The sequence below is a fragment of the Vidua macroura genome, chromosome Z (assembly GCF_024509145.1).
Source record: "Vidua macroura isolate BioBank_ID:100142 chromosome Z, ASM2450914v1, whole genome shotgun sequence".
Classification (NCBI taxonomy): Eukaryota; Metazoa; Chordata; class Aves; order Passeriformes; family Viduidae; genus Vidua; species Vidua macroura.
Genome location: NC_071611.1, coordinates 35,205,852 through 35,494,209, shown reverse-complemented (window position 1 = coordinate 35,494,209; position 288,358 = coordinate 35,205,852). Strand labels below are relative to the sequence as shown.

Sequence of the window (288,358 nt, the reverse complement as noted above, 5' to 3'; positions counted from 1 at the left end):
AAATCTTACTGGACAAACTGTTCCAGTGTTCAGTCACTGCACAATAAAGTTCTTCCCCACATCCAGGTGGAACTTCCTGTCCATCACTTTCTGTCTGTGGCCTCTTTTCCTATTGCTCAGCACTACCTATTTATAGACATTGATGAGGTCCCCTCTCAGTTGTCTCTTCTCAAGGCTGAACAGGCTGAACTCTCTCAGCCTTTCCTTTTTAAAGAGATGCTCACTCCCCTAATCATCTTGTTTTATCCTCCACTTTTACCAGTGATGATTTGGTAGACCTATCATGTTATCTCTCCTTCTTCTTGTTAGTATAGGTCATGGAGACCTATTTTGTTTAGTCAGTCCTTTTATGGAAGATTTTTCTTGTCTTTGATCATTCTTTTTGCCTCTCTGTCTTAGTTTTTCTGTTCTATTGTAATATTCTTCAGACAGAAAAACCAATTCTCTGGCACTGTTTGTGGGTGCTATGCAGATTTATATCATACCATAACAATGTTTTCTTTCCTTGATTAGTCATAACATTTTGTTTGCTTTTACACTTCTGCTGCACATTGAGCTTATTTCTTTATGAACTTTTCATAAAATGACTTTCTTTAGTATGCCTTTAATTTTTCAAAAATTTATTTTCTGAGTGGTTTTAGCTATCTAATAAATCTATCACTGGGTCATACCCTAGCTTGCCATTGCCATGGCACACATATAACTTTTTTAAAACGATGTTCCTGGTGATATACTTATTTACTAGATGGACTACCTAGCCATGCTGCTAACAGGGAGACTGTTAGAGTTTCACCCCTTAAAAGAGTAATGGCAAGGAAAATGGTACAATCATGGTAAATTGGATATTGATCAGTGAATCTCAGAACCTTTCCCTTAATCACCACTGCCCTCTGATGATACCTTAGCAAGTAACTGCCTGTCAGTCATGATTAGAGAAAAGAGATTTCCTCCCACACCAGCCCAAAGCCCCACCTTTATGTAATGCTTAGTCTCAATGATTTGCAGCTGCAAATTGCAATGGAGAACAGGTAATTCCAGATATAAACACAAAACACAGTTATTGCAGGAAAGAAATTTACAAAGGAGCCAAAAATAATGAATCCTTCTTTACAGATAAGAGATTTCATGAATCCTCTCTTACTGACTGCTGGATGTGCTATTTATGAAACCAAACTGTTCCTTGTTTATGATGAAATTAAATCATTTGATAGACAGATGACAGGCATGCTGTGTATCAGAGGAGCAGCTGTTTGCAATATCATTAAAAATTCTGGCAAACCCAAGGATACTGAAAGCAGCTGCTAGACACTTTCCAAAGTAATTTTACTATGTTTCTATACTGATTCTTGGGAGTGTATTCAATTTCTTAATAGTAAATCTTTGAATTGCATTTCAAGGCAGCTGAATTAGACTCCTATTTCTTAACTGACTTGTAAGAAATTCTTCATTTTTCTGTGAATTTAGAAAATTATACCAAGTCACAAATATTTATTAGTGGCTCAAGTATAATATCCCAACATTAAAAAAAAAAAAAAAAAAGAAACGCAAATCAAACCAAAAAGACCTAGTGTGAACTTCAGAGGTAATTTAGTACTTTTTTTGTTTGTTTGCTTGCTGAAGGTGTTTCTCATTAATAATAAAATGGACAGATTATTTTGTGTACTTAATTCCTTGAGATGCCTGTGTGATTGGTAGAAAGATATCTTTTCTGCTTTGTTAGAAAAGTAATTGTGTACTTAAAACCTCACTATAAAAGACATGAAACAAAAGTTAATGAACAGATTCTAAAGATTCCACAAGGAAAAGTCACTTAAATACTGCATGAAACTATGTATTGCTAAAAGGATAAATACTAATGGGAAGTCTAGTTTGATGCATCTAGAGTTATCTTTACATCTTTCTAGAGAAATAAAAGCAGATGCTGTAATACTCCTCCTCCAGGTCCCTAGTCAAGATAGCTTGAACCAACCCTTCGACTCTGATTGGTTGGGTTTTTTTTCACGTGTTCTGTTGGCTATTTTTCCCCCAGAGCTTTATGCTTTGTTGTAGTTGGGATGTAGGTCAGTAAGGCTGTGGATAGAATGCCCTTAATTCAACTTCTATTCAGCTCATTTTACCTTTCAACTTACGCCTTTTGCCAAGCTAGCTTGGCATCACGTTAACTTCCCTTCCATGACTGCCTTGAAGTTCGTGCATTTCTGCTTGCAGTAGGCTGTACAAGGCTGTCTTAAGAGGTCTGACTTTGAAAAATTAATTCTTTCCATGGATCACATATTGCACTTGCAAATTATTGCATTTTTAATTATTCATGGGGTTATACTTGCCAGCTGTCTATACAGTTCAACAAATCAATGGGCCTGTGAAATCTTGGCTACAGCTTGCCTTCTTAAGAGAGCACCTGCAAAGCACAACTCTGATCTTTATCATTATCTCAAAACCTCCTCATTTTGTTTTTAATTTTCACTTAGTGGAATTTTTCTTCACTTATTTTACCCTTGAAGTGGATCTCTGGTTTGTCTAGGGTCTCTTAGAGATGTTCTGGTTCACATTCCAAAGCAGGTAGAATTACTCTCTGTATATACCTTTTCCAGTGACTAAAGAGGAAGAGAGCCTAGGTAACCAGCTTACACTACATCTCTACTGTGTAGATACCAAAGGAAAGGAGAGACAAAGTCCCCACTTCAAATATACAGCTAAATGTCCTTTCCAATGGATAAATACTTTGATTTTGAACATCTCTCTCTGCTGGTTCACAGTGTTACTTTTCTAGATTTTTATATCAAGGAGGTATAGTAGTCTGTTTTACATGGTGATTACTTAGAATGTGCATGAAAGCTTCCTTCCAAATCCACCTATTTCTGAAGACTTTTTCTAAGACTTGCAGACCTTGTTGCAGTGTGAGTGAGATAAGTGAGACAGTTGGAAGTACCCCAATACAGTTTAGCACCTTTGCTCTGCTGTGAGACTGTAATAGTTCACCTCTACTAAGAAGACAAATTATAATGTGTTGCATCCCGGGTTTGAGTTCAGATTAGGGGTTCTGATCTTTGTTAGTTTGCTGGTTCTGTGTACCCTTGTGCATCCCCCGTGTTTCCCCTCCCCACCGTGGTTAGCTCCAGGCTGCCGGCCATTGGAGTTTCCCCCTGTCACTCTTGTAACCACTCCCTGCCAACTACTGAGGACTCCATGCCCATCACCCCATTCCCGTGGTCCCACTCGCCCCAAAGCCCCGTGTCCACCCCTGTTGTGTTCCTGTTGATCGCTGTGGTACAAGTCACCGCGTCTGTATTCATTGGGTGGGAGAACTCCCTGTCCTCCCTGTCCCACCCATATATCATCCCGCTCCCCCTCCCCCAGTCCCGGTGCCATATTCATCCACGCGAGGTTGGGAGCAGGCTGTGGCTTCTCCATCTTGGCTCTTATGGCCAATAAAGCATCCAGCCGCCACGCAGATGGATTTGGACAAATTCCCTGCCTCTTTGTTTCCTTCCTCGTGCCGACGGTAAAGGACAGCCAGCAGCCCACCCCAGATTGCAGCAGCAGAAGCGCCCGGGAATCGTGGCAAGCCCCAGCCCCGACAAGAAGCTGAGACGCCCAAGCCGGGCACTCAAGAGCTGACCAGGGACGAGAAAAGTAATGCACTGCCACTATAAGGTAAACCTGTTAACATGTGAATAAAAAAAACACTTAAGTTAAAATCACAATATTTAGTTATCACGTGATCCTATGTTTAGTTAATACAACGTACAGAATGACCTGTGACGGAGTCCCAAACTACTGTGGAAGAGATTAGCTTAGCCTCTGGTGATTTTCCTTTTTCCAAAATGCTAGCCTGCTTCAAAATTATATTTAGGACTACATCAAGCTGCTGACCAGTACAGAGTAAATCTCTGCCCAGACCGTAAACTCATAAATCCACGAAAAACAGAATTGAAATTCTTAATACAGTTTAAGGTAGTAATTTTAATTTTTCATAGAAAACAGTTTTAAAGACACAAACAGTAGATAAGGAACTGCTTCACTGTAAGTTCTTTAAATCAGCTGCTATAGAAATACTGTATAAATAAAATCAACCTATTGGATTCCTGTATTAGATAATTTCTAAGTAGCACATAAGAAATGAGGGAGAGAATGTTTTATTCATGTGAGATATGCAGTGTTTGGCTTGAGAAACAGCGAGGGAAAAAAAGGTAAAACCTTCCTCTCTTTCCAAAGTGAACATGTGGATGTAGACAATTCTTGCTGTAATGATGAAGTTTAAAAGCTCCTCAGATTACTTAAATATCATGGGAAAAAAAAAATTAAAAACAAAAGAAAAATCTCCTTTTCACTTTTTTAGCATAAGAACTGTGTTTGAAGGAAAATCCTGGATGAGCATCACCAGAGATGTTACTAAAGGAGCATCAAGCACTGTACGGGCAAGAGACAGAAGTAATAATTTTGCTAAATTTGTTTCTGGATTCAGTGGTTTAAAGTAACTGACAGTTCCATGGCTTCTGGCAAAACACATTATTTAGTGCAACTTCTTTTTGATGCTGTTTTCAAAGGAGCAACAGCATCAAACTGAGTACCAAAAGTTGGCATGGCTTTTGCATATCTCTCCCTCTTACACTATGACAATAGGCTTTTTAAAGTAGTTTCAAGGAAGTCCATTTACATCTTGTAGAAAGCAAGAGAAATTCTTCTTTTGCTACTATGCAGATAAATGCTGCTCATGGTCCAAAGGATAGCCAGTACTATCCTCAACATATCTAGTCAATGCAACTTCTTCTGACCTGGATTTCAGGCAGAGAAGAAGTCATTCATGCTAACCAGAATAGATAATTTGTATAAAAAACACCCCCTGTACCTCCCATTCAACTCCCAACAGGTTGTCTGTCTTGGTTGCAGACCTCCAGGCATGGCCTTCATACTCTTCACATTTGAATTGCAAATCTCAATTTCTTTTGCATTATAACAGCAATATGTTCTTCACAACTTTTTCAACCTTCTGGTCCATGCACTGAGAAGCACTTGCAATTTAAGCCAAAAGGATTTGTTTGAGGTATTAACCAGACCACTGCTTCTGTTTGACACTTGCTAATGAAAATCAAAGATGCAGCATTTTTGTTTATATAGGGATCCCTAAAATAAAATAAAATTTGGTTGAAAATTACATGGGGGGATGTTGGACCCTACTTGTACAAGCAAAACTATCTTCAGAGCTGTATCACCTTGCTCAAAACCTTGCCCATGAGAAATTTGATAATCTCCAAGGTACAGAAATTACAGAAATCTTGGAGTATGCTTTTCTAACTTCTAAGCTACCGTCCTAGTGAAAAACTTGTTTTTCTGATACCCAAGTTGAGCCTTACAATCAACAATTTGTGCCCATCATCCTCTTTTAGCTCATTATCAAGGCATTATCAAGAAAGACATTGAAACTGACATCTTTGCAAGTATCTTTAAAATAATTTCATGAAACAGTATCATTTACAATAAGCCAAAATCCTAAGGAGTTATGTATAATTTCACATCCAGTGAGAATTGCAGAAAGAAAAAAAGAGAAATGATAAGTGTGGAAAGATGCACTGTTACTTTTAAAGATAACTACATTGATGAGATTTTTGTTCAAAGGGATATCTGCAACACCATATAGAGATTCCTTTGTCTCATGGAACCTAAAACTAATTAGTTATATAACTACAGCTAAAAATAGAGAAATATTATTTCTTAAATTTTGGCTTTCATTACAGGTTGGTATTGTATTTATTTTATTCACAGCAGTCATGTATTATGTAAGCTAACATATGCTAAGGAATATTTTCAGAGTATACTGTAGCTAATGGCATGTTCCTGAGCAAAGGGGATTAAGGTGTAAAACTGAGGCCAAAGTTAAAAGAAAGTGACTGCTCTGAATGCTATTTAATGGAATTTAGAAAAATGAAGGCAACTCAACATTTCATATTGCTGAGTGCTGAGGATGCCATTTTTAGTGTGCTCTGGTGAATTGGTGTGAAACTCCTGGCAGCCGATACTAATTGTAATGAAAAGATACTTGTAAAGTGGTGTGGGGTATGCAATTCACTGTCTGAATGTATGGAGAAGAGTCACCTCAGGGAAAGTATGAAGTAAATGCTGTTCATGAAGAATAAAAATACTCAGCCCTTGGAAGGCAGATGAATGACCTCATCGAGTTAAATATATAGAACAGCATAGAAATCAGTGTTTAAAGAAATGGTCGTTGCTATTTGCAGACTACAAAACCACAAAGTATTATGGTGTTAAGCCATTTGAACACACATCCAGCTCTAAGATCTTTACTTGATTTTTCTTAAACAAGTTTTTTATAGGTTTTGCTTGAATGAACTCTAAAATATTATTATTTGTTTTATTTGTTTGATTGGGATTTTTTGTGTATTACCTTTGCCACATATTTCAACAAAGTGCTAGTAGAGCAAAACTTCCATGTATTCGAAGCACCCAAATGGAATTATTTAAATTTTAGTTAGAATTTACATTTGTACTCTGCTGCAAATCTTAAAAGTGAAATATAAGATGCCATGTTTTTCCAAAAGCCTGTAACTTCTGCAGCTACAATAATGAAGGTAATGATCAGCTATGATTACAGGTTCCTTTCACAACAATGATTTATCATAAAATCACAGTATGAAATCTGTGCATAGTTTAAACTGGGTCTCATAAGGTCCAAGAACTCTCTCATTCAGGCAAAGAGTGCTTAAACAAGAGGAAAACTTGAAAAGGATGCACCAGGTGCCTAAAGCTTACATTTCCAGTTACAAGAAAGTGCACCTGAAAATCAGAGCAAAATTTCCCACTGAAATGTTTATACTTTGTTCATTTTGCACTGACTGATTTTTAAGAGCCAAGTATTTGGGACAATTAAATGTGTGTAAGAGCAATGTAGGATGAAAAAGCGACCTCAAAGCAATGAGCTATCTGGCTGCACATGAGACCACATCTTTAAGATCTTTCCAAATACATGAAAACTACAATGAAGGCAACACAGCTGGCTTATTGCCTTCTCCTGCAACAAGCATTTAAGTTCAAAATCTTGTCAGCTGCAGACTCGCAGAGGACCCTTATAGTGCACCAAGAGGGAATCTGATCCTTCTGGAAAGAACTGACACTCTTTCTGCGTATACCACACATTGCATAAACACAGATAAAAAGCAAAACAAGACAGAATCATAGTGGATTATCTTCTTGCACTCAGGATGAATAAATGCCTGTGAGAGGATAAACTGTAACTTGGGGCTGGAGAATAGACTTAGTGGAGTAGGATTTGTCTGAGTCCATCTGAGGTGAACAGTAGGCGGTTTGGTTTTTAATGATGTAAAGACCTGTTTGGTTAGGTATGATAAGAAATGTTAACTTGGAGATTTGGGATGAGGTGGGGGAACTCAAGGGAGTCCTAATTTGTTGAGCTACAGTATTGAAAATCTTAATGGTCTCTATGAGAAGACACTGATCGTTTTCTAGAACATGTAACCCTGGAAGGTCCTCTAAGCTCCTGCCTATAGTAGTATGCATACTGATAAAGCTGAAATACTGCTGCTGTACAAACTGAAGATCTTGTTGTGAGATCTTGTTATCTCACAACTCAGTTGTTTTAGTGTGTCACCTGCATAGTTCCAATTACTTTAGCAGATTCTGTGTGTTAGGAGAAATTAGTTTGATGTAGAACAATTCAAGAACTTTCAATCACAGGTATTGCTCATTAACAGATTTGTCTGTCTAGGCAGCAAGTCTGCCATAACCCGAATGCATTGAGTTTGCTTACCTATATGTTCTTCCATGTTGGTTGGAGGTTTTTTGTCTTGTTCATTGGTTGGGGTTTTTGGATGGTGGCTGGTGGTGATGGTGGTGTTTTTATTTACTTTAATGGTTTAGTCTCTTAAATTATCCTGAAGACAAATTTCCAATGTAAATTGCTGGTGGTTAGTACCACATCCGCAATCTGAAAAAAGATGTATCCTTTTCTTCCTGATAAAGTTCTAACAAGAGAGAAATTGTTAAATCAAATCATAGACTTCATGAATTATCTGAGAAGAGAAAAACAGGACAATTCCTGTGCAAATCCCAGAATGGAGTGGATGGGGAAATATAGTAAAAATTCTATTTGTGAGAAAGAACAATGAATTGCAAAAGAGGGATCAAAGGGTGAGCTTAAGAGTGTTACTGCTGTAGCAAAAATAAGTTCAACTTTATTTGTTAGATATTGTTTGGGGAGTTATTTTAATAAACATAAGCAAAGGCCATTACAACACTGTTATAACTTTATTCTGTTCTTTGATTTTTGAATAGAAGCACTCTATGCATTTGTAACTTGCAAAAGGACAAGGAGTTCTCATCCCACTGAGACCCTCTTTACTGGTACTGCTAACAGAGTTGGAGTCTTGTATTGTAAAGATGGTAAAGATGAAGCAGCAACAAATAACTAGGCTTAAGGAAGAGGAAGGTAAAAATGGGTAAGTTGGGTAAGAATATCTTGCAATTTACCTCTGGATTATTGCAAGTGTCTACTATAGTTGACTAGAAAAGGGAAAGGCATCTCACATTTGATCACTTTAAAAACATAGTGCTTTTCAGTGTCTATTCAAACTCAGCACAGTGGGTATTTGGATGTATTCAATTTGCCTGGGCTTTGAAGTCTCTTCTTCAAAAGCAGTGAATTGCAGACTTTTAAAATATTTCCACAGATTGTATAGATTAATAGCCTGCTTCATATGGCTTTGGCAATGTTGAGAAATCCTGTTGGAAAATGTAACACTTCAGGATCTATAGTCTGTAAAACAAGATGGGCTTTATTACTTGTCACGTCTGATACAGAACACAAAGATGGGGAGAAAGAAAGACAGTAAAAGCTGCGTTTCCTTCAGCAGCAACTGTTCCTGGCTGTAAGTCCTTTTCTGTGAAGGCTGGATACCCTGTTATGTGTGACAACATCTCAAACTTGCTGATGGGGGGGCAGCTTCTGACACTTGCAGCCTCTGTAGGCAGCAGGTCTGTCTGGGCTATGACCTGAGGCATGCTGGATGCAATCAGGGTGCAAAAGTGGTGGAAATTAAAAGGAAGGATTCATTAGAGCTGCTATTGAAATCATGAGTGAGTGTGCTCCAACAGGTGGCAGTTAGGGAAAGAAAGCCATAAGCTTTGAAGCTCCAGGTTTTCCTTTATTCACTGGAGTTGCCAGATATCACTGTGGCTTGGGAGTTTTGTTAGTTTTCTCTTAAAATACCATACCATTGCATTCCAGATTGGTGGCTCTAGAGCAAGACCCAAGAACACACAATATTTGCCCATTCCAGTTTTGTTAAAAATAATTAGGGGGCTTTATATTGAGAGTTCAGTACAGCATGTTTCAGGATGGATATATTCCCAGTTAACTGATATATGACTCTAGTGGATCTCTGAGATCAGCTGAAGGCTAGAAACAATCAGCAGTCTGTAATCTATGTTAATTTCAGGTTGAAATATTCTTGGAAGGAAATTATATGTTGGTTTCCATGGGCTTGTGGTCAACAAGTCTCCTGATTCTTAGTGATATTTGCTCAGTAAAGTGCAGGCTTTTTGCAATGCCATCTGCAAGGAAGAAAGTTGTGAGATGGGGGAACTTTTTTCTGAAAAAGGGAAAGTCCGTTTTCATGTGATAAGATTCTTAGAAGTTAAAGCAGTTGGATCAGCTTTACAGATTTAGCCTGAGTCATGAAGAATATGTGCCTGACAGGACAGAAGAGAGCTGTGAAGTCAATTTAATTTGACACCTGTGAAATTTTGTTCACAAATCTTGAACACAATAATTTAAAACAAAGCCTCCAAAACAAAATTTATACCATGCAGAATGAAGTGTGTAATTTTCATTCTGAGAAGAAATGCTTTAAAAATGAGTAATTAAAATTATGGCTGTCAGTAATTTAGAAGATGAAGACATACCATTTTCTAGTAGCTTGGGTATTCTTCTCATAATAGATAATTTGGTTGGTATTTGAGGTCCTTCATGTCCTACATGTTAGAGATACTTCCTTTGTCATGAATCCAGAATACTCATGCTTCCAGGTAGACCAAAATTTCTCCACAGAATTCATTGAGTATGTGATATATGAAATGGGAACTTAACTATTAAAGCTACATAAATGAAATGTAGAATATGTAGCATGATTATGAAGCTTTCAGATGTGTAATGATTCAATATTAGCTGTAGCAGTAAAAATACATTTTAATGCACAATATTTTACTTAAGTAAATTTTAGAGGTTCTGACTTGTCTGCATTTCTTGAGTAATGACTTTCAATGATTTTCCAATGTGTGTTGCTTTCTAGTTTTATAAGTTATATATCATAACTGGGTAAGCATAAAAGATCATAAGTTACATGGGGCTTTGGATGTAAGTAGGTCTGGAATTATTCCGTCTCTGGTCATTTGGAGAATTTTGCTTATGACACAGTCTTTAGTTATGTGATTCAATACAGTTAAATGCTAAAAGCTAGATTAGAAGAAGAGATTAATGATTTAATGCTCCTGTAAAAACAATAGGCTCAGTATCTCCCTAACCTGAAACTTATATGGAATGATCAACAAATCAATAATATTGTGATTCCTGAGGCCATAACAATGCACTACTCATACTCTATTCCTGACTAGAAGTATTGACCTTAGTTTTCTAGAGACTTGCTGGCCACAACTCTTGTAAACTAAAGCAGGAGTTTTAATTTTTTTTAATTCTTAACTCATCTTCACATTAATGTTCACCTTTATGTTTTTCATAATTTTGACATTTCCTGCTTCATATATTCAGACATTCAAAAATTTTTACCTAAAGTTTCAGGCTAGCAAATTTTAAATCCTTGACTCAAAACATTTTCTAGCAGTGCTCAGTGAAATTATTTTCACTCAGTACAAGACACTACTTTTTTTTTCCAAAACACCTTCCACAGACTTTTTCCCCGTAACAGTCTAACAAATCTCAGTACACACACAGATTTTATGGAAGAAAGTAATACATTGAAATTGGGGTCCTATAAATTAAATATAATTTGCAACTAGAGACTGCATTAAAAGTGAAGTCTGAATTTCACATTTGTCAGCATAGTAACATTAAGTTATATGTGTTTTGATATATATGATATTGGCTACAGATAATACTTGACTTCCCTGCACAGTCCATCTAAATAATATTTTTAATTTGGAAAACCCAGATATAGAAAAATTGTGTGAAGCCATTTTTTCAACCTCACATTTTTTTCCTAAGGTTCACCTGTTGATCTTTCTCATTCTCGTATTGATTGCTGTAGTAGCAGAAAATATTTGTAGCAACAAAGATATCAGAATTATCTGAATTAAACTTATCTGCATTTTTCAGAGTCAAATCAGATCATGTAATTGCTTTTTAAGCTTCCTTCTCAGTTGTTTCCTGTCACACTTGATTTTGCAGTGGATTCAGAGAAGACCACTGTAGTTTCCTGGAGTTGTCCTACAAAGTTGATTTAAGGCTATATTCTATCGCTTGTCAGAGTAAATCTTAGTAATGCTTGCTTCACATTTGCATTTGCTGAATGTGGTGAAACCCCATGGAAGCCTTTTTGCCTTTATGAATAGATGTTTGCAAATATGGTCTTGCATTTAAGATCTCTGAAAGTCAGGTTTTGTCTGTTAATTTCCTAAATAGTGTGTTCAGTCCTCTTTCAGCCTCTGCACTGCAAGAGGTCACAGATAAAACCTGAGAAAAATCCTTGATGAGAAAATCTTTTTAGACTCTTTACACTCTCATCAGCATTTAATGTTTCTAAATACCTCCCACTTCTTATTTAAAACTCTCGCTTATCATAAAAACTAATACCACTGCAAGAATTTTGCATATGTACAGAAAGCAGTCTTTAGCTGTAAAGTAGTCAACTTAATTGTTATTTTGAAAAAACTAAGTGGTAACCAAGATCTCAAGAAAAAATTTAATTGCATCCATGATACTTCTGTTTGCTCATGTATTATGCTTTGAGGCTATTTAAAAGAAATATTTTTGTCCCAAGGAAATATAGTAAATGAATAATAGACTAAGGTAGGCTCCTCTAAGTCTATGAATATTAAATGTTATGTATCTCTTTATACTTTTATAATATTCAGGCTGCAAACATTTGAAATACTCTTGAGATCTAGTCCATAATCAATTCAGACTACTCATCACATAGTGCTCCAGTTATGATTAGAAGACTATCCACAACAGGATGGGTGAAACATTTGCAGGCCAGGTGATCAGCTTTTAAATTCTTGTTTTGGAATAGGAGTTGCTCTGTGTAGATGTTATAGAAGCATTATTCTCACATTTTAAATTATTTGAGAAAAAAATCTAGTATTTTTTGTTCTGAATTCTGGTAATCTCAGTTTTTAGCTTGTCCTATCTCACATGAAGAGGCTTTATATTGATCTAATGGTCATTTTTCATTAGTCAATAGGATCAGAAAAAATTGTTCCTAGGAGCTGTGTGGCTTGAGAAATTATTTAATTTGAACTATTGCCTATGATTTTGTTGTATTTGAGGTGTGTTGAGTATGATAAAATGGACTAGTCTTTTCCAGATGTATTTAAAAGTCTATTCAAATATAAGAAAAAAAACAAAGAAATTGCCACCATGTTAATCCATAAATCTTGTGCTTCCTAATGTCAAATCTTTTACTTAGAATAGTAGCAAACCCTCATTCATCAACTTAACAATTTCACTGGGAAGAATTTAAACATATCTAGATTCATTGAGCTTTTCTTCTGATGGCAAAAATTCTATTTAAAAAAAAAATATTTCCTGTTATATGGATATCTCAATTCCAGGTAAGAAGCCCCAACGGATGAAACAGGGGTTTTGACATAGTTTTCTACAATGCTGCTATTTGTGTTATTATGCAGTTTTGCAAAAAGTCAAGTGACTCTTGACTAAAATTAAAACAGCTGTGTAGATTATCCAAACACAAATTCAAACATTTTCAAGCAAATACAATGAAATAGGATTGAGTCTGTTGTATTAACCACACTGCACTAAATTATTTCATGACACAAAATCTGTGTGAAAGGGAATCTCTCAGGGTGTCTTGGTCTCCTAGCTAATCAGTTTGGTGCCTTCTAGTTCTTCATGATGATATGCAGTTTTATCATTGTCTTTCTTGATATCTTCTTGCAAAATGAAAAGCCCTGTTCTCTCTTTGTATGAAACACATTCTTTACTCTTTAAGCCATTCTCTGAAGATTTCCACTTATGCTTCCTCTTTCTTTTGATGAGAGTTGGAAGTATAACACCTTAATAGCTGTGAAACATATTTATTGTTGATTGATTTTTTTTTTATTCAATGAGGTTGTTTTATTTGTGGGTTTGTTGTTGGGGTTTTTTATTTGTTTTAAGTGACTGAGTATCAAGATGGTACATGATAGTAGCAGGAATCATCTTTGATTGGCAGCCTAAAGCCCATAAGCTGTGTCCTACTCTAGCTTCATACATTTTCTGGTAGAAAAATGTTTTCTGTGGAAATAATTTGATCCTGGAAAGGCTGGCTTAATATATGGAATTTGAAGCATGGGCATAATTATGTGACTTTACCCACAAACTTCAAGTATAAACCATACAGGTAATTAGGACACCTGACTCTAACTGACATTTACAATGCCATCTGTTTTTTCACAATCATATAATGCATCTTGAGACCTTTTATTTTTTTCCTTCTGAAGAGGTCTTGTGCTCTTATTTTGCTAACCCTCTATATGTATATACAGAACAAGAAATAATTTTTTTCTCTTTTCTTTTTTTGTATAATAATTCTCTTTTATAATTCTTTTGTATAATAATTATTTTTTCTTTTTTTGTATAATAATTTGTATAATAATTTGTTGCTGAATCTATCTGTAATAAAACATAATGCTCCATTTCAGACATTTTATTATCTAGAGTTTTTTGTTATGAAACTGGAGAACTTAAATATTTCTCTTCTAAGTTTCTTTTATTTTTTGTGCCTTTATTTATTTTGTTCTAATTAGGGATGATAGCCACTCACTTATTTTATCATACAGAAGAGGTAATTTAATTGCAATACTTCAGAGAAACTCAATATATTAAGTACAGTACAGGTCTTGGAATGTCCAGGGCAAGTTATATCTCTTGCTGAGGAGTAATGTGAAATACTTTGTATTTTTAGTTATGTATTCATCAATTTCTATAGAATACTTAGCCTCAGAAAAAAAAAAAAAATCCAGAGCAGGATTACTGAATACATTAAAGTAAGTCTTAAATCTTTCTGAACTTTAGCTGCTGAAGATGGCAGCACAGCCTCTGAAAATATGGGAATTGATCCAGGATGCTTGGATATAGATATATATAACTTACATTCCAGCATTCTTTTGAAAAAAGTCTGTTATATTTTTGTTCAGTCTAAGGTCCTAGCCCACAATAGCAGTCTTACATGGACTGGGGGTGCTTCTGAAAATATCATGTAACTATGCTTATATGTATATATGTATGCTTATATCATGTAACTATGCTTATATGCCTCATACAGTTCTAAGACTTTTGATAAGCCTTTTATTTGTTATCTCAACAGGATTTGCTTTATCTTTTGTATTTTTTAATGCTATTTGGAAACGAGCAGATAATCCTGGCAGAGCATCACTGACAGGATATCAGCTTGTAGGCAGTGAAATGCTACCTTATGCCTGTGAATTCCTGGATTGCAGAAACCCTTTCAGAAAGTTCTCAAATCTTGAAAGGCTCAAGAAGTTGGTTAATTTGACTTAATTGCCTTAATTCAAAGCCATTTAAGGATTTACATCCATATAAATTTAGGTTTTGATAAAAGCATATTTGCCCAACACCTTAATCCCTCTGCCCATTCACTACTTATAGTCTTCTCCATGGATAGTGTAGGCAAAGTAAGGCAGTTAATGTTGTAAAGCCCATGTGTTTGGTTGGGGTTTTTTCCCTTCTGTTCTTTGAGAAGAACAGTACTTAATTTTTATTGTTTTATTGTTCATGGTTGTTGAGTCATAGAGTATAAACTGAAGTCTCATGACAGCATACAGATGGACTGCATACTTTGTAAAAGAAGGAGGGGTTTGGCTACAGAGAGCCAATCTCTGACATGAATGTAAGCAGGTAGCTATTGATCAATGAGCTGGGTGGTAACCAATCTTAGCCAATCAGGTTTGAATGCAGAGTCTTTCAAAAAAGCCTATAGAAAGAGCTGTAAACACCCATAAAATCTCTCTGCTGCAGGAAACCCTGATATGTGTCATCTCCCATCTCCACCATCCACAAAAATGTCTTCCCAAAAAAATGTGTGTAGGAGACACTGTTCCTGTCTGGAGAGCAGCTGAGCTTACTCATGGAGTAAGGAAGCTTGGCAGGTAACTGCCATGCAGAGATGGAAGACTGCAGGGAGCAAACAGCCAGGCTTCAGAGGCAAAGGAGTAAGAGGAACACTTCCGGTCTGAAAAGGATAGAGAAGAGTTTCTTACTACTTGCTTACTTAGTCTTGGAAAAGCTTGAAAGGGGAGCTCTGCCAGCAGGGGCGTAACATGTAGGAACATTACTTAACATCCTGTAAAACTTAGATTTCAGCCCTGTGCAGGCAGGGTAGTCCCTGTAAGCCAAACCTCTTGTCCTCCCAGGAGACTGACCATGACTACCTTCTTTTGTGTATGTGCTCTTCAGTGAGCTGTTTCTTCATCCTGGTTCCTGGAGCTTGGTCATCCTTTTCAGACCACAAGATCATGTGATGGTTTTGAGCTCAGTAAACACAACTACCTCATACTGTGGTGACCTGCTACTAGCCTGTAGCTGTTTAAACAGTGAGAATTGAAGTTGAGGAGAAGTGATAAAACGACAGATGTTCTTTAAAACAAAGGCTTTTAGTATCTCTGTAAGTTCAGTGGCTGAGATTCCAGCCTGATGCAACAGATTACTTATAGTACTGAGAATTTCTACCAGTTTTCTGGTACTGAACTGAAGTACCTTTAAGCTTTCTAGTGGTTGTTGGGTTAGCCTGTATCTGAAATCTACTGTTGAAACATTCCTCTGGCTTACCAAATATTTTAGATTTTTTCAGCAATGTGTAGTAACTATCACTAGATTAATATGCATCAAAAACACTAGCATAAACCCAAGATGATTCTGCTGATTTTAGAATGTTCACTGAAGCCAAATCTTGAAAGAGTAATACAATATATTGTCTAGTAATTTGGAACCTGCTGTATTTTTAAATTATAAGTCTTAAGGTCTTGTTAAATATTAGGAACAAGCTTCCTATTGAGATGAAACAGTCTATTAAAATCCAAAGCATTATGTGTTTTTATTGAATTTATTTCTGTTTTGAATTGTCACAGTTCATACTGAAGCCTTTTTTTCTGAAATCAGTGTGATGTATCTCAGATATATTTTTCTAAATCTATAGTATACCTATGTTTTTAGAGTTATAGATACATAATCTCTACATATGTTTAGGTCTAGATATTTAAATATTTTACATAGATGTATGTATATATCTATATAATACATATGTGTATTTAAATAGATATGTCTAGATATAATTATAGGTATCTATATAGAAAAATAAATATATAATATATTAATTTGTTTATATTTCTACTATATATCTACTGATAATCTACTTTATATATGGATACCTCTATATTTATGTATCAATAGATCTATGTATTTTCTGTTTATATTTACCTATATAGAGATAAAAATAATATCTAAACATGAATAGGTATATAGATAGTTTTCTATGCATGTTTTTTTTCACCCCATGAAATTGATCTTTCAGTTAGCAATGTGTCACATATAAACACATGCTGCCATATGAGCTACATTTATCACCAGACGGCCAGAGGCAGTGGGAGAAGTCACTGCCCAAACCTGTGTTAGCTCTAACTAGGGCTTTCTACAGCAGTGCCATTTTCTGCATGGTGTCAGTGTCTTAGTGCTGCAAGCTAACATGGAGCTACTGGGACACTAGCTAATACTGGCATGAGTTGTGCTGTAAACAGTAAAGAGTAATGTTGAAGACTATTTACTTCAGAAAGAGAAAAAAACAGGCCAGGAATTTATAAAGTGTTAAATACTGTGGCTAGGAAAAGTTTGTTTTATTTAAACAAAACTCTTATTTCTTCCTTCAGAGAGACTATTGATTTAGCTTGGTTTATTCTAGTGACAAAATCAGTGAAGACCAACCAAGAAGAATACAGCTTCAGATGTTGGCATGCCATACATAGGATTGTTCTGTCACTTAGAAGGCTTTGTGTAGATTTTCCAGCATGTAGCTCCCCCAAGTTGTGACACATCAAAGATGCAAAAAAATATTTGCTAAGTTCTTTCCTTGGTTAGGGTGTTTTGCTTCTTATTCTTAGCCTTTCTGATGGGTTGGTTGTAGATGAATAGGCCTTTTATTATTTTCCAGGCCTGACAAAGCAGGCTCTTCCTTATCTCTTAGATTCTTACCGAAGAACATTGGAAGGATAAAACAATGTGAAAATCAGTGAGTCACAGTCTATAATTTAAACATAATTCACCATGACTCATTCATGAAATGCTTTTGCAGTTTCATGTGACAAAACAATAACCATAAGCATAATCATCGCTGCCTACTCAATCTTCTCTTTACAGCTATGCAACTCTGTGGTTCAAACTATTTTGGAGAGTTTTAGCAGATATAAATTGTCACAAAACCATCAGAAGCAAAAGAGCTCAATGGCTTAGAGCTGTGTGGTCATACTTTTTTAAGGGTTCAGCTGGCACAGCTTCAGTTGTTACACAGACCCCTTTCCACTCCTTATTCAAGAAGGTGGAAGGTGGTGAGAGTAAGTGTTCTGGGATTGGCAGCCTAATCCAGACTACTCTCTCAAGATCTGGCTCTGTGCTCCCAGAAGATAACAGACCTCCTGTAGTGTCACTCAGTATTGCAGCCAGGATTTTCCCTCTTATTCCAGAGGCAGATTTGCCCTGGGATAAGGTCCGTGGGTCTGCCTGCTATTAGATGCTGTGGCTTCACTGAGGTCTGCAGAATAAGTAACAGTTGCACAGCTCTTATAATGAGTGTGTCCCTTGTTGTAAGGCCTTGATTTGGTGCTTCATGTTCTCTGTGTTTCTTTCATGACCTAGCTTAAAACACAAAAAGAAAACTTAAAAAGCTGAATAAAAAGGCATTCAATACAGGGAGTGCTAGAAGGGATTAAAATAATTACATCAATGTTTCCACTAAATTAAAGGAGCTACAGCAAATTACTGCATTATAAACTCTCAAGTAAAAAGGAATGTAGAAAAGAAATATGGAATATTAATCAAAATCCAGTTTTCCAGAAGGATCCAAGGTAAAGAAGGACTTCTGCAACAGTGAAGTGGCTTCTTTTGTTACCAGAGAGAGAAGACATAACATTTTTCTCATTACCTACCATAAATCCAAAATGCTAGACACTGGACAGAGCCTTCTCAATAGTTATTAGCAGTGGCATCCTTGTAAAGAAAATTTGCATATTGTGTCTTGAATTAGCAATCTGATTTATTAAATCATTGACACCAATATATTGCAATATATTTAATGGCACATAATCAATCATGGTTGTCAACATCTGTCACATTAAGAACTTCATCAATTATAGAAAGCAACCTTCCCAGAAGGAGATTTCTCAATTGACACTGAATGATAAAATGAATCTAACTTTAAAGATGGATTTTTTATCTAACGGATTTCGTGTGACCTTATAAATTTCTTCAGAAGGTCTTGGCAAGTTAACTTTGTATCTTAAACTTACTCTGTGCACCAAAAAGCAAACAGAAAATTTATCTCTTTCCATCTTCTGAATAAAATGTGTTGCTAAATAATATAGTGAGGTCTGGGATTGATGCCATTGGTTGAGGGCTTTGTTGATATTGCATCTTTCATAATCCAGTTCAAGGCAGAGTTTCTTTCAAAATGGCCTATAAACTTTTAAAGTGCATTTAGTCTCATATCTGACTAGCATAACTTAACTCATTAGACTGCATTATTATGTATTTATTGTTGTTTATAACGTTATTTATTTGGCTAATTGTATAATCAGACATTAACAGGGGACAAATATGTTAAACAAAGTGATAACAAAAATTTACTATTTAGACCTTAAAATTTATTTGACCTTAAACATAATATGCCATCAGAATATAAAATAAACCTAATTTTCAATCATTGACTAAAAAGGATCCTAGAAAATTGTCTTAAAGTCCCATACCCAACACTGCCACTAATTTATAATTCTCTCTCAATACCTGTGAAGTATCTGCGGTATTTAAGAAATTATGGATATTCCATGACATCCACAAGCAGTCTGTGCCTGAAGTCTGTCTTGAAAGAAGCATTTCTAATATCTAGCCTGAATGTTTTTAACTAAAATCCATTATTACTTTTTGTCTTCCTGTGACCATGAACTGATTGCTTTCTGTCTTCAGATACATAAAAATATTCTAAAAGAAGCTTATGTAAGCTTTGAATAGCCCAGGATAATTCATCTAAAGATGGGAATAATCTTTGATACAGGATCTGCATTGGTCTCTGATCACTCTTCCTGTTTTTCTCCTGTTCTGTAAGGTTGATCTACACTTATGAAAATTACAGTGGAGGTCTGACTGTTGCTGGGAAAAGCACATAGGCAAACTTGTGTACATTTCAGATAGTGATTATAGTCTTTTCATTTTGGCAAATTTATTTTTAGAGAGAAATTAAAAGAGAAAATGCTTTTTTTTTTTAGTAGTGTACTTATTCCAATACACATCGCCAGCTAAAAAAGATAACATAAGTGTGCAAGGTATATTCTGTTATATATTATTATCTATTATTATATAATTAATATATAATACATTGTACAATTAATATATATAATATATTTAATATATTATTATATATCACATTAATACATGTGACCAGAGTAAAATAATAATTTTCAAACCTTCAATTTAAAATAAAAAATATTTAAAAATATTCTTTTTTTGTGGTTTTATTTTTTTACTGTTTTAATAAAATTTAGTTTATGATAAAGTCTTATGACATCTTTACTGATTTTTTAATCTTGTAGTTCTGAAAGGTTTTATGGAGGCCATGTCTCAAGAAATGCAAGTGTAGGTTACATATTGTCTTTGCAACTTAGGCAAAGTGAAATTACTCATCTTGATAATGAGAACTATATAAACTGTTTTTCCTTAAATCCTTCTTCATTTCCTCTAGTTTATTTGTGTTTCTTCCACCTCAGCAGTTTTGCAGTGTCAGATATGTGGTATTGAATCACTCTCTAGAGGAAACCCAAAGATTAGTCCTGAAAAGATGACATTCCTGAAGGAAAGAGAAAATAAGCACAAGGTTTTCTGGGGTGCACTAGGTTAATTGGTGTCTCTGAAAATTAGGCTGTAAGTGGATATTATTTCAGTTAGAAAATAGATTGGGTTTATGAGGCAGTTCTTTTTATATGATTGAATTAACTCTAAGCTTCTTTATAAGCTATTTATATTGATGTACAAATCTACTAGCAAAAAGAAAATACTTTCTGAGGATATAATTAATTTGTTTTAATCTATTCTGTAGTTTAAATTGAAAGAATGCATAAGCATCCCACTTGAATAGCTTGCTAAGACACCATCTGATTTGATTAATAGTACTCTGGATCAAATGTCAGCTTTCTTCCTAAATAAAATAAATTTAAATTGCTATCTTAATATAGAAATACAAAATATCTGTAGTGTGCTTCAATATGACCCCTTAGGTGCAGCTTGCAGTACCATGAAAGGTCCCAGCTGTTCTAAATTCAGCCATAAGGCAGTGCCTTAGCAGTGCAATCAGTTTGTCCTAGATTCCTTCTAGCATAGTTCAGGATGCTCTCTGACAAACATACGTAATCCTCTGAGAAGCTCTGTGTTGTGAAGCCCCCTTTTAGATGAAATTTTAAATAGATTAGGATTTTTTTTTTTTTTAGCTTTAGCTTCCAGGACTTTACATGCATAAACCAGAAATTATGTCAGAAAACATTAATATTCTGTTACTTTCACAAAGTTTGTCTGGCCTTGTTTTCATTTTATGCTTCTGTAATATACATAGCTGTGTAAGTTACAGTTGCCATGAGGGAAAAATAAGATCCTGAAGAGATCTTAACTAAAAGACTTAGGGTTTGCTAGTCTGTATGAAGTTTTAGAACTTGTATATTACACCTGTATATTACAACAACTGTAGGGGAATCTCTTCTCTATTTGAGAACACCTTGCCATTTCTTATGTTAATTGGACTTTTAAAGTTTTTCTTCTCCATCAATTACTGTTACTTAATGTTAGTCATCATATAATCATTGATTAATTACCCTTTGTATTCCTGAAACACCTCACCCTGTAGTGTCTGGCCAGCAAAACTTCAGGTCATAGAGCATACTGTCTACAGAAAGCACTTGTCTTCTGTTACTTCATTTAAAAATCAAATTATTTGGATAGTCCCATTTGAAATTTCAAAGGTTCTTTTCTATTTTCTCCACTCTAGTCACCATCAGAATCATAATTGGAGTCACCATATTCATAGCACATTTCAAGTTTGGAATATCTGGTTATGAGATGAGGCCACTCCAGTGCAGAGCAGAGCAGGACAATCCCCTCCCTTGCCTGGCTGTGATGCTGTCCCTGATGCCCACAGGACACCCTTGGCCCTCCTGGCTGCCAGGGCACTGCTGGCTCATGTTCAACTTGCCATGGACCAGAACCCCAGGGCCCTTTCCATGGCACTGCTCTCCAGCCTCTCATTCCCCACTCTGTCTGTACATCCAGGGCTGCCCCATCCCAAGTGCAGAATCCAGGACTTGCCCTGTTGAACTTTGTATGGTCAGCGATTGCCCATCTCTCTAATCTGTCAGGGTTTCCCTGCAGGGCCTCCCTCCCTTTAAGGGAGTCAACAGCTCCTTCCAGTCGTGTATTACTTGTGAACTTGCTCAGTATCCCTTCCAGGCCCACACCCAAGTCATTGACAAAGAAGTTGAAGGCCACAGGGCCTAAGATGAAGCCCTGTGGAACCCCACCAGTGATACATCACCAGTCTGATGTTACCCCAGTCACTGTAATGCTTTGTGCCAGGCCCATGAGCCAGCTGCTCACTAACCACAGGATGAATTTATCCTGCTGTGGGCCGGACATTTTGTCTACAAGGATACATTGAGAGACTGTATCAAAAGCTTTACTGAAACCCCAAAAGATTCCATCAATTGGATCCCCTTGATCAACTGGGTGGGTTACCTTGTCTTGAAAGGAAATCAGGTTTAATAAGCAGGACTTTTCCTCTCATGAAGCTCTGCTAGCTGTGACCAAGGACTTCATTGTCTTTTACATATTTTTCAATTCACCCCCACAATAATCTTCTCCACATTTGCCAGGCACTGAATTGAAACTGACAGGCCTGTATTTCTGCAATCTTCTTTCTTGCCCTTCTTGAAAACTGGGACAACATTCACTGGCTTTCAGTCAGCTGGGACCACTCAGGATTCCCAAGACTGCTCAAAAAATCATTGAGAGAAGTCTTGCAATGACATCAGCCAGTTCATTGAAGATTCTCAGATGAATCCCATCAGGTCCATAGATTTGTAGGGATCAAGCTGAAGCAGCTAATACTGCACAGTTTCAGGGTTGATGGGAGATGATAGTTTTTCCACTGATATGGTCCTTCAGCTCAGAGCATTGCAACCCCCTTGTTCCATTTGTTCCACCATCTGTGCTGAAAACAAAGGCAAAGAATGTGTTGAACACCTCTGCCTTGTCCATGTCACTGAATCTTGTGCTGTAAAGACCAAACTCTTAAAGAGCAGTAATGATGTGTGGTTGTTCTTGTAGCTGTCACTGCTAACAAAGCTCCCTTCATCAGCCCTGTGCAGCCTGTTATTCACTCTCATTGGTGCTCACTGTGGCTCTGCCCTATGTTTCTGAAGTGACAGGCTCCATTTATGTATGTATAACTATCACAGCAAACAAGCAGTATCTTTTTACTTGATACTTTTTCTGTAGATAGGGGAGTGCAGCTGGTTCATCCCTGACACCCTGTGGTGCTCAGAACTAGAGAATGATGATGATGGCAGCGGAACAAAGCTAAGGTGCCTGGAAACTTCATTGTTGTTAAACCTCAAATGAATAGGAAGCTCTAACATCTGAACTAGGAAAAAATATCCAAAATAAGAAAGGACTGTAAAGACCTATTCAGCTATCTATAGTATTATGTTACAATGCAAAAAAAAATGTGATAGAAAAAAAGTACATATTTCTTCATTCTAACCAATTCTGTAATTGGAAAAAAAAAATCAGAAAAATGTGTTTCGCCCCCCCCCCCTTAGAATGTTTCAATAGCATTTAACCCATTTGATTAGATCATATGAAATCACTTATGACTATTAGAGATAGAAGGCTATGAAGAACTGGAGGAGCATAACAAAGTTAGGTGCCTGGGAGGCAAAATGACAGAAGACACTGTCTTTTGTCAGTGCAAGCAAATGCAGAATAAAAGAGATAATTGTGACTACAAACATACCTTGGGGGAAAGTTCTAAATTAACTGTACATTTCAGGAAAAAGGATCTGTGCATAAGTCCATGAAATTACTTGCCTAAAACATAGTTGTGCACTAGGATAGCAAATAAGAAAATAAGGATGGAGGAAGGAGAGATAATAAGGATTCCTGTAATGACCTTAGCCCTTATGTAATGAGGATTAGAATGAAATTATTATTAAATAACTATATTACCTATAGGACTTTATTATTATCTTATATATCTGACACTTATTATCCTATTTAGAAATAGAATATATAGATAGCCTGGGAACATGGCTTTTATTTAGGCTTAAATTTACATACATAATTTATATTAATTAAGTAGAACCTTTTATAGCTGAACAATTATAATTTTTTAAATAGCTGTTTTATACTGATGAAATAGTACTTACTTATTTGCAGGGAGGATGTGGTTCCTGGGGAAATAGAATGAGATGAGGTTAGGAAAAAATAAAGTGGAAGTATAGCAGAGGAAATTGTTCCACTGTTACCCCATTTCTCTAGTGTTCATGGAGAAGCTGAATAGATGAGCATGTATGTAGCAGATCACCTGGAGTTCTGTCACGTGGCATGTACAGGACAAACAAGGGATTGGATGCGGCCAGATGGCTTTATGAAGGGCAGGTCCTGCCTGACCAACCTGATCTCCCTTTATGGCAGGGAGACTATGTTAGCATGCAAGGGAGGCTGTGGATGTTGTCTACCTGGTCTTCAGTAAAGTGTTTGACACTGATTCCCACAGCATTCACCAGACAAAACTAGCTGCTCATGGCTTGGACTGGTGTGCATTTGGTAGAATTGCCTGGATTGCTGGGCAATCTGAGCAAACCATCACTCTTATTGGAGTGGATGGGAGTGGTAGGGAATGGAGTTACAACCAGCTAGTGGCCAGTCATGAGTGGAGCTAGTCATGTTTAATATCTTTAATATCTTAATCAATTGTCTGGATCAAGTGCACCCCCAGTCAGTTTACAGATGACAGCAAGATGAGTGGGAGTGCTGATCTGCTGGAAGGCAGAAAGGCTCTGCAAAGGAATCTGGACAGGCTACACTGATCAATGGTGTGAGGTTCAACAAGATCGAGTGTTGGGCCATGCCCTTGTGTGGAATTGTGGTTTTAGGTTCCACTGTATGTATGTTCAAAATGGTTTATCCCTCTGTACCCCCCTTGTGCCTTTTTGGTTCATCCCAGGTTTTCCCATCAGCACCTGTGTGTCCATCAATCCCAAAAACCCTGACTCATGCCCCTGACCCCTCCCAGGTGACTTGTCCACCCTTCCCCTTTGTCTGGAGGCTTCTGCCGGGGTTGCTGGGTGACTGGACCATGGCCTGGGGTCCCTCTCCTCCTCCCTGCTCAGTGGATACCCCGGGTGTCCTTCCCTCGGAGGGCCACGCCCATGTCTTCTCCCATTGGCTGATCAGGTTTCCCACCCACCCTATATCAGGGCCTGCTCGAGGCCCAGAGCTCACGCTCTTCTGGGACCTCTTTGAGTGCTGTTGGGGTCTGGGGCTCTCCTCGGAGTCACAATAAATCTTGGACCTATCCCCAGAAGGGGGTCGCCTCCTTCCTTGCCGGTGGGATCAGCAGTGTCCTCGGACCCACAAAGGCACTCTCTAAAGCCCTACTGGGTTCAGCAGGGAGTGCCTCTCGCTGCCATATTGCCCTGTGGAGCTAGCTGGGGCTGGCAAGAGATCTGCTTTTGCGAGGTGGGGACGAGACGTGGCACCCTTGGGTCACAACAACCCCAGTCACAGGCTGGGACAGAGTGACTGAAAAGTGTCTCAGCAGAAAAGGACCTGGGGGTGCTGGTGACAGCAGCTGCACATGAGCCAGGGTGTGCCCAGGTGGCCAAGGGGGCCAGTGGCATCCTGGCCTGGATCAGCAATGGTGTGGCCAGCAGGACCAGGACAGGGATTGTCCCCCTATACTGGGCACTGGTGAGGCCACACCTCCAGTGCTGTGTACATCTCTTGGCCCTTCACTGCAAGAAAGACACTGAGGAGCTGGAGTGAGTCCAGAGAAGGGCAGTGGAGGTGGGGAAGAGTCTGGAGCATAAATCCTATGAGGAGCATCTGAGGGAGTGGGAGTTATTTAACCTAAAGAAAAGGAGGCTCAGGAGGAACTATATTGCTTTCTACAAATACCAGAAGGGAGGTTGAGGTCAGTCTCTTTCAAAAGGAAATGGCCTCAAGTTATGCCAGGAGAGGTTTATATTGGATATTAGGAACACTTCCTTCACGCATAGAGCTGTCAAGCACTAAAACAGACTGCCCAGGGAAGTAGTGGAGTCACCATCCCTGTGGATATTTAAAAGATGTATAGACGTGGTGCTTAAGGACATGGTTTAGTAGTAGACTTGGCAGTTTTAAGTTTACAGTTTGACTTCATGATCCCAAAGGTATTTTCCAATCTAAATGGTTCTATGACCCTATCATTTGAAGGAAAATTCTGCAGCTTCTGGATTTTGACTGATTGATGGAATCAGCAGTGTTTCTAGTTTTAAAATCTAGAACAGGATAATACAGATTCTAAAGTAAAGCACAGAAATATCCACATCTGCTTCGTATAATCTCCTGGACTTTTTATTTGTGAAGTATTTAATATTATAAATTAAGGTTGCAGTATCATATGATAAATTTAACTTTTTTAAGTTAGCAATTAGATGCTTTCATATGTCAATTAGGTCTCTAGAATTTGCACTACTTTGCAAGGTTCACTTGAAGATTATGCTAGATTTTATATCCTGCCTTTTGTGACTGATTTGTATTTTTGAGATTTTACTTTGTTCAAAACAAGTCTCAAAACAGTTTGGAAAATCTTTAAGATAATGTTTGAATTTTGACAAGTATTCTGAGAGCCACAACTGTCAGTGAAATCCAGCCTCTGAATATCAATTTCATTTTGATCAAGCATTACATCCTAAGACTGCAATTTATTCCATAACTCTGAAGCAGTTACATTAGTGTGATCACCATCTGCACTAGGCACAATTTCAAATCAATGCTATTCTTTTACATTTTTTTTCTTGAATGGGAGAGGCCTTTGTTAATCTTACATCACATTGAAAAAAAATACTCTCCCGATGGAGCTCCATCTATCATAAAAGGAAAATAAAATATGAAGCTCGTGGGATATTGCCTCAATTTCTCTATTGGTGCATTCATAAAACAAATTGTTGCAAGTAGGAGAGATAGGAATGCTAGGATTCTGTTCTACACTTAGCAAGTACCTAGATAACTTATGCAAATGCCTCATTTCCGCTCAGACTAAAGAACTCATCTTGAAAGAGTTAACATAACCAGTTAACTGTCACAATTTTTGTAGGACCTGATTCTGAAATTAGCAATTTGCTGAAGACCTAGGGCTGTACAGTTCTGGCATTCTGTATAAATTAAAAGGGTTAGCATGTCAGACTGAAAGAGATGTTCTTATCGGTAATAATATTGACATGTTTTTACTCCAAGCCATTTCTGAAGTAAGTTGAACAGAAGTGTATGATATTAAAAGAAATTTTTTTTCCAAGTCCTAAACTACAAACCTGACAATTACATTTGAATTTAACCTGTATTTGAATACTTTGTTAAATTTAGTGAACAAACAGAGAATTTGTGTTTGTGGCCTCCATTTGTAGGGTTTGTACCCTGATTGACTACTGAAGGAAATCCCTAGCTGGCCTTAGCCTTTTGGATACAACTACAGGAATTATGTGTACCTTTTTAAGCTGCAGTTTATCTGTTTCAACTTTGTGTCAGCAAAATGAAACTATAAAAACATAGGGGAGGCCACCAATAAACCAGGACAAGCAATCATTCAGCTCAGAACCTTATCTCTGAAAGTGAACCGATGAGAATTGCTAGAGCAGAACGAAAGAACAAGGACATTTTTTACTGCTTTGTCTCCCAGCACTGAAATAAAAATATTTCAAGAGACTTAGTGTCTGTGTGTTTTATAGACTTCTCTTCTGCAGTTGCAGCATCCATGATGTGGTGCCACAAGTAATTCCTTCAATTACCTACACTCTGTGAAAACAACTTTCTTATGCCTTTCAAGTGGGAAAGCTGAAATACTTTTAAAAATACTTTTACCCTGTCAAGGACAGTAGCTTCTCTAATTAAGGGAATAAATCTCAAACATGGTTGGGAGGGGGAGGGGCTTGAAGGAAATGGGCAGAAAAGTATAGCTGTTTCCTGAAGTGATGCTTTAGTTTTATTTCATCACTCATGTGGAAAGTTGATCTGTAAGGGAGCAGTGAAAAAAGAAAATTATAGTTCTGGTTCATGTTTGGAATGTGTGGAGGGCAGATTTCTTCTTCTATTCTTATAATATTAAAGGGGAAAAAAGTAAAAAAAAAAAAAAGTCTTGTTTTTGTAAATCTCCAGGCTCCTTTGTTCTCAGGGAAAATCCTGTTTAGTTTCTGATTGTGGATGAAAGTTTGAGCTCTACCATATGTGCGTGTTGGATGTTTTCAAAGGGCAATGGTTTCTGTTATCACATGCTAGTTTTCAATAAGCTGCACCTCAGAGGTGCTCAGCCCTGAGGCATGAAAGTGTTGTACATAACATGCTGTGACTTGGCTGACTTGTCATGTAGAGCAGGGAAAAGACAGAATTCTGTGATACTTGAGAAACAGGGGAGCCCTTTTACTATAATGTAAACCTTATTTCTTTAAACCAGGTGACTAGTTGGAGATCTCTAACATGAATTAATTTAGTCTTATATTGTGATGACGTGTAGCTACACAAAGGGCAAAAGGCTTTGTGAATCTGAAGTTAGAGAGTTTCGTTTCTGTATTTTTCTGAGTATTCATCCCTCCCCTAAGTTACTCCCATTGGATTTGACCTGTAATGTATTCAGGCTGGACACTGTCTCTACTGGTTTTACCTTATCACCTATAATCCCTATAAAAACTGTAACCAGACGCCCGCCCAGGGTCACTTGTCCCTGAAGCGTTCGAGCAATACAACTTTCTTCGAACTGCACACAGGTGTCTGTCGCTTCTTTTCTCTCCGACTTCCTTGTTTTCGCCTGGCTCCTCTTTCCCAGGGCGCTGGCCAGGCGCTTCCGGGAGCAGCCAGAAAGAAGCAACAAACACCTTTGTGGTTCGTTTGATACAGACAGAGCTATTTAGAGAGCGCGATCAAGACCGGGATAAAGAGACTTAAGAGACTGGACACTTGTTGTGCAGTCCAAAGTAGGTTGTATTTGCTTGAACACCGTAAATACAAGTGACAATGGTCAGGGGTTGAGTTACAGGTTATATAGGGGAAAATAAGAGATAAGGTGAAACCAATAGAACAATGCCCAGTATGAATACATTATAGGTAAAATCCAATGGGAATAGCTTCAGGGGGAAGGATGAATACACGTAAAAATACTGAATAGAAACTCCAGCTTTAGGTTTAGGAAACAGAAACTCCCATTTCAAATTCACAAAGCCTTTTTGCTCCATTTGCTTAGCTGTACGCTACAACATCTCCCTCTTTTTTGTTTAATAAAGTGAACGGAGCTTTGGGGGAAGGAAAAACTGCGGCTATCAAACTGCAGTGTTGTTTTGTTTTCTATCTTCCCACCATTCTCCTCCCATGGTGGCAGCAGCAACTATGACAGGTGCGGAGGCTGCAAACTTGGAGGAAGCAATGCTAAAAATGATTCGCTTAAAAATCCCAAATTATATCAAAACTAAAAAGATTGCAACTACAAAATAACAAATGTCCTTTAGAAGGGACAACACCCACCCAGAAAGATGCCAGCCCTTCAACGTGCCCTTGAACCAATTCTCATTCTCCTGCTTTTCTGGAGCCAAATGAGGAGCAGGAACATAAAAACTGACATCCTGCTAGTCTGAAAGAAAACATACAACAGGGCAAACTAACTATAAAAATTCTGCCAGTATAAAGGAAAAACAGGAATTAGGGTTCTCCTCCTCCCTTGCGGTGTTTCCTGTTTGACGCAACTGCGTCATCTGTGGGGTCTCCAATACCCCCCTGACCCACCCCATTTGTATCATCACGCGGGGTGAATCCGCGCTCCCCAGTTAGTTTTTTTGCTGGTTGGAGAATTCTCTCCCCCCCTCCATCCCCCCCTGAGGAGGCGCTGTCCCCCAAAAGGGGCACTGGCTGATGAAATGGCCTTCCTCACTGCAGTAAAAACACCTGCGTTTGGGAGGAGGAGAACTCGATGTTGGAGTTTCTGGGGTTGCTGATGTCGGAGCAACCACTTTTTCCTGAGTTCTTTCCACCAAGTCCTCTGCCATCAGTGTGGCTTTTCTTGTGCACTCCTCGATGTGCCGATGCAGCGTAGGTGGAAGAGACGCTGGAAGAGCCATGAAGTCTCGCCGACAGGCATCATTTGCATTTGCGGTGACAATTTCTAACGTGATTTCATCTCGTGCTTCTTGCCCTTCCACCTTTTTCTCGACGTGTCTCTCACTTGATCAACAAAATCCATGAATGGCTCTGAAACAGATTGCTTGAGAGAGATATAAGGTATTATAGGTTCCTTTGAGGGCATACTAAGAAATGCCCATTCTGCTGTGTCTTTTGTGAGATCTAACACTGGTTTTGGAATCCATGCTGCTTGTTTTTGGGCTTGGTTACAATCCCCTTCACCCACAAGATGTTCGAGAGTGATCTCATCATCCTCTATATCTTTTGCATAATCGGCACTCTGCAAAATTCCTGGAAGAAGGTCTCCTGCAAACCTTTTCCAAGTTCTTTCCCACATTCTGTATTCTGATGGAGGGAGCAAGCAACTGAACAAGCGCTTTAAATCAGTGGGAACTAAGGTGTTAGAATTGAAAGTTGCTTTTAACATGCTCCTAAAAAATTTGCTTTTTTGCCCAAATTCACATTTTGTTTTGCAAAGTTCCTTTATGCTTTCGTATGAAAATGGTTCCCATCTGGGGTTTTGCCCTCTCGCATTGTACAACACTGGCACGAGAAACAAGGAATTTGAATCCTTGCCTGCTTTCTGTTTCCCAGCTTCAGCTTCCCTGCCTTTCCCTTCACCATAGGAACCAGAGGCCAGGGCTTGGGAAACAGGAGAGGGAGGGACAGGGTCCGGAGGCTCGGGGGTGGAGGTTTGTGTGGGAGTGGCTGAGGTTGGTGATGCGGTGTGGAGCGGGGCGGGATCAGGTGATGGAACCTCGAGGGGTGGAGCTGAAGGAACCACCTGGAGGGGCAGTGCTGTGGGTGGAGGTCTGCAATAGCACTTGGGAGGGGTTTGGTCTGCCGCAAGAGAGGAGGAGGAGGGGTCAGGACGAAGGGAAGGAGGGTCAGGGATTGGTGTGGGGGGGGGGTACCTGGGAAGGAGGAGTTCCCGCCGCGCTTCTTTGTCCATCTTGTGATGAGACAAAGACCCCTGCCACGCGGCCACCGCCATTTTGTGGTGGTTCGTCCCGTGGGGGGTGAGGGAAGGGATTAGAAGGAGTACAGAAGTTTTGGGAACAGCCACAACTGTGAAAAGAATCAGAGGAAGGGTTAGGAACAGAGGTTTCAACAGAGCAATTAGCATTTTCAGACCGTGGGGGCTGGGGAGACGAGGGGGATAAAGCAGATGGGCTCTTTTCAGTTTCCCGCGTTTCCCGACTGTCTGCACCCTCTTTAACAATGTCATAAACTAACAAAAAGATCCTCATGAAGCCTTCCTTCACTGAAGGATCCCCCTTCTTGGTGCCTTCTGTTAAAACTGTGCCAACCCCCTTCCAAAAAACTTTCTGCCTCACATCCTGAGCTGAGATATTTGGAAACTTTAAAATCAACCACTTTATAAACTTTTTCACAAAAGTTTTAGAAAAACTTTCTCCTGACTCTGTCAGGGTTACTTTTACTTGGTTATAAATCTCCTTCTGCTGTGTGGACAATTTCCCACCCATTCTGCCCACCAGCAAGCCTCACCCGCCTGCTGCTGAAAAAACAAAGAAAAAAAAACTAGAAAAGTCTAAAAACCAACAGCGGCACGCCAGCATGCTGCGCGCCATGTGCTCCTTTCCCTCCGCGGGAGCGGGAGTGCCTCCACCCAGATTCACTAACCGGGGCCCTCCCGCGTTAGTATTGAATCTTACCAAACCATCGACCCTTAGAAAACAAAAAACAACAGCGGTTCCTGGTCTGAAGTCATCTTCTGGGGTGTGCAGAAGCTATGTCTTTGCTCTGCTGGAAACCCGGAACCGGGCAGGAGCTGGAACAGTTTCTCAGTGGTGATAGTGCTGCCAGGGCTGAACAGAAGGAGCATATACCCCCTCACCCTTGCCGTGGTCCAAGAGCTTTTTCCTGCCGGGTGGACTCTGGCGCTGACGGCTCAATGGTGGCGGCGTCAGCAGCCGTGTCTCCCATGGTGACGGCGGTGGAAATCAGCGTCTGGAAAAGCCCCAAACCGGAGTGCTATCTGCCACGCTTTAAAAACAGCTGCTGCATCAGAGCCACGTGTTCGGGCACTACTTGTTGCTTCTTTTCCCTCTGACTTCCTTGTTTTCGCCCGGCTCCTCTTTCCCAGGGCGCTGGCCAGGCGCTTCCGGGAGCAGCCGGAAAGAAGCAACAAACACCTTTGTGGTTCGTTTGATACAGACAGAGCTATTTAGAGAGCGCGATCATGACCGGGATAAAGAGACTCAAGAGACTGGACACTTGTGTGCAGTCCAAAGTAGGTTGTATTTGCTTGAACACCGCAAATACAAGTGACAATGGTCAGGGGTTGAGTTACAGGTTATATAGGGGAAAATAAGAGATAAGGTGAAACCAATAGAACAATGCCCAGTATGAATACATTATAGGTAAAATCCAATGGGAATAGCTTCAGGGGGAAGGATGAATACGCGTAAAAATACTGAATAGAAACTCCAGCTTTAGGTTTAGGAAACAGAAACTCCCATTTCAAATTCACAAAGCCTTTTTGCTCTGTTTGCGTAGCTGTACGCTACAACAGGTGTCCTCTCTGGTCTCTTTATCTTGGGTTCTAGTAGCGCCCTCAGAGCAGTGCAGCCCATATCACAGCAAACCAACTGCTACCTGGGAATCTTGGCAGAGACCCAGGGGCAGCAGTGTGTGTTGCCTAACACCGGCCACCCATGGCGGCCGCTGGCCGGCGCCTGGGGAACGGAGGCTGTGAGGGAACAAAAGGCAACATTATATTAAGAAAAAAGGCAGAGACTTGGGACTTGCATAAGGTTTAACAAAGATAAGGGATGAAATAATCCTGAGCAGCAATCTAGATGGGCAATGACCATCTCGGCAAGGGCTGTGCAGTCCTGGGGTCCTGGGGACAGTGAGGTGCACAAGAGCCACCCTGAGGCTGGCAGCAGCTAGGACTATCCCCATCCAGTTCTTCAGTAGCATGGGCACAGGCAGGAGATTGAGGGATGTGATGGTCCCCCTCTATCTGGCACTTCCTGGTACACCACAGAGAAAACTGTGTCCAGCTTTGGTCCCCTCCAGCTGAAGAGATATAACTGGAGTCAAATGAAGGGCCGCTGAGGTGGAACATGGTTGCAGTCTTACAGAACCTACAAGGCAATGACAGAGAAGATGGCAGTACTCTCTTCATAAGAGTACAAAATGACAGGACAAAAGGCAGCAGGCATAGGTTGCTTCTCTTACATAGAGACAGATAATTCTGTCTCTATATAAGACTTTTTTTTTTTCTCTGTGACAACAATTAAACATTGAAATAGACCCCACAAAGTGGAATGGGTGGTTTCAGGCAATGTGAGAAGTAATCATGAAACAAAATTTTTAGGTTTGATTTGGTTTCTGGTTTTGTTGCAAGCAAAGCGAGAAACTAAAATGAGGCAAGAAACCTGAAACCATCTAGAAGTTGCTTAAGCAAATCTGTGTTTTGTTCTTTAAAATGGTTTCATGAGATTCTCCTAGTGAAGGAAAGCAGTCAGACTTCGGACTTCTTATACGAGGTCATATGAAGTGGCAGTACAAATAGCTATGTACAGTGTTCAGCACTCACTACTACAGATTTATTTTATGTTTTTGGCTAAGTTACTTAATGTAGTGTGAAAAATCCAGGGTTTTTTTGTTGTTGTTTTGGTGGTGGTGGTTTAGTTTTTATCATTGGATTTTGTTTGTTTAATTTGGTTTTGTTTCTGTCTTTTAATACTCCACTTTTTGTAACTTCTATTCCTTGACTTAATTCTCTTTATCATCACATCTTCAAGTGAACTATAAATGGCTATATTAGTGCTTGCCTTCATTATTTATCTATTTTTTTAATTGCCTTAACTATATATTTGTTCAGGTAGAATAGATATGAACTTTGCATTTATTTAATTTTAGTGCATTTATGTATTCTCTCCCATACCTAGGGACAAGTTCAGATTTGTTTATAGCAATTAAAAAATAAGGTGATATAGTTCCCCTTCCCTGTGTGACATTGATTCACATTCAGTTCACATGAATTGCCAACTTTGAAATAAGCAGATACTTCCAATCAGAACATTTTTAATGTAAAATTTAGCACCACTACTTGACTCAGCAGACTGAGGCTTGAATGTGAGTTACAGTGAACTTACAATTCCATCACTGAGTTTGTCCCCTGGTACCAAGTTTGCATTACTATTTTATTGGGAGAACAATTTCAGACTTTTGGGGTGTTAATAACACTGAACTCACTTTAATGTATTTTCAGATAAAAATTCATTGTTAAAAGACCTCATGACTTTGAGCCTGTCACCTGCAAAATGTTTGCTGGATTATTGCTGTGGTACAGTGAACTGTTCCAGCTGAACAGGTAAAAAAATGTCATAATCAAGAAATCAGACACTTTTAAGAGGCCTTTTCCACACTGCAGATTACTCGCAGAGCCTTTTAGTTACACCACCAGAAAAAAAAATGCTGAAAACGGTCTGGCTGGCAGCATGAGATGCCTTAATTGTGAAGTGCTATACCCATTTGTCAGCCATGTATTCCTCAATTTAATGAATTCATCACCTCATTTGATGTTTCCAAACTTATTCTCTGTTCACTATTGTTATCCTCACCCTTTGAACAGTTGCTGAAAAATTTAGCCTGCCTATTTTTGTTTGTCCTTTTTCCATGCAAATAGCTATCAGTTTGATGTTTGGGGAGAAGGGTGTGTGTCTAACCATTGGAACAAACACACTACAACACTCTGATGTGTATGGAGGAATTGAACTAAATCTGTGCTCTCTCAAGGGTACATGACTTTTGTGTTTGAGTCAACAGGGTAGATATACCTGTTCCATCCAGGGGGAACATGTACTGCTAGCAAAGACAATAAAGTGTAGCCAACGTCATGGCACGCTGCATTAATCTACCCCTAGTTCTTTCTCTAGATGCAATTTTACACATGGAGAAATAATGCTATTTGGCCAAGGTGCGTAACAAATCTTATTTTTCAAGTTTCTCGAATATTAGGCTGAATTCTCCAGGTATCCCAAGAGGATACTATTTGCTCCCTGGTTTTGGTTAAGCATTCTTTCCAGTATCAAATCCTTATATTCTCAGGCTGCCTCCACCAGTTACATTTAACCTGCTCTGAGATACAGCCTTGTCAAGTAGCCAGAGTGCTGTCTCCAAGAGTGTTCTATATCTTAAATGTTTTCTGGACACTTTATTGAGCTGTTTCTTTTCTGGGCCTAATGACATTTAAAACTGCATATGTTTTTACTCATTTCCCTTGCTTCATCTGCTCTGAGGGACTGATCCTCCTGTTTTAGTTTGTTGACAAATGGAAAAATTCATTACATGGGTTCCTGATTATGATTTTTTTTTTCTTCTAATGCCCAAATTACTTGTCTTGTTCTGTTTTGAATTATCTTAAGGCTTTTTAATATCTACTGTGGCTGTGACTATTAATTGATGTGCTCTACAGGGTGTTGATAATATTATTAGGTACTCCTAATAATCACTCCATTAGCTGTATCTGGGGCAAGACCAAAAAGCTGAGACCTTTTTAAGTTGGGTTGTGAGTCCCTCAAAAGAAAATTGGAATATTCCTCTTCCTTGCCCTATGGCTATCATCCCAAATGTTTTAAGTAGTGTTATCTTTTATTTTTAGGTGTTGTCTCTTGATTCATAGAGAGAATAATTGTGGATTACTGACACTTTGGATGACATGCTTTAGAAAATGTTGTGATGTAATAAAGATTAGTAACCTTCTTTAGGGCTGATTTATCTAAAAATCCAATTGCAAATGTCACATTAGTTTGTGGAAAAATTCAGAGGTTCAAAATAAATCTTTCACTTTTTCAGTTCTTTGGCTTTCAAAAAATAAGGTGTGAAAATACAAAATGTGGATCAAATACCACTCCCATATTAAGTAAAAACTCAATTGTTTTTTTTTTTAATTTCTCCTCTCTCTTTACTATACTTAGAGAGTTTTACCAAACAGATGGACATATATGGAGAGAAGAAATATAAAGGAGATCAACTTAGTTCTGAATCAAGTCTTTCTGTCCACTAGAATTAACTAGATTTCCTTCTGTGTTAGAACAAGTTTAATGCCAAATGCTATCTCAACAGATTAGATTGCAATGAACTGAAACTATCTATGGCTTTCCTAAAAGAAAGGCCCTAATTCTACTGGTGAAATCTTGGCAGTATCCATGGGAGTTGTTTCAAGAAGGAGGTCTCTGGTTCTACTGAAGCTCCTTGCTTTTTGTGTAAAACCTCTCAGGCAACCTCTGCTACTTGCTGACAAACCACTCTTAATTCTGCCATCTAACTCCTAATTGAAGCTGGGCAGGAATCAATCTCCCCCACCTCTCTTATTGCAGATAATCAACACTAGATATGCAAATTGTTTCTAGGCTTCTTAGCAGCAGAGATAAGAATAAACCCTCTCCCCTGCTCTCACCATCCCTAAGGAACTGGGGTAGAAAATAGATGAGAGGAGAGGATGGGGCTCTTGGCTCACAGTTTGTTGCACTACTCACTGTTTTCCTGGGAGAGGTGGCTGCCAAGAGGACAAGTTACTTGTCTCATTAGTACAGTGGGAACAGTTTGCATGACGTCTGCTTGCCAGTTTTCTCACATAGTTGCTGGAGCCGTTACCATTTTGCTGCCGACTGTGACACAGACAGTCACCTTACTCATGCTCCAGGCAGGCTTCAGAGAGAAGCAGACGTGATTTTTTTATAGTCACTTTGTTAGGACATTCCATGAGTTGTTAGTGTCAACAGCAGCATGTATTCTATGGCTGCTGCCGTGAAGGCTGGAGTAGCAGGTGACTTCCCTGCCAGCCCCAGGTTATGATCATAGCTGATGCAGCTGTATTCCTGGACTATCCCCGGCTTTCTTCCACAGAACTGAACTTATTCCCACCCAGTTTGCTTTTTCAGTTTTTAAAATTCTAATGTGCATAATAGCTTAATAAAACTTGCCTTCTATATCTAGATTATCTAGATTAGACTTTCACTTTTTTCCTGAAGGTAGTCTACAACTAAAAGATTGAATCTCATATGGAATGTATTTTGGGAAGTATCACTCTGGGCTTGTCCTCTTTCTTATTTTTTTCATATATGTTTCCTGCTATCAGACATAAAATATTGAGCTAGATGGACCTTCAGTGTGACCTTGCATTGCTGTACAAAATGTTAGAGAATAGAAAAAGAAACATGAGATTTGATTATCAGCCATAAAACAGTGAACTCATTGGAAAATTGATGGAATATAATTGATATTCTAAACACTTCTATGGGTATGTTGTCAGACTGAATATTCTAGTTAAATCTCAGTTTCCACACATGGAAAATTATGGTAGAAAGTAAGTACTAAAGCAGTACTTTTTCTTTATTAAGCTAAATGAAAAGACAACTGCAATGTTGTCTTGGATTACAGTGCCCTATTAAAAGCAACATCTAAATTATACTCCGGTTCAGAAAGTTCAATCCTCTTAAAGAATAGAAATCTTTAAAGAGTTTTTTAAACTAGGTTCTTAAGCACTCATTTCTTTTTCTGTAGATTGTTACGAAATGCAAGTATGTAACCTGAAAAGAAAGGATAGATTCAGGTAAAAAAAAGACAAGGCAAAACTGAGTTTAAAATTTTAAAAAATTTTAAAAAATTAATTCCTTACCATGTAGAAACATTTCCTGACTGAATTCCAGATATTGCACATATAGCTGGCATTTACTGTTGCATCTATATTACACCATATATATCATACGGTCTGTTAACCTGCATGTACTCTAAAAAAAATTATTTTTTAAAAAATATATTATCCTTTAAGTATAGATCATAAAGTGTGTAGTTCATAAGGTGTATAGTTCATATGATAGTTACTAAATACAGGGTTTAACTAGTCAGTACTCATTTGTATGCATATTAAACTGCTCATAAATGCAATGCTGGCTCTGGTAGATAGGCTTTAAATTATTAAGCCTAATTGAGGCAGGTTCAAGAAGTATTTTTAAGTTCTTGACTTCTTGCAGGAGCTGTCATGTTTTAAATAGTATCAGTTTTCTGATACTTGGTGTCTCCATTAAATAACAGAAATGTCAAAAAATCTTTAATTCTGCTATGAAATATAATCATCTGGACTTGTCTGATTTCTCACACTGCCACAACAGCCAGATACATGGTCACTGCTATTAGGAAATATATAGAGTGTCAATAGTTGTAGATGAGCTGCAGCTCACTAAGTGAGTGGAGGTAGTTGAAAACTGCCTTTAACCATGCAATTTTCCTGCTTTATTAAGTAATGTTTGTAAATCAACTTTATAGATGCTAATATTAAAGCAATCATAGCCATTGTTTGCACAGTAGAATTAAAGGTTTTTGAACACAAAACTGTGAATCACATATCTCTGTTCCCTTTTTTCCACAAGTCTGTGCTTTTTTTGGATTTTTTTCCATACTTTTGCTTAACTAGTATAAATAGTTTTAATATACCCCTCAAAGGATATTGTGAAGTTATATGAAACTGACGAGAAACCATAGCTCTCTTTTTAAGTCTACCGCTAAGCATCTGCTGCCTATTGCCATAATCTAGTCAATACGTCTTTTCTACATACGTCCAAATGGAATTATGTGTAAGTACAGTCTCATTTTAACACACTGGAGGTACCATTAAGGAAGGATGCTAGCTACTGAAACAGCAACACCATTTTTTGTAGCTAAGTAATGGTCTCATTTGATTTTTATTGCATGGAGATAAACAGGATTTCAATTAGAACGTGTAGATGGTCTACACAGCAAGTGGAAAATACTTGGTCATGTAGTACAACCTGCTGTCTGCAATGAAAGGGCATTTCTTGGAATTTCTTGTCTTGAAATTTTTTTCAAGATACCGATACCTCATTCCCCTCTTTCTGGTAAATGTTAATTTCTGCTTGCCATTGAAGAGCAAATACACATGCTTCTGTGAAAAACAGCCATACGTCTTGCAGCATTCAGAGCATTCACCGTTGTCCCTCAGTTTGGTGCTCATGTGCTTGCTCAGAGTTTTGTAGCTGGGAACAAAACTCTGCCAATAACAGATGGCGGTGAATGGAAATACAGAATGTATTTCACAGAATCATTTTTTCATTAGTTACAGTTTGGATACAATTATTCTTGACTCTGGTATATCTCTTGGGAATCCAGTTTTTCATTTACATATTTTTCACAAAATTCTCCTGGGTTCCTGTTAAAAAACAAGATAAAGTACTCTGTAAAAGACATCTGTGTTCAAACTTATGTGACAGGCTTTTTTAGATGGTTAGTGGGAATGCTTACCTTCTGTTTCTCCATGGTATACACACACCGAATTAATTTTCCCATATCAAAAGAAAGATGAGCGTCATTGATCATGCTTGATGATGTTAGGGAAATCCCCAGGAGATAAGTTACTTCACAGTCAAAATAGAGGACTGTCCTACAGACATTTTGCACAAACAGTGAGTATTTCAACCTCTGAAGTTAAGCTTTATTTACCTCTACAATGTATCATGAATAAAACATTCTGTATCACTGCTTTTCAACTTTAAAAAACAAAAAAGAAAATGAAAAAACATCAATACTGTATGGTTGCCCAAAGCAGCTGATTCCCCCATCTGCTACAGATAGGCTGGAGTAGAGATTTGTGAATCCTGCCAGCTCAGTTTTGATTTGTACTGCAGCTCCTGTAGTAACTGAACAACTCCCAGATTAGGAAACCAGTAAGCCAATGGAAAAAATGCAGTGGTGGTTATTTTTCCAACTACAGCCAATTGATACAAATACCTTACTTTTTAGTTTTCCCTCCCTTATTTTGGGCTGATTCAAAAGATTTTTGAGGACTGTTGTTTTAATATCCTTTTTCTTCTTTTTTTTTTTTTTTTCCTCATTGTATCCATCAGTTCTGTATCCTACTCTTGTAAAGTAGCAAATAAAGAAAGAAGATTCATCTTGCAAACAGCTCTGAGATTAGCGATTTTTTTCAATTTTGCAATTATATGTTATAATGTTTTGATTTGATTTTTGATATAAAGTGAATCTTGCTATATCACAAGCAATTTTTTTAGACTGAAAAATTACTACAGCAACTAATGTTGCTAATGGACATCATCATCATGGCAATGATTTGCTGTGGTTTCATGCCATCTTCATGAAGAACCTTGAAAATTTCAACAGAACTTATAAAAAATATTTTATATCCTCTTATATGAGGAAATAGCATTATTAGTCACTGAAGTGCTATCATAAATGATGAGAAGACACATTACCATGCTTGGTAGTACATGTTGGTGTAGAAAACAAACACAGGGATGGAACACATTTGTGGTTCCATGAAGAGTCTGTGGGATGTGAACAGCTGGCAACCACTAGGGTTGTCCAGTTCCACATTTTGGCTAATGTTTGCTTTCCTGTTACTTGCCTTTCTGTGCTTTTGCATGGTGTGTAATAAATCAGACTTCTGGGATGAAGGTGTGCAGTATCTTTAAATTCTCATTGCCTCCTTAAGCACACAATTGCAAATTGTGCATAAAGGAACAAAACGTACTGGAGATCAAGCTGTGATCCTGCTAACTCTCAGGACTTTCTCTAATGCATGTCAGCTGTTCCTTCAGGTAGTTTATCATAGATTCACCAAATTTTTAGGTTGGAAAAGACCTTTAAGATCATCAGCTCCAACTCTTAATTTAAGACCATCAAGCCCAGCATTAAACCACATCCCTAATGCCATATTTCCATGCCATATTTACATTTAAATACCACCATGAGTGGTGACTCAACCCTTCCTGCAAAATTTTGGAGTATGTGATTCAGCATGAAAGAGCAAATGAAGATGAGTTTTAAAGGGGGATATACATATAAATGTTCTGGGATTAATATTTTTCAACAAAGCTTCCAATCATCAGCAACTCTGCTTCAGAATTTCCATGGGGTCCTTGCTTCTCCTCCCTATAAATGAATAGCAGGAGAAGACTATATGGTTTTAGAAAAGGATCTAATAAATATAGAATGGCTTAATTAAAGCACAGCTTGTTAAAACACATTTTATGAAGACAATATTTTAATCTTGAACGATTTTTATGTGCATCTGCAAATAAAGTGGTTGTTAATAGATAACTACATCCTTGGCATATTTAAGTGCTTGCTTCCTAGTCTGTGACCTTAGATAGTACACTGTCAGAACTGCTTCAGGTTTCAGTAAGTCCTTGGTTAAAATGGCTAAGAGATCATAACACCTCATATCCTTATTTGTAATATATTGTCCTTATGCCTTAGACTGACTCAAATGCTAATCCATTTATTCATAATTCCATTCTATTACTATAAAATAGCTCCAGCCCATCAGAACATACTAAATTTATGGTAGGCTTACAGTTCCAGCTATGTATGAGAAAAAAATTATAGATACATAAACTGCTTGAATCTTCATACCAGAAATTTCACATAGCACTAAGTCATGGTTTCTCACAGATGTAAAAATTATGGGATACAAAGTATATTCAGATAGATAAATGCCATGGAAGTATTCTTTTATCATACTTTTGTCAGTACATTCATCATAATGGAATTGATGTAAAAGCTCGAGTTCTCTTAATTACTGTCTGAATATTCATATTGCTGTTACTGCAACTGCCCTGTTGCCAAGCTTTGCACCTGGACAGCAGTCCAGAACAATTTAGAGTGTACCCTGCACCACACAGTGTCTGTTGTGTATGTATTTTCTGAACTCGTTCCTCAGAACAACTATATGGGTTTATGGTGGTTATCTTGTCACCAAATGAAAATAGCTTGCAAGAACAGAGAAGTAATAGGCAAAGTCTGGGCATCCCATTCAAATTGTCATATCTAAAAATAAACTATTGTTTAAAGTTATGTGAAAGACTCAGTTTTTAGTACAGGTAGAAGTGCAGTAAGATTTTAAACACCATCTTATCTCATGTAGTCGGGCTTTTGAGCAGCATTTTTTTGGGGGTAGGGGGAAGACAGCAAAGTGTAATTGAGGCTTGTATTGAAGTTGAAGAGACAGACCATAACTCCACACTAAAAGTCACATTATGACAAAAGGCCAGCCTGTGGGATATCTTCTGAATGACAAACTCAATCTTATTACTCAATTAATAGGTAAAAACTGTCAGGTTGCAGGTACAACCAAGTGGTAGTTTTACCCCTTCACTAATGACAGAGTGACTTGTGCTAACTAATGGTGGATTCTTACTGATCTTTAGCTGAATGACTAGGAAGAAAGTTTACTCGAAATTACCTTATCCTGTCAACCGGGGTATCGGGGTATCGTGCCTCATGTCTAAAGTAGTATTTAACATCTCCATTGCCACACTAGGCTTCAGAAGATGTGTTGATTGATCTTAATTACCATGTGTCCTTTTCCTATGATGTGCTGAAATGCATAATAATACACTGTTTAAGTATACTACATGATCCAATAACATGCAGTCATCTTATCTGAAGTGTCTATTCCCCTAGAGGTCTTCAGCTGAGACAAAGAGCTGCCCTTCATCTGAACAGTGAGGCTCAGATTGCACAGGAAAAAGATCCTGCCTCATTATTTTTTTTTTTTCATCTGTATGTAAATGCTGTATTTTCAGGACCTGAAAATATATGGAATTATTCAGAGGTGTTGGTAGAGGGAATGACTGGATGATTTAATTGGTCTCTTCTATGTCTTAATTCTTAAGACTTCATTAATATTGATGAAAATATAAATTAGGAAATACAAAAAAAATGTATTTTTCACTTTTGTCTTTTGTTAGTTTTATACTTCTCAGTCAAGGGCATAAAAATCTTCTAATTATGATAACTAAAGATAGATGTTTTAATCAAGATCTTATGGGCAGAGTGAAAATGAAAAAAGACTGAATTTATCCTTTAGTCTTCTTCACTACCTCTACTTTTCTCTACTTCAAACCTGTATTTTATATTCACTATAACTTGCAGATAGTTTAAAGTACAATAAAGCTTTTCCATATGAAAACCAGTGCAAAAATATTATTTTTTTTCTAACTCTGAGACCTAAGCTCAGGAAGGAATGTAATTATTATTCAGTTTTTAGATGTAAGAATAATTTTCTTGCTCTTAAGGGGATTGCTGGCAAATTTAAGAAGTAGAACAGCTACCCAAGTAATTCATTTTCTTAGTAAAATGTCATTATCTGTCTGATGTAGCCATCAGACTACCTTTCAGATTTTCTGGGCATATTTATTCTATAATTTATCCCAATGAATAAAGGCAGCAGCTATAGAATTGTTATTAAAGTCATCCCTTTTTTGTCTTGAGTGTAGCCTCTCCAAACAATTCATACACTGGGAGCTACTGCAGAAGCATGCTGTTTGGTATAAAGAGTCTGAAGGAATCTGTCATTCATTTTAAGAAAAACAATTAAGAAGACCTGATTTGTTTATTTTTCTTGGTGGTTAGGCCTCTATGTGTTTATGTGTGGGGTTTTGTCTGCTTTAATTGCATGTATCTGTATATGGATGACAAGTCAGTGCTGACTATCTTTCTATGTTCTTTGTCGTTCATAGTGAAAAATCTTCCTATTAGTTTTTTGAGCACCATTGATACTCCTGGGTATTGTAAAACAGGCTCCATGAATCTTGCTTTTTATTCTCTTGACAGTTGCTTGCAGTAGAGATAGAATAATACATTCCTCATTTGAAATGGAATGCATATCTATTACATTTATCTTATTTCACTGCTTTTGAACCCATTGTATATTATCCTTGGAGTCCTGTGTTTTTTGTATATGGAAGATGGAGTCATTATGTATAGCAGTGTCCTTTCTCTGACAACATCACAGAGAATGCAGTCAGCATGTGCACTGTAAAATTTACTTTTCAGTATAATTTCCCCAGCAGTATGATTACTCTTTACTTGATGCTTTATTACATATTCCTCAGAAAGAAAGCCAGAGCATACTATAACACTGTAATTTCTATGTAATTGGGAATTATCTTTGCAAATAAGACCAATGTTTTAATGTTTAAATGCTACATAAGGCACCAAGTAGAAAGTTGGCAGATCCTTAAATATTTTCCCATGTTAAATATATTCTTTATTATTTTCATATGGAATTCCTTCAATGCTTAACTACTCTGCTTTTAATTTTATTGATACTTACATGTGCAACTAATTGTCTTACATTGTCAAACAGGCCATTACAGTTGTGAGTCTGCTACAATTGTGAGCATTGTTGACTTGTCAGTGTTAAAGTCAACAATCACTTTCATTTTAATACCTGAAAGCTCTGATAGATATCTGAAATAGAACTTGTTAATATGTGCATTAGTGATATATGTATATATAAAAACATAATATAAAGTAAAATTCCTGTGAGTTATATAACTGCTGCACCAGCTTCAAAGTTTTTGAAATAAATCACAGATAACTTGAGCTACGGAGCCTCATCACCTAGATTTTTGAGCAGTAATTATTACCATGATCTTTCTCTTCTGTTCAAAAGAAGGGAAAAAAAGAACTGAGGATCTGTCTCCCATTTCTAAAACAGAACTAAAACAGAACTTGACAGGCTCAGAACTTCTGTCTGGTTAGGATCTTTTATGTACTGCTACTTTCTGTGGCAGGAACAGCTCATACTCATTTTTCTTTCCTTTTGCATGTCATCTGCATTTCAGAAAATATTTCTAGCATTTGTTGTCTACATCAATATCACATTTCATAGGCTATTGCAGAACTATGTTTTCTTATAACTGTGATTTAATATGCCATCAGCCCTTTTTTTCCCATCACATTTTTTCTTTTTCAATGCAACAAACTATTCACTTACAAGGAAAATGTGGGAGCAGTACATGTCTATTGCTTGTCAAAAAAAGGAAAAGGAAAATAATGTTGCCCAGTTAATCAGGAAAAATATGTAGAATTTATTTCCAGGGCATTACCTATGATGAGAGAATCTAAAACTCTACCATATCTATCCTGTCTTGTCATGACTTGTGAGATACAGGACAAAATATTCACTCTGGTTTTGCATAAATGTGTACTGCTTTTAAGGTGGTGCTATTCAGAGATCTAGTTCATAGAGCAATACTTAAACATTTCAATCTCCATTTTTCAAGCTAAAAACAAGAGTACCACCATCCTCATGGCTGTGCAAAAAAGCTTTTATGTGCAGGTCGAGTGTAGTTGATTTATATAGCCCAGCCTAGATACTTCACTTGAGAGTGTGAGAACAATCCTTCCTCTCCACCTCCTCAGACATCAGACTGGGACAGTGAGCACCAGTTCTGTACTGCTCTGTTTCTCTTCAGCATCATTAGTAAACACCTACTCAACTCCTAAGTAGACAATCAAAAGTACCACAATGAAGTGATGGAAACAGCCAGTTTTTATAAATGCTTCACTTAGAGCAGAATGTTCTTGCTGTGTCTGAGAATGCAGAGGACAAAGAGGAGCTGTTCTCTTTAGAAACTTGCAGAGCCTACACCCTCTGATGGCCTTAAATAACGTGGAAAATGAAATGGGGCCTTTTGCCACAGAGTGTTTTGAGCCCAGACAGATATATTAAGTACTACATTACCAGAGGACTTTAGATTGCTGAAAAAGCAAAGAGTAATGAGTACAGAGTACTCGGTACCCAGAGAGTTGGTGGATGTCCCATTCTTGGTAACATTCAGGGTCAGCCTAATTGAAGATGTGTGCAGCCTGATCTACTTGAAGATGTCCCTTCTGTTTGCAGGAGTATTGGACTAGAAAACCTTTACAAGACCCTTCCAATAAAAACTACTCTAAGACTTCTCAGAAAAGCAAGTTGGAGATGCAATAGATACCCAGAATGTTACCTTGCAAGGTAACTGACTTGCAATCTGCAGGTTGTTTGGCATTTCCACCCCCCAGCCAGTGCTCATACCACATCAAGATGTGAAGCCTTATTAAACATGTGAAGTTCTTACCAGGACTGAGACCCCACCAATCTTGCCCGGACTTCTAGTTGTACCAGTTTCAGACTGGCTTAATATGTGAATTACATATTAATGTAATTATTTACAGCTTAATGTAATGAATTAAAGCTTAATCCTGTAATTAACTTGAGCTAAATGATTAATTTGCAAGGCTAAGAATGTGCCAGAGCAGCCTGATTATGAAGCCTTAAGCTGTTCTTTCATACAAAAAATGCAAACAGGTACAAACACGTATTAAATATATTTTACTGTTATGTTCTGTAAATACATCTGAGAACATTAAGTTGAGAACTGTATGTGTATGTGTAGTCTTCATGTACAACTTGCAGACTGCTGAGTGAAGATTAGTCTTTATGTCATTAAAAAAGCTTGTCTTTTCAAGGATCTGAAATTATTCTGCAGTGTACTTATACAGAACTTAAAAAAAATTATTTCATCAGCCTCTCATGGGATAGCATGTAAGGAATTTTGTATGAAGATTAAAGTGCAGTTGTCTTTAGGAGTATGATATATTCCTAGAGAGTACCAAAATTCTGAGAGAAATTGTCAAACTTCCTTTGCTTTTGTTGTCAGATTTGCTGAATGAGTTTCAATTTCCTGTCTTGCTGCAAAGCCCCTGTTTCTAAGGTAAAGAGTACATGAAAGGCAAGATCATTCCCTAGCCTTCGTTTCAGTGCACCCATTCTCACCTGAAACATAATAGTCTTGCCTTGTCTAGGCTATGTGATAATGTGTTCCGGTGTTCAGCGGTTTTGTGCTACAGCAATTGCTGCATCAGCTCTTCTAGCCAATTAATTCCAAATAAATTCAAATGTTTGTTTTCTTCCTATCTCACTTGTGTAGCTGGGGAGTGCAGCTCTGACAGCCTTCTTGAAATCAGAGCATTGTTCCTTAAATCATAAGAACAAAGCTTTCCAGGAAAAAGATACAACAGAGCCACAGCAGGGATTCTCTAACCTGAAGTGATGGTAGCATTAACATAATTGAGCTGTTTCTGAAGTTCACGTGTCTCAGCAGAGATCTAGCAGGCGCAGCTGCCTGTGGGTGTCTTGCAGCACTGCTGCTGAGGGAATACATGCCGGTACGTGTGCTATCTTGCCCCACTGGACCAAAACCATTGAGAATCAGGTTCAGCTGATGACCACAAATATAAATTTCTTCCATCAGCTCTCTGCAGCTGCAATTATGATGACCCTTTAAGTTCAAGGAACATACTGGCAAGAGGAATTTGGTGAAACCACATAAGCATCCAGAAGTGGAATACTTGGAATAAGAAGAATCAACATCTGTTACACTTCTTTGCAATGCCTGCTTTTTTTCTTTCTGTCTAACAGCAGCTAAAAGGAAGAGAGATTTTAGGAAAGTGAAGAGAGACTTCAACTTGAGAGACACTAGGAAAAAATTCAAAGGCAACCATGTGTGTAATTTTTTAATATTGCAATTATACATTCATATCAGACAATTGCACCAATTGCACATGAAGTAACTGTAATTACCTCCTTGTGTGTCCAATAAGCAGCTAGCCCCTCTCTTTATACAATTACTGTAAATGAACATGCAAATTAAATCCAGGGCTGCAATCTCTTATTCCATCTTGTCCATCCTTGGTCTCACGTGTCTTCCTGATAGCCAGTCTGGTCTGCTAAAGATAACCAACAACTTTGACCAGGCAGTGGAAGCATATCAGCCATGATCACTCTGTTCTGATATTTGTAAGGATTGTGTTCGTACTAATGAGTATCACATTGTTCCACTCATTATCAGCTGTATTCACTGACCGCTTAAATTTGCATGAAAGAATCACCTATATTCTTTGGAAGTTTCCGGGACGCATAAGAAAAAGCCTAAGGCTGGATGTAGCCTTTTCAAGTTCTGCCTTTTAAATAAATCCATCATTAACCCACTATTCTCAAAAAAAAAAAAAAAAAAAAAAAGAAAAAGAAAATAAAAAAAAAGAAAATCAAGGGGAGTTTTTGGAGTTGAGATGATTTTCCTACTACACAAATATACTGAGTTCAGAACAAAATTAGCTTGTAGGGTCCAACTGAGCTTGTTGAATCAAGCTACATCTATATAATAGTCTTCAGGGGAATCTTGGGTATCACTAAGTCTCAGATCAAAAAATACCATTGATTTTTATTACAAAAGGTATGTAGGAAAGCTTGCAATTTTCTGTTCTTTCCAGACTACACAAATTCTTTCTGAGATGGAGAGAGGAGTTGGCAAAACCATGTGGACTTTGAAGATCCTAAAGATTCCCTGAGCATTTACATAAACTGTGGGGAAACCCCTACCTCTAGGTCCTGAAGCATTTACATATATGATGTGGACTTTGACCTTCTTCTTGTAAAGAAATATGTGGCACTATTGCTTTTTGGGGGTGAAAGGACTGATGCTCATAAAGAAAGAAGTTCTATTCTGCTCAGCCTAAATCATGGTCTTTGATCTTTGATCTTGAGCTAATAACCTTACCCTAATTTTAACAATAAAAGCTTTCAATGCTTTCATTTTTACATATGCAGAGACATTTTTGTCCTAAAAGGCCTCCTTCTTAGTGCCATTCAGGTAGCAAAGAGTAAGAAATAAAATCTTATTTCCAAGCCCTTACAGCTACAATGCTTGATGCAAATGGGAAAAATGCAATTTTCTGCTGATCTTTGTCAGATAGTAGGAAGCCCTAGGAAGATCACTTCATCTGAAATTTTAAACTGGAACTACAGGTGGAAAAGGAGTTTGAAACTTTTAAACTCTTCTGCCTCTGTGAACAACTGTATGTAAACAAATATATTTTATAATAATATATATATTAATATATAACAAATATATTTTATAATGGTGCTGTAGGATCACAGAACGGATGAAGCTGGAAGACATGTTGGGAGGTCAGCAAATTATATTACCCTGCTCAGGGCACAGTCTACTAGCAAGTCACTCAGATTGCATCTCCATTTGTTTTGATTTTTTCATTCTGATTTGATTTTTTCAAGAAAAAAAAATTAAAGGTTTTAAATAGTAGTACTTCTAATGAAACCAGACCCTTGTAAAAAGGATACATGAATTAGAGGAGAATGAGACCCTTATTAATGAACTCTGTATGTCTTGATTTTCATTATACTTGATTCTGTTCATGAGATTATTTAGGTATCTTCATTTTGGATTTTCTATAATGAATAGTAACAATACTGTACTAATGGTGTGAATAACAGTATCAGTATTTATTGTGGTGAGCAGTTTCAGTTTTGCAATTGCTGAATTGCAAGCTGCTGCTTGAGCCCAGCAGTTCAAGGACCTGTTTGAGGTTAATTTGAAACCAAGCTGAGATTGTTAGGGCTCATATTTAAAGTAAACACAAGTGTTCCTGGACATCTGATATTACCTGGTTTTTTATGCCTTGTACCTCCTGGCATAAAGAAGTGGACTTTTCCACAGGATACTCTTCCACTTCTCTGTTCCTGAGGCTTCTCAGGTCATTGATACTGTTGTCAATAACAATGCAATGACATATTTGGTAGGATGAGGATTTTAAATGCCCTTTATTGTCCTCTTCCCATTATAAATGTGAAGATATCTTATGGATCAATTCCATCTCTTCTTTATTACTGTATAGGTTGTCTTTGCTTGTACATGGTATTCCTGGAAAAACAGCAACAATGACAACAACAAACAAACAAACTACAACAACAACAACAAAACACAAACCCCAACAGCAACAACAATAACAACAACGAACACACAAAAACCCCAAAAAGCAACCAACAAAAACACCCACAAAAAACCCCAAAGTAACAAAACAAACAAAAGCACCCAAAACCAACCAAACAAAACCAACAACACAAACAAACCAACCAAAAACACAACAACAATAACAACAACCAAAGAATGCCCCAAAAAAATCCCAAAAAACCCAGCAAGAAACCAACAGAGATGAATCATCCTGGTCTCTGGTTTGGCATAACTCTTGTGATAGATATGAAGGACTGTTTTTAATATTTTCCTCTGTTAGATTCTAAACTTTAAGCTTAGGAAAAGTACAAAACAATAGAAATTTTCAAATACCTAAGAGGATTGAAGTTTTTATTTTTTATTTCACCTTTGAAAGATGGACAGTATTTCAAACAATTAATTGGGAGTGTGAAACATACAGAAACTATATGTTTTTAAAATAAATTCAAACACAGTCACAACATCCATAAGCTATTTCCTCAGTAATTTGATTTCACATTCCTATATGTATAGGATTATATTAGGTAATCAGAAGGTGGAGTTTGGTTTCAGCACTTTATTTTTCTTTTCCTAGCTTTTCAATGTCTTGGTTTATCTGCTGAGTTGAATCATAAACCAGTTTTTATTTACAGCTCTGTTTCCAACTTTCTGTCACTTAGAGATAGTTCTTTTAACATCGATAGGTTGCTACTGTCCAAATTTTTAGGCAATCTCTTAACATTTACTGTGTGCATGATCCTTTGTAGTATTTCAGTATGTCCAACCAGTGTATGTCCAATTTTTCTTAAAGAAGGTGACAAGACTTTTTAAGCAACCGCATAATTTTAATTGAGTTTGCAGAATTTTATTTAAAAGAAGCTTTAGAGTTTAATATTGATATAGTTACTCTTTTATAAACGATGGAAAAACAAAACAAATAATTGAATAAAGTACTGAGAATTAAGGGGCAGGAAGAGGCTCACAGCATTGACCTAGAGGGTCTCTAACATCTCTTTCAACCCAAACTGTTCCATGAGTTTATGAACTTGCCCTCCATGGAGGATTTGTGAGGTAGAACCAATCTAGTTTTGAATTTTTATATTTTTTTAATATATATCATGTACTGGTGCATAGGTAAAACTATTCTCTCAGCTAAAATGCAATAATTCCCCCAGTGGAGAGGAAGGATTACAGAAACTGTTTCTAAGTAGTGCAGTTTTAGATTTCTTGTTGAATGTTATCTGTAGTGTGACATTAGAGATTTCCTGAGAAGATTGTGAAATATTAATGGTTTGTTAACTGAAGAGCAAACCTTGTTCACCTTGTTCACAATGTGAGACTGTTCTGCCAGATAGGATAAGGGTTAAGTACCAGCATTTGATATTTCAACTTTTTTATCATTGCAAAACAAATGAGGCAATCTGAGGGGAAAAGCAAACAAACAAACAAACAAACAAACAACAAAACCCCCATAAATTACTGTAAGATGCAGATGTGACAAATCTTTTTGGGCTTGAACACTGCACATGCATGGATGTCTTGTACAACACTACTGAGGTTTTTCCTTACTTAACAAGAAAAAAAGTGATAATAATATTTGAGAAAAATCTCTAGTATCAAGGCAATGGGAAAATGTCTTGGGACATCTTTAAAAGAAGTTCCAGGCTGTGAATGAAAGAATACTGGAGATAATGTTAAGCCTTTAAATTGAAATCTCTAACACCTTGATAGATACAGCAAAGTGGGTAAATCTTTACTTCGAGTAAATCTACATAAGCACACAAATATGACATGCTTCAAGTAGATGTCACAAATCTATTTTTCTTTTATCCTGTCTTCCAAATCAGTAAATAAAATGTCCTTATGATCTCCACAGAGTAGAAAAGAAATAAAAGGGTGAATGAACACTATTCTAAAGAAAGTCCTGTTCCTTAGAGATTAAAGGCTAACAGGTTACAGTGTAAGGCCTGAACAAAGCTTCTTTTTCTCTCTGGGTCCTAAGCTCTCCCAGTTAAATTATCTGGTATTTGATGAGTAACCTATCAGTTTTCCCTCTGTGGGAGTACTGAAAGACTGTTTTTCACACAATTTTTGTGAGTTCAATACTGTTTCCATCAGCTGTGGCTGAACTGGGCCAGCATGTTCAAAGGTTATCACAGGATCTTGGGTACACATTTCCACAAAATTAATTTGAATAGGAAAATGAAACAGTAATTTTAATGAGTAAAGAGTCCATTGTACTAGCTGCGACACTCCTGGGTGATAGAAAACACTCAAAGAAAACCCCCCCAAAACTCAAGTTAAAACACAACAGAATATCTATCTACATACCAGAATTATTCCAGATGAATTTACATCGGTACTCATAGTAGTTTTCTTAAACCAATTTTTAAACATTCTTCTTTGGATTGCTAAACTGAACTAATACTATTGGTTATAACAGATTGCAACTGGCCAGGACTCAATCTACACAAAATCAGAATACTTCATTAAATGACAATCTATTTATTGGATAGTTCATACTGTATTCACAGTATTTTTGGTCAAGAATTTCCATCATGTTGGCAGTATATTTTTAACTCATCATATTCAGCCCTCTCCCCCCCCAAAAAAAATAAAAATATTAAATGTAACAATTAACCACAGAAAATTTAATATTAGACAAATTTTAAAGTTAGGTTAGAATGAAAGTCTTCTGGATCTAAGCTTAAAAGTGGTGAATTAAGTAACTGTAGATTTAAAAAAATCTAGAATGTGATATCAAAGGATGAACAAAAACAGTGCTTAGAAAAGTTGATGATTTGGGAGTCGTTGCTCTCAAAAGGAAAACTGAAACCCTGGGAATTATGCCAGACGTGAAGTAAGTGTAAGAGGAGACTGAGTTCTGAGTGTCTGTACATACTGAGATGAAAGAGTTCACATAAACAAACCGTTGGTATATCTCTGTAGGACAGTTTTTCCACAGTACAAGTATTAGTACCTAATCCTGCAGTGAGTGAGATGATTATTTAATACTTTATTTCTTGCTGATATTTTCATTCTTTCTTTCTTCCTGCTTCCTTTTAAAGGGTCTCCCTATTTGTTAAAAGTAGGCTGTTATAAGATCTTTGGATTGTACCTGAGGAAATGTGGGTGTTTCTGAACCTGCAAGGATTGTGGAATGAGAGAAAAGATACAATTCATCACCTGCCTGACTCTGGCAGAGTAAAATTTTAAGTGTTCTCTTTCAGCAAGAGCCACATGCTGGAGGCACAAATCTGGAGCTGACTCAGTGGACATAACTTGCCACAAGTCACTCTGATGGCAGCTAGAAAATAGCCTTTTTTTCTTGCTACAGCTCTCAATGTACAGATAACAACTGACCTCCTGCCACAGTTTGACTTGCCTATGGATCATCTCTGTAGCTGATGGTTAGTGCTATTCCTACCTACTTACTGTTTTGCTTAAAGACAGTGGAGCAAAGGGAGGAGAACTGCCCCTAATTAGTATCAGAAAGGTCTGACCATGAAAATATTTTAGTTATTTTTTCTTAAATGGTTATATAAAATAGTATATGTGGATAACAATGTTTTGCAGGACTGAAACCTACCTGTTTCATTCAATTTTGATGTTGCTATCAATTTTGATGTCTGCCACTTTTAAGGAGCCAGTAGAGGTACAATGTTAATCAGGGAAATCAGTCTATTGGAGCATTTCGTTCTCAGTCATCTTGTTTTCTTCAGGCAGCTTTGATCACTATGTCCTGTCACTATCACCAGGCCCAGATCTTCTTGCCAGAATCATTTTGTTGCTGATCTAATTCAGATTTGCTGGCATCTTTAAATATATAATTAAATTCTGTAGGTATGAAAACTGGATGTATTAAAAGAAGTCCCAATATAGATAAACATAGATACACCAAAACAAATGTAATTCAACAAAAACTTATTTTCAGACCACTATGAAGTGGTAAAATGGTCTAAAATGGGCATGTATTTGAAATTGGCATGATATAATTAGCAGGGCACTTCAACATAAGTGGTGTCCTTATGATTTTTGCTGATTTCATCATAATACTTTAAATTTTTAGAATCTCCAAGAGTAAATAGAAAAGTAAACCTAAAAATAATGATTAAATGCTTCTTGCTCTATTCTTGACCTTCAAAATGTTAAAGAGAGAAAAAAATATTAATTATATTAGGGAGGCTCTAGGAGACCATGTATCTATCTGAACACTTGCAATATTTTTGCAGAAACCTTTTTATAACAAGTTCCTTCTCTTTCTCTCTCTGAATACTTGCCTATGTGTTTCTTATATTCAGGGATTATTCAGAATTAATTCTATAGAGAAATTAGTGCTCTGGAAACTGGGTTTGTGCAAATCAGCTTTCAATTTTAAAGAAATTGAGACACTAACTACTTGTGACAGTACAGTAGCATGTGCTTGGGGCTTTACTAAGCCCTCTTGATGACCTTTTTAAAAGTACCATGTGATTTTTCCTGAATGCATGATGAGCTTATCATAATTGTGTGGGAAATTACTGAACTACTCAAAAAATATTTAAAATATTGTCCTGAAATTGACTGCAGAGAATGCTGATGGGCCCAATACTCTGACCCAATGTAAAAAATCCCCAGAAATAAAGCTTTTGAAGTTGTTGCTTTAAGAGTAAAGAAATTTGACAGAAAGTAAGACCCCTTGTATGTTGCTTGACCAAATTCTCTTCAAATGCATTTTTCTAGAGATTCTTAAGCAAGGAAATAACAAGAGTTCCAAATTAAGATAACTTATTCATTACAAGGAGGTAACATGCCCACTGGAAAACTGAACGCTAAGAAAACCAAACATTTTTTGATGAAATGAGGAAATAAAAGTCACCTCTAACTGAAAGTACTAGATACTCAGATACTGGATATTTTATTGATAAGACATCATACTGCATTCTAATTTCACAGAAAATCTGTTATTTCTTAAAATTCTGTATAAAACTGAATTTTAAAAATCGTGTTAAAACATCTAAGATATTCAAATGTAATTTATTTACATGATCACTTTTGGTATTACATAGAAGAATCCCTTTTTTAAAGGAGGCCTGAAATTCAAATGGAAACAAGAATTTTAATATCAAACCAAGAAATTTCATATTCATTGAAGGGATCTTGACTTACTTTGCCACTTTTAAGCTTTGAAGGAGATAGTAAAGTGTTTGTAAACAAAGTATTTCTGCAGTTTTTGTTTATATTTCCCCTTCTACCTGATTTTAATAAAGTTTTGAGATTTCCATAACTTTTCACAGCAGCACTGGCTGATAACTGAAATTTATTTTTCCCTAGTGACAAGAAATTAATTAGCAAAAATTCTGTGCTGCTTTGAAATAATATTTCATTATATTTTCCTTTGCTGCTAATTGCATCTAATTGTATTGAAAAACAGATGTAAAACACTTCTTTTTCAATTCTCAGTTTTATGTAATTACTCTCATTTGAAGCAATGAAATGTAAATTAACTAATCTATATTTTGTTCTTCACAGACTACAAAGAGTAGATAATACATGCTTTATGCAGATATAGATGTGCAAATGAGAAGAATTCTGTAGACATGTGGAAAGATTACCTGTCCTTCCAATGAAATTTGCATTTACTCAGAAGTCTTGCCTGTGTGGTGTACAGCTTAGCCTTTCTTATGGCTTTATGGTTCAGATATTCAAGCAATAGTATGAAAACTTTTACACAAATGCACATATGCAATCTTTTATTCTTCCTTTTTTTTTTTTTTTGTTTTGTGTTTTTTGTTTTGTTTTGGGTTTTTTGTTTTGTTTTTGTTTTTGTTTTTGTTTAATCCTATAGCTCTGGGTCTGTAAACATGTTGTAGTAGAAATAGTCTCACAAAGGACATGTGAAGAAATGATGTTTTTCCAAGTGAAATCATAGAATCAGTCAGGTTGGAAAAGAACTTTAAGATCATTCAAGTCCATAACTAATACTTTGAATTTGGAGAGCACAGATTTCTTTATAATTTTTTTTTTTAATTCCTTAGGTTTTCATTTGAATCTAATTACCTTCACTAGAAAACTGCATTGGTATCTAACATACTTCTAATGTGTGTCTGAGTGGAAACTGTATCAGGAAACCACAGATCTGAATAAAATTTAATTCCTGATTTTAATTTGTTATATTCCAACACTCTTCTTATCTATCCCTTTTCAGATTAATACCTATCTTGTTCATTTTGGGAAGAACAGAAGCCTTAACAAGATACTGTGGCAAGCAATAATAGCACTTTCTTACATTTATTCATGTGCAGATTATCTGTTCCGTAGCCCCTAAGCTTTTTCATGTTAGACCTGACATTTATGGATGAAAGGTTCCCCTTTCTTATTTTCAACTTTCTCTAGAACTGTTTTTCCCCTTAGGAATGCTAATATTCTGGTAACATCACTTCTGCTATCTGCCACACATTCTTTCACAGACATTTTTTAAATGCAGAAAGCATGGAAGGATATTTTTCTAACTCGAATAAGCAGATTATACAAATAATCATACTAGGAATTTCAACAGTGTTTTAAATTATTTCATTATTTCAGCAGAATGAATGTGAATCTTGCAAAATTATCTGTCACTTCAAAAACAAAGGTTTGAGTGTCTATTTACACATTTGCAGACTAATATTGACAAAAGTGAAGCTCATTAATGTACTCCAATGCTATTTCTGGTGATGTGAACAGATAGCCACCTTCTTTGTGTTCTGCGTTGCAAGGTAATGGTTTATTATTCACAGAGAAGTGCTGTTTCCCAACAGTCTGATGGAGATTGAAGTTCTGAAGCTGGTGGATTAGACTGGACAGATGTTGCAAACTGCAATGTTTGATGTCTTCTAAGAGGACATGGCACAAAATCTGTGATACTTCTTTAATGTTTAGTTCAAAATTTCATTACTCTTTCTGTTCTGGGATAATAACATTTGGTTAGTCTATCAGCCAGGCTAACTAATTTGCTTTATATTATCTCTATAAATAGTTCCAGATTGTTTCAGGAGGTGCCAGAGAAGCTTTGTCTGTAAGCACTGGGCAAAAATACATCTACAGATTGCCAAGACTGTTTTTCAGGCACTTAGGGAAATGTCTGACATGGGTTGTTAAGAGTACTATGTGAAAAAATGCCTTGGTCTTTAAATGCGTATGTGTGAACTTGTTAAATACAACATGGATCTGAAAAATGAGGGATTCTGTACATTAATGGAGATAGAAGAGGAAATTATCCTATATCAGTGTAGTAATAAAGGAAGACAACTATGGCTCATAGAGAATGAGATAAGATTTTGTTTAAAAAGTTCTGTGAAATGACCTTCAAGAAGTATAAAATTAAAAACAAAGATGGTCCCTCCACCAAAAAAAAAAAAAAAAAAAAAAAAAAAAGAGAGAGAGAGAGGAAAAAAAGTGTCAAAGGGTCAAATCTATCCCAACAAAACAGTGGTGATATGTAGAGTTGGTGCATAGCGTCTTCTATCCCCCAAAATATCATTTAGGTGAGAAATAGACTGAAGGAAACAACCCATCCTAGTAATCTAGGTGCATTCAAGGGAGAAAATTATTTTTTACTTCATTTGGGATATTCTATTTGCAACTTCTGCTTGGATAAAATCTGGGTTTTAGTGTAAAAACTTTTATTTTAAGGTTTAAATCATCTTCAGTATTCTCAAGATGCTTTAAAAAAGGATGGAGGCACATCTGTCTCTAAGTGACTTCTGACACTACTGTCACGCCAAAGAAATTTAGTGAAAAACAATAAATGACCCTCTAAGACAAGAGCAGGGGAGAAAAGACTCTGTTCTTGCTTTCCTGGTATCTCTGTATGTTTTCTGTCACTATGAGAAATAGTATAAGAATCACCTCAGACTTTCTAATCCCACTTTTTGAGACAAGTTATTGTCTGTTTCATAATAAACTGTTTCTGACCTGAGATGTAGCCTGACATTTATACTAAATGTCTTTTTTCCTTCAAACTTGACAGGATTTCAGGACAACAGTAGAGATACTGAGAATCTGGTTCTATATGCTACCTTGTTTGAGAATATGGATTATTCTGCTCCCACAGTTACAGAGACAATAGGTAAAGGAGGTGGAGTCCTCCTAAAAATGAAAGTACCTGCAGAGAACACAGATGAGACCATGAAGCTCTCTTTCCCCCTAAAAAACAAACAAACAAACAAAAAAAAAAAAAAAAAAAAAAAAAAAAAAAAACCAAAAAAAAACACAAAAAAAAAAAAGAAAGAAAAAGTACCATCTTTAGTATGTGGTGATGACTTGAATACATTTGAAACTTGCTTTATAGTTGGCAGAGGAAGACACATGATGCACTAAGGTTCACATTCTGTTTTGTGAAAATATACATTTACTCCAAAGTTGATCCTTTAGAAGCCACTGCTCCCAGACTGCTGGACTGCTAAATTAGAAACAGGTCTTATTGAATAGTAGGCAATAATTAAAGAGTAAGAGGTTTTATATCAATATAATTGAATGGAAGGGGACATAAACAACAGTGATAGCACCCATTGCAAGTATAGAGCAAAAAGTAAACCACGTCCTGACAGAAGACTCGTTCAGCTAATAAAGGTATAGATCAGCTATCACATGGAAGCAATAGATAAAATTGCATTGTTATTAGATGATAAAAGGAGTAATTTTCCAAGAGGAAAAAAAAAAAAAAAAAGGCTTCTGTTTGGAAACATGGTGCTGATGTTTGAAGCCCTTAGTGGGTTGCAAAGGAGAATGACCCAGGACAGAAGGCACTAAGGAATTCAAATTTCCCGGAAACATGAGAGACGTACAAGTAGATCTATGCTGTTGCTACATATCAAAATGGAAGATTTTTAGATGCTTTCTCTCTCAAAAGCCTCCTCGGGTTAAGTTCATAAAAATTTAACAATATAAAAGGAAATAGATCAGCTCCTTGGTCTGTGTGTGTATGTATAATGTGAAATACTATATTTCTAGCAGTTCTTATTCATGAAGCAACACTGTGTTATGGTGCCACAAAAAACAGTCCTGCTCACTGAAGGAGTCAACTGGTCTATACTGTTGTCTGACATGCAGTGTCAAGACATAATAATTTTGCACCTTTCAAACTGCATTGTGGAAGCAATATCTTTTCTTTGAGTGCTTTCTAAGGTGTTCTTTGAATATTATCTGATAGCCTTACAATAAACTAATAGATTTTTCTTCCTAATCTCCCAAAACAATTGGGAAGTGTCAATAATTTCCAGACCAAACCAAAGGTTAAAATGAGTTAATTGCCTGTGACTATGTCACAAGATATCTCTGGACATCAGCAGACAATTCTCTGAACTGCTGAATCTCAGTCCAGTGCCTTAGTCGTTTTCTTTTCCAGGAGAAATTTAAACCTCAGAAAATCTGAGAAATTCTTGTCGATTCTACAGTCAAGAGAGTTTTCAACCTTATGGAAAAGTCACTTTTCTTTTTTGTGGAAAATTAAAAAAAAAAAAGAGGACAGACTAGAACTTTATAAAAAATTCAGAAAATTTTCACAAAAGCAATTTTAAATCCTGATGTGACTGGATTTGGAGATGCCAGAAAAATCTGTCTTTTATCTACAAATTACCAGGTGCTTGAGCTGAGATAGCAACATCTGAGAAAACTGGCCTAAATATATTTGCACGTTGTGTCCAATCTCATACAGTCAACAGTGCTATGAGATAGATCTGCCTCTATGTTCTTCTAATGACCTCCCCAAAGAAAATGAACAGACATAAAAAAGCAGACAATCTTTATTCGATCATAAATTAAATTCATTAGCTTTTGTTATAGAGATGGCATAAAGAAAATTCAAAGGGAGTAAATGAGAAAAGAAATCAAAAGAGGTTATAAATAACTTTCCCACTGCCCATTCTGTCCTTGCAGGGCAAATACTTGATCTCTGTCAAGGTTTTAAAAACTCAGTGGCTTTCTTTTTTTCCAAGTTCTGCTCTTTTCTCTCTGGTTGTGGACAACTTCCTCCCATGAGGTCTGGCTATTTGCAGTCTACTCCATAGTCCATAGGGTCTGCACCAGCTGCAGGCTCACATGACTTTACAAATGTTCTTGTTTTACTTCTTCTGTTCTATCACCATCTGAAAAAGAACTATTTCCTTCCATCATTTAAGAGGCTCTGTGATAAACTGACCAACTCTGTGATAAACATTAGTTCTGTGTAAGAGGAATGGAAACCATTGCTACCGCTCTCTTCTTCATAGTGGTAGCAATGCTGGACAGACATTTGAATGAACCTCTTCAGAGTAATTTCTTACAGAGATCATAACATCCTGGTCCCTCCTGGTGCAAAACACAGACTCCTGAGAGCTGCTAATCAAACCTATCTATTCCATGCTTTAGGCCTGTGAAATAAAATGTGCTTGGCTTGAACAGCATCCAGGACAATTGAAAAAGACTGAAGCTGTCTTTCTTTGACAGGGTAAAGGGCTCAATCAAATAACGGAATGGATTTTAGGGGCCAGTGATGAGACTAGGTGTTTGAGGAATGGGCCCTGCTGTTGTAGAGAAGTGTCACAGAAAGGCTCAGAGTGGTGTGTGTGGAGGATGGCAGGGGCTGTTTGAGTGCAAGGAATCAGCTGGAGGATCCAGCAGGGCAAGGGCTATCAGCTGGACATTCTTGTGGCCTCTGGATAAAAAGGATTTCAGGACCCTCAGCCCAGCTGCTGTTCAAAGGGCTTGGATTATGTGGCCCTGGTACATAGAAAGGGGAGGATGACAGCAGAAATGCCTGCTCTCCTTGACCGCTAACTTTGATGAACATGAAAAAACACTCTGTGAAGAGCTACACTGTATTTATTAGGCTCTCAGGAAACCTGGATGTGCAGTGGAGGCAGTACCAACATACACCAAAGTGGATATGTGCTCTGCCCGCAGGGACAACCACAGGTTCCCCTGTGCTTGGGGGGTTTTGAGCTAGGAAATCCCAGGCACAAATGCCTGCTGGGCAGAGGTGCTTGAGGGGCTTGCACTTCTGACACCACTCAATGCCCGGTTGCTCCTCCCAGGCCTTCTCCCCCAAGCTGGGATGCTGTTCCTCGTGACATACCTGGACAGCACCCAGTGCTGCTGAGGGGATCTGGTCTGGGACCTCTCCCTGGCCTCATTTCTCTGGTGGCATGTGGAAGAACAAGTTCTGTCCTCTTCTTCCATGCCATCTGATGGCAGCACATGCCAGATATGATCAAAAGACAGTCTGCAGAGAGGGCATGCAGCTCTCATCATAGGCCATCACTGGACAGAGCCAAGGCAGAAGTGATGGAAGCACGAGGCCAAGCAGGCTGTGTTGGTCCTTTCTCCCAGACAGATGGGTTATGGGTCATCTTATGATGCCTCTTACTGCCCTGCCTGCTCCAGCTGGCTCCTGCTGGCCATCATGGCAGAGCACACTCCTCCAGATCTTCCTCAGCCACTGGCATAATGTCTTGCAAGGACAGACATGCCATATATTAAGCTTACATGATGCTGAAGGGGAAAGTAGGAAGAACCAAAACAAGAGGTGGGACAGGGGAGTTCCAGGTCTCCCAAAGACTCCTTCCTTCTTGAGAGCTGACAAGCAGCCACAGCAGCTTGTCACAGGACTCTTCCTGTGGGGCAGTCAACACCAAGGGCTGCTCCCCTCATCTGCCCCTTTGGCTCCCCCAGATAAGCTGAAAACCAATCCAGTTCCCCAGCCTCATTCCCCAGCTTCCAGACAACCACCACAACTTTACCTAGCAGGACCCTTCCTGAAGAAGGTACTCTGTGAAGGCAGAGAAATTTGCTGTCTGCCTTCAATAGGGCTTGTAGCCCTGGGACAGCCACTGTGTGGGATCCACAGCAGGAAGGGGTGGCCTTAACTCAGCATCCAGAGCTGCTGATCTCCCCAAAGCTGAGACTCAAGCCCAAGACCAGGGTCTTGGTCAGGTGTGCCCACAGGAGCCCTGAGGAAAATGTGCCAGGACAGTGGCAGGGGCTGCTAAAGAGCTGTGAGGCCATAGGCAGTCACAGGCATTCAGTGGTGACATCCCACAGGGGCTGCCTCTCAGCTGCTGCCCTTTGCTGGTCACAATGGCTCCAAGGGGAATAAGTCCCTGTTTCCCATGACTTCTGCTATTGTAACATGGCACTCATCACCTTAGCTTGTGTGAGAGACTTCAAACCTGACAGGGTTATTGTAGTCTCAGACACCTGTCAGGGGAGAACAGGAATGTTACTATGCCAGTGAGGGGAAAGTGCAGTTAGAAAAGATGGTCTTGGAGAGGCAGGATAGCACTTTTCTGGGACAGAATTCCTTACTGGGTAACTATCTCAAAAAACAAGTTTGAAACAGGCTTGCACTTATGTATCTGACCAGGGGAAAGGAACTGAAACCAAGAGACTCCCAACCTCCTTTTGAACTGTTCCAGAATAACAAAATGTGTGTGGGTAAGGACTGTTCTACAAGTAGCGCAACTGAGAGGGGCTGTTTGTGCACCCACCATCCATGCACCTATCATCCAGACGAACCATGCCAGAGATGATGCTGGTACCCTGGGTGGTGACCCAGGTCTTTTTATCTCTGTTTTTCTATTTTTCCTTCTTTTTTTCCTTAGAGTTTAAATCACTGCTGCCATGGGCTGTTCAGCCTAATTCATATAAAGTTCAAAGTTTGAAATGCTGCTGCTACAGGCTCTTCCAAAATCATTGTTGTCATGTGCTTGTTCAGAAAAGTTTAAACCTCTGCTGCCACAGGCTGTTCAAAAATGCAAATAATTTCTGCCAGAGGCTGTTCAACCTATCATAAGATTTAAAAGTTGAAGTCTTTGCTGCCATAAATAAAACTTTCTAAGTGGTTGTTTGGCATGATTCTGCCATAACTTCACCCAAAGGTATCCTGAAGGTCAGCTTCAGAAAATGCAGCCCTGGACTGTCCTCTCCAAGACCCAACATTTTGGATTGGTATCAGACACAAGATACTATTTTTTGTGCTAATAACAGTTGAGGGCACCAGGTTCCTTAGCATAACCCCTTCTCCAAGAGAATCTCCCAGGGAGCAAGAGTACATGTAGGTTTTCTTAGGGCCTCCCCAGGAGGTTCCCTACAGTGACAGGCTTTGCACTCCCCTCCTGCAGAGATCAGAGGCTTACAGTGCCTGGCCTTCTCCCCTTGTCACGACTCTGGCCCACAGCAACTGCTATGATTCACAGTCAGTGGCTGAATTACCATCTTAGCTACTGAGTGAAGGCTGAGATGGGGAAAAGGAAAACCTTCAGCCTCTGTGGTATTGGAGACTGCCTTAGTCACCAGAAAAAGCTCATGAGCAGGCAGAACAGGCAGAAAGTGGAATGATTGAGTCATCAACCAGACATGGTTAAGGCTTTACAGGAATTACTAGGAAATGAGACAGCCTTTCCCTTTGGCTTACTGCTTAACTGATATCTAAGGGGTTAGGGGACTGTGGGCCACCTTGGTGGAATCATTGGACAGGGAAAAAATACAAAGTTGGAGAGGGCTCATTTCCTCTTTGAAGAGGAGAGAAGAGGGGGTTTAACTTAGCCTATCCATCCAATGACTTACAAAATATGAAGGAATTACAAGCCATGGTGGAAGAGGGGGCCATGATAGGGCCTGATTGAGACTGTGACTGTCACTAACAACCTAGGAGGGGTTCAGCAAGCCACCACATGCACCATCCCTTATTCCTCTAGAGATCTAGCTACAATACAGGAAAAATATTCCCAGGGCCTCCCACGAATCTGAAACCGAATACGTGTGGATGATGCCTCTCACGGTAGGAGAACATCCTAGCGAGGCAGGGCTTGGCAGGATGATTAGACCTCGTGGAGAAGGTCTATTCAATCACCCGCGGCAGGCCATCCCCTGGGAAGTGTGCAGAGAGCAGGTCCTTGAGCTGATAGTGACTGAATGTGTGTCCCGCCACAAGGCTGTTTCGGAGCAGGGTCCCGTCCCGCAGGCAGGCACTCACTGCCCGCCGCCCCCCACGCCGCTCGCACGGCGAGTTCAAGGCGGCTCCGCCGGGGAGGCGCGGGGAGCTCCGCCGCTCGCCTCGCCCGAACCGCGGCTGTGTCGGTGTGGGCAGCACCCGAGGGGTGCTGGTGCTCCTCGGCAGCCCCGCGTGGGGTTGTCCGGCAGCCCTTCGAGCCGCGGCGGCCGCAGTCCGGGCAGGGGGTGCGGCCGCAGTCCGGGCAGGGGATGCGGCCGCAGCTCCCGCCGGCAGGAGAGAGTGGGGACAGGAGCGCACGGCGGGCGCAGCGAATTAAAAATGCCGAGCTTCCAGTCCAAAGGTCGCCACACCCTGTTCGGAACCATCTGCTCGATGATAATTAATTCATGGAAGACGCGGTCTTTGATTTGAAAGCACTCACAATACCTTTTGCTGATTCACTTCCACAAATCAGAATAAATTGCTATGAAAACCTGTTGCTTGATGAGTGTTAGTTTCTTTAGTGGTGAAAAACATGTCATGTAGTGTATGTACAGTCCCCAGATAAATGAAGGCTTTTTCATTCAAATCCATACAAATCAATTGTATCAAGCATGCACATATTCCTGCATCTTCCAAGGGATGTGTGTAAAATGAAACAAAAATAAATAAATTCACATATAATATCTGGATGCAGTTCCTATACCATATTGTTTTAATGATTTAAAAACCAAGTATTTTGATGGAGACTTCAAACACATCTGATTCAGTGCATAAACACCAGCTAGGGTTCCCAGACCTGGGAATCTCGTGTTCCCAGGATTCATTACTCTCATCAGGAGATCCTTCAGCTCTGTGCTGCACTTCCAATTCATCTCTGTCTCCTGATTTCTGCCCTGGCTGTGACCTTCACCTTCCCCCATCCTAGTATTCCCCATAATGCAGGTTTTAGATGCACAGCACCAGACTTCTCTCTTCCTTACTGTTTGTCTTGCAGGTGAATGTGAAAGAAGTCAGAAGGAAGTTAAGTAGGAGTACCATAATGCTGAACACCATTAATGAATGCCATCCATCAGCAATTGTCTCTATAAACCAGGTGTCAGAAACAGTTCTCTGTCCCTCATTGCCCTGATTTTTCAGTGTCCAAAACTCTCTCTGAAGTCTGAGAATCAATCAGACGATACATTCAGTGTCATTACACTGTTCACTAAATTGAAGGATTTCATTACTCTAGCCCATAAATGGGACTTTGTGACAGACTCAGGTATGAACTGATCTTTGCTGTCTAACAATACTTCAAGTAGTCACAACCCTAACTAAACTGCAAGCAAAATATTAAAGATGGAGCAACTGTGGTCAAGGAGAGAGAGCATGACTGGCTCTGAGAGACGTCTCTGAATAAGGTCAGAGGAGGTCTGTGTTTCCTCAAATATGGAATCACAGAATCATGAAACAGTTGAGATCAAAAGGGGTAGACAGTTTATATCTCATGATGATGGTTTGTAAGGGAGACATGTTTGGATAGTTTGCGGATTGATTTTTCTGAAACTGCTAAGAATATTTATGCTTAGGGCATAAATACCCCTGCAGCTGCATGCAAGTTCTGGTGACGACATGACTACTACAGCTGCTTCCTCTGAATTTGCCACTGAATACACCTTCAAATTTGGATTTTTAGGCTTTCCCTTGAACACAAGATTACAGGTGCTGCACCTGTCTCCTTCACAGCTCCAGCCCATGGCACAAAGCTGTTATACTTCCATGGCAGTCTTCATTCCAGCATACAGTCCAATTTCTGGGCTCTGAAGCTTTGCTACACAGAATGGACAAGATAAGGTTGGAAGTCATTAAGTCTCGACTCCCTGCTCAAGCAGGATCCCCTAGAGCATTGGATCAGCATAATTCAGGATTGGATCCAGGCAGCTTTTGAATAGCTCCAATGAGGGATACGCTATTACTGCTCTGGGCAACCTGTTCCAGTGTGTGTTCATCCACACAGTAAAGTTCTGTGTTGTTTTCAGGTGGGACTTCCTATGTTCCAGCTTCTGCCTGTTGCCTCTTGTCCCATTACTTGGCACAACCAAGCAGAGCGTGGCTCCATCCTTTTGACATAATCTTTTCAGATACATATAGGCATTGATGAGGTTCCCTCTCAGCCTCAGTCTCTTATGGAGGCTGAGAAGATGCAAAAACTCAGCCTTTCCTTACAAATGAAATGTTCCAGTCTCTTATCAACCTGTGAGGAATCCACAGGGCCAGCACACTCTCAGCCTGCCAGCTACTCACTTTTGTACACTTCAAACAGTAAGACACCAACAGTGAGTAAGAGGCCAGTGCAGCCTACGGGGATGTTCCCTCAGCATCCTGGTGGGCCTCTGCTGCACTCCCTTAATCCTGGCACTGTCTTTCCTGAATTGGAGACCCCCGATCAGAGGACACAGTATCTACATCTGCCTTAAAATATGTGGAATTGAGGGGGATCATCATGTCCCTCCTGGAGGCTGTGCTCCTATTCCTCCAGTGTTGGATACTGCTGGCCCTTTCTGCTGGCAGTTTTGCAATGGCTCCTCTGCCACTCACTCTCTCCAGGGTTCTGGCACCATTTGCAGAACTGTTATGCAGACTGACAGTGGTCAGTGCTTTACACAAAATAAGCTTATATTGTTGAAGTGTTTGAGGAGTTATTTCAAGACCTGGCAATCTTCTCAACAATGTCTTTTAATAAAGGTTTGACCAGAATAATCTTCAGATCTTAACTTTTTTTATGTGTGTCTGTGCTATGATATCATGTACACCTTATAATGATCAGATAACTGAGGGATCATTCATAGCCATTTAATCCAGCCCTGGCTTATTACAGCAAGATGTACTTCCTCATCTTACTATGTATCTTACTAAGGGCCTTGTTCAGATGTGTTTCAGCTATCTCTAATGATGAATTGTCTTTAGTCTTTCCTCTTTTTAATTTTTTTTTCTAAGTTTCATCTATCATTGTCTGTTCTGTGCTGCATCAGAAGCAGCATGGCTGAAAGATTGAGGGAGGTAATTCTGCCTCTCTCCTCTGCTCCCATGAGACATCGCCTGGATTAATGCATCCAGCTCTTGGCCCTCCAGCATAAGAAGGATGTAGAGCTTTAGAGTGGGTCCAGAGGAAGCCAGAATTCACCAGAGGGCTGGAACACCTCTCCTCTGACAAAAGGCTGAGAAAGTTGGGGTTTTCAGCCTGGAAAGGAGAAGGCTCCAGGGAAACCTCACTGTGGCCTTTCAATACTTAAAGGCTGCTGATAAGAAAGATGAGGACACATATCTTATCAGGGTCTGTCTAAATAGGACAAAGAGTAGTGGGTTTGAGTTAAAGGGTCACCTCCTTTCACCTGCTAGCCATGCTCCTTTTGATGTAGCCCAGGCTTTCTGGGCTGCAAGTGCACCTTGCAAGCTCATGTTGAGTTTTTCATCAACCATCACTGCCAAATCTTTCTCTGCAGGGTACCTCTCCTTCTAACATGTAGTTGTGACTGGGATTGCTGCAAATTCTTTATCCTGTTTGAAAAATGACTATTGGAAACTTACTAGTTTCTTTTTTGATTTTTTTTTTTTTTTTTTTAATTTTTCTTGCTTTGAGATAATAAGAAGCACAAGTTAGAAACACGGCCAGTGAAGACATACTGCCCCCAGGTGTCCATATAGGGATTCATTTGATTAGGAGGGAGCAGCAATATCCCTCACCAAAATATCTTTCTTTTTCTGCCCAAGAAATCAGATTTTATGCTTTTATCATAGGTGTCCAAAGACTTTCACTTTATTTTAGGATGTAAGGTATCACCACAAGGACTAGAAATAGATAAGATCAGGTTTTGGGCACTGACCAAATACAAAAGCTGATTTTTCTCAGGAAAATTTTACTTTCTGTTTTAAGTTGAAGCAGGCAAACTTTTAATAAATAATTTTCATACAGCTAATGGTTTTGGAAAAATCAAATTAGAATCTTATCTAGCTTACTTTCAGTAGCTAACACAACAAAATTGGGGGTTATTCTCAGAGGAGAGACAAGGTGAAACATAAAAACAGCAGTGAAGGAAGCATGGTTTCCATCCCTTGAAGGACCATAATACAAAAAAAAAAAAACAAAAAAAACCCCCCAAAAAAAAAACAAAAAAAAAAACCCCAAAAAAAACCCCAAAAGAACTAACTAACTAACAAAACCCCCCAGAAACATAGAAAATAAGATATTCTCTAGAAGCTAGAACGGTGATGTTCCTTAATCTGCATATCCATTGACTTAATTCTCTGGACATGACATTTCACACATTTCCTATGAGACACAGTGGTCACGGAGTAAGGAAGTACTACTGTGTGACTGAAGCAGATAGACTCCTGGTGGGATCCTGTGCTCTTTGGAAAGCTCATTAAAATTTGATTTTAATGGCAGCTGCCCTTTAGTACCTCAAGACTCTTTCATCTTCCTGATATGTGTTCTGTTAAAATTCAGTAAGCTGAAGTGCCTTTGCTTGGTCTTATGCAAACTTTTAAAAATTGCTTGAATATTTATGGCTTCTGTTCAACTTTGTACCACCAGGATTCCCAGGTACTTTCCTGAAAAGTCATTTCCTAGCCATTAGGTCCCTATCATATAGGAGTGTAGGGAAAGAAAACAAAGAGCTTTTAGTTAGAAAAGAAAGGACTATTCAGTCAAGGCAGGAAAGATGTAATAATGTTTCTAAAATGTAACAAGTAGCAGAAGCACAGTAGTTTGCGGAAGAAATTGTTATACAAGCACTTGTCTTAGGGGAAAAAAAGCTGATGTTGCTATTAGGGAATCTATCATGTATATTATTAGTTAGCAGACAGCTGAACGTACCAAGCCATTTGTCCTTGGTATCTTTCCATCAGGAAGCTTGGAAAATGCCCAGTATGCAGTGCATGATTGAGGTTTTTGCCCTCTGTACAGAGGCAATAAGTTTTTATATTTGGCATGCGTCTTCTGCATTTTTATGAGTAAATCAGCACAGTTTTTCTGACTGAATTAGAGATTTGCTGGTGATTTTTATGTGTCTGTGTTTGTGTGAGCACTCACATGTGACGTTTTCATAACCTGTACATGCAAAAGTTAAAAATTATTCTCTGTGCTTTGGCAATTGCTTTGATATGTTAAGGAATCTTGATGTCAGAATTACATAATCTATTGATATTTTTGTGAAATGGTTTAGAGGACAAACTTGTTCCCAGCATGATAGCTGAGTAGATTACTAAAAATCTTATTTCAGTGATACAGAAAAATGTAGATAGATTAAAATATGTATATTTAATTATATTTTTACATATTAAATTTATATTGTCCTTTGTTGTAAACAAATAGCTTATTCAGTTATGAAGAGGGAGTTAGAGATGAAACAGATAAATAATACACTTATAAAACAATTCATACACTTATTAAATACATAATCTTAACTTGATAATTTCCTTGTTTAACACAATTATGTCTGCAACAAATACTTCTCTTACAGAGTTTGCCTCCAGGACCAATTGCTTGTTGCAATATGTAACACTTTAAGCATAGTTTTGTAAGATTTTTTCTTTTCCTTTCGAATGATTTTAAAATATCTGTATTCTTAGAAAATATGACTGTGAGATAAATATCCATATCCTTGGAAAATATGTGAGATAAAATGAGTAGTATCTAGAAACTATGTGAATTTGAGACCAAAGCTCTGTTAATATTTAAGGTGGATATTTCAGAATACTCATGAAACTATGAAACTAGATTGAATCTAACCTGGATTATTCAGAGTTGATCTCTGGCTTTTCTACAGCTTTTTTGTCACCTAATCTGACATCTTTCCTCCTCTTTCTTACATATTTAAGTCCCTATGTGTTCATCTTCACACTTAATATTATAACATTTATGTTACTGAATTTCAAAAGTTCACACAGTTTTTCTGTATTTCAGAAATATTTCTGGTTATGCTGTCTTTCCAGAGAAAGCCTTCAGCCTTCAAAGTCTATTTCAGTATTGCTGCTTTTAGCAGAAGCTTCAGCCTGTTTATGTTTGACCATTAATCTGTTCAGTGTAAATCATGGTCATTTTATTTCAGTCTGTTAATGGGATAAATTGAAAACTAATTATATTGTAATTATATTTTCTCCTATCAGACAGACCCTTTCAATGTAAATTGTATTGTATGTTAATATTTTTTTCTTTAAATAAATAAATAATGGCAGTGGTCACACTTAGATTATTTACCTATTGCTGACCCCTGAGAAACTATGGGAGAAGAATTCTTAATTTGATATGGCACAATTTATTTGTCATTTAGCCAAAATTATTTCTGAAATGGCCTTCTCTTTGCATTTTTTTCATGGTAAGATTATACATGTCTTTGCAAGGTCATTTAATCATTAGTAATCTTCCTCTCAGATTTCTTACCTCATCATCTTATAGTTCCCAATAAAAGAAAATTTAATGGGAGAATCATATTAAAATACTTAGTTCTGCAGAACTACCAGACGTGTTTGTAGTACACTCTATCTGTTCCTCAAAAACAAGACAAAAAATATGACTCTATAAATCATCATCCTTTAAACAGGTCTTTCATTTGAAGTAGTTTGCTTCTGCTTTTGAGCTTGAGTCACACAGTAATTCTAAAAGAAAGACAGAAAAAATAAAAATGTCTAGACAATTTGCTGTCCTAGCTGCAGAACTGTAAAGAAAGATAAAATTAAGATTTACCTTTCTTTGATGTTTTTACAAATAACATCAAAATACTTTCTGCCCCTCAAAGTCTAACCTTCATGCTGAAAGGAATTAAAATTGAAAAAAAGAAACTGAAAAAAAGACTTAAAGGTTATGTTTACAATCCTTATTATATAACTTGCCACTACCTTTCAATCTGTAAGAACTATCTGGTCACCCAATGATTCAGTAGCAATATATAAAAAGAAAGCTCTGACATAAACCTTTCTAGGAAGGAAAGATCTCCCTCTTACTGAGATAAACTTTATAAGACACAATGTAGACTGTAGATATAACATAATTTTCAACTTATTTGCATTATTATTTCAACTTTATTGATGTTTTTGCCTACCATTCTCAAAAACAAGCAAGAAAATGATGATGCATTAAGACCTGACGTTTATGGCCCTTGATAAATTAACCAGTGCTTTTGCTCCATGCCTGTCTTGGTTTAGTATATTTTAGTTAAGGAAAGCAAGAAAAAAACAGTCAAAATTAGTTATTATTTACTAAACTCATATGAGTTGTTCAGAATTATTTGAGGGCCCAAAGAGCCCATAACTCTGAAACACAGGTTATCAAATGGTTTTTCTTTCTTGAAAGAAATAACTGAGAGAATGAGACAGACAAATAACCACAGAACATACAAGTTTATCTTTCTGTCTCAGCAACTTCTTCATCTTTTGACAAAGCAATAAATCCTGGCAAATACAGAGGAGAGTGAAGGAGAAAGGAATGAAGACTGTGTAGCAATTCGCTAGGGTGTACTCCCAATGTTCATAACTAAGGGTCCATCTGTTTCAGATATATCATCTTCATGTATTTTTCTTGGACAAATATTTGTTCACCTCTTACAGATCCTGCATAGGCTTTTAATATCTGCAGTATCCTGAATCAAGAAATTTGAAAGCTCAACTGCAATTGCCTAAAGTGACCCTGGAAGAAACTACACACAGTCGTTCTGTGTTTGCCTTCTTTGTGCCACTCATAATTCAACTTTCACATATAGGCTGCCAGCAAATCCTACTACCAGCCACTTGTGGGCTGAAGTGTAAATACCTCTCCTGAAAATACTTTCTTACTGGTAGAAATCCAGAATGAGTGTACCAGGAAACAGCTAAGTAGCCTGAAATGTTCCAGCCTATGGAGAGCGTATGGTGGGTTTGTGAAATCAAGAGAGAGGGTGAATTGTGTGGAAATGAGTACATATTTTCCAATGTACGTGCTAGAAAGCATTGGATGAAGCTATTGTGGAAAGGCTGAGAACAAACCAAATGTGGAGGTATTTTGCATGATGTTCAATTAAGCTATGGGACTTTGCTGCCATGAGCTGCTATCGAGAGAGAAAATTTGCATGGATTCAATAAGTCTATGATCAAAGCTATGGGAAGAAAATAATCTGCAAGTTATTAGTACAGAGGCATTGCATTCAGTCAGTAAGCCCTAGACCTGCATGTTTTTGAAGGTTATTTGAAAGGGTATTTGAAAAATCTACATTATGCTCATTCTGTTCTAATTTTCCTACATAGGCATCTACTACGGCCAGGTATTAGAGCGTGTATAATGCGTTAGATGGACCACCAATCTATGCAGCCCTTGGGATCTGCACTCTTGTGGGTTGGCTTTGTCATTTTAGTTTCTCTGTCTTTACTTTCTGTAAGATATTGCAAAAATGAAGAAAACATAAAAACTGAGATTATCATCATAGTCTTTTATCAGGGACATCTTGGATGATGATTGCCTTCTAAAGGCTGCAGAATTTTTTTGACTGTTGACCCCTAATAGCTGATATAGGAGCTGCCAGCACAGTTAATTTGAGGTCTTTTAACTGAAAAATCCCTTGAGCAACATGTGCTCCTCTCTCTGCCAGGTCACTTGCCTGTGAAGCATAGATGCTGACAGTAATGTCTTTGAAAAAAACTGCCCTTTGGAATTACTGCAGCAAGCATTGCTTTTTCTTATAGTGAGAATTTTCCACAGTAGAATGTCTCTTCTGGCAAATACAGCTTGCCATTAGTATTATTTCTTCCAAGATTTTGAAGTTAATGGTAACATTTTAACCTATCTGTAAGTCTAGCAAGAACTAGAATATGTACAAATCCAAATACAGATATTGTTTCTCCATATACAGAAAAATCCCTTTTCTTTCTACCCACCTAATTGTGCTATTTCTTAGGTTTTGCTAGATATTTTTGTAGGCATTTGTCCTTTCTTCAGCTTTACCTTTCTACAGAATTATTTCCCTAGCATTTACAATTCCAGCTTTTCAGGTAGAAAATTACATTCATAAAATGCTGTGAAGACATCTCATTGACAGCCTATGGAGAGTTTAGCACTCACAGCACTGGATGTTGCAACGTCTCCTTTTTTGTTACATGCCTCAAAGAAACTTATAGAAAAATCCATCATGGTGTGTTAGGAGCCACCTACACTTCCACAGGGCACATTAAGATTTCTACTAGGAAATTACTGAAGACAGTGATACCTGGAAACTTGCTGCTATCGTATTCAATATGCATAAGTGCAAGAGCTGTCAATGAGATGAACTCAGACATCTATTTAAACTAAGTTAATCTGTTTAATTTGGGCGGAAGCAAATAAGGAAAAAGGAGCCTCTGCCTTTGGGAACTGACTCTATCCACAGTCTAATTCTTCTTCCTGACCTGTAATAAGATCTGTTCTTACTGCCCTATCTACACTGAAATAGTACAATGTTTCCCATGAAGACAAACTCCATTTGTCATGGACTGGAAAAGATAATGGTGAAATGGAAGTACAAACAGCGAAAACACAGACAGACAACTTGATCAACTTGACATTTAGAAGTATTTTATCTGAACTCTTTTTAATGAAGCAAATCTCCCTCAGCTGATCATATTTCTTTGATTCTACAGTCATAAAATAATGTCCTTGATATTTCAACTTCCTGTCACAGCTCATCCTTTTCAGATTCATTTGGATTGAGGAAGTTATCAATCTTGTGGTGTAATTGATGTACCTACTCCTTGCAGCTGTCACTGCTACCTGAAGTGAGTCTCATGCATATTAATGCTGAAATTTTATTAAAGCTTTTGTACAGATAATATGATACCTGGTGGGACAGTAAGGAAGAGAATACAAGACATCAGGACTTATAAGTGAGAGTGGTGCAAATGACAGAATGATGGTGAAAATCCTTTATTTGTTGCTCAATTTCTGTTTCTTAATGGAGAAACAACAGTACCAAAAAAAAATCCCCAAAAAACCAAAATCCAAAAAACCCCAAAACCTCAAGTCTGTGAATAACTTCAGCTTCTCTTCAATAAATGATTACCGGTTTGATATTTCCCTCTTTAATTGCTAATGAATCATATAAAATATTAATTACTCCTCTTGTATATTAGGCTGGACATCTGTGAGTCAGTTACATACATACTGCTGCAATATTTGATATTGCTGTAAGATTAGGGTAATTTTGAAAAGTGGTTTCTAGGGATGAGGAGTTTTTCTGAACTACTGGTAAATTGGAGAAGACAGTAGAAATTAGAGTGGTTTACATTGGTTAGGTCAGCAGAGAGAGGTGGCTTGCAGGCTGCACTCTAATGTCTACGCTTCCTTCAGGTCTGTCAGATAAAATTAATGATTCACTGCAAACTAGAAAGGACTGTTTTCTGTGAGCTGCTGGGGGACAAAACAGCTTTGCAAGGTCACATTCTGTGCACACTGTTCCTCATTAACCTTCGCCTGGCCTGATCACCAGTGAAAAACAAAATCCCCATGTAGACATATGATAAAAGGCAGTAATATCTGATTATATTTGGGAGACCAACAGGAGGTCAGAAAGCTTATTCTATGAACAATGTATTTAGCAAGGTAAGACCTGGCAGAGCAAACCTGGGTTTTAGTGGAATTAATGGAAACAAAATATTAATATATTTCATATCTAAGAACAGAGTATGGTCCTACAATATTCACTTTATAATATGCATTTCTTTATTAAAAATACATATTTCATATGCATTTCAGCTTGCTTTCTTAATTTTCCACTGTTCACCAATATTAGCTACAAATAAATATTTTCTGTATCTAAAGTGATAGACATCTAAATTATCTAAATCATTAAAACTACCACTTTTATTTTTGTTCTACTGAGATTGCTAAAAAAGAGTTTGTAGTATGAAGGAGGAGAGGAAAAGACGCTGGCAGAGACTTTCAATTCTTTGCTAGAAAAGAGTATGTTTTGACCTTTATCCAGGATACTCATCCCAAACCAAATAAAAAGCTGTATTCAAAAAAATAGACATGTTATGTCTTAATTTCTTCCATGTCTATGGTGTTAAAGATCTTCAGATAGCAAAGGAATTGTGTTTCCCTCAAGGGACTGAGAAGAAAGCACATAAAGCAAACTTTAGGAAAAAATCCATAAATATTTTAGAACTAGAGATGTCGAAGCCTAAAAAAATCCCAAATAAAGCTAAAATAATGAAGAATTATTTCAAATACACATGCTTAGTAGAAAATATATTCTGTTCACACAGCATAGGTTGACATAATGATATTTCACATACCACATTCTTAGCCAACAAACTAGAAAATGTATATAGTTCACATGATATACATTGGTATAACAATGTTGCCCAGTTGTCAACAAATTAAGCCAGGCACTGAACCCACAGTAACAGCTCATTTTCCAGTGAACTCAGACAGCTGCAAAGCAGCCATGTTTTGGCAGCCCCTTGGAGCTGCTATCTTTCCCAGAAAGGAAGAACTTCCTGAGAGCTCATCAAGAACTTCTGGCTTTCTCAGTTTACAGCCTCCCTAGTGGGATGCTCTGGGCTCTAAATACATTTTGAGTATGCTGATGGGATTTTTCAATTTGACCTATTGTACTTTGTAAAATAGATGACCTCATTGTCTCTAGAAAAGTAATGAGAATCTGATATTTAGTATGATGCATAAGAGCAATGCTTTCCTTTTATTTTTTTACACACTTTTTAAGATTTCCATAAAGAACTATTTAAAATAAATAGTGAATTACAAGAGGTCCCTGATATCTTTTTAATATAAGTATGAGTAAGAGAAAGAATCTGCCACTCTATCACAATAAAAAGGATGAAGCATACTAAAAGAACTTTATTGTTGTTCCTAAAATGAAATATAGGGAGCCATTTTGTTGTGATGTATCATAAGTGAAAACATACCAAGCAGTGATTTTCTGCATATATTATATACGTTACATATTTCTGCTTTTATAGAATTATTGTGATTGCCTAATGCTTCATTAACTCCATTCTAGAAGGTCATGTCTTTTGTACTGGCACAGCACATTATGAACTAACATAGTTGATGACAGTGAGTTATAATGTTGGGATAACACGGCAGTGTTATTCACAGTGATTCTAATAGGATCTAACAGGGAGAGTGTGTGAAGGCTGTGCAGAAGGTGATTATCTAAAAACTGCTACTCCACAGAACATTTGCAAAGATGTATGCATAGATCTGCTACTCACAGAGTGTTTCTTTTGAATAAAATCTGTGATGCTGGAAAACAGTTCTGGAAACAAGTAGAGATCTATACTTTTTACAATTGATATAAATCAATGTTTCAAGCATTGCATCCTTGTCATTCCTTGTTGAAAAAAGCCAGTGAAGAAGAGGTGGCCCAGATTCATCATGGTGCTCTATTCCAGCGTTTTACTGTGATGCTGAACTAAGGGGAGTCCTTTAGCCCAGGTTTCTTTACAGACAGAGGGTAGCTTTATGGCTACATTAACTCTGAGTTGCTACTGGACACATCTCTCTCTGCGTCTTCATGAAATCCAGATGGACTAGGAGAAATAGATGTCTAAGTTGGGAGGTTGACTGATGGGCCCCACATTAGGAAAGAAAATACCAGGTCTGAGAATCCACTGCTGTTCTTCCCTACCCTCCCACTCACTTCTCAGTAACATTGCTGCCTTTGGTCTCACGCTTCCCTATCATCTGTTAGTTGTCAGAAGCAGCACTGTCTCTTGTAGTTTAAAACAAGTCAAAATAGTTCAGAAATTTAAGTAACTTAATTCTTTGAACAGAAGGCAGTCCTAGCTCCTGTGATTTACATGTTGCCAAATGCTGGCAGAAAGAAAACTAATAAAATGGGCACAGAAATTCAGGGATCTTGCCTAATTGTAAGACAGAAAACAGTTACATTCCTTAAAAGTATCATGAATGAGAATGATGGGCACACTTACTGTATGAGTGCTATTTTGTCTTTGCTCGTGGGAGGCCCAGCTGAGTACCTCAGGTTGGTGGCTGCAGCCATAGTGCTCAGGGCATCCCTGTGCTCAAGATATTCCTATGTTCAGGACATCCCTGTACTCAGGACATCCCTGTGCTCAGGGTATCCCTATGCCCAGGGTATCCCTGCGCTCAGGGTATCCCTGTGCTCAGAGTATCCCTGTGCTCAGGACATCTCTGTGCTCAGAGCAACCCTGTGCCCAGGACATCCCTGTGCGGCTCTCGAGTCGCGGGGTTCTGGGCACTGCGGGGCTCTGCGCACCGACGCCAGTTCGTCCCAAACCTGCAAACAACGGTGACAAAGTGACACCTTCCGGCCAAAGGGAAGATTTGCAAAACTCCCCAAACATTCTCCTCTAACTCGGGTGGTGCAGGCGTGGAGAGAGACCAATTATTGTCTCTCGTGCAGTCTCTGTTTTCTTTTAAAATATTGCTAGCTAATCGCTTTCTACCGATACCTTTCAACAGCCCAGTGCTGGCAATCATAGTACTCTACGGCTGGTATTTGGCCAATGATGTTTTCGAATTGCACAGAGCTAAATAAATAAACGCCATTTAAAAAAATCTTATGAATATTCATTTAAAACCTGGTGAATATTCATTAGTTAAGGGATGTGGTAATGGTATCATCATTACCTTGTCCTAATGCTATGTCGCAGGCAGAGAAGTGTTCCATGTGACACACACTGAACTTCTCAAGCAATGTGAGGTTCCACAGGTTGTGATGCAGGTGCCAAACACCAGCATGCAATTTCTTTCACAGTCTGAAAATGGAAGGACAGGTAAGGCTGCTGAGTGTCTGAAGCATTCCAGGATTAGCTAGTTAATAAAAACCTTATATTATTCTTTCTATGTACGGAATTTACTAGAAGTCTTTAGAAAGTCTACCCTTAATTGAAATGCTGCCTATTATCATGGCCACTGATGAATAAAACTGGCGTTGAGAGCCGGGGGAATAGAGCAAGACAGGGTTTTGGTTGGTTGACTCAACTGTGTCAGTTCTGTACCTTTAGACCAACTGAGAGTTTATGAACTACTGTAATGGAAAAAATACTATTCTTTTAAACATGATCTGAAACTTTATAACTCAGCCAAATGGCTTAAACTTGACTTGATTGAGTCAAGGGGGGAAATGAAATAGACTAGAACCTCATTTTCTCCTAATTTGTGTGGTTGGGCAGATCAATAGTTAAAAATATTCCCCAAAAGAAAGCAATCAGTGTTAGTATATTGATAACCAAATGAAACCATGGTCGTGTTCTGACTGAATATGTTGGTTCTTTGCCCTTGCCCATAATTTCATCCAGGTATACCTAATAGATCTTTCCCTTTGGGGATCTCCAATTATTCACCAAACCACTGTATGCAAATCTCACTTTCACCTACAGGATTTTTTTCAAATGCTATGTTAATATCACATGCTTTCAGGAATCTTTTCTGCTGTATTCTTTTCAGCAACAATCTCTGTCTGCAGTCGTTTAGTAAAACCACTGCACTATGTCTCATCCTAGGCTGCATTTTTGCCTTCTAATCATGTTTCTGTGACCCCTTCCATTCAGTGATGATAATGAATAACTCTTTATAACCATTGATACTGGATGGTTTCAGTAAGAAATTGAATGACTGGATGTGCTTTCAGCTATTTCTTCATTGCCTTTAGAGCTACATCACTGAGAAGGAAGCAGTATTTTTACTTCAGTTAACAAGTTTTGATAAACAGGATGTAGAATTTCTTTCATTGGTACTTTTTGTTTGATTGTCCAGTAGTTTAAATAAATAATTTCCTGACAAATTCACATCAAGTGTGATATAATATTTCCTGACTGGCTTCCCACTGTTAAAACAACTTCCTAGCTGACTCGGTCCCTTCATTTTGGGGCACAGAGTTTAACATGTACCCTTCTGTAACTTTCAGTATTTTGCTGCAAGAATTTTCTTTTCAGAGGCTGGGAGTCATCTGTTACTCAGGCTCCTGGTGAGCAGGGGAAATGAATTTTTGTGACCTTTTTACTATTGCAGAAACAGTTCTTCCATTTCTCCTTAAGAACAACATCAATTTTTTTTTTTTTCCTGCGTAAAATATTTTAAAGATAGGCTACATTGGTCAGTGAAATCATTGGATTCACAAATGAGTCAACAGAATTACACTACCAGATTCAAGCCTGAATCAGTTTTTTCATGTCCAGGTTCTAGTCAGCAATGACCAAACATGTTGCACCAATGCCTTTAGGTACCTTTACTCTGATCTAACTCTAATCAGATAGGGCATAAATACATACCTAGTTACAAGATATGCCTTAAAAGCACTGTGCAATGTGAGGTAATTTGCTTTTATGAATAATTTTATTAAAGGAAATTATAATCTTGAATTTCCATTTGTGAAGTACAAAATTATGAGAAGTTTATTTTGCTTTATTTTCTCCTACATACAAAGATAATTATTTAGCTCTTTTTTGTGCAGATTTAGCTCTTTTTTGATTAATAGAGGTAATTGTGAAATTTTACACTATTTGATGGACCAAGGATCTATCTCCCAGCTTGACCTTAAAGTAGAAAATTAGATTTCATCTTCTGCTAAGATTGTGGAAGAGAGATGAAAAACAAATAACAGCCTTGAATCTGACTATATTGTTGCTTCATCTTCCGTGAAAAGTACTTCCAGAAACACCCCAAATCTTGAAAATTACCAGTGGCAAATAAGGATTATTTGAAAAACTGTAAAATTCCCAAAGAAGTATATTGGCCTTACCTATTGCCAACTATTGAAGGACATATGCTTTAATGAATGATATATTTTACATTCTATGTTTTCAGCGAAAGGGGAAGAATTGTATTGCTTAAACAGTTGTTCTCATTACTTAGGCCTTTGCCTTTTTGACTCCTGCTAGAAATTTACAGTCAATTAATTTAGTGGGCAAGAAGCTTGATAAGTTTATGACAGTTGTATAGGAAAAAAAAAAGAAAAAAAAAGAAAAAAAGAAGATATTTTTGCCTGTTTTTATTTTTTCCAGGCCAGTGTTGGAAAGGAGACTCAGCCTTGTAAAATGTTGGTGTACTGGTCTGGATGGGATGAGTCAATGTTGTTCATTGTAGCCCATACAGTGCTTGCTTCAAAATTGTGGCTGAGAGGCAGAACAGTGTTGAAAACACAGCAGTCTTTTGGGCACAGCTGAACAAAACTTGCACAGTGTCAAGGGTTTATCTTTTGTGCTCTGACTCCCCAGAGACTAAGGCCAGGGTGGGCAGGCATTAGAATGCCACCTGATCAGGACAACTCTAGCTGACCAAAGGAATTTTCCACCCCAGAGAGCATCCTCTACTCCGATAAAGACTCAGAGAAAGTATATGAGATATAACAGAAGACATGATATTTGCCCTCTCAAGCAGCCATTACACATGCTAAGGCCCTGGTTCCCAGGAAGAATTTGGACATCTGCCTACAAAAGGCAGGCTTCCCCTATCAGAGTGTCACTGTCCTGATGCTAGAGTGATTTTGCCTGCCTTCCATTTCCTCCATGTCTCACAGGGAAGCAGAGGGAGAGAGCAGCTGTGTGGGTTTTTGGCTGTTGGCCAGGGTCAAACCACTCCCACAGCCAGCTACCCAACAACAGGGAAAGCATAGACTTGGGGCATGTACCCCTAATACTGCTCTTCCAACATAAAAAATATAATTGAGGAAAAGAAAAGCCTGTCAATTGTCTCTTCTGAAATATTTATTACTTCTTCTCATATGAAAAACCCAAAGTACAAAGCGATATGTGTGAAGAACCACACTTAGACTAGCAAAAACATTGGTGTCTTATTATATAAATGGTTTCTAGATGGTATTTTTCACTGGGAAAAATTAAAAATTTGACAAATTGTACCTTATTTTTTCTTGATCTAAATAGTCTTTTAGTCCTAAGTGGTGACAAGCAATCTTGAAAAAAAGCCAATCTGTATTATGCAAATTTTCTGTAGTTATTGCAGCATTAACTCTGAAGTAAGGAAACAAGCAAAAATTCAGTATGTTTCTGCTGCCCTTAGCATATTGTCTGAAAGGGTATGAGAGTAGGGCAGGCATACAGTGATATGCTTCAGGGATATCTGCCAGTTTGACCCACCCTTGGATGAAACTGTCCTTGAGACAAAAGCTCTAATCAGTACTTAATATTGTCAGACTTTTCATTTGTGAATTTACATTACTTTTTAAGCTTGTCTAAGCTTTGATATTCATAATATGCTGCACCAGTTAGTTCTCAGTTTAATGACATCTCATGGGAAAACTACAACCTAAAAATCCATACATAAACTTTGTTATCTGCCACCTAATCTTGCTTAAAATGTTTTTCTTCTACAACTCTGAGAACTCATTTTCCGATTCATAACTATCAGTGGTCTACCAACTCACTAAGCACCCTTCTTGCTTTTATTACTATGTTGAACATCATGGATCTTGGTGTTGATCCCTGCACTTTATTTAAATATTTCTGTTTCTTGTTAAATCAACTGTTGTTCTACAATAGGTCTGTTCCTTTTTCCCCATGTATTTTCAGACACTGCTAGGGACCTTGTAAAAAAAATTTGAAAGTCAAATACACCATTTCACTCTTTCCATGAGTTTATGGTTTCCTTGGAATAACTCCTATATATTTGTGTGATGACACTACTCCTATACTGACTCCTTCTCAGTGTACCATCATGTCTGCTGATTTTATTTTTTACTGATGTATCAAAAAATTATGGAAAAAGCCTGCTTGATCTAGAAACCATTTATATACCTTAATAAGGCACCAATGTTTTTACTAGTCTAAGTATGGTTCTTCACACATATTGCTTTGGGGTTTTTCATATGAGAAGAAGTAATAAATATTTCAGAAGAGACAATTGACAGGCTTTTCTTTTCCTCAATTATATTTTTTATGTTGGAAGAGCAGTATTAGGGGTACATGCCCCAAGTCTATGCTTTCCCTGTTGTTGGGTAGCTGGCTGTGGGAGTGGTTTGACCCTGGCCAACAGCCAAAAACCCACACAGCTGCTCTCTCCCTCTGCTTCCCTGTGAGACATGGAGGAAATGGAAGGCAGGCAAAATCACTCTAGCATCAGGACAGTGACACTCTGATAGGGGAAGCAAAAGCTGTGCATGCAAGAAAAGCAAAACCAGAGATTCATTCACTGCCTGTTTTCAATGCCTGCTCTTTCCTTCTTTGCACATTTTTCTTACTAGCCATGCCAGAAAGCCAGAAGTAATGTAAAATGTTTCCAAAGGTATGGAACTCTGAAGGGTTCCAGGAAACAATATTCAGAATATTCACTAGTTCGTATGTCTGCACTGTCAAAATCTGAGGCAAGGTAGAATGAAAATCACCTGAACAGCTTTTAAGTATCGTATCTTATTTCCTCATGATGACATCTCAGAGCATACAGATATGTGCAGATCCTTCTGTCTAGTCTGATAGAACAAACTGATCCCACAGCTCATTTTCTCAAGTTAACTAATCTGACAGAAATGCTTTTATTTACTTCTCCAAAAGCAGGCTGTGCTTTTGCATTGCATTGTCTAGGTAGTGTCTATATATACATGGATGCAAAAAATTCAGGCAGCAGGGCACCTTCACTGTCTGCTAGGATGAGCTGAGCATGATGGGGACTGTGTCCTGCTTTTTGTCAGCCATTTAATGGTTGTCCTTGAGTATTTGCTTGTGTCGATTCACACACTCAGCTTTTCTGAATGTCTAGTTTTATCTTCTGGGATTTGTATTTTTTTCTTACCACTTCTTTCCTTCATTCCTGAAGAAAAAAGTTAGTGGTCGCAGATTTGTGTGAACTCTCTGAGCAGAACCACTGCACCTGAACCCATAAGTTCTGACAAAACAATTGCATGCAATGGCTGAACTATGTGGTAAATTGAGATCAGATCACCCAGAGAAATGTACCACTATAAAACATGATCTTAATTCTCAAGTTTCAAAGAGTAACAGCATGACCTTATTTTGTCTGACAGTCTTAGAGGGAACTGTAAGCAATGTATAGGTTAATGTTTTTTAAAATGTCAGACATGATTACCAGCTCTTTATACACAGAAACAGAATTAAAGTCAGTAAGCAACAGTTGTTCTGCAATGTGGAAAGGCTATTGCTGTTTTACATGCACTGGGGAGATGTTTTCTTTCCAATCCATAATATGTGTTTGAACTGTCAGTTGGCATTTTAAAACAATACTGTTCTACATTTTTTCCTTTATGTTTTTTTGAAGTATTCATGCATTTAGAAGACTCATGACCCTTAACAGCAAAGGATACAAATTCCCTTATTCCCCTCTTTTGGAAGAACTCCAAACTTTGCCTCCCTCTGCTATTATTCTCCATTCTACATGGTGCCTTTTAAATAGTAGATTTTTAAAAAAGACAATATAGAATATTTGGTACTACAAACACATAGATTCACTTTTACTCTACTGCAGTAACTTGTCCACCAAGTGCTCTTGGCTGCACATTCTACCTCTGCTTAGAATTTGACCATTTATTCACAGGGGTTAGCTTTAGTCTCTCCTATTTTTGTACAGACTCATCCTTCCATACAGCAAACTCCAAGTGGCAGAAATACAGGTAATGGTACTCCATTCTTGTCCAAAGATCTGCTAGCCTGATAACTGCCTTCTGCTGGGGGAGGGGAACAAGCTCACATTCAAAACAGCTGCCAAAAGAGGGACCAAATATACACTTCCTGCTGTGCAGTTTATTTATCTCATTTGAGCTCTTCTGGCAAAGACAGCAATGAGAAAGATGTGTTACTTCACACAGCACAAGTAGTGTATGTACTAACAAAATGTCATATTATGCCTTGGAGATCTTAGAAGGTGGGAACCTTATGAAACGCCCTTAGGTCTTCCTTCAACTGATAACTGGGAGGATAAAAACAGTGTTTAATTCAAATTGCAAGTCCAGAGATTTATCTTCATGGAAGACAAACACCATGTAAATGTGTTTTGAGATCTTGTGCTTTATTAAAAAAAAAAAAAAAAAAATAGGGCTGATACAGGGCAATATTCACCCTGCTTAATGCAGATTCTATTTAGGGTGCTATTTTCTGCTGGAAGACTCCCTTTAGTACCACCTCCCATTAACAGTGAAACACTAGATGCAACACTAGATGCAACTTGTATATCCAAGTTACAAAGGATGAATCTAGGCCCGATGCAGTGTATGCATTTAAAAAGGAATTACTTGGATTTTATTTTATCTTTGGGAATTTCTATCTAGAAGGTTACAGATCTAAAGTAAAGACAGTTGGGTAATTAAGCAAATGCACAGTCTGGGTCTAAAGATCTGAGGCTAGGGAAAAATAAATAAACTTAAAAAAAAAATTAAAATAGGGAGTTTGATTTTGTTTCTCTACGACACCAGGCATAAGATCACAACCACTTTATGGTTAAATTTATTGAAATTATTTCTAAGTACACACATCAATTCACACTATTCATAACTACCATCCTCATTATGTGATAAATCAAACAAACAGAGGGTATTTCCATTTGCTTAAGTAATAAATCAGAACAGTTGTGTGAGCACAGAATAAAATCAGAATTAAAATAAGGCAAGCATGAAAAAAGCATTAGGCTTAGTAGTCTTTTACTAGACAAACAGATTCTGCTGTCAAGTTTCAGAGGAAAACTTTTAACAGACATATTGTGAAAAACAAAATTAACTGCATTAAACAAATGTCTTCCTTCAAGGCACTGTTTAATGTCAATCTGAAAATAATTCAGCAGATCAGTTGATAGAAATACCATAAGTAATAAAAAACCCTAAAATCTCTTTGGTTAAATATAAAGGTGAATGCAAAAACAAAGCAGATGAAGTTTCTGTAAGGAAGTAATTTTGGGTATGACAGAACAAAGATTATACAACTACATAAATGAACTCAACTGCCAACAGTAAATTTTAACAAATCAAGACCTTATGTTAAGTTGTAAAGTCTGGAACTTGCTTTTTCACAAAGAATTATGTATGCACATTCTAGCACAATGAAGTAACAAGACTACGAAACTGTTAAACTAGCAGAGAAATATTTTCTAAGCATGTAACTTCTAGTTTTCTTATGAGACATCTCATTTAGCTTTGTGCTTTCATCTGTCCAAGTGTTCAGCAATGGCAGATTTTCAGCTGCTGTACAAAACTTCCTGCACAGTCTGAGTGGTACAACTGAAAACATGTTTTCTCCTACAGATTTGCATTCAGTCTTCCCTGTACATGTCTAATTCTAGGTCACCTCAGCTTCTGCTCTCTGTCCCTCAGGACCCCTACACAACACTAAAATGCAGTTCCTTCCCATGTCCCTACAACGTTCTCATCTGGTTGCTTCATCACGATCCCCCACCTTCCTGTTTCGGGGGAGCTTCCAGCTAGAACTGAATCATCATGCAGCTAACTGTGGTCAGACAACACGTGCTGGGTAGCTCAACACTTAGGGTACCACTCATCTCAAAAACCTCTGCTGCCCTTAAGGCACCAATCAGTTTCTTTTCAATTTTCATTGCTTAGCAGTCAACTGTTCAAAGGTTCTGAGGCACAATTTAAAGAATATAAACCTCACTTTTCCTGGCTGAAAAAGAGTTAGAGGCACACAGATGCTGATTCTAGTAGCAACATCAGTACTGATGAGTTGTCCCTCTCTTCCCCAGGATTATGTGTGTCGAAGGACCTACAGCTAATCAATTTTGCTGAACAAATATTTCTTTACTAAAGAAATATTAATGCAGTTCTATTTGAACCCCCAGTTTGGAAGCTCTTCTAATATTCATCCATCTTCACTAGGAATTTGGTCTCACAGCTGCCTGTGTCTACTTTGGACCTAAGGGCAGGAAGAATTTGCAGTGTAGCAGCTTGAATTTTAGGAAACACCCCTTCAGGATTCTTTTGCAGATTTCAACCTTTTCCTCTATGAAACTGGTAAGGCTTTTGCTGGTCTAAAATCCAGTAACATATCCCCTCTTGCAAGAAAAGGTTTACATCTTGGAAGATAAAATTTGACAAACAGTTGTAAAGATTTGGTCTACCCATGCAAATCAGTTAATGTTCAGTTATTAAAGCTAATTTTGTGGATCCTTACACTTAGCTCCAACTACTGTTTGAAAGAAATTTAGCAATTGTTTTGGATCTTATTTGGCAGCTCCTGGCTTGAATGAAGTAGAAAAAAAAAAAAAAAAAAAAAAAAAAAAAATCACTGCCTAGAGTTTTAAGGTTTTTTAAAGTTACAAAGTTTTGTTCTATTCAATGCTAAGACCATAAAGTGACTGCAATGGGAATGTTTTGAACATACAAAACACATACTTCTCAAAAGATAAATTTCAAGATTTCCAGAGCTTCTTGCGGTGCTTGGAGCAAGAAAAGCAGAGTTTATGCCTTTGAAGTTGACCATTAATTATGCCAATTACTTAATAGTTACCACTTAATATTATTTGTAATTCCCCTCCATAGGGCAGCCCAAAAGGGTTTAAATCTAAGAGAATATGCATAGAATAAAACCTCTTATAATGACAAAAAACTACTCACCAACCTAAAAATAAACACCAAACCCCTCAGAAAAAGAAGCAGAACATGCTGCAGGTAGGTCAAGGCAAAGCTATAGTTTCAGCAGCCAATCTGACCAAGCTAATATAGTCCTAAAAGATCTAAGATGTGCTGCTTCTGAAGTCCATGCTTAATCCAGGTATTCCCTGCTAATGCCAAAAACTGTCTGTGTAACTTGCCTATGTTAGCCAAGACTTTACAGCCCAACTGCAAGATCAGGTAGGAATGCTATGTAAAGGCAGAAAGATTGTTACCATTTCTGATTAACTGGCAGGTTTTTTCCCCAGACAGCATCTAGCCTCATTTCCATTGCAAAATATATTAATGCTGCTTTATTCAGAATGTAATTCTTAGCTTTCTAAGTAAGACTTCCCTTGTTATTATTTAACTGCCTGCAAGAAACAAATTACTATGAACTCTGAAATGTGTCAATTTACAAATGTTTACAGAAGTAAACGTTTTGAAACTGCCCACATTTACTTCCTACAATAAAAACATCAATTATATCAATGAGAAATTCATATAAAAAACTGTAGATGTATTCTGGTTTTAATAGTGCATAGAAACTCCAAGGCAAAATACAATAAATAAAGTATCTAAGCAAGAGGAACCTTTATCAGTGTTCACTCCTTACAGTCAATCACCCAATGCTTTTATATATTTATCATTGTGTCTTATTTGGACCTTAACTTGTAGTTCTTCAAACTGGAAAATGAATTATGGAAACCAAAAAAAGCATACATCAGACTGGATTTTATCTCCCATTTCCAACAAAGCAGCTAAGGCTAGGATTTCTGGTATTTTTCAAACCCATAAGAACAGTAAAATAGAAAAAAATTAAGGAAGGAAATTCAATCTGTTTTATCTATTTATTTTTACCTTCCTTTATGTTCAAAAGAAAAATGACCAGTACCAAGAAGTTCCATGTATTTTTTTTCTTCTTTCACTTTCTTATGGAGTCTGCAAATGCTGCCTTTTTCCTTACATTTTATGGAGAAAAGGTATTTTTCTGAAGATTTTACTTCTTCCTCTCAAAATTGAAGCTTTAATTATTTCAAGCAAAGGCAAATGACAAAACCAATTGTTTTCTTATTAGCTAAACATTTTCAATTGCTGAATGCATAATGTAACTAAACAGTGTTATGGCAACTCACTCTTCAAAAGCAATACTGTAAGTCATTAACAGCAGTGTTAAATTTTTTGTGTAAGAGTAGTAGTGGTGTTCAATGCTGCTTCATCCTATTGCCCTGAAAATTTTAGCTGATCAAGATAAACTCCTTGCAAAGCACAGAGTGGAAGAAACAACAATTTGCTGAAAGAAGCAGAAGTACCAATTAGACAGTATGTATAATCAGAAGCATATATAGGTATATTCCTGAAAATTCAGCACTCCATATAGATTATAATAACCAAACTGGTTTTGCAGCCCCAGAGTGTGCAGTAATTTTTTCAAGCGTAAGAAATTATTGCAGTTTTAGTCTGAGAAGGTACCGTATCCCCAATACTTCTTTCATCTACTCTGAAATATCTGAGCTGTATGGTAGCTAAATGTTTAGCCTACTAAGGACTACAATATAGTTGAACTAAGAATTAAGCTAAGAAAAGTTAGAATGAAGACAATTTACTATTCAGAATAAATCACAACTCTCTTAATGTTTCATTTAAGTCCTGATAAAGATTCCCCTTTCACCATTTCTTTGGTAGAAACAGCTGCATTACTTTTGCTTCATCAGCTAGTAAAAGGCATTTTCTTTGGTGGAAATACTTTTTTGATCATATGTATCCAGTTTTATAACACTTAGATAATATGACCACTCAATATTAACCATTTTTTCAGTGAATATAACACTAGTTTCAATTTGGGAGATAAAAATCAAACAGCTCAATCATAAACCAACAGTAAGCCTAATCACATAAAAAACATCCTGCTAGTAGTAAAATGTTACAGATAAACAATATATCATATTATCATCTGTATAAAATGAGTAGTTTCAGAGCTATTTTAAAAGCATCTTATTTCTCAGATGTAGAGGACTTTATTTCAAAACATAAGTGAATATTTAAGTAGCTGCATACATCTTCTATAGCTTTGTGATGATTTCCACTTCTATTGCCTTAAATCTCCTGCAATAAAGAAGAATAAACACATTTTATTATGAGTTCTGTTATTTTGCTTAGTATTTTCCCGTATTTGTTTGAAAATAAACTTCATTCTAATCAATACATCAAATTTTTTTGAATGATCCAATTTGCAAATCAAATCATAGAATTCTTTAGGTTACAAAAAACCTCTAAGATCATCAAGTCCAACCATTAATTCAGCACCACCATATTTAGCAGAAAACCATAACCCTAAGTTCCACATCCACACACCTTCTGAGCATGCCCAGGGTTGAAGATTTCATCACTTCCCTGGGCAACCAGTTCCGGTGCCTGACCACCCTGTCAAGTGAATAAAGCTTTCCTAATACCCAAACTAAACCTCCCCTGATACAACCTGGTATTTCTCGTGTACTACCACTTGGTACTTGGACAAAGAGACTGATCCCCACCTTGCTACAACCTATATTCAGGAAATATAGAGAGAACTGGCATTTATCATGTTAAGACGTTAAAACTTTTGACACTGTATATGAAGACAAAGCAGGTGATTCTCTGAGAAGAATCCTTATTTATCTACTCAGTGCTGTATGTCAAAAGAACTTTGTAAGAATGGAACCTCAAATCCAACATAAGAAAAATCCTTGTGTGCTGGAATAATTTTTTTCCCAGCACATGGTACAAGGCTAGGTTTGGATCTGTACTGGAAAGAGTATAGATAGCACAGTAATATTTCAGGTATTGCTCTTAAGTGCTTGCATTGTCACAAGGCCTTGTCCTCTCCCTTGCCAGCAAGGAGGCTGGGGGAATACAAGGAGGTGGGAAGTGACACAGCCAGAGCACCTGCCCCAGCTGATCACTGGGATTCTCCATCCCAAGGGCATCACGCTCAGTATGTAAAGCTGGTGGAAGAAGGAGAAATGGGGAAGGGACACACATTCAGAGTCACAGCATTTGTTTTTCTGATTAACCCAAGCAGCTATTACACACGTTTGAACATGATGAAGCCCTTCTTCCCTTCTTTCCTGGAGACAGCTGAACGCCTGCCTGCCCGTAAGGAAGTGTGAATGCGTTCTTTCTTTTGCTTCTGTGTTCAGTTTCTGCTTTCTTCTACCCAGCTGTCTGTATCTCAGCCCCTAAGCTCACCCATTTTTACTCATCTGACTCTCTCCCCCATCCCACCAGAGAATAAAATCAAATGGCTGCATTGGGCTGAGTCGCTAGCTGGGGTGAAACCTACGAGGAACAGAGACCACATAATCTTGGAAAGTATTTGTTCTGGATCATTTTCTGAGTTGTTACTCTTTTTATGTGAACTCTACCTGACATGTTTCATTCTGTTCTTTAAAACAAAGGGTATGGCAACAATCTTTACTCAGGTAGATGACTTGTGGTGAAGATGAACCAGCAGTCACATGAATGCAAACTCATTCACACCTCTCATCTATAGATCAGAGGTTGAGGTGCCAGATGCAGAAGAGAAGTGCGTGTAGGATTGGTCCTCAACTGACAGACTGCTCTAACAAGCATTTCCAGATGGCATAAGTAGAAACAGCCTATAATCAGACTGTGAAGAGGGTAGAGAATCAGGAAATTCATTATATAGTTTTCATGGAACTATACATGTGGAGGCCCATGAGACTACCAGGGTCATTGTTGCATCCCGGAGTTTGGGTTTAGATTAGGGTTTTTAATTTATGTTAAAATAAGTCAAGTTCTGTAATCCCGCGTTTCCCCCGTGTTGTCCCCCCCCGCGGTTTCTGGCCCCATGTTGCCTGCTGCCGGCTCTTACCCCTCTGCCGCTCCTGTAACCACCCTGCCATCCGGCCCTGGGAAACCCCATGCTGGCCACACGATCCCGCTCAGCCCGTGGCTCGGCGCCCGCCCCTGCGGGGTTCTCTGGTTGGTCGCTGTTGCTGGCATCACCGCCACGGCAGCCGCCCCTACTGGGTGGCAGGCCGTGGATCCTCTCGCCCCGCCCCTCCATAAAGCCCTATCCTGCCGGCAGTCAGATGCCATTTTCTCCCATGCGAGTGCCGGGAGCGGTCGCGCCTTTCCATCGAACTGCGCCACGTGACCAATAAACCGTTCCTGCTAAGCACAGAGTAAATGGACAAATTCCTTCCTCTTTGCCGGGTCCCTAGCGCACAGTAACAGCGGTTGGCCGGCCCACGCACCCGAGACACGGAGCCGTGTCCGGGAACCCGCGGCAGCAAACCCTGGCAGCAAATGGAAGCTACGCTGCAGCCGGGCTCCCAAGAGCCGCGTGCAGCCGGGGAGAGCAAAAACCCACGCCGCAATTGGCGCCCAATGTGGGGCTCGAGCCCACGACCCTGAGATTAAGAGTCTCATGCTCTACTTATGCCCTGAAATGGTACACCATAGGCTCTGGACATTCCCCACAAATTAGGGTGAGAAGAAAGGAATGATGGGGGCAGATATGCAGATTAAATTATTCCATATAAGGTTATGTTATAAACCTTGCTTTCTGATTAGTCTTGTCTTCTATGTAAGGTATGGTTTCTGCTTTTCTTTGTTCATTGGTTCTCTGCCCTCTATATTTGTGCTTACATCATTTTATGATTATCTGGAGTAGCTCCCTACAGTGTATAGCTCATGTTTTTATTGAGCACTTATTGTTAGCACGCCTTTTATTTTTCCTTTATTAAACTTTGATTTTTGAGCACTCCAGTCATACCTGTCCCTATTTCATTTACTGCCATGCTCACAGCTGATCCCTTTCCGGGGCTGCACTTGCTGCCAGAAACAAGGGTTTGTCCAGCGTGTGTGATGCAACATACACTAACTCTGCTTCCTTATTCTACAGCGAGTCCTTTCAATCACTGTCTATTAAGTCCAGTCTTCTTTCCAAGACTCCTCTACATCTCTCCAGAACTTTCATACTCCCCACGTGCTATTACAGAAGATACTTCCATCATAAACTCACTTGATACCCAAAATACAGATAGAGTAGGTTTTTGAACACAGCAGCACCTCTTATGCATTTCAGCACCTACCCTGGCATTTACTGGATTCTTTCATGATCATATCAAGCAGGTTAACCTAGGTCCCAATTTAAAGACTGCATGAGTTAATAGAACTAGTAAATCACAATGACAACACAATTGAGTTGAAGTGATTTGGACTCGATTTCTTGTTTAACTGTATCTTACTTTACCTAAACAATGATTTAATTACTATGTTGCTCCAACATTAAAAAAAAAAGGATTGGGATGGCAAAGCGGACTTCTTTATCCTAGTATTAGGCTGCTCAAGAGAAAAGGAAACTCTGGTCTCTCATCTCTTACTCACCTTTAAAGGAACCTTCCCTCACTGTGTAGAACTACTTGCGTCTCCCAGTTATGCTGTCTTCTGACTTTCTACAAGAAGAAAAGGGTAAATTCCAAAACTGAACAGTAAGACAGCACAATCATTCCCAGTCTCCTTCTGGAATAACTGCAACTAGCTATTATGCTGTGCATCACAAAAAAAGACTTGAATTAAAAGTTCTCTCGCTAAAAAAAAAAACTAGGTTCCCACCTAAATACACTGCTGGATGTGACATTTAATTATAGACTCATCAACCAAATACAGCTGTATTAGTCATCCTCTGACATAACAGACCAGACGTGCTCCTTTGGAGCCACTCTCCAGTACACAAATCCATCTTTTCAACAGCCAATAGTTGAAATAACTTTCAGTTCTTGAATCGGGGAAGTACATAGTTAAATAAAATTTTCCTTGTACGTGTTTATGTAAGAATTATACAAAGATTAAGCAGCTGTACAGAAGCACATCCCCCAGGGACAAAAATGTTATTTTAGTGAACTATTCTGTGTTACCATCCTAGTATTTTCAGCATGTTTATGAGAAGCAGGCTGTGCAATAAAGACAATTTCTCAATTTTCAACTCAAGACATATCCCCAAACATTCAGCAGTGCAATAGAATACTATATTCCCAAGACATACTCCCACTTTATACTGTAATTGAATTAGAGCTTTAAGTCTGCTCAGATAAGTGGAAAAGCACCAAAATATATTTTCAGCACTGAAAAAAGGAATAAGAAAGTGAATACTATAAAGGACAATACAAAGATCATTGCAGAAAAAAAAAAAATCAAACAGGGAAAGAGAAGAAAGGGTCAGAAGAAAAAGGGAGACAAACAGCAGGAGAGAAGGGATCAAGATGACAAAAACTAGAGTAGACTGGACACATCTAAAATGACCTGTTAGGCAACTTTCCTCTTGTTTTAAGAGGTAAACAGGCTAGATAAGGGAACCAGGCTTCAGGGGACAGGCAGAGAGACAAGTACAGCATACTTTAGCAAACAAGCCTGAAGAAATATAAGATCCTAATGACAGGGGAGCCAGCATGGGAGCACAGACCCTGGAACAGCAGAACAGCAAGAACTGCCTACACCTGCTCCTTTGGTTACAGCAGCGCAGCCCAGGAAGCCCAAGCTACCAGCACAGTGTGAAATCTCCTGAGAGGTTGCATTTGCACCCAAAGCAGCCAACAATACCAGCTTCCAGCAGCCCAGCAACTACAGGCTTAGATATGAGAGTTAGGGCTTTGACCACATGCAAAGTGGAGAAATGTGTGTTAACATGGACAAATACACTTTGAGGAAAAAAAAAAAAAACACAAAAAAAACCACCACCCAAAAAAACCAAAACAGAGCCACTTCTGTTATACTTTCATCTGGAAAGTGTAGTTTCCATGCAGTTATAGTCTTCTAGAATGAGCTTATAATCAGGACACATTGTGCTCTCACAAAAAGAAACAAGAAAAACCCAAAACTGACACAAAACAAACAAGCAAAAAAACACCACCAAAAAAAGATACTGGAATTTCAAAATCAAGTTCCAGGTAGAAAAATAGTGTTCTGCTCACTCTGAAATTAGGAATTCTTAAAGAAAAGAATAAACCCTTCTTTCACATTGACCACCATCCCCCTTACCAACGGGACCAAAAACAAGGTATAATTTTGTACAATGCAAATGCACATAAGAATATTGAACTACAGTATAGAAACTTTTTTGCTTACAGTTCCTCAATTTGGTCAAACTCTTTTTCACCTCCTGCAGAACAAAAGAAGTACTATATAGAGGTATCCATTTAATAAACAACAAAATTTCTTGTTTAGTACATTTAGTAATTGTTTAATCAGAACAAAATGTTATTTTCTTATTTTGTTAGTTTTCTTAAATATGTATTTCAAATTACCTTGTATATCTATTCAAGGGAATTACCGCTGAAGTGGTGAAAAAGCTTATTTTGGTAAGGTTTTATTAGTCTGATTTTAATACAAATCATCTTATATATAGGTTTATATATTTCTGTATTTCATAATATAGACAACATGCATTTATGTCTGTATTAGACACATGCATTTCTCCTTCTTACAAAATGTCTTCAAAGAAACTTCTCCCATCAAGGCTACCAAGAATTGCTTCCATTCCTAAGCATTCCCCCAAAAATTACAGCCTCAAAATTTCCTTGTATTGTAAGGGAAAAAAAAATCCAGCACTCTATCAAAACTGTTACGGATAGTATTGCTTAGTGAAAGCTCTTTTCATAGCAGTGTTTTAGATGAAAGAATTTTATCAGAAATACAGATGTGAAAATGACTCAACTTCATATATGCTGCACTTTAGGTCTTTTCTACCTTTGGCTGTAATTTCAATAGAAAGCTAGAAATTAATTTTAAAAACCCAAACCAACCAACCAAAAACCCCTCACCAAAACTTACCTTTTGCTTTACTTTTCGAATACACCTCATAGAGGACAATAGTAGTTACAAGAATAGCAACTTCAGCCACAACTGCTATAAAGGGTTTGAGAGGTGCTGTGATGGACAGAACTCTAAGTTCAAACCTCGATTTACTGGGCCCTAATTCAAAAACAGCTTCACACCAATATACACCACAATCTTCCTTGGTGAGCTTGACTATCTCCAAACGGTTTAGACTGACAGATGGAATCTTAATTTGAAACTTGTCCATAGGGAAAACCTTATCAATGGGAACCTAGAAAAAATACATTGCAAGTCTTAATAATGTAATGAAGAGGTATTTAATCAAACAGTATCACATCAACATTCAGTTCTGTATAGATACGTACAATGAACTAGGAACAAAAGGCATTCATGAAGCACAATAACCCCACATTAAAGGGAAGGGCTTATTTTAGCTGGACATCCTAATTCCTTCTAAACTCACTGGAAGAAAATACGAAGTTTCAGTGGGCAAATTGTCTGACCTGTTTTTTTAAGACCAGATAAAAGACACCTTTGGCGATATCAACTGTCCAATGACAAAGGCAGCCTTGGCTGCCAGATCTAAACCAAGGGTTTCACCACAGCATAAAACATGCACTTTCAAGAAGCACAAGAGGGAGCTCTCCTTCACTGGGAAATAGATTGATACTCTTAAAAAAGTCAGTGCTGGTCTCCAGCCATATAGAGGAGACAGATCTCTTTACCTTCTCTCAGTTCACAGCGCTGGCCTCAGAAGAGGGCTAAAAGAAAGTGTTTTAGGAACCTGTGCTTTCTAGATAGGTCATAAGGCTAAGAAATAGACTTACTTGTACCTGGAGGAAGTAAAGAGTCCTATAACATCTTAGAGGTGAAAGCATGTCCCGCTGTAAGATTATTTTGTATCCAGTAGCAAGATTTGAGTAGTATAACCAGTATAAATACAGTAAAAACAAGTCTCTCAAGACTCACCTTATTTTGGAGTATGGTAGGGCCTTTTTGAGAAAGAAACGTACAAACCAGATCAAAAAACTACATGCCTATAACAATGAATACTTGCAAATAGTACAGATATTTTTTCCATTTCCATAAAGATTTCTGCTAAAGTTAACGGAAACAGGATTTGTAGAGCTTGCAGTGAAGTACAAAGTATATGTACTTTTTTTTGGTCACACTGTTTTGCTTGCCCAACAGAGGGAGATCTTACCAGCTCCGTTCCATTGGTCATATACCAGGTCCAAGCCTTGGGATTATACTCAGTTTTACAAACCATTACAGCTCTATCTCCTTCATAAGAGATTATGGGTTTTTCTCTTCCATCAATATTTGGTACTAAGAACAAGGAGAAAAAAAATCATCAAGTGAGAGATACAGGTTTTCATTAGTGTTACAAAGAATATATTTAGGCATTCATTTATAGTACTCCATTCACTTTTTCTATTTAAAACCCACATGATTCTATCATTTATGACATGAGGAGTTATTTTGGGCAGTTATTTCAGATATATAATTTGTGCAGAAGGCTAGTAGAATCGTGTTTTCAGCTGCTGTGTGACCTTGGAAGTTGCCAATTAATACCAAATGTCAAGTGAAAAAAAAAAAAAAAAAAAAAATCAGACTGTGATTTCCACCCTTGCCCATTTCCTCTTTCCCTTCCTTGGCAGCTGCAAGCTACATGCTTCAGTTCTAGTACACTAGAAACAAACAATTTTCCTGCAATTTCATTCTATCTGCAGAAACTGCTAGAAGTCTATTTCAGTCACAATGTGACTACATAATGGTATCTAACATGGTGTACATACAGAGAATGGCTCTGTAACTGAGAAAAAAATGCAGATTGATAGAGATTTGTAGTTAAACATTTTCTAAGCTGAAGCAATGACTTTTGAGTGCATGCCAATAAAAAGGACTTTTGGTCCTATCTTGCTGAGGACAGAATACAGTCAACAAGAAATCAGTCTAACTTTAGAGCTACTTGTCCTAGCCATTGTAACTGCTTGTGCACCACAAACTTCCAAAAGCATGTAGTACCCACAAAGGTTATTGAATATATTGAGACTATCCTATAAATACAGTTAGAGCTTAGCAAATGCATTATGGTGAAGTATGTATGTCCCCTTTCTTTCCCTCTTTATTAGGATGTTTACCAATATGTCTTCCTCAGATCCACTAATTTTATATTTTACTTCAAGTTTCATTGCTCTACTTTTTAAGCACAGATCCAGTATATACTTTAGATTTTACTGATCACAGTACATAAACAGGCCAAGTATTTGCTTTCAGCAGTTATGATGAACAATTTGATACAAGCTAAGATTGTTCTTGTCCTCACCCCTTCTTGACTGGTAAGCACGAATTATTTTTCCCCAAAAAAAAGTCTGCTTCTCATGTGTATTCAAACTTAAGTTTCCTATACAGAAATATATATGAAACCAATTTGTTAATAAGAACACTGTTTTCAGTCTCAGAATTTGCAGCACCAGGTATCAAGACTCTTTACTAATGAAGTTCTCTCAATGTATATATTTTAATCATTAAACACCATCCTTTTAAAGAGTACTGGCAGTGTATCTTCTCTGCTGCCATTAAAAGGGATGACCTCACTAATTACCGCTGCAATCTCCCTTGCAATTTAGAGCAGAAGACACACAAGCAGGTTAGGATAAAACAACTCTGTACATCCAGCACAACAAGCTTATGTGGCAGTCAAAGAGTGAGTGACAAAGCTCAGCTATAAGCATGTCAGCAATACATGTGATATACATCAGCTATGATTAAGGATATGAATACCCATTACAAGCTCTGGGATCTGGCTCTGAACAGCTAATCCCTGAACACATGCAAGGCTTGGCACAGGTATTTTTGCAAGTGGATCACACCAAATTTGATGATAAAATACTTCTGCTGCACGGACAAAGCCAACTTCTGAAGAAACAGACAGGCGTCAGCACCAGCATGTACACCAGTCTAATTTCCACACAGTTTTAAAAACCAGAGATATTTCATGGTACACATACCTTAACTGCTGCTTAAAGGTCCCTCAACAAAGGGCAAAGAAATTAATCTATTCTACCCTTTTAGAGGCTAGCAGCACTTCACAACATTTTGTAACACCCATTATTGTCCTCTGTGTTTATTAACTTGAACCCCCTGTTTTCTCATTGTTTTCTGCAAACCTGAGTAAGAACATGACTCCCCAAAATCTGAGGGGTTATGCCAGGCCAGGAATTGGGGAGAAGAAGAAGAGAGGTAACATGCAATAATCCAGAACTGTCTTGTGGAAAAGATATTGCCTTTAGTTACAGCAGTGATGACTTAAGCCACTGAGTCTATACCAACACATTACTCATCTTTCAGTTTGAAAATTGTTCTCCCTGCATTACTGACTGTAAGATTCAAAGACTTCTCTCTCCCATTTCCTTCACTCTTGCATTAATCTTAAAAAGCATCAAGCCAGTACTTTTTATGGCATCAGAAGTGGCAGCATTCAACCATCATGCAGCAATTCTCTGATCTTCCTATAATAAATCAACTGTCCTATGCACTGTTCTGGAAAAGATGACTTTTCTATTGAGTCATTGCTGCCCTTACTATAATAGTTATTGTGTACTTAAAAAAAAAGGTAAGGTCTCCTTGGACTTTTTTCCATCTACACCGATTTGGTTAGCTATTCAACTAAACCTTACCCACATGCTGACAAGTAAAATACAGAATTATTTTTTAGAGATTAAAAGACCTGAATAAACTACAACTTTGTCTTTATTCAGCACTGAAAGCTAGTCTCGCCTGGTTGAAGGTCTGAAAGCAGGTATCAATATTCCGATATTTGAACCCCTGCAAGTTTCCTCAAGTCCTATTATTGGATATCCCACTGAACAAAGGCAGCTTGGCAGCTGAAGAATTAGAGACCTCCACTGCTTAATTTAGGTAAGGTTAGGGTAATGATTTGAATAGTTAGGTTTTCTCAGAGCCTATGTTTAGGGAAAATCTCTCCTATATCCGCCTTCACAGATGAAATGCATGCTTTCCTCTTCGCAAAATTTGGATGGTAGGAACAGAGAAAGGAGTAACTCCCACTAGAGATACTCATCAGTTCAGCAACTTGTATTATCATTTCCACCTATCTTCCATGCATCTGAATTTCACCTCCTACTTCCAGGGTAACATTATTGGAGAAGAGAACAAAACAGAAGAAAGGGCACTCATACTGCTCAATGAAGCACACTAATTGTTCATCTAAGTACTATTCTTATAATATTACAGAATAAAAGAAGCACTAAAGCAATAATGTTATGTTTCAGAAATACAAACAAAATTTTAAAAACCCTGCCTCCATTTTACCAATCACTACTTCACTTTTAACACCTAACCTCAGACTCAAATTTCAAATTATTGGCTCAGCTTTTTGAAGGAATTTATCCAAGACACCATCCTTTAATCCCATACCCCAGAAAGTGAAGTGTATTCACATCTGCTTCAGAGATGAAGAGGGAAGGGGAAATCACTTAGTCAAGAAGGGTAGAAGACAGACTTGTATGCTCTTTTGGTTATTAAAATTTTTTTTAAAGGCTTTTAGTTTTTGGTTCAAAAATTCTTCAATCCATGCTACCGAAATTACTTCGATAGTTAGTCTCACTTAGCCTGACTGTATTAGCCATTACTTATCAAATTACATTGCAATTTCCATACTATCCAGAAAGAATATTAACACAGCTTGCAGTAGTCAGCTGAAACAAAAATTTTAAATATCAATCAATTAAATTACCGTGCAAATGAAACGTAGCACTGACTTCTTTTTCAGCCTTCAGAATACAAGTGTAACTTCCCAGCTCACGGCTCCCGGAGATGGTCAATCTTAAAAAAAAAACAAAAAGAAAACACCAAAACAAAACCAAAGCAAGAAAAAAAAAAAAAAAAACAAAAAAACCCACAACAAACCAAAAAAACCACCATGAATTTGAAGGCTTTTTATATTTTCTTTTCGGACCACCACAACTGACTGCTAGTTATCATTCTAAAGAAAACAGTATGGATTAGTAATGGAGCAGAGAACATACCACCACTGAAACACTAGGATTCAGGTTTAGTGCAATGCAGAAATGGCATAAAGTTTTTAAGAAAACAGAAAAACACAAGCACACTTTGGATCATAAACAACATTTTCACCTTTCATGCTGACAGAAGGCCACCTTTAAGTAGCCTTATCTACAGATTACTGAATTAGACATGGCTTCACCATGTGGACTACGAAGCATATCCTACATAGGGCTTTAGGAAAACAAACCATTTATATAATCTCTTCAACATAAAATAAAGAAATAGTTTTAAAGTGCTTTTATCTAATGAAGTCCAGCATCTCCTCCACCAGCAAACTAAACATTTTACTGTCACTTTGAAAAAGATTTACGTGTCTGTGTACATGGAGTATCAAGAAAGTGACAGTTATAGTCTCATATGTTCTACAATAGAAATTTTATATAAGTATTACTGCTCTTAAAGCTATACAGAAATCAAACAGAGACCGATCAGTTAAAGTGTTTAACTGGCCTAATTCTAAAGAACAACAATAAATTGTATCAATTGTAGAAAGGCTTCTACAACATTTTTTGAGCTTCTGTAGAGGTCTGAAAGACTTAAAAAAAACCTTCAAAATATCTTTACTGTAAATCTCACTTCTACCTTTTGTTACCTAAGAAGGAAAGAAAATAATCATTGATGCCTTCCAGATCCTTGCAAAGCAGCAAGGAGGTGGAAAAGAGCATGTGGAAAATAAGGGAGTGGAAAGAGAAATTGCTAAAATATTTTAGTCTCAGACTGATTATTATTTCACTTACTGAACAGAATTATGAGACTTCAAGAAACTGTTTTGTTATTCTATGTTCTTTTTTTAAAAAAAAAACCTTGTTTTTCATGCACTAGAGAAAAAACAGGAGCTCATCCTCCATGCTTGAGGTACCTTCAATCTTTCTGACTGTTTCAGTATGTTGATTCATCTCTGCATTTTTCCCTTTTGTAATATACACATTACTAGTATTGGGCACTGCACATAACATGGTAATTCATTAGAATCTGCAAATCACAACATAAACAATGCTACTTACTCAATGGTCCAGCTGTTCTGGGTTTTAGTGGTGTGACTGATTGTTTCACTTCCCCTTTTCCAAGTCACTTGAGGATTTTTCAAATTGGAATTCTCATCTAATTTGCATGTAAGTTCAACTTTAGTTGGATTGGCCAAAGTGATATTTTTTTCAGACACACCTATAAGAAGTTTAAAAGCATTTAATGAAAAGATGTATTTCCTCATTCTGGGTGAAGAAACTTCAGAGACTGTGTTTACATATACAGGGTTACAGGTGACAAAGGTGGTCTTTATATTGTCCAGGGCAAAAAATCCCCTGCAAAATCAGAGTTTCACAGCAATTTTCTTAAGTAACAACAGAGTTAAAACAAATATCCCTTTACAAAAATAACACACTCTTATTTTGTACGTAAACTTCCTAGAGGGCTCTAATATAGAAGCATAGATACTCATTTCACTACAATCGAGACCGACTTACGAGACTGACTTAATTTGGATTAAATAAATTTGGACTGACTGGTTTGGATTAAATAATGTAAAAGCTTAAGTACTTAATATGTATATAGAAAATTATATTATTAACATCAAGAAGAGTTAAGATGTAAGTATCTGTAACTATTTGGATTTTAGCCAGTTGCAGACATGATACTGTGAGATCACAGGTATTTGTTATTGCTAGGGAAGCTATTGATAAAATCTGCAACCTTAATATTGTTGGATCAGGCCTTTCATGCCTACAGTTACTCAAGTGGACCTCAAATCCTCTTCAAGCACATTGAGGGCCACCTTTGCTTTCCGCAAGTCAGTAGAATTACAGTGAGAAAATATTCCAATATAGTATGAAAAACCTGCCAGTTTTTTGCTTTTTATGACTATAGGTTCCTGAGCATAAAAGAAGCACATCCAAAAAGCAGGTATCAACAGCAAATATCTTCTTTAGATGTTTTATCCATTAGTACTGACATTTCATAACTGGCCTTTTCATTCATGCCTTCTGGATAGAAGTGTGCTTAGTCATCTAAATACTCCAAGAAAATGTATGCATGTCCCACTTCAATTCTAGATATATCCTGTAGTATTTGGTAGTCAAAAAACTATAGGTGCATTGCACAGCCCACATTCTTTCCAGGAAAAAAAAGAAGTTCTAAAGTACAGTGTAGCATCCCATGAACACTCTGCTCTCAGTCAATTCCCAAGTCCTCTGCCCTGGCCACAGGCAGAGTAGTCCTCCTGGGGGGAAAAGACAGACTCCCTCATGGACTTCCCCTGGTTTCTCCTTCCCTGTTCCCTCATTGGTTGGATACCCCTCGTGGCTGTGCCCTTTCCCCTGGAGACTGGTCCCCTCTGCCCAGCCCTTAGCCCCACCCCCCACCCCTTCCCCTTCTTAAGCTGCCTGCACCACGTGGTGGTTCTCTTTCTTGCCAGGCTCCCTTTAGCCTCATGTGACCTCGCTGGAATAAAACCTTGCAAAAAGAGCCTTTCTTGCCTCTCTGATGTGGTGAGTGTGGTGTGAGGGTCTGACTGCATTGCCTGAATGTTAACTCCACCTGCTTTTCTACAGGAGAGGCTTGTTGGGAACAGGTAACAGGCAGCAGCACCCACCATCCATCTCCTGCATTTTTAGTACAGCTCACTGACTTAGTAATGCAAGTCATACCTATGCAGCAGCAAAGTCTCACTGGAGTGATAGTACCAGATCCAGAGTAAGTGAACTGTACTGGGTCTGGCAGAGACAGGTACAACCTGAAGAACAGCATATCCAGAATTTTGAGTCCCAGCCAAAACACTTCAGATCTGTTGAACTGGAGATAAACTTAGAAGTGCAACACCTCGGTCTTCCATTGCAGAGCAACATCAGTTACCAAAACTCATTTATTAGGGCAATTAGGCTGAATAAATGAGCCAACCATAACTCAGCTTGTTGAGGTTGTTTATGATCAAAGTAATTTTACAACTGGAATTGGTTTCACAGCAGCAAAAGTTTCACAGTCAGACTAATTACACAAGCTGAAAACAGTATCTGTCCCTTACAAAATTATTTTAAAATTTGAATGAATGAAACATAAAAACTGATGATGCTGAAGATCAACCAATTGCAAGACTGATGTCTGGGGCATCCCTGTACTAAGAGTGCAGATACCAGAACAGGAAACAATACTTTAAGTTTCCTGATAGAAGAAAATCCAGCATAAATGCTGCAAAATTACATCCTTAAAATGTCATGCCAATACTTTGCAAATCTTCCAGAGATACTTCAGTTAGATCACTTTCTTCAGCTATCCAAGAAATTAATTCTAGAATATTATCTGGCAACTTCATATGTACTTTAGGAACAGGTTTATTTTTGCGGTTCTCCACACTTTAACTCCTGCAATGTTGCTAAGTTAACACCTGCTACTCAACAAGTACTCTAGTTTACATGGTCTCTCCAAGTGGATTCACTATTGCAAAAAAACTATCAATTCAAATGATTTGGAGGAAGAGTTATAAATTAGTTTTACTTTTAGTTTCAATAAATTAGGATAATAATTCTCCACTGCAAAATAGTTATTACCAGAACAGAGAAGTTAGTAACACAAATGTACTTACCTTTCACTGGGCTCATCATATGCTCACTGTGAACACCTTCACTTTATCACGAACGTGCCATTGAAGATGCTTCTCATATGAAAGTTCGTGTGTACTCACATTCAATAGAAAATAATTGGAAGACAAAAATTAACACACTCACCAGGTATGACGATCTCATACTCTGAGATATCAGTGTTCTGCTTGCTTGCTGGCTTGAGCTGTTGTGTGGCAGCATCAGGACCTAAAAAGGTTTGGGTGGAAACACAGTTAAATTACTTACATAAACAATTGCACAGTGGTGTCAATATGGTTTGGCAATTATTAGTTGTAACAACCTTGAAAGGAGAAAATGGACCTTGCCAAGTGCTGACTACTGAGGCGATCCTTTTATAAGCCTGTGTTAGCAGCCATAATCTTAAAGCAGCAGTTTTGTGGGGGTGCCATTATAGCAATTACGCTGTTAGATACAGGTTTCTAGCTTTATTGTAATGTTGCAATTGTGAATGTCAGTATCTAAAATGTCATTGCTGTTTTACAGCTTGACTCAAAAAGTCAAGCTTACATACAGGATTACATCAATGTTTAAATGGTTCTTGAAGAAGTATTAAGCTTTAGAAAAAAATTAAAAACCCAAACAAACAAACCAATCAACAAAACTCACCCAACAAAAAAACCCAGAACAACAGAGTGCTGCCATTCCCAAAACCAACACAGCCAGGAAGTCAGAGGTAGACAATTTAATCGAAGTGCTGCTTTAATGGATTCAGAGGCAAGAACACCTTGTGGTCCACTACAAAATGGTCAAAAGACTGTCACTGCTTCTCAAAACATCTGATATAGAGCAGGCAATGCCCTTCTACAAAGAAAGGATCCAGTATTAACCATCATATGGCTGACCTAAAAATATTCTTCTCCTTTTGTTAGGAAGGCCTACATTTACAAGGTGTATGGTCACCAAAATTCCTTTTTGGTGGGGCTGTGTATCACATTCCCTTCAGAGTATAAGGTCTTTTACAAAGCTCTACCAAGCTTGATAAAGCAACTCAAAGCATAGTCTGTTCCCATCACTTGTTCTCATACATTTCAAGAAGAGAGAAAGAAAGCAAATTAATAAGCTGCAGCTCTAACAGATGTAGCCCAGCTACAATAATCTTCTTTTAAGTAAGTTGATGAAAAGAAATAAATAAATTTCACCACCACCCCAAAATATAAACTAAATGTTTTATGCCACACATGCTTTTACATGCTTGGAAAGTCAAATTATTGTCAAATATTTCATAATACATTGCAGAAATGTATGAACAGTAGTTAAGAGACTGATTCTGCCTAGTCATGCAGCATTGTAAGTGAAAATAATTCTATTTTTTTAGAAGGAAAGGAGCTTGATTACATCTGCTGTTCATGGATTGTAAAGATTCCCTATCACAATTAGAAGATAGAGGAACTGGACTACACCTTTAGCCTTGCCACTAGAAATGCTAAATTGGTGGCTAAATTGACCATTGTAAAGTAGAAATAACATCTCTAAAAGCCTACATCTCATCAGAATTACTCCTTCTCTTCCCTTCTATAAAATACCGAACTCTCCGGTAAAGATCTTAAATGCATGCCTCTGTGCTACAGCCGAGAGGACCTGGCTGTGCTGAAGGAAGTCCCCACTAGTGGTTTGCATCTAAAGGCGTAAGTAGAGGCACACCTGCCTTTTCAAGTTGTTGGCCAGTTTAAGAAAACATCCTGTCAAGCTCACAGCACAAGGAATTCTGTGGCACTGGCAATCAACCTTCTCCTGGCTCGCTCCATCTGCATTTTCATACTTCCCCTCAAGCTTCAATCAATTTAAGTAAAAATAAACCTGTATATTAAGGTGTTTGGTACGGAAGAACAGAACTTCAGGCTATTTCATTTGGTTGACAGTAGGTTGTTGTCAATCTTAACTGATAGTACAAAATGGCTTTTTAAGTAGAGAAATCAAAGCTTTCTTTAGCAGTAGACAATAGTCCTGTTGGCTCTAGATAAGAACACAACAAGCCTTGATCTCTGCCCCATGGAGAAGGAAACTAGTCCAAGTGTTTACCCAGGAAATAATACCAAGGCTGGAAAGTTCTGGCATATCTTAGCCTGCCTGTGTGCACAAACACTCAGACAGCATGTCAAGGTTGTCATAGATCAGCTGAGTTTATGTCACTGCAGTACATGCATCACCTGCTTTTTCACCGAAGTCTCTTGCAATAACACATTCAGAAGGCACCAGAGCTAGTTCATATGGTAGATCCAGCCAGAAAACATTAGACAGCCTTAAAAGTGTCTTGCAACAAACAGGATTTTCAAAGTGACCTTCTTCCTCAATTCACATATCAAATGAAAATATTCAGATGAGGTCATACTATATTAAACATTTTCTATATTTTATGTATGTCTACATGTGTTTATGTATGTAAAGAGTTATTGAATCTATTAGCTATTGCACTCTCAGTTCTCACATTGTACTAAAAAGCTCCAAAAATGAACACCAGATAAATATCATTATCTCGTAAAAAACCCCAACTGTAGGTGAAATAACTTGCCAGAAATTGAGTTCACATAGAAATATACCTTAGCTCATGTTTGACTTGCACAAATCAACATGAGCTTTAGGACAGTGCTGAAATTCTGATTCTCTGATCTTTATGGACAAAGGAGAAGTAGAACCAACAATCATTGGTCTTCTGTCCTGCCTGAATTTATTCTCAGCTCCCTGTTAAGAATACCATCAAAGTATTAGGGACAACAGTTTTGACACAGCCATAATTAAGAAAGATTAAGCTATAGCAGGCACATGATGCAAGGGCATTTTTTATACCTTTCACTAACACACAGGCATAAGGAGCTCTCATATTAAAAATTATCATGGTTTAGGCTAGAATACAACCTCTCTGCAGTGGCACTAGCTGGGCCTAACCTCCAGGGTCATTGCCTCCTTTTAAGCCATATATGCCTAAGAGCAACAGGACACGAAACTGGCAGTTGCATAGCTTTTTCCAGTTCTGGAGATACTTATGACACTTAAGCTCTTGCAGTGGCTTTAAAAGACCTAGGTGCTGTATCTGCTACTGTTTCTTCCAGAAAGTCACAATCTTATTTCAAGAGACTTCAGTGTGAAAATGTTGAGTCAATATGATAAACGAATATCAAAAGGAAAAAGGACTATAGTTTTGAGTGTACTGAAATAAAGCAATTACCAGATGAGTCATGTCCAGCTTGCATCTTAGTTACGGAATTCACCTGAGTCTGATTGGAATCTTGCATTGTCATAGCTGGATCTAAAAAAAAAAAAAAACAAACAAAACAACAGAAAATGTTTAAAGAAACTTTGAATTAGAAAAAGATAGTTCACAAAAATAATTCTAGCAGAATATCCTCACCTCAGCCTTCCCTCCTCCATTTTTTCCCCAAGTTCTAAGCACACACATTAAAAAATGCACCAGAATTTTTTCTTGTTAGTTATTTAACTCACTTTAGGCAAGAGAAGTTTAAAGAATGGAGCAGTATTTATTTGATCTCTAATTTCTGTATAGAGTTCTTTTCTTGCAGTTAGCTTCTGCAGTTAAGAGTGGTAAAGCCACTCCTCAGAAAGTTCCAGCAACTTTTTAAGCTGTACTCACATCCTTTTTGTTCATCAGCTTAAAACACCACTTACAACACTGACACTGGTCGATTACTTTTAATACAGATTAGCAGATTTTCCAATAGAGTACGGACTTCATTAAAACCTTACAATTCTAGTGTGATGAACAAGCAATGAACATACCTCCTCTGGTTCCACCAGCACCTCAGTAAACAAAAGAAAACATCTATATCAAACAGTAACTTCAGCATCTAATACTAGCAATTATTTTCAATTTTCCTCAGTACCATGGCAAATATTATCCTCCTCCTATGATACAGTTTTCACAAGAACCATTTAAGACTATCTGCTTTATGTTCTTGACTGGAAAAAGAACAGCAATGGAAGAGGCAAAGGACTTTTTCCTAGTTGTGTCACTCTTTTAATAAAATCAAGATATCTAGATGTTTTAGAAGAATGGAAATGTGTCCTCATTCCTGTATTTCCACCTTCAGGTGACAGAGTTAGTGTTTATTTTGTACTATTTTCACTGACAAAGGTATTGCAGGACATAGTGTATTGCCATAGCAATCAGAGAAAGTGATTCAGCCATACAAGGAAAAGACATGTAATTTGCATTTGTAAATAAAGTATTGGCAAGGGGGTGGAATTGGGATCGTGAACTCTTCTGGACATCCAAAACAGCAACAAACACTCACAGATCACAAAATCACAGAATATTCTGAATTGGAAGGGGCCCACAAGGATCCAGTTGAACTCCTAAGTGAATAGTGAAATGCTGCATCACATTGTAAGTACATTCAGACTTGAGAACCACATCTTTTGCAGAACATGAAGTCAGCACTCTGACATTTTCTATAAATGAACATTACTAACACTCCTACTCCATTTCAGCACCAATAAGCAGACAACCTGTAGATTCTCCACTGGCACCTCCAGCACACAGTTACTCCATGCTGTCTCAATCTGCCCATCATACTTCAACTAGTTTGGGCCAAGAGTAAAACACAGTAATCAAAAAACATTAAAAGAATTAAGCATTAGGGGTTCTTAACAGCAGCCTACTTTTTTATCAGTCCACTGGTCCCACAGCCAGCTGTTCCCTCCCAGCCCTCGAGCTTAGAAAAGAACTTTAAAAGATCGGCTTTGAGAATGTGCTGGCTTATGAGCTGGACAGTAAAAAGACAGAGTCTTATTCTTTGCCAGACTGAGGTACTTAGTAGGGAGAGCTATTATTTTTCTGATATTCATAGTACAACTGAAGAAAGATCTCAGTGAATTTTTGTATCTGCAGTATCTTGAGGCATTCTAAGTATGTCATGGATCACCTGCATGTTAATTAAAATCCCCAAAGATGATAAATTTAGGAAGTGCCAGTGCCAAGCTGTACAGTGGCTCTGTTATCTCTCTGCAATGAAGGCAGAAAACCTGCAATGTGGTTTGCATTCTAACAGGGTTCTCATCTTGGCTTTCTTCCTTAATTCATGTAGGAAGTGAAAGAAGTAGTGCTATTTTTTTGTCACCCCTGCTTCTAGATCTTTCACCTTACCTGTCCACATGTCAAACTATAAAGAACAGAGATAAAATTGCACCACTCTTCCTCTCATATATACTTGCTGAGTAGCACTGGAGATCAAGATGGGCCAGCACTGCACCATGAGTGTCATCCAGCCAGGCAATCATGTAAACAAGTCACACGTAGTAACTTCACAAACTATTGAGTCTCAACTGCATGCCTTAGCCTACAATTGTTTTGCACTAGATTTAATCAATAGTGTGGTAGCTTGTAGAGTTCTCATTTCCTTGATTTTCATGCAGCAAGGAATAGGAAAGAGTATGATAGAATGAATTTCATTTTCTACACTACTTCTGCTTCATATGGCAGTCAGTATTTTGGGTCAAAAAAGTATGGATGTACCATGCTTACTATTTGTGGCAAACACATTTCTCTCTCTCAGGATTTTTCATAGAGGTACACAGAGAGAAAGAAAGAGAAAACAATTTCTATTTCTGCTTCTTGTTTTTCTCACGTAGAATGTGCTTGGAGAATTGTTTACCTAGGGTGATTGCTTGATTGCATTCTGGGGAGAGTTGAATCTGGTGGCCAACTGGATCCACCTGTGTCTGGACTCTGGCAAACAGGGTCACAAGTTGTGGGTAGTTAGATATGGTATTTAGAGAACATAGCATTAGTTTTTAGTATCCTCCTTTATATAGTATATTAATGTATTATAGCATAGTTATAATAAAGAAATCATTCAGCCTTCTGAACTGGAGTTAGACATCTTCATTCTTCCCATTGGGTTCACCTGCATTTTACAACTATTACCAGAGTAATTTCAGGCTTAAAAATCTACTTGCTCTCTTTCAGCCAGGAAAGCAGCTGAATAAGAAATGGCTGAAATGCAATTTGGCTTAATTTAGATGTAGGAATGTGCCCCCTGTTGACGGAGTAAACAAGTTACCCTTTGTCCCCTTAAAAAGGGAAAAAGCCCAGAAGTTTCTCTCCTCAATTTGGTTAAAAGACACCGCATAGGACCGTGGGGACTTCACCTCAAACTTAAGGATAGCTAATTGGACAGGAGCCAAAAGTCCTGCCTGAGCAATTCACTAGAAAAAAAGAAGAGAACAAAAGAAGTAAATTACTTTTGTGAAGTGTTTTAGCAGGAGCAAGAAGCTCTTGCCCTTGCTCGATTTTTCTTGCAAAGAGCCTTGTCATTTTGCCTTTTATTATAACTTTTTGTTTCCAACACTGTCACAGGAGCCATCCTGCTTCTTTATGCCACCTGGCTACCTGAGGTAGCTGAGCTATCAAGGGTATAATGCTTATCTCTGAGAGCTTATGAGACCCGGCTTGAAGAGAAAAAGCATTATTTAACATCTTTATTTTACTGTTTAATTTAATATCAGTCATATACTTTTTAAGTTCACATGCATTCAGTAGCATCCAAAACCAGCCACCAGAACCTCCTAATGCCCCAGAGACATCAGAGAATCAACATTAAGGCCTCCCAAGTACCCTGATAAAAGCTGTTCCCTCAGGTCAAACCAGAAAAACCCAACTTGGAAGCAAAGTCTGTAAGGAATGAGATGTGTTCTACACTCATAGCTCCTTGAATTCATCAGGAGCAGAAAGTGAAGAGATGAGATGCGGTGGGACTGCTTTACCTAAATCAATCTAGCAGCACTTGCTGCAACTAAATTATTTCAACCACAAAGGTAACCCAAACAAAGCAGCAAGCTCTGAACAACATTGTTCTGACAGTTATAAATTACCCTTAACTCAGTGCAAAGTAAAAGCAATAGTTTGTATTTTTCCAAAACAAGTAACTAAACAGTTACATGACTAAGATAAGAATAACAAAATAAATATCTTCAAGATATAATCTCAGAATAAAAATCTAATAGGGCTTTTGGTTCATCTGCCTAACCAGTTTGCGGACTATGCAATCCACCTTTCTGCAACTCAGTCCTTGTGTGGCAAGTGCTCTCTCTGCTTATTTCTACTGCAAGCATTTCTTTTGTTTGAAGCACTCTCACATCTCCAAAACACACACAGTTTCTGGACTTCACTTCTGGAAAACAACTTTAAGCTTTTCTCCCTTCAGGTGACATGAACTTCCCTTTGCTGCAGCTGTGTAGATAGTTCCTGTCCTCAACTAGCTTTATACACATTTTAGTTAATAACCAATGAAAGAGTAAACTACCATTTTTTCATTTAAATAATCATAGAAGTCAAAGTATGATGCCTCTCTATCTAGTTCATACAGCTGTAAAAACATTTAATTGAAGTCTGGAAAACAACACCTTCACTCTTCTACACATGAAAAGTACTAAACCTAGTGGCTTATTTCTGACCTCTGCTCTAAACCACACAATACCCACCAGTTTAGGAAGATGGCAGATTTGCACAATTTTTGGAAACAAAGACGGTTTGCTGTTTGATTCACTTGTTTTGTTTCTTCCTGTGACAGGCTATCATTTTACCAATGATTTTACATACATTTAAAACTACTTCAGGCAGGTATGGTTTTTGGCATTAACAGCTATCAAAAATAACTATCTTATGGCAATTAGCCACATGCCTACTCACACGTCCCTACAAATTTCAGGTAATGTGCACTCAAAAAACTCCTCAATGAAGTTAACTGCTGAAAAGGATTTCACGTTCTGTGTGTACATAAATACACATGTTTTTTAAAGACTTAAGAACTACAAAGTAGATCTTAGTCTGTGTATATACTTAAATATGCATTTCAAACAAGACTTGATAAGTGCAAAATATATTTCCTTTCACATTATGTGAAACCACAGAAATTTTACAGAAAGTACGATCACCTAGGGAGCAGTACTGGTCTTCTCGGTACTAGAAGTGCAACAGAGGCAGAAGAAAACATAACTGCTTGTATTTCACACACTGAAAATGCAGCTAAACTACAGTGAATTCAAGTCACAGCACTGATGTTCACATACAAATACATATATGCACACATACACAGGACAGAACTCCTGGCCTTGGCAAGATCTACTCCAAGAATCTCACCCTGCACAGCAAACACCAGCAATCCATTAACTCCTACTATAATAATTCTCTACTAATCTGCAATGCCTCAAAAAGAAGAAAAAAATAACAGAAATCCACTAGTTTTAGAAAGAAGATCGTATTTCCTGAGAAACAGCTGGCCTGCTCCTGAACTGCTGAAAGTCTCTACAAGAGGAACGGCGCCCAGAAGGCTCAAGTCCCTCTTTCTTCATGGATTTTAAATGCTACATTTAAAAACACAAAAACAAATCCGAAGGAGCAACCCTCATAATCCATTAGGCACACTGATATCTCAGTAATGTAATCTATCGATCTGGGGGGGGGGGGGGCGGGGGGGGGGGCTGGGTTGGTTGCTTTGCGTGTTTTTTCAGCATTTAAGCGCTTTACTCAGTAAGGACAGGACATAAACAAGACACAACACCATACCTTCCCAAAGCTGCACCTGTGAGCTAATAAACCCTTCTCTAAGTGAGGGAGAATGTGCTGAGGCTACGGGACAGGTGATCGCCGATACAGCGCTACCCATCTGCGGCCGTCCACCACATCGGTGCTGGGGGACAGCGAGAGCTGATTCCCACTGTCCCACGAGAACCCCGAACTCTGAAGGAGAAGGGCGCCACGGAGGGTCGGCGCCGCTAAGAAAAAGAAACGCCTCAGCCGCTCCCACAGGCAAGGCCGAAAGGCAGCTGCCGTGCCGGGGCAGCGCTACGTACCCCCTAAAGCCGGGGGGATGCTGCGGAGCAAAGAGGACCTTTGCTCCCAGGCGGTGCTCGGGTCCACCTCGCTCCGGCCCGCCCGACACGGAGGGCGGAGGAGGCCCAGCCCGGGGAGAGTTTACATTTACCTGCAGGGTTCCCGCCCGAGAAGCTGGTGCAGAAGAGCAGCAGCAGGCACACCAGGCAGCGCCCGGAGAAGGTGGCAGGCATGGTGCTGCCCCCGCCGCGCTCCTCTGGCTCGGCCCGGATCCGCACCCCGCGGGCTGTAACACCTGAGGAAGCCTCAAGCGGGCCGGAGCGGCTCTGCGGGAGAGAGCGAGCTACACCAACAACGACGGGGATCAAATGTAAAGCAAAGCTGCTCCAAATTCACTGGGACGGAAAAAAAGGCAAAAACCACCCCCCCCCCAAAAAAAAAAACAAACAAAAAAAAAAAAAAAAAACCACAAAAAACTGCCGGGAAGGCACTGCTCCTACGACCGCTCTCCTCTGCGTGAGGATGTGCTCAGTGGAGGGCTCGCCACGCTTTAAGTGGCGGAGGAAGGGCGGGGGCGCGCCCCAGTGGCTAATTGGACCGAGGCCCGGGCGCCTGAGCCTCCCAGCAGCCCCCCGGGGCTGCGGGAGGCTGGCGGGGCAGGTAGGGGCACAGGCTCAGCGCTTAGTTTTGGCTCAAAGGGTAGTGGCTGCAGCAGCACCTGGGCAGGAGCAACGCTTGGCGCCAAACGACTCCGGCAGGGCTTGGGCGGAGAAGATTGCCTCGGGCTGAGCCTGTCTGCCCCTGCCCTTTGGCTGGTGATCTTCTGGAGAGCCCAACTTCGAGGGTCACTGGCTCCAGGACAGCTGGGTTATACTGTATGGGAGCTGCAACTCTTTTGCATCCCTTTTTCTAAATCTCCCAGCTTGTACAGCAGTGCCCAGGGCACACAATTTCTAGGAAAAGCTCCTCAGGTTTTCGATTATGGCTAAGTGAAATTGTTGACACTTTTCTTTATACATGTATGCTTACCTAGTAATGCCACTCATATGTGTATATATATATTTATATATGTGCATTATATACATTTCTATTTATTGCTTGGTAAATAACTGAATTCTGATAGTACAAAGTGGATTCTAGCAAGGTGGCATTCTCTGAAAGAATAACTTTATGGTAGGGTACTTCCTGCTTCTTCCTTCTTGTCAGCTTCAGCTAATGCAGAGGTTGAGTTGTGTAAGAGGTTTGTATCAATGATGCAAAAAAGTCGCTGCAAAAAAACCTTTACATCATCTTAGCTCACCATGCTGACAGAGCTGTAAGAGTTTATGCTGCGTAAATGCCCTTTGCATTGATTTTCCAGCACTAGACATGTTCATGCTTCCATCCATATTGTGATAAATGAATATGATTTGTGCTAACCATTGTAACTATATCGATATTTTAGAAATATTTGTTAAAAAGTAATAGAGGAAAATGAGATGTAATTAGTGTCACAAACCAGATGTTTTCAGATGTTCATGAGAAAATAGGATACAGGATGTAGTTTGAGATAAGTAAAATCCCAAAACAGAATAGGCTTTGGGATAATAAAGGAGTTAGCCTTGAAATGGACACAATTGGGATGATTCTACATATCTATGAAATAATAAGGCTTATTTTTGGAATATAATACTGGCTTCTATAACACAAGACTTGGCGTGCATGTGCAACCTGTGGGGTTGTTCAAAGGACAGTGATGATGATGAGAAGCCTTCGTCGGAAGCAACCACCGAAAAGCCAAAGAAGACCCCTTAGCAGCAAGTGGAGCATGTGCTCTGCAGTATAGTGACGTAAATTTCAAAAATTAAAAATAGGAGGAGATTTACGGAAAACATTGATGAATATGTATTAGCATACAGTATATAAGTTGTGCTTGGATTCTTTGATTTTTGTACATGAGGCAGGGTGAAAAACCCTCCCCGGACCCCTATCCTGATCAGTTTTGCTTACGCCTTATCAGAACCTTAATCAGACTTAATTAATCACTGCCAAATTTACTTTGTATATGCTTACTTGATTGAGTTCATTTTATGTAAAATTGCTGCTCAATTAAAATTGCTGCTAAATTCTAATTTTGTGGTTTATTAAATTAGACATATAGGACCTCATTCATAAAGATATTTTCCAATACTAGTACAGTGACCTTCAGAATAAAATTTTCCTTCATAAAAACTCCCAGTAAATACAGCCAATGGCAAAAGACTGGGAACAGGGCTGTTTCATTAGGCCCTTTGCTGTGTGTTCAGGAGTACTCACAATGCAATGTGCTATGAGGAGAGATTGAACCCCCCCATGCTTGTTAATCTGCCAGCCTGCTAAAATGCACAGAATGATGGGATTCAGAGAGAGAATTCAATTCAGATAAAGCTGTTTAGGAATGGTAGAATAGCTTCAGCTTTTAATAGGAAAAAACTGGCTGGCACTTGAAAGCTGTTTTATCTGAACCAGTTAGGACTGAAGAGACTTATCTCCTGGTAGTGGGAGAGGGTGAGGGAAAGCAGAGGAGGGAGAAGGGGAATAAAAGAGAAGGAGAAGCAGAGGAGAGAGGAGAGACAACTGCCTAAAGATATGAAAGGACTGGTTTATAGTTCCAGTTAGCTCTCCCTGGAATGGGTGAAAAGAAAACTTTATATTCACTTTATTTAGCGGTTGGGTATGAGGCATCTGTTGGTAAGACAGATTTTATCCGCCTGGAATCAACATGGATTGGTTGGTAGAAACATATGACTAAACACTGGGGGCTGGCACAAATGGATCTGCTTGGGCAGTCCCACCTAGAACATAGCTGTAACTTTGTCAGCTCTTGCTAAATGGAAACTGTGGAGGTTCTGATGGAGACAATTTGTTTTGAGTGACTTGTTCTTTAGTCCTGTATAAGACTGGCTTCTATCTTTTCCACCAAGTTAACTTTGGTGAGCAGTCAGAACACGTGATGAACATCTTTGCAGGGTTTCATCGCAGCTCTTGTCATCTGCTAATGGTACATCCCACACTTAGTGCCGAATTGAAAGAAAACAATTGTCAAACTGATTCTGAGGGAGCTGTTTTTTCCTCTACTCATGGTATGAGATACAGAAGCCACCAATGAAACAGTAGGAGAATGGAACAGTAAAGAGAAAAGCAAAGGCAAGAGGAAAGATGGCAGAAGGGAGGTGAAAAAAAACCAGAATTTAGAGGAACTGGTCAAGCAAACCAAACAGCCCTTTAAGGGTTTCCATGCTGCAATGTTTGTTTTAGCATTATAATATGCTAGATTAGATAACTTCCTTAGAACTACAGCTGTATTTGGTAAGATCATTGAAAGAGTGAGAGGTTTTGGAAATTCTAAGGTTAGTGATTACAATGGTAAAGTAGAATATTTGGGATATTTAAAAAAAAAAAATCAACTGTTAGCTTGCATTTGGAAACATTGTCTGGCCAGTAATTAGAAATTTCAGGAAAAGTATTTATATTTTACATACCAAGTCTAATCTATTCCATTTATTAATCTGCAGCATATTTTCCTCTTCTCTCACTTCCATAGAGAAACTTTGACTTATTCTCACATGGTAGTTACTTGGCAAATGTGACAATTGTTTTGGAGCAAGAATTTCTATGTTGCACCATACTCTGGCTTATAAAAAAGACCTTACATTTAATAAAACCTCTGATACAGGGTAATTGCTGGTTTGTTCAGCTGATTCAAGAAGATCTTTTCTAAAATTTTTCATGGCAAAAGGAAAGTAAATGAAACTCTGAATACTGATATGTGTTGGTTATTGACTGAATAAAAATGTGGATTGTAATTTATACTTTTAGAGCTCCTTTTCATTAATAACCAAATCCTGTGTTCTCAAAGCCCAGTCGTCGGCATTCATTTATTTCTGTTAAAAACTGAAACAGTAAAATAATCACAGGACATATGTGACCCAGGAGTTTTCTTGGTTGGAGGTTTGCTTTTTATAAAATCCACTCAGATTGTGCAAAGGTAACTGATGTGTACGTCAGAAGAACTGTGAAAAAGAAGGAAACAAGCAAAATGGACTTAAAACCACTTAAGGTGGAAGTTGACTTCAGGGATGGTACTTAGCAGCTTTCAATATCTGAAGCTGAATCATCAAGACCTTATTAAGCTTTAGCTAGATTTTATTTTTTTTAATGGGCATGATATTTTTAATTGCAAAAGCATGAAAATAAACAGTAGTAAATAGGAGACACAATTTAGAATTACATTAGAAATAAGTCTTGCAAGCTGTCCAGGAAATAATTTTGCATGGTCAGGAGATAATGTGTTACTAAACTGCAGATCACAATCAAAAGGATGTGCTGAAATAGATGTTATGCAACACAAGTATTGGGGAATTAGTTCTCCATTCTGTGCTAACAGTCACGTTATAATAAAATTTTTAGAAAACAGTGCAAAATTTGCATGTTTCTAAGAGCCAAAGTAATATACTGAGTGCTAGTACAAGACTACAAGCAAAATTTGTCTCCTTCAAACATTTATCTTTTGCTTGCTCTCTTTTAAGGATTTAACTAAACAGAAGTCTTGTCTAGATTTAAAATTACAGGCCAGTTTACGCAATCTTCACATTCTGCAGTTGCCTTCTCTGCACCGTCTGCATCCTGCTGAGTAACTGTAAATACAAATATCTTCTGCTACCTCCTTGAAGACAATTTGCAAGATTAAGCATATAATCTCTATTGAGAATTCTGCCATTTGTCAAGTGTTTAATGTTGTGTTCTAAGATCAGAGCTGTATGTGAAACAAAAAGTGGTGCTATAGTGCTTTAGGATCATATTTTTTGAAAATCCTAGGTTGCTGCCAGTACCAGTTACTGATATTGTTGATACTGATTATCGACACTCTCAATACTCAGTTGTTACTGTGCAGGGTTGCAGATTAGGCAGTAAAGGCTTTGTCCACATGGCAAACACACCATCATAAGGAACTGGCATCCAAAAATTCAAGCCAGATGTTTGGCAAAGAATTCTTTCTGCCCACCAGTCCCCTGCTTTCTGATATCTGAAAAAAATGTATTTTTTAAATGGAAAACATAATGAAAAAGCCAGTATTTTGTTGAAAATACAATTTAAATTGCAGCCGTATGTACAGACAAGAAATGTCTACAATCTGTTATTTTAATGTAGAATTAAAGTTCACTGTGATACAAGTGGATGCCACCTCATCACAGGGTTTGCTTTGCAAGCTGTGCTTCAAAATTTGCAGAAGATATTTTAAGTGACTCAAACGGGATCAGACTTCAAGGAAGGAAGGGAAGCAGTATCCTTCATTGCAGTAATATACCTGTAAAAAATAAGGCAGCCTCTAATCTGAATACAGTTGGAGAACAATTACTCTAAATCTGAAAGCAAATTGAGAACAATTACTCTAATTGTAATTATGATGAAGGTACACAGGTGAGGCTCACCTACTGCTTTAATATCAGCATGAAGATCACCTTTGATAAGTCTTTTTCACAAACTGTCCATTTTCTAACCTTTCAGACTTTTAAAAACAGGTTTCTTCTGTGGCAACAATAAAAAATCATGAGAATTTTATATATGATATAAATTATAAATGGAGGTATCCTCCATTCTGCTGCAGTACTTGCTCAATTATCACCAATAAGCAGGAGCACTGAACTGTCTGAAGAGCCAGTTATGTGATTGAATTTGGGCTACTTGGGGCTCCTGCTCTGGGGTAATCAATGTGTGAATGCTGTCTTTTTTTTTTTTTTTTTGTGGTTATGATGAAAGAGTGTAGACTTTTTCTCATCCAAATTATGTGTTTTATGGTTTTCCTGGGCTGGGGGGGGGGGGAGGTAGGGGGGGGCTGTAATTTGTTTGGGGTTTTTTCGGGTAGTTGGCAGAAACTTTGTTTCTTTTCTTTTCTTTTTTTTTTTTTTAATTTGGAAATATGTTTGAAATGCTGAAGATAAAACGTGAAGATAAGGCAGCATAAAATAAGTAACAAGTCAAATGGCATAAGCCTTCCCTGGTGGAAGGAAGTAATCAAGTTAAATGCCACTCCATTTATTTATGAACAAACTTCAGTAAACTTTAGAAAGTCTGACAGCATCCTTTTATTGTGAACATTTTTTTCCCTTTAGTTTTTATGTATTACTTTAGAAGGGGAAATGAGGGCTTCAGTGAAAAAAGAAGTGGAGAAAGCTATGTTACTAGAAGTGTTATTTGTAATTCCAAAACCCTGAGACTTTAAACAGCTTTTACTAGTCTTTCGCCATTTAATTATTTTGTCTCTTAAATGAAAGTTAAACGTTTTGTTTTTTGCTTTAATGACAGGACTTCTACTCCCGGTAAGGGAGGAGAAATAAGAAATATGAAAAAGGTTTAAAAAACATAAGACAAACTTCAGCACTTTTACTGACTAAGAAGCCATCATAACCAAAACCAAAGAACTGAAGTCAAAACTTTTGCAGAAGGCAGTAAGATATGCCCCTATCCTCATCAGCACAGAGACAGACCTCAATCTCTGTGCATTGGACATACCTAATAGTGCAGAATCTGAATGAATGTGCATATTCACTCTCCTAAACTTCAAGAATACATATACATGTTGGTAGAACAACACTATCTAAGACAGCACAAGGAAATGTACCCTGGAATTTCCACGTTACAGGAATATATCTATGCTTGTTGGACCTTTCTCTTCCTGTTAAAGAGAAAGTTCACTTTCGAGGCTTACTAGAATGATAATTCAGCTAGTTTTTAATTCACTCAAATTCAACACTTATGTAACAGTTACAGAACTATTGAAATACTCACTGAAATGATGCATACTTAGAACTGAATAGCTTAGTACTTTAATTAAAAAGAAGTATATTAGTTCAGAGGGAGGTTGTCTTGGATAATTGTTTTCATGTGTGAAACTATTTCCACACTATTTTAAGCACTATTTTAACACAGAATAATCTGCAAACATTTCTAGTTCTTTGCATATGGAAGGGCTGTTTTCCAGTCTGCAAATATTTTGTTTGGAGAAGTGGAAAAATGTCACACAGCAGCATTCAGACAAAGGAAGGAAAGCCATCTCAGCCTTAATATTAAGGAAATTATTTGCCTTCTGCAAGAGTGATTAGCAAAGCTCAGGTTTTGCATGCCAAGAATCTGTGAAATACTTAACTTTTCCCTTGTTTGCTTTTTCAGGCTAAATAGGCATCACAATCCTACTGTTTTTCTGGTGCCTAAAGTGATATGCACTCTGTACTTCTGCATGGGAATAATTTTCATCCAGAGATGTAAACCACTTCATTAGAAGCATCCACTGGGATCAATGAGAGGAGCTCCTGCATTATGAGTCAGTCATGTCATGTATCTTTTTAGTCCTCTAAGTACACCAATTTTATTTGACATTGGTAATAATAGAGTTAAAATGGCTTTTTCAGCTGAGATTATGTCACACCAGAGGAGTTCAAAGATGAACTTCTGAGTGTGACTTTTTAACAGCAGATTTGTTCTGCCAGGTGTTTCCACAAAAGATTCATTAGGGTTATATTACAACTTGGGTAATATTTCCAGAGGCAAAACACATACATATATACATTTAGAAGTGAAAGTAGCCTAAAATATATTAATGATTAGAATGTGAATTTCAAAGTGAAAAAGAATAATCATAAGTAATTTTTAATTTTAGTTGTGATTCAGCAATTGTTAATATATTTCCAAATACTTCTGTTCTTGGTAAGGTGTGGGAGAATTATATAAAGATAACTTATTCTAATTGAATTTTACCTTTCAATATAAAAATTAATTTAAAAATTATTAATGAAGAGAAGAATGTGCACAGCATATCAGTAGTGAAAAATCTACAGACCTAATACAGAGTTTTTCCAACAATAACTAATACCAGCTTATCCTGGCTGATCTATGAATTTTATTTCCAGTTTTGTAAACTTCAAAAATGCCAGGCAGAAAAAAAGGCATATTTTCATTTTTCCTTGTTCCAGCTTCCTCTGCAATGTGTTTTGCCTTCTTTTGGTTGTGAGAGTTACTGGAACCAATAGTTAACTGTATTGTAGCATTTGAATTTCTAATGTAAGAATTAATTTACTTTAATAATTGAATTTTGATTGATTTAGCCACAAATTAGAGTTAGTACCACCATGACAGTCTTTTATAAGAAAAAAATTATTTGGTTTTTAAATAATTCATAAGAAGAACAATAAATTGTATCTGACAGTGGTAGGGCTTTAGAAAACATACTGCTAAGGGTTGCATTGTTACTTACTGGAAAATTATATTTCAGATAAAAATGTTAAACATTCTACTTTGAGGATATTGGGTCATTCTGACTATTAAGTTTACTTATATTTCTCACATGGTTTGAAATAAGTCTGTCAGAGGGAAATGTGATCTCTCCATGTGGAGCCTATTCCCATGCTTGACAACATTTTGTGTGTTTATCCTTACATCAGCCTCATGGGTAGTGTTAAGTCCAGTGAAACACAAAGTGGCTCAACTGAGATAACCCAGGAAAAGGGTCACATTTAAGTATTCTTTTCTAGTTTTTTCTGCCCCGTGTCAGGTTATTTTTGATTCCAAGGATAAAGCTGAGTAGATAGAAAAGGCTACTTAGGGTGCACTGAAAAAGTCAGAGGCATTACCTGCTGACCTTTATTACTCGACTTTCTTTTTAGGAGAGAGCACGCCCTTTGTACAGACAGCATGTTTGGACTTGGCTTGGGAAGAATGAGAGTTGCAGTCTCTAGCATACAGCGCAGATTGCCGGTGAGCATCTAAGGGAGCAGACAACTCTGTGAACACAGTCATTTTGATGAAAACAAATGTTTGAGCACTTTTATACATTGGCATTATTGGAAATTAGATTCCAAGTATAAGTGACCCAATAGCTGCTGTTTAATTTTTTTTATCCTCTAGGACTTCTGCAAAGAATTTTAGTTTGTAGATCTCTAGGGGCTTTGTGGTTACAGATATCTTGATTTGTAGCTAGTGTATCAACTGCAAAAACTCCTTTCCTTTTAAGGCAAAGCTTCTTACATAGGCATCTTTTCTAGGTTTACAAAAAATACTGGCCAGCTTTACTGTAAAAGTGGTGTGCTCACTTCTACATTTGAACTGACTTGCGATTTTCAAACCAGAAATAAAATTTCTGTTATAGTGTCATATTGATACACAATTCTTTTAAACATGCGTGAAAGTTTCATAAAATTATTTCAATCTTTTCATAGAGTTGTAAAGATAAAGCTTATTAATTCTAAATTGCGTTGAGTCTTTTTCTTCTTTCATTTACACACTCTTGAGGATGGTGGAGCTTCACTAGTATGATGCATCAAGCCAGGGGCAGTGCAGGTGTTAATTACATTTTTTAAAGTAATAATTAAATAGTTTTTACTTCACACAAAGACCATGAACTCCATGCAATAAATTAATTTAATTTAGGAGTAGGAAAATAAGAGAATAAATCTGTATTGCAGAAGGCACGGCCAGAAATCTGTGACTAGACTGGTTGGAAAAAAAATGATACTCTTTTCACACACCTTTCTTAGTCACTGTTTCATTTAATCTTGATAAGGGAGGTTGGACTAAATGTCTTTTTAAAGTTCTCTTCCAAACCAACCCATTCTGTGATGATCCTGTATAGGCAAGGACAAGCCACCTGCATCATCTAGTACATATCAGTTCTATCAGTGCAGTATAATTGATCACTATTTCTACAGCTCCTCTGCAGCCTCATCCTTGAACAGTGAAAGAGAAAACAGTTCTCAGGCAGTTCTCATAACAGTACATTAATTTTCCCAGCCGTTATCTACTGCAGAAGTTGCTCTGCCCACTGAAACCCTGTGAATCATGTATTTCCCTCCTAGTAGGGAAAAAAAACAAACAAGGCCCATCCACTGCCCATGAAAACCTTTGCACTATTTAACAGACCCTCAAAGCATGTTGTGTAATGTCTGAGGTAGAAGCAGTACAGGTGTTAGTTACTACTAGAGAAATAGAGAACCTTGCAAGGAAATGGCATCCCTATATGGGATTGTAGCAAGGAATATAATGGGGCAAGGAATATAAGACAGCATTGGCCGAATGAGTGATGAACGTGCTGGTTTTGACTATGATAAAGTTAATTTTTTTCACAGTAGCTGGGGTTGTGTTCCAGGTTTGCTGAAAACAGTATTGATAATACACAGATGTTTTAGTTGTTGCTGGGCAGTATCAAGGCCTTTTCTGCACCTTACCCCATGCCACCAGCCATCCTAGGGATGACTGAATGACTGCCTGCCAATGGAAAGTGGTGAATGTTTTGCTTGTATGCATGGCTTTTGCTTTCCCTATTAAACTGCTTCTATCTTGAGTCATGAGTTTTCTCACTTGTATTCCTCTGATTCACTCCCCCATTCTGCTGTTGGGGGAGGAATGAGTAAGCAGCTCTGGAGCTAAGTTGCCAGGTGGGGTTAGACCATGACATGACATTTCAGCTACCTTATTTCTTTTTTTTTTTTTTTTTTTTTTTTTTTTTTATAAATCTCTTTTAATGTACTTTTTTTTACAACATGATGAGTTGCTACCAGAATAAAAGGGGAGGGTTTTACTATCTACTTTTTCCTAAAACACATATTGTGTAACATTGTGAACACTCAAAAAATCCACACTTGGAGATTTTCAGAGGAGAAACTTTCCAAAAAGAGACAGGATCTTATAATGGCAACCTGAAGCCAGAAGCATCATACTTTCCAATTCTTTGTCTGCCAAGTACGCAGCTTATCTGATTCACAGTATGACTGTCCACATTTAATCCTAAACAGAAATCCTCTGTAGTTCGAAAAAATTTAAATTCTGGGTTTTTAAAAAAGGAAGCAAAGTATGAAAGGGAGATCTCTCACAAAAGGGCTGAATTTCTCTGGGAACTGAGCAAGTATTTCTCCAGAAGATTTCTACTGAGAACAGCAGGGCTATCAAGTAGCACTTTTACGAATCTTATTCAAATAAGGCCTTTGTTCAGTGTTTGCTACATTTTCCCTCTTACAACAGAGGCTAGAAAAGTTTCTAAACCGTACATTTGTTTATTTCTCTCTTGGTGTTACCTATCTGCAATAGCTTTTGCCACTTTTTATGTGTGCATGTGAATATTATCTGAATGAACAAGTACAGTTCTTATTGGAAAAGAAGAGATAGGGAATGTGAATATCATCCCTAATGCTAAGTATATACTGTGGGGTTTTTTTTAATCACTCTTCTTCCTTTATAGACCTAGAGAGAAAATGCTGTCTGTAGAATACATTTAGAATGTGAACTACAGGCACAAGAAACTGCCTTGTTGGAAACATGCACAGTTTTTCACAGATCGAGGTGGCAGTTTTACCATCAGTAGGCACTGATTAGAGAGCAGGCAGGAATGTGTCATACTGAACAGTGGTGTGTGATTTCCTATTAGCAGTGTTTCAGTCTTGCCCAAAGTCCATGTACTTCTGGCATGGATGAACTTTGACTTGTGTGCAGGTTTGGGTCTGAATCTGGAAAACAGTGTAGACATGTCTAAACTAGTCACGTTTATATAAACCCCAGCTAGCAATGAATATGCAAATCATTTGAAACAAAAATCCTTTATCCAATGAAGGATTCACTTTTTGAATGACAATGACAAATCATTAGTTTTCTTTCACTGATACCACTAACTGCCTTGGGGCACAACTCTGCAGGAAAGAAAACCTCATTTTTTCAGGTTCTGCCTCATTATCCCTCAAAAACTTCACTGCTGATAGGGATATGCTGACATGCAAGCATACAGGATTCAGTGACAAGACAGAGTACATGGGTGGTGGCAGCTATTTAAGTTTGGAAGGAAGGTGATCTCAACTCATCTGGAAAATAAATTGATTTTTATCATAGTCTTCAGTAAATATATTTTTAAATCAGTCTCTGTTTTTCAATTCAGTAAGCTCTGTTAAGCTAACAAGTTTACATCTCTTCAGTGAATCAGTGGTGGGTTAAATTTGTGTATAGCAGAAATCACTGATACATAAAAATAAACTTTCAAAGACAACCAAGAATAACATATATCTTAAAATCATACTGAATCTGCCCTTCTCTGGGTTCTCACCAAATCTTGTTACAAATGTTTTTTATTAGAAAATAATAAATTGGAAAATAAAATTGGAATTGGTTTGCCCTTTTTTCCACTTTGTGCTGTGTATTATGTAGGGCAGAGTTATGCTTTCTGGCTAAGTAAATGCATTTCTGAACCTCAGTTCTGTCTAATGAGCTAGTAGAATATCCTATTCATAGAATAACAGAATCCTTTAGGTTGGAAAAGACCTCTAAGATCATCAAGTCCAGTCCTTGACTGATCACTGCATTGTCAACTAGGCTATGGCATGAAGTGACACTTCCAGTCATTTGTTGAATACCTCCAGGGATGATCACTCCACCATCTCCCTGAGCAGTCTATTCCAACAACCCTCTCATTGAAGAAATTTCCTCTAATGTCTGAATTCCTTTTGATGTCCAAAACTGGCACACTATCTTGTTTCCTCTATTTATGACACAAATCTATATTGGAAAAGAGTCGGCCCACTTGGGATAACTTGATAATTGTTGTAAATTGTGTTTCCCCTGAATTCCAGTTCCAAACAGCACAGGGCCTGATTGCAAACATCCCTACAGCCAGGCTGTATTTGAACACCACATACCAGCAGGTAAGTATCCAAGGCACTCATAGCTGGTTGGTCCATGTTTAGTAGGCACTGGGAGTACACTTTTCAATTATAGTTCCCCTGTTTGTGCTTGTCTTTGAAACTGAAGAGAAATTCCTAGGACTACAATGTATGGTCCTATTTTAAACAGATGAGAATCTGATGGTGTTACAATAAATAATGTACTTTTTTTGTGTAGTTTTCAACCAGGTTTAGAATCGTATTGTTGTTACATTGGACATTCACATATTTACTCACTGCATCCTTTCATTTTAAAAGCTATCTTCCTCCAGTAACAGATTTTAAAGGCATCCTTTTTCAAAAACAGATCAGCAGCCCATGATAGCTTTATTTTTTCTGAGCTGTTTCTTCTTTTAGGTGGGACATGAATAAAAGTAAGTATTCCAGTTGTTTTTAAAAATGCTTTAATTATCCCTATAGACTACAATATATGGAGTGCTTGCACTCCATATATGACAATAAAGTTTTGGCAAAAAATCTTAGAATGCAAGAATTTATAGTGCACTGCACAAAGTACTGAATACTTTCATGAAAGTAATAGCATTCACTCATTTTGACTGCTGACCTGTAAGATGGAATGAGAGGTCCTCATTCTCTAATGAGAACACCTAAGGAACTGTATAGTTTCAAATTTTTAAAAGTGTTCCTTGATCCTTGCTGGAAGATATATATGTTATATGCTATCTTTTTTTTGAAGATTTGTTTTTTTTTGAGTGGAAGATTTACCACTGGTTGAGGTAAATCACATATTTAGTAAAATGCCATAACATCACAAATAGTCGTAACATCAGCATTCCTCTTAACTGAATTTTACTGACAATACTGAATTGTAGAATGGTTTGGGTTGGAAGGGACTTTACAGATCACCTAGTTCCAAACCTGCCATGGGCAGAGACACTTTTCTCTAGACCAAAGCCTCATCCAACCTGGTCTTGAACACTTCCAGAGGTAGGGAGTCCAGAACTTCTCTACCCAATCTGTTCCAGTGTTCTCACCCTCACAGTAAAATATTTCTTCCTAATATCCAATCTGAACCTGCTCTGTTTCAATTTGAGGCCATTCACCCTTGTTCTGTTACTGCACATCCTGTCAAAAGTGCCTCACCAGCTCTCTTGGATGCCCTTATCAGGTACTGAAAGACCACAATAAGGTTTCGCCAGAACTTTCCTTTCTCCAGGCTGAACAACCCCAACTCTCAGCCTTGTTTTCATAGGAGAGGGGCTCCAGCACACTGATAACCTTGGTGGCTCTCCTCTGCTCTCACTCCAGCAGGTCTACATCCTTTGTGTGCTGTGGACCCAGTGTGGATGCAGTGCTCCAGGTGGGCACTTGAAAGGGTAGAGCAGAGGAGCAGAATTGCCTCTCAGCCTACTGGCCATGCTACCTTTGATGCAGCCCAGGCTGGTTCTCTGGGCTATGAATGGACATTTCCTCTTGGCAGCAGGATACAAGATGATGAACAGTCATATAACAGATCAAGAAGTGTGAATGTTTTAACATGATCTGTGTGATTTTTTTGCTGTTATTTCTGATTGTGGTTACATCAACTCAACTTTTGAAACCATTATTCATCTCTCCTGCCTGTTATAATAGTAGGTTAGATGGTAACAGTGTTAGGTTGTGGTGGTGTGTTTTTATGTGTTTTAACAGTTGTTTATTATAAAAGGTTAGTTGTTCTTTGTTAGTTAGTACAATGGTTTGATCCTTTGTACCCCCATTTTATCCCCTCACAATGGTTTGTTCCAAGTTGTTTACTCCCAAGTTTTCCTGCCACTTGGCTGTCCCTCAAGTTGTCAATCCCCTTGTTCCTCCCCTGTTATCCTTATTTAGTGTTGTCAATCTAAGTGGTGCTGCCTCCTTTCCCTGTCCATCAATCCAGTTCCACCCAGCTTCTTCGAGAAGGTTCTATGTCAATTATCTCTGTTTAGATAGTTGATTTGTCCCAGAGGCTTCTTTCCTCCTCCAGGTTTTCCTCATTGGTTGCTGCTCCACTGGCTTTCTCCTATTGACTGCAGAATAAATCTTCTCCTGACACCCACTCCCTTTAAAACCCTCAGCCAGACCCTGTTTCCTTTGGCACTTGTTCCTGATCCCACTGGGAAGTAAAGGTTCCTTGGTATTCATACAAGTGTCCGCTCCTTCATACCTTCACCTTGGATCTTCGTAGTGCTGCATGCAAGTATCACACACGCTGCTGCACACACTGCCACCTGGAAGTCTCTGCCAAGACCCAGGGGCGGTCCCTCTCGTGGCTCCCTTTGGCCACATATGGAGTCTGCTAGCCAGCACCTTAACACTCTGTGGCTGCAGTAAGTGAGCTAGATTAGGTGAATTTAAAACACATAGAAATCTGAAAGAATGCTGAATACTGAATGTGGCAAAGAGTTCTTTTTGTTGCAGTCAATACAAAATGAGATGGCCTTAAAAAGAGTGCCTTGATTCTTCCTTGTAAAGATTAAAGTGCATTATTTCGAACACTTGAATGATACAGTTATTCCTAGCATATGTACTTAAATGCCGCTGAGGACGTTCCTGTTATCTGGTAATTAATAAAGCAAAGCCTTAGTTATCTAATTGTAGTTGATAATTCCAGAGTTCTAGAGACAGTGATAAATGCATTGTGAAAAATTGGCAGTACAGGAGCTTTTGAGAGATTTCATTTCTTTTAAGGAGGGAAAAAATGCAAAAGTCTGGGTCAGATGTTTAAAGTTTGTTTGGCACAGCATCTTCAAATTCTGGATGCTTCATGTTGTATATGGCATCTAACAAAAAGAATATAGTGGGAAATGTAGGGAAACCATTTTTGGGGAAAAAAGTAGTTGTGTGTCTCAATATTTCTTGTATTTCTTGTGTCTCAATAATTTCTTGCCTAATTATTTCTCACTTTTCTTTTTTACCCCCCCTCTTGTTATGTCTGCCCAAACCACCCTGAATTAAATGTTTTCCACATTTCTCTTCATGGTGAGAAAAGTTGAGCCTTGAGAAAATTGTTCCTTAGGATAAGAGTCATGTCCTTTTTTTCCTGTTTTTCCTTTGACTGTGTTCTTTCTCTGTTTACAATCCAATTGTTGTTCTAGATTTTGCCTCAATTGTTTATTTCATGGAAGCAAGGAATTTATGTACTCCTGTAGATAAACATCTGCTCATCTATCATTATGCTTAATTCAGTACTACAGTCAGCATTTTGCATATGCTTTTATTCTTGTAATCTCTCATAATTTTTATCTTCTCAGGTCTCACATTCCCGCTTTCAGTATGGGATTGTCTTTATTCTTCCCTGTTCCTCAGGTTTGTCATGAGACTCTTCAGAGCTTTGTATTTATAATAGAGTTCTTTCTGTCCTAGGTTCAGAATACTTTTGGTTTTGTACCTATCTGGTTTTATGAATTTTTTTCATTGTTCTGGTGGCTCTACTTGTACAGACACTTTAGAATGTTTTTCTTAAGGAAAAAGCTAAAACAAACCTGCCTTTTTCTTTCTAATATGCTACTTAAAATACATAACCAGATAATGCACATTCAAGGTAAGAGTTATTGATACCAGCATCACAACTAAACTGCACTTTTTACATTTATAATTAGAGCATATACAGAGAGGAGTCCTAGGGATTGACTCTGACCTGAGTTCGTTGATGAGTGAGAAACTGGGAAACTACATCCTCTCAGTGTTCAAAGTGGGATAAAATCCCGAAGTTGGATGACACTGAAATGGTACTGGTTCTTGCACCATGTCAGGATCCAACCCCATCCCTGTGTCTCCACCCCCTCTGAAGAAGCTTTCACATTTGTTACAGCATAATTAAAGATTAATTGGGTGAAAGAGGCAGACTGAAAAAGGGCATGAATCTCTGGCCATGTGGTCACTGGGGAGTAGCTGGAAATACTCTAAATCCCATTTATGTAGTTTGTTCAGTAACAGTTCTCGAAACAGCATCAGGTATCAAATTTTTTATTTTATTTCATATTTCAAGTTTTATTTTTAGAGTGAAAGTGTTATCAGTAGCTGTCAACTCATGTGTTTCCTGTCGTGGAAACATTTTTCAGCCCTTTGATGGGAAGCAAAAGAAGGCCCATTAGCAAGGGAAGATGCTGAACCCGTGCCCTGTGGTGTTCAAGGCACTCTGGGTAACAACTCCAGCACCTCTGACTACTCCAGTCATTACATAAACATTTCATCTAGTGACACTTTAATTACAGACCTTGAAACACAGACCAGAAGAAGGGCCTTGTGGCATTAAATCCCTTTCAGGTTCCTTCCAGCCCCTGAATCTCAGCTGTTGAACAGGAACTTGGCAGTGGTGGGGAGCCCACACAGGCTCAGGACCTTCACTGGGGGAGGAGAACCTGGAGCAGTGTCTGTGCCTCACAGGAGCGTCCTGCTTGCTGATCCTTAACTGGAGGACTGTCTCCCAGCTGTCCTGCATGGAGCTAGTGTTAGCAGACTGGCTGCCCTCGGGAAGGGAACTGGCTCTTAGAAGTGCCATAGGCTCACCCTGGAATACAGAGGCAGGTGCAGGAGGATTATGGTGCAGTCTGACGCTGAGCACCTCAGTGCCATCAGAACGAACTGTGAAGCACAGAGCCCTTTTGAGTGATGCCTATCAAACGCACAGCCCGTGGCACTTCGTGACATTTGGCTGACTGCAAGGTAAGGTGCCTGCTAAATGCTGTTTTCCGTCTGAGTAGATAATTCCTCTCTGAACACTTACAAAAAAGGACCTCTCTCTTCCCTGGATCTGGCCCAGGTTTGTACTCGCTGTTGTTTGGTGGCTACATACCTCCTAAGGGTTACATTTTCTCTAAAAGAGTCACACACTAATTTATTAAGAAAAAGTAATCTTCTATTGTCTCAATGCAGGTACACTCTTTTATTATTGTCCCTGTGAATCTCCTCAAAACTGAAGTGCTTTTACGTAGTCTTTAAATATCCTCTTTTATTCTCATTCAAGAAATTCTGGTTTTGATAACTGTCAAAGATTTTCATTTTTCATTTCAGCTAAAAAAAAAAAAAGGTCCAAGAAGCAATATAGTAGTTTTTATTGTTTAATTATGGGGGTATATTCTGATATAGAGCAGTGAAATCTGGTTAACAACAGATAATTGAAGAAAAGTAATTTTATCTTTGATTTTACTATTTTAGTGATTCCTGAGGTAAAAATATACCTCTGTGTACAGTTTTGCTCACCCACTACTTTTAAGCCTCAGTAAGAACTGCTCATGTTGTACTCATCAGCATTTTGCCTATATTTTTATGCAAGCAATTTGTCATCAGTTATGCCTCTTTAAGATTTGAAAGTGATTTCTTAAAAAGTCTCTTCTAGTTGCAGTGTTCAAAAATTACTTTTTCTTCCTGAGGTTCCTTGATAAAAGACAGAAGAAAGCATAGTGGCAGAAGTATTATAAACTGAAGCAGATGGGATTTTGGTTTTGTGGAATATAATGAAGCTTGCATATAAAGTTAATTGTCCTATAACCTTGAACTATGATGAAAATCAACCAGATATTTCTAGGAGGAAGGATTTTCACATAATTTAAGAAAGTGTCAGTAAATAACGTGCAAGTAAATAGAATCACTCCAAGCTGGGAAGACTTGGGGAGGTCAACAAATAAGCTAATACTAGGAGTTTGGCTGGCTGATGCTTTTGAAGATGTCTAGTCCTTTCTGATGACCATGTTTAAAGTACTCATGTAAGTCAGCAACTTAAGTAATGCAGTACTGAAACATCAAGATTAAGAGAAGCATTCATCCCCAGCCCCCAGCTTTGGGAGCTGTCAGTAGCAGGATTAAATCAGATTTGACAAATAAATCATGGTCATTTGAGAAGAAATTTCTCCATTGAAGGTGAAATAAGCTTTATCAGTGCAAAAATGTAAATGCCTTTTCAGATCAAACGGTAGTTTGAGTAGGGTTTTTTAATGACATCTAGTGTAGTGTCAAGACTGCTGTATTTGAACAGAGAAAACTGTTTATAGTTCACTTTGGAGAAGAGATAAAATATGTGCTACTGTGACAGACTCAACAGTGGTGGTAAATGTATTACTTACCATAATTGGCTATGATTTTAGGGATTAAAAAATGGTATTAGATCTGAGAACTTCTGAACAGGCATCAGAGAATATTAATATAAACTACAGAGGCAAAAATAGTGTCTGTGGTGTAAAACAATAAGCATGCGAGATCTCCCTTTCTTTTTTTTTTTTATGTTCTTACCACTCTCTGGACTGTCTTACCTCTTGCAGTCTTTCTCTTTTTCTGTCAACATGTTCTTGGATTATAACTCTTTGCCATGATATGTATTTAAAACCTAGTAGTTTTTTATTCATTTTTTAAGAGTGTGTTACTAAATTGTATGCAACATATATCGTGAACCTTATGGCTGGCAACTCTTTCTATATTTTATAAGTCTTGCATGTGCAAGGGGACAAAGTGTTCATATTTGATTATGCTGCCCTTCATCAATATTAATGGAACTCTTACTATGACCCAGTAGTCTACAGTCTGTATATACAGGTGGCTCTTTATTAACCACAAAATAGTAGTTTACAACAAATCCACCTACTTGGTTTTGCTTAAACTACAAGTGGTCATGTTTGTTTTTTTCAAATACTCAGAGTGTTTTTTCTTTTCCTCAATATAGAAAATATCACTGAGTAGTAATGATCTAATTCAGAGAGGAAATCTCTTATGCATATGAGACAGTAAAGTAGTATTTGGAAGATACATACAGGATCTAGAACCTATGTGGGGGAAAGAGGGAAGTTACCACAGGTGCTTCCTTAAACTGAGATATGTAATCATACTGTTTTTGAAAGGTAATACACTTTTACCAAGGAAATGCTATTGAACTAGAATATCAAGGTTAAACTATGACACCAACGGAAAGGAGTCAGACTCTGTCTGGTCCTGCATTGTCTGTAGGAGGCTTTGCTTCCTTAATCTCAAAGCACAAATTTTGGCTGTAGCCGTACAGGGTATTTGTAGGTTCTTTCTGCAACAATTCATCCGATATATTTTCTACCAGCCTGGACATTGTGTAATTGTATCATCTAGGCCATTGTTTTACTGTATACTTCAGCTGTATGAATGTCATGCCTTTCAAAGGAAATCTGTCATTGCCTTTTTTCCCCCTTCCTCCATATCTACTCCCACTGTAGAAGGAAATCTCTGCATGATGGAGTTCAAGTCTTCTGAAGACTTATGCAGAGCTCACAGCCTGACAGACAGCAGCAATAGAAGAATGCACACTGAAGGTGTGGCAGGCAGAAACAAACAGGTAAGCTGGGAACACCTGCAGCTCACAGCATTGAAGAAGCTCTGGGTACCTCATGACATTTGCAACTAGTCAGAAAGGGGACATGGGTTTCTGAACCTAGGCATGCACTTTAGTAGGACAGGTTGCTTGCCTCCAGTTATAAAAAGTAGCTATGGGAGTCTACAGGTGCCTTATCTCTACATTTACTTACCCCCAACTCTTGAGTGTTGCAACAATTTTTGTCATGTGGTATTACCTACAGCAGCGATCAGCATATTGTAGAAGAGAAAAGGGGGGTGCTTCTTGTCAGAAATTATCTATAACTCAAGCTTCTACGATAAAAGTACAGTTGCTTAGGGAAAAAAAAGTGAGGCAACTTTTAATTTAAAACTAAATCACCAGCTTCTGCTGTCCACTTGTCTTATGTACTTACCACATTTCCTTTCTTGTTCACCTGTTGTGTTGAACCCCAAACACATACTTTCCCAAAGCCCTCAAGTCCCCCCATGTCTTAGAAGACTCCAAGGAAAACAAAACTGTACCAATCAACCTGATGCGCAGTCCTAGAACTGAAAGAATATGTAAAGCCCAAAAGCAATTTTTAGCTTTCAAAAATAATGAATATAAAAGACCTCAGATATCTAACTGGATAGTTCTGATTACATACAATTAAAGGGCTTCTTACTCAGATGTCTATTGTTTGCTGTTATCTCAGAGACAGAGCAAGGTGGGATTTAGCAAATCTTTTAGTAATGGGATGAAGTTATGAAGTACAAACTTTTCTACCAGTTATGTCTGGATGTAAATGAGAAAGTAAACACTGGGAATAGAGAAAGCTTCAAACAGCCGCATAAAGAGCTTTATTCTTTGTACTCACAGTCTGAAGCTTGATGCCAATAGACTGCCTTTACTGTTAAAAAATATTTCAGGATAATGTAGATAAATTGACTAAATTCTATAGCTGAATATTGCAGCAGCCAAAGAATGAATGCAAGTGTACAGGTCTCCACACTCATTTATTCCTGAAGAATTAGGAATGCTACGTTGCTTTCTTAAAATGCAATAAGACCATAGGACAATATGTAATTTTAAAATGTGAAGAATTTAATGGAGCATATGCTGCTAAAGAAATTTAGTTTCTGAACTTGTGATCAAATGCTTGTATGGCAAGAAACTATGTCTCTTTTCTCCTGCAGTATTTCTTCTGAAACATGTTCTTCACAAATGGTGTTTAGAACAATTTATTGGATAGTGTTGCCGCTCCTCTGTAGGTAGGAAGACAAGTGAGGGACAGTCTTAACAATGTTTGCTTCTATGAATCATCCAGTGGGAACCTCACATAATCAAAACTGATGGTGGTTATTTACGTGTACAGTCTTGCAAAAAGCAATTTAAAGAGCTGATCTAGTTGAAAATCGCTTTATATGTACACCTGATTTCAGTTTCATTCCCTGCATCAGCTCACTCTTTGCAGAAGGTCAAATGGTACACATAGGCAAAGGTAGAAGATAAGTGGACTTTTGAAGCTTGAACGGAACCTGTGAAATTTCATCATCGTTTCAGGGGAGGAAGTGGGGAGGGGAAGGAAGAAACTGCCTTGCGACAGTGTGTTATCTTTCGCGGCCCCGGGCAGCCCCAGAGTGCCCGACTTGGGCGCCTCTGCTTCTCAGCGGGGCCAGTACTTGTCGTGATTCCCGGGCGCTTCTGCTGCCGTGCACCAGGGCGGGCTGGCTGCGTTGTGCTGTTGGCGCGAGGGAGGAAACAAAGAGGCAAAGGAATTGTCCAATTCATCCGTGTGGACAGCTGGAAGGCTTTAATGGCTGTGGGAGCCGTGGTGGAGAAGCTGCAAACAACTCCCAACTCTGCGTGGACGAAAATGGCGACAGGATCAGGGAGGCGTGGGATTTTATAGGGGGCGGGACAGGGAGGGCAGAAGCCCTCCCGCCCAATGGGGACAAGTGCTATGGCGGTGACGTGGACCACGGTGACCAATGGGAACGCAGCAGGGGCGGACACGGGGCACCGGGGCGAATAGGGTTGCAGGAATGGGGTGACAGGCACAGAAGTCTCAGGAGTGGACAGGGGAGTGGTTACAAGTCTGGCAGGGTGGGCTCCAATGGTAAGAGACCCGGAGTGGACCACTGCGGGGGGGAACGCGGGGGGTGCACGGGGGTACACAGAACTGGCTAACTAACGCAGATCAGAACCCCTAATCTGAACCCAAACCCGGGATGCAACACTGCCTTCTATAGTATGTTGTAGTGGCTGTTGTTGACATTCACATAAAAATTCACACTCAAAGTTTTGTCTGGATTGGTCTTTTTCTCTTTTATCTCTTTATTATCTTTTTGCATTTGTTCTCCTGCTTGAGTGTATGCTTAAAAAATTTATATTTTACAGTCATTTTGATTGTTCATATTTTGGCCTGCTGGATGTTCTAGTTCAAGGAACATGGCCTTGAGAATACTAATGACTATGTCAATCAACAAATTTCTGAAAAATAAGGATTTCCAAACTCCAAAGGTGCTCACATTATGCCTTATTTTCCTGGACATTCTTCTTACTTATTCCTTTGTAGTAGAGTATCAGAGTGGTATATGAACAATTCTCTTTTTATCAAGTAACAGAAATGCCTTCCAAGGGTAGGATTTCGAATTTTTTATTCTGGTTAAATGCATGAATAGGTTATTTTTTTTCCCAGCAGAATATAATCTTCTCCTTCATTGAATAATATGGCTTGTGCATTCACTCCACATTTGGGAAAGCAGAACTGAGTTCCTTTCTCTTCAGGAGACAGATCTGATGGTCCTGAAAAGAGTGCTATAAATATACTACTCTCAGTTGAGTGTGTTTGCTCTGCAGTTGTAAAATTGTCTCTCTTTGTCTAAACCAAAACATTGAGCAAGGGCCTGGGGTCCTCCTGAGGGATTTCAAACAGTGGAGCTGAGGGTTCATTGCTTCTGTGTTCCAATCAAGGCAGAAAGAAAACCAAACCTGGCTTCTACCAAGTAGTCTAGCTAGGAGCTGATGGAGTTTTCTAGAGTGGGGGTGCTTTGTTGAAGCTATTTCACCTGTAAAATATTTACATACATGTCAAGAGACATTCCATAAATGTGAGGCATTGACATGAGGTCTCCTCAGGCCTTGTTTGTAATCCTGTATAAAATGATGTTTCTTCATAGAACAATTTTATGAGCTTTAGTTTTTCCTCAAATGAGTGTCCCAAAACAGAACTTTCTGTTTCAGGCTTAAGATCAATTTTTTGTTAAATGGACCAAAACTTCTCTATGTTCTATTTCAATCTCGAGAAGACTTGACAAAAATAAGTTTAGCTTGATAAAAATCAAACATGCTTTTCCTTTTTTGTTGATTCAACAGCAAAAGTCTCAGAAGAAACTACCTCAGAATACCAAAAACCATTGCCTTGCCATTTTCATGAATATATGTATCACTTTTTCATTTAAACACCTTTCTGTGGACATCTGTTGAGTACTATATTGCTTGAAAATAGTTCACTCTAATATTTTTAATCATTTATTTATGGTATTTTTTGTGATTATGTTACATAATACTGTGTCTTTCTAGACCATGTAAACAGAAAAAAATAATTTTCTGTCTCAATGTAAATGCTAATGCTGGTACCAGAATTATCATGCCTGCCTATTGATATCATCCAATGCAACAGTCCTGCTGAATATTTTCTAAGGTAAGCAAGTATAAGGGGTAGGATTATAGTCAAGGGAGGAATTTGTAAATGTCTTCATGAAGATTTTTTCCTACTATTTACTCAGCGCTGCTCTTGTGACCATGCTTAATGAAATGCATAAATCAGACCTGAATATTTTAGAAGTCTATCCATTTGTATTCCTCTTTTAGCATTCTCTTTTCAGTATGAAATACTGTGCCAAGAGCTACGTCTGTGTAGTTTACAGAATTCAGATTATGTAGGAAGATGAAAATCTAATTTAATAAGGAAAAAAAAGCTGATAGTATAGAAATGTCCATAGTGGCATAAAATAAATTCACAAAGATAAGAAAACCAAGGTAAATCTCCTTATGTAACATTTTATCACTGTTTTGCACACTAGACCTCATATGGCATATATAAAAAACTAAAATAAAGACAACGATGAGCATGTTAGTAATTAATTCAGATGGATGAAAATGCAAAAAGAAAATTTGACACATTATCAATTGATTATTTTCACCCTTGAAATATTTTACAAATATATATGTTTTCAAGATTTGAAAGAAAAAGAAAATATCAAATATAAAATGCTATATAAAAATATAAAAAGCCTGAAGTTTATATCTGGAAATCATTAATAATGACCTAGTATCATTTGTGGCTGCTTTTCTATACTATTCCCACATAGCAAAAATAGTATAATTGAGTTAGTGTGTTTAGACAACTATATATTTTATGTTGTGAATGTTACAAGAAATTGGTCTTATTCTATGCAAACTTTAGTATAAACACACTGTAAGCTTCATAAAACAACCTTATCAGTCACAAGACAACTTTCTACATTTTATAATATATTTAACTAGTGTTTATGGGTTTTAGATGGGACAAAGTAAAGACAAAGTTCAACCAAAACGGAGCTTTGTAAAATGGGTTACTTCACTGCTGGCAGCCTACATCTCATTTCAGAGAAAGAATCAAAGAAGAACTGAGAAAGAAAAGGAAAGCTGAAAAGGTCACATAGAAGATCTGATAACACTCTTAATCCAGAAACTTTTTTTGCATGTTTTTCCTCAATACTTTCATGGTTTTGAATTAATATGACACCACTCTCTCTGAGCTAAGGTAGACAAACTGCCTACAAGAGAGTATCTTCACTTTTAGGAGATAACCGTGGTCTTACTGCATCTTTTGTGTATCAGGGAAGTAACAGAGAAGATAGATAGTACATACACTGCTGTGGGCTTTGCTTCATTAGTGGTTGTGCCATAGAATCATAATCAGAATGGTTTGGGTTGGAAGAGACCTTAAAGTTCCTCTCGTTTCAACCTGCCTGCCATAACACATCTTTCACTAGGCCAGGTAGCTCAGAGCCCCATCCAGCCTGGCCTTAAACACTTTCAAGGATGGGGCATCCACAGCTTCTCTGGGCAACCTGTGCCAGTGCCTCAACACCCTCACAGTAAAGAATGTCTTCCTAAAATCTAATATAAACCTACTCTCTTTTTCCTGTCACTACATGCTCTTGTAAGTAGTCTCTCTCCATCTTTCTTGTAGGCTCTCTTCAAGTACTGGAAGGGCACAATTAAGTCACCTTCTTGTATTCAGGCTGAATATTCTCAGCTCTTCCTCATAGGAAAGGAGCTTGATCTCTTCAACTATCATTGTGTTCCTCCTCTGGACTGTCTCCAACAGATCCCTGTCCTTCCTATTCAGAGGACCCCAGCTCGCATGCAGTGCTCCAGGTGGGTCTCAGCAGAGCAGAGTAGAGGGGCAGAATCCCCTCCCTCCCCTGCTGCCCACAGGGCTCTGGATGCAGCCCAGGACACGTTTAGCTCTCTGGGCTGTGAGTGCCATGGCATGTGCAGCCTCTCACCCACCAGCCCCGCCAAGTCCTTCATATCCCACCTTCCTTTCCAAAGATATTGATGAATCTTTGCAATAATCACAGTGAATTATTTCAGAATCCTTTTCAAGAATATGTTGCATTTATGAAGGCTTGCTTTCAGTATTAATTTAAATTACATAGATAGATTGATAGATTTACATATACTATTACTGGAACAGGCAAAGCATCACTAGATTTACAGAAAATGCCACCTTTTTTAATACTTTTTTTAAAATAAAAACAACAAAAGTATGGATATAGCACAATTAAGACTTGTATTAAAAACCCAATTAATAATTTAATTTTAATTCATAACTTGTCTTGCTTGCATCAGTGGGACTACTTATACTGAAAGCTTAGATACGGTTTGCAAAAGCAAGGTCTTCATTAATAGTGAATACCTATGGACATTATTTTATTTAATCAGAAGCAAAAATACTGACTTTATGTCCTTTAAAAAACCTGAATTACCTAAATATTTCTTCTCTTCCAAGTAAAAGCCATCTCACTCATTTTCTTCCATTTATTTCTTAAATTTTTATTAATTTTGGTTTTTACCTCCTTTTCTTCTCTTTCCCCTGCCACATTGTACATTTCCTTGTTTCAGATTATTTTGTTTTAAATATTCCATACTTCCTTTTATACTTGCTATACTTGTGGCAATCATGAGCATGGCTTGCAAACAAATTGTCTGCATACCTACCAAAAGACACGGTCAATGTGATGAATACTTTATGTGATAGGCTGTGTTTCCTGACAGCTAGAGAAATAAGCAAAACCCCACACAATGCACTCTCTTCCATGATTTTAATGTTAAATACAATGGCTGAGCTATTATTTATAAAGGAGAAAAAGCTACTTTAGCTCCTGCCACTTGACACAACTGTTCTACTAGATGAGAAACAACTATAAAAGATGGCCTGTAAACAGTTAAAAAGATAAAACCCTTAGCTGTTGAGGCACTGGATGGAAGACTGTGGGAAAGTGACCAAGGAGGACATCCTTATGGAGTCTTAAAGTTTGGCTGTTGTATACAAGCTTGGGATGCTTTTTACAAGCTTGGGATGCTTTTTGGAAGAGTTAGATGAGACTGTTGCATACGCTTATTAATTACTGTAAATGTCACTTTCTTTTATGTTTAGTTCCCTAAGATTAAAGAGAGCCTCGGTTTAAGAAGACTGACTAAACATTGCATTAACTCCCAGTTCCAATCTTCTGAAGGGAACAAATGCAGGCACCCAAATCTAATTATGTCTGTGAAGTTAAGTGAAGTGCAGCAGTGGTTGAGCAAACACTATATGACTTTGCTTGGGTACAGGAAAGACTATAGCTGCAGCAGGACAGAGGCTAATCTTCCCTCTTCTTCAGCCTCTCATTTAGAGTTTGGTCAGAGATCACTACCGCACAGCCTGCAGTGTAAATGTGACATAGTCTAATGCTGGAATTAGTCTTCAGTTTCTAAGGGTTAATCTTGCAAGGTGCTGAATGCTTCCCACCCTATCAATTCAATCTAAACAGGAAATATTTGACAATCCCTTTTAATCTGGGGTTACGATCAGGCATAGGTTGGCTGCAATGGAGGTTGTTACAGAAGGAAAAGCATTGGTACCTGATAATAGATGGTGACTTGGTGAATCATATTTACTATAGCAGAAAATGGACTAAACTGATTACTTTTAGCAACATAAGTATTTTATAGTTTGAGTACTTTCTGGCATGACTATTCCTATTAAGAAATTACAATCTGGATAACAGAACAGAGTAGATTGTTTTAAGGCTTTTTAACCATGTGTTTACTTATAAATTGAGAAGTTTACCATGTAATAAGTTCAGCTGTGCTTAATGACACCAGAAATAGTACAAATTTTAGGAATTGTGTACTCTTGAGCCATTCACTAAACTTCTTGGACCAAGTGTGAAATGGGAGCAGTGTTTACAAGCCTCAGGGTCATAAATTCAGCTATTCTGTGTGCATAGCAAAGCCATCCAGGTTCCCTGTGAAGTGACTGGGAGCAGTAAATCTCTTGGGAAGGTTATTTAGAAGAGTTGTAAAGAGGCACAGCCTTTGGCCAGGTAAGGAAGGAAGCTGAAATTCTGCCTCTCCCCCTTAGGTGCTTATCTGCACCCCTGGAGACAGGTGCCTCAGAGTGATGGGAAGGTTTTGTTATGCTCAGGCAGGAGGGTGGACCTTCAGCACTGATCACAGCTTGGCCTCAGGCTGTAACTGATAAGAGGCACAGTAAGCTCAACTTAATGACAGTCTATTATACACTCAGGACTCTCAAATTCTGAAGAAAAATGCTACCTACCCTGCTGCAGAGTAATCAAGAATTGAGGCCCCATCACTTCCATTAGAGAGCATTGCCATTGTGCAGCCAGGAATGCCTATGACTTGTAGAAATAGCAAGGTTACTGGAAAGAGGGAACTCAGTTTAGAAACTGGCAGGGACATTAGGGTTTTCCTCTGGACTTGTTTGTGACTGACATCACAAAGTTGTGTATATAAAGTTTCAAAATATTCCTGCTTGCCTTTCTTTTAAAACTCCAGTTTCTGTAAAGAAAGTTCCATTTCAGCCATCCTAACTTGAGCTGCTTTTGAAGTGAGATACCAAGAGTGGGCTGCAAGAAGGGTACTGAATGGATGAGATACACAGAAGTTCAGAGTTGAAAAGAGGGAATAATGAGATGCACTAGGAAAAAAACTGTCCTAATTGTGTAGGAGTTAGTGAGGAAAGGAAAAATAAATAGGGGAAGTGAGGCAAACAAGCAAAGACTGAAAGCTGAGCTGATACTAGTGAAGGAGAAAAAAGAAGAACAAGTTAAAATCATCATTACAAGTATAATATTAAGAGTTACAATGAAATGTGGTGTCATTTGGGACTCCAATTGCATGCTCTATTAAACATTGCTAGGAGCATTTATCATGCCAGCAGCCATAGGTTTAGCTGCTGTGGGCCTCAGTGCCATCTGGAAGGATGAGCACTTACTTCAATGGAAAGTTAGAGATCATTGTCATAGCAATTCATAGCAATCCACATTACATCTGTACATGTTTATGGATTTTTTTGAGGTAACTATTGCTGCTGTTTAATACATGCACTTTTTAAAAATAAAAAGAAATACAGTTGTTTTGGAAATTTCAACACTGCATTGAAAAAAATAAGGCTTAGTCCTCTATCACTTCAATGCTTCCCCCCCCTCTATTACTATTAAAATAAAAAAAAAGTGATGTGGGAGTTTTTACGCTCCCTAAGCTATGAGACAGCTTAAAATAATTCCTAAAAACTTACTGAGGGTTGGACAGTTGATATATATATATAAGCTATTGTTTCATATTGTAATTGAAGACATTACTTTTTAAAATAAGAAATATTTGAAGTTTTTATTAAGAATTAAACCAGTATTTTAGGTCATGTTATTAATTACATTTTAACTTTGTTTTTTAAAGGAAATTACTTTTATCAACAGATTAGTGCTAGCTCAGTCCAAAAATCAGTAAAGATGCTTTACTTACAGTGAAAGTCAGTCTGAAATCATGTTAAATTCACCGTGTTAATGTGGTTTAAGCCACGTAATCACAGACTTGCAGTGATGACCCAAATAAATCAATATATTTATAGCTTCACCAGGAAAACATCACTAAGGATTGTATATATGTAGAGTGCTATTGACTGCTTGGATGGACAGCATTAATGGTATTAAGCACAGCTGACTTTGTATCTCTCTTAAAACTCATACAGGCCTAAAGAAAATTACATAAACTCTGAGTATTTTTACTTGACTATTACATCAGAACATTAGAATGTAGTTGCTAATAATGGATGGGTAGTGAAAATTATACCAAAGATGTTTTTATGCCATGTGTTACTTCTCTGTTGGCGTGTATAGGTTAGTATTGCTCCTACATCTCTCACACCTCAGTGCTATGTTTTTAGGCTAATCACAGAATCAGAGCATGGGTCGGGCTGGAAAGGCCCATAGCAAATGATCTGGTCCTCCCTGCCCAAGCAGGGCCATTCTAGACCACATGATACAGGATTGCATCCAGATGATTTTTGAGTATCTTCAGTGATGGAGACTGCACAACCTCTCTGGGCAATCAGAACAAATTTCTTCCTCATGTTCAGGTGGAACTTCTGTGCATCAGTTTCTTATCCTATTGCTCGGCACCACCAAGCAGAGCCTGGTCCCTGCTCTGACCCTGCAGACACTGACAGACACTGATGAAGTGCCCTCTCAGTTGTCTCCTCTCAAGGCTGAATAGGCCCAGCTCCCTCAGCCTGTCCTCAAAAGTTATCCCTTGGTAACTCTGTAGCCCTGAGCTGGATGTGCTGCACGGGCTCCATGTCTCTATTGTCCTGAGAAGCCCTGAACTGGGCACAGTACTCCAGGTGTGCCTCACCAGGGCTGAGCAGAGAGGGTAGGATCGCCTCCCTCGACCTGCTGGCACTGCTCCTCTTAATGCAGCCCAGGATACCACTGACCTTCTTGGCCACAAGGGCACACTGCTGGCTCATGGACAGCTTGCTTTAGAAATAACCGTGTCATTTTAAAGAAGCTTGCTTGAAGGGGAGCATTTTGTTTTATGCCTTAAGAGTGGAATGGTTTTGGTCTTTTAAATGATCTGTCCCTGGAGGTCACTGTCTTCAGACACCTCTGAGTTTCACTTTACTGGTAACTGGCAGATAGTCCTGGACCTTGGAGAAAAAGTAAGAGGTTTGGTTTGGTTTGTACTAGAGCTTTATTTGGAGCATATAAAAGTGGAGAAAGATTTTTGTTGTTTTCTTGGAGTGTTGATGGCTATTTTGTGGTTTTGGATTATTTTTCTAACCGCTGCTCTCCTGCACTAGAGATATTAGACACATACCAAATTGTATATATTCCCTACAATGGCAAGCTTTCAAGTCTGATTTTTTTTTTTTAGTGGTGTTTTTTTTTTTTTTTTTTTTTTTTTTTTTTTTTTTTTTTTTTTTTTTAGTTTTTCTTAAGACTTCTAGTGTGTGTTTATATGTCACATGAACATGTTTAGAAAAATATATAAAGAAGAGAGCTGGGGAGAGAACAGGGTGTCCTGATGCTTACTGAATATTTCTAACAGCTTTACTAATAGGTGGGAAGGGGAGTTATTTCTGGCATAAAATGAAAGAAATCTGCTTAGTCTAAAAAAGGCAAAACGCATTTATGAGCAGAAATTGTCTGACCTATGCTTTTCCTCTCATTCACTGTTCACACATTACTGAAACACATTTACTGTGCTGTTTCTCTTTTATTTTTCTGTGTTACATTTTGGGCCAGTCTTCTCACATAAGTTTTCTAATCATGTACCCCCATTAATTTAATTTCTTTTCACTTCATTTACACCTCTGTAAATATTTTCAGGTTTCCAGGAGCATAACATAAAAGTTGTGTTTCTTTTTTTCTTAAATCAGTTCAATACAATATAACTGAGCTGAGCTGAGCTTGGGACAAAACTAGAAGTGACATGAACCATTTTTTAAGACTGAAAAGCAACTGGAAAGACATATCCTGAATTCACTTGAGCCATGACAATTACTTTCAAGTCCAATTGTCCTATTGTTCATGAAATTACTTGTAAAGCTCTTCAGGAAGTTTCTTCATGGCTGTGTGTCTGCTCCAGCCAATACCAGCATGGGGGCTACATCCCCTGTGGAGGGATTACAGCATGCATACAGATACCTTTACAATAACACTTAGATGCCAACATCTTGTCAATCCTTACAAATTTAGGGATCAATTCTATGTGTTCACCTTGACTTTCCAACACCTAATTTTCAGTATTTTAATAAATGAAATGACCCCAAGCTATGATTGAACTTTTCCTCACTGAAATCAGCAATTGCTGCCATAACTGTCGTGAAGTCATCAGGTAAATCAGTGGCTAAATTGATTTAAGAAAACAGGAATTTAAGAGCTACTTACAATAAATAAAAACAAAAAATAAATAACCGTATTTGCAGACCTCTTGTTCAATTCAGTTGATGCTGTGAAGCCAAACATACTAACTTTCTGGAACATGGTGTTTTTAGTTTGTGGATGACTTTTCAATTCACTGTTACCAAATCTATGAAAACAGTCTGAGGCTTAAAAAGGCAGTCAAGAATTGTGCTAATTGACATGACACTGAGAAGAACCCTGTGGTTAGAATAAACTGTTAGCAGAATTGTCAGCATAAATAGCCTGCAACCGGCTAATAACCTCTCCCTTTACTGATCCACCTGGGTGGGATAATAGAGACCTTTCACTACAAAGTTCAGGACCAAAACCCCACCAGAATAAATCAAGTCCTGATTAAGTCTTTAAACTGTGATGAAGGAGAAGGCAGCAAACATGGCTGCTGATATTCTACTTGGAAGAGCTAGAAAAACACCTCAAGAAGCAGCACTTCTTAACCAACATTGCATCACTTTACAGAATGACGGTGTCTTACCGTATTGTACTGTATTTTGGACTATAGTGACAATTTCTGTATGCCTTGGAAAAGTCTTGCTGAGTAAAATCATAGAACCATGCAATGATTTGGCTTAGAAGGGACCTTGAAGATCATCTAGTTCCAAAACTCCTGCCGTGGGTTCCTCATATAAATCTCCTGCTGAAAAACATTAATCTGGTGCTCCTTCTGTTACCAAAGCAGAAGGAAAACGGTAGAAGCTTTCATGGTAAAAAAAAAAATCTATTCCTAACTGTAAGTAAGTTTTATCCAAGGACAGACTTGCATGAAAAGCAGTCTTGTACAGTTTCCACACTGAAAACTCATCTGGAAGTCTCCCTTCAAGATAAATTATTTTATTTAGAGGCAGAAAGCCTTATCAGGTGATGGATTTAAAGTTCCCTTCTATTCCCTCCTATAGATAGAAAAAAAAAATGGAGTTAATTTTTCATAAAAATACTGTTTGTCTTCCGTGTTTGAAATCAATAATATATGATTAATACAGACTTACTAAATGAAAAAGAAAACCCTACCCACTAGAATGAAGAACCCCACCCACTATGAATGAATAATACGTAGGAACTATTCAGAGCAGGGTGAATACATAAAACTTGAATTTTGTGAATATTCTTTCAATGTTGTATCAATTCAGACCTGATTTTATTAATTATAAGCATTGCACTGGAGTGGAAGAATACCTGTTTTTGCGGACTTGATGATTCCTTCCAAGTTATATTATGGTCATTACGCCCCACTGGGGCTCTGCACTAGAGCCCCAAGCCTGTAAATTGGATAAGTGCCCACTGCTAGGAACTGAACTGCCCGAGCCCTCTCCCGGAGCCATTAGGTCTGCGAGACAGTTTTGCTGGAGAATGATGGGAGAGGAGCGCAATTAACACCACGGTGGTCACAGAGATCCTCCTTTTACTGTTTCCATGGGCACGCACACCCGTCGACAAGTCGGAGAGGGAGGCTGCTGGGCTGTCCTGCTCGGGAACGGCCGGGCACAGCCTTGCCCGCGGTGCCGGCCAGGAGCGCAGCCGCCGCGGAAGAGGCGCGGGGACCAGCGGTGGGGAACCGCAGCCCCGGCAGCGCAGCCCCGCCGCTCTCGGCACGGAGGGGAGCGGGCCCCGCGCACCCGGCGGCCGCAGCCGCCCTTCTAACCAACCCTGCCGCCGCCGGCCTTGCGCAACACAGCGCTGCCCGCTTCCTCCCCGGTGCGGCCGGGGAGCCGCCTCGCCGCTCGCAGGACTCGCTCTTGGCATTTCCCATTGCTCGGGAGGCGGCGGCAGCCTGTGCCCGCAGCCCGGGCGGGCGAAGGCGAGCGGCGGGGCCGCGACCATCGCGCCAGCCGCTGTCTCCCGGGGCGCCCGCCCGGCTTTGTGCATCCGCCTCTTCCTCCCCCCGCGCCGCCTGCGCCGGGGGAGCCGGCGGGGGCCGTACGTGCCGGGCCGGGAGCGAGGGGAGGGTCTGCGGCTCGGCGTCGCTGCAGCAAGCGCTGGCCCCGCCGCGCCGCCAGGGACCGGGTGCGGGTGCCGCTGCCGGCTCTCCGCGCTGTGCTGCTGCTGCGCGGCGGTCGCCGCTGCTGGCGGGAGGGGCAGGGATGTGAGCGGCAGCGGCCGGGTCGGCTTGGCCCCCCGCCCCCTTTTTTTTTTTTTTTTCTTTTTTTCCTTTTTTTTTTCTTGTTCTCTAGCCTCCAAAAAAAGACCAAACCAGCCAACCAACCCCAAAAAACCCAGAGGTCGTGGGGGGGTGGGGGGATCCCGTGTCGCCGCCGCCACCCTCCGCTGGATCCGTTGTGAGGAAATTGCCATTCGCCGGCAGCGGCGGCACATCTGGGCGGGCGTATCTGGGCAAACGACGTCGGCTCCCGCCGCCTGCCTCCAACGTCCTCCAACCGGCCGAACGAATCTCACCGGACCGCCGGGAAGGCTCCTGCTCGTCAGCCCCGGGCTCTTTCTTTCGGGCTGAATCTTAAAAAAAGCCTGGCAGCGGGGGGGGGGGTGGGGGGGGTGGGGTGGAAATAAAGGCTGCTATTTTTTTTCCCCTGGGATTTATTTCATGGGGATGTGTTCAAGACAAGAGAGGATTCAGAAGGATATTGACGTTGTGATCCAAAAGTGCAAGGCGGAGAAGGACTGCCTGTTTGCAGGTGAGTTTGTTCCCGGGAGCCAGGTTGGCGGCGCGGAGGCTCCCGTCGCCGCCGCCGCACCCGCCCCGCTCTCGCCGTGCCCGTGCCCTTCGCCGCCGTTCCCGGCCGCGGGGCCGCTCTCAGATCCCGTCTTCCTCCTCTCCTTCCGAGGGCATATGAGGGCAGAGGAGACCGGGCGCCGGCCGGGAAAGGGGCGGGCGGGGTGTAGGGGGGGCGGCATCCCGAGCCGGGGAGCGTAGGGTTGGCCACGCAGCGCCGGGAGCGTTGGGTGCGGGCCCGTGCCGGGCGCAGCCCGTGGCCGAACGCGGCTCGGCGGGTTTCGCTACGCGGCTGTTCCCGGGCGGCCGCCCTCGGCGCCTGCCTCGATCCCCGGCCCCAGGCCGGTGGCACACCCAGCCGCAAACGGGGCCCTGTCCGTGCCAGCAGCCCCCGCCGCCCTTGGGGATTCGCGTCGCCCCGGCGGTCCGGTCGCGATAAGCCGTCGCAGGAGCCCGGCTGTCCGCTGCCTGTTGCCGTGTGTGACAATGGAATTCCCTCCCGTTGCCATAGCATCGGCCACTTGTTGCGAGGGGCTGGGGGGGAGATGCTGCATTTCCTCTGGCTCACCCCGACTCCCTCTCCACCGCCCCCGTGTCGGGAGTTGAATGCTGCTCCGTAAAATCTCGGCTACTTCAACCAAAATCAAGACAAGTTGTAATAAAGCAGCTCTTTGTCTTTCAGATTTCAGGTACTCAGACTCCACCTTTACCTTCACCTATATTGGAGGCTCCAAAAGGTACTTTTTTTTTACAGTAATGACTCCATTTCCTGGTGGCAGTAAAAAATACAGTGGTTCAATAACGTGCCAGGTTTTTTTGTTTCCTTATCTTTTGCAAGGTTGATTAAATCATCAGCCTACCTGCAAGCGTAAACTAAGGAAGAGGTCTGGAGGGAGGTGATGAGAAAGGTGATCCTAGTCGTCAGAGACTCGTTCCTCAGAGTCCTGCTCTGTGAAGCTTTATGTCTTTGTTTTTTTTATGTAGAGGTAGAATTCCTGCCATATGTAAACCTAACAGAAACATTGCAAAGGCATCAATGTATGCTGTAAAGTTAATTCATGTTAAAAAGCTGGGGAAAGTTGGGAAAAATGATTGTAATGACAAATAGGCCAAATTTCACATCAGCATTTTACTTCAATTCATGAGAGCCATATCTGGTCCCATGGCAGATGCAAGGCTGTCTACCATTGACCAGATTAAATTCCTGAGACATTAAATGAAATGTCAGTACAACCTAGAAGGCTAAAAAAGTGTTGTATTGAATGTTTAAATAATATTTTTAAGTGGATCCAAGTTTGTAGTTATAAATTGGATTGTACCTGCACACATTTTCAAAATGTATTTCAGCATTTGTTGTGCTTGTCAGTTTTCAAAAGGAAATATATGTAGAAACTTGAATGCATTCTTCTTTCCTGGATTGTTAGTTATCATTTACTTAATAATGTGCTAAAAGTAAATGGTAAGTTGGTCTCTTTTAGCTAGATTTTAAAATTTTGATGTAGTCAGAAGTTTTGCGTTAATTTTTGATTCCTTTTCTTTTTTTTTTTAATAATTCAGTTTCTCTGGTATCTTTGTCAGTTATTTTTCTTTTGCAGGGTACATCACATTAAAATACTGTATTCTTTCATATTCTTTGCAAGTGAACCTGCTGGAGGCAGCACTCCTACAGCCATCAATGCTCCCTCTGTGCATACTTTGGGATCTGGCTGTAGGACCAGACTCCCAGATGGTCCCCAGGCTCCAGGGTTGCTCAGAAAAATGTTTTCCCACCTCACTACCCTACCACTTTCTACTAAAGGAAAGGACAACTTCTGTCATTTTCAGTGAAGTAGAATATTTCACCCAGTAGCTGAGAACCAATATATTTTTGGGTTCCTCATAGTATACTTTTGCCTTCATTTTTTTTAATACATGCTTTGTTTTGGTGTGGTTTTAAGACAGTTTCGAAAGGGTTGATACTGAAACACAGGCCTCATGTGACATAAGCACCTTAGCATAGGTATGAATTCACAAAATCTTAAAGGTGTGACTGCTGTGTTTAACTGTAATCACTTTTGCAAGCAGGGCCTAGACCTGGTGGGCTAAGGTGATAAGGAGGGGGAGGTATGGTAACTGTCATGAAAGGCAAGAAGAACACAAAATCTTAAGTTTTGTTTTAATAGATAGAAAAGAGAAGAACATAATCAGTAAAGCACAGTTATAGCAAAGCATAGTACCAGTTGGATAAATGTGATGAATATGATAGGAGCTATCTACCATGTTTGTAGCCCTTACAAGTTACGTAAGATCCCAGCCCTTAAAACTGTACCTTTCAGATAAGGAAACAAAAAAGAGCAGATGCCAGAATTGTACAAGTATAAAAGCCTGTGTAAAATGAACCACAATCAGACATGCATATGGAGATGCTAACTCCTGCATGTTCTCTTGGCATCAATAAAGGTGTGCTTTTTTTACAGTACCTGCTGTGGAGTAGATTCCTTTGAATCAATATAGTAAAAACTATTTAACAGAGACACCATTTATCATTTAAGTAAAATGATTGAATTTGAAAGTTACTTTGAACTGTTCTCTAAACCAAATATCATAGCAAGGAAAACAGGAAGTTAAACCTGTCTATTGTTCCCATTTTCTGAGCTGAATAAAGTGAAAAGCCTAAGGACATAACTGATGGCAAACAAACTGGTTTATCAATGTCGAAACAAAGTGTTGGCACTTGCTTAATGAGAAACGGAAGAGAGCCTTATGTTCTCCAGCCTTGAATTTTAACAGGGGTCAGCATTTGCTTGGGAAATTGATGACTGAAAAACAGGACCTTGACGATTCAAATAGAATTGAGAAACAATCGTTAGTGCTTACAGAAGTTGGTGGAAGTGGGTTGTTACTTAGAGCACACTCAAATTCCACTTTCGCATTTTAAGCACATTAAAAAAGCGTCCTTTTAGAGAAGGGTTTTGTGTTCTCTGTGTTCCCTCCTTGTTTGTATTGTGATTTAGGAAGTTGTTCTGTGGTATTCCTAGTGTACAATGGTGTACTGAGTGGCAGGCTTATGGCAGTAAGCTCTCATACATATGAAGTGTGTAAAATGAAAGCTATTCAGAACAAAACTTCAGCTTCTTACATCAAAGGTGTGTGAGTGGTTTCTTCTTAGAGGAGGTTCTTGTGGAGCAGCAGCTGTAGTTCAACGTTTGCAGCATTTGGGCAAGTCTCCAGTACAGGGTCAACAGCAGTGACTTATACATGGTAACAGTTTAGGAGAGGACAAGGTCATCCTGGGACCTTCTTTTTGGCTTTTGGGTATGAGTTTTTTCTTGCTGACAGTGCTGCAGCTGTGCATTTCCTGAGTGGAAACACCATTTTTTGATTATTGCACTCAGGAGCTGTCCCGAAAGGATATAGCTTCTTTTAGATCATGGTCATGGACTCATCAGCCAATAGGCCCTGTTCGGTTGCTTCAGATACTCAGCCCAATGACTTTTGTTTTTCCAGTCCACAGGAGCACAAGCATTAGAGTAAATGGGCAGAGGAGTGGATGTTTGCTGAATGGGTGTTCAAACCATTCTACTCAATGAATAAGAGTAGAAGTGGTGTGTAAGGACAATTACAGTACTTTAGTGCTCATTATTAGCCATGTCTGGAACTAAGAATTTTTCACACTTTGTTTTCTTTAAATGCTTTTTTTAGGTCAGTGTGTAATATGGCCTTGGTTTAGCCATAGTGGTTACATGCAAGGGCAGAAGCCCTTGAAAGAAAGCAATTTGCTTGAGAAGCAGGATTATTTGGCAAATGATGATACTAGAAAGTTAAATATCTCTTTCAGTTTTCCTCAACATAATGTAGTTGCCTCTAGTGCCCATTATGTTTGTTTATCAGTGATCTTAATTTATAAACTCAGAGCTAGATTAACAGTATATTTGGCTCAGTGTACCACTATTATTTCAGTTATTATGAGGACCTAAGGTTTATTTGTGTTTTTTTTTTTCTTCAAACTGCTAAGTTTATCTCTGTGAGATTTTTTTTCTTGGGTCCAGCTTCTCAGACATTATCTGATTTTTCCCTTGTTGCTTGGATTGATTGCATAGCCTCTTCCTGCACTTCAGAAATATTGAAGTAGCACATAAGCATGCTTCAGATCCATCCAAATAGATAAGCCTGATACAGAGGACATTTATTATTGCTTATGTGGAGTTAACTTGAAATCTCATAGTAACTTACTAGCAGTTCAGACAATCCTTTTAGACTGTATTCCTTAATGCGTTGTGTTCACGCTTCCAAATTATTAGATCTGTTTGTCACTGCAGAGATGTGACCTGTTTCGGGAAGGTTGTAATTAGCAATTTATTAGTAAGAGCACTTCTTAGTGCTTAATGTGGGCACTAAGTAGAGGGCAGATTGTTTATAAATTTTTTTTCATTGTCAAAAAGCAATAAGTAGGTTGGTTTCTTCTAAAAAGAGGTGTTCAGTCAGATGTGTGACTGTGCAAGATTTACTCTCCTTTACATCTAGAAGAAAATTTAAAAATTTGTATTTTTTTTTCCTGCAGGATCTAAAACAGATATTAAATTGTGAACACGTGGAGCTCTCCATTTTAAAAGAATCTCTGGTTTCCTTTTTCTGTCCCTGTATGAAACACTGTTCCTCCAGAAACCAAGCAGACTGAATAGATATGCTGATCTGTCATCTTTCAGATAAAAATACATGTTGCCCTGAAGTTGTTTTCAGTTTATATGTCATTTGACATGCTTTACATAAAAGCAGTGCTTGGTTGTCCTGGAGAAAGATATTTTCTCTTTAGTATTTTTCCCACCCTGCTCTTTTTTTTTTCTCCTGAGGCTAAACAAGGACATCATATCAGTCCTGAAATACTTCATTCAAATATGTTCTTAACTCATTGGCAGTGAAGGACAATGATGATAAGGTTGTGCATGAGAACTAATAATGAGATCTAATACCGCAGCATATTGCAACTAGGTAACACCTGAACATACAGTTTAATTTTGCCAGCAAAGTTCTCATCTCCTATTCATGCAGTGGACTTATGTTCTGCCTTCTGTACTTCAGCACAGTGATTGTAACAGTGGCAGTTCTGAAAAAGCAAGGAAATTTTGGTCTGAAGTATTTATTTATTTTTGCTTAAAATAATCACAGTTATTATTATCTTATGTGGTTTTCATTTTGAATATTTGGCTTTTTGTATTTTATTCTGGAGGTTATTGTAGTACCAGATGCTCTCACGTAAAATAATGAGTTACTTTCCATTTTACTGTAGTAGTGTAGCATTTCACGGATAGGGAACTGTGCCACTGAAAGTGACTAAATTGCTTGTAACTTTATAGCTAGAGATGAAACCACTATCTGAAGTTCTAGCACATTATGTCCACCAGGTATTTAAACCACTTGACAATAAATAGGTGCAGATAATCTTTTTCTCCCCTTTTATGGTATGCTCTATTGCTGCTTCTGTGGATTTATAAAACTGCCTACATGAGAGATTCCATTTGGTGAAGAATTTTGAAATTCTGGTGTAACTCTGATAACACTGAAGTCTTTGGTACACGAAGTTGTAAAGAAAAACATGTTTGGGTTAAATTATACATATCTTAATATTGATGTTCAATTTATGTAAAATATAGGAAAAAAGCGAAAATTGAAAAACAGTTTTTAAACTGAAACATATAATTGTGTCCATCATAAAATACCAAAATGAAACACATTTGTTTGGTTGGTTTTCTTTATTTCCAAAATCCTGTAGTTTAAGATCAACATCTTTTGGATTGGACTCTGTCAGTTTTGTTGCATGGCAGTGTGCTTACAGGCTGTGCAAGGATTGGAAGGGGAAGGTTGTACTGTTCCTTTTAGAAACAGTGGTAGCTTACATAAGATGAAAGTGTTCGTGAAAGTATGACTTACCAAGGTGAGAACTTGATTTTAATGGAATCCATTGCCCTGACTGGTTTTAGTTTAGATGTAATCAGTTTTATGCAGAGCCTAGGAAGGGTAGGTGCAAGCACAGTTCATCTCCTGGTGCTGATGGCTGTGTGTAACTTTGTGTTCAGGTTATTAAGTAGGTAATTACATTCCTAAAATCTACTCTTACGGTAAGAGAGGGGTGAAAACTATATACACCACTTTTACGTAGCCATCTGTTAATTGCTATTTCAAAATACATGGAAATTTCTATATCTTTCAGTTTAAAATTTCCTGTCAAATATGACTTAACATTTTTTGCTGTTACTACACCATTTCCTACACTGTTTCCATGAATGAGAAGTCTGTGGTATGAGATGGGAATCTAGTTTAGCTATAACATGGCAATAATTGTGATTTTAATTTTTTCACTAAAGATTCTGTAGATAAGGTAATGTTGAATACAGCCTTGGGTACTTAAAAATAGCAGTTTTGGGTCAGGCTTTACTAAAACTTCAGTTTCAAAATCTCTCTCTAAGACAAGTGTTTTCCATTCTATAAGCTGCTGTTAATGTACCTTCATTCTAACATTATACTACTTCTAATATTGTCTGTGTGTAGTACGTACATGAAACCTATCCATACATTCCTGTAGACGTTTTTTTGGTAAATACTGCAAGAAGTTCAGTAGGTGTGATTTAACAAATTACTCATCCTAGAAAGAGATCTAGTAGAACACAAAAGTAAAAGTGCATCATTAAGTCCAATGCTAAAAGGTTGTGAAAAGCAAAATTGCCACTACCATTCTACTCATGGTGTTACTGAGCTTGCCTTATTTTGCTGGGTTTGTGTCTGACAGCTCCTCCTTACCTTGCTAATAAGAAGTCTGTCTGAAATGAACTCTGTTCCCATCATTGCATCATGTAAAAAATGTATACTTCAGGGAGAGCATGGTCTTGTGGAGATCCTGTTCAGGTCTGGTGAAGCAAGTTGCTCTCCTCTTTCAACTGCCTACTGTACCGATACTAAGAGCAACTAATTTAAATTGTGAACCTCTTCCTTTCAGTGAGAAAAATGTGGTTTTAGGCATTTAAATTAATGGTCTAATTTTCAGAAGTGTCAAGCTGCCACACCACATAGCAGTCCTTTTATTAATGTTTAGGACATTTTAAAAACCTGCAATTTTTATTGCAGGTGTTTTTGCCATACAGATGTATGCACTGTTTTATGAATAGTTTTCCAGCACAGAGTTGGGGGGGAGAGCTTGAATGTCTTTAAGGAAAACAATTTCAGTAACTTCTTTCTCTACTTTCATCACATATTTTAACATATTAGTACCTAAAAATAAACCTGTAGGCTGTCACTGCTAAAATGTTAATGTGGTAAGACAAATAAATTTGAAAGCAGAGTTCACTCTGCCAAAATTAATTTAGATCATTTTTCTCTATATTTGGACTAATGCCATTTCTGCCTTTTCCTGTTAGTCTCTACTAATTTCCCGTATATTTCATTCCTCATAAATAAAGATTTGAAGATACCTATTGGCATATTTTTTTCCATGGATTACTTACTGTGTAGAACATGAATTCTCATTTGAGTCAGGGTCTAACCACTCTTGAGTCAAAACAGTTTCAGCACCTAGAGTGAAAATAAATTTAAACTTGTTGGTAGAGTTCACTTAAAATTAAAACTAGGAAAGGGGTGAAATGTGAGTAAATCTAAAAAAATGTCCAATGTATAATTCTGTTTTGGCATTAAATAAATCCTGTGGGAGAAGACAATTTATGTCCTCCTTGCTACAGGAGGGTGAAGATTTTTACAGGTATTTCATGGAATTTGCCTCATCTGAGGAAAAGGAGCTCCTTTTTAATGATACAAAATTTACTCATAAGGGTAAACTTACTCTCCCATGTAGCAGGCGCTAGAAAGCCTTGCTGAAAGAAGAGAGCCCTAAAAAGGTACAGAATTAACATCTCCTTCCCCTGAGAGTCCTCTGCATGCTCACACAAGATAGCATCCATCCCACTTCTATGGGAGGAAGAGCAAGAAAGAGCTTTGAGTAAGGAATGGGGGCAGTTGTTTCTTTTACAAGTCAGAGTTGTCCTGGGAGTTTCACATCAGAAATTGTATTCCCCTACTCCTAAGGCATCCAAGTAAGCCATGGTCTTGCATGTGCTCGTGCAAGGCAGCAGGCAGAAAACAGCCTTGGTCCAGTGCTTTGAGCACCTTTCTGTAGCTTGCTTGAAGGCAGAAGATCTGTGTGAGCCTTCCTTGTCTTCTCATGTCTGTCACAGAAGATGGTGGCATATCCTGGCAATTAGTATGGAATTGAATTGCTCCAAGGGAGAGGTCTGTAATGCTCAGTGGGAGCCTGTCTGGAGCCAGGAATTAAGGGCAAAGAAGAAGCTCAAAGAAACTAGCTAACCCTTCAGATGTTTTCTTCCAGCCTCAAGGCACTGATCAGAAATAAAAAGGGCAACAGCATATCACCTGGATAATGAAATATACTGTTTGCCAAAACAGAGTGCAAAAAATGGTCACATACCATTTGTAGAAAGGAGTATGTAATTAAGAGATAAATTCCTTTCAGATTGTGTAGCATTCTGCATGTAATCTTGTGCAGGTTGCTATCTTCAAATCTTGTTGCTTTAAGTAAGTGTTCCATTTTAAGCTTTTATAGAAGAATTTTTTCACATTAAGAGCCAAGATAGAAGACAGCATTGTTTTGCACCATTAAGCTGTCGTGTTTTTACCCAAAAAGGTGTAAGGTGTTTGTGACAGACACTGGTCGCTTTCAAGTAGAAAAAATAGGCTATGGATTAGACACAGTATTTCAGGTCATTAGCTTTTCAGCAAATTGCATTTTTTTTTTTTTGTGTGTGTGTATAATCATTCATTCTTGCTTATTCTTCTTCCTTAATGCTGAAAAAATCATGGATAGGGAATTCTCACCCTAGAATATTCACACATACATACAGTAAAATATTAAAATAATTAGGATGCTCTTCTGTCTGTCTGGAGTTGATAAAGGTGTTGAAACTAGGAAGCATTTCATTGTAATAAAAGTACCTGTTGTTAGTCAACTTCTTATCTGATATACAGCTCTGAGTCTAGTTCTGCTGATGTGGTAAGACTCACTTGTGTGCACAGTGATACTGCTGAATATTTGATTTCATGCTGACTACTCATAGTGAACAGCAATTTGAGTGATTTTTTCCATCTGAGTGGGGGAATTTTTGAAGACTAGGGTTCTGTTTTCTGTCATCTTTGCAGATGTTTTCTCCTTTTTGAATACTTTTGTGGATGGTTGGGGAGCTGCAATCTATCCATGGGAAAAAGACTCGGTTTCATGCATGCTTACCAGGTTGCTGATGTTACTGAGGTCATGGACAGATGGCCAGTTTTCAAACTCATGCTCCTCATCTGTTTTTCTAGCCTTAGCATCTGAAAACCTGGTTGTCACAGAGCCATCTTTTAAGAATGCAATCTGCTGGGCCACATGAAAAGCTTCTTTACCTGTCATTCAGTCAGAATCAGTATCAGTTCTTAAACTGAGTCTGAAAATGGTTCAAGATATTTTTGTAGGTATAACCCATTAGTTGAAAAAGAAATGATGATTTCTTCTCAAAGACAATTCGGTGAAAAAAACTAAAAGGATCATTCTGATTTTTTCTATATTTAAACGGTGTGAAATCTGATCATTTCAATATATATTTTTGCAAAACAGTGGAAACAGAGGAAAAAAAAGTTTTACAGTATTTCAGACAAAAAAAAAGGTGGCATTCAGGTATTAAAACTTCTGGAAGGCATACTTGGTTTATGCCATAGTGCAGCAGTTATGGGCACTATCAACAGCCTTCTGTTACAGACATGGACTTATATAAAGTAGCTTACTGTTTTGATGCAGTTTTATGAATATTACATGAGCTCTTTCATACATGGTTGTACCTGTAGTAGAGTTACAGCTGAAAACTGAACATAACAAATTCTGCTCTTTTAAGAAAGTATAATGTTAAAGAACTATTTTGCTGTGAAGACTTTTAGCTATTCTGTAGAAGATAGCTTGTCAGACTTGGCATAAAATTTCAATACTAGGATTTTGTAGGCTCATGCTGAAGAAGGACTACTGTTTTCTCAATGCGTGACAAGAATTGTGAAATTGGATATTTTGCTGTGTAAATGTGTAATCATTTACAATTCCATGTTTTAGCCGTTGCATTTTATTTGTTCATTTTGGTATTCTATTTTTAAATTATGAGTTATAAGTGATTCTAATACTACTTTGGTTTTAGCTAGATATAGTGAATTAGAAGAACTGCATTCTCCCTGTGAATCACAGATGAGGAGGAAGCAAGTACAGGGAGACTCCAGGCTCTTTTTGTACCTGAATTTACATCTCACTCATAAACATTTACTTGTTATGGTTTGTCCCTCTTGTGATGAATAATTGCTTATTATGCTGTTTCTATGTTTAATTATCAATGATTAGATATTAAAAAATATTATTTTGCTAAAATGTATGCCTTTATTTAAGACATGAAGAAACACATTCATTCTGCAGTTCAGCAGAAAACTGACCTTTGCCAAGGGCAGCAAACACAAAGAGATATGTTGGGTAAATATATATCTTCTATATCTAGCTCTGTCCGGCTTCAAGGCAGACATGGATGTGTGGAAGATGCTGGCCTCCCAGGGGGCTGCTAAGGATTAGGCATTTGCTGTCCATGAAAAGAACAGGAGTTGTAGTTAAATGAGTCAGGATAAAAATTACAAAAGCTATTGGTTTTATGGAGCACATAAATCGATCACCATTTGGGGTCAAGAAAAGCTGGCTACATTCTTTACTTATTTCACCTGTTAAAAAGTCATGATGAGCCAGCAGCACAGTGAGTTAAGTCTTTGACTGGAAGACCACTGTGAAAGGTGGCATATCTGTCTTGTGCGGTATGGCAACTAAAGCACATTTCCAGCATATCTCAGTATGTGTAAGTTGCAGAACTTTTGACATAAGTACTAAGCAGATCATCATAAATTGCTGGCATTAATGAACATTTTGTCCTTGTTGCTGCTTACAACATATTCCTGTCTTTATTTTGTCCCAAGTTAACTTCTCTGTCCCAACAACTTCTCTGTTGTACTTTTTGTGATGTAACATTATTATCATATTCTCAGCTAATTTAAATTGACAAATTGCCATGGAATTTGGTGAAGTCATGACAATTTACAGCATTGCGGACCTGTCTATAATTATATTCTTCTTGTTAAGGAAGTGTAAATAGAGCAAAGTGAAATACAAATGTTATCTGCTTTGCTTTCTAAAAGGAAACGTTTAGTATATGCATGATTAGTTTCATACCAAAGTGGAATTACACATTATTTGTGTTTGCATTTTAGGTGACAAGTAAGGACAAAGTGCATCGAGGCTGATAAAGTGAGATACAAAGTATGGTTTTTAGGAATGGCTTGTATTGAAGTGAGGAGGACCAAAATGGTGCAGAGATGCCTAAAGTGATAGGGACTTGAGATGTTCTCCCACATAGCAAACAAGTGTTCTCAGCAGTGTGGCATTTGGGTCTCAGGTTTGCATGTGGTGCAACTTGTAGGCAAAGGCCAAGACACCACAGTGGTCTCTTTTTGTTTTCAGTGCTAAGCTGAGTTTGGTGAAGTACTGACCAGTTTGTTTGTAATGTTGGTGGTCCCATGGGATACCTCTGGCACAAGAAAGACCTTATCCCACAGAAAACACCACCTCTGCGCATCCCCTTGGGCAATAATGATGACCTCAGTCTGCAGCAGTTAGAGAAAGTTTGACACCAACTCTGGCTAGTTTAATTTTGTCTGTGCCACTGTGGAGCATAATCTCCTTGCAATTGTCTTCCTATTTTTTTTCCCAACTTGTCATTTTGCACCTTCTTTCTTACAGCCTGTTGTTTTCCAAAAGTGCTGTGCGTACTGATTTATCCTGACAAAAACTTCTGGTGATTGTGTTTGTATTGTTGAATTTGTATTGTTGAAGCAGACATGAAACATTTGGTGTTACACAAATGTGCCATAAAGGTTAAGAGTATGGAGCAGTTCTAGACCACACATCTCCTAGTTCTTTTCAGTCTAGATAAAGATTCTGAAACACTTGTTTCAATTCTTCAGATGTTTCACCAGAAAAATGGATGGATGTGTTCGTTGCTGTGTGGCTAGGAAAAAAAAAATCCCCCAGAAATCACTACTGAAATAATTGCAGCTGCTGCCTCAGTTGTTTGCTCATTTAGGTTTAAAAGTCCTTTTAAGCTGGGGTGTTTTTGTGATTTCTGTTGCACCTAAGTAATTCTAAACTTACTTAGATGTTCGTAAATGGTGTGTATTTCAGATCTTTAACTGTAGATGCTGCACAGGTGTAAGAGTAAATTTTAGCTTAAACCAGTAGAAGTTGCATGCTCTTAGCATGATAGAAAATGTAAAATAGAGTGATAAAGGAAATAAACCCAATGTTGCCTATGTGGTTTTTCAATCTTCATATTATAGACTCCTTATGCTTAACAAGCAGACTCTGTAGACCTTTGTGAGTCTCTTTCCAGTAACTATTTTTAAATTCTGTTCCCCTAAATAAAGGAAATCCGATATTTTGGTCAGTAACAATGCATGGTTCATTAGGTACATGGTGGTTTTAATTATCACTTTGGACACTGAGGGTGCTCACTCACAGTACTCACTTTGGCGATCATGACAGTGTTCTTTTCATGTATTTGGTCAGTAACAGGACTGCTTGATTGTGACTTTTTACTCTCTGTAATGTTTGATCTTTTCCTTGGTTGGATTCTGCTTTAATTTATAATAGTATATTTAATTTATAATAGTATAAGTCACAGATTAATTACTTGTCCTGTTAGTGGAGTCCTGATAGTGGAGTTTCACTAGTGTGAACTGGACACCTTGGGTATGTCTGTGATTTCTTTAAGGGTCAGGCTTGAAAACCAGGTTTGCCTGTTGTGCAGATCACCAGCCCCAAAGGCAGAGTGTGGATGAGGTGTGCCCTCCACACACAGGACCTGTAGTGCCCGGGAAATCTGCTGTGGGGGTGTACCAGTAAGTACAGCTGGAGGGGTGAGCCATGGACCGTGCCCTGCACAGCCATGGAAATGGTGGGAGTGGGAGACTCTTGTGTGTGCACTTTGCCCAAAGGCTGTTCTGTCACACCTTCGTTAGTGCACTGGCATCCACCTGTAGTGACGGTCCTTTTCAGAGCTTTAAGAGCAGGACAGAGAACCGCCCCAGGTGAGCTTTCCTGTCTGTGGGATAGAGCCTGGCAGTCTGCCCTGGGAGACTGCACTTCCAAAAGGCTGCTCTCCTCCACTCCCAGGGCAAGTGGGACTTGAGGACTAGTGGCAGGGTGACAGACAGCAAAACCCTGCAGGCCAGTTTGATGGAAGTCAGGTCAAGTAAAATAAACAATTAACTTCTAAGAAATTACAGTGGGGCTGGGGGAAACATTTCGTTGTCAGCAAAAAGCGTGCCAGGCTAATAGAAGGAATTCTGTAAGTTCAGTATCAGTGAAATCTGGGAAGAAAGGAGTTGAAGAAGGATCACAGACCTTTTTTATTGCCTCTGCTTCCCAGAGGTCTCGTAGTCCTTCAAGCATAAAATATTTGCTACTGAAGAGGAACTACACAGAAAGCATCTCTTTGCCATTGTTAATCTTATGCGATAATCTAGCATGAACCAACCTGCAGCATATGCAGCCACTCCAAACTATATCCAGTGTGTGCACACACGTTGATTTTTGGCAAATGGTGTCAGCTTTCTTGTTAGCATTCTGTCCTTTCTCAGAGGATTTATAGATCTGAATACATCTGAGCTCTTCATAATAAGTTTTTTTCCCCTTTCATTTTCTTTCTCATTCAAATCTGTGTGTTTTTTAAAATACACGTGCAAATGAGTTTTGCCCTTCATTTCCCTGCTAAGTTGTCACAGTGGCCCTGAGGCTGGCAGAGGTTCTGCAACATTGCTTAATGTGTTGCTAATATGTGACTGAAGGTGAGAGATCCTTGTCACAGGAAGAGGTTCGCTGTTTCTTTTTCGTTGCTGCTACGGTTGCATGAAGGACTACAGAAGCAAAATCAGGAGGAAGTAGGGCAAAGAAAGACCATGGGTCGATATTCAGTTCTGTTACACCAGTTTAAGGTGCAAGCCTGCCTGTGTAGCGAAGGCGTCTTTATTAAAGAGATTGTGTTACACAGCAAAGACAGAGTAAGATGTACTTTCCTCTACAATTAATGCACATTAAAAGACAGTAAGGACAATGAAAATATCTGTTTTCTCATTATCTGTTTGCCTCTTATTTTCTTTGAGTTTTTTAAAAAATTATCTTTAATGGCAGTGAATAATTCTGGCAAGAGTTTAAAGCCGGATGTATTATGTGCTATAGCAGTGTTATTTCCTTATTGCCAGGTTTTGTATTATTTTAATCTGAAGGGCTGAACATGTCTAATACCCCACTTTATTCAAATTTTCTATCTAAAATTCAAGAAGTAATATTTTATGCACCTGACTGATGTGTATTCAAGGCTCAGATAGATAAAACAGTTGAGCTGTTCTACCGCTAATATCCTGAAGTTCCTTGTTGGGAGCAGCCCATAGCTCTGTAGTGGCACAATATGCCAGTGATGGGGACATTAGCTGCTACTGGCTGAGTGAGAATCCTTTACAGCTCTCAAACTTCAGTGATTTCAATGTCTAATGATTGCAATATGCTTATGATGAATTAACTGCATAATATACTGTACTGAAAAAATGCTTGGTAGATGAGGTGAAGGCTGAGTGGGCTGGGGTGATGTTGGGACTTTCCTACCTAGATTGTTTCAATTTTGAAGTCAATTGGTCAGAACTGCTGAGGTTTTTATTATTGTACTTGATAAGTTTCAGGAGATTATCACAGAAACATTTTCATTTTGCTGCTGATCAGTATGTTGACTGAAACAGAATATATAAAAGGTTTCTTCATTTAGCCTGATCCTCTCCACCTCTGGACTATGAAAGGAAACTGATGAGATGACATAAGCTTAACTAAAGAGAAAGCACAGTTTAGTTTCTTTTATGGTCATTTTTTACCTTTACTATTCCATTTTTTCAGTCAAAGTTTATTGGAGCAATTGAGGAAAATATTTAACTTCTGGTCAAATTTAATTTAGAAGTAATCCCATTTATAGTTCAAATTGCTTTGATTATTTCTGTAGCTGCAATCATCTGCATAAAGTTGAAGTAATGATACTGGCTTTATTTACACTCCAATAACTTAACCCAGTGTATCTATCTGTGTATCTTGGTCATCTATCTAGCTAACCACCCCCCTGCCCCACCTTATGTTTAAGCATAAAACTCAAGATTCTCTCTGATTTCTTAATATAATTTTCATTAAGATTGACCATATCACATGGTCAATGTCACCAATAGCATTTTGAGAAATTCAGTTTGCATTATTTCATAATCAGCTGCTTCACAGTTACATTTAGTAAAGTGGCAAATGAGCCTGCAGAGGTGTCTTACAAAACAGCATGCTAAAAACACTCATCTTTTAAAATAAAATCTAGAACTTTATTTTCCACTGACAGTGAAAATGGATGAACTTGCCAAGCAAGTGCCCCTGTACTAGTAAGAAGACAGTGGAGCATTTGGGTCAGAGAAGCTTACACTTGTTAGTCTTTTGAATAATTTGCAAAGTAACTTACTCAGGTCTTACAGCACCTATTTCATAAGGTGTACTGGCCTTTCTCTGGTTTCCTGTGCACTGGAGCTGACAGTATGGGGACCCAGCTCTGGGTGGGACTGTCGGGGTGCTGAGGAGAGTCTTTGCAAAGTTGTCCAGTAGGAAGAACTGCCAGACTCGTGTCAGGAGTTGCACCCAGGGAATTTAGGTATTTGGCTCCTGTCTACAGTCATGTAGCATTAGGTATCTATGCAGGCCCTTTTTGTTTCAAAATATGACTAAATGTTTCATTGTTGTGGTTGCCCTCCATTCAGTGGTGTATGATCCTGATCTGTTCCCAGGGTAGAGGTGTCAGAGGGCTCAACTGTGAGACAGCACAATCCAGCCCCACAATTAGGCTGTACCAGCATGAAAATAGAGCCTAAAAATTTCTTAAAACCTGTGCATTGTCAAGTCCTTTCTCATTTTTTACCTTTTACATTTTCTAAACTTTGGTGTCAGGATCCTAAATCCTTTTGTAAGGATTTTTGAATGTGACTAATTGTGCAGGGCTGCTTGGATGCTGGCAGCTTGGATAAATGCTTTGGAGCAGCAACAGGTGCTTGGTGGAGATAGCTGGTTAGGAATGGAGATGTGAAAGACTTTTTAATGAGCATTCAGTCTTTTGTCTTCTGGGTCATCTAAAGAGTCACTGTTGGTGAAGTGAAACCCAGCTAAGTCAGTCGACATAGGTTCCTGTATTTTTCAATTGGATTTTGCTCTAAATCCCTCTTTTAATGCAAAGCAGTTGAGAGATTCATGCCTTACTGTGGTGTTTTGAGTAAAATGACAGTGCATGTCCAGCATACTCTCTGTGTGAGATTCAGGTGCCACTAAATTGTGACATCAGGCCTTTGACATTTTAAGATATATTTCACAGATCACAGAATTTTCTGGGTTGAAAGGGACAACCCATAAACATGGTAGAAACATGCTTGATCCATAAGGATCATCAAGTCCAGCTCATAAGTGAATGGCCCATATGGGGATTGAACGCACAACCTCGGTGTATTTAATAATTAAAGAAAAATAACACTTGATTTATTTCCACACCCCCCCCCGCCCAGACCAGTAAAGTCTGTGCATTGTGATCTCCAAATCTATGTATCTCATTCTACAGCTTCACCTCAGGCTGCCTTGGTACAGTGTGGTTTATAACATGTTTCTGCTCTTGTGTGTTGTCCTTCTCTGATGGTATGTTTTAAAAAGGTTAGAGATAATGGAGGAGAAGGTCTGGATGAACTTGTCTTTCACATCTGGGTATTGCACTGATGACATAACGTAGTTTATGAACTCAAGCATCTATACTGTATGAATGCATATAGGTGCATTCAGGTATTTGAAATTATGTTTAAAGTGGTGTCTAATGGAATGTGGAAAAGTGACATACCATTGCATCAGCATGAATGTCTGTGGATCTCGATGAGAAGTGCTGTTCTACCAATTTTAAAACAATATGACTATGCAAGTCTTGTCCTAATGCAGCTTTGGTGAATGTCTCATGGCTCAGTGAATGCTGTTGTCTCATTACAAAATCTACAGATAAAAAGGTTTGGTGACCTCAGGGGGTGTCCCTGGCTTTACTGGAGTGCTTTGGGATGTTTCAGGAATAATGATCTTTCATTGCCTCATGTCCAGCCTCACATGTTTTGGCAGCTAGTCAGATTGGAAATCTGACTTGGGAGCATAGCTCAGACTAGACACACAAGATCAATACTCAGGTGGGTGTGCTGGAGCTGCCTTACTGATTGGGAGCCAGGTATGGGTGCCCAGAAGGGGTTAATCAGGAGACAGCACTGGAGAAACTGAGGGAACTGAAGATGGCTGGCTATTAGTAGAAAGGGCAGGGGGAGAGACAAGGAGATAAACATATGATTTGGAAGGGGAAATGGAAAGATAGGTGTGAGAGCTTGAGTCAGAGAGAAAATGACTCCAGTATGAGCACGTGAAGATGGTGTCTCAGAGAAAAAGAAAAGTAACACTCTTGAGAAAAAAGGAATGTATTATATTCTAAGGAAATATAACATTCCTTATTGATAGGCTAGGAATAAAGAGAAGAATAAACTTTGATGCTTTAGGGAGAAAATGGACTACACAACAACAAAATAGAGTAAAAATCAGATTCTGTAACTGCATACGTATTCAGTGCTGCTCTGTAGATATGACAGGTTTTATCAGTATATATTATGGAGAGAAGTCAGTATGGATAGATACCTGGAACATCATCTTTCTCTTAATATCATGTTCTTGATCTAAAGCTTGAGGTCTCCTGATCTGGCAAATAAGTATATATTTTTTTCATGTGGGTAAAAAAATAGGTCTTAATTAGTCTCATTCTTAGAAATAATTGGCCCATTTTAGATTTTACTTTTTTAAAAAAAGAAAACTAAAGATAATCTGTTGGAGGAAGTGCCCCCCAAACATTACAGTTTGATAAAATCTTAGGATATTTTTAATGGTGGCCATGATCAGATTCAAAATTGGATTTAAATTAATTTGTGTCCCTATAACTTGTAAGTATGATTGCAAACTGTAATATAATCACTAGATCTAACTAACTGAACTAACATTTTTGTTTCAGACAAACAAATTAAAATTGAGTTAATTATACAAAGCCATTTGAGTGTATATAGTGTAGGTTTCTTATTAAAATACTTTACTTTCTTGTCTTCAGTCTGAAAACAAAATACTTTCATATTTGCACACATAAAGTTGAAGCATTTTTAATGTTTGTAACATCTGTCAGTGGGATTTTAAATAAGGATTGTAATCCAGATTCACATAAATTTACTCATATAACAGGTTACTGCAGGGAATGATCAGATAAGGGTTCTCAACGAGGCCTGAAGTGATGCCTTAGGATTTTAGCTTTTATATTTTTCATATATTTGTTATGCTCCAATTCTTTAGTGGATAACACTGAAATCCATATAGAGTGTTAGCTGCTGCTTTCCCATTTTGGTCAGACAAAACAGTTCCTCTCTAGGCCTGGGAATCAAGGACACCTCACTGTCTCAAGCCCCAAAAAATGTAAACAAAAATGAGCTGGGAGGGGGAGCAAACTTAGGGTAAATGACTTCATTACCTGAAGTTGTAATGGGAAGATTAACCCTCAATATGCAATGGACCAAATTTATAAAAGTCTGAAAACCTGTGACCGATCATCCATTTTTGGGTGTAGCCCCTGTGTGGGCTTTGTCTGCCCTAAATGTACATGAAGGCCCTTCAGTATTACTGCTTTTTATTATCTTAATTTTGTCTGGTTTCTGTTTTTAGGTGGTCCCAAAAAGGCACCAGCAGTAGTACATGGGGACTATAGTGAGCCACAGTGGGGTGTAGGTCTGTTCCTGGTCTGTTATATGTATTTTAAAAGAAGCTATCACAGTGTTTCAAAAGTAACACCTGAAACAAGACTGCTTATCACTGAAAAGATGTTATTCTGAATGGTTTTCAAAGTTCCTTCAAAGCTGAAAGTGCATGGTTGTTCTCGGACCTGCATGAATTAAAATGGAGAAGGGAGATGAGAAAAGCACATCTGGATGTATTTGAAATTTTACATAAACACTTGAAGTGCTTCTGTATGATAAGCTGCTATATGAAATCCAAGTTCACAGCATATACTGTTAGGAGCTGCTTCCTTTTGCTGTCCCAGTGAATACCATGTGTCAGCTCAGCCCCACAGGGCACTACCAGTCACTTGCTGGCCCCAGCCAGAGTGACTTGGGGTGACATGCTGGCTGTGCCCTCCCCTAGACTCTTGCCCACCCCCACCCTTTACTTACAATGCTGTATAAGCTCTGCACAGCAATACCTAAAAGAGCCCTGTGTTACCAACACTGGTTATCACAGAATCATTGAATGGTTTGGTTTGGAATGGACCTTAAATAGCATCCTGTTCAAAGACAGGCAGGGACACTTCCCTCTATACCAGGTTGCTCAAAGCCACACCCAACCTGGTGTTGAACACTACCAGGGATGGGGCATCTACCACCTCTCTAGGCAACCTGTGCCAGTGCCTCACTACCCTCATAGTGAAGAATTTCTTCCCAGTACCTAATCTAGACCTATCCTCTTTTAGTTTGAAGGCATTCTCACTTGTCCTGCCCCTATCTGCCAGTGTAAAAAATCATTTTCTGTCTTTTTCATTGCCCCCCTTCAGGTACTGGAAGGCTACAGTGGGGTCTCCCCAGAACCTTCTCTTCTCCAGGCTGACCTCTCAAATCCCTCAGCCCGAACTGATATGAGAGGTCCTTCCAGCCATGTGATGAGTTTTGTGGCCTTCTCTGGACCCACTCCAACAAGTCCACATCTTTCTTGTGCAAATGGTTCTTCAACATCTTTCCAAAGATCATCTTTCCCTGCTGATATTTTGCCATATCCTTGTTGCAGTCTCCTTCAACCCTGCATGAAAGAGTTGGACTGGTCTCTTCTGGTCACATACCCAAAATACAGCATTGTACACGCTATTGTGAAGAAAACTTGAGCCCAGCCAAAATCTGTACAATGCCATACTTTCACACATACAATTCAAGGAATAGGTAACACATAAGCTAATAGGATATGTGTCAGTCTGCACTGACACTGGCATTTCTGGGAGTTTTTCTTCCTCCAGGAAGAAGGAAATAAGTTGGTAATTATTCACAGCTCAGTAAGTCCCTTTCTGCCCTTACTAACAAGATGTGAATTGTGAACTATTTCCTTTGAAATCAATAAAGTTTGAAGGAATTATAACAAAGCAAAAAGTATAAACTTCTTTCATCTTCTGTGCTTTCTTTCCCACATCTTAGACTGCAGATCAGTGATCCTTAATTGGAACCATTGCTACATACCTATTTTTGCATTAAATCCTAAAAATGTTTTAAAGTGCAATTGAAGCATGTTAAACAAATACTAGTGTCTGTTCCTAAGATTGCTTTAATTTCTATCCCTCATGTTTCATATAGGTCTAGTGAATAAATTTACATGAAGTTAAACTCTGGTAAAATGAGACACCAGGTGCACTTCTCTGGGTTCAGAGAAATCAAGTCAGGTCAGGACATCATTGTGCATTTCATTCTTCAAAGGATTTTTTCACATGACCAAGAGCTATTTTCCTTTACTGATTCACTTTAAATTAGATGTTAGATCACTTCTTTTCAATACACATAGGAAAGAATATGTCTGAGGGAGAATACTATTTAATTCAGATCTTCTTTCTTACTTCAACACTTCTGGTAGCAACGGCAACCCAGAGATACATAGTACACCTGAAAGAAAGATGATTGACATTTTTATGTCATGCATTTAATCCATCAGTGCTGAGACACTTCAGAATTAAAATATATGGTCCCATTATCTGTGTATGTTTCTTAAAGAAGAGTGTCTGATATGCATCTTTAGAGCATCAACAGGCTGTGGGTTAGAGACAGCATCTGTCTCTGAAGGTAGCATTGGGAATATCAACTCCCTGGCTCCTAATTCTTTGAAGAGTTTCCTGTTTTCTGCAAGAGAGATAAGATGTATTTATGTGGCTGTTGCCAGTGCTTTTCTTAACAGCATCACTTCCAAATTGTTAAAAATCTGCCTCTGAAATTGTGTGATCAGTGAGGTCTGTAGGTAGTCACATTTGCAGGCAGAGCAGCGGCTCTGTTCCAGCTGTGCAGAATGCTGTATCTGAAGGGTAGGGAGGGTGTAATGGTCATGCTCTTAGTCTGCTCTTTGCTTGCATAGGAATCCCAGATGTATATTTTCTGTACCAAATGTTAGACTCCTAATCTTTCTCCCATTTAACCGTAAGTGCTCAAATTCTGCTGGGAATGTGGCCTCTGTCTATCTGGATATAGATATATGTTAGCAAGTCTTTGGGTTTATAAAATATCTGTAGATATTTGGCTACTCTTCCTATGGAAGGTGAGGCTCCTCTTCATGAAGTAGTTCTCAATATTAAATACTTCTCCTTTCATGAAAACTGTTTCTACTGCCACATTTTCTACACAGAAAGCATTTTGTTTTATAAATGTTGTTTTAGATAGAAACAGAAAATTATGTTAGAAATACTTTGACAGGAATCGATTATTGTAGATCCTAGAGATGCTCAGAATGTGGATTCAGCTGATCTTCCTTAAAGAAGTGAAATATTCCCAAGTTATTATTTTGTCCTTGTCTTTCATAAAAAAGGCTACCTGGTCCCCCATGGTAGTTTTGAAATGCACTGTTGTCTCACCTTTGACCCAGCAGTGTCTGACAAGTCTCCCTAGCTAGATCAGCATCTTTCAGAGAAACAGTTTCTCAGCCATGCGCTTTAATTCAGAAGAGGCCTTTTAGAAACAGGTCAAATGTGGTACTAGCTTCAGCTCTTGACTGGTGTGAGTCCTCTTCCAAAAGCAAGGCAGTGGGTGTGGCAGTGAGAAAATGGTAAACCAGGACACTTGAGTTGGATTCCAGGACACAACAAGGAAAGATGCAGGGCTGCTGTTACCTCTACTTGGTACTGTACAGACAGTAGGAGATGGGTTTTTGGGTCATATAATAGTAGCTTCTGCCTTTCTTTGGGTTTTGTTGAGGCTGCCACTCTTTTTTTTTTAATTTCCTGTGTTCCCTGGGAATGGCCACTCTGTTGTGACCCTTCCACATTTGGAACCAGGTAGCCTGCAGGTCGTGAAGCACCTGCTGATGCCTCAGACTCTGCCCTGCTGATTAACATTGGTTTCCAGACCTTCATCACTAGGGAATTTTTATGCTTTAATAAGTAGCTGTCAAGTGAGAGGTAAAGAAAGCAAATAGAAGGTAAGTTCAACATGAGTTTCTTGTCTCATTTTTGCTTAATTGAGCCCATATTATACACAGGGGCTCACTTTCTTGTTTTCTTTGCTGCTGTGTCCTGTGGCCTCGAATCAGGGTCAGGCTCTTTGCTGATGTATAAACCACCTTCCCAGATTCCAGGCTGATTTCGAAACCTGGGAGTTGCTGGCCTGCTGGAAAACCCTACTTCAGCCTATCTTTGGCTTGGCACGTCTGTCCATGTTCCTTCCCCTCAGTCCCCCAGATATCACAAAATACAACAGTGGAGCCTGGACTCTTTATGCTGTTTGCAAATTATTTATTTCCAGACTTAACACCTTTTCCAGAAAAATCAGAAAAGCCATGGTGTGTTGGAGTAACCATGCTCATTACTTACTAGCTCTTAATTACTGTGTTGGCTATTTTTTTCTCCCTGACAAATTAGTAGTTGTTATTTCTCTTCTTTTAGTGGAGGGAGCATAGTTCAGTATATTTTGAGAGTGAAAAGCAGCTGTTAGACATAAAAATAGAGGCAGTTCATAAAGGCAAAACAGAATTCCTATATTTTATGCACACAGATTCACTCACAGCATTGCGGACAGCATTTTCAATTTTCACTTCTGCCCTCTCCTTCTTTTTTTACAGTTTTTGCCATGCTTTCAGTTTTTCATGCATTTTTTTATCTGTAAAACCAAAGGTTTAAGATGCCCAGTGCAGATACTCTTTTTTTCCTCGTGCTATCTCTCTTGCATGTTGCCTCTGCTGTCTTGTACTTCTTTGGATTTTATGTCTCTGCATGGAGACTCTGAATTTGGACAGGGGGTACTCCTAATACTGTACAGTGGTTGCTTTCTCTATCTGCAGCAACCCCACACAACAAACTCCACACAGAATCACAAAGGTCCTGGGTCTGTGGGCTAAAAGGAAGGCTGAAACACTTGTTGGGGAAGATGATACCTCTGCGTAGCAGTTTTGAGGAAGGAAACTATCCGTTTCAAAGGCATGTATAGGTAGGACCTCATAGTGTGTTGCCAGAATTAATGCGATGGGCACAGAAGATATGTAGCTGTTTACATGGTGACTTCACAACTGAGACTTGGCAGAAAGATTAGTATGTTCTAAGCAGTGGTAGTAGTAGTACCTGATATTCAACTGTGTTGGTAAAATATTATTTCTCTTTTTTTTTGTGCCTCTCAACTGTCATATGCTTAACCTTTGTGTAGTCATAGACCAAATGATCAGTCTGGTGAGTTCAGTTTGTTGCAGAAACCATTTGTTCTCAGAAAAGCAAGACTAGAGTATATGCCTGGTGGGCCAGGCATATTTTAAGTATCAATTAGTACCTCAATTTCACCAGTGTTGCACGGGAATAATTTGATTTTACTTCATAGTAGTATTCTGACTCATTAGTTCATTAATTAATTAGTTCATTTTGTTAATACAAAGGCATGACTGTTAAAACTTGTCATTGTTATGGTATCTGAGGTTCAGGCAGCAAGAGCAGTTGCAGTTTCAGCACCAGATGATCTCTGCTTGTCCAGCTGAACTCTGTACTCCCCTGCTGTGGCTATTGTGAGAATTGTAAGGTACTCCATTTATCTGTCTAGCAAACATCATTGTATTTTCTTTTTCTTTTTTTTTTTCTTTTTTTGTCTTTGCTTGAGCAAAATTTACATTTCTTTTTTTCTTTGGGAATATCTACGAACTACATATGCAATTGGTACTTTAAATCTCTGTGGATATATACCTTAGGACCTGATATTTCAGGGCTTAGCTTTTCAATGACTTATAAAAAGAAAATTTCACAGTTCATGCCTGCAGCCATGCAAGTTATTCTCTCAGAGGTTCTGACATTCCTCAATACATCTGAAAGCTTTTTGTTGCAGTTTTGATACCAGATGGGGAAAACATCTTCATAACCAAGATGGTCTCTCATGTGTACAGCTCCCCAGATTGGAAAATTTAAGGCAGATAATGCAAATGCAAGATTGAAATGAATGAAGTATTTAGAGAAATGTGGGTGCAAAGGCTGTGCAGTTCCAGAGTGTGGTTTCTCATTGTGTGTAATCCAGCCTAGCCCCAGACTGCTACCCAAAGGCAGCTTTTTCATTACCTCCTGGTAAAGAGTGGTACACAGCTATATTAATGCACCTTCACTTCCACCAGTGCCTTGATTTGCTAGAGAACTGGTGATTATGGCTACACAGTTGTTAGATGCAGTACAAGGGAGAGATTAACTAGGTTGCTGGTTCTTGGGAACAGTGAGAGTGATGAGGGGAGAGGAGGGAGAGTCTCTTGTTGGTGGCAGCCCGGTGTTTAGGTCAAATTAACCACAGTACAAAACTGCTCTCTTGGGTGTCTAATATTTAGTAATCGGTGAGATGTTTTAGTAGCATTGTAACTCACTGCACTTGCTTGCTTATCTCCCCTGTCAGTCAGAACATTGCATTCTCCCTTGGTTTTAGCTTGCTTTTTCTCATCTGTTATATATTTGTCATGGCAGACATAGCTGTATGCCGTACACATTCTGATAGAGAAAGCCATAAGTATCTTGCCTGGCTCCCCTGTGGTCTAGTTTGGATTTCATTAGGCATACACCTTCTGGTTCCTTCTGGTTCCGAGATGTGATGCCTGCTGTAACATCTGCTCCTTCAGACTCGTGCCTTTATGCAGAGAGCACGTTCAGACAATCTCTCACTGTCACGCTGCAGTGGCAGGATCAGGCACGTCCTTGCTGCACACAGACCAGTTAAGGATTCAGGAGCAGTTCTCCCACTAGGCTCTGGTTATAGCTGTTGGGGTGAGAATTAGCTATCAGAAAATTTTCATACTCTTAATATTAATCACTGTAGGGCAGCAGTGCTGGCATTATGACTTCCAGCTATTTGTTTGTGTTTGTAAGGCAGGTAATTGTGATAACTAGGCAGGCACATGAAGAGAGAACTGGGAAAGGAGAAAGCATATTTTATTGATGTGCTTTGGATTTGCCACTTAAAATACTGCTGAGAATGAGATGGACTTCCAGAAGATAACGTATACTGGTGAGAGATCTGGCTGGAGCTTTGAATGTAAGATTGAAAAGATTCTGTAACATTGAATCCAACCTCTTTCTGAGCAACTCTTCTGTGGTAATCCACTTGGTAAGTGTGTAAATCTCCAGAGAGAAATTGATGACAATGGGAGACAGTTTAGACACCTTCCTTTTAATTATTAGATGCTTTTCCAATTTCTGACCACTTTATAGGTAATGAACTAGCACCTCACCACTTGTTCTTGCAAAAACATATTCCTTCACATTAAATAGTTGCTCTTCCTTTTGCAATTTTGTCAGACACATCACTGCTTTGTTTTTGCTTGGCCTCCTTGGTTAGATCCCTCTACCTCATTGTTCATGTGACTGTGAATGACTGTGGAGAGCCTGGTACTTGACATCTTATTTCAGGCTGAAAAATAAACTCTGACCTTTGTCATTGCACTTTGGATTAGTATGTTTTTTGCTTTGGGTTATCGTGTTAGGGCCTGTTAAATTAGTAGTAAATGTTTGTTAACTGCACCTTTGATGAGTGTATATGATTAAAAGAAAGAGACTTCTAAATGAGAGGGTTGTAACTGAAAGACACAGCTTCTTGTTCATGGCTGCATTTAATTTATTCTGCTCAGTTTGAAAGAATTCAGTGGTTTAAAAAGTGGCAGCCATTAATGCTGTGGCATCTTAGTGTTTGCATTTTCCATTTAACCATCCATTCTTAGTATAAGCAAATAGTGTAAATGCAGGAACTCAGTGTTCCCTAACATTGTGTAAAACAGTCTTGTTTGTTGGACCTGGTTGTTCCATTGTAAGAGCTAATTTATAATACAGTTTAATGTATTGCAGATCCACATACAGTAGAGGTGGAAGCAAGAGCCTGTGGAGAGAAGCTTCTCAATACTTTAAAGAAAGTGTGTCTTGTACAGGGTTCTGCTAATAAAAAAAATTGAATGAAAAATCTATCGTGGTGATTAAGGGCATGGCTGTCCTTCTACATAAAAAATGGAAATGTTAGGATAAAATTAAGGCAAGTGTAAGTATGTAAGAATACTTGATAATCTACGTAGTTAGTTTTCAGACATTGGTGGAAAGTCTTAATACATGGAGTGTAGACATAGCTCCAAAAAGGCTGTAGAAGTGCTTCCTTTTCTCACAAGTCAAAAAAGAAGAAAAAAAAAAAAAAGCTGCACTGGCATTTTTGTTTTCATTGGTGGTTATTTTGTACTTTTCTCTGATACACTATGCCTGATAGACCTATACTTGAATTTATATTTACAGGTTACCAGCTTCTACTTTGCATTTTAAAGAGTGCAGTGCACCCAGCTGCAAACTGGGCTCTCAGCCAAGATGCTTTTCACATGTGTGTGCCTTTCTGCAAGGGCGTGCCTTCATTTCTCAATGTACGTCTTCAGATTAGGGTTTTTATGTTACATAGATGTATTCTTTCTAACTTCAGCTGCTTGCTTATAGCAGATGCTCCAATGAGTGGAATTGATTGAAAGGTTTTCTCTCTAGATTTCTTGATTTAATATAGTATTTTATTCTTTCCTGTATTTTCTGTGTCATATTTGAGGCTGTTATGTTTGATTATGTGAACAGTGAATGTTCAGAATAATCTGTTTTTCTCCATGCATTCTCTTCTCAACTGTTTGGTTTTACTAGTGGAAAAATAATCTGTTTTCCCATCTCTGTGCATTTTAGAGAAAGCAAGGAGTACAAATCTCCTTTTGTGTCTTTCAGATACCTATGTTAAAACAATAGGTGCTCTTGCCTTTGAAATCCATGATTTCTGGACTGTTTATTGAAGTGGGACCATTTAGACTGTCATGCTCTATCATATGGTACACTGCTGTAGTTTTTCTTTCAGTTCTGCATTGCTGTAATGACGATAATTTAGCATTGTTGACACAGTCTATACTTCTGTTTGAGTTTTGCCAATAATATATTTCCATGTGTAGAAAGATTCATTAAGAAAGGAATTTTAATAATGCATGGAGAAGGCAGGGGTTCTGCTAATAAACACACTCCAAAGCAACAAAACCAATTATTTAGCTAGGATCCATTTTAATGTGTCTGCAAAATGTTAAAGTTGTTTGGAACTCTGGGATGATCATAGTAAATAGCCTTAATAGCCTTGCTCTTATATAACTCAGTTATTATGGAGACAGTGGGATTTGAGTTGTGTGCTTGATTTCCTTACTTGACCAATATAACCTATGTTCAAATCTTAGGGGATATATGTTCTGTACCCTTAGGTTGTGGTGAGTTTTTTCTGCTTGCATTAGCATTGTTATTGTTATTGTTATTGTTATTGTTATTGTTATTGTTATTGTTGTTATCATTGTTATCATTGTTATCATTGTTATCATTGTTATTAATAATAATAACAACAATAACAACTGACCCTTAAATGGGAATTGTTAATTCTGTGTCCTAATATGAATTAGGAAAAGAGGGAGAGTATTAATTTGATACAAAAGTCCATGTGTTCTCTAATGAGGCTCATGCATCTCATCCCTGTTAGTGCTTGTGTGTAAAGACTCTCGAGTTGGAAGTATATACTTGGAAGTATAGCTCAGGGGGGTTTTAATTGTCAAGTGCAGTTTTCAGCCAAATTTTGTTTTTATTGTCCCATGAAAGGGCAAAAAAGTCCCCTGTTATAGTGGTGCTGAGGTAAATCTTGGAGGGACTGACTAAATTGAGGGGATGGAGCAGTACTAGGCCTCCTTCATAACTTAGGTCAGTCCTCTTTTGCCAAATACCTTGTTTTGTTTTTCAGTCATTGACATTGACTGAAAGCTTGTGGAGGACTGATTCTATTGCCTGGCAATTTTTATTGTACAGAAATAGTCATGGATAGCCATTACACTTCTTTTCACTGTTTGGTCTCCAATGGTATTAGCGACTATAGTGAGGTATTATCAGTGATTATCTGCAGGAGTTTGAAAAGATCATCTTAGTACCTCCTACCAGAGCATAGAATATAACTGCTGAATTTTACAGCTGTCAACTCTAGGTCATGTATCCTAGTAGGATGGAAAATAATTGAAAGGTCTAGATCATTTATCTGTCCAGTGTATGTAAGTGAACCTGCATTAAAGTCAGAGAAGGCGTATCATTATACGCCTTGTGTATTTGCCAAGTCCTGATATGGTCATTCCCTTTCTGTTTGCCTTCAGTAACTCACATCTAAATCCACACATTTTAGTCCAGTTTTGCTGTATTTTTGTGTGTTCATATAGTAAGAGACCTTGATTGAATGAGGTTGTAGCTTTGCTTGGATAGATAGTCTTGAAATATATATCTGTGAAAGACACAGGGAGCTCCATTTTTGCCTGAGTTAGTGTTATTGCTGAAGTGTTTAATTTACTCTTCATAATAAAACTCACTTAAAGCTATTTTTAATAATAAATTGTCTAATTATAAAAGTTTGTAAACATTTCAGTTCAGATACTGGCCTAATATTATGTCTTTTCTTCCTTATTGTGTTGTTGGCAAGAAAATGGCAAAGCAAACAAATGTCACTTTTCTGGTGACCCCTGGACTTTTACTGCTGCACCCTTTGTGCTTGGTCTACCTGGCAGCTGGAGGCAGAAGAGTTTAAATTTCTTATTTCAGCCCAAGACATTTTGCCCTTTGTCTCCTGGGAGGTTTCTGCACCTTTTGCCCCTCTAGAGTTCCTTTTATTATTTCTTTGCAATGAAATGTGGGGTTGGTTGTTTGGTTGTTTGCCTGGGATGATAGATCATGTGCAAGAGAGACTGACGCTGTGTTAAATATGGGATGCTTACTCTGTTCAGGCCGCAAAGGACATGAGATGTCTCAGCTCCAGTTTCCAGGATTCACTAAGGCCATATAAATATATTTCAGCTGTAAGATATTTACCATTTTGATTAAAACTCATCTGCATGAAGGGTATGTTTCTCATGGAATTTTTTGTTCTTCGGGAAACATGATTTTCTATGGTTAAATAAATGTTGGGGATTTTTAAAATCCATTCCATTTTGCATTATAAACTACAGCCCTTTTACAGCTCTGTGCAGATCACAAGAAAAGAAATGGATGTAAAGAGAAGGTGAGAAAATAAAATGCAGAAGAAAATTGGAAAGAAGGAAAGACTCTGATATGCAAATAAGGAAGAAAGACTTCATAGAGGAGTGAGGGAAAGGAGAACTTGACAGTGTCATTGTAGTAGAATGAAATTGTTTCTATGTTATTAAGTGATTAACATAACATAACAAAGAAAAAATGACTAAGTAATATTAAAGCAATGCAATTTTAAGTGCAGGAATCCTTAGCAAAAGTAATTTTAGTAATTTAATAAGTAAATGTGTACTTTAAAATCATAAATGTGAACTATTAAAAAATGCATTGGAAATCTTTGTTTTCTACAAAACCTGTAGACTTCTATTTGCATGGCCAGCAATGGTTTCCTAATGTTATTTTGTATTTGAAATTCAGACTTTAGAAACTGTCAAAGTAATGCCACCAGCTTTTACTTTTATGCTTAAAATATATGTTATGTGAAATAACTTACACATTTTTAAGTTAAAAGTAGTCCTGAATTTATTGCCACTTTATGGGGATTTTTTGCAAGACAGAGAAGCAAAGTGGCATGGAATATAAATAGTATTTTTTCGGGCTGCTCAATCTTGAGAATTAAATTGGTAGGGAAAGTGAAAAACAAGTGTTCTTCTGTTTGCTGGCTGTGGGTGACAGAAACCCCAAGCTGCCCAGGCAGAGCTCAACAGGAATTCTTCTCATCAAACCAAGTGTTGCAGTTCATCTAAACATCCTGCTTGAACTGGGGGAGAGGGACAAGGTTTTTTTTTCCTTTAATCTTAAAAATACTAATCTTAAAATAATAAACTTAAAAATAATAAACACAGGATTGTGTCGATTGTGTGCCGTGTTTGCCATTGGGTTCTTCTGGTTTTCTTTCCAATGAATTTCCCCCCCGCCACCTTTCCTCCTATTAATCATTGTGAAATACATGTCAGCAAAGATGCTTCTGCCAGACTTCTGACCTCACCATATCTAGATGGGGTGTCAAGGGTGAAAAGTTTATCTTCTGCAAAGGACATAACATGCTATCACTGAAAGTACAGGATTGTCATCCTGATCAGTTTGAAATTGAGGGGATGAGAAATAAGCTATTCTCCATTCTTGTTTGTGTTGGGGCATAGGGCATGAATGGATTAAAAAACCCTCTGAGACACAGATGTCAGGATCTTTCATATTCAGCAGGAGGGTTCTGTTTTGACCTGCTCTTAAAAGAAATAAAGTATTATAAAATACCTTGAAAGAATGATAAATCTTTAAACTCTGTGCAGACAAATAGTGTTCTTCAGTGATAAATTGTTTTGGAAATTCTCAACTAAGGAGAGATTTGTTATGTCTGCAAGTATTTCAGAGGAGTTATGACTACTCATGACTAATACAAAATCTGGATCCCAAATGAAGACATTGTTGGACAGTGGTCCAGTGACACCAAGTTCTACTGATCTTCAGAAAATAGTTGTCTCTTGTCTCTTGTTTAGCAGAGGATAAGTGTTTAATTATTACTTCTCAAACAGATATGGTCTGTGTTTATAGCTACAGATTTACATGGTGGATGTGTTCCATTTATTGTGGCTTTATTCCTAATTCTGGGAGATACACAAAGGATAATTTCTTCTGTGAGGTCAATATAGAATAATAATTCATAGGAGATTTTCTTGGCTTAGCACCTGCATTTGTCAAGATTTCAGAAATTAAAAGGTTCACCAGGAGTTATAAGCCTCCATATTATGTCAGCTGTTAGTGCTTTGACTGTGTCAGAAGTTTCAAGAACATCATGGATATGTTGGAAATGCAGTGAACTTAGAAAGCCTTAGTACTTGCAATTTATGTTTACATACAAAGCATAGGACCTCTTGGAGTAATATGAGTTTGGACAGCCTGCTCAGTGGAGAAAGTAACTTTGCCTCTTGCCACACCCAGAAGTATTTCTTTTTGATGCTTGCTCCTTCCACTGTGGCAAAGAACAAAGTGTACTGGCCTGCCCCTTGTCTAGCCTTGTCCTCTCCTGTCTGTGGCAGCCTTACTACTTCTGATACACTGTTTTGCAGTTTGGAACCTCTCATGTGCCTCTGTTGTTTCTTTTTTGTTGTTGTTTGTTTCTTTGTTTGTTTAGTTCCTTTATCATATCGCATACATACATTAGTCAGTCTATTTGGTGTTACCCATTTTTAGGACTGCATACAGTAAGAATTCTCTAGAATATTCTCACGTTGGGAAGTCTGGGAAGTAATCTATGGATATGTATTTGGAAGTGACTTGAGAGATGAAGAGTATGAAAAGACATCTTCAGATCTGCACTCAGACCAGCAGTCACTGGGCTGAGGAGTTTATGCATACAGAACACTGATTATTCCGTCTACATCTTTAGGGCTGCTCACACAAGTGCTCTCTCAAAGCACTGCTCTTCTGAGTGTACCTGTGGTTGCTCCTGAATATTTTTGTCTCTGCCTGAAAGCACCTGTCCTCTCTCTTTGTATGATTGGACTTTGATCTTTCCCTCTTAAAAGTGTAATATCACAGGCTGAAAGACTGTACTATGTCAGACAGGGATCTATATACCATGTCAAATATTTGTTATTGAACAGGTTTAGCTGGATGCCTGTGTTTTCAGTGATTCTAACAGAGAATGGACTTGGTGCTGTGTAATGTTTAAACTTGAATAAATAAATGTTTATCTAGTAAGTAAAGAGACAACATGGGAAGGAATTCCTGCATTGTCACAGACAGCCTTATAAAGTAGTGACTTTGCAACACAGCAAAGCACTAGAGAAAATTGTCTCAAAGTAACAAGAAGTACTTCAGTTAAATTAATATATCTTCTTATTTCATTGAAAATGAGCATATATGGCTTCCCTCTTAAACTAAGAATAAGGCAGATCTTAATTTATGTTTACTTACAAAGTGTAGGACCCCATGGGATAATCTGAATTTGGATAGCCTGCTTTATGGAGAGAGAAACTTTGCCTCTTTCCACACCCAGAAGTATTAATTTTTGATGCTTGCTCCCTCCACAGTGCAAAGAGCAAAGTGTACTGGCCTGCCCCTTGTCTAGCCTTGTCCTCTCCCATCTGTGGCAGCAGGGAGGCACCCGGGGTGATGGCAGAAGAGATGCTCAGAGTGTAAGATGCAGCATGGCTCTCCAGGTTCTGCTGCAAGAATACTGCATACTGGGGTACTGGAGAGCAAGCAGTGCCCAGTCTCTCTTATCATCTGATGAGTTTTCTGATCCACCTTGAAACAAGCTTCTTCTGCACCCCAGCCTTTCAAAAAGCCTTTGTTTTTCTGTCACCCCTTACAACTCACTAGAATTCCATTACAGTCACTGCAGAATGCTTTGCCATTGCTGGGAAAGACTCTAAGCCTGTGCTGCTGAGAAACCATGAGTCAGCTTGCTCAAGGGAAGGAGGAGGAGGCAAGGAAATCTCCTTTATGATTAATCTTCCCACACTTCCTGCTGTTTCTGTTTTGGGCACACTGGTTCAGCAGCTGTGGGCTGTTTTCTGCCTGGCTCTCACTGTGTGAAAATTGTTCCTTCCCTAAGAGGGATCACCTACTTGTCCTGATATGAGGTGACAGTATCCCACACCTTTCCCCATCTAGAACAAAAGGGATAATCTTTCATCTCCACTCTAAGCGAAGCACAGTGTCATGGGGGAACTAGGGCAGGAGAAAACCCTTGCTGAGCTCTGTAGAGTTTCAGAGTCCAGCAATGTTAGAGAGGTTTTCTGAGTCACTCTTTACTCTGAGAGGCTGCTGTTTAGTCTAATCCTGTGGGATAAATATATTCTCATTTAATTCACAGGGGCTCACATCCTAACTTAACTAAGGCGTGACTGGACTCAAAATACTAACAGCAAAGAGTTTTTTGCAAATACCATATATTTGTTCGGGTTATTCAGTGAAAAGCCCCACTTCTGCCTCTTTGCTTGGAAGGTCATATTCTGAGGGTGAGCGCAACAGAGCTGAAATGGTTTTAATATAATATGATTCTGGATAAAAATGATGACAAAGAGGTAACAAAACAGCGCAATTCACTTGCTGGAAACATCTTGCAAGTCCTTCAATTATATTTCATGCTCGAGTTGAGAGGTGCTACAATAGTGACAGGAGGAAAAAAATAGAATTGCTTAATTTCTTTTCTCCCACCCACAGATGTTTCTCAGTGTGGAAAATGAGTCATCAAGAAGAGGTATTTTTGCTTTTCAACAGACATTAGAGAAATGTTGATCTTCAGGCGAACTGTGTGTCAATTGATCTACTAGGCAAGAGATCTGATCCTACTTGCACAGATTTTATTTCTTTTGGAACCACTGCAAAGTCACAGCAAGAAGCAACCAACACAAACTCCCCAGGAATTACAGTTCAGGTGTGGCTCCCACTGTGGCAGCTGTGTGACATGTGCCAAGTTTCTGGTGTATGAGTCTGCTTTGACAAAACTGGGGTAGATCCTCAGCAGAGACTGATGGTCCCAGGCCCCCGTGCAAGTGCTGCCCCAGCCCATTGGCAGTGGCATGATGGGTCTGTCAGGACAAGGCCTGCTTGCCAGTTTGGCCTCAGCTCTGTCAGATATGGCCAGGGACATCTGTTATTTTTGAAGATGTAGACTGACATATTCCAGCTTTCAATAAGTTTTTTAGAAGTCTCCTGTCACAATGAAAAGTTAGCAGCAACTAAATCATGAGGTGGCCTCTTGGTTTGAGAATATAATCAGCTGGGATGTCTGGGCATGCTGCTGTTTGCCATCTGAGAATTTGAGTGTTTAAGCTGCTTTTAATTTCTATCTTATTTTGGAGTGTAAGGCTTCAATATAATGTGCAACAAACAGGGATTTTATCTGTCATTGTCAAAGCATTTTGCAGAAGGGGAAGAGAAAACTTGAGGCTCAGAGCCATGTGAAGGAGTTAATCAAATTGATCTGCAAAGCGCAGACCACATCCTCATTGTTTCCCACTAGACCACACTTTTATTCCGCTAAGCTCTTCAAAGGTGCTGGTGGCTCAGAGGAATGTAAAGCAACAAACCTGCAACCACAAACTAGTATTTCTCACACCCAAACTAGTATTTATCACCCAAAACATGTTTTTCTGGCAAGCCAGTGTTACTGTTGAATTAATGTTTTTCCCTTTTACTGCCTCGTACTTTTGTCAGTATTTACTATCAGATACCAAGTTTGCACACATCTGGAGAGCTTTTATGTTGTTCTGTATTGGGTTTGCATGACCAGGTTTTGGTAGCAGGCAGACTAATAGGAGTGACTTCTGTGAGAAGCTGGCAGCAGTCCAAGATTAATGTGCTGCTGTTCAAAGATGGGCCTATCAGAAAAGGTGTTAATGCCTCTGTGATATTTAAGAAGGGGGAAAAAAAAGTTACTGCACAGACGTAATTGCAGCCAGAGAAGAGAGGAGTAAGAAGATGTGAGAGGAACAACTCTGTAGACCAAGGTCAGTGGAGAAGGAGGGGCAGGAGGTCCTTCAGGTGCCAGAGCTGAGATTCCCCTGCAGCCCGTGATACAGACAGTGGTGAGGCAGCTGTGCCTCTGCAGCCTATGAAGGAATCCAGGTATTCATCCACCTGCGGCCTGTGAAAAAGACCTGCAGTGAAGCAAGTGGGTGCCTGGGAGAGGAGAAGGCTATGACCCCATCTGAAAACTCTGCAGGAGCAGGGTCCTGGCAGGGACCTGCAGACCCATGGAGAGAAGAGCCCACACTGGAGCAGGTTTCCTGGTAGGACTTGTGACCTGTGGAGGACCCACACTGGAGCAGCCTGTCTTGAAGGACTGCACCCCATGGGAGAGAACTGATGCCCATGGGATGGAGTCATGTTAAAGAAGTTCATGGACAATTATCTCCCATGGGAGGGACCCCTGTTGGACCAGGGGAAGGACTCCTCTCCCTGTGCAGTGGCAGGAGCAATGTGTGATGAACTGATTGTAATTCCCATTTCCCCCTGCCACTGTGGAGGAGGAGGTAGATCCCTCCTCCTAGGAGGAGGAAGAGGTGGAAGGAAGGTGTTCTTAATTTTATTTTAATTATCCTGCTCTGATTTTGATAAGTAATAGAATTTACTTAATTTCCCCAGTGTGAGTCTGTTTTGCCCATGGTGGTATTTGGTGAGTGATCTTTCTCTCTGTACTTATGTCGTGAACATCTCGTTACATTTTCTCTCCCATCTGTACTTGTGGAGGGGAGAGATGGAGAGGCATTGGTGGGCACCTGGCTTCCAGCCAGGACTAATTCACCATGATAACTGATTTTTGGAAGTTTGTGAGCTATGAGGATTACAGTTAGGATATCCTTAACCATGCTTTGGTGGCTATATAGTTCTTTTCTGGTTATCACATAAGGAGTTCACACTTATTTGTGCATCCAGCACAAAGACTGTGTCTGCCAGTACTTGCCAATTGTGGTAGCCTGCCAAAGGTAAGGCTGACACAGCTTGATGTCACTAAGTCCAGCTGGCAGTGAGGTTGGGCATGTATTCCCTATAGGCATAATACATGTCTAAATCTCTATATGATTGTCCCCCCATCCTGCTCATCAGCTAGGCTGGCTTGCTGCTCATGAGGGGCTTGCTGCTCATGCTTACCCAGTGCAGGGCAAGAAAACAACAGTTCTGGTGACACAGGGCCAGCCTCTTTTATTCCCTTGTCCCTCTGTTTTCACATGCTTGTTGCTATTACGCTGTTGCTCTGTTTTGTTGTCTTCCAGAACACCTTTGCCCACCTTGGGTCCTTACCATTGCAAGACTTCAGGAGTTCCCAAGTGCATTTCCCAGAAGCCTCGTAAAGTGTCCCCTGCCCTGCCAGTAACCTTGCAGTTTGGAAGATACTGCAGGAAACATCTCCCACTGACCCCTCGTGTTGGGTGTCAACCCCCAGCCATGGAGCCAGTAACTCCCTGGCTCAGCTGTGGCTCCCCTGGGACTCCCTTGGTCAGACCAGGCTGTTGGCCTGCCTTCACTGACTGGTGTCACTGTAAATTGAGATGATCACTCAGCTTGTCAGCAGCCCGAGCCCATTTCCAATACATCTGTTCAGAGCTTCCACACCCCCAGAGAGCTGCATGTTGCCACTGGTGGCTCCAGCTCTAGATCTTGTCATAGGTGTCCATGGTGTGTGAAAGCTTTGGAGATTTCCCTCAGCTGCCGAGTTGTACTGACTCATCAGGCTGTTTCCATCTGTCTAATAATAACTTTTACTTTCATTTTTTCCTAGGCAGAACTGAACTCCTTGAACCCTTGTGTCAGTGTATTTAAATTGTGATTTGAGAAATTTATAATTTCTTTTCCTCATTTTTTAATGCTTTCTTCTTCTTTACCTTTTAATGGATCTTTTAATGGATCATAGAGCAGACAGCTGACTTGCATTTCTTGTCCTGGATTTTCACTTACTGAGACACGCCCTTGCCTGATCCTCTGTGAAGCTTTGTAACCACATGGAAGCAGTTTTTCCCTATTGAAATTAATGTCAGGGCTCCTATTGGGTTTAGGAAGAGCTCTATTTAGAAACGTAATTGCTAGGCATTCCCAGTTCATATTGCTCTCCATGTCTTTTCAGTCTCACATGTTCTTAGGGTTAAAGCATACCCACTCCTTGCCCCTCTGTTACAGAGGAGAGGATGGCATGGTCAGTTCTTTCTTTAAGAAAGGAGGTTCATTTGTGTCTGTGGATTTTGAACAAGAGGTGCAAATAGAGAGATAAAACAACTTTTGCCTTAGAATTCTCTTTTCCTAAGGGCATAAGATGCGCTGAGATCACTGAAGGGATTGCATGACCCTAAAGAGAAGAATGGACTCTTGTTAAATACTTTCTATGCCTAGACCTCCAGTTGCCTGAATCAGCTGTACCATTTTTTTCATATTCAGATTTAGGTTTAGGCTGTCGTTCCTGCTTGCACAAATACTTTGATGGGAGCAAATACAGCTCAGTGGAAATACATTGTGAGAGTAGTTGTTGCCTATGTTTGCCTACTTTATTAGGCACATTTACATATTACTGCATTTTTGTTTCTCTTCTGATCTAATATAGTAAAAAGAGTGCATCAAATTAAATTAGCTTCATTTTATACTTACTTAGTAGTTGATGTAGTGTCTTGCAGGATCTGCTTTTTATTTTTAAAAGAAATCAAACAAGTGAAATGTGGTTATTTCCCAGTAATTTCATTTCTTTCTAATTATGATTTTCAGAGGCAAGTGGTTTTGATATTAGAAAGATTATGCTGATGTTCATTAGGTTAGAATGACATGGTGAATTCACAGAAGGGGAAGAACAACAAATTGTTTGAGAGATTGAATTTGAATTACCGTAATCTCTCATTAAAGCCTGGGTTCATTAGTGAACTATATCTAACAAGAGCAATTTTCTTTCTCACATTTCAGTGTGATCTGTATTGCAAAGAATGTTTTCAAAAGAAATTGAAGAAACTCTATAAAGCAAAGGATTTGTTTTTCTTTAAAGTCACATAGCTAGCTCTGTATGATCTTTTTCTTTCAATTTTGCTTACCAGATTTCTGTAGCTACATCTGTGAGCTCTGCATTGGCTTTGATGTTGCTGTAGAGCTTTTGGCAATGTTGGGATGGTGGCTGTGGAAGTGTGCTCATATTCAGTAAAGTCTTGTATGATTGCATTGTCCCAATTACAAGCAGTATAGCTACACCTCTTCTCCCAGTGGAATTACTTCTTGTTCCTATTGTCTCTTATGCAATTTACAGACAAAATGTTAGTAAAATTTCAAGCTTTTGAAAAATCAAACTGGTTATTACACATCTGGTTCTCTTTGCAGACTAGCAAATGTGAGGAGAGTAAAATCCCCTACCCCTGAGAAGTAGTGGCAGTTGCATGATCAGCTGTCATGACCTGATGTTTAGTGGAAGTTTGGTAAAAATGTATAGGGAGTGTTCCAAAGATAAAGCTCAGTCTTTATTTTATTGAAAATGCAGTCTATTTCATGTGAGCGTTTTCACTGTTCTCAAAAATGGAAGTGTCAGGGTTTTGCAGCGTGCAGAGGAGCAAAGCTCTGTTGTCTGTATTATGTGGATTTTTGTTGCATATCATACTCATGGTTAGATATACCTGGGTAAAGTAGGCAGATGGTAGATGTAACATTCTGGTTGTGCATCTGTTGACTTGAAAAACTGTAGCAAAAACTCAGTCAACCTACCTGTTGGGAAATAGGTACTAAATCACCAATTGGGATTGAAAGTGTCTGCATTTGGCAGGAGACTGTCAATGTGAAAGACTGATAACCCTGTGGATAACAATAGTTTTGGTGTCATTGGAGAATGTGCTGTGAGGAAGGATGATTTCTATCGTGTACTTGTGATAGAAGAGGTCTTTTGTTATCTATCACGGACTATCTGTGGAGCTTACACGATTTGGTGTCATTGCTGAGTATTTGTTTCCCACTTACAAAACAGAACCATCAAGGAAAATACCTCCAGTATCAAGCCTAATCAACAACACAGTGCTGTGAAGCTTACAACCAGACCACATTCCCACATGCCACCGTGTGTACCCTACACTCCCCCCCAGAGATGGCAGTCTCACCATCCCACAGGGCAGCCGTGTCTTTCCCATCAATGTTTTCCCGACACCTTTGGTAGTGTTTCCACAAGGGCAGAGGCCCAGAGAGAATGCAGCTGAGAACAAGAACAGGAGGCATGTCCTGTGGTGGTCTAGCAGCTACACAAGTTGGGAGGAGGGGAGGAAAGGTTTATTTCTATTCCCTTTGACTCGGAGTTTTGAATCTGAGTAACTTGGGGTGAAATAGTCAGGGATTTGTGTGGTGGTGGTTGTAGTTTGGGTTTTTGGGGTTTCTTTGTAAAACTTGAAATTTATTTGTATTTACTACTAACTCCATTGTTATTGAATGTTGTTAAATAAGGCTTTTTGATCTGATTGAGTAATTTAGGCTAAATTTTGTTTGAATTTTCCTTTGAGCACTGAGGATCTTAACCTGCAAGGTGCTAAATAACCTTATGCTCCCACAGCCTTCTCAGTAGGAGCTGAGAACGCAACACTGCCGCGGGATGTGGCTGGATCTTCATGAGGCCAGGTCACACACAGTCTAGCATAATTTAAAAATAGGATGAAGGTTTTCGAATGTGTTTTAGTTAATACGTCATGGCCTCTCCTACAGTAATAGTTTCTGTGGCTTAATATATTACCGTAAGTATTTTGTTTAATAGTAAAATTTTGTAAGTTTTCCAGGCCTTCTGTTATTCATATCCTGTTGTGAAAGAAGGTGCTACTTTTCCTTTTAATTTTGCTGGCGCAAATAAGTGGTACTGCTTTACTCTTCCATTTCACCGAAGGCAATAGTTTCAAATGGTTATACCACTTCTTTTGGGCTTAATGATGCTATCAGGTGATGGAAAGTGAGTGACCTTTCAAAATGGAGTGAACTATAATCACTCCGCAACTGAGTTCCTGGTTTTCTGTTCTGGAAGGAACAGCCTCCGCACTAACCTTCTAGCCCCCAAGGGGGCTGTGAGAGAGATGGGGGTGTTTATTGATCTGGTGCTCGGATGACTCACATCACCAGTGCCTCTGTAATAAACAGTCCTGTAAGCAGGTGAGCAGTGTGACCCATGCATATCTGCTTGTAAGTTTTCCAGGGGAATTCTTTTGAGATGAAAATGTGGTGTACCCACCCACAGGTGCCAGTATATTTGACACTATATTAACAATACTTGTGCCAGTATTACCTGAAGGTTTTTTTGTGCGAATTTTCTTTCGTCAGGACCCTAAGCCTCAGATTTGAAAAAACAGTCTTCATATGTGCTGATACTTATGTTATTTGCACTCTTCCTACTTGTAACTATTTTCATTTGGGTGTTTGTATGTTTTGTGTACCCTGACATGCCTGAGATGACACTGTATCTTCGTAAAACTGACCCAGATTTTAAGATGTAGATGTCTGAATCAGATTTTCCTAATCTCTATATTTAGGTTCCTCTGTACAATGGCCTCAGTAAAAACAGGATGACAAGCACTTGCAGCTGCATTACTGTTTCCACTGATGCTTTCTGTGGAGTTGGGGCCACTGCTAGCTGAGCAGTCCTTCAAGTCACTGCAAGTGTATGTGGTGTCAGTGAGGCATCCATCTTCGGTGTTTGAGCCTTTCTTCTTTCATTCTGTTGGTTAATTGGTTTTGTTCTCTTCAAGCCATCTAATTTTTCTTTACATTAAGTCTTCATAACTCTGTCTTTTTAAAGGCTCTGAGGAGATCTTCAGATTAAGAGCTCTGTTTTAGTGAAAGGCTTACTGGTCTTAATCCACATTAGTGGAAGGCTGACGTTTTCTGGCTGTGTTTGCTTTTATTCTCTAAATTTACTAGAAACGCTTAATAATAGAATGCCTGATTACAAAACTTATGTGGTTGTTTCTCATCTTCTGGATGCTTTCCATATTTCGGTGATAATTTTGGTGGGTGAACATGCTAAATAGTGCAGTCAGAGCAAAGAGTAAGGAAGAGATGAAGGGAGTACATCATGTTTGAAAATTTTTAATTGCAAATTTGCTCATGAAGAAGGATAAATATTCACTTTTTTTCCTGGGAGTTTTGCCTATGAAGTTTTGTGGGACCAGGATTTCATTGTGTGTTTTAAAACGCATGTACCAATTTTGAGTACCTTAGCATAAGTCCTGTTTGGCCATTTTCTCAAAGGTACTTAAATTCTGGCCTCATAAAAGGTGCTTAGGTAGCCAGATCCCTTTTAAGATACCTAAATTTCTACTGAAATCTGCAACAGAATAGAAATTTTTGTACCTTACTGAGTACATTGCATTATCTATAATGGTGGATATTTCAAGGGAATATGAAGTTTAGTTTTCTAACTGCCTTTTCTGCACAATTATTGTTGACCAATTATTTTTAAAATCTGGACTCTAAGTCCTTTTTTTCAAAACTGCTGACGGTTCCTGCTCCTTTCTCTTGGAGATGTACACATGAAAGGTAAATCAATGACTATAAGGCTTTGTAGTTACAGATCACTTTTTGAGAAAGTGTGCATTTTTTCTTGCTGGGAGGCATATAACAAGACACAGCTGGGAATAGAACTATCTCTGCCTTTGCAAGAATACAGGGGCTTCTTAAACCAGTGCTTCATCTGACATGTAATTAGTTTTTTGAGAAGGCAGGGATCTAATTAAGACTGGTAGAGGTTTTTTTTAATTTTATCTTTACAAATTAAGATGTATTTAAAATCTTAACTACATGTTGGGGTAGGGTACCAGTGTTATCAGTTGTTTTTTGTTCTATACTTCGCTTAGCATTTTCTGTAGGAACGTCTGCCAGGCAATATTCAAATATGTTGTGTTTGGGTATAGTATAAAATTTATATTCTATGAACAGTCATGCATCTTGATGATTCTTTGGCTCAAGAACAGCCCATATATTTAAATTTGTTCTTTTTTAGATGAGCTGCTACTAAATGTAGCTAAAAAAAAAAAAAAAAAAAAAGTTCAGCATGCTTCCTATTGCTTTCTGTCAGGAAGAAGAAACAGATTGTGTGATATTCAGGATTAGCGAAAATTTGTGAGAAGTTGGAAGAACTGTTTCAGATCCTCACCAATGCTGCTCCTTCAAATGTATAAAAAGCTCTTGAACTGAAATTCCCTGCTGCTGTTATTCTGCACCCTATTGAAATATACTACTGGGTTATGCTTTGAATTTTTTCCCTGAGTCACATTGAGAGTTGTCAATGTCATATTCAACCTACAACTTTGCTCTCTGAGCTACTAGTGAGAAAGGGAGGTAACGTTTTGCTCATTAACATTTTACTCATGTAAATTAGCAATAGGAAACACAGTTGTTAGTAACCTTGCCAATGCAAAGTTTTTTTCCATTAATTTTACTTAAACTCCTTCTCCATCCTGGCTTTAAATGATTATGTGATTAGCCCTCTACCCATTCCCTGGAAGACTAACTCAAAGTTTAATGGGGTTCTTAATTTCTGATACTCAGTCAAGTTATACCTTTTCCTCTAATTTCACACTGGATATGGCTTGCCATTTTTCCCTGGGCCATTGTGTAAGAGTTACACCCATCTTCATGCTGGCAGTCTGCAGAACATGTTCATCACATTTCCCACTATGCTTGCTAATTGATTTGCCATACTCTTTACACCTGTCTGTCTGGACCCACATAACTATTTTTGATCACTGGCCATTCTTCCAGATTTCTGATTGTTTCTTGATGATTGCTGTATTCCCCTCATTTTACTGACATCTTTCTAATTTTAAGGACACCAGGACTGAATATTGTGTTAGAAGTGTATCTGTGCCCTCAGACTGAAACTCTCATACCTGAAAAGAAAGGAATAATAAAAAAAATGCTTTCTTGTCATCTTATACAGAATTGTCATTTTATTTGCTGTTTGTGAGTATGTGCTTTTCCATGACCATGGTGTAGTGGCAGAGATGGGTATCCCAGTGAGGCTTCAAGTGTGAGGAATTACCTACTCTGCTTTTCATGTTGCACCTTTCATCCCTGTAGTTCTTGGGTCTTTTGGGCAGAGGAGACAAGCCCCACTGGCACTGCCCCAGCCATGTTGAACGTCCTCTTGTGTCTCTAACCAAAGAAAACATAACAGTTTTGACCATGTTAGTGTAATGGGACAGGAGGATGAGCCAACCCTTCAGGTTTGCAAGCAGTCCTGGCATCTGTGTGCAGGAACAGCAGCTGTTGCCTTAGATTTAAATGTGTGCAGGATATGGGTCAGTGCTGTACCACAATCTAGTAATTTTCAGAGATGCTGGACTTCGCCTTAATGATTAGAAGATGGGACTCTGTGTACCTGTAAACAATAGATAAATAACTGGCTGTAGGTATGCCAGTGGTCCTGAATTATGTGAATGGATTATATTGGCATAAATGAACTGCTGTGGAAAATTCCACAGGTAGCATGTATTAAAAATCTTGCTCTGTGGGATTTTGTCATGTTAAATGTGTGCACTTTTGGTTTAGAATAGTTTTAGAAGCAATAGTTTGACATTCAAGTAATATATTTGGAAGTTATATATTTAATTTGTACTAATGATAATGGAACCTGAAAGTATGGAAAATAGAATAATTTTAGTTTATAGATACAGTATTTCAGCTGTACCAAGAAATATTCAGGGGGGACTTTAGGGGGAGGGAGAAAAGCTTCAGTTCTGTGAGATATATCAAACAATGGATGAGAAAGAGTACTTAAATTTGTTACTTTTCCCCTGCACAGCAGTGCCTATTGCACACCTCATTAGATAAATGAGTAAAATACCAACAAATTAATGAATGTGTAGAGTGTTCAAAGAACAATGCCTAAGACTTTCCTCCTTTTCTGAGCACTGCATGCAAAGGGAAGAAGTCCTTCTACTTGCTAGGGATATAATGAAGTTAAACAGTGAATATCTCCAGGGATTTATATGGGCTTAATTTTTGGTTTTCCTTACTGCTAAGATGCTGAAATTATAAAATTGTCAGGTAAAATTTCTTATGTCAAGCTTCTCTCTTCTTGGATAGCTGTAACTGTTCAGTTTGTAGTTTATCTTGTGTCTCGGCTTTGTGTTTGTGGTTCTTTTTGTGTCCTTTTATTTTAGTTTTGAAAAATTACAACACAAAGTATCTGTACAGGGGCTGGACAAGGTGTTACTCTTCAATTGATCTGAATTGAAAATCTGATTACTTGAATTAGAACCATAGGAGGCTCAAAACAGCCTTCTAGTAGGAACAATGTGGATTAAACCCTCATGGCTTTAAAATAACTCTTAAATGGCTTCAAAAAGAGCATATCACAGTATCTTCTAACAGCAGTGCTCCAAAATTAAAAGGTGGAAGCAGAAAAGAGGGAAATCTTTCTTCTCTAAAACTACCCGCAAAAAAAACCACCCACAAAACCATGAACAGCAGCAAAAAAAAAAAAAAAAACCAAACCTGAAACCCCGCCCAAAAACCCAAATTAAACCAAAATCAACCTCTAGAAAGCACATGGTGGAAGAAAATGGACCCCGTCATGTAAATAAGGTGGCCAAAGGCACATGATACTATGTGCTGCTCTGGCTGCTGATGAGCTGGGCCAAGATTTTACTGTTCTGAGGTTTTTTTTAGTGCTCTGTTCCTGGGAAAGACTGAAATTGGATGAAGAGCTCATGGGGAGTATGCAGGGAGAATTCAAACCCACAGGATCAGCAGAGAGAAAGAATACAGACCAGAAGTATAAAATGTATCCATGTTGAGAGGAAGGAGCTGCACCTGGTCAAACAGGGCAACTTGACAAACAGGAGGCTTTAGTAGTTTTCAGTGAAATGGTCAGATTCTGGTGCAGTCTGATTGTGGGGAACCTGGTTTTGTACATGTAGACATACTTGAATGTAACTCTTTCCAGAGTGACACACAGCACATATATTTCTTCCCCCCTCCCAAGTGTTCCTTATTTGCTAATTTTACTTTTGGAAGTGCCCTCATGTTTGCTAAAGTAATGATCAATCCTGTAGACTTTGATGTAGTTACTAAAAGCTTTTGTGCATTTTTCATTGGAAACTTTGCTAAAGGGAAATGTTTGAGCTGCAGTTTTCTGTCTCCCCTTTATTTGAATGACATGCTAAAACCAGCAAGGCTTTATAAGTAACATTCCCGTTTTGATTCAGGTGCAATTCAGGTCCATGAGAGGACCAGTAGTTCAATTATTCTTAGTGACAAATGCAAACTATAATAATTTTGACTCAGTGCCTCTGTACCCCCAGATAATGTCAAGAAACTAAGGCAGTGCCATTTTTGATGCACTGACACTGCTCATCTCTGTTTGGAATAGTTCTGATCTGTCCTTAATAGATGTGCCTGTGACTTTTCATATGTCACCACACATGCACATTCTCCATCATCCAGAGAAAAGATTACTCAGAATCACTTGTTATTCTTTTCTGTATAATTGCAGGTGCATCATGGGAAGATGCTATGTATGGTGAAAGGGGCTTGTGCACAAATTTCAATTCTTTATAGGCATCTGTCTGTATCTAGCAGCAAAAAATAGCTGTGACTAATGCTGGGTCATCAGTTGTCAGATCACAAGGAATGCAGAAACTCATTGAACTAAGGTGTTTCAGGAGATCTAAAGTGGCCTGAATATCTGTAAAAAAAAAATTACTGAGATGCAGACATGTACATTCAAAACATTTTAAAGGGTACTTCAAAAGGTGTTTAGAAATCCATGAATCACAGAATCACAGAATCACAAAATCACAGAATCACAAAATCACAGAATAATGAGGTTGGAAGAGACCTCTAAGATCATCAAGTCCAACCTATGCTTTAACACCTCAACTAGACTATAGCACCAAGTGCCATGTCCAGTCTTTTTTTAAACACATCCAGAGATGGTGATTCTACCACCTCCCTGGGAAGACAATTCCAGTACTTTATTATTTTTTCAGTGAAAAATTTCTTCCTAATATCCAACCTGTACCTTCCCTGACGTAGCTTGAGACTGCGTCCCCTTGTTCTGTCAGTTGCTGCCTGGTGGAAGAGACCAACCCCCACCTGTCTACAGCCTCCCTTCAGGTAGTTGTAGAGAGCAATAAGGTCACCTCTGAGCCTCCTCTTCTCCAGGCTAAACAACCCCAGCTCCTTCAAATGTTCCTTGTAGGGCTTAAGTTCCAAGCCCCTCACCAGCCTCGTTGCCCTCCTCTGGATGCGCTCAAGCATCTCAATGTCCTTCCTAAACTGAGGGGCCAGAACTGGACACAGTACTCAAGATGTGGTCTTACCAGCGCCGAGTACAGGGGAAGAATGAGCTCCCTGCTCCTGCTGGTCACACAATTCCTAATGCAGGCCAGGATGCCATTGGCCTTCTTGGCCACCAAGGCACACTGCTGGCTCATATCCAACCGGCTGTCAACCAGCACCCCCAGGTCCCTTTCTGCCTGAACACTGTCCAGCCACACTGTCCCCAGCCTGTAACACTGTAGAGGATTTTTGTGGCCAAAATGTAGAACTCGGCACTTAGACTTATTAAACTTCATGCTGTTGGACTCTGCCCGTCCATCCAACCGATCTAAGTCTCTCTGCAGAGCCCTCCTCCCTTCCAATAGATCAACACAAGCTCCCAGCTTAGTGTCATCTGCAAATTTACTAATGAAGGACTCAATGCCCTCATCCATGTCATCTATAAAAATATTAAATAGAACTGGTCCCAGTACAGACCCCTGAGGGACACCACTGGTTTCTGTCCCCAGCTGGATGCAGCACCATTCACCATCACTCTCTGGGCCTGGCCATCCAGCCAGTTCCTAACCCAGCGAAGAGTGCTCCTGTCCAAGCCGTGGGCTGCCAGCTTCTCCAGGAGTATGCTGTGGGAGACAGTATCAAAGGCCTTGCTGAAGTTCAAATAGACAACATCCACAGTCTTTCCTGCATCCACCAGGGGGGTCACCTGGTCATAGAAGGAGACCAGGTTGGTCAGACATGACCTACCCTTTGTAAACCCATGCTGACTGGGTCTGATACCCTGGCCATCTTGTAAGTGCTGTGTGATAGCACTCAGTATGAACTGCTCCATTATCTTACCTGGTACTGAGGTCAGGCTAACTGGCCTCTAATTACCAGGATCCTCCTTCCTACCTTTTTTGTAAACGGGTGTCACATTGGCCAGTTTCCAATCATCTGGAACCTCACCAGCGAGCCATGACTCCTGATAAATTATGGAGAGCAGCTTTGCAAGCTCATCTGCCAGCTCCCTCATCACCCTAGGGTGGATCCCATCTGGTCCCATTGATTTATAAATATCCAAGTGTCCCAGCAGTTCTCTGACTGCCTCCTCTTGGATAACAAGAGGACCATTCTGATCCCTGGCACCACCTACCAACCCCTGGGGACAGTTGTCTTGAGGACAAGCTGTCCTACCAATAAAGACCGAGGCAAAGAAGGCATTAAGCATTTCTGCTTTTTCCTCATCTTTAGTTACTAGGTTGCCTGCCTCAACCAATAGGGAACCGAGGTTGGTTATACCCTTCCTTTTACCATTTATATATTTGTAAAAACTTTTTTTATTATTTTTAACAGAAATTGCCAAGTTAAGTTCAAACTGAGCTTTGGCCTCCCTGATTTCTTTTCTACATGCCCTAGCAGCTCCCTTAAATACTTCCTGAGAAATCAGTCCCTCCTTAAAAAGAAGATACATCTTTTTTTTATTTCTAAGTTCTTTCAAAACCTCATTGCTCATCCAGACTGGGCGTTTGCCACGTCGACTCGTCTTTTGGCACACAGGGACAGTCTGTTCTTGTGCCCTCAAGATCTCTGCTTTGAAGCACACCCATCTCTCCTGGACTCCTTTGTTTTCAAGGGCTGTTTTCCAAGGAACTCTCTGAATAAGTCTGCCCTCCAGAAGTCCAATGTAGAAGTCTTATTGATATTGCTTTAATAAAGAATCTAGAAAATGGTATGGATGTGAAATAGTTGGCAGTCCAGTTGTGTAGCAAGATGCAAATATTAAGGGGAAAAAAAAAAGGAAAAAAAGTGCTCAGAAAGATTTGCACCCTTTGGAATACATACTGAAATTTTTAGCAAAGCAAGGAAGTACTTGTTTCTAGAAAATAACAGAAGTGTGATAGGGGACCAGAAGTCTTTTATTTTCTCTGCAACTTGCCTGTAGTCTTCTTTGAAAAGGACTAAAGTCTCCCTTGGACTTCAGTGGGATTTAGTTCAAGTTCTAAATTCTGTAAAAGAAAATAAAACAATCTTTAATATTGTGATATTATTCTTGCTGCGCTTGACTGACAGTCACTTTTTCCATAGCGGTAAAAATATATGCATGAAAACCCAAGCCCAACTCCTTTTAATTTTTGTCTTATTTGTGGTTTCTGATGCTTTCTTCCAGAATATTATAAAGTTGTTTTTCGCTAATCATTAGTCTATTGAATGACATCAGTTTTTGAAATCACTGTTTTCAAAAAAGGTGGAAGTCCTCTGGTTTGGTAGTTATTTCCCCATGTGAAAGACCAAAAGCCTGTATAATTATTTATATTTTAAAAGTCCTTATGCAAATTTTTCTTTCCAGAAGTATGTTATGAGATAGGCTCTCTTGTATATTTCTAACTGTCATGACTCTAACACTGTTTGTCTGTCAGTGTGTTTGGAGATACATGTCACTTTGTGTTTAGTGTTTTACGCAACTAAAATATTTACTTAGTTCTGTTTATGGTTTTGTCACATTACTGAGATTGTATTGTAATGGTATCGTGAGTGAAAGGAGTGCAGCTTGTACTGATTTGTACTGCCTAATAGTATTCATGGATTCACTAAGTTTTGTGAACTTTTTTTACTGTTTCCCTCAACTTTAGCAAGGCTTTGGTCACTGTCTCTCACAATACTCTCATGTCAAGCTCAGAAGTGTGGACTGGATGAGAGAGCAGCGAGGCTGATTGAGAAGTGGCTGAACAGCTGATCCCAGAGGGTTGTAATCAGTGGCACAGGGTCTTGTCTCTAGTGCTCTACTCCAGGGGTCAGTACAGGGCCCAGTATTGTTTAACTTTTCATCAATGGCTTGGAGGAAGGACAGATGCCTCCTCAGCAGATTCACTGATGACACAAAGCTGGGAGGAGTGGCCAATACCCCAGAGAGCTCTGCAGCCCTTCAGAGGGACCTTGTCAGGCTGGAGAGATGGGCAGAGAAAAACAATCTGAATTCAATGGAGACAAATGTAGGGTCCTGCACCTGGGGGAAGAATAACCCCAGGCGTCAGCACAGGCTCAGGGCTGACTTGCTGGTCAGCCTGGTCTCCTGCAGAGAAGGACCTGTGCGTCCTGGTGTCCATGAGCCAGCAGTGTGTCCTTGTAGCCAAGAATGACAATGGTAACCTAGGGTGCATTAGAAAGAACACTGTTAGCAGCTCAGGGAGGTGATTCTGCCCTTCTACTGAGCCCTGGTGAGTACATGTGGAGAACTGTGCTGAGTTCTGTGCTTTTCAGGACAAGAGAGATGGGGAACTCCTGGAGCAGGTCAGTGGAAGATGACAAAGATGATCAGGGGACTGGAGCATTTCTCGTATGAGGACAGGCTGAGGAAGCTGAGCCTGTTCAGCCTTGAGAAGAGACAACTGAGAGAGGACCTCATCAATGTCTGTCAGTGTCTGCAGCGGGGGGTCAGAGGAGGGACCGGGCTCTGCTCGGTGGTGCCGAGCAACAGGACAAGAGGCAATGGGCAGGAACTGATGCACAGGAAGTTCCACCTGAACATAGGGAAGATCTTCTTTTCTGTGCAGGTGAGCAGGCACTGGAACAGGTTGCTCAGAGAGGCTGTGTAGTCTCCTATAAAGGAAATATTCAAGGACTATTTGGACACAATGCCATGTACTTTGGGGTGATCCTGCTTGGCCAGGGAGGTTGGACCAGATGACCCACTGTGGACCCCTCTAGTCTGACCCATGCTACGATTCTGTGATATGTAACAGAATAATAGCATAGCTGAGGTTTGAAAAGGCCTCTAAGATCATCAAGCTCAACTCTTAACATATTACCACCATGTTCACCACTAAAATATATTTCCAAGTGCCACACCCATGCACCTTTTGAATACTTCCAAGGATGATGATTCCACCACTTGCCTGGGAAGTCTGTTCCAATGCCTAATCACCCTTTTAGTGAAGAAGCAGAACAAAATTTGTGTTATATAATTTTAAATGTACATTTAAAAATACATTCTAAAAGTGTCAGGTTTTTTTTTGCAGAAGACAAAAGTGAATACCAACAAGAGTTGTTTACAAAATCTGCTAGGTAAGAAAATGCAGAATGCTGCCATGGTTCTGTGTATGTTTCTGAATATGAGGTTCAGTGGACCACTTCCTCAGCTGATGTGTGCTAAGTGGGATACAATCTTTCAAAAGCTCCAGAGTGGAAATCAAGATTATTTTTTGGTTTTTTAAGAGCTCCACTAAGTGTAATGAAGTGTTTCTCAGCACAGCAGTCATATATACCAAGTGATGGAGTATCTTGCTAATTTACTTTTTTATAATCTATTGAAAAACCTAACATTTATCATTCACTCATACTTGTGGCAGTTGAACACCAAATAAAGAGTTTTTATTAAGTTTCTTTGTCATAGCTGTACATAACACAGTAGTATCTTTTGCTTATTTATTTTGTTTTCGTTAAAGTTATTTTGTTTGTTCTGTTTTCAACATAAAATGAAATGGTTGTGACTTTATAAGGCTTGTCTTTTGGTAGTGTCCATTAAACAAGAGATCCCTTTTTGCCATAGAAAATTGCTGCTTCTGGCTTCTAAGTCTCTTCTGCTTTTATTTGCATGCATGTAATCTACATACAAATTGGAAGAAAGACTTGATATTGGAGTCTTTTGCAGTGTGTTTAAATATTAGTTTTGAATTGTACTTCTCTTCACATAGTCTAATTCACCTGAGGTCATTTACAAAAAGAAAAAAAATTGTTGGGCTTTTTTTCTGTTAACTAATCCAGTTTTTTGTGTAAATACTGTACCTAGTTTTTCACCTGGTCAATATCTAAATGCCTTCATCTTCTACCTATTCTCAAGGCACTTCTTCAAGGGTCATCTATTTCAGAAATGCAATCTGAAAGTTTTGTTTGGGTGCAATCCCACTGTATGTCTTCTGAAAATCATAATTTCTACCCTGTCTTTGTGATGTGATTTATTGTCAGGTTATAAGGTTTCAAAGTGTATCTCAGAATAGAGAGTGTTGAGAGTAGCTTGTGTTTATGGTGAAAAGCTTTTTGGAACTAATTTTGTTTTGTTTGAGGAAGAAGGCTGGTCAGAAGTAAAGCAATATGAATGATCTGGTTTCAGGATCAAATGTTGGTCTTATTGAAGTAGAAAAGGAGACTAAAACTGTGGCAGTAATAGGAATCCACTGAAGAATTTGTAAGCATTTTCAAAGATAAGAAAACAAAAACTTGAAGATGGAAGTATTTACTGTATAATTATTGAACATTCATGAAATATTGATCTGCTGTGGCATGTTGTATGCAGATATATTGAAAATGTATGAATGTTGTGAGTTTATAGCTAGCAAATGGTGAAAGAATACAATTCCAGCTGCATCTTTTCAGCTGGATCTTATTCCTTTCTACTGTTTCAAGTAGAAAAGAGTAAAAGCATTATGTCTAGATCATGTTGTACTTTCAGAAATATTATGTAGATCATTAAAGAGGTCCTTTGGCCCAGAGTTGTTACCAGCATACTTTTTCTTTTTTTTTTTTTTTGTATCAAAGTTTCAGTAATATTTTTTTCATCTCACCAACTTGTTCAAAAGCTGACCCAGGCATATAATCAATACCACAGTAACATTTCATATTTCAAGTTTATCCATAGCTTGCTTTGCTGAGCTTTAGTGTCCTTCTTAAGGTATAAGATGTAGTGCTGATTTCATTAAATAATTGATGAGCTAGACCTGAGATTTTGGCATATCGTAAACAAAATCTCTTATGAATTCTGTAGCTTCAGATGTATTATAGTTAAGTCCTATTTACTCTTTCTTTTGTATCTTGTTATAGATTGACATTACCATCAGATTCCACATGACAAAAAAAAAAATCTTGTTTTCTTTCTTCATCAAGTTTGCAAGAAACATCATTAGGACATAGAGCTCTGGCTCTAATAGAGATGACTAAAACTGGAATAGAAATTAGATCACAATTTCCACACTTAATAAGGCAGTAAGTCAGTTGTTGCCATGGGACAGAGCTGGTTGAATTGTCATAACTATTCCAAAGCAAGAAATCTTAGACTTGCACCAGATGCTTCACACTGTTTCTGCTGTGCAAAAAAAGCTGGAAGTTCAGCTTAAAGGATTTCTTTCTTAAAGAGAAACAATGAATGGCATGGAGCTGAGATAATCTGAAACTGATGGGAAGCTATATCCCAGATACAGCATTACTGTTGTGGCTTTAGGATGTATATCTGATTCTGGGATTTGTATCAAGATGGGTAAAACTGCAGTTCAAGGCTTGGGAAGCAATCTTACAGATGGATAAAGGGAGGTGAAGCTGGTTGATTTCCTTTTTATGAATGTGCTTTGCGCAGTAACTTTTGCTTTGCTCTCTTTTTCTGTTTTCATGAGTATTTTTCTTTGCCCTGGAGATGCAGTTTTGGGGTAACATTTTGCCTGCTAGTATAATCAGTTAAGACTTTCCACTCCTTTTTAACTAGCTTTGAGAAATTGTAGTAGTGTCAGATGAAGATGCATCTGCTTGTTTTGTATTCAGTTGGGAAAGATTAATTTATAAAATAGCAATTACATGGTGCATACCCATCTGGTTGATGAATTAGTTCTCCAATGGAGATGAACTCTTGCATAATAATTTTTCTGTAGAAGGAATAGATATGGTTAAAACACATTGGAAAATTCTTGCAATGAGACCCCTGTGAGTAAAATTGTTACTAACCCAAGGCAGTCAATGTTAATATTATTTCAAGAAATAAGAAGTTTACATTAAAAATGTGAAACGCAGCAGTTCCCACTAATTTCTTATTTAATACTTTACTATTTGTTAAACAACAAAAAATTTACTAGGCCATTTTGAGTATGAAGCTTGTTCTAAGCTTAAGGTTTGAGAAACATAGGTATTGCAGAATGCCTTCTGCAGAGGGTCTGAGTAAAACAGAAACAGCACCATCATGGAGACTTTGTTTACACCCAAGAGTTTAACTGTTCCTGTAGCTAAAGCAATATAACTGAACGAGCAATGGTGAATGTGTTTATGGGAACAGGAATAAATTATACTGCTGTAAGCTGTATTTAGTAACTGCAATAAGGGTGTACTGAGGAACTGCATTGCCAGAAGGAAAAATCATTTCCCTCACTGGTATAATCATGTTGTACTTCTATGTGAGGGCCAGGCCTAAATTAATTCCGGTTGCATTTCTGAGTTCTTAAATGAGAAAGCTGCTTCAAAAAACACTTTCTTTGGCTTTGGGAGAATTTGACACTGAGAGGTGCTGAACATCTGCATCTTCACTGAAGTTTGTGCTGTTTAAGGTGCTGTAAGTCATCACGGTATTGTGTTTGTGGCTTGGCTCTAAATCTTGTTAAAGTCAGTGGGAAAATGCTTGGGTGGCTGGAGGACAGGAACCCTTGGGAGACCTTTGTTTGCCTGGTATATATTGTTCTCTGACAAATCAGGTGTGCAGGCAGTAGGAAGCAGTTTATCCTCAGAGCAGAAAAATGTGCCAAAGGGTGACCGTATGTGACTATCACAGAGGTGAGCTGAGATAAAAATTCAAGTTTTGTTTTGTTCAGTAGTTTTATTTCCACTTTTTGCTTCCATGGTCCACACATAAGTAACACGAGTTGACAAGCTGAAGCAAAGCACTACCACCTCTTTCTGGGGGACGTGGAGTGGATTTATTCTCCCTGTTGCTGGATTCACTGGGCTTTGGATCAGATCCCGAGTTTGAACAGTCAGGTTTGAGACTATTTCTAACTTGCATTTTCATTAACCTTTTAATTTATTCCACCTCACAAGACAAACAGTATGTTGTTTGGTTACTAGTTTCCATTTGGCAGCACCACAGCTGCTGCTGGCAGAGCTAACCACATGATGAAGAAAAAGGAACAGAAAACTCAGTTCTGTCAGGTTTCTGCACATGTGCGCATTGACTAAGCAGAAGTTAACTTTGAAATCAAATCCAGCTTGAAAGTTAGGTTAGGTTGCTGAGGTCTTTACCCAGCTGAATTTTGAGTATCTGCACTCATTAAGTTGGGAAACCTTTCAGCTCCTGTTCTTGTTCTCAACATTAGAACAAACACATACCCAGAAATTCTGGAGGCAGCAAAGAAGTGTGCAAGCAGCCAGTCTAAAAGAGTAAGGCTCTTTCAGTACCTCTTTCAGTAGTAGAAGGAAGAAGTCATGGTTACAAATATTTCTAGAAGATGTGGTTTGGTAAGAGCAGGCACGCAGTTAAGTTCTCAGGAATTTTGGGGGGTATTTTTTTTTTCTGCATCACAGCAAAATTCTCTATAAATGACTGCACTGAGATATAACACTTCCTTATTTGGGAATATTTCCTTATTTAAAATAGTGATATTTGATATCATCATCTGACATGATGACAGATGAATCAGATTTAAATAACCCAATCCTTAGGGAAAATACTCCAAGATGAGGGGATACAGATGCTGCCTATTCAAAATGCCTAAAACATAATTAAAACAAAAAAGTCATAAAATGTTGAATTTGTACAGTGATGGGATTTTAATCAGCAGTTGTGTGGCAAAATCCATGGTCAGCTGTAATAAATGCTTCTTCTGCTTCAATTTATGAGAACATTTGCGGCTGTTGAAGAAACAGGCATCTTTGTGTCTCAGTCAAAAAATACATAAAATATTCTAGAATAGACGGTGTGCAAGAACAGGTGACAGAGCTGTGTGTTAATTGATCGACTTGCAGAACCAAGTGTGAGGGACCTACTTTTTCATATTGATTGCCTCTTACAGTCACTGGATTGTGAAAGTGGAACTCATTTAACGGAAACCCTTGAGAGGGAAACAGTAAAAATCATACCTGGCTTCAGTTTCTTGTCTATATGGAAGCTATATTAACGTCATTTAGAAAGATTGTATGAACCAATTTTCAACAATTTTTCAGCAAATGTAATACATGCCAAAATTTCTTATGAGGACTGTACTATCCTGCTTTGGCTTAACTCACTGCAGACATGAGCCCACACCATATATTATTTAAATGTGTAAGTTGACACAATATATAGGATTTAGAATTGGAGAGAATATTAATTATACAACAGAAACCTTTCCGTTTGCTTTATAGTTGAATGCTTTTAATGCAAAAATTAAGATGTACACTAAATTTAAAACCAGAAGGACTTGGTGGATAGTTAGATAACTGAGCAAACCATCATGCCTATTTGTCCTGCTCTCAACAGTGAGTTTAATGAAGGTCTCACTGGAAGGTAGGGAAAGCAGATGTGAACTGAGTTGCAGAATCAGGATGGTGCTTTTGAGTGACTGTTTTCTGATGAAACAGATTCAGGGAATCCACATAGTGAAGCTGCTCTTCAGTGTGACTGTGGCTCTCTCAAATTTTAATTTGAACATAGTTTGACAAAAAGGTACAGATACTATGTAAAATACAAAGTTTTGATGGAAGGAAGGAGCTGAAAACATCCCAGAGCCTTTGCTGAACCAAACAGAAATGTACAATGAGAAAGACCTCCTGCTGAGTCTTGAGTCAAATACAGAAACCAGATAGAGGAAAAACTGGGCTTTACTGGTTCTCTAGTTCTGATGTTCAAAGAGTGACCTTTTTTAAATCAGAAGTACACATATTGTGAAATGTTACTCTAAAGGGAATATAATGCAGCCTTGATATTCCTTTTAAGAACACTGAAATGAGGATATGCCAATTTACCAAAATAAGCTTTCAAAATGGGCATGAGGCTTTTTATTTTCAGCTAAGCACTTCAAAAGCCATCAAAATAGATGTTACCTTCTGTTCTGGAAACTGTCAGGAAGCTATAAATAAGCATAAAATAATACAGGAGCAGGAAAAAGTGTTGTGCCAGCAGTTAATGTTGTTGTTTCTAATTTTGTTGGTTTTTTTTCTTCTTTTTTACAGTGTGTCCTATTCAGTGCATGTCTCTGAGGATTACCCAGGTACAGTGCAACATTCTTGCCTGTAACACATGTATACATGTTACCACAATTTGCTATATTCAAATGAGAATATCTGAAAGGGTGTTGATGTCTTCCAGGTACATCTTGTACTAATAATTTTCCATTAGTTAAAATTATTTTCACAGTCACTTCTCCTTTTCAGGCATCATTTATCAGCTGGGTCAGGGTGAGAACACTGGTTCACGAGTTTAGGTAGACTGTAGCTTGGGGTGCTGGAGCCAACAGGGATAGGAGTGAGGAAGTGCCCAGCTTCTCTTTGGCATGGTAGATAAAGCTTGATCTTTCAGGAGCCTGAGCAGGCTGGCGCAGGGCCAACAGAGCACTTGTGCTGGAGACCTTAATGAGGCTGCTGATGCTCTCCAGGTTAAGCCTGCAGACTCTGCGGTGGTGCCTCTCTGGGTCAGCCGGAGCCAAGCACTTGTGTGCAGCTCTTTGGTAGTGCTGGCTCACAGAGGGGGCTCCCAGCTGCTCAGCCCAGCCTGCCTTTAGTACTTTGAGATGGGTTGGCAAAGGTATTTGCGTAACCACATGGCCAGTCTTGACAAGGCGTGTTATTCATAGGAAACAGAAACAGGTGAGAACAAAAGTGAATTTTCAGGGAGCCTGTTTCCTCAATTTCCTTCACAAAGACACTGCACAGATACTTCAGGCAGCACAGGCTATCAGAAGCAGTAGTGGGAAGTGGGGATGACAGGTGCTGTGCAAATAAAGGTTTATGGTAGTACTGTTGGACTGTACCACATTGTGCACCTGTGATTATTTAACAGTGTAAGAATGATATGAAACCCTCTGCCCTTTTTTGATCTTTCTCTGTAGTTTTTCTGGATTTTTTTTCAAAGAAGTATTATTTCTTTTAGAAGCTCTAAAGAAGTGTGACTTTGATCTTCTTCACTGATAGCAGCAGATTCTGTCTCATCAAAACATTACTGTTTGAAGCACATAGAGAAAAAAAATCAACAGTGGTGCCAAAAAAAAAAAAAGAATTCTGTGAAAGAATGCTAACAGCCTCTATTAGATTTATTTTTTTAACCAGTAAAAATTGTGGAGGAGAATGATATTAGTGTATTCAACATTTAGAAATGGGACAAACAGATTCATAAAATGCACAGTCATCCCAGTGATAAATGGACTTACAGATTACTGCATTGAGCTGACAATGAACAGAGGCACAAACAGTTGAAAAAAATCTTCACCGTGTGTTATTAACAGTTTCTTCCATTAAATATTACAAAATTTGACCTCTGGGAACTTCTAAGTAAATGGTAAGCTGAAGCACTGAACCAGCAGCAGTTACTCACACAGGACATGACAGCTCATTTCCTGGCCAACTCTTCTGTCTGTTAGACCTCAAAATTTCCTTGTGGGTGTTATTTGCAGCATGTCCTGATAGTCTACAAGCCTGAGTGACTTTAGTGTCCCTGAAACCTAATGAATATTCTGTGCCATCATGCCCTATATTTTAAAGGCAGATAGCAATTGAACATTTCACACTGTAGTTAGCTTGGAGCAGAGAGTAAACCAGTACATGTTTATTGATTAAAATACAGCCCTTCAGGGCTTTAGAAAAGCTGATTTCATTCACATCTCCAGCTTTTGCAGGATATATATGTGCTTTATGATGAAGAGATGTTCAGTGTGTTCCGAACAATAAGGACTTTTTGCCATTTTGCAGCTTTGATCATAAAACACTCATTTTGACTCAGCAAGCCTGATTCTTTGTCACCTGTTTTTGTCCTAAATTTCTAAACTAAAGTTATTACTGACATAGTTGGCTATGTCTCCCTTCTCTAACATGTATCTTAAGGAAGATTTCAGGGACATGTCAATGTGTGATGGTGTCAAGTCTGGGAAGCTCTATGCTGATGTCCTCAGCTGGAAGGTGTTCTTCAAGTATTGTTGCAAGTTGATAGAGTTCAGAGCAGCACGTGGTCTCAAATTAAATTTCTCACAGGATAAACCTTTACAGATTAAGGTTTAAGTCCATTAGTGCATAGCTATAGCAAACTTGTATCCTGTGTAGATTAAGACTGTAATACAAAGTGGATCAGATTTGTAAATCCAAGACAAGGCTGTCAGAGTTGATCATTAGATAAATTGCTAATGTGTGCAATAAATATATGAAAATAGGAGAGATTAGGCCATGATACAAGTGATGTAATTCAGCTAAAATGCTACCACCAAAAGTAAATTTTGGATACTAAAAGAAGAGCCTTGGGTAGTATACATACTCCCACAGTCTGCTTTGCTGTAATGTATGCAGCATCACCACTTTGGTACTGATAACAGTGTGTAGCTGTTGCTGAATTACTTCTTGAAGCATCAAATACAAGCAGCTGAGTTTTAAGTCGTACCTATGGAAACCATAATGTGACGTGACAACTTTCAATAATGGAAGGTGTTTGAGGGTTTCATATTTAAGAGTGAAAGCTAAAAACGTGCTCACAAAGGCACACTGAGGACTTAACAGGAATAGTGTTGAAACAGTAATGTCTGAAAGTTACCTATCCATTGCTAGAGTTGTGAAAACATAACTGAAAAGTTTAGAGCCAGGTAATAACAGTTTCAGCAAAGTATTGCTGTAACAATTTTCTCATAACATTGACACAACTGGGGAAAATAATCTTTTAAGGAGCAGTTATAGAATATAACGTCCATGAGTAGACTGAAGTCCCACTTCACACATGAGTGTATCATGACTCCTCTAGGTACTAACAGAACAGCAAGCATTTTGCTAATGAATTTATGTTCAGAATGATTTATGTTGGCTGACAGTAGAACTGCTGTAGTCTTTTATCCCAGTGATTTGTCAGTTACACACCTTCTTAGACCTCAGTAGATTGCAGGAGAGATGGAGAGAACCAGTTTGGCAACTAGTAGTTTGCTGCATCACTCTGCTAGGTCCAGGCACTGTGTCCTCCAGTGAAGAGGATAAGTAGTCCTAGGTGTTAGAAACGAGTTGTTGAAGAAACCAAATTGAAGCCATTATCTTAATTTCAAGTCTCATCATATTGCTGGAAGGAAAAAAAAACTGAATAGCTGCCAAATAGCAAAGGAAAAAAAAAAAAAAACTTGACAGTGAAAGTCATATTATCCAGCTGCCAAGAAAGAAGGACAATGGACATAAAAATATAATTAAAATCTATAAAACCTGTAGCTGAGCAGTCCTTTTTCCATATATGTATGTATATTCTGTACAGAACATACTCTGTTCCTAGTTTTCTGTACAGCAATAAGCTGTAGCACAAGGATTTCCTCTCTCCCTTCCATGTATGTGGTGTTAAGTCTATTTAGAGCCAAATTATGGCCTCAGTTATCTCAGCTCATTAGACTCTATAGCAGTAACTTACACTCCCAAAACTGGGAAACAGATGTGCTTGTGCTGTATGTGCAAGGTGGACGGAAATGATGGTGACAAGGTGGAGAATATAAACAGAGGCAAGGCAGGGCTTCTTGCAGAGGGCAAGCTGCAGCTGTCCTGTGGCTACAGCTCACAGCCCCTCCTGCCAATAGACAAAAGCGGGAGAAGGAATTAATGCTGGCAGGAGGGACCCCGCTTAGTTTACACAATGCCATGGCTGTAAAACACTCCTGTGCCCAGTGTGTAGCTCAGCAGCCGCAGACTGATGTTTTGCTGTGCACACAGGAGTGCAGGGCTTGGGCATCAGGAGGTGTTGGCCTCCTGCAGCATTGCCCCCACACAGCATGTGTGTGTGGAGCCAGCCACAGATCCCTCAGATTACCTCACAGGACAGCACAGCAGTGGGAGTAGGCAAAGGTGTGGGACAGAGTCAGACCTGGCAGGTGTGTGTGAGTGTGGCAGAAAGGCTGTTTTGCAGGTGGCAGCCAGGAAAACCCATCTCTGTGTGTGGTGTAGCTGCTGCTCTGCCCAGCCTGGCACATGGTGTAAGGAATGGCCACAACCCCATGCTCCCTCTTTGATAAAGGTGGCTAAGAACTGCTGTGATACAAAGGATGATATTACTGAACTTTCCTCCCAGTTAATGTTAACACCTGCAATGTTTCACTGGGAGCACTCAAAAGGTTTGAGGCTGCAGCAGTATGCTTAAAATTGCATGTGATTTCTTGCACATTGCAGATGTGGGACCAAAGTGTTTAAAGCTATAATACATTAGTCCTTCTTTCAGTTCTCTTACTTGTCACTTTATCTGTGATTGTTTTAATTGTCAGGCTTTCTGTTCTAGAGCATAGCATATGTTTCAATTCAGCCCAGACCGTTAGAAAACAAAGTATCATTACTTTCATAAGCAGTTTAGCAACACATGCAAAATTAGCTCCTGCAGATAGTACAGAAGACCCTGCTACTTCTTGGTTTTTGTTAGGAAACATTAAGTTGGAAAGAAAAAAAAGAAACCAAACTAAAAATACCAGAACAGACACAGTCCTCGGTCTAATCCCTACACTTTTAAAGAAAATTTGGTTAAATAGTTATAATATTCATACATACAAATGTTTTGGTTAAGTGGGAGGGATTTCTTTTCTCCCTGAATCAGGTGGAAGAAAGGTTATCCACAGATTTGAAGACACTTCAAATAACCTTTATGTGACTAGACAAAATGAGGCACAGGTATTTGGCATAATTGGCTGTTAACACCCAGCCCAGTGCAGCTTTCACTCTGCATATCAGATCTAGCTTGAGTTTTGATGTCAGACATAGCAAAAAAACATAGAAAAAGTATTAATTTTGGGAAAGGTTGGCCACCCTAAGCCTTGTGGGTTGGTTCAGAGCAGTGCTTGGTGTGATTCACAAAACCCATGACATCGCACTCCATGGTTTTGCTTTATAAAGTTTGGGTCTGAATCTCCTGTACTTATAACATTTTTGCTTTTGTTAATAATTTCAAGGGAAAAAAGCCAAACACACCTGGAAGGTGGTAATGCTCAGCTTCCTTAAGTATCTGGGGAGTGGTTCCTTGTGACAAAAATCTGGGATAGGAAACATTGGAAGGGGCTGACAAAGCACAATGGAACTTCACCATGCAAAGTATTTTTCTTTTGTAGATAACACTTACGTTTCCAGTTCTGATAATGATGAAGATGTGTTAGTTACAACAGAGCCAATTCCAGTAATTTTCCACCAAATTGCTACAGGTAATCCTATGTCCGGAGAGTTTTCTCAAATTCATAATTTTGGAGGAAAGCTAAGATGTTGTCTGCACTCAGAGAGAGATATTATATTAAAGTGTACAGCTGTACAGTTTGCTCTTTTCTCTGGGCTTGTTCTAGTAAATTGTCCTACATTTCAGAATAGAAGAAATTAAAATATTTCTTTTGGGGATCACTACAATTGTGTGCAGAATGTATTTTTTGCTTTTAATGTCTTGCAGCCTGTGCTAGAGCAATTCCCCTTGAATACAGCTAGAGATGCTTAATACTTTCCAGTTATGAGTTTCCATGATCAGTTGCTTAAAACTTCACTAAATCTTCACTACTGTGATGAAACAGTCTATAACTACCACTGCCTCTGGTGAATTATTTCAGGAAGTGGTTCAGCTGTTTCACTAAATTGCACTATAGAAAAATGATTTGTTTTTTCCCAGTGATTTTGGGGGCCCTCTCATTATAAATTATTTCCTTATTTAAAAAAGTACTTGATACATGAAAGGGTATGCTTGTTAGACATACAGGCACATTTGTATTGTATTTAATAAAAATTTGTGCAGTCCATGGAGACAGTTTAGATTCCAGTAGACAAATTATCTGATAATTTCAGGCTGCAGAATAAACTGCACAGAGTCTTAATTCTGGCAGTTCTTCAGATAGGAACACTTGACATCGTAATTTTTTATTATTATTATAATTCTTTAGGGCATTTTTTTGCATAACAGAGAATTATTTTGAATTCCACTGGGGGACCAGTATGATCTTCACTCTCTCATTTATACAGATGTAAATCAAGAATAATCTTACTGATGTTATTGCAGCAGCACACAAACAAAATCTTGCTATTATCGTCAAAAGTTTGTGATAAATTTTACTTGTAAATATTTCTTTACTTTGAAAAGCAATTAAGCCTGAAATTTACAATAGAGTAAAAATCTATCTTTTATATAGAAGATTTTGTTTTCCTGAGGGGTTTGATTTTTCATTCTTTTATAAATTACATGAAATTAATGAATGACACTAAATTGTATATCATGAATTGGGAAAAACAAATGTCCTAGATGGATCTGCTGAGTTTCAATTCACACTTTAAAAAAGTCTTCTGGGAAGTAGAGACTTCCTAATTTTAGACTGTTGCCTTGTAAACTCTTTAATGGATTTCATATCTGTAACTTTTTGTTCCTTATTTGCTCTACTACTGCAACTAAGAATTCCAAGTCTGCAAAACTATTTCACTTTTTTTTTCTACACATATGTTCTTTGTTTTCCTTTTTTTTAAGAATTAAGAAAAACCAATGATGTCAACTATTGCTTATCCATAAAGTCAAAATTACAGAGGGAGAATGGAGAGGTATGTATTTCTTGTATGCATATTTTAACAGAAATTATCTTAACAAGCCAAAGAAAATAATAGAATATGAATATTTACCATAGACTTCCTATCAAAATGTGCTTATTCAGTCTGTGCATGTTTACATGTTTTAGAAGGTGACCATATTTCTCTGGGTGGATTAACCAGTGATTCACTTAGTTGGGATAGAAATTCTCCTCCTACCCTAGGAAATATGGTTTTGGTGTTTCATTTTTTGTTCAACAGTGTTACAGACCCTGTTGGCCTTAAATATACTGCTCTCCCAGAAAAGTAGATAGTGATTCCATTACCTTTTAACCTACTCTGGCACATAAGACCTCATCTCAATTACTTCCTACTCACTGCTTCTTCATATAGCTTGCAGCAATCCCGCTGCAGACTCTAGACCTCTGCAGGACTCTTTTCACCATAAGCAGGGTCTTGAGTGTTAGGGTCTTCCAGGCACGGTGGCATTTGCCCTGTGCCTCTTGCACAGCTGACCAGTCTCGCTGAGACATTAAGAAAGAAGTGACACTAAGGTGAAATCCACACGTGGGGCTTGACAGTGTCATGGCCTCAAAGAAGGTACCACATAGGCTCTTGCCTCAAGCAAGAGATTAAACATTGTCAGGACCTCAGGTGCTTGACCTAAAGTCTTCCTTTGGTAAGGGTGGGTGCTGAGTTTCTTACCCTGGAAATGGGAGGTAAGCATGCCTAGATGCTATGTGTATCATTTTTTTAGTAAATGAAATGCCATTTGACGTGAAAAGCTGTACTGAAAATACTTTGCTTCTAGTGCCTCATTGTATTCAGTGCTCTAAGAAAAACAAGTGTGGGAAGAATTTACCCATTTCCTTAAAAGCCTGAAATATAGTTAGCTTCTGTGGGACTGAGTTTGAGCTTCTATTTTGTTTCTAGTTGAATCAGGTATTTAAATGTGAAAGTATTGAAAAAAAAAAACCCCTTTATAAAAAGTCTCTTAACACTGATTATTTCTGTTGGCTAGACAGTTTAAGGTTGGTTAGGATATGATGGGTTGGTCACTATTCTAATGTGAGAGTTCTGTGTGGAATTTTTTTTCAGTTGATTTCTGTTTTGAAACATACTTTCCTCTGAAGTAATTTTATTGTAAGATGAAGAAGACTAAAGTTATTTTATTTATTTTCAGTAAAGTAAAAGTAGAAATTATTTTGTATGTCTTGCCAGAAGTCGCCATGAGATTGGATAAATACACTTTTGCACTATATGCATACATACAGCGAATAGAGCAGGAATTTAGAGGCAGAGGTAGAAAAATGGGATTACAGTGTCTGACCACAGAAATTGGTTATAAGTGTACATACATACTGATATTTGTGGCTATGGAATTTAGGAGTAACTTCTACTTTTTTGATTCATATTTCTGATTTCTGTTCCATTATGCCATGTGTGTGTAGGACACAAATAAGAAAAAAGTGGTTAATACATTACGTTCAGGCTGAAGTGAAGAATGATGATTTTACTAGGTGTTCTTTAGGGGCTACTAGTCACCATATGGCATAGAAATAACACATGCAATGTGGGAAACAAGAATTACTCTCTCAAGCAATTATATAATTATAAGTAAAAGTTCTAGTGCTGGGAAAACTTCATCTCATGCTGAGTTGCAGTCAGTACCAGGATCACTTCCATTTACTTGACAATGTTATTCAGAAAGCAGCCTATTTGGAGCAGATTTTACTTAGGTAAGCATAAGACTCTCTAATCCCTACTCTTCACTGTCTCAGAGAAGAGCTACTCAGAAAATTAAGTTTGAAATTTTCCTAGCACCAGGGTGGAACTTCTGTTAAAAATAATAATTAAGCAGCAGAGTGTCAGGTTTTCACAGAAGGAAACATAAGTTATTCCATGCTTGGACTTGGATTATCTCCTGAAACTATTAGGGTTTAATTCTGAGAATAAAGTAAAATAAAATTGTAGTAGGTTGCTGACACACCAAAAGATGTCCATCCAGAACCAGTCTTGGTGGGAAAGTCATGCTTTGTGTAGCAAAAGCACAGAGTGAAGTATCCCCCCAAAGTCTGCTGAATTATCCAGTTCTTTAAAATACAGTGCTGTGTTTCTAACCACACAAGTATTATTTCTCCAGCATATATTCAAGGTGTTTTTATACACCCTGTATTAAATGTTTTTTTCTTGTGATATTTCATCATTCTTAAAATGGGCCCTCTGGAAAAATTATACTGAAAGATCTTTTAAGAAAGGATGCCATGAGCTTATTTGTAAAAGCATAATTCCTGTAGTTTCATTTTGATCTATACATGCAAGGTCAACATACTGCTTTTATCATTGTTAACTTTCCTTTTCCATTAAGGAGTCACGGCACAGCAGCACAGTTGAAGAAGACTCTGAAGGAGATAATGACTCTGAGGAATTTTATTATGGAGGACAGGTAATGCAGGAAATTTTTTGTGCAAGTTCCAAGAAAGTAATATTTGAGAGTTCTTACGTTCATTCCATTGCAAATTTATAATAATATTTAATTTCTTACATTTTTTCACTGTTGAGTAGAGTGGCATGTGTATATATGTACATACTATTTTATGGCATATTGAAATATTAAATGTGTTCAAAGTTATAACATATTCAAAATAAGATTACTTTGCTTACTTTCGCAAAGCTATAAGAATGAAAAAAGCAAATACCCTCCAGAAAACTTGAAAATAGAAACTACTTGCTTACTTCCAGGAAACAGATAACTGACTCTGTAAAGCTTACCTCATTATTAATACAAATGGGAAGCCAGGCTGGATCCAAATCTGTTTCCTTCTGGAGAATTGCCATTTTTTAAAATAAAGAGCACTGCATTTTTATGGTGAAAATCGTTATTACAAAACAATTTTGGTCTAGGCAATAGTCCATTCTTTTTCTGAGCTCTAGAGTAAAATTCACCTTGAAAATGCTGCATATTTTAGGTGATTGTACTGCTCTGTGCCTTTCCTTCTTGTTCCCTCAGCAGAATTAATTCTTACATTTTCTTGTGTATTGGGAAATAAAATCTTTTCATGCCTTTTTTTCTTTTGCAGTGTGCTTTGCTATGCTAGTCTCTTTATTCAGATTTCTCTTATTTTTTAGCCTCAATGTTGCCCCAAGGAATCATTCCTCACTTATGTTTATTAGAACTGTTTATTTCTATGAACATTTTAGTGAATTACGGTCGCTGTTTATGAAGGTTGTCCCTTACCTCAGCCTTGAGGCTGAAGCCATCCGTGCCCTGGGTGCAGAGCCAAGGCTGCAGGAGCACGCCAGCAGTGCCAGCAGGGTGGGTCGGTGCAGAGAGCGTGGGATGCTGATGAGCAGGACATCACTGAGCCTCTTCTCTTACAGAGCCAACAGTGTGGTGGGGTTAGCACACAAAATTCATGTTGAGGTGCTGTACAGTAAAAAAAAAACAATCCAACAAAACCCCACAAACAAACAAAACAACCCCATGCCCCTGAAAAGCTATTAAAATTTATATTGAAGGTGGAACTGAAATAATTTATTTTCATTTTTTGAAATAGCCGACATGGGGAATTGACTCATGTTCACTTTAGAAATGACTGCAGGAATTGCCTCCCTTCAGCTGCCAACTCCTACAGCCCCATGCTGGGGAGTGCTGGGGAGGACCATATACATAATTCACTGCAAAGAGAGATGTTTTATTTTAATCTGCCTGAGAGGAAAAAGCTTCTGATCTTGTCCTGTAGTGATGAGTCACGTGTACTCGCTTCATTTTTCAACTCTGAAGGGCAGTAACCTCAAGGTGAAGGAAAAGGCATAAGACATCTGGGAGTGCTTATTTCTTGAACCAGGGCTGATACATTTAGTAAAGGATGCCTGGCAGTGCCCAAATGAATTAATAAAAATTAGCACTGCCTGTGAGATATGAACACAGATAACAATACAGCATTTTGCAGGGCGTAAAAGACCTGTGTAATAGTCAAGACTGGTTAGAATTTAAGTGCCTTATATTAAAATGGAAACTAGATTATATTGCATTGTCTTTGCTATGACATAGTACATTTAACTGAAGGAATAGTAACTAGCAAAAAAAAATCAGGTCTGCAATAAAAATAAAATATCAGTTGATTATTACTATTTTGAATATAAAATATCCATATACAAAATACAGTGAATAAGAAAAAGAAAAAAAAAGAAGACATCACAGAAAGTGTATTTAAAAAGAGGAAAAAATGACATGTCTAATTTAAAATCTCATGGTCAAACGAAGACATTTAGCATTAAAAAGTAATACTGGGGACTCAGAAAATAAATAGGAAATCAGGTAATGAGCAAAGTTCCTTGAAAGACAGAAAAGAGCAATCCTTTTTCAAGCAGAGTGTTTGCAGGAGTTGTCAAGTCAGCACCAGGTGTATTAGGGAGAAAAAAAGATTTGACCGTATATGTGGGGAACAAGCAAGGTGGGCTCCTTCATTTGATACGAGTGTCTGTCATGCCCACAGAGAGAGGGGGCAGAAATACTGACTTTAACAAATAGAGGGAAGAGATGCCAGCGTAATTGTATGCAACAGAGTTAGGAAGGATGGAGGTCAGGATAATTCTTAGCATTTTCTAAGCTGCAGCTGGAAAGATAGGAGAGCTGCTGCTGATGAAACAAGGCCCGTGGAAGCTGGGAAATGGCATTTGATGGGCAGTGTAAAAAAGATGCAACCTTTTGCTCATAAATTAAATGTTTGTATCCACTTCCTAGGCACCTGCTTGTAATCCTCCCTAAGGATTTAATGGATAAATACTTTAAAGTAGATAAGTAGTTCAATAGTCTAAGACCTATTGATTTTCAATGGGATTTAGGTTTGTAAATCGCTTAATCTCCTTCTAAAAAGCAACCTTTTGTCAAATAATCTGAGTAAGGTCTCAGATTAAAAACGGAGACTTTCTGAACATAGACCTTTCAGTCACAGCAAAGTTACCAAATTTTTTAGCTTTTATATTCACTTTTTCTGCAACTCTGTTAATTCTTGCTTTGAATCTCTATCTTCTACATTTGCAAATAAGAACAGGAGATGAAAACAGAAATACTACTGCCTTTGGCTTTCTCTCTGCATGTCTCTTGTGCTTCAGCTACAAGACATATTTGAAAATGTAGAAATACAAAACCCTGACAGCTTCCTCTGCATACATCAATATGTCTGTGGCACTAATTCAGGGGTGGGAAGTACCATACTTGTTCTTAAAATTTGCCAGAGTACTGCTTTATTTCCTTTTTAAGTTCATAGCCTCTTACCATGAGAAAATAGATTAGAAAAAACATTATTTTGAGCAGTGTAGTGTTCTGCATAATGTTCCTTTTGTATTTTACAATTATTGAAATATAAGACTGATTTAAAAATCTGGTTTAGGACCAACAAAGGTGGCAAGTGCCCCACAGCTACAATTTGTGAAATGATTGCTGTGCTTTCTTTGGAAGCAGGACAGCAATTATTTACGCATCTTTAAAGAATTCTTCTTTGAGTAATAAGCATGTAAAAAGGATTGGTTTCCCCCTACCTAAAATGAAAAAAATTACAGTAACAATTTTCTTCCCGTGCTCTTCTACTTGGAAAATTGTTCTGACATGCCCTGCCCAAACAAAGGAAGGATACTTTTTTATAACCTTCTGGTCATGAATATCATTGGTATCTCTAAAAAATAATGTCAATGCCATGCTGAAGAATTTTGTGCCTTATACTTAAAGAATTCTAAGTCTAAGTCTAATCAAATTACTCTCTGCTGATTTTCAAATGTAAAAAGGTGATCATCTGATTATTATTTTAGGACTACTGATGCTTAATTGAAATGAAAAGCGCATCTCTTAAGTATCAGAGCTGAAAGTGTCATAGAACTGGTTTCCTATAGATTTGGGTGTACAAATGAAAGAAGCAGTATGGATGGGGCTGAATAACAAGGATTCTCTGCAGGATTCCTGTATATATGGAATCTATATCTATATCTATATCTATATCTAATCTATCTATATCTATATCTATATCTATATCTATATCTATATCTATATGTATTTGTGTGGGGGGGGCGGGTCTAAAGGGATAAATTGCATTCTGCTGCTTTGCTCTCTGAATTTGTCAAAGCTACAGACCAAATCCTACGCTCATTTCTGAATTCAAATCTAGGGAGCTCATTGATTTCTGTAGAATTACTGTCATTCTAATTATACTAAAGACATAGATTTAAGTTCACACAATCAGGATAATTTTGCTTGAGAAGAAGCTAGTAATAGGCAGATGAGACAGATGATGAATAGATTGTTACGTGCCCAAAGAGGTATTTTGGAACTTGTAAAAGATAGAAGGATATTAATTATTTTGACTTCATACAGTCCAGCCAAACCAGTTCACAAGTTTTCCTTCTTGGTGTAAGCACAAACATAACTTTTTCCATTTTTCATGTAGAGTTTGAAAAAAAGAAAGGGGGGGTTGTTGTCTAGATGTGTATTTCTTTATACCTTCTCTGGTGTAATACTTAACATGGGAAAGTATTCTTTTAATTTTTTTTTTAATTTGATATTATTGCACTGGTGGGTGGGCAGAATGTAGCCAGTGAGTAAGCTAAAAAAGTAATTTAGATGCTGAGGTGCTGGGTATAGAGAATAGTTTAATGCTTCTCTTGTGCCCAAGCCATTCTGTATCTAGCATATATGAGAATGTGGCAACAAACAAGAGCGAGCAAACCTTTGTGCTGTAGTGGTTGGTCTCGGGTGACAAAGCTGAGGACATCTGATTCTTATCCTACTTAACATTTTTAAAATACAGAAGTGTCCCAGAATAAAATAGGACTGATGGATGAGTCCTTTGCAGCTTCTCTTCCCACAAACAGGAAGAAAACACTCAAAACACTTCAAGGCTTAGGTGCCTGCTTTGAAAATCTTACTACTTTAGCAGATGAGGTGGCTCCAGAGCCTCAACTTGTCCCTTCTGAGTGCGGCATTAAGGAATCTCAATGCCACGAATTTTACAGAGAGTAAATAGTCTAAATCAGGTGCCAGAAATTAAATACAGAACTCCTCTAAGATATTTTTCTTTCCCCAACAGGTTAGCTATGATGGTGAACTTCACAAGCACCCACAGCTGGAGGCTGATCTAACCGCAGTGAGAGAGATCTATGGACCTAATGCAGTATCTCTCAGGTATCGCACTGGCCTTTCGGTATTGTGGAACCCTTATGTTTTGGACTTTGAATACTATATGGACCTTCCCTGACTGCTAAAGCACAAGTCTTTTCTGGTAATCTCTTCATGTAGTGTGCAAACCAGTATCAGTGCTGGGTTTTTGGAGATTCTTTTGTTGTCCAGCATGGTTACAAGTAGCTGTGCTGAGAACAGCCCTGTTCTAAAACATCATTGGCTTTTGCAGTTCTAGTCAGCCAGTTGTGTTTTTTTGTAAATTACTATTCAACATTTCTCTAAACCTTTGTTAAACTCTTTTTCTGTCATAGTCTGTATTTTGCCCTGGAGGTGAACAAAAAGAATGATAAGAGATTTAATGAATACTTACCCTAGGGAATGACTGAAGGAATTTGATTTGTCCAGTCTAGGAGAAAGAGAGAGAGAGAAGACACAATAGCAGTTTTTCTTCTCCAAAAAGAAGCTGTTTGTAGGTAGAAGAAGTGATCAAATGCTCTGTATTGTCACCATGTGAGAGACAGTAAGAAGCTAGGGTTTGATCAGAGATTAGGGAAGTTTTTAGATTGTGGGGATCCTCCACAGGGAAGTAGTAGAACCTTGGCCAGAAGTGAATTGCTAAGAGTAATTACACACTAATTCTGTTGGGCATATATGAATGTACATGATGCTGCCATAGTGCATATCGCATATATATTTTAATAAGCCTCATATATTTTATAACTTCATTTTCCATCAATGTAATCTTAATAATTGCATAAAAATAACAGGAGGTAAGAGGTAACAGACCTGTTAGATGCATTGCAAGGAAAATATCAAAGTTGTCATACAAACCAAGTAAGAAGAAGAGAGAGCATACCTACAGCTATGGTCTACTATACCTTTTCAAATTAAATGGAAATTCATTGCACTTCAAGAACCTGGAGAATCAAAATCTGAATAGTTTTATATAGATTTAGGAAATGAATACCTGTTTATTAGCTAAACTGATAACTATGAAATTCCTTCAAGATCCTAAAATGGAAACATTATGTGTAACCTTTTGACAACCTAAATGCATGTAGTTTACTGAATCAGCTGTTTCACTGGAAACTCTGTGATCCCCTTGAGCTCACTTTAGTAGAAACTGGCACCTGTAGCTGCTTTTGGCATGTGTAAAATTTTAATGCTTTATCCAATATATTGCAGCTGAAAATATTTGCAAATTCTTGGAAATACACCCCACAGCTTTAAGCGTTCAGTTTCATCCTTCTTGTGCAGCTCCACTTCTCTAAGAAGAGAGAAGTTTGTCTGACAAGAGTATCCACTGAGAGTGGGTATTTCCTAGACAGTTGACCCTCCTTTCAGCAATCTCTCGCTGTCAGAGTCAGTTTTATATGTAAAAGTAAAGTTTCTGTACCTGCATGCTTTTCACCACTGCCCTTAGAAATCTGGTCACGAAAGCCCTGAGAAAGTGATCCATCCAGCTGATCTTTTGCTTATTTATTTATGGGCAGAGAACCTCTGGGAGCTTCAAAATCAAGATGTGTTGATGAAGCTATTGTAGACAGCAGATCATAAGATGCAGGTGTTGGAATAAAACATGATTTCCTCCTCATGTCAGCTTGGGAAATTAAAACTAGAGTAAGCATCATGTGTCTAAAATCCATCTTCTAGGATAGTAGTGGGATGAGGGCAAAGCAATTTCAAGTGAGTATGGAAGTGTCACAGTTAAAACTAATTTTTATCTTATTCTTTCTTCACTAAATTTTCTATTCCATTAGTTTCACCATTCCTCAGTTTAATTTATAAAATTATTCTTGTTTAGAGCCTTTTGAATCTCAGTTTTGTGAGTAACACCAGCCTGTATTCATAAAAATTACTTAAGACACCATAACAATGTTTGGATCTTCCAGAAAGTGAACAAAAAATCCTGATGCCGCTATTGCATAGGGTAGTGGCTAAGCCATTCAGTAAGTGGAGAGCTTCCCTGTTTCAAAGCCAAGTTTTCAGTGAGCTGTAGGAGGTCAGCGAGTGCCTGTGTGGCACCTGCTCCAGTGTCACCTCACCTCTGGGTGACACTGAAGCAGCACCAAAGGTGGCTGGGAAATCTCCTATAATACAGCCCTGTCCTGCCCTGTGTGCGCCATGTGTGGACAGACCTGATCTAGAGAGTGAGCTTGGGTTTTCCCTGACCAGAGAGAACCACTGGGTTGCTGAATTTTGGTGGAAGGGGCTCCCTTCCACCAACTCCCAAACTGCACAAGAGCTCAAGCGATTTCCAGTGCAAACTCAGCCCTGCCACAGCTGAGAGGTCACTTTGGTAGGAAACAGTTACATTTTACTGTTTCAAAACTGCCTTGTTGACTGATTTATGTACAACTGCTGCTCTGCACTTGGTCAAGTTTAATAGAAAAGCATGGAAGTCACTGTGACAACAAGCATAGAAATGGAGTTTTAAAGTTAAAAACATCCTAGTGGCTGGAAGCTAATCTGTGAAAATTTGAGTCATAATACTTTTACAACATTGTCCACTTAAGTAATATAAATGAAAACAGTTTTTTGTTTAGGTTATTTTGTAGCTCTATTTTTCAGAAGTCTTCAAGTACATTGGGGGAGGGCAATCAGAGTGAGTCAGAAAATAAGAGGTAGAAAAATCGCAGTTTAAATGTAAGATTTCAGATGGTAATGAAATACCTGTCAAATCCGAATCTTGCAATACTGCACATAACAGATAGAAAAGATAACTATTGCCTTGAATACATTACAGAGCAGTCTTTATTTTTGACAAACACGTGCTTGAATGAATGAAGCAATTCCCCAGGTATAACATGCCATCCTATGGCATGTTGTACAACAGGCTATGTTGTACTTGTCTTCAGTGGTTTATCTGAAGCCTGTTCTTAGGTTACTGGCTCTTAACCTGAAATACTCTTGAAAATTAACAAGATTTTCTTGTGTCATAAATGGGAGCAGCATGTGATTATTAATTTTTCTTTGTTCGTCTCTGCAATACATGAGGCAGAAATACATAGCAGCAATGGAGAGATATTTTAGGGGAATTAGTGGAAAAGGTTTAGCATGTTTAAGCAAGATCCTCTGAAAAAAGCTTTTAAGTGCAGAAGACAGTCACCTTGGGAATATTGATCCAATCTATGCAAATGCGTATTTTATAACTATTCTGATTTTACAGATAAGATAATCCTTTATAAAATCTTCAATGTTGTAAGTACTCCTGGATTGAGGAGTATCTTAAAGAGCTCTAATGTAATGTAATTATTTCCTTTCAGGGAATATGGAGCCATTGATGATGTAGATATTGATCTACATATTGATGTAAGCTTTCTTGATGTAAGTAATCTAATCACAGAATTACATAATGAACATTAATACCCATTTAATTTTGCTACACATCAGACTCTCTAGACAACGACTGATACTTTCCTTTTTTTTTGGAGACTTGATCTCCACAAGTGGTTTTCACATTATTGATTGATATACATGGTGGAAAGGTTTTCTTCCGTTTTATAACCACATTATTAAAATGCTGTATTAGGCTCTTATTTGTCATGTGTGTATTTCCTTCCAAACATTTTTTGTGAATGGTAAATGTTTTAATAAATATAAACGAAACACCGTTATTTTTATGTTAACCTAGACATGAGTCAGGGGAAAGCACTTCTTACAGTCTTGAAGGGAAGAGGACTTTGTCAGGAGTGCTCCTGTACACTGATTAGAGAGAGGCTTGACTGGCAAAGGAACAGTAGTGCTGTTTGTTGGCTGTCAGCATGGCTTCTCTAGCTGTCATGCTGTCATTCAGCTTCACACTCCTTCACCTCATCTGTGCAGCAACTTCCTGGCCTCTATATAAAGAACAAAAATGAGAACTTCTAAGGTCATTATTAGCTTCTGTGCAGATATGTCTTATTACCAGGTCCACACAGCACATAAGACAGTTACTGAGCCTTATTGTTCTGTCTTTTTTGTTCCTTTGCTTCTCAGCTTTGAAGCAGTACCTGTTGGTAGATGGGAATGTGTCTGCCTGTACTGTACATGCAGTGTTGTGTATAAACCTCTGCTTGGTTTAAATGAGCTCACTCAAGAACTGGAAATAGTCTGACACTGATCTTCAGGGGGTCTTGACGTGCCATAATTTTTCCTGAGACTGATGATGTTGGAGTAGGTACTAAACAACTGGGTAAATGGTTGGATGGTGTTTATAGCAACCTTAAGGTAGACTGACAAAAAGCAGTAGTTCCTCATGATAGCTAATGATGTCTGTTGTTTTTTTTTTTTTTTGTCTTAAACTAGGAGGAGATTGCTGTGGCTTGGGATGTAATTCGCACAGAGCCTATAATAGTGCGACTGCACTGTTCACTTACACAGTACCTAAATGGTCCAGGTTGGTCAATTTTATATGCTTCTTGTGCCTTTTGTGGTGTCCAGTCTGAGCCATGGGTTAGACACTTACTCACTACCAAATCTTTGACCCTGCATGTGCTCAGTTCTACTGCTGAGAGGAGTCCTATTGATTTGAAATTTGGCTTACATGTATTTGCTTGGCTGGGCCCTTCTTAGTGACACAGGCATCTAATTTAAACTTGCATAGGTTGATTTTGGGAACTTATTTTCCTGATATCCTTTGAGATGCAACTGCTCCCCCTGGGAACCAGGATTAAGGAATAAAGATTGAGAGTTTCTAATATGTGATTCCCTCATTTTTGAAATCAAACATCATCTGCATAGATGGGATATGACTGATAATGAAGACATGCACAGACCTGTGCAGCACGTTAACATGCCCTTCTTCGTGCAGCTTTACAGAGTCAGGCCATGGTAATTCCCCTTTCAGCTTCTGGTTTCTACACGAGTATGTGAATTCTGGAAATCTTTAGATTTGAAAGAATTTTTAAGTGAGTAAACTTTCCTCATGAGAGAAAAATGGTCAAGCTCATGAAGAATCAACTGATTTTGAAGATTTGGAAGCATTCACATGCGAGAGTCAACTTCAGATATATTTTTAGTCAAAGTCAGACTCAGTTTGGATAATAACTTGCCCAGCCTTGGAGACTTGCAGTACAGGCTGTCAGTTCATGCTTTTATCTGTGGGAGAACTCTTCTTCTGGAAAAGGAATAGATATTTCCAGTCCTGTTTAGCAAAATCTGTCCCAATGAGCTATTACTATAGGATATATTGTCCGACAGTTCTAACTATAAGCTCTATTCTGTTCATTCAAATAAGCATTTCATAATACCAATACTTTTTTCCCCTTGACTTTGGTCTTTTTGTCTGTGGTTTATTACTTCAATTGTTTTTGTTAATATACAAATCTTAAAGTATGCATTTGTGATAGCAGGAAGCAGTGTTAGTGTTCAGAACATTCCTATCAAAATGTAATTTAAAAAATAAAGAAGTGCAGCAAATATGAGAACGTGAAGTGTGCAGAGCAGCATGCAATGAGAAATGAGAAGTAACAAGAATATATATTCCGCATCACTGACAAGGTTAAGGTGGCAAACATAGTTCCCACTGCTGCAGCTGACTGCCTGTGGGAGTGCCGGAGTTCTGAGAAAGGCAGGTGCAGGGCCACAGGCAAGAACTTTGCTGACATTGCTTTTATGAGCTTAGCTGCTTTTGCAGCCATGTCTTTTTACTTACTAGCAAAGCACAGTGAGATCCACCATTTATTGTGTTAATTTTCTGAATTCCTCTTCTGTTTACTTGAGAATACAGAGCCAGAATTTTATGCTGTATGCTTTTCTCCTATACTACATTTGGATTGAGAAACAGGAACACAGTACATTGCAAAGCACAGTGGGGGATATGAGTACCACCCTGTAGCTGTGTAATACACTGATTTTAGATAGTTCTTCTAGTTAATAGCTTGTCTCAGTAGAGTCTGTGTGGGCAGTTAGTCCCTCATGCCTTAGAAACCTGTCTTAGAGAGGATGAATCAGCCAGTGGAAGTATTAGCATGTCTCATCTGAATGCAGAGTCTAAACAAAAATTTTGGTCTAGATGTCAGGTTTTAAGATTGCTGATTGTAGGTATGATGGTATTTAATGTATTCCCCATCCCACCAGACCCCTGCAGTGTGTCTGAAATTTGACAATCCAAAGATATTGCTATACTTAATGAAATCATTCATCCCATTTGAAAAAAAAATCATCAGTTTATATTTAAAAGATGAGTTTATGTTTCATGTTATTTGAATAATAACATTAGAGGAAAGGTAACTACTGACCTTTGAACTAAGTTAAATTGCATGGCAAACTTATATATATTGTATTTTATTATCAAATTTAATCTGTTATAGCAAAATTAAAGTACAAACTTGGATATTCTGCATAAAATTCGACTGAGTGATCAGAATAACATCAAAATACTGATTTTCCATTTCTAATAAAATTTGAACCCCAGATTTTTTGTTTTAATTTCTTCTTGATTTTACTTTGGTCATTGTCGTCTTATGCAATACAAAGCATGTAGTCTGTTTGTGCTTGTAATATGCATTGGTTGTTGTCCTGCCTTGAGGCCCTGTGGCTCTCTCAACAAGTACTGGCTTCCATCTGCCACTTCTATCTAGCAAATGTTATTGAAGGATTTTAGTAATGCCACTAGCTAATTTCCATCCTTTACCCTTTACATTTACAATTTCTGAAATGAATATGGATATACCAGTATTAGGACAGGCCTTGAGGAAATTTCAGGGTAATACCTGGTCGCTGGAATGCACATATCAGGCACTTAGATGATGGTTTTTGATCTTGCATTAAAACACCCTCAGAAACAAAATCCAGATACAAATGAATTCAGTTTAAGTCTGGACTTTCTTCATAGCAACAAGAACTCTACTATGTATAGACTACTTACTTGGGAAAAAAGTTTAAAATGTTAGGTGAGATAAACTGCCAGTCCAGATACATTTAATCTGATGCTGCTTGCTACTTGCATAGTGTATATGTAAAAAAAAGATACATTTTTGTAAATAAAATGCATGGGAAGAGATAAATTTGGGAGAATTCCATGTGTAAAATTGTAAATTATATTGGCTGATGTTCCAAAAAGGACCACTCCTTTCTTAATATGCTTAGATGACATGTCCACTCTTGCCATTGCTTCAATTTAATTGTCTGTAGTCAAGCCCCACAGGGAAGAGGGTCCTTAAATAAGACTTATGTGGTCATGAGTTTGTCATTACTACTGTAAGTTCATATATCAATAAAATATCCTTTTTCCCTAGTGCCAACTGTGGATGTATTTCAGATCTCCACTAAGGAAAGATTTGGGCTGGGACATCAACTGAAAAAGTAAGTCTATTAAAGTACAAACCCATGTTATTAGGCAAATATTGCACTCTTTTAGTTTCCAGACCATGTCAAGTAGAATAAAATTCATGTTGTCAGGTTTGTTGTTGGATCAAAGTATCTTGAAGTTGTTTATCTTTAAATAAAAGTCAGTATTTGCTATTTTACGTTTGGGGTTGACAGCTGTTGATGAGAACCTGATTTATGTTACTTGCCAGGGTTTTCTGTCACTTTGGTGCCTTTTAGGAATTAAGCTATAAAAGGTATAAAGACCATATCTAGGAATTTTCAATTTCTTCTTTCTGCTTAGATGATGAAGCCTCTGAAACAGGAGTCTTTTTGAGCTTCATGCATACCGTGAGGGGGCTATGCTTTCATGGTTGCCTTTAGGATATACAACAGAAATTAGGCCATCCATGTTTTGAGGACAAGATGGAAGGATAATCAAAAAAAATTGGCAGTTTCATGTGGTCATAGTACAACTCTTTTTAATACAATTTTGCTGAGTCACCTCTTTACATATGCTTTTATACATGTAATAAATTTTTAAGTATATAGGCTTTAGTATCTCACCATTACAACATTAAGAAACCCCTGAGGAAAATAAAATCCTGTTTAGTGTTTTAAGAAATTCAGTGCAACATTTTCATAATCTTACAAATGAAACAAGTTATTAAAATCTCTATGGTACATAACTTTGAAGGAAAATAAAAGAAAGAAATGCTAAAAATGAATCGTCTTTTTAAATGTTTTGCTATTTACCCTGTCTGTGATTTTTTGCACCAGGTAATTACTAAAGGTTCCCATATGACATTTTCAAGAACATAGGTGCAGAGTTCACAACTGAGCAGGAGTAAAAATATCCGTGAGCTCAGTCATGGCTGTGGGAATGGCATATTTCTTTTTCACACCAAATTCAGCTTTGACTTTTATCACTATTAAGATACCCACTACCAGATTACAGTCAGAGTACAAGGTTCTGCTTAGCCATGCAGATGCAGTAGCCTGTGGTCATGTGAGAGGTAGACCCCTGTAGCTGGATTTGATGCCCTTGACTCAGTTTGTCTCTAGATCCCCATGAGAGGTATAATCTGCATAAGTTTTGCAGTGGTTCTTTACACAAACTGTATTCTCATTAAGAATCCCATATTAAATTAGTTCTATATGGAAAAAAAAAGCGTTTTTGCGGAGCTGGGGCACCCAATCACTAATACACATACATGACAGAAAACTTCAGCTGCAGAGCGAGAACACTGCATTGCCACCTGCATGATGACTGCTGAGACCATAGTATTAAAATGACTATGTCCTGGCTGGGATAAGAAAACCTTTCTCTTCTACTTTAATTTGCAGAATCATGCAGACATTTGTTACACAACAGTGGAAGAACAGTAAAGAAAAATCGAACTGTATGCACAATAAGAAGGTGTCTGACAAAAAGGTGAAATCCCCTCTGCATATCTTTTCTACATTGCGCAGGTAATTGCAGCAAGGAAAATGAGCTGTTATCACCATAAACTGTCCAAAATCCACAGCAGACTTCACAAGGTGAAATCTTGACTTTTCTCCACAGAGAAGTTCTCTATTTATATCTTACTTCATGGGTTTCTTGTCCTTGTATTGCATGACATCAGGAGTGAACTAGGTACTATTGCAGCTTCTAAGATTATTAGAAGCCAGAGCATTTCAGTGCCCTGCTCTCTGAAACAGCCTTGTTACAACTAGAACTGGAAATAATTAATTTTATTTTAACTTGTGTTTGTATTTTTATTTTATCTTTACTTGAATAGCAAGAATAAAAATACAAGTAATACATATGTATAACATATGTTGTGTATATTTTTAAAAAACTGTGTTTTTCCAGCTCTTCTTTATAGAGCAGTTTGTATATTTAGTTTTTTAAAACTGGAATGGTCATAATTGAATGAATGACTTTTAATGATGCTGAGCACCCTCCCCTCTCCAGTATTTGACTACATTAATGTTTTCCACTTCTGAAATGCAGGCACAGAATTTCAAAGAGAAAAGTCATTAGAAAGCATAAGAAAGAGTTTATGAATAGTTTTAATTAATTTGAATTTAATATGATTTCTGCCAGTTGCTCATACTCATAATTGTATGTAGAATCAGGCTCTGATTTTACCTCTTTCAGGGTGGTGACTCTAGTGTGTTTTCCTGATTATGGAGGGTTGACAGATCACCCCTTCAATTCAGTTACTGAACTTGAATTGAATGCTTCTTTGAATATTCCTTCTTTTTGATTAATTTTACCATTCTAAATTCAGAGTATGAAAAAGAGAATACAGCAATCACTCAGATTGGTGGGAATGTCAAAAGGAGGGAATGTCAAAGATGAAAAAAGATTGTAGAGGAGGAAAGATGGTGTTTTAAGTAGAAGTCTTCCCCATTCCCTACCATGCAACACACGACTGCCAAGCACAGGCTGTAGCATGGGGCTTGTTTCTATTCAGAAAGGCCATACAAAACCAGCCCATTCTTTTTCCTCTTGGTTTGGGAGCTTAAGTTCAGAGATGGCTCAGCCCAAATGCAAGGACCCTCTCTGTCCTTGGGGCACCAGTCCTACCTCCCATCTGCAGGAGAGTGAGAGTGAGCCAGCTGCTTACAGTGAATCAGCAGCCTCCACGTGCCTCCTCCACTGTCAACACTTGCTAACAGGGTGGAGAAACCTGCCCACCTCTCCCTTTGGGTTTTAACTTCTCTACTTGATGAAAAAAAAAAAAAAGAAAAAAAAAAGAAAAACCTACGCCCCCAGAAAAAGCCACCTAACAAAACAAACAACAAAAAAAACCAAAAACAAAACAAACAAAAAAAAAAAACCTACCCCCCCCACAAAAAAAACACTCCAAAGATTGGTGTTGCTTATAAAACATAGAAAAATTATTCAGCATACCTGTTACATGTTCTTTGCAAGGACAGGCAAATGTGAACTTTACAGAAATATGACAGTTTGTGTGAATGTTGTTTCATAAAAACCTTTTGTTCTTTACTTCCTGCATTTGTAAGTTAGGTCTCTCACATTTTCATTTCTGGTAGTAGAGAGTTAGAATTTGTCTATAACCAGAAAGAAGGGTATAAATTTGTCTTTCACAAAGTGCCCAGGTTATTATGATGGTTTTAAAATAATACTCTTTTCATCTGAATTAAATTTAACATCTCCAAGCTTCACTGCTCATTGTATCTTCCATTGGATCGAACATAGAATTTCTTATGCTGTGTCCAGAATACAATAGCTTGTATGGGATCATGTTGTGATCATTACATAGAAAATATAAATTTTGATAAGGAGAATGTGTTATAAGAGGTGGATTTCATTTCAAAGATAATTTCCTGAAAAATTGGTTTGTTTTGAGACATAGAAGACCTTACAAAAAGCTGTAAGGTCACAGCTCTAACTTCTACTTAAGTAGTTGACTGTCTTTTTGATTGATAACCTTGTGTGTAAATAGGAGTAAGTTGCTTACTGGTTTTGGTATTGGAAGATGTTTTATATACAATTGTTTATTAAAAGTTTGGGTTGCATTTATCACTAGTGAAAAACATAAACATGGGTGGCACTTAGAAGTCTTTACATCTGTGTGATCTTGCTTGATTTGCCCAGGATTTTGATTATTCTTCAACTTTGCCATGTTCTTTAATCTAAGGTCGCCAAGTTATCCTCCACCTGGCTGTGGTAAGAATAAATCAAAACTGAAACCAGAACAGGATGGCATCTCCAAGACTCACAAACTATTGAGAAGGACTTGCTCTAGCACAGTGAAGGCGGAGGACGTGTGTGCCACAAAATCCCACAGAACCTTTGGCCGCTCGTTATCGAGTGACCCTAGGGCTCTTAGATCGCACAAACTGCTGAGTCGTGCTTGCTCTGCAGCTGTCAAGCAGGAGGAGTGCATCACTTTAAAGCCCCGTAAGGTGTTAAATAGGTCGTGCTCTGGGGATCCTCGATGTGAGCACAACAGCACCTTGAAGCCCCACAAACTTTTAAGCAGATCCTACTCCAGTAACCTTAGAATGGAAGAAGTGGATGGATTGAAGAATCACAAGTTGCTCAGCAAGACTTACTCCAATGCCCCTAAATCATCCAAAATGGAACCTTTCAAGGAGTCCACCATGGCAGAGAGCAGGAGGCTCTCTCTTACCTCAGGGCTTATTGGTATCTTAACACCATCCTCATCATCACCTTCACAAGCTGCTGTGAGTAATATTTTTTTTTGTATTCTGCTAATTTTCCTCTTATTATTTTCCAAATGTGCTATTATGCTTTTTGTGTGAAGGCAATAATACTTAGGATATATGACGGTTACTATATTAGATATACTAGAAGACAAGAGCAATGAAGTCAGCTTTTTAAGGAGGAGTCAAACAGCTGTGCATACACATATACTTAAGTTATAAAATCAGAATTTGCTGATTTTATACAACTCTTTTTAATACAATTTTGCTGAGTCATCTTTTTACATATGCTTTTATACATATGGGACAGAGATTTTATGTGACATGTTGAAATTCAGCTCAGTGCACAGCTGCTGGTCATGGGAAAAATTCAGTCACCCACTTCTTCCCTGCGTACTTCCTGCAGGAAGAAGGGACAGTGTGCACTTCTGTGCTGCAAAATTAGGTTGGTTGCAGAGGACTTTTCTCATTTCCCTGCTTACTTCGTGGGGGAAACAACTGTCTATTAGATGGTATAAATGCCACGTCCTCTCTCCTTCTAATCTTTGCATCTGCCATCATCATCATAATCATTATCATCATCACCATCATACTGGAACAAGTTCAGTCATGATTCCTTTCACCTCTTGCACATTTGTGATTTGTGAAGGGTTAAACTTAAACCTTCAAATGTGCTGAGGGACATCAGAGGCCACACAAGGAACTGGACCCATGCTAGCCCTCTTTACTTTCCTCAGAGACATGATCAATTGGGAAAACAAAGGGCAGCATATACTCTTGCATTTAAGAAAGAGCTTTCGAAATCGATTCTTCTGCCTATACCTCTTTAAAGATGGCTTTTTACTTTAGAAGGAAGAGCGGGTTTGTCTGCAGTCTTTCAAGGCAACAGCCTGTTTTTTGTGTGTGATCTGGGGAGAAGTGTTTAGAAAATAGTTCTCTCTACTCCCTTTGCCTGGTGGTACCTTGGAAGCTGATTCTCCCTTCAGATGCCATACGTTTAAAACAGTGCATTCAAAATAATGAAATTACATAGAGTGCACTATGTTTAATAGTAATTTAGTTTAGTAAGCTTTAAGCTATACTCTTCAGATCTAAAGGCAGGAATACACTATCATAAGATCATTTATATGTATGCTGTGTTGTTGAATTATGTGATGTGCACAGCAAAATTAATTTAAGATGAGCCATCAGACTTTATTCTTGTTGCAGTTTAGAGATGCATTTTTTTTCTGATTCAGCAAAGGATCTATTAACATAGCAAGACTTTTCTCTCCTAACATTAATAGGAAAAGTTCCTCTGTTTTTTTAAGATAATGAAGAGCTGACTCGGTTTCATTACTGATGTTATCAGCTGATAAGGAAAAAAGGCAAGCCCTGTTTGGCAGCCTATAAAAACTACCCATAATTTATTGCTTCAATGCACTTACTTGGAGGGAAGATCATCACGTACATGGTCAGATGTAGCTTGATGTTAGTGGAAGAGCATCAAGAGTCTATTTCATATTTTATATGCAGGCACATGAAAGGAAATAACCCTATTTAAAAAAAAGAAATCTGCCAAAACACTGTAAATGGAGCTGATTTAACTCTATTCAAAACAATGTTTGATTGAAATAGATGTCAATCTGGAGGGAAGTCTGAACCTTACTGACTCTTGTTAGCAGAAGTTACTTCTAATTTATGTTGTTGTGTGCTGAAAGAAAAAGAATTTGAGTAGTATCTGAGCATAAAGATATGTTAGTCCAGTGTTCCAGAAGTGAGACCTTAGTGCCTGTAAAATAAAAAGGTTTTCAGCATTACTGAGAGTTACAGTAGTCTTTCAAGCCTTAACATACAGCCTGTATTTGGATAGGTAATATGCAGTGAAAACACAATGGAAGTTACCAAACATCAGTTTATTAGGATGGAGTGAAGGCACTGGTGTTTTCATTTGAGATTAAAGTTTCTTGACAGCTGAGATACAAATCTCCATCAGATTTAAGAGCTAGAAAGAAATACTAAAAATCTACCCCATATCAGTAAACAGTAAAAGGATTGATTATTTGTAATGCTTGGTTCACGCAAATTAGAGATCTCTTTAGATGCAAATTGTTTACATATTTAAATGCAAAAACTTACAAATGCTTTACCATTTCCTTATAAATAGTCTGCCAACACTGAAGTTGCCTCAACTTTTCCGTTGCAGCAAAATTATGGTGCAAAATGCATTCCGGTGCGAGACCGTGGCTTTCTTGTGCAGGTAGGATGTCATATCCAATTCACATATGAAACACTGTGGAGCATGAGCTGACTGTTAATTATTTTTAAGCAGATGCTGTTATTCTCATTTTCATTGTTCCCAGAGTATTGAATTTGCTGAGCAGCGGATACCAGTATTGAATGAATACTGTGTTGTTTGTGATGAACCTCATGTGTTCCAAAATGGCCCTATGCTGAGGGTAAGTGGTGTGCTAGTAAAACAATGCATTTTATAGTGCCTTGAATAGCTGTGGATCATACAAACCTGTTGCAAAACTGTTAAATTATTTCAGATGGGTTTCATCCTAATACTCTTTTGAGATGCAAAAATATTAACTAGGTTTTGCTGTAAATTTGGAAACAAAAGAAGTCTTACAGGGAAGGGAGAGAGAAATTAGGCTTGTATCATACCACAGAAATGTAAAAGGGCATGTTTTCACTGAACACTATTGTGCTGCAGTAGTCACAGCCAGATAACACAGAGAAGTGCATTAGAGTGTTTTCCCAGTGCTCTGGCATTCTTCTGAAAGTTTAGGGCACCTCATCCCTGAGCTTTTATCAAGCCATGACCATGGTATTTGCATACACTGGTGTTAATGCCAGCACTCTGAAATTCTTCTGACCTTGTTTTGCTCACAGGCTGATGTAATGAGCCATTCTCAAATGTGATAAAAAAGGCAGTAGAAAGTGATCTTCTGTGAAGTGCCTGATCTAGCAGTGACCCAGTCTAGGAACACCGCTGTGGCTCGGTATGCCCAAAGTCTGGCCAGTTAGGCAACTCCTCCTTTCATTCCTGTATGACTGGGAACAGAATTTTGCCCGCTGATCATTGTAGCCTCTCTCATGCTGTTGGTGAAACAGTGGAAAAGAGTAAGATCAGTCATGAGAGACACACTGCCTGGATCAGTGCATCTTTGTGGAAGAGTATTTTAACAGAATACAATTCTTAGCTTTAGGACTGGTCTTGCAGTTTAGAATCCTCTTGTTTCACCTACCGTTCATCCACATTTTAAAGCCATGGAAAACTAACTCCACTGAATGAATGGTCTGATTGATAGCAGACAATTTCTCCACAGTGTGGCCAGCAGCTACACATAAGCTGAAGCAGATCTTTATCTGTGATAGTTCCAAGGAGCTGAATTCAGGAGGACTATTGCTCTACCTGGTAGCAGAAGTCACCTCAGTGTCACTCCCCTTGACACTGACTGGCACCAGGGTCAGGCATTCTGACTGCATGCAGGGTATACAAATGGGCTGCTTGTAGGATTTGAAAAAGCATGTACATATCCAGTTAACACTGTTTATGTCATGGTTAAGCCCCTATAGTTTTGGATATCCAATCAGAGTTATTTTTGCTTCTTCTAGCTTGTATCTCTCTTTTAAAAGCAAGGTTTTCTGACAGGTTTATCAGTAGCCAAAACTGATTAGAAGCCTGTAAAAAGGCATCAGTTCCTCACTGCTTGTCTTTGAATGCACTCCTATGTATATTACCCGTGACAGAAAGAGATAAGACAAAATCAGTAATGTTTGAAGAGTGATTAAAAAAATCTGACCTTGTTTTGAAAAACATAATTATTTAAGTCATTGGAGTTTATCTATTATCTGTAAGTCAAAGCAAACAGTAGGATTTATTCTATTAAAAAGAACCAGAATGTAAAGTTATCTGCTCTAAATGAAAAAAAATCTAAATTCCTTCTTTCACATGATAAAGATTAAAATCTCTCAGAATTACTCTTTTGTGTCTTCAATTTAAAGAAGGATAATTTTATAGCTATCTGTTTAAGAGTTTGTCAGCATTTCACAACAGAAGAATCTGCAACCATATTTGCTCCTGAACATATATTCATCATTGCCTTTGAAGTAGCATAACCTGACAAGCTTGGTAAAAACAGAAGCATGTCATTATATAACCTAGGAAAAATTAGATACCAGGAAGAAATCTAGCATACTCTGTGCATGCTTGAATGACTCAATAAGCAATATAGAGCCATTAATGAGTTTGCACTTCTCTAGAAGGTGAGGAAGGATCTCAGTGTGAATTGAGCATTAGCTTGCCTTGGAGTGTGTTAAGGAAATTTATTCTTCATTCTACTGAGAGCTCTGGCCAGGGGCAGCTTGAAGATAGTCAGTTTGTGGGGTTTATATACATGCTTCAGCTGAACACACACATAACACATACATGCATACTTATACATGTGTATATGTATAATGTATGTGAGCAGAAAGAGCATTTGCTCTTTAGTATTGCTGCAGGAGCAGATCTCAGAAATTGAGTACTTTTGTTACAAGAATGCAGCAAGCTTTCATTTAAGGCATGGCTGCATGCAGTGTAGCCTTATTGAGGGTCCCTGGCCTTTGTAAAGAGTTCTCTCTTTGGATATCACTGTAACCTCACCAGGTTTTGTAATGGAGTGTGCCTTGCCATGGTGTGCTTAGCAAGAGTATCCAGATCTCATTTTCTACAGATGCCTGCATCCCAAAGGCATTACATGACAGGCTCTCTCTGCAGCAGGTTGTGTCACGAGAGGTGAGACAGGCTATATAATTCTGGGTCATTCACCAGTTTCCCCCTTTAGTTCCTCCACACAGATCCACAGGTTTGTGTCTAGGTGTGGGTACTCTTAATGGTGAGTTTCCCTTCTATGTTTTGGACCTTTTTTTTCAACAGCAAAGAAGACCCATTAAATTATAAAAGCATAATAAAGTTACTGCTTGAAAAGTTACTTTAATATGTATATATTAAAGTAACTTTAATAGGTTTGATTTTCTGATCTTTTATGGAGTTTTATGTAGTTATAAAGAAGCCACTGAGAAATCTGATTCTCTGTTCCTCCCATATGTCAGCCTGGTGCCTTTCCTGAACTATAGTATAGTTTATTAATTGTCTTAAATGCAGTTAAAAATATTGAATGATTGCCATCACACAACAATTACAGTTTTTAATACTGTGAAGCACTATACCTACTTACAAACTCCTATGCTGTACATAGTTTTTTGTGCTATTTATTACTGACTTGGGAAATTCAGATGTCTCATCCTCACAATAGCTGAAGAAACCATCTGAAACTAAGAGATTTTTTTTTTTTTCTTTCTGCAGACTATCATTTTATCTTAGTTATAAAGTATCTCTCAATCAGTCTCTCTCAGCAAGCTTTCTTCTCAGTATTATGTTTAATTTTCCTAAATAAATTTTTCTGGGGGAGTAGTCTGGCTTTAATATCTATTTCAATTTAAGTTACTTTTTAAAAATCCTGACATATTTTTTCCCATAAGGTAACAACCACTTGATGACAACAAGATGTCTCATTTTGTATGGCTTTATTTAGGCATTAGATCCACATGGCAGACATATCACTGTATGAGCGATTTTGTTGCAGAACAGCTGCATGAGACAATTGCATATGTTTGACTTGATGATTTTACAGTAGACATCTGTCTTGCTCCAGAGCCCTCCATAATTATCTGATCATGCAAATGTTCCCTACTGGTTCAGGGATCCCCGTTGTACATTGAAATCTTTGAGTGTTTGTCGTGATTTGACATGGAAGTGAATTTTTTCCAGGAAGTTGGGTCAAACCAATCAGTAGTCAGGTTTAGATACTGGCACCTGGAGTGACCACTGAAAGTATGGACACGCCTCTGAGAACACAGGGGGTTAAAAGCAAGAACTCCCAGGAGAACTCTCTCTTTTGGTTCCGGTCGTCAGAGAGTGCAGACGCTCCCCTGCCCAGCTACGGGCTGGGTGGGGGAGGGGAAGCCACGCGGCCTTGTCCGGGTAGGCCGAGGGGCTGAGGGTCTGGAACTGAGCCAGCTCCTGGACGGAAGGGTGGAGAGAAGTAGGGATGCCTTTGCCCCTCCCCCCCCAAGAGGGAAAGAGACAGAGAGCCTGGCGGCACCTGGAAATCTGCCGGCAGAGGAGAAAGAGAAGGGGGGGGGTTGGCCAGCGTGGGAGGAGGAACACCGGACCGAGATATCAGCCGTCCAAGGAGTCTGAACGTTTAACCCTTTCCAAGAAATGAGGGCTTTTTAAAAGTATTACTCCTCCTTGATTTGTAGTGAAAGAGAGACAGTCCGAGAACTGAGATGTTAGAAGGAATATTTAGGTGAGAAGAGATGATGAAGTAGCTTTTAGCTAGACTTTTCTTGTTAGCCATGGACTGAACCAAAATCTCCTGCAATGGAGACTGCATTGTAGGGGGATGCAGTGGTGACCCAGGGAGACCTGTTTCAGCTTCAAACAGCACAAGAATGGCGAAAAACGAAGAAAGCTGAAGAGGGAATGGTGATACCCTCTGTCTTCGGGAAGAAGATGAGTCCTGTTTGGACCCCTCGGCCCCAGGGGAAAATGGGGGGGACTGTAGTCCCAGGATAAGAAACTGAACTGTTGTGTCTTTGGGTCTGTGGCAAAGCATCCTTAAAGGAGCCCTATGAGCAGTCTGTCCATGCACAGTAGTGAGAGCACTGTGACACAGAATAGAGAGTGTCACACTAGCAAATTTTTTTTTCCAGGCGGTTGCCATGTGTGACAGGGAAACACAGGGGGGCAGCTGTGTTTCCTGGGGGGTCTATAGTGCAAGAGAGACTTCTCTCTCCCTTGATAGTTTGAGTATAGATTACCTGAAGAGTAGTAATTTAATCAAGAATCCCAAGTAATGTTTCATAACTAAGTGTTTTTAGAATTAAGAAGAGGAGGGGTGGTTTAAAAAGTCTTCATCCTAGATTTAATTTATGTGTTTTCTGTATTAGTAATAGTTTAATAAAGTTTTTTTCCTTTGTTATTAAGCTTAGGCCTGCTCTGCTCTGTTCCTAATAACATCTCACAGCATTTATTTAGAAAGAGTACATTTTCATGGGGACGCTGGCATTGCGCCAGTGTCCAACCATGACAGTGTTGTTAGGCCTTCTTAGTCCTTTATTGAGGATAAATTAAGGGGCTGCTTTATTGGCTTCCTGAAGATGAGTAAGTAAGAAGCTCTTATATTTCTCTTAGGAATTTCGTTACAAAGCAAAGTGAGTATCATTGAGAATAATCAGTTTTCTTTTGAGCTCCAAAATTCCTTGAAATACAGAAGACCAGAGTTAAATACTCAGTTCCTCTGCGTACTCCAGAAGTTTGTGTATGTGTAAAACAAAACAGATTTGGCAGATGGGGTGGCCTTAGAACATGCCCAAACCTAATGCCCTCATGAGGAACTGCACCTGTATTACTGAGAAGGGGAAGAACAAAGGTTCTGTTGAGTGGAAGAAGGAGTATTTTATCTAAGGATAAAAGTCTTATAACACATAATGAAGTTGTAACACTCTTCTTTATAAAGGCCCATGGTCCACTGCTTCATTCCATCCACTTAAAAAAATCCCACAGTAGTAAAGTAGGCAATGTTTTCCTGTAAGTATTCATACCTTCCCCAGATAAGATGGGCATGAATGAAAGTTCTCATAATAGCATGTTTCTTTTGTATTTATTTCAAAAGCACAGTGAAATCTAAGGATTATGTGCAGTACACCAGAAGTTATAAAAGCCAAAATAGATGTTTAGAGAGACACACTTATATAGAGTACCACCAAAATCAGAAAATTATCTGAAAACACTGCGTGGAATGATTTGCAGTTGTTCTGCAAAGCAGAGGAAAAACACAGTGAATACAAGGATCCTAAGAATAAAAAAATATTATTTAAGCTATTACATAACATGGACCAATGCTATTTCATGCAATCATTTCTAATGATGGTTGGAATCCTGCATATTTCACTTTTCACAGAAAGATTAAGAAACAGCTTTGAAATCATTAGCAAGTGTTGGGACTGCAAGTCTCTACATCCAAACAGCTCTCTTAACTCATGTGAAGAGCCACAGTGCATCTTCCTGCAAGGCAACCTGTGCTACAGAGCTCTCAGGAGCACTGCCGTCTTCTGAAGTAGCTCCTTTCTCTGTTTTGAAAGAGGGGAAAGTGAAAGGTCAAACACAGGTTTTATGGAGGAGACACACAGAAGGCAGACATGGCAAATATACTGAAAAAAGTAAGGGTCTGGTCATTTGAATTAGTAGCCTCATGTTCCCATCTTTGAATTTGTTTTCAACAGAGAAGTTGTTTAGATGAGTGAGAATGGAAAATTATTTGTTTGTAATTAATGGCTAGATTTGGATTGTTTCAATAACATTGTGAAATGCTTTTTTTCCCCTAACATTTTCAAACAGTTGGTAGTTCATTCACATCTGTATTGTTTAAATGGTTACATAAATTATCCTGATTTCTTTCAAACTACAATATTAGATTAGATATTAGAAACTAACTTAGGAAAGTGGAATGACTTCCACAAAACCCATTCTGAAGTACTGATAGATTCTTGCATGGGGCATGTCTCTAGTGAAAAATTCCTGAAAATGGAATTTGTTTCATCCACTGTCTTGCACTGGCTTTTGAAGATCTCCAAGGATGGAGACTGCACAGCCACTCTGAGCAGCCTCTTACAATGCTCGATAAAGCTTTAGGAAAAACCTACTTTAGCTTTATCTAAAATTTTGGATAAAGTTCAGATAAAGTTAGTGGTGTATGAGAGAATAAAAGTACTGACTGACTTCTAATGGTCCTTTTCAACCATCTGCTTCGGTTCATCTAGCTAAAACATGTATTTTCCAAAGCAGATTTAAGAATGTAATAAAGAAACCTAAGGATTATTTGGTTCAATGTTAGATGGCTATTTACTTCTCTTAATGCTTTATGAAAGTCTTCCTTTTATTACTACTAGAATATTCTAGGAAAGAACTAAGTTGCATTTTAATAATGCAACAGTTCTGCTGCTGTAACAGTAGAGAAATAAGTAGTTTTAGGAATTCAGCATGTACTTTTATTACAAACATTTAATATAATAAGATCATGAGTCATTAACAAAAGTGGTTATTATATTTAAGGATCTGATTAAAAGAAGTGTAATAAAAATGTGATATCATATTTGAAGACTGGAGTAAAGAAAATGTCAGTCCTCTTTTAAAGAAGGGCAAGAAGGAGAGGATCCAGAAAACTCCACCCTGGTCACCCTCACCTTGATCTGTAGGAAGGTGATGAAGCAGCTAAGCCTCAAAACCATCTTCAGGCACATTAAGGACAAAAAATCTTCACAAAGAATCAGCATGGTTTCACTACTGGGAATTCATATTTGACTGACTTGATTAAACTTCTTTGAGGAAGTGACTGGTCTGGTAGATGAGGGGAGAGCAGTGGATACTGTCTGCCTGAATGTGAGTAAGGCTTTTGACAATGTCTGCCATGAGATCCTTTTAGACAAGTTGTTGATGGGTGGGCTGATTGAGGAGATGGTGAGGTAGTCTGAAAACTGGCTGTATGTCTGGGCCTCAAGTGTGGTGTTCAGCTGGGTAAAGTCTACTTAAGAGGTGAGCAACTCAGTGGTGTACCCCAGGGGTCAGTAGTGGGTCCAGTCCTGTTTAGTACCTTCATTAATCACCAAGACGATGGTGCAGAGTGTATCCTCAGACAGTTTGCACATGATGGAAAAAATGGGAGAAGTGTGCAGTACTCCAGAGTGATGGGTGCCATTCAGAGGGACCTCGACAGCCTGGAGCCAGTGGTATGCCAGGAACATCATGCAGTTCAGCAAGGAGAAATGCAAAGTCCTGAAGGTGGGGAGGAACAAACCCAGGCACCAGTGTATGCTGGGGGCCAGCCAGCTGGAAAGCAGCTTGGCTTGGACAGAAAAGGACACCAGCTTGGACATGAGAAAGCAATGTGCACTTGTGGTATGGAAGGCTATATTAAACAGTAGAATTGTCTATGTGTGTGGAGAGATGTGATCCTGCCCCTGCACACAGCCCTGGTGAGGCCACACTATGCTTGTTCTGTGTTCCTGAGCACGAGAAAAGGATGGTGCTACTGGAGAAAGTCCAGTGAAAGGTCACTAAGATGATTAAAGGGGCTGGAGCACATCACACAGGAGGAAAGGCTGAGAGCCTGGAAAAAAGAAGGCACAGGCAGGATCTCACTAATGTCTATAAATATTTGAAGGAAGGGTGCAAAAAGGATGGAGCCAGGCCCTTTACGTGGTGGCATGATAAGGGACAGAGGATACAATCTGAAACACAGGAGGTTTCAGTGGAACAACAGGAAACACTTTTTACCTTTTTCACCTTTTCTGAAGGTGACTGTGCATAGGAATAAGTTGTCCAGAGAAGTTGTGGAGTTCACTTCCATAGAGAAATTCAAAAGCTGTCTGTTCAGGGCAGCTGGCTCTGGGTGACCATGCTTGAGCAGGGATGTTGGACTAGATGACCCATGGGGATTCTTGCCAACCTCAATCTTTCTATAATTCTTTGATCTTATTCAGCTTTTACATAGTGTAATTTGCAAAGCTGATGTCTATCTTGCTGTACTGCGCCTTCCCAAATTCCTCATTTGCAAATACTAAGGCCATTAACAGAACAGCATGACTGAATGGGTTTTAGACACCTGTGGGACAATTATATAGAATAAAATAATCTCAGAATATATTCAATAAGGTAAATAAAAGACAATCTGTGTATCAGTTTTTCTCTTTTCAGTAAAGAAGTCTCCATAGAGTGCCATCTTGTGTTGAAACCTCAGACTGAGACCTCCTTAGAACAAAGAAAGGATTAGTAAAAAAAATCAACAAAATTAAATATTACAGCTAGTTTATTTGAAATTTGTACAGCATACATTTCTGCAGTTTGTTTTCCCCATAAAATATGAACAGTAAAATATCATAAAGTCGTATCTGAAATACCTGTTCTTATTATTTAGCTGTAAAAATAAGCACTGTCCTGTAATTCTGATACTTTTTTTTCCATCAGTAAGCTTGATTTTTAATTTTTTTTTCTTTTTGTCTCAAAGTGTTCTCAGTTATGTTTTATTTACTATGGGTGAAATCTTGCCCTTTGTGGATTCTTGTTGACTTGAAGAGGTCTTGTATTTCTCTGTGCTTTGCATACAAGAGTCTTAGACACCACTGAAAACACAGGAGCATTGAGTATGCTGCTTAGTCCTGGGAAATTTTTTGAATAGAATAAACACCATTGAACTGTGGAGAAAAGTATAGGCGTACAAATATGTTTAGTCAACTGGAGTTAAGCCAAGATGCTTATGGAATTCCAAGATTTTTGTGGAGTAACACTGTGGTCTTTCTAATACTTATGCCACAATATAGGCTGTTTTTATCTCTTTTTATGAAAAAAGCCTTTCAGCTACAACCTGTATGTTAATAGATTTCAAATAATTTATATTTTACTGACAGAGTAAAATGACTGCAGTATAGCTTTTCCTGTTGCCAAGTAGTCACCAAATCCAGCATCCCCATCTAGCATTCTATAAGCTTTTTTATTTACCTTTTTTTATTATATAAAGCTTTTTTATTCACCTTTTTTTTCACTGTATCTGTGAAGTAAAAATATATTTTTGAAAGTGTGTAAGATGCAGAAAAAATCCCCAAAAAACCAAAAAAAAAAAAAAAACCCAAAAACCCAGAAAATAAAATTTGTATCAGGCAAAACAAAACCAAACAGAACAAGCGACATTTCTTACTCAGCTACAGACTACTCTCATCTTTCTTCAGGTTATATCTGATCATCACTGTGGTATCTCCCATGTCTTTGAACAGTGTGTTCCATGAAACATATGAATACTGATAAACTATTCAGAGAGTTTACCTTATAGTAAAACAAAGACTTGGCATGGTGGAAAGTAGGAAACAGAACAGAGATTTGAAGTTCCATTTTGTCTCCTCATCTGTTGCTTTCATTAAGAAAAGTGGGATGGTCACTAATGGTTTCACCTTCACCATTTATTACATTTGCTGTATGTCAGGCAATGAGTCTTGCCTCCTGAAGTATCTCCTGTTAGATCAATAGTTTTTAGGTGTGTAAGTCATGTTACAGCCTCTTTAGTGTCTGTGTGATATCCCTCAGAACACAGGAAAGCGTGACACTTTGCTTTGAGCACAGCTGCAGCCCACATTAGAAAGCTGCTAGATCGATATAGACTATGAAAGTTTCAGCTTTTGCAAATTGAAAGAATGTCTAGAAAACATTTTAGGTAGTGTATTAGTCCAGGAACTGGGATATGTCATAGTGTGTAGGTGGTTTGTGTGTCTGCTAGTCTCAGTCACTGCAGAAAGAAATGACATTTGCATTCTAACACGTAGGAACTCTGTGTTTTTTTCATCACAGCAGCAGTTGGGTGGGAGCTACTGATCATGCAAAGAATGGGGGTGGCTAAAGGAAAAGTCTGAAAACTTCAAACACTCAGAAGATGCTCTCTGGTTCTGTCATTGTCTTCTGCCTCCAAGCATTTGCAGTCTCATGTTAACTGCCCATGTCTTATTTTTTTCTGTTTTTTCCCCACTGGAATAATGATCCTCCTAATAGTGTTTTAGCACCTAATGATCTTTACTTAGCTAGTAGTTCTGTAAAGACCAATGGCTTTATGCTAATTTTTCTATCTTCAAGAGAAAAAATAAAGTCTATGTGAGACCCTGGTAGCTGCTGTTGCTGAGAGGAACTACAGTTGCCTTCTTCAGGAAGCAACAAAGTCCCCCAGCCAGTCAGCTTGTATACTCAAGGTGGTGGTTGTAATCTGTGGAACTGTGTACACCTAGGATGAAATTCATATTCAGAAATAAATAGGTGTCAAAGCCCTATTTTGTTGTGTATTTTCCCCTTGAAAACAACGGGAGATAGTAATCCAAGAAAAGGTAATTCATCTGTACATTTGTGGCTGTGAATTCCGTATCAGTAAGAACATAATAACTGAACATTTCAAGTAGACATAAAAATTCTTAGAAAGTTTAGCTTGTTGAATGTTACATATAAATGAATCACAGTAAGAGTATCCAAAGATGACATTGGAACAACATAGCTTTTATAGATGTGCCAATGATGTTCTTGTTTGTTTAGTGTGGCTAGGGACATTTCTCATATTTAAGATCTGAAGTCAGAGCAATACTGTTCCCATCCCAAAGGCTCGCATCCTATGACAAGAGCAGAGTGGACACCATACAAAGGGAAACACACAATCAATATGCAAAACATTAGCAGCAGAGTAGGAACAGCCTTGAATCTCAGTTTCCCCGTAAAGCTTGTGTTTTTCTTTAAACTCTGCCTTCTAGAATTGATTTATTAACTTAGTTTTCATATCTTTTCATTGGTTCTAGCATGCACAATTGCAGGCAAAACATAAGTAAGGAAATTTAACACTGAATAGGTAAGTCACAGTGTGACAAACAAGACTCCCTCAAACATTTGCTTCCTATGCAAGCTAGTATTTTCATTTTGTAAAGATTTAAACAATACAAATGGTTGAGCTTAACTAGTGACTGGAGTAGAGGACATTGAAATGGCCATACCAATGTCTCTTGGAATACATTGCTAACACCTGTGGGAAATTTAAGTTAAAAACATCTTATTTTGGTAAATTGAGAGAATTTCAGAAACAGAATTCAAAAGTACTTTTAAAATGACTATAGGGTGGGCTAAAAGGCATCCAGACTGGATACATGAAGACAGACTGTTGAAATGTCCCTTTAGCTATAGGGTTGGGATTATTTTCCCCATTTTACTGTTTTGACAAAATTCATAGTGGACAGGAAGGTTCATCAAATACACAAAATGAGAAAAATTGTATTGATCCTAACAGAAGTATCTGTTCCACTTCAGGGCTGAAATTCTGCTGTCTTGCTTGTCCTTATATCTAGAGTTGTCTAGTGTCAGCCTGAGACAAAAAAAAAAAAAAAAAACAAACCCAAAACAAATAACCCATGCTCCCAAAAAAACAAAATACAACAAAACAAAAACCCCACAAACAAAACAAAAGAAAACCCCACAAAAAAACACCCTACCAAAACCAAAAAGACACCAAAAAAATTTCCAAAGTCAAGCATAATTGCAATATCTGTTTTCCTGACTTTCCTCTTCAGATGCTCAGACAACTCTGGGATCATAACAAAGGAGCAGAAAAAAGAGAAATGGTGACAAATTGTGTATTCCTTTACCATCATTTAGTTTCAAGATAATTTACTTTGCTGAGACTAAACAAAATATCAAAAATAAGTATTTTCTTACAAGTTTTCTTCATGACAAGCATGGCCAAATTTAGATTGTTCAGGTATTCCAGAGTTATTCCTTGCTTTGAAATAAAGGAAGCTTCTGTATTCTCTTGATTTTGATAGTTACCCCACTGAACAAATGATTTAACCATCTTCTAAGTGAGGAAAACCCAAGAATAATGACAGTAATAGATACTTCTTGTCCAGCTTGCCATGGCACAATGAATTTGATTGTGTTTGGCTTCATCTGCTGCCTAATGCAATGTAATATGACAGATAAACTAAATCAAATGGGTGACATTATCAGATTTGAAAGACGATAGCTCTTGTAAAGCAAATTAAGTGAGACTGTTATCAGTCCAGAAGATTTCAGATGTTTATTGCTTTGAAACCCAGCAAATGCTGCAAAGCAAGTGATTGAAGAACAACAATATGCTTATTACTGGCAAAGGTGTTGCCTGAAACAGGATTCAGCTAAATTTTAGGTTTTCTTTGTGTGTTTAATTAATTTTTTCATTTCTGCAAGTGCTTTGTAGAGGCAGTGGTTTGAACTTCAAAGCATACTACTACAAATGCTTTTGTACTTGTGATCACTAGACTCAGAACTTTCAGTTACAAAGATAAGTTTAAGTTTCAGTGAGCTAGGATTTAATCCTATTCATTCAAATAAATAGTATCCAGGAAGTATTTTTGATTGTTTTCAGCATTGTCATAACAGGTAGTGTTTATTGGGTAATTTTAAGGAAGGTTTTAATTAGTATTTCTTTCAATTACTTGTTCATTTTGAATACTTGTAACAAATCATGATGTGATATTACTTGAGCATTTATAAAATTGGTCTGCTAATTATCTTTCAGTAAATAAGATGGAATTGCTGTAAGGGTTGTAAATAGTTAGGAAGCCCACGAAGACATGCCTATTTTTGTTACCTAAAGCTGCATTCCTTTTTGTTTCTGCTTTGTTTGCTTTATGAAGGCAAAATGTTCAGTTCTCACTCAATATGCAGTTTAGATAACGTTTTTTTATTTGTGATGACATTGTGAATTATTTTTTAATAGGCAAAAGTTGGTTCAAAAAGTAGGGAGTTTTATTATTTAATACCTGAAAAAAGACTTGAAGTGTCTTTATTTCTTAAAATAAGTACTCTTCAAAATATGGTCTTCATGCTGTAAAAATGTAATGGATTTTCTTATAGTCTACCAATGATTTGTTAAATTGTCAAAAATTAAACATAGCCTCTTCAAGAAACTTGTCTTCCAGATCTGATTTTTATGTGTGTTCTGAACAGCAGTGTAAGAAGCTATGAAGAATAAATCTGCTTCCATTAGCAGCAGGATTTGTTCTCTATTACGATTAATTATGTAGGAACTTTTCAGATAGATAGTCTTAAGAACATTTGAGTACTATGCCTGTAATTTTGGTTTTCTAACTGTGTTAGGATTTATTTTAAATTTAGCCTCTCTGAGTACTTACAAGTTTTTAGAGTTCTTCACTTTTGCTCTTCAGGTTATTAAAATGTTTCTCTAATGTATCTTCCTCAATAATTGATAAGTATAAATTATTTAAAATTAATGCTGCAGTTAATATATGAATAATTAGCATTAATTAGGGTTTTGTTGTAGGTCATAACATGCTAAAAGCAAGAACTCAAATTAGAACAGAAATAAAATTAACTTTCTTTCTTTATATAGCCTACTGTTTGTGAACGGGAACTCTGTGTATTTGCTTTCCAAACATTAGGAGTGATGAACGAAGCTGCTGATGAAATTGCAACTGGGGCACAGGTAGGATTATCTAATGTTTTCTGTAGTTTACTCAGTCCTTTCTGTCTCTTCCATTATGTGTTTTGACTTGTATGCACCATATGAGTACTGTTTGGTAAGTATTATTTATTTGTCTATTGTTATAGCTGTAAATGCACTCATTTATGCATGGTGTATTCAAATAGTATTAATGAGGTGTTTCCATTGTTTTACTTCCATGTAATTAGAATAACTGTTTTTGTGCCCTGTTGTATTCAATTAGGTCACCCGGGTTGTTAATAAAGGCAGCCATTGTAATTTGGAGATAATTCACCTAATGAGCCATTACTACTCTCATGCAATTAATAAGTTACTTCCTGTTCATGATCTTGGGATGCAGGGATCCACTGAACATCTGTTGTTTTGATCATTATATAGCAGTGGGAAAATCCTTACTGATATTACTACATAGGGTTCTTCCTTTTAGTCAAGGATCAGAAATTTAATATAAGCCTGCTTTCTGACTCTAAATTCAGTTATTGATGTAGTTATAACCCTATCATTGTTTTCTTAAAGTATTTTAAATTACACTTCTGAATCACTAACCTAATGTTTCATTAAAAAAAAAAAGGTTAAAAGATCTCATGTTTAAGGTCCCTTTAAGATCTTACGGTAAAAGCCTGCACATCTTAAGGAAAAGTGTATTTGAATCCAATTTTCTGGTTACTGTGCTTCTACATCGTAAGCAGCATGGGTATTTTCGAAGGGCAAATCTTCAGTTTATTTAACTAGCACTAGTGAGTATAGTCACTGGAAAGAAACTATTCAGGTAGGTGCCTGAATACAACCATGAGCATATCCTCAAAGTCAGAAAGTTGCAACACTGTAGATCAGCTTCCTCACTTAAGAATATGACTGTGGAATCAGAACAGCAGTTCTTCATCTGATGTCTGAAGACCACTGGATTTGTAACCTCTAGATACCGACTCTTGGGATAACAGTTTAGGCTTGTAAGAAATCGAAGGAGGTGTGCAGATGAAGCCCCACCTCTTTCTCAGCCTGAAGTCCTGTGAGCATTTAATTTTTTTAATTTAGGCACATATTACATTACACATATATTTAGAATCATAGACTCATAGAATAACTGGAGTTGGAAGGGAGCTGTGAAGGTCATGTAGTCCTATGCCCTGCCATAAGCCAGGACAACTTCAACTAGATCAGGTTCCTCAGAGTCCTGTCCAACTTGACCTTGAATGTTTCCAAGGATGGGGCATCTATCATGTGTCAGTGTTCCATTACTCTCACTGTAAAAATCTTCTTTATATCTAATCTGTATCTCCCTCCTTCATTATAAAACCTTGACCTCTGATCCTATCACAGCAGGTTCTGCGAAAAAGATTTTCCCTATCTTGTTAAAGGTTTGCAATAAAGTTTCCCAAAAGCCTTCTCGTCTACAGGCTGAACAACTCCAGCTGTTTCAGCCTGTCTTCATCAGGAGGGCATTCCAGTCTTCTGATCATTTTTGTGGCCTTCCTCTGGATTTGCTCCAATGGGTGTAGCTCTTTCTTATATTGGGGACCCTAGAGCTGGAAACATCTAATTGATCTCTCTCGAATTTCGAGAGAAGGATGTTGGGAGAGACTGTTTTAAAGACTTTACAGAATATAAATGACATCTGTAGTCCTTCCCTTGTCTACTGATTTGGTCACTCCATCACAGAAGGCCACTGAGTTGGTCAGGCAGGACTTGCCTTCAGTGAAGCTATGCTGGCTGTCCTGAATCTCCTCCCTGTCCTCCATGTGCCTTATCACAGCTTCCAGGAGGAGCTGTTCTATAATCTTCCCAAGCACAGAGGTGACAGGTCTGTAGTTTCCAGGGCCCTCTTTTCTACCCTTTTTAAAAATAGGTGCAGTATTTCCCTTTTTCCAGTCACCTGACTGCCATGCCTTTTGAGCTGGCATAGAGTAGCTTGGCAACTCTATCAGCCAGTTCCCTCAGGATTCTGAGATGCGTCTTATAAGATCCCATAGACCTTTCTATGTTCACATTCCTCAGGGGCTCTCAAATCTAATCTTCACTGACAGTGGGAAGCACTTTGCTTCCCTACTTTCTGTCTTGAGCTTCATCAACTCGAGAGGTGTGTGAAGGGGAGATTGCCATTGAAGACAAGCAAAAAGCTGTCAAGTTCCTTGGTCTTCTCATTATCTGCAGTTACCATTTTGCCAGTCGTGTTCAAAGAGGGGTGCTGCGGCTTTTGCTCTTCGCTCTGGTCTTGGTCAGCTAGGGCACCCAGCTAGGCGCTGCCTTTTGGTGAGACTGAAGCTACTGCATGCAGGGAGGCTCTAGGGCTGAGTGCTCCGGCATGGGTACTGCAGCTTTCGTAGCCGTACGCTGAGAGGAAGCAAAGGGACAAGAGAAGGCACACTTTGCCTGCATGGTTGAGAACGTTTATTTCCTGCGTGGCCGCTGCGGTGGCTGGAGCTGCTGTTCCCAGGTCACGCACGAGAACAAAATGGCGACTGAACAAAGGAGGCATGGGGTTAAATAGGGGGCGGGCAGACAGGGACTGAAATCCCCCTCGCCCAATAGGGACAGACAACAGGGGAGTGACGTGGATTACAGCAACCTACGGGAATGTAACAGAGGTGGGTACAGTGTTCTGGGACAAATGGGATTGCAAGGATGGGGTGATTGATACAGAACTTTCAGGAATAAACAGGGGGTGGCTATAAGATGGACATGTAAGAGCTCCTATGGTAAACAACCTGGAGCGAACCATTGTGGGGAGGAAATGGGGGTACATAGAACCGACTAATCAACATTTATTAAATCCCCTAACTGAACCAACCCGGAATACAACAGTGTGCAATTTCTTTGACCTTCCTTTTCTGTCTCACATGCCTTCAGAAGCCTCTTCGTTATTCTTTGCACCTCTTGTCAAGTTCATCTCCAGTTGCACCTTGGCCTCCCTCACCCCATCCTGACACAAACAGGCTATGTCCCTATATTCTTCCTAGAATATCTATCCCTGCATCCCTTGCCTGTGCATTTCCTTCTTTCCTTTTAGTCTTACCAGCAGATCTGGAGTCATCCATGCTGCCATGTTGTCTTCCTTTCCTGATTTCCTGCACATGGGGATTGAGAGCCCTTGCACTCTAGGGAAGGCATTCTTAAATATCTGCCAGCTCTGATCTGCTCCCTTGTCCCTGAAAATGGTTTTCCAGGGCATCCTATTGAATTAAGTCTTTGAACAGCTGGAAGGTTGCTTTCCTAAAATTAGTAAAGAACTCGTGATGAGCTTTTTTAACTAGAGCTGACTAAGTAAAGGAGAGGTGGCCCTGGTTAACCCTCACTCTGTTTTATGTATCAGTGTTGCAGGCAGGTGCAGAGCTTGCTATAGATCTCTGGAGTACCTCTACGTTTACAGAGCTTTACTGTAGAATTCTGAAGTGATTACAACCTTAAGAGTGCTTAAAAGAGTTAGATAAGGGGTTTTGTCTGTTGTCCCATTGGACCTAGGTAGCTAAATTCTGCAAAGTTTCACTTCTATCTAGTATCACTAGATAGCATTGCAGCCAGCTCACTGTATTGGATCTGACTGAGCTCCCCATTCCTGTTTGCAGAAAAAATGCATCAATTCTAGAGTTTGATCCATCTGAGCTCTTTTTGTTTAGTACAGTGTGAATCCTGGCAAAGACTGTCAGCACAGTGGTTATTTCTCTAACAGCCTAGCAAGCTTAGGCTGACGAGTAAAAGGTATGTGTTCACATTTTGTCTGATTAATCCTCTTCCAAATCATTTTGTCCAGTGAAGGTTCCCATCATTAGAAATCATATTCTATCTTGTCTTTTGTGCTTTCAGCCAGTTTCCTGAGGTGTGCAGCCCTATTTTGTCATTCCAAATAATCCAATGGCTTCTCCTTAATTAATAAGTGATTGTACTTTCTAAAACTTTCCATCCTGAATTCAGGTTGTCTTGTATTAGTCATGTAGGCAAAATGCTTGAAAATTAGATGACTGATTCCTTGATAGCTCCTACTCCTGCTAAAGAGTGTCTTGAGAGTGAAAGGCACTGTGTCAGGGATTGATGTTGTAAGAGGAATTGTCATCAGCAAGTGTTGTTCTTGTCCTTCATGCAACTATTTTAATTCTTACTTACTTCATTACCTCCAGTTGAGGAGGAGTTCATGCCCAGTTTTAAGGACATCTGCTAGACCCACAGCACTTCCTATTCCCTAGGAATGCATATGCAAGGCTCTGTTATTAGGGCTTCTATTAGATTTACCTCTCAGTTTAAGTTGTTTTGCATTGCATCAACTCAAAACAATGACCTCAGGGGAAATCAGGTGCAAAAAAAAGGCAGAGCTGGAAACAATCTAGGAGTCAACTGTTTAAAGGAGGGCTTAGGGATGGTCTCTGAGTCGAACTGTGCCAGTTTTAAGACAGTGTACCATCATGTAGATCATAAAGCAAGATAGCTTTGAGTCTCTGCATCCAAAGAACTGGGGACTCAAACAGCTCTTCCCTAGGAGTGTTTTGCGACAGCAGACTAAGAAGTGCTTCTCAGAAGTAGGATGAACTCATGCTCAATTTCACGGTAATACATTTACACAGGGACAAGTCTGCTGCCTGATCTGGTTGCTGATCTCCTTTGTAAATGCTAGGGCATATGCTGTATTCCAGAATATTCATCTCACATACCGATAGTATAAACTGGAAAGTAATCAGAGCACCATTGGGGAAGGGATCATTATTTAAGTAATTTCATTTTTCAATATATACTAGATATTTAGTAACTGGAACTAACAGAATATATTAAAACTGACAGAGAAAATTGTTGATTAATGCTGAAGAAGCAGAGGAGGAGAATGGCAGCTATATGACTCACCACAGCACAGTTCTTTTTCCCCTTCCATCATTATTCTTATTTTCATTCTGGTTTTCTAAAGGGCTGTCATTTTTTTCCATGCAAATGATCAGATACAGTGACAGATGTAGAAAATCTTCTAGATGAGTGTGAGCTGTGAGATGAGATCTGATCTGTGTGGAGTTGTGGGGGGAACAAGGAATATCTACTAACTCCAGCTTGTCTCAGCTTTTCCTTTATTTTGTGGAAAAGTTGTTTTCACACAGGAATGTTTTCAGAAGGCACAGAAAAAATATGAGGAAATTAGTTAATCTGCAGCTACTTTTTAATGTAGCATTTTTGGATTTCATTATGAGCTGGATTTATATTTCAGAGTGGCCAGAAAGCTGCATTCTCTGGTGTTTTGTTATTGCTGTGCTCTATTTTTAACCTCTGAATTATGTATTTTGAAACAATTACATGGGAATCTGTGTCTAAGTGGTATATATACTTATGTACACACATCTATGTGCACATTACATGCACAGTCCTGGGGAGAAATTGTGAAAATCAAAGATACTCAAAGAAGTGTTGTCATTTTGTACAACAGGATGGAAAGAAGATGATGCCCCAGTATGAGCTGTGCAGATGACTGTTAAATCATTGCAGTATTCTGGGTTTAGCAGAAGCAATGTTTTCAAGTGTTTCTGTGATTACAGTCTTCAGGAGAAGAGCAGAAAGTGGTGCAGATTTGACAGACTATGCCTTGTTCTTGAGTGAAGTTTTTACTGGCATGTCTCTACAGAGATACACAGATCTAGCACAATTTCATTTCCTTAGTGAATAACTTTGATACAGGAATTCACGTGTGCACAAGAGTAAGCAATACATCAAGCAATATATTTGATGTTGTAATACTTTTAGGACCAGATACTGGTCCTACTTATATGCACATGGAATAATATGCCATGGCTGAACGCAAGCTCTGTTGAGGTCAGTGGAAAAAATTTAGTCCTAAACTATCTCCTGTGGATAACACAGTTTGGGCAATATAGGTAACAATGAAATACAATATATCTATAATGTGTAAAAAAAAAAAAAAAAAGGCAGATTGGAAGATACATTATAAGTATTTATAAAAGTACTTATTTTGAATAAACATATTAAATATGTCTTTCTTTATCCCCAGGTGGTTGATCTGTTAGTATCTATGTGTCGGTCTGCATTAGAATCACCTAGGAAAGCTGTCATTTTTGAGCCATATCCTTCTGTAGTTGATCCTAATGATCCTCAGATGCTGGCCTTTAACCCCAGGGTAAGTAGCTACCTTTAATTATGTCATCGCTTGGTATTAATGATACATGAGATTTCAAAGCAAAGACTTCTCATGGAGGAGTCTCCTTTATTATGTAATACAGTTCCAGAATATAGCACAAGTGTGTTTTCAAAAATTTGCATCTTTTTATTTATTGTCTCTGAGAAAGTACTTGAATATAAACTTGTCCTGGTTCTGGCCAGGACAGGGTTAATTTTTGCAGTAGCCAGAATGGGGCATGACTGAGACCTAGAGGCTATACCACCTCACATCATTTCTGGGAGTAGGGGGAAGGGAGGCTCTACCAGGAAAAAGTGGGAAAAGAGTTCCCATTTTACTTGGCAGAGGGAGCACTGGGATATTTGCTGCGGTGCAGCAGCAGCGGCATGCAGCGGCCTGCTGGGTGTGAGCAACTGAAGGGGGGTGCAACGCCTCTGCCGGGACCCCAAATCTCCTAAGCAGACACCAAGCGATCAACATAGAAAAAATGAGATAGGCCTTGCTTGCTTATCTGAGAATCGTTTATTATGCAAAGTGTCCATAATTTGAATATCCAGCAGAGGCAAAAACCAGGCAAAGGCCCAGGCAGTGGGTTTTTAGGGACAGGGCTAGGGTGGAACTTGGGACTAGGAACCAATAGTAGAGTGGCAGGGAGGGACATAAGGCGGGGATTACAATGTTTAAACCAATAGAGAGTTCCAGGGGAGGGGAACAGTTTAACTAAACCAATGAAGCATAGAGGGATACATAAATGACAGGGAATCCTCTGGAACAAGGAGTAGGAATGAGGGAGGACTGACAGCAGGGACTGAACCAATGCCTGGGGGCGGGGGGGGGGGGTACAGAACCAACTATTAAAAACAATAATAAATGAAAACACACCACAATAGATATTGTTTGTTGCTGGTTTTCTTATCTCGTTGCTGTTTTCAGCTGATTGTTCTTACCTCGACCTGTGATCTTTACCTTTGTTCCTCCCAATTCTCTATCCCACAGCAGGGGGAAAGTGGAAGGAGAAGAGGGAAGAGGACAGTGAGCAGTGCTAGGTCTCAGTGGGAACAGTAAATTGGAGAATACCATCCATAAACCATGACAAAATTGTAGGTTATGTTAAAGCCAAGAAACTCTTCTAAGAGACAAATTCTAGATGCAAAATTTTATATTCTGGTTTTTTTTTCTCAATGTGCACATTGGACACAAAATGAAAGATGACCTTTGAGAGATAGAGGTCATGTAAGCCAGGGGATTTCCAGTCCATCTTTTCATTCTTAGTAGTGTCATTGCTGTCATCTCATTTTCTCACTGCAAGCAGTTATTTCCTTGTATGTAATTTTATCAGATGTTAATAGTTGAGTTTTGTACAAGCATCAATTATGAAATAAAGAATTGTGCTTGCTTTACCTGCTCCTTGGGCTCCAAATGCTGCCATTCAGGAAAGCTCTCAAGCCATGAATGTCCCATCTCCCTAAAGCCATCTCCCCAAAGGTGTAGAGGAGAACTTGGCATGTCGTGCACTGGGATGCATTTCACTCTTTCTGAACAAAGGCCAGCTAGCAGGAGTTCTTTGCCAGGAGAGGCTGAGGTGTTCTGCAATGTGTTGGCAAGACCCAAAGATGGGGAACAGTGAAGCTGCTGTGGAGTGGTGACTGTTTAGCTTGTTCACTCAGTACAGGTGGAGGTGTCTGATAGTGGTTCCCAAGCAGTAGGTCAGCAAAGGGTGAGGCAGAGGGACCACTGAAGGATCGATGAAGTTTTATAGACCTGCTAGCAAAGGAAACACATCTGTATATATATGCATTTTATTTAAAATCTGTTTGGGTCATTCCATTATCTACCTCAAGACCATGTTGTCCAAATAACTGCATTTAGTTACAAATATTTGTTTAAAAATGAGCTGGTTTTTTGAGTGTTTTGGAGATCCTAGTGAAATTCAAAGAAGAAAGATCATAACAATATTTTTTCAAGGAATTTTTCTGGATGATGAATGAGAGTCTGTGGAAGAAATCTAATGGTTAGAAATGTTTGAAAGAATTGGTTTGCCCAACATTTCTCTGAGCTTTGGTTTTATACACACTCAAAGAATTCAGGTTTTTTTAGAGCCAAATACTAATACTCTTTGTGTATTTTATGCCACATCAGAAGAAGAACTATGACCGAGTCATGAAAGCACTGGACAGTATCACTTCCATCAGAGAGATGACACAGGTAAATTTAAAAATGTTTACCTAACTTAATCACTGTTTCTAGAACTTGAAAGATCTTTGTATTGTCTGCATATGTCGGGTTGAGAAGTCAATAGTATCATCTCTTTCCTGTATAACTGTAATGATATTGAAATGTTTATTCAGAATAACAAACCTATCCCTAATGCCAATTAAATAAAAGTAATGAAGTAGAACTCAGATATTTTGAAGTCTAAATAAGAGATAATAACAGCGGAATGAGACATTGTAATGAGGTAATCACCAAGTGCTGCATTTCTGGAAATATCAAATCCAGAGACTTTACTTCCAAAGCAAAAGAAATTGATCTTGTGTCAATGTTCTGAATGGTATTCTGAATGACATGATATATATTTCTATTATAGAGGAGTTCTCTATCAACTAAGTATAGCTGGGGGCTTGGAAGCTTGGGTCTCTTGGATTTACTGTGATATTATTTCTCATAGCATATCTGATGGTTGTATTTCTGCTTGTTTTTATACTCCTTTCCCAAACAACCCAGCTGATTATAAGTTGTTGTTTAAATCCCTTCCATATATCTTGCTTTTCCAACTGCTATATAAACGTATCCTCACAACAGTTTTCAATCTTGCTCTGTGTATTAACAAATTACTTTGGGATTCTTGAGTGAAGAATTTATAGAGAGGAATAAAATAAATTGAAAATTAAAATTCACCTTTTTTTTGTTAATTTGTGTAACATTTTGTAAAAATTTTAAAAATCAGGTGTTTCTGTGATTTCTTTTGATATCTTTTAAAAACAAAATATAATTACCATTCTGGTTTTTTTTAAATGTTAAAACAGTTCTCAGACTGATGAATTTTAAAGGGATGCTTTGCATTGTGATTGAAATCAAGAACAATTTTCAAAAAAATTATATGACATGGTATTTATACCTTGAAACAGTTGAAAATACCAAATGGATTATTTTGGGTTTCTTTAAGAGACTTAATTTTGTGAAGTTCAAGTCCAATTTCTTAATCAAGAGCCACACAAAAATAGATGTCTTCTTCTGTTCTCCCTGAGATCACCAATGTTTGCTGTAATATAGTCATTTTGATGCTAATTATATGCTTATTATTTTACTCTAGGGAAAATAATTGCTATATTAATTATTGTTGTCAAAACACATTTATAACTCTGCTAGGCTGTATATCAGTAAAATTATGATTTAAACCTAATAATGTATTCATTTTAATAGATAAAATCATGGGCAATGTAACATACAAAATTCAACCTAGAAATAACATAATTACTCTTTTCTAGGCACCTTACTTGGAAATAAAGAAGCAGATGGATAAACAAGACCCGCTTGCACATCCTCTTCTACAATGGTATAAAGTTGATTCACATGAGATAATAATTATTAAATTATCATTTGTAATGAATAATCACTTGACTGGTGTAATGTGGTATAAGGTCAGCCTAATAATTAACGTTGGTATTTTCAACTGCAGTTATTCTGGACTGTTTCTGGACCTCATCTGTGTCCTCTGATCTCATTTTCTAGTTATGTTTGGCCTACTTCCATCTGATAGGTTTAGAGGCATGCAGCTGGGTGCTTTGTGATGGCCATTCATAAAGCATTTTTAAGTTTGGTTTGGTTACTACGTCTAATACATCTGTTTCTTATTTCAGGGTTATTTCTAGTAATAGATCACATATTGTGAAGCTACCGGTGAATAGGGTAAGTGTGGGTTTTCTTATTATTTACTGATTTTTTTAATGGCCTGCATTAGCATTTTAGGTGGGAGTTTACTAGCAAAGTGTTGGTGTCTGCATTCAAACTGATTGCATGGACTCCTTTAATAGACAAGACAGTTTAGGTCAGGATTTTTAGAAACATATGAATATCTGAAATAGATCAATAGGTTCATAAAAAAACCATTTGAGATGAGTAGCTCAAATTCAGGTGTCTACCTTGTAATCATCTGGGATTAGGTGAGAAAAACATCACTTTTTGTTTTATTACTATATAGAATATTAGATGCAGAATTGTACAGAAAGCAGTGCACACAAGCATGCTGTATCAGGAGATCCACATATAAGTAACCCAGATTAAGGGCATAGTAATATGCAACCTTCCAAATAACCTTCATTCAAAGCTAGCTCTGATAGAATACTATGATGAAATTGTTCAGTTTAGTTACTAAAGCCATTTTAAATTGAAATCTAGTTCCCAAGAATTTCCATATGTTTCATAAACTGAAAGTCATTCTTACTATTTGATTTCAACTTGGAACTGTGGAAGTGAGACCAGTTTCAACTTAGTTCATGTAGTTATTTAGATGCAGTCATGTATTGTGTGGAAAAGCACAATACCTTAAGGATTGCTATCAGAGAATTACAATACTTTCATATTAATCAAGTTCTCTTCACATGTGCACTCTTATATTTTACAGCAACTGAAGTTTATGCACACTCCCCACCAGTTCCTTCTTCTCAGCAGTCCACCAGCCAAAGAATCCAATTTCCGAGCTGCTAAAAATCTCTATGGAAGTACCTTTGCATTTCAGTGAGTATATATATTCCTAATAACCAAAGGTTAGTGAAATGCCATGTTTTTTTTTTTTTACTTCTGGCATTTGAGGTTTGCAGCTGTGAATCTACTGTTTTAAAGGATTTCTGATGTAATTTTTACATTTTACACTGTGAATTTTACTGCTTTCTTTTTCATTTTATTCAGTGGTTCACACATTGAAAATTGGCATTCCATCCTGAGGAACGGCTTAGTTGTTGCTTCCAATACGAGGCTGCAGGTAAATAAACAAAATAGATTTTAGCTAATCTGTGCATGCTTGGTTACATACTAGTTTTGGCAACTTTTCAGGGAGTTTCATTCTAGTAGCCATATAGCTGGAAAAAGGGATGATTTCAAATACCATCTTGTTTCCTGGGAGAAGTACTTTTCTGATGCAATTAAAATGAAGTCATGTGTCTACAAAAACGTCTAGAAAATCCCTTTGTGGGAATCAGTGTTTCAGTTTTACGTTTCAGACCAGCACCTCTAGGAGGCTTTGCTCGGAACTGCTTAAAAGCAGTTACAAGTGAAAGTCAGAGCTGCTTAAACTGTCTCTGTGTGATAGGATCCAGAAACATGCTAGAGTTATAGGAACTGGGCTTGCAGCACTCTCTGCCTCTCTGATTTATTTGGGAATGGAAGCATGAAGTGTGCTGGCCAGAAGGGATCTAGTGCAAACTTCTCAGACTTTATCATCAGGAAACTACTATTGCAGAGCAAAGTAGGGACTGCAGAGGGACTGAGGAGCTCTAATGCAGAGTATTTTAGCATTGTGGTTTTGGTAGCTCTCCCCAGAGCTGAGTCCATGTACCTTGGAGGAGGATGCCAGGGCATATTTGGTCATGTACAGAAATACTCTTTTTAGACATCCTCCATAGTAATACTAGATTTAAAAACAGAAACCACAATTTTATATAAAAGTCTTAAGTATAATTTTTTTGTGGGCATCTGGTTTTTTGTTTAGACATAGTTTCCAGGACATATATAAATATATATGTGTACACACGTACACACACACACACACACTATATATATGTAAGTTTTATACTCAGGGCATGATTTTTTGGAATACTTCTTTAAACACTGTTAATTACCTAGAATAAATTAGTAGGGTGGACAAATGCGCTATGACCTGTTCCTGTAATTATTATTATTTTGTCCAGGTAACCAAATTAATGCTAAGTAATCACTCTGCTCTTTTTCAGCTCCATGGTGCAATATTTGGAAGGGGAATCTACCTTAGTCCATTGTCAAGCATATCATTTGGTTACTCAGGTGATATTTATAAATCACTCTAAAGTTGGTCAAATATAGGGGTGTATCTTATTCTACTGCTTCTTCTTACAGCCTTGCTGTTTAAAACATTATATTCAATTTAATCTTTGTTGACTGTGATTAAATTTATTTTAAAAAAATTACATAAATAATAAGAAAATAGAAAATTACCTTGTTAAATACTGTCCGTATTTTTCAAAGTGCTTAGAATTCTTAAATTTGTGCTTGAAGTAAATATTAGCTAATACTGAATGCTATATGTAGTAGTACTTGATGATTCAGTGAAATCCAACTTTGTGGTTTTTGTCAATACCTGCCTAAGTTCCATCTAACTTCACCTATGAATTCATGGTCTTTTACGACTTCATCTGACAAAACAAATATTGATCAATAGACATGTTCAACCCTGTATATTTAAGAGTATTCCCAAATATCACTGTGTCAGGATTACATATAAAGTACAGTTCAGTGTGTTTATTTTAGCCTGAGAAGGAACATAATTTTTCCCACCAGTGAATCCTAAAGTGAGTTGTGCAGAGTTTTCCATGTAAGAATTAAATATTAAACAAATGCTTCTCAAAGACAAGACACTCAGAGATGTACATTGAAAAATTAAAGGGACTTTCTTCTTTAGGTATTTACCATTTCCTCACATATGAAAGTGCAAGTATATAGTTTAATGTGTGTTTGTGTGTATGTAGATGATTCTGAAAGTTTTAGTTACGCATTCTGATACTCAGTGTTTCTAGGTCATGTTTTAGGAGCTCAACTTTTTGAGCTACTATTTGAGGAACTTCAACATCAGTTATCTCTAGATGCACTTTTAGCTTATCAGAAATTACATGAGTATGAAGGCTTCTTAGGTCTCACTAAATGTGGTGGTTGAAGTATCCTTATCTAACAAAATGTCTTTCTTTTTGGACAATACTGCTTTGTCAGCTTCAATGTGTTATTGCTCCTCTCTCTGCCTGTCTTGGCCTCTTCCATCCTGTCTCCTTCAGAAAGGAGGCTTGTGTTCCACTGAAGTGTGTAAATCCTTGATGCCAACAAAAACCATGAAGGAGTCCCACATATTCTGTTCCTTCAAAGAGTTAAACTTCCCCATAATTCAGTTGTATTTGCAAAATGCCAAATAATTGGAAGTGTTCAAGGTCAGGTTAGACTGGGCTCAGAGCAGCCAGGTCTAATGGAAGATGTCCTTACCCATGGCAGAGTGGTTGGAATGAGATGGTCTTTCAGGTCCCTTCCAACACAAACCATTCCATGATTCTGTGAAATATAGGATGTTGGAAACTCAAGGAAGCCCATAGTATCATGCAAAACAGGAATTTTATTTAAACCAACATGAGGGATATGAATGAAATCTAAGTTACAAATGTATATGTTTCAATTTCTGAGATGGAACTGCATCAAATATTTTTAATTAATATTTTATTTATATGATATTTATATTTAATTAATATTTTATGTGTGGATTTTAATAATTTTTATTAAAATTATAATTTTTATTAAAATTTTAATAAATTTTTAATATTTTATGTGTGGATAAGGAGATCAAACCAAGGTAGATTTCAAAACTTAAATTGCCTACTCATACCAATTAATTAGACTTCTAATAAAATTCCATAAAGTGCTAAAGATGAATATCTAAAGTTCTTTCTTTCTTTTCTATTTTTGCCTTCCCACTCACAGTAAATCAGACTTTTATTTCAACCTGAATAGGGTCAAGTGGATTGAGGACATACTGACCTACAACCCTGTTAAGCCACCACATAAGAATATTCCTGATCTGAATTCAGTGGCACTTAGGCTCAGGTTTATCTGCTTTTGCACCTACTTAATGCTAACTTTACTTTGCTAAAGTCTTTGCAATACATGCAGAGGTACTTCTAATTTACAGGATTTATATTGTGATATTCTGTGACAGAGTTAACTAGCTTTTTGAGTGCTATGCAAAAGATTGTGATTCTCACTGTGCTACTTCTTCCATTCTCATACTTAACTCTGATTTTTATGGTATTTATAGGCCAGGGTATCTTACATAATTTTAATATTCCTAGGGATGAACAAGAAGCAGCAGAAGGTGTCAGCTAAAGATGAACCAGCTTCAGGCAGTAAGGGTAGTAATACATCACAGGTATGGTACATCAACCATCTCTGGAAGATTTGTGGGATTTATTATTGGGAACTCAGTTGCTGAAAGAGAAGTAATATTTCCTTTGTGCTACTTACCAGTGTTATTGCATTGAATGAAATCAACAACTTCAGAGACTGTAAATATCAAATACAGTCCAACTGCTCTAGTAAAAATTTACAGAGCATATTGCAGATCTTGTGCCATTCTTTTCCAAGCAGAAGAATTTAGGAAGAGAATGATGAAATACAGGTTGCATTATAGCCCCTATCAACCCCTTGCCCTCTGAGTTTTAGACTTCCAGAACACTGATGCAAAAGAAATTGAGAATGGTTATTGCTGGGAAATGAGCAGTATGTAATTTATAGCAAGTAATTTTTTCTTTTTCACAAATTTTACATGATGAACTATTACAATTCTGCTATGTCTAAAGCAAACTCACAGCATCTGTGCATAGAGCTAAATTTCAAGAAACTCTTATATCTGTCTCCATGATTAGCACATAGAAATTACAGAATAATCTGGCTTTGAAGGTAGATTGGCATGTCGCAGTAGAAGCTCTCAGAAGTAGGAAGGCAAATAAAGTATCAGGGTAGTGACTAAAGAATTAGTGACTAAATTTACCTTTCTTTTCATTTTTTTGTCTGATATCAATTTGTTTATCAGTAACACTGATATTTCTGATAATATTTTTAATTTTGTAGTAATGAGGGACTTTTGGATATTATTTTTCTGGATAAAGGAGTTCAAATATCTCCTACAATAATGCAAATAAGTAATAGGGATTTTTTAATAAATTTTATTACATTTAGAAATAAGATAGAGACATTTTAGAAAGACTGCCTCTACCTTTGTTCATTAATAAATCACTGAAAATAGCAGCTGTCTCCTTTGTTGCTTTTTTCTCTGTTTGTTTTACTGCACTAATTCTATTCTCTCACTTTTTTACATCTCAGTCACAGAAGAAAGGACAGCAGTCACAATTTTTGCAAAGCCGTAACTTAAAATGCATAGCCTTATGTGAAGGTAAGCTGAGAACCCTTGTGAAGCTGTTTTAGTCTTGGCCACAGGATGCACAGATTACAGGGTGCAAATCAGTGGGAGCTTTAGTAAGAAACCGCTGGTTTAGGTAAGAAACTACTGGTGGATGTAGGAGTACCTGCTCAACAGCTGACCTTTATGCTTCAGTAAGAACATTTCCCCTCTTTGAACAGAACCTGTAGTAAATGCTGAATTGTCATGGAATATCATATGCATATACTGACTGATCATCTGGTCTGTGTTCCAAATGTGATCCTCTTCCTAAGCCATCAAGAAAACCAAAGTCATGTCCTTTATTTGAAGCACTGAGTTCTTGCAAGCTCTTGACAAGTGCTTTAAACTCATGAAAGTCAGAAAAAAACACCTTTCATACAGAATTTCCAAATAATTTTTCACTGTTCAAACAAGCATACTGATGATCTGGCAACCAGTATGTTCTCTTTGTTTGCTTCAGAAATTTTGGAAAGTTACAATCTAATGCTTGAGTACAGTCACTCTTGAAAGAATTGGCTATTCTGTTAATAACTACTTGAAACCTCAGCAGGTTTTGAGAACAAATTGTGACATTTGAATAAGCAATGTACCTGTAGTTAGGAGCTAGTCTTAGAAATTATATTAACCCAATTTGCCCACCATTTGGAGTATTTGTTTGTTTTAAAAAGTGAAAATTAAGACAGAATGTGGAAAATGTATTATTTCAAAGTAGAATCTTTCAGCTGTGCATAGGTAAGGATGTGTCATTCAACATGAAAATGCAATTTGAGCTGTACAGAATACAGAAATTTAGTTCTAAAACTTCCATAAGGAACAAAAATAATTACTTGGCCTTTAATGCCTGAATTTTTAAATGTAAATTACATCTTTCACAAGGACTTTTTCATCCATGTTGTTCTTTCCTTGCACTTATTAATGGATTACAACTTTATAAGAGAGAATTTTAAATATTTGGTAAAATATATTTTGCAGCTTTCATATTCATTTCTCTGTGTAAGAAGGTGATTTAGGGGAGATGATTAATAAATATTTTATGTAAAATTAATTGCAGGAAATGTTTGTTAAAAATTGCAGTTCATGAAAGAACGAGTATCAAAATTGAATATGCATGCAGTTATTGTTAGTGTCAGAATAAAATGAACCAGGCTATTTCAATGCCTGACAACTGTCACCCAAGTCCAATCCTGACCAATTCAGAGCTGCCCAAATGTTAAGGCATGTCATTAAGAGCATTGTTTAAATGCCTCTTAAACACTGACAGGTTGGGCACACCAACCACTCTGTAGAAAGCCAGAGTTTGACCAGCTATTGTGGTTCAACCCCAGCCACCAGCCAAGCCCCACACAGCCACTCACTCACTTTCCTCCAGCAGGGCTGGGGAGAGAGTCCAAAGCGTCAAAGCCCAAAAGCTCATGGGTTGAGATAAAGACAGGTTAATAGGGAAAGCAAAAGCCCTGCATGCAAGCAAAGCAAAACAAGAAATTATTTCACTGGCTTCCAACAGAGTTGTTCAGCCATCCCCAGGAGAGCCCAGTCCAATCACGTGTAGGGGTTACTTGGGAAGACCAACACCATCGCTTCCCTTTCCTCCTTCTTTCCCTCACTTTATATGAGCATGATGCCACATGGTCTGGAATATCCCTTTGGTCAGTTTGGGTCACCTGTCCCGGCTGTGTCTCCTCCCAACCTCCCATGAATCCCCAGCTTTCTTGGAGCATGGCAGTTTGAGAATCAGAAAAGGCTGTGGCTGGCTCTGTGTGAGCCCTGTTGAGCAATAACAAAAACATGTCTATACTATCAGCACTGTGTTCAGCACAAATCCAAAAACTGCCCCCTGCCAGTCACCGGGAAGAAAATTAACTCTACCCCAGTCCTACCCAGCATACCACCCTCTCAGTAAAGAAATGCTTTGAAATGTCCAGTCTAAACCTCCTCCAGCACAGCTTTGAATCATTCCCACACATCTGTCACTGCATACCAGGGAGAGGTGCTCAGCACCTCCCTGTGCCCTCCCCTCCTCAGGAAGCTGCAGAGTGGTGAGGTCACCCCTCAGCCTCCTTTTCTCCAAACCAGACCAGCCAAATTCCTCCGTTAGTCTCCTGGACATGTTTTCCAGCTCTCCCACCACGTGTTTCCTTCCTCAGGATGCACTGACAGACCTTCCCACCCTTCTCCACCTGCAGGGCCTAGCAGGCCCCAGGTGAGGCCGCCCCGAGGCTGAGCCCAGCGGGACCATCCCCTCTCTGGGCCGGCTGTGCCGTGCTCGGTGCTCTGGGATGGGGTTTGTCCTCGGGGCTGCCCCAGTGCTGCTGACCCACCCTGAGTCACTCCTGTCCCACTTCATCCCTGTGCCTGGTGTTGCTCCTTTCCAGGTGCAGAATCCACCAGAATCCACCATTTGGACTTGACAAATTTCACCCCATTTAAGATTGCTCAGTGCTCCAATCTACCTAGATACCTCTGCAAGGCCTCTTGTCCCTCAAAAGAATCCACAGCACCTTCCAGTCTGGATCATCAGCAAACTTGCTACTGGTGCATCCAGTACTCACCTGCTGCATCCAGATGGTGGATAAATACACAGAACAGAAGTGGCCCTGAAATGGAGCCCTGAGGAACAACCACTGGTGTGACCAGTCCCCAATTCACTACAACCCTTTGGGGGTTAATAGTGTCTCTTAGTCAGTTCTTCACCCACCACACCATGAACCTGCTCATCCCACAGCGCAACAGCTTATCCAGAAGGATGCTCTTCAAATGCATTTAGATATCTTCAGATGTAGATTGATGGTATAGCTTCTAGTTAGCAACAAAAAGCTTTCTTTCCTGTGTTGTCCTCATTCTCTGGTAAACAATCTATCATCAAATACACCCAGCAAGTTTTGGCAAGGTTTTCGAACCTCTTGAGTCAGAATTGCTACTTGTTTTAAATATTTGGTAGTATTGCACAACCCACATATAGCAGTTTCAGGCTTTGTCTTAAGCAACTTGGTTTTGGATCAGCCATCACTAAACACAAATATCTGTTCCAAGTGCTGATTAGATGTCTCAGACCATCTTTAACAGCCCTATGGCTTTTTAAATTCAGTTTGTAATAAATGCATTTTTAAGCTTTCATTCAATTTAACAACTTGCTCCCATACATCAAACATCTGTGTTTTCAGAAAAGTATATTTTGGAAACAAGAATCAAGTTCATCTCCCTTTTTGTACTAGCAGTCAACTCAAAATCTGCACTGCATCACAGACACGTAGAGGAAAGCTGCACATTCCCAAAAGACAATTTAAAATGTATAAAGCCCAAAATCTTTTAGAGGAGTGTTTTCCAGGCATGTTTTCATCACTATGAAATTTGTTCTTTTTCTGATAGTGATAACCTCACCTGATCTGCACAAACATGGGGAGATATGGGTAGTTCCCAACACGGATCATGTGTGTACAAGATTTTTCTTTGTGTGAGTACAAAGCTTCTCTTAACATTCAACTTCATACTAGACCTTTTTCTTATGTTCCATCCAGTAGTTGTAATTAAAGTAGATAAAAGACATTTCTTCCTAATTCTGTTGACTATTCCTTCATTTTTTATCTTTTACTGTACTTACTTGTGCTAGAAATGTATGGATAAGCTAGTGTCAAAGGTTTAGTAGATGTCTTTATTACAAATGGACAGAGAGTTCATGATTTTTCCTATTCAATAGCATTACTTCATGTTATAGTAAGTCTGTCCATGTATTGTGAAGCATAATTTCTGTTTGTCTGTGTGTATTTAAGTTGAGGAATTCATTAAAGGCTTCCTGTCTGTGCTGTGAGCATTTCCCCCTTTCACCTAACATTTGTCCCATTTGGGTCCTAGTGGATAATTCAGCCTCAGGGTTTCAGTGACAATGGCAGCCTTACCACCTCCCACTCTCCTGAGTTTAGGATCTGCATATAAAGATGCAGCACAGCAGAGCACATCAGTAGAAACATCTGAACATATGGAATAAGCACTTAGAGAACAAGAGACAAGAGTTTTTTATGGTTTTATGTAGATTAATAAAACACTAATGTGATATTATTTTCTGAACCTTTTTTTTTTAGTTATGAAGATGGTCAAGTGGGTGATACAAGTATAAATACACAGGAACCAAACATTCATAAAGAGATTCTTCGAGTCATTGGCAATCAAACTGCTACTGGTTAAAAGGACCACTCTAATTTAATTGATGTGAAGCCTTCCTCAGTCTCAAAGCTGGATTTTGAACTGAAGAAAATGCAAAAAACTAATTTATTATTACTACACTAAGCAAATTAACCATTTGAATACTTACTGTTTTCTTACTTAGTATTTCGTATCTCATCAAAATACCTGAGATGGTATCAATTAGCAACTGTAGGGGTGCAAAGTCTATTATTATACTAAAACAATTAATAATTAAACAGGCATTTGGGTTGCTCACAATAAACAGATATTAAAAAGGACTTTTGTGCTGATATTTTTATACTAAACTTCAATTGGAAGTTTTAGTACTGTATACTGGTATTTTAAATTTAGAATGACTGAATTACAAGTAAGAGAGAAGATTTTATAGCGGAGCACCTGTATTCTGCAGGATACTTTGCAATAAGTAAAATATTCTCATATTAAAACACAATAAAAGGTTGTCTGGAATACGTAAAATTGAAGAGATTGATTACCTGCAGCTATCTTTAATTATTTTTATTTTACACAAATGCAGTTAGCATTTAGATTTAAAGGTGAAAACAACAATGCATTTTTTATTTACTGGGTGCAACAAAGCAAAATGAATGTGATGGTATATGTTCAGCTTTCTTTATCTTTTCTGGAACACTGTCTTACCCATTAAGCAGCTCAGTTGTATTTTTTAATTATACAAGCCTAGGAAACACCTGGAAAACCTAAAGCTGTTAATTTCCTTTTTAGAATTTTCATTTTTATATACTAGATTTTACAGTTTCATTAGATCAATAAGGTTTTTTAATGTTTGCATCTTAACTTCAGTGAAATTGCTCTGTGATTAAATTTATCCACATATTTTAAAGTATGTGCTGAGTTAAGGCTTTTACATGGTTGAGTTGATTGTTGGTGCATCAGAAAATATATACAAATGCAAAATTCTACTGATTTTGTCTTGGTAAAATAGTTTTATTAGTTAATTTCTAAGCGATAAGAAATCAATTTAAATATATCTGTCTTTTAAATTAACAACTGTTTTTTCCAAGTGAGTAGGATGGCAACACAGATAGAGAAGGGTCCAGTCTCCAAGACAAAAAGCATATCCTGTGCCCTGATGAATGCCCTTGGCGGCCCTCATGGTGGCTATCCTGAAGCATCAATCACACCCTTGAATATGGAGAGCAGTTGAACTTACTCATCTGTGCAACTACTACAAGCCACCTCAGAAAGCAAAAATAGACTGAAACCTCTCTTATGTTACTTTCATAATAAAGATACTAAAGCACCAAATAACAGCACAACAGAGCACAGGTGTGTTTGTTTCTTTTAAACAGAACTGAATTAGATCGGCTGTAATGGATTATTCCATCTTTCTAGTTCTTGCTACACTCCTGTATTACTTAACTGCAGTTGAAGTGCCCTACAAGTTAACATTGGTATTTGGCCTAGGAGCACATACCTGAAATTTAGCATTCTATGTTATTTAGCATACCTGTAGTTTAGCATTCTACACTTATTTGCTGTAGTGTTAATTGTTCTGGGTTCATATCCACACTTATAAAGCAAATTCTTTGTTTGCATATCCCCATTTTGCTGTTAGTTCTATTGACTTGCACCTTCATTTGGTGGACCTCTAAATTAGAGAAGCACTACTCTAATTATTATCTTTCATGCTGGGACACAGGTTAACTTCTTGAAACAAAGAGGTTTCCTGAAATTTGTCTGTCTACATAAGGACTGCCATAGGTTGTGTGACTGCAAAAAGTCAACATAATTCAGAAGTGGAGCTGAAACCCTGGCATGACCATCTCTCTATAATGGTCCTATCATATGTGTCTGAATCATTCTGTTTTGCCTAACAAAAAGAAACTCAGAAGCAAGTCCACAAAGATGTTCTATGATTATTTGCTGGGCTGATAGTCCACCACTCTGCGATGCCTCTTCCAAAAAAAACCAGGAGAAATAAGAGATGACCATGAGTGAACTGGAGAAGCCAAGTGAGCAGTCATCTTCCCTGTTCCCTCAAGCTTATAGTAGGGTCAGAAATGAAACCCTTGAAGAAAGGAATTTGAAATGTAGCTAATGAATTGACCTCTGTTTGCATTGTGCGGTCATGACACTGGTCATTCATGGTGCCAACATAAGTACGACCCCAGGAAAGGGAAGAGAAAAATACATAGCTGCCAAATTTTAAGACTGCTCAGAGGTTTGTTTTAAATGGATGAAGCACAGTAAGAGACAGTGTGAGGGAAAGCAAGACTCCAAGTTGTATGGAGGCCTTGCTGTTGTGCCTGTCTCAGAGAGCACTGAGGTGACTGACTTAAGTGGGGAGAAGGATGGTGAACAAGAGTAAAAGGTAGAATGTGACCAGCATAGGGGTTACAAACCAGTGCAAGAGGTCAACACTTTTCAGGGAGAAAGGTAGTTCTGAAGGGATAAGATGTCATTGGCATCTCAGGTCCCACATGGTGCGTGGCAGGAAAAGGGACTGGCAGAACCAAGCTGCAAGGGGATGCACAGCCTATGGCAGTGTGGGGCAGCACCATTCTCAGGGCAAGAGGGCCACTTGAAAAGTTGTTGCTAGGCTACAGTGCAGAGAACACAAGCTTGGTATCACACATAAACAGCAATTGAACTAGAACAAAATTCTTTGGCTAGTAATTCAGTCACATTTTTCTTTAGCCAATATATTGATGAGAAACTTCCAATGCTTTGTATTATTTGCAGGTGAATTTGAATCTTTTAACAACAGATCATTTAACAGATCATTTAACAAAGTATTAGTTGTCTTTATTTTCAACTGATGAGGGGCAGGAGGGATGTTAATTTGGCATCTGTTAGTCCTTATATGGGAAATGTCAAAGCTGAAACAAAAACTTGGTCACCAAGAACTGGAATGAAAGAGCCTAAGGATAAGATTTTCTTTGAAGGATTTGTTCTTTGGGGTTTTTTGCAAAGGTGGAAGTTGCATGTTGCCAAACACTTCCAAATAACTTACATTAGCATGGATTCCAGGGGATGAAAAATAAAAGTCCTAGGGTCATTTGACCAAGACCCTGTGTTATGCCCAGAGCCCTGGTATTTTCCTTCCTCTGTTGCCATGCACACATATTAGTGATGGACCAATCATTGTAACTCCTGCTGTAAAAGATGCAGGCTTTCCAAAGATGGCTTTTAATCAAAGCAAGTAGAGCCTCAGGCTCTGCCATCTCTCTTGGTAGAAATTTCCATGAAGTCATTGCAGTTGCCATACCCAGTATGGAACAACCAAGGGAGTTCTTGGTAAATAACTTTCTTCTTGCTACATCCTACAACAAAATGAAAGCCTTCCTCAAAGTGGAAAGGTTTGACCAAAAAATTGCATTAGTCTTTAATGTTGCACCCTAATTATGAATTGCTGTATTTATACTGCTGAGTGTCTTAAACATTGTGAAAGGAATCCAGAAAGATGCTTTTAAATCTTCCTTGAGATTCAGGCGAGTATTTAGAATTCAAGGGCTAAATTAAGCCATTTGAGGTATCTTCTATGATACAAATACAACATGGCCCTGTTTTCTTCAACAGTGCTACACTGTTGAATCTTTGGCTTCCTATTAGTTACCATAAAGTGGCCAGGTTGTGTAGTATTTTGGTTAATGTTTTACAGGACCTAGTCAATCACACTGGCATTTTTTAGGCTTAATTTTTTTCCTCTACAGCCCTTGAAAAAACTCTTAATGAAGCTGAATGATTTTAACATAATAGCTGTTGATACTAAAAATGCATCTGATGAATTATGCTAAGATTGTCCTTTTGTTAATACACCTATAAAGTCACTCCAGATTAAGACTTCATGCATAGATCAATTAAAATTTGCTTATAAATAACTTACTACTGTGAAAACAATTAGTATAATTCCTACAAGGATAAATACAATGTAGGAAAAAAAAGCCAAAAGGAAACAACTGAATTGAGAGATTTGTGGCTTAGAAGGAGTTGCTAAAAAAACCCCAAACCGTAAGCAAATGCAAAACGAGTATCTAGTTACTTAAGAATTATATTAATTTGGACAGATTTTTTTTTCTTGGCTCTGGGAAATGAAAGTGAGATACAAAGAATATGAGCCATGACTCACCACATGCAGCCTCTGCTGGCAGTGCTGCTGCAGCTGGAATGGCCCTGGCCACCCATATGCTTCTCTCCTGTGGCACACAGCATCCTGTGGTGTTTTATTTGCAAAATTCAGGTGTTAATCTGGTGTCTGTACAATTTCTTCATTACAAACACCACCTCAAGGTGAGGGTTGAGTCTGTTGAGTAAACCGAGCAAGGTCTGTTGCTTGTAGAGCAGTTATGATTCTGTGAATCACCTGAAGTTGTTCAGAAAGGATCTTGAGTCCAGTCAGATGAATTTATTCCTTCAATAATTTCCACTCAGGAGTGGAGTGACATGTGCTTCAGAAGGGGATAAACAAAAGGGGATAAATAAAAGGGGATAAATAAAAATGGGAAAGTTTGCTCCAAGCAGAGCATCATTCTGTGTGCACTGTTCTGTGTGAAATGCACAAGGATGTCGCCAGGAGTTTGGATTTCCCGATCTGTGTTTGGAAAGCACTGATCTCCTCTGTCCTGGCATGTCAGTGTTGTACTCCTGCTCACTGGCTGTGGCAACAGCCACTGACAAGAGACGAAGGAATAAGGCAGCTTAAACTGCTGTTCCATAGCATTTTGATTGCATGCTCCTGCTAAGTTTTAGTCTGCCACAGAATAACTACAATGTAAATTACTGTCCATTACACTTTGTGTTGGGATTTGGTGTATGTACTAGGCATAAGGCTTTTGTAAAGGGGAAAAAATATTCGTTTTTAGATGAACATATCTACTGTGTTAAAAACCTGTTGAGAAGATTGCATTAATCATTTATCAAAAAGTCAGTAAAAATATTCCTCATAGATAGACATTTAATATAATGTTCTAAAAATAATTTTTGAACTTACCCAGTATGTATTGTATCTTTGAACTTTAACAAACAGCCACTCCTTTATGTAAACATAAAATATGCCAATGTTTCTTTTAACTCCATAACCTTTTTTCCTCCAAATAAATCTATTAAATTCTGTGCACAAAATCATACTGCAGCCTGCTATTTAGCCTATGGTGCCTTAGAGTTACTCAAATATTTAACAAAATGGAGATAATGTAAATACTGCCAGAAGATCACTAAGGCCAAATATTTTCTCTATTCACTTTTTACTGCACTTGCTTTCTATTGCTATTTAAGCCTCTTTTATTCAGCTTTGTACCAGCTATAGCATTGTAGCCAATGTAAATGTTTACCTTCAATAAATCAGAATTTGTTCAACAAGCACTGGGCATTTGGGCACTATTTTGAGAACTCTGTTCGAAGTTAAAACAGCCATCTAAGAATTAAACTGCATCTGAAGCAGTTTCTTGACTTTTGCTAATCTCAATGGCATCTAAAAGTTATGCCATGCTTTTACACATGTTTTTGAAGTAATTTTTTTTTTCCAGTGATCTTTTTAAAAACACTTAGATGAACAGTAAAACCAGCTTTTCTTGCTGTGTTTATCTGAATGGGTTACCCAACTATAATAAAAGCATTATTTTGAATGTACAGTATCATAAAATGCATAAAGATGTCTCAAAACGCTTTTTATAATTGCTTTTAAAGAAGTTCTCTGTTTTTCTGTAGAGCTGTTTTTGTCATGAAAACACAGCAGATATATGACAAACCGTGTCATACTTTAATGTGGCTATGTTTAAAGTATAAATACACATCTGCAACTCATAAAATATGCAGACGTTCATGGGACTGGTTATTAATTCAGTGAGTGTACTGTTTTTTTCACTGCTTGTGAGCTCATTTTAATTATATGGGTGGATGTAGCTTGCAACTTTTGAAAGTTTTACCTTTTGTTTGTTAAATTTATTATTTTCTGATTGCAGATTGCAGGGTCAAAATTGTACTTACTATTATTTTGACTGCTGTGAAGTGTATTACACAAATATGACTGTCAGAGAGACAAAAAGATACATCATTGCTACTCTAAATGATTGATAATTCGCCTCCAATTTAAGTGTAGAGGCTGGAGCTTGAATTCTGTAATGGGAGAGATATTCCAAATTTTGGGGATCTTAAATTTGGAAACAGTAACTTCCAAACTCACAAAAGAAGAGCTGAGTCAGTGGGGAGGTCTCAGACCTCTCTAGAACTGGTACCCACAGAGAGCAGGAGGGACAGAATTTATATCTGCTTTGGTTTAACTTGCTTCATTTCCAAGTGGCTACATCACAAGTTCTCTCAATATTAAGTTTTTATAAGCACTAATATTAAGTTTTCTGCTGAGAAGGTCTTTGCTACATTGTATTCACCTGTTGAAAAGTTCCATGTGTGACCCAAGAGATTAGCAATCCAAACAGTAATTGACAGCAATAAAAAAATTATTGCAATGAATAAGAACTACTTTCAAATACACACTTTGTATTTTTAACAGGAGGAAGAGCAGAGTAGTTTCTAAGAAAATATCACCATTACAAAAAAGGACATACTCTTTTTATTAAGCCGTGTTTGCACACTTGACCAACTTCTCTTTTTTGGAATTAGTGTGCAGTGCAGATTGGAGTAAGTAATTTTGCACAGGGGTCACAGCCTTGGCCCCCTCCAAGAGGGATTTGTCCTCCTGAAATACTGTAAAACAACTTAAATATAGCTGCATCAAATGAATGAAGCCAGTAGTAGCTGAGGGCCACAACTTTGCTGTGCCCCAGCTCTCAGCACAGTGCAAACACTTTAAGAGAAGAAAACTAAAGGAATGAAGCAAAGGGCTCAGTGCCTTGCAAAAAAACGTAGTGTCAAAACAGATGAAAAAAAGGAACAGCACTTGAGAAAAAATATTAAATTGGCATTTTTATTAGATAACATTGTTGATCCCTTAGGCTGATTTTCTTAAATGTTGCAAACATTTTCCATTCACAGTTAAGGGAGAGAAGTGTAATTCAACACACAGAAATTTAAGCCTCTGAACAGGGCTTAAGACCCTTTTAGCATCAGCATTGTTTGTAGCAAATCCATATGCAAGGCGTCAGCTATTTGATTCCAGCCAGTTCCAGAAAACTGGCATTTTGCAAGATGCTGAAGCTGTGGGAATTACACTAGCAGCAGGAGCAGTGACTGCTGCAGAAGCAAGAACAGCACAAGTCTCCAGGGATTGTGTCTGGAACAAAATACAGGAACTCCTGGCGTATGGTTTGCTCAACAAAAGCCAGAGCTTATCATCAGCAAAGCAATTCTAATTCATAACTTTTAAAGGGAAAGCTTTCCATTGTTTGGGAGAAATGAGAAGAAAAAAAAAAGAGTCATTTTCTTCAACCTGCTGTCCTGTAGCTGGATAGTTCAGTCAGATAGTTCAGTAGCAAGTCTGAGGCAGTGTCCCATTGTACTTGCATGTGGCAGGTTTACTTACAGCACTAGTTAGGAACTTTCTTAGAGATCTCAGGCAGAAGGAGGAAAGGAGGAATGTCTCAATTAGCTGACAGTTCCTTGGAGCTGGTCGCATATTTTATATATATTCTAATGGAGTCTGTACAGGTAACATATTCCAGAAAGGAAATAGGTGGCTGATACTGTCCTTGCTGTCCTTTCAAGTCTGATCAGACTGTTCTTCCCATGAGTTGCTGAAAAAACAATTTTGCTGATTGTTTAAAAAAAAACCTTAATCTCTCCTGATCTTTCCATCTCTCCTAGACAATAGCTTGAAGTTTGGGTGTATTTCTGTTCACAAACCTCTACCAAAGTTTATTCAGTATGAAGAGTTTCAAAGATGAGAGGAATCAGAGGCTAAATTAATTGGAATAGGTATAAATGTAATTTGAATGTATATAGATGAAAATATGTAAGTATATATTTTAAATTTTGCATATATTTGTATGAACATAAGTTGAAACAGAACTTTTGACTTAAAACTAAGAATCACAATATCACTGTTTCCAACACTTCTGATAAATGGTGTATTACAAACTGGTTTTAACTACCCTAATGTGATAGGTAGATCTGACTTGCTGACATTTTATCGAAGACATGTTTTGTTAGAGGCTTTTAAATTTTTGCCTGTGGGGAATACAGTCACTCTTCCTCTGTATGCCTTATCACATAGCTGGCATGTTGTGCTTCATGCGGTATTACATATATTTAAAATTGTATTATGCCACTCTTCGGTTTATTTTCTTTGATTTCATGCTTGCCATTCTAATCAGTAGTACACAAGTATCAAAAATCTCAAGGTCTTCTAGCACCAGTCTTACTTCAGATTCCTGCTGATACTTTATGCTTTGGAACTTTGCAGCTTGTTTTTTCAGCTGCATGTCTCCTTTTTATGCCCTTGTTACAAAGGTTTTTGGGTGATTGCTAAATACCTTTGTAAACCTTAGAGGCGGCACTTCTGTCTCTCTGAGAGTTGATTTATCTTTTTTGTTAAGATCTCTCTTTTTTTTACGTCTCCAGTGGTCTCTTCCACCACCAAAAAGTTACAAAAAAATTAGAGGCCTTGTTGGGGAGTTGATTTTACTGCTTGTTATGTTGTTCAATGACTTAATATTCTGTATATCTATGCTAACGTGAGCTGAATTTCTGATTCATTGAAGATCTCTTTTCTGTTGCTCTTACTGCTCACAGAGTTAGCCTTTAGAAAAGCATCAGATATGAACATCAAAGTACAATACTAAGTATATTTCAGTTAAAATGCAAAAATATGCCACCATGAATAGTAAAAAAAGTATTGAAATTACAGTCCTTCAATACGAAAAGCATGTGTACAAACTGTTAAGTTGCAGATGATAACAAGAATGTGTGGCCAGATAGGTATGCCAAAAAGGATGCTGTTAAAAGCTAAAGAGTTTTATAAATACTATTTCCTGTCATTATTTTCTTTCATGTAAGCAAATTTGGCAGTGTAATTTCAAAATACTCCCTACCTTTGTACTTCTAGCTCTGTCTTTTAACAGGTTTCAAATTGAACTGCTGGTCTTTCCTTCACAGATTCTTCTTTTCCCATGTTTTTATGAGGAAAGCTTACTGCAGTCTTAATTACTTTAAAGAGTGTTACTGATCTCCTAAATTAATCTGCTTGAACAATTTTCATAGATTCATTTGAAATAGGTTTTTTCATCAATAAGCTACCACAGGCATTTTCTTCCTTTCCATGGAGATTTTCTTTATGCTTGTAACCTCAAGTCTTGAGCTTTTACTTGAACAAATCTTTTCTTAAGGGGATTGAAAGACTTGATGGTATGTGTGCATGAGATTTATTATGAAAATTTTACTTTTGTCTTTGTAAGTGGTGTCTCAGTGGCCTGGGCAGCAGATTCTTGGTGTAGTGCAACAATTTATTAATTGGTCCCAATAGGACTGGTTTTGATTTTGGCTTTTAGGGTATCATTGACCCATTGGATAAAGCTAAAAAATCTGACTATTCTTATCAAATTCTGTTGTCTGTAAATTATGTTACTTTGTGTAAACTGTTCCTTTACATTATCTGCTCTGTGAATCTCTATTCATATATACTCCTGACAACTCTACTATGCATGAATGCAAAGAAAGAAACAAAGTTACAATAAAGATGTGGTTCATAGTCCCTGCTGACTGAAATTGTGTGTGGGTTCATGTAGGGTAAAATTGTGCGAGAGATCACTTCAGCAGTTTTGTGAGTTGAACGGTTGCCTCTCATGTCCATCAATGTTCTTGAACCTATTCATTTTTCTTGTATAGGCACAGCCATCCTGGTCAGACTTGATCTGTTTATTTGTCTGGGTCAAGATCTTTGCTCTGAAGCGACAAAGGTATTCCTTGGTGGAAGCACATTTCTTTGGGCACTACTGTGCTTGCTTTTCACTTCGTACAGTTTCCTGTGAAAAAAGCAAATGCAAAATGGATGAAGGATACTATTATTTTGATTTGTAGCATTATTCCTACAGCATGAGTAACTAAAAGTGATTCCACAGCTTTCAGGGCTCTACATACGCTTCAGTATCCACAATAATAGACTTATATTTTCTCTGACTAGACATATAGATACATGTTTGTATCCTTTTTAATTTTGATATTTTGATTGCCAGGTAGGTCTTTGAATACAGGAAAGTGGGCACCATTGTTTTATATGCACAGAGATTGTTTAGACTTGCTAAGAAAGCTGAGCAAATAGAACTCAGTTATGAACAACAATTTCAGTACTCTGCTAAACAGAGACTACTGAATCCTGTGGGTGGTTTTATGAAAAAATGTGAGCAAACAAAAGTACTGGAAGACTAATTCTTTTTGATCAGAACAGATTCAGAACAGAGCTTCTTGAGGTGCGAGGCTTGTTCAATATATTCCATCCCACCAGCCCCAAAACAAGGATTTGATTAAATACTTGTACTGGCTCTTTTTTTTTTTTTTTTTTTTTTTTTTTTCTCTCCACCAGAAACTTTCTCTGGGCAAATAACTATATCCAAAAACTTTTCTAACTGTAAAAGCCATTGCTGGTTAATCACAGCTATGTCAGTTTAAGGATGTGATTTCCACAAGTTAGTCCTTTAGATTTATGGTGCTCTTTATGATTTTTATTTTCCCCCCACAATATGAATGCCTCATTCCTCTTGAGGGTCATAAAAACTTGAAAGGTATAGTAGCAATATACAATGCAGACTTCCTTGCACCCTCTTGCTGCTCTGCATAAAACCTGAATTGAGGTACTCATTTCCTGCAGTGATTAATCAACATAATGTGATCACTTGATGAAAATCAGGCTATAGTTGTTAGATATTTTGAAGAGGAATGTTGGGCTTCAGGTTTTTGTTTCACAGAGCCCTTTCAGTACTGAGTGAAATTTATTCTTGTGATTTGAGCTCATCTCTGTACCTTTAATTTGATTTTATTTCTTTAGTTAAGGATGTTGGGTCAACCAACTGAGGGCTACTTAACAGAGGAAGCAATTTTGCTTACACCATTGCTCCTTCAATGTCCATACTAGACCAAACTGCTGGTATGAAATGCCTTTCCAGTGTGTTTCTTGGTGAGCAGGGCTTGCCTTCTGCAGGGTGTACCAGGCAATGTGTCTTAAAATTTATCCATTCCTGCATATTCCCTCTGAACTGAGTGCTACCTTCAGTTACACCAGAGACATTGGTGTCCTCCACCTTCTCCAGCTAGCCCAAATGCATTTTACTTGTCTCATGGAGGCTCAATCAAAACCTTTTTTTTTTTTTTTTATCAACTCCAGCATCTCCAAAGGCTTGCTTACAGTAGAACACATTCTTGCTCAAGAAAGCACTTAGTTCTGTGCTCACATTTTAAGCATTTGCATAATTACTGTCTTGTAGCTATACTCTATTGTTGCCACAAAAAGTATCAAGAGGGTTAGAGGACCCCTCCCATGAGGACAGGACAAGAGAGCCTGGGGCTGTTCTGTCTGGAAAAGAGAAGGATCTAGGGAGTTCTTACTGCAGTTTTCCAGTACCTGTAGGAGACATAAAAGGAAGACAGGGAAAGACTATCTGGGCCTATTGCAATAGGACAAGGAGTAATGGTTTTAAAATAAAAGAGGATTGATTAAGACTAGATATAAGGAAGAAATTATCCACAATGAGGACATTGAAACACTGCAACAGGTTGTCCAGAGAGGTAGTGAATGCACCATCCCTGGAAACATTCAAGGCTGGATGGGGCTCTGAGCAACCTGATCTAGTTGAGGATGCCAAGGCTGATTACAAGGAGTTGAACTAGACAGCCTTTACAGATCCTGTCCAACCCAAATCATTCTATGATTGTGTGGAGAACATTTACCAGAATGTAGTCACCTGGCTATCTGCTGGCCAATCTCTGAGGGCTGGAAGCCTGTCTCCTCTCTTTTCCCAGTACTGGCTAGACAGTGTTGCCTCTGTCTTTTCTTGTAGACACTTACAAGAGTTTCACAGGAAAAGTGTCCATGCCACTGAGGCACAAGCCCTGGCCCAGCATCAGAAAATCTGGCTTTTCTGCTGGCTGTGTTTACAGAGTTACCAGACACACGCGTTTGTTCAAATGATTCTTCTCCTGTGTAAACGAGTTCAGCTGGTAGAAAAATAAAACAAAATGTGTGAAGTCCCTGATGGACTTAGAGAGTGATACTTTTGAGATCTAACGCCAGTGTTGCAGTAGCAAAAATATAGCAGCCTGAGCTTTCAAACACTTGTCAAACTCTCTGTTCACCTCAGTATGATCAATATGATTTGGATTCTTATCAATGCTATGTGAGATTAATGCACTCCTTTCCTCCACAATCCCATTAAATATGGGTATGCATGCTAAATTTAAGTCAGAGCCTGTCTTCTACACAGCAGTCTTGAGAGACATCAGCCTCAAAAACTACAGAAATGCATACAGTGTGTCATACCTAAGGGGAAATAGTGCTAAGAATCTGTAACTGTAAGGGTAGAAACTTCTTTCTGAACAGGAAAAATAAAGCCTTGTGTCAAAGATGTAGGAACAGATGGTAATGATTTATCCTAAGTAGGATGTGGGATTTCCTTCTGTTCCAAGAACCTTTCCCTCTGTTCCAAGAACCCTTTTTCCATTATCCTCCTTGTGGCGCAGGACAGCAGTTCTCAGTTCATAACTCATGGAAAACCAGGCATGCCCAACACACACATCACCAAAAGAAGATGAGGACAGTGGCATAAAACCACACATGTAATACACACCAAAAAGAACTGAAACCACAAAGAGTACATATTTTACAAAATACAAAGCATTCTTCAGCTTATAAAACTAGTACAGTAAAAGCAAATATTTTCTGATTTATGTCATTGGTTGCATGGGCAGAGTGAGGAAAGCTCTTCTTCAGCAGCACTGACAGTGCAAGCATTCCCTGAGGAAATCTGGCTCAAGCACTATACTGATGACCCATTCCTTCAGCCCTTCACTGTGGACTCAGGACTGAAAGTCTCAGCCAACACCAGCTGTCAGGAGAGAGGGAGGTTAATCTGTGAAAGGTAAAACCATAATTTAATAGAACCAGATCTGCAGAAAAGTGGGTGTGTGGGCAATGTGTTTTCTACCAGAAATACCAGTGAACAAGTGGATTCTGGGTAATATTCAGCAGGTAGAGAAATGTGTGTGCCATGTTATATTCCCACTCATTTTCCATATAAACAATAGAACTATCTTTATTGTTGTCCTTTTCTCATAAAACTAGCTCAAATGAATCATTCTTATAGGATTTTCTTTAGTCCTGCTTCTAAAATTTATAAGTATCCTAGACTGAGAAAACTGGCTGCTAGAATTTATATAGAAGACTGGATATCAATACATTTCCCAAAGCTAGGAGAAGATATCAGCCAGGTCAAAGAAAGGGTGATACAGCAAGGTGTGTCCCTCAAAATTGGGTTTCTTCTTCCCAATGGAATAGATATGAAATTTAATTATCTCAATCTAAGTAAGTAAATCATAGAACTGAGTTTTCTACTAGTGATAAACTATATTGTTCTTTCATAAAAGCCAATGCATTCTTTGGCAATCATTAATAAGAAAAAGGAGATGAAAAATCTCAGTTTTTCCTAAAATACTATCTATAATTCACTTGCCTTCTCTGCTCATTGTTTGTAGAAGTATTTACCTGCAGCCACCCAGCAGGTATCTAATCTCTATGAAAGTGCTATCTAGTTCATGTTTTCTGAATTTTATTTTAATATTGGCTTGAATGGGGATTTATACTGTCATGGGCAAAACAGACTCATCTTCAGAATATAGATTTGATTTATTATTAACAAAACGAGAGCAGGACAATGAGAAATAAAATAAGCCTTAAAAAACACCTTTTCCCCACCCCTGCCCCTCTATCCTTCCCAGCTCTACCTCCTCTCCCACAGCAGCACAGGGATACAGGGAATGGAGATTACAGTCAGTTCATCACACATTGCTCCTGCCACTGCACAGGGAGAGGAGTCCTTCCCCTGGTCCAGCATGGGTCCCTCCCACGGGACATAATTGTCCATGAACTTCTTTAACATGACTCCATCCCATAGGCATCCGTTGTCTCCCATGGGATGCAGTTCTTCAAGACAGGCTGCTCCAGTGTGGGTCCTCCACAGGTCACAAGTCCTACCAGGAAACCTGCTCCAGTGTGGGCTCTTCTCTCCATGGGTCTGCAGGTCCCTGCCAGGACCCTGCTCCTGCAGAGTTTTCCCATGCGGCCACAGCCTCCTCCCAGGCATCCTCTTGCTCTGGCATTGGTCTCCTGCAGGGCTGCAGGTGGATCTTTGCCCCTCCTTGTACCTCCATGGGCTGCAGGGGCACAGCTGCCTCACCATGGTCTGCAGCAGGGCTTGCAGGGGAATCTCAGCTCTGGAGCTTGAAGCACCTCCTTCCCTTGCTTCTCCACTGACCTTGGTCCTTACAGAGCTGTTCCTCTCTCATATTCTCATCCCTCTCTTCTCTAGCCACAGTTACAACTGTACAATAAATGTTTTACCTTCTCTAAATACATTATCACAGAGACATTACTATAGTTCCTGATGTGCTTGACTTTGGCCAGCATCAAGTCCATCTTGGAATTTGTCTGGGATTGGCTCTGTTGGACATGGAGTAAGCTTCTGGCAGCTTCTTACAGAAGCCACCCCTATAGACCCCTCACTACCAAGACCTGGCCAGGCACACCCAATACATCAATACATCTTCTTGACTGGAGTAGGATAAAATAATTTATCTATGTGAATAGCTAAATAGTTACTTTTTTGTCTGTGAAAAGTGCAGTCCAAAAATGTGTAATATTTCTACATATTTCTTCAGCATGAGACTTGGGGGATTTGATTCTCTTGGAATATGATATGGTTTTCTTTCCATGTTCTTTTGGTGTGAAAATAAGTGTTGTCTTTTCACTGAGATGTCATCTAGAGTAGGACTGCAGAAATATACCAATTAAGGTTCACAACATGGCCTATAATTTTCACACTTGTTTTTTATATTATTTACACTTTAGAAGAAGGATTATTTCATAAGATTTTTTAAAATTTTGTTTTACTTCGAAAGAACACTAGCAACAGTCTTTAAAAAATAAAGATTTATATTGGCATGCCAGCAACTGTAAAATGAGTACACATTTGTATATATTAAACCCTGGCAAAGAAGAGCAAGGGTTTTGCCATGGAAAGACTGGCCTTGACATCAGCATGAGAAGTACACATGACATACACATTTAGCGAACCTGACTTACCAAAATGTACTAACATCTCATGGGGTAACTAAAAGGTAATGGTATAAAAGACAGCCTCTCCCAAGCACTCTTTGGATGGTCCTACCCCTGTGTTTCCTCTAATTTATTGTTTGTCTCTTCAAACGTACATAGGTGAAATGATACATATACCAAAGGATAGGAAAGCTAGACTGACAGCAAAAGTAACTAAAACCAAAAATTTTCTTTAGCTGCTGGGAACTGATATCCAAAGCATAAGAGTAGATATACCTGTTCATTTTAAACATTTGCTTGTCTGGAGCTTTTCCAGAGACTGTGTACTTACTTCTGCTTATTTCCAAGGACGTTGATTTAACCAGGTGTTCTTGTTGGATTGGTGGTAATAAAAATTATTTCCAAACACAATGACCATGGCATGTTAAATACTTTGTAAAAATAGGTGAGGAAAATCCCTAACATATATTTGTCTCTCATCTATTTTAATTAGAAACGTTTCCTGCCTACTAGGATGCCCTCACTGTAGCAATGCTTTGATGGACTGTAATGTCACATTCATGAATGGATATTCTTTTACTTAAGTCTCATAGCTACGAATTGTATCAACTAGATTAAAATTTGCTTACAGTACTTCTAAGGGAACTGTGATTGAGTCTTTCAGAAAGGGCAACTGAGGCAGAGAGGAGAAAATTTCCTCTATTATGAGGGTTCCAGCATATATGCTGTTCCACAGAAAGACAGTACATCCAGGCAAAAGATGTGATTAGTGCAAAGGTGGAAGTAGCAGTAGGCTGGTAGAATGGACACTGAAGGAGCGTGCAGTGGCCAGCTTGTGGTTCAGGGCATCTGCGTGTCTGATACAGTAATGTTTCATTTGTGGCAGAGATTTATATATGCTGGCACTGGACAATTAACATAATTATGTAGCCTAGGAAAATTCCAGTGTGTTCTTCTGCCTCCAGACTAAACAGCAAGGGAACTTCAGAGTTCTCTACTGGGGCACAGGCATTTGGGCCAGAGCTCCTTACCATTTATGAAAAGATATGATGCAGGTTCATGCAGCAGAACAGACTTTTCTGGCACATCACAGCAATTTTAGGTCCTTCACTAAAACAGGTATTTAAATAATCTTTGAAATGACACTAAGGTCATCAGTTCTAATTTGTTACTTTATTCCTAAATAAGGTATTGAATTCACAGAAAAGCAAGGGAAAGAAACAGAAAAACCAGCAAGGTTTGTCCTTCCCCTCTTTTTTTCTGATAATGACTGAAAGGAACCATTTCTTCAGAAAAAGAGCCAAAATGTCAGGGTTTGCCAAGTGCAGTGGGTAGGTGCTGCCACCTGGGAAGCAGGCTTAGCTGCCTAGCAGTTGGCTCTGTGGGAGGGGCTGTGTATCACACTATTTAGAAGTCCTTGCAAAACACATTTCCTGGTTATGCAGATAGAATGAAATGGAGGCGACAATATCTCATCTTGAAAATTGTGCTGGGAAACAGCAGGGCATCCTAATGGAAGCTGTGCAAATACAGGAAGAGAGCATTTCTTAGACTTATTTTTCAGTTTAGTTTATATATCAAAAGGGTGTCCTCCTGTTGGCGGCACAGCGAGCTCCATGCACTACCTGAATATCCATGTCCAGGGATATACTGCTTCCAACTATTTCTTTAGCAACAAAATATCTGCAGTCTGTCCAAAGATCAAGGGTGAAGTTTTCAAAAGCATTTGATGTGTGGGAACCTTAAATTCCATTTTAAAACCCTTTTTGCTTAGAGTACTTCTGTAACCTCTTTACTACTTCTGCATATTGATTTCCAGCAGAACTGGATCTCTAAACTTTTATCATTTCTGGGCATGAACATGGACAGCTGCAGCCAGTTAGGTGCTAATATGCATCATGATATCTGATTTCTTATTGCCCCAGAAACAAGACTGCACAGGAATATTTGAAAGAAAAAGCAACTTTATTGGCAAGTGGCAATTCAGTAAAGTTTAAGAATGCTTTCTGGATGCCCCATCCATGGAAATGTACAAGGCCAGGTTGGCGGGGCTTTGGGCAACCTGGTTTAGTGGAAGGTGTCCCTGTCCATGGAAATTCATGTGAGTCTGTGTTTCTATGTATTGTCTTCTGTGAATTAATATTAAATAGAGACAAGCAGAAGTACTGCCAATGCACAGCTGAGGAGGTTGTGTTCCCCAATTTGTCTGCTGGGCAGTCAGCCAGCCCCCAGCAGTGTTAAGGATCTCTGCTTCCAAGGATACTCAAGGATTCCTGGGACTTTGTCAGGACATTAGGAAAGTAGGAACTGGGGAGGATTTCAGGATGCAGATGGTCAGTGTCCTAGAATTGTGATACAGCATGTTGAGCTACCCTTGAGAGTCATTGAAATGCTCACCTCTAATGTTTTATTTTAGAGGGTTTTTTTGTGTCAGATTTTCCACTCTGGTAGCAGTTTTGTAATGCTTTTATTTCACTCTGGGAAACAAGACTTCTCTTCAAAGAACTTAGTGCTGAGTGCAAACTTGGGATTTGAACCAGAAACTATTCTTGAGTTTGGTAGGTGCCAATAAAAATGGGACCAAACTTGACCATCTACTGTGCAGCTCAGAGCTTTGTGAGAAGTACACCCAAGCGCTGTAATAGGTCGGTTACTGCCACTTTTGCAGCCAATACTTATGTAAGTTAAACTTGTGCCTCTGGTAATTCATACCTGATGAATTTTGTACTCAGAGTGTTTTATTTTGCCTTCCTGCAGTGCTCAGGTCTTCTGAGGATCAATTATACCAGTCTTCATAAATCAGTTAATATACCATGCTATCGTGTTACCCAAAGTCACATTTTCTTTGTTTTTTCTGCCCCAAATAGTAGTGTAAGATAATATAATATATCACCAACAAACTCTTTAGAGGGTAATCTGTGTTGCATTCATTTGTAAGCATATTTCTAGTCTACACAAAACACATTTCTTTTCCTACTACAAACCTTTTATTTTACAGATATTTTGTTTTTCTGGAAAAAAAAAAAAAAAAGAAAAAAAAAACCCTACACTGAGTTTACAGCTTACAGGTTATTTCAACACGTATTAAAAGAAAAATGTCTCCAAGTTTAGTGTCTTGGGATCTTGTTACCTCCTCTTCCATAGCCATTCGTGTGTTGTTTTGTATTCCACCTTCTTTCCTGTACCTGATCTGCATGTGACAGCATGAAAAATATGTTGTATAGAACTATTTTTAAAAAATCAAATCGGAGTGACTGTTGTTGGACAAAATTTTTTCAAATATATTGCAGAGAGAGGCCAATTCTATTTGCAGAGATGACTGTAAATTAGTTAGGAGATAAATTGCAGTGACATAAAGCTGGTTTTGTAAATTTCTTTAGGAACAAAACCAGAAATTCTTGTAATAGATTTTAAAGCCTGGTCCCTTTCCTTCCAGTGGTAAGACATTCTTACCACTGTTGCCTACATGGTTCCATTTTGAAATCTGTGCTAATTTTTGAAGGCTTTTGTAATATATAGCTGCTAAATCCACATGGTTCCATAACATCAGCTGCAACATTTTTGAAAGCAGTAATTGTACAAGCAATCCTTCTAGGGAAAAACAAATCATGTCTGGTTGTAATGGTCTGAGTAGCTCTTATTTCCCATTCTATGTAGTGTTTGTGATATTTTGGTGGAAGCAGGGAAGTAGGTCTGCTAAAAAGCAACTGAGGAGTCTGGCGGAGAAAGATCAAGACAATTTTACCCCTAGAAGATGAACAGGATACAAAATTACACTCCTTTTATTAGCAGATGTAACCAATGGGAATAGAGTGAAGTTATCTGTAGTTTTCATCCAAAGAATATATGCTTTCCTAAAAGACATCTATAAGCTTTAAAAGACTTACAAGGGGTAACATAATGAGTTGTCCTGTGCAGGAACTGAGATAAGATGGGTATGTCAATTTTTCACAGTATTAAGTATATAAAACTCTTCATTAGCCTTTCCCTCGTCATCTGGTTAGACAAGTAGAAAAATTGGTATCTCACAAATTTACTACCGCAGACGTCTGCCTAGAAGTAATTGATAACTAGTCAAATGTACAAGAACTTGCCCACTAGGGCCATTCCAAGTCCATTGACTATAAAGCAGAATCATTAGGGGGACTGCAAGTACACTAATACCAAAATCAATGAAAATATTCCCATATATATGCCCTTACATGGCTAATTCCCATAGGTAAATTCTATACAGGTAACTTGATTTGTTTTTCACAGGAGAATTTGCACTTAATGAGACAAGGTTTTCTCCAAAGATGAAAAAAGGTGAGGAAATAAGCCATTATTTACAAATTATTTTCAACAAGAAAGAAACTGTGGGGTAGTTGTGGATAGTCTTTTGAGAATATGAAGTCTGTATTCAGGGTCTAGAAGACAAATTAAACTTTAGGAGTTACTAGGAAGAAATTTCAGAATGAAACCTGTGGTCTATATACTGTTCAGATACTTAGTTCTAAAATGTAATATAATATAATATAATATAATATAATATAATATAATATAATATAATATAATATAATATAATATAATATAATATAATATAATATAATATAATATAATATAATATAATATAATATAATGTAATATAATATAATATAATGTAATATAATATATAATTATAATTAGATATTGCAGAAGGATGGATGTTTGGCTAGGCACTCCACACAAAACAGGCTTTAACTCTTCAGCCTGTGGAAAACTTGTCCTTAAGGACAAAAGCTATGTAAAGTTGGCACCGTAGAGAAGATGACTAGAAATGATTCATCATTATTATAAAACAAGAACCACAAGGCACACAATAAAGTATACAAAATCAAATGTAAAAAATGACATGCTTTCCTCATGACTCACAATGACATTATGAAATTCATTGCCACAGGGTGTTGCAGAGGCTAAAGGAATAAATAGGATTAGATAAGTTAAGAGAGGGTCATATCAATCAAATTATATGATCCTACTTCAATCTGTAGTTCATCAGATCATTGTCATTCTAGCCAGAAGTCAATGGGGGTAAATCAGGAAAGAATTACAAATCTCTTTTCTATATGGGTGCTACCAGGCTTTCCTGTAGACAGTCTACTGATAAAAAGTGGACTCGTGTCAAGTCACACTTTTCTTACCAAGCTATACATCTGCTTTGAAATGCATCTAACTCTTTCTGGTGATATCAGTCTTTACAATTATTTTCCTTTTATATTTGAGTCATAGCAGGAAGAAATATTTTCAATACCCATTATATATCTAAGTTTTTCTACTGAGTATACAAGAGGAATAATTTAATAGTTGTGCTTGTAAATGTATTTATAAATCTATATTTTAATTGTTACATAGCTTTTGAATGGAATGTAGAGAGGGAAACCTGACAGGTAAATGAAGGAAACAGGTAGCTGCTGCTTGATAAATTGATCTGGGTTTATTAGAAATGCAGGGTCATGTGCACACTTCGAAAGCAATTATCGTATATGTTGGCTCAAAGTTTCGTTTGATTTTAAATTGTAAAATAAAAAGAAAACAGATAGTATATTTCAGAGAAAATGAGTTCCTGAAGTACCATGGGGATATATCAGGTGTGCATCCATTAGGAACAGGCTTCTCAGCAACTGTATGAATACAATTCCTTTGCTCATGTTTTTTTGTAATATTTTTTTTTACAATAAAATAACCGGTCAGTTTCCACTTCCTGCCTTTTAATTCTCCTTCTAGGTCTAATATTGCTAATACAAAGCAAGATCCTGACTGATTCCTATCCAACTTTGCTGTCTTCCTGCATCCTTTCATCTACTCTAATTCACTTCTTTCCCTTTATTTTATTTCTCTTTCCCTCTGTCCCCTGCTCTGTACTCTCCTCAATGTCAAAATAAAATATAACTTGATTAAGTAAAAATACCATCATGGTATGCTTAAGGAAACTATAAATATGGAAGTGTACACAAACCTAGGAGCTGCATATCTGATGAAGTTCCAGTCCTTCTGCTCAGGTACACAGTGCCTGGTACTTATTTTCAGCATTGTGTAAAAATCACAAAAAATTGATATGCCTTATCAAATAATTGTTTTGAAAGAGCAAGCTCGCATGTCTTCTAAAGACACTAATCCCACATTCACATTAAATCATGGGATGAGACAGGGAAATACAGACTGTAATTTGATATAGAGTATGTTTCAGTTGCACTTGCAGATAAGAATGTAGATGGAGGAAGAGTTTGCAAATCATCAGGAAAGTGGTTCAGGGTTTTAAGCCAATATTAGAGGAAGAGTGAAAAATCCCTATTCTAAAATAACAGAAAACATGAAACAGACATCATTATAAATTGAAAAAAAAACAAACAAACAAACAAAAAAAACCCCCAAAACAAACAAACAAACAAAAACCAAAAAACCAAACAAAACCAAACCAAACCAAACCAAACCAAAACAAAACAAAACCAAAAATCTGATTCTAAATCTCAGCATGAACATACATGAACTGGATCCCAGCAGACCAAAATGAAATGTCTAAATCAGCAGTGTGCTTCTGGATTTTCATAATACATACACTGAGAGAATATGAAACAGCAGGATGATTTCACAACTCTGTCCAGTCAAAACAATAGAAAATATTGTGAATGCTCCTAAGCAGCTGTTGCTCAGCTACTGCCAAACACCTGAGACACTTTACAAAAAAGGACTAGACATTTGCTGTTAAAACATGGAAAATATGAATGATTAAGATGACAGAGTGCATTTAATCTCTGTAGCTTCAGCTAAAGTGCCCCAAGCACTGCCTGAAGTTTTGCAGGGCAGGAAGAACTGCAGTATGCTGGTAGCTGCCAAGTCCTTGCCTTTGCAGAAGGAGCTTGGTGATGACTTGAATTGTTTGTACAGTAGCTAGCACAGTAGGTAGCTGTCGAGAGATGAGATAATATATAATAACAGCATGACAATAAAGTAATTGTAATGCACTTAAGTTTCAGAAGTAGACCTTAAAGCCAGGAACACAAATACTTACAGTTAGTATCAAATAATGACTATAGTTGTACAAATAGTATCATTGGTTCCCAGTTCTCCTCAGAACATACTTCTGCCTTGAGTATTTTAAAAAATTCCATCAGAGCACACAGTGACAAAATAATAAATAGCTCTGATAACCTAGAACAGAAATGGAGAGCTCTAATATTAGAGTATGTATCTTCATTTGCTTTGGTAAGGGACAATCGCTTAAAGGATTGGTGTAATGATACTATGAACTTCAGCTCACATAAGACAGACCCTGAATAGTGTCCAATAAACAATCAAGAATTACAGTACAAATTTCTTACTAGACCACTGGAGTTCTAGAACAATAAGCTTTGCAATTGGTGATGACTTCAGTAATGATAGTGGACTTACACATGAAGCTGCAAGCAGTTGCCCTAAGTACTACTATGACTGCTAGCACTTTAGCTACTAAATTGCTGCATAGTCTAAAATCTTGGAAAATGCAGGCATTTTCAGTGTCATTTCTATGTCTTTTCAAAACAGTTGAATTTTCTTTAGAGAAAAGTAGATAATTCTGATCATAATCCCAGAAAATCTCATACTTTAGAAGCACTGTTTCAATTTATTTTTTCTATATTAGTACTGATTAGCTGCATTCATATCTGTGCTACCTGGACATTTTTTGATTGTCAAAATAGTTTGCTTGTATAGCATTTCTTCTTTCTTTATATTTTTGTATTTCAATCTAGCTGGAATGCTTCAAAATCTTCTGGAAAGAACCAATACAACATTTCTGCAAGAAAATTGACAGTAGAAGGGAAATGCTGATAATACTGTCTCAGTGTTCACTGTATTCTGTAATGCTGTTTCCCGTGTGGACCTCAGCTGCAAATATTACAGATTTTTTCTTTCTTCCATGTCGGCCACCAAATCCTCATGCATTATGCTTTTAGTCCATATGGGTACTTCTTCATAAAACCAAACAACCCAGCCATGTAGGATCCCATCTCCTCTATTATTCCTACCCGTCAGTATACATCTGTGTATTTAACATACATCTAAGGCAAGCAAGCATAATTCTGCCAATATGAATAGCTGCTGATATTTTGTGTTTCATTGTTATGATATGAGTCATTGTAAAACATCCCATTTCTTAAGAAATCATCAAATTGTACTATCAAAGACAATATGATCTGCTTTTGTATTTATATATACACTCTTTGATAAAACATTTATGAAACATCTTATCTCTGGCTCTGCTCACTTACCTTTGCAGAGTAGTCCATGCTCTATAAATCAGGTTTTATAAGTCTTTCTTATGTTCTGTCAACACCACTCACACAACAAATCTGGATATGTCTATAGTGACCTCCAGATTCTTGCTTTCAGCTGCTTTGGTTCCATAGGCCTGCAATGGGTAAGTACCACAAGCCAGTAGTGGTTATTTGGCACACAGATGTTCTGAAGTCTGTAACTGATAGAATTTTTATTAGTTTTTTACAGATGCTTTTGTCACAATGTTTTTTGTTAATACATGCTTTGTTATTGTCGTCCAACCCTGACACAATGTTCTGAAATGGTTTGGTGTGCCTGATTAGATACAGTTTATTCTTTGCCTAATATTTTTTGTGCTATCATTTCTTTAATACTGATCATCACATTTGGTTTGCTTTATCTCCTGTCTTCCACAAAATTTAGTGCTGTTTTGGATCTACTGATGTTTTGCCATTAACTTTGGGTGAGGCATACATTATGTGCACCTTGGAAAGGAACTTAATGCTGTCCATTTTGCATTTTAGATTTTCTCACTGTGGGAGACCTGCAGCTTTCTGGGGCCTATTTCAGTATACAAGAATTATTACAAGGCAATATTCTAATTAACAGGTCTGGAAAATGTTGTATGAGCAAAGAAGGTTTTTACCAGATGCAGGAGTCAAAGACAACTTCTCAGATATTGAAGGTTGTGTGCACTGTCTTCATTGTACTTTCAAATCTGTACTTGGAACCCTTTTAAAATACTATTATAACAGCAACGCAAGGTATCGTGGAATGCTGGAATGGTTTGGGCTGGAAGAGACCTTATAAATCCATTAAAGATCTAATAGTGAATAATTGCACAAAACATACATTTTGGAATATTTGCAACAGTTAAATTACTTCAACTCTTTTAAGCAGTTTTCTAAAAAGGGGACCCCTTGAAAAATTAATTCTGTTATCTCTGTCAATATGAGCTAAACTAACACATACCAAACATGTGCTTTTTGGTATGGAGAAAAGGAAGTCAATTTCACTATTCTGCTATGTGAGATGTTGCTTCTCTCATATTCTTGAACACCTAAACATTTTGGAAGGTTGCATTCCTCTGAATGGTCATGTAATGGTGTTCAAGCATGACAGAACTGGAACCTGACCAAAGCTGCAGTGAACTATTGCCACCAGAAAACATCTACTACCCCATTGCATGGGGACTTAAACAAGAAGGTTTCTGGATCACTGAAAGCAGGTCATGCAAACAGAAATTTTGCAGGCTGAGGCAAGTCAGGACTTGCGCAGTATGATCATGTTCACAGTGTGCCCTCTTTGGTGGATCCCATGCTGGCAAGTCTTTGAGTAATAATATGTAAATCACTTCTGCAGGAAACAGGCAAAATCTAACTCTGTGGGCTACTTCAAATGTTGATGATATTCATGGAATTTATTGTGGACCTCCTGTGTAACAAGCTCTGAAAATCTCTGCTGAGGGGGATCTTTTTGGTTTTCTCATTTTCATAAACTTACTACTGAGATTTTTGAGATTGATTCTTAGAAACTCAGTATCACAGTTATAATGTGATAACAAATCCTGACATTACTTTGTGATATTTCAGCTACTCAAGCTAGCAGTCACATATATGTCATTCTCTCAAAGAGTGTTTTCTACACTGCAAATGAATTGTCTAAAGTTATTCTGATGTCATGTTATCCCTTCATTGCTCACAGCCACAAAGAGAAATTTCCATAGATTGATCTTTGTTCTTGTCAAGAAAATCAATTTCTGTGATTATGCAATGTAGTTTACTACCATCAGAGAGACTTTAGTGAAGTTATTTATGGCCCTGATGTTCCAGTAGATAAATATAAACTATTAAGTTCTGTGAACTGAAAATTGACCCAATTCCTTCCTCTTTTGCCATGAATTACCATTCACAAATGAAATTAATTGTGGAAACCGTTGCTTTTGACAAGTGAATTCAGAAAAGCATGTTCATTTATTTTGCTTGTGTTTCTGTGTGTTGCATGTCTGTCGTTAAAACTCTAGCAATTTAGTGAAAGGAAGTAGTTTCAGCTCTTTGCAGATGTCACACCACTGCAAATAAATGTGTCTTTTTCACCTTTATCACTTATAGTGCTGGAGATGTTACATTTATAGCAGTTTGGAAGATGTCATCCACCACTCCCAAATATTCCTCACTTCTTAGTGGTGTCATCAGTAATTTTAAAAGTTATTCCCAAGGCTGGCAGTGACAAAAGTACTGAGAGTCTAAGGAGGGATATAAGAGTATCTTCTGAGGAAAAAGCTGGCACAAACTAGCCAAGAAATCAGGGCTGAAGATTCTCCTTCTTGCATAAAGAATAACATTGTACTTAGTCATGGGGGTTTTTGTTCATTTTGGAGCATGAAGGAAATGTTGACATGTTCCCATGGAGTAGAGAAACTGAATTATGACCAGTGCCATCAAAACCAGAGGATTCTAAGAGCAAGGATAGAAAGATTTTCCTATAAATTGAGCAATCATTTTAAGAAGCAGTAAAGAGTGAGA

General features: G+C 38.3%; 2 protein-coding genes across 4 annotated transcripts; one reads left to right on the top strand and one right to left on the bottom strand.

Annotated features, from left to right (window-relative positions):
* Positions 1-86,574: 86,574 nt before the first annotated feature.
* On the bottom strand, positions 86,575-111,806 carry EMB (embigin). Of its 2 annotated transcripts, none has more exons than XM_054004204.1 (10): positions 111,545-111,806; positions 105,772-105,852; positions 102,714-102,794; positions 100,002-100,161; positions 98,666-98,754; positions 95,108-95,232; positions 93,898-94,174; positions 93,193-93,226; positions 91,456-91,523; positions 86,575-88,167 (listed from the first exon to the last, which is right to left on the bottom strand). In XM_054004204.1, the coding sequence occupies exons 1-9, from the start codon at positions 111,624-111,626 to the stop codon at positions 91,487-91,489; spliced, it is 966 nt and encodes a 321-aa protein (XP_053860179.1). In that variant the 5' UTR covers positions 111,627-111,806; the 3' UTR covers positions 86,575-88,167; positions 91,456-91,486. The 2 variants fall into 2 exon arrangements, with proteins under 2 accessions (XP_053860179.1, XP_053860177.1); XM_054004202.1 differs by lacking the exon at positions 111,545-111,806 and adding an exon at positions 111,127-111,329.
* Positions 111,807-145,385: 33,579 nt separating this feature from the next.
* Positions 145,386-263,661, top strand: PARP8 (poly(ADP-ribose) polymerase family member 8). 2 transcript variants are annotated; one of them, XM_054003346.1, is made up of 26 exons: positions 145,386-145,528; positions 146,249-146,303; positions 201,636-201,673; positions 206,714-206,803; positions 208,096-208,166; positions 210,520-210,597; positions 215,234-215,328; positions 218,592-218,652; positions 219,613-219,703; positions 222,546-222,612; positions 223,963-224,088; positions 226,272-226,821; positions 228,986-229,039; positions 229,143-229,238; positions 242,796-242,888; positions 248,881-249,006; positions 251,146-251,211; positions 252,495-252,562; positions 252,867-252,915; positions 253,631-253,743; positions 253,915-253,987; positions 254,955-255,024; positions 257,085-257,161; positions 258,115-258,184; positions 261,560-261,644; positions 263,413-263,661. In XM_054003346.1, exons 1-26 carry the CDS (start codon positions 145,438-145,440, stop codon positions 263,417-263,419), a joined length of 2,460 nt encoding a protein of 819 aa, XP_053859321.1. In that variant the 5' UTR covers positions 145,386-145,437; the 3' UTR covers positions 263,420-263,661. The 2 variants fall into 2 exon arrangements, with proteins under 2 accessions (XP_053859321.1, XP_053859320.1); XM_054003345.1 differs by having other exon boundaries at positions 262,270-263,661.
* Positions 263,662-288,358: the final 24,697 nt, after the last annotated feature.

Excerpts from the sequence above, each read along its gene's own strand:
- EMB (XM_054004202.1), bottom strand. The coding sequence starts at position 111,226 with ATGGGTAGCGCTGTATCGGCGATCACCTGTCCCGTAGCCTCAGCACAT. Across the intron at positions 100,162-102,713 it reads GTATGAGATCGTCATACCTG|GTGTGTCTGAAAAAAATATC; the intron begins GTGAGTGTGTTA and ends AACTTCTTATAG. Across the intron at positions 93,227-93,897 it reads TTCGAAAAGTAAAGCAAAAG|GAGGTGAAAAAGAGTTTGAC; the intron begins GTAAGTTTTGGT and ends TTTGTTCTGCAG.
- PARP8 (XM_054003345.1), top strand. The coding sequence starts at position 145,438 with ATGGGGATGTGTTCAAGACAAGAGAGGATTCAGAAGGATATTGACGTT. Across the intron at positions 255,025-257,084 it reads CATATCATTTGGTTACTCAG|GGATGAACAAGAAGCAGCAG; the intron begins GTGATATTTATA and ends TAATATTCCTAG. Across the intron at positions 261,645-262,269 it reads TGTACAAGATTTTTCTTTGT|TTATGAAGATGGTCAAGTGG; the intron begins GTGAGTACAAAG and ends TTTTTTTTTTAG.